This window comes from Lacerta agilis, chromosome 3 (genome assembly GCF_009819535.1).
Source record: "Lacerta agilis isolate rLacAgi1 chromosome 3, rLacAgi1.pri, whole genome shotgun sequence".
Lineage (NCBI taxonomy): Eukaryota > Metazoa > Chordata > Lepidosauria > Squamata > Lacertidae > Lacerta > Lacerta agilis.
The window spans coordinates 117,207,119-117,416,718 of NC_046314.1; the positions used below are offsets into that span (position 1 = coordinate 117,207,119).

At 53.5% G+C, this 209,600-nt stretch overlaps 3 protein-coding genes across 8 annotated transcripts; all 3 read left to right on the forward strand.

Moving 5' to 3' along the window:
* The first annotated feature begins 42,607 nt into the window (after window positions 1-42,607).
* DNMT3A (DNA methyltransferase 3 alpha) lies at window positions 42,608-107,583 on the forward strand. Of its 2 annotated transcripts, none has more exons than XM_033145250.1 (23): window positions 42,608-42,719; window positions 52,302-52,409; window positions 63,160-63,424; window positions 72,416-72,462; window positions 73,507-73,656; window positions 76,912-76,944; window positions 93,012-93,224; window positions 94,939-95,097; window positions 95,643-95,750; window positions 96,738-96,894; window positions 97,093-97,242; window positions 98,831-98,875; window positions 99,327-99,406; window positions 99,757-99,869; window positions 101,015-101,198; window positions 102,506-102,590; window positions 102,680-102,825; window positions 102,948-103,038; window positions 104,077-104,225; window positions 105,961-106,100; window positions 106,389-106,458; window positions 107,071-107,189; window positions 107,370-107,583. In XM_033145250.1, exons 1-23 carry the CDS (start codon window positions 42,651-42,653, stop codon window positions 107,509-107,511), a joined length of 2,823 nt encoding a protein of 940 aa, XP_033001141.1. In that variant the 5' UTR covers window positions 42,608-42,650; the 3' UTR covers window positions 107,512-107,583. The 2 variants fall into 2 exon arrangements, with proteins under 2 accessions (XP_033001141.1, XP_033001142.1); XM_033145251.1 differs by having other exon boundaries at window positions 105,961-106,046.
* A 12,159-nt stretch (window positions 107,584-119,742) lies between these two features.
* DPYSL5 (dihydropyrimidinase like 5) lies at window positions 119,743-160,923 on the forward strand. 3 transcript variants are annotated; one of them, XM_033145254.1, is made up of 13 exons: window positions 119,743-119,808; window positions 138,072-138,336; window positions 141,742-141,900; window positions 148,812-148,991; window positions 149,191-149,259; window positions 149,839-149,883; window positions 150,045-150,120; window positions 150,859-151,015; window positions 151,191-151,332; window positions 152,316-152,458; window positions 155,159-155,366; window positions 156,765-156,933; window positions 160,370-160,455. In XM_033145254.1, exons 2-13 carry the CDS (start codon window positions 138,076-138,078, stop codon window positions 160,453-160,455), a joined length of 1,695 nt encoding a protein of 564 aa, XP_033001145.1. In that variant the 5' UTR covers window positions 119,743-119,808; window positions 138,072-138,075. The 3 variants fall into 3 exon arrangements, with proteins under 3 accessions (XP_033001145.1, XP_033001146.1, XP_033001144.1); XM_033145255.1 differs by lacking the exon at window positions 156,765-156,933 and having other exon boundaries at window positions 119,745-119,808; window positions 160,370-160,923; XM_033145253.1 differs by lacking the exon at window positions 119,743-119,808 and having other exon boundaries at window positions 138,076-138,336; window positions 160,370-160,923.
* Window positions 151,068-197,405, forward strand: MAPRE3 (microtubule associated protein RP/EB family member 3). 3 transcript variants are annotated; one of them, XM_033145257.1, is made up of 8 exons: window positions 151,068-151,082; window positions 172,191-172,242; window positions 192,358-192,485; window positions 192,644-192,789; window positions 193,090-193,291; window positions 195,470-195,621; window positions 196,933-197,085; window positions 197,181-197,405. In XM_033145257.1, the coding sequence occupies exons 3-8, from the start codon at window positions 192,365-192,367 to the stop codon at window positions 197,247-197,249; spliced, it is 843 nt and encodes a 280-aa protein (XP_033001148.1). In that variant the 5' UTR covers window positions 151,068-151,082; window positions 172,191-172,242; window positions 192,358-192,364; the 3' UTR covers window positions 197,250-197,405. The 3 variants fall into 3 exon arrangements, with proteins under 3 accessions (XP_033001148.1, XP_033001147.1, XP_033001149.1); XM_033145256.1 differs by lacking the exons at window positions 151,068-151,082; window positions 172,191-172,242 and adding an exon at window positions 168,354-168,418; XM_033145258.1 differs by lacking the exons at window positions 151,068-151,082; window positions 172,191-172,242 and adding an exon at window positions 168,355-168,418 and having other exon boundaries at window positions 193,090-193,246.
* The last annotated feature ends 12,195 nt before the right edge of the window (window positions 197,406-209,600 follow it).

Sequence of the window (209,600 nt, forward strand, 5' to 3'; positions counted from 1 at the left end):
AAAAAGGCCTGATAGAAGAGGAATGTTTTTGCCTGGTGCCTAAAGGTGTATAATGGAGGTACCAGCTGAGTCTCCCTGGGGAGAGGATTCCACAAATGGGCAGCCACTGCAGAAAAGGCCCTGTTCTCGTGTCGCCACCCTCCGGACCTCTCGAGGAGGAAGCACACAAAGAAAGGCCTCATAGGATGATTGCAGAGTCTGGGATGGTTCATTTGGAGCGAGGCAGTCCTTGTGGTGTTGTAGTCCTGATCCATTCAAGGCTTTATGGGATCGGGCCCAGAAACTAATTAGCATTCAGTGCAGCCGCTCCAGGATCGGTGTCACGTGCTCTGGGATTTTTCAAAATAGAACCTCAACCCTTGGCAGGTGGGGGGGGGGGTGTCCAGGGTTTGGCCACTTCTGCGGCCTTTCTGACGTCCACAGGATGTAGCATCCACTTCACCACCCAACAGGCAGACAGGACCAGGGGTCTGGCCCTGAGGAAGACGGGTGATGAGATGCCAAGAGGAGCCCACCAACCGTGGTCCATCTCCCCAGCCCCACCTCTCCCACTCCAGCCTTCCTCAGCGTGGCTCCGTTTGGGACTCCAGCCTCAGTCAGCCTGGTGGCCCCGGGGTTGGGGAGGCAGCTTGAGACTTTGCCCGGCAGCCTCTGGCCAAGGGCCCAGCAGGGTCCCTTTTAAAGCAGGAAATGCTCTTGCTGGTCTTTGAAGTTGTTGGATGGCAGTGGTGGGAAGCCACATGAGAAGGGAGGGCGGCTGCTGCTCTCTGGCCCTGCCTGGGGGCTTCCATGTTTTGGGGCACGAAAGAACACAAGGAGAGCCTGCTGGGTCAAGCCAAGGACCCATTTAGACCAGAATCCTGTTCTCACAGTGGCAGCCAGATGCCCAAATGGAAGCCCACAGACAGGGTCCGAGTGCAAGAGTCTTCTCCCGTCCTGCATTTTCCAGCAACTGGGATTCAGAAGCATTGCTGCCTCCGACCGAGAAGCCAGAGCGGAGCCACCCTGGCTAGCAGACATCCATAGCGCTCTCGTCCTCCATGAATTTTTTCTCGTCTTCTTTTCAAGCCATCCCGGTGGGTGGCCATCCCCGCCTCCTGTGGCAGGGAGTTCCACAGTTTAACTTTGCACTGAATAAAGAAGGACTTCCAAAGGCAACGGGAAGCTGTGAGAGGGGCTCCAGCAGGCAGTTATGCTCCGCTGGGCCTGCCGCTGGGCCACACGACATCCCTGCTGCCTCTGAAAGAACGATGCCACCAAGAGCCAGGCTGGGTCCGTGTGGAGGCTGTTGATCCCAGTCACATCTGAAGCAGCCATCCCTGCTGGACCCCTTTTGGGAGAGGAGCCCCACTGGTGGCCCTGCTGTTTACAAATGCCCAGGAAGAGCTGCATTGAGGCTTCCTCTGTCCCAGATGCTTTAGTTGGGATTCCTGCATTGCAGGGGGTTGGACTAGATGACCGCTGGGGTCCCTTCCAGCTCTATCCTTCCCAGATTTCGCCTTTTGGAGATGGCTGCAACTGCAACCACAGGGAGCCCAGGGGCTTCATGCTGCAGGCCCAGATGGCCTGGTGATGCGGCTCCCAGCTCCGAAATCTCCCTGGCAGGTGCCCGGCTGTCTGGGTAGGATCTCTGGGGCAGCAGAGTCCAGCACAGTGGAGCTATTAGCTGTCATTAGCAGCCCCGAGAAGCAGGCAATGGCCTGGCGGTCCCCCTGGCCTGTTGGGGCCAGGAACAGCAGGCCAGCAAATGGGGAGGTCAAAGGGCAACCTGGCGCTAATCTGAGCGGATTTGGCAGCGGCGGCTCCTGGGTCAAAGGTCAGGGAGGGGAGCTCCGCGTGGTGCCAGCCCTGCCTGGGCTGGGGCACGAGGGGCTTTGCCCCACAACTGAGCCAGGATGCCCATGGATTTCCGGTGCCAAATTCGGCTCTGCAGTTCCCCCTTCCTGGCACTTTGCGTCCGCTGGCGGCTGATGCCCTGGGAGTCTCAGCATAGGCAGACCATGCAGAAGCGGAGAACTCCCATTAGATCGTTGACTTAAAGGTGTGTTTGTTTATGAAGTAGCTTTCCCTGCCTTTCTCCCATTGTACGTTTCCGAGCACAATTCAAAGTGTTGGTGCTGACCTTGAAAGCCCTAAACGGCCTCGGCCCAGTAGACCTGAAGGAGCGTCTCCACCCCGGACACCGGGGTCCAGCTCCCAGGGCCTTCTGTCAGTTCCTCCCCTGCGAGAAGCCAAGTTACAGGAAAACAGGCAGAGGGCCTTCTCGGTGGTGGCACCCGCCCTGTGGAACGCCCTCCCAACAGATGTCAAAGAAATAAACAACTATCTGACGTTCAGAAGATATCTGAAGGCAGCCCTGTTTAGGGTAGCTTTTAATGTTTGATTATTTTTGTGTTTTTAATATTCTGTTGGGAGCTGCCCAAATGTGCGGGGCATTATTATTATTATTATTATTATTATTATTATTATTATCATCATCATCATCATCATCATCATCATCATCATCATCATTGAACTGTAGAGCTGAAAGGCACCCCAAGGGTCATCTAGCCAACCCCCCTGCAGTGCAGGAATTGCAATTAAATAATCCCTGGCAGGAGGACCTCAAGGCAGCAGCAGATGCTGTGTCAGGGGAAACGGGCAGCTGAGCAACTGCCTTCCAGCGTCTCTTGCACCTGAGCCACCTTCCCCTGCCAGGATACTTCCAGGTGTGCAGAATAAGAACAAGGGCACAGGTGAGGATTAGGAATCTGCCTTCTCCTGAGTCAGACCCTTGGTCCATCTGGCTCAGTTTTGCCTGCACTGGCTGGCAGCAGTGGCTCTTTGGGGTTCCAGACAGGAGTCTCTCCCAGTCCTACCTGGAGAGGCCAGTAGGATTTGAACCCAGGACCCCCTGCATGCCAGGCAGATGCTCTTCCGGTGAGCTGCAGCCTTTTCCCCAAATGGCCTCCTAAGACAACCTTCTGCCCTCCTGCAGGTGTTGAATTCTCCACTTTCACCATCCTAATTTATTCTATCTTATTTTTTTATTAAATTCTTTACCTGCCTCTCGCCATGAGGTTCCGGCGCTTGTTATATATAACAATATAAAAACACAACATTGCAATTGGTTAAAACAATCTGCAGTCAGAAAACTTGTGTGAATCAGGAAAAGGGGTGCCGGATCTGGCTGAGGAAAGTGGGGTGAGTGAGGTCAGGTGGCAATGCAGGAGCCCCCCTGAAGTCTCCCTGAATGTTGCAGCTTGGAGAGGACCCCCCAGCTGAGCCTGACTGGGCCAAGGTGGAGAAACTGGGCGGCAGGGCTGGGCCAGGGGGCCAGAGCGGGGCCTCGAGGTGGGTGCCCCCTGTGCCAGCCCCTGCTCTTCCCGAAAAGAGGAACTTGTGGGCATCCCATGAAGCTGAACGATGGATGGGAGATTCGGGGCAGAGAAAAGAAAGTCCTTCTTCATGCAGCACATCGCCTGTGGAACTCCCTGCCACAGGAGGCAGCGGGGGGCCACCAACGTGGATGCGCTTAAAGAGAATGAGGCCAATTCATGGAAAGAGGGCTCTCAATGGCTACTAGCTTTGATGCCTCTGCTCTGCCTGCACTGTTGGAGGCAGCAACAGCGCACTTTCCAATTGGTGGAAAGTGCAGGAGGGTAGAGGGCTCTTGTGTTCGAATCCTGCTTGCTGCCTTCTCACAGGAGGCCACTGGCCTGACCCTGCAGGCTCTTCTTCGGTTCCTCCTCCTCCCGGGAGTGCCTGCTCCTTCCCTCCCTCCCCTTACCCCTCCTTCCGGGGCTTCCTCACCCCCCTCTGTTTATTCTGTGTGTGCAAATGTTTTCACACCTCATTAGTTTGGTGCTTAAACCCAATTACCCCCAACCCAAAGGAGCAGGGATGAGCCCCCATTGAAGAGCCCAGCAGATGGCCTCTTCCCCAAAGGGAGCTTAATGACCCCACAAGGGCCCCTGGGGGCTCACTGTCTTGCAGGAAGCGAGGGGGGCATCCTTCCCCTCGCTGGGTCATTTAACCCTTCGGAGGGAGGGCACCGCAATCAGTGGCAAAGGGGAGTGGGGGGGCATGTCAGAGGAGGCAGGCAGGGCATGAGGGCAGAGGCCTGTCACCCCCGGATCCTGGCCCTGTTATTTGGCAGAACCAGTTGTATGCACATCGGTTAGCAGGCGTACTGACACGCTGCTGGTCTGGCAGGAGCCCAGTTAGAAGGGGGGGTGCAGTGTGGATGCACCCCAGCATTCTGCGCTTTCAATGGGGCACTGACTGGACCCATCCCCACTCAGGGCATCCCTTTGTTTGCAATGCCAACAGAAAACCCACCTAGGCCAGGCTGTTCAGATGCATAGCAAGTGCTGATCCCACTGGTGTGGGCCTCTCCCTTCTCCCCATTTCTCCTAGGACCATAGAATTGTAGAGCTGGAAGAGACCCCCAAGGCCCATCTAGTCTGACCCCTTGCAATGCTGGAGCCACAGCTCAAGGAGCCCTGACAGGTGGCCCTCCAACCCCCCCTTAAAAACCACCAAGGGAGACCCCCTTCGTAGGGTAACAGAATGAGAGTCCCCCACCTTCCAAGGGAATGAAACCAGAGATGAATTGCTGGAAGAGACTCCCCCCTCCCAGGGTACTCTAGTCCAACCCCCTGCAATGTGGGAATTGGTAATCGAAAGTAGGTGAAGGCCCCCCTCCCCACAGAGGGGGGGAACAATTGCCTAATGCCTTTTGACACCAGAGGTCAGGGGTCACAGTCAAGAGCTGCCCCCAACACAGAGGTGGTGACCTTTCCTAGGGGCTGGGGCTGAACCCTGGCTCCCTGTGTCTTGAAGCTGGGGCTCTGCAGGAGCCCCCCCCCCAGCACTGAGGATGAAGAGTGTCCCTAGTCCTTGGTGGGAGATGGTGGGCTCTGCCACCTGCCGGGTGGCATCTACTGCCTCCTCAACCTGCCCACCCCTCCTCTTCCTCTCTAAATGCCCTCCCCACCCCTGTGCATTGTGAACCCCTGACCTCCCAGCCTCCCTTAGAGATTCCCCACCCCTGCCCCTTTTAATCGCACCCCCCTCATGGTGGTGCCAACAGGAGTTTTCTCTCTCTCTGGTCCCTGTGTTGGGTACCTAAAGAGAGGAAGGCTCTGTGGCCTCCTCTGAGACCTCTTTCCCAGAAGATGCCCACCAGGCTCCCTCCTTGCTTTCCTTCACCTTCTCTGTCAGACTGTTTACTGAGCTTGTTTTTACGCCACAGATTAGATTCATACGTCTCCTACTTACCAAAGGCACCTGTTGACCTTCCTTCCATGAGAGCAGCAGCCTGCCTTCAGGTGCAGAGAGGAAGTGAGCTCATCCATCTCTTCCCTTTCTTTTAAAAAAAGATATTGTATTGGTTTTACATAAAAGTTATACACAACAAACATAACAATTCCCAAAATAAAAAGCTGTTGTTAAGGATGTTATGGTCAATGGGGTCAGAAGCTGCTGAGAGATCCAGCAGATCTAGGAAACAGCTCTCACCTCAGTCCCATGAGACCTCCTCCCTTCCCTCTATGGCTTCTATTTCTATATTTTGTTCCTGTATCTTTTAATGTAATCTTTCTATTATATAATAATGGTTTCCAAAGTTCATGTTACTTTACAAGTGTCCTTGTATTCCTGCCAATGATTTTGACTGTTTACAGTGTTTCTCTCAAATACGTTAAAAAATTATTCCAGCCTTTTAGAAATACTTGATCTTCCTGAAACAAAACAAAACAAAACAAAACAAAACAAAATTATTCTTCAGATACCAGTGCAAAAAGAATGTTGAAGTTCATCACCTGCTCAGCGCAGTGGCAAGCATCTCAGGTTATTGGAAGAAATATGCACACAAAAGCTCATACCAAGAACAAACTTAGTTGGTCTCTAAGGTGCTACTGGAAGGGATTTTTTATTTTTTATTTTGTTTCGACTACGACAGACCAACACGGCTACCTACCTGTAACTTGATCTTCCCGGTTTCTGATCTTTCCCGTCAGTCAGTCTTGCCTTTTTGGCATATTCCATCAGCTTGGTCTGACTCTCTCTTCTCTGGTCGGTATTTTTCCTTCTTTCCATCTCTGGACTAGGATCCATCTATTTTCTCAGTGGCAAGAAAGACCCTGAGCCACTTCTTTGTGACTCTAGGCTCCCTCCCACTACAGTGGTACCTCGGGTTACAAACTCTGCTAACCCAGAAGTAGTTACCTCAGGTTGAGAACTTTGCCCCAGGATGAGAACAGAAATCATGTGCCAGTGGACCATTAGCTAAAGTGGTACCGCAGGTTAAGAACGGACCTCCGGAACGAATTAAGTTTGTAACCCGAGGTACCACTGTATGTTCTCTCCCCTCCCCAAACCCTGGGCATCCAGGACTTGCAGGTGGCAACAGCAGAACACCCCCCCCCATCCCAGCTAGTGGGCCCAAGTCACCATGACCACTTGCAGAATCTCACGTCCAGGGTGAGACCTGCGCTCTAATAAGGGAGAGGGGGAAAGGGGTGTCTGGGCCCCCCAATATAATACAGAGGGCACCACGGGCTGCTGCCCACCCTCCTGGCTTAGAGGGAGTCCCATGATGGCTTCCCCTCCATCCATGCCCAGTAATTGGTTGGACACCCAGAGCACCGCCTGACTGCCCCTTCGCCCCTGCCATGCCATGCGGAGCATGACAGCCCCCCAGTGCCCTCTGGGACCCAGGTCAGCGCTAATGAGCCTCCTCCTTGTCCGCCCCATTCAGGGCCAGGCGTTGTGGCGTCTGCTCCCTGGGCTCCCATCCATCACCATAAAATGAATTCTCCCTTCAGTTTCAGGCTGTGCGGGTGACCTGCCCGCCTCCCTTTCCCACCGAGGGACCCTCCCTCCTGGCGCAGCCCATTAATGATTGATGGCGGAGGAATGCAGCCTCCAGGTGATGGGGCTAAACTGTCGGGCAAACACAGGGCCTCTGGGAAGTCATCATCACAGCAAAGCGGGGCTGGGCTTGGAGGGGGGCACCAGGCCTCCTGAAAGGCATCAGAGCTGAGATAATTCGCACGCAGAGCTTGCAGAAGGGCCACTCAGTTTGCAGGCCCCTGTCTCTTCCCAAGTCCAAGACGGTTTTGGCAGGTGTGAGGTTTAAAAAAAGCCCTGCTCCCATTTGGCTCAAAGAAATGCAAGACTGCTGCTCTGAAAAGCTTCCACTACCATCCTGCGGTTTCCAGCAACCGGTTTTCAGAAGCATTGCTGCCTCTGACCGTGGAGACACAGCAGAGACATTGATACCCTTCTCCTCCATGAATCTGTCTTTTAAAGCTACCCAGGTTGGTGGCCATCCCTGCCTCCAGTGGGAGGGAGTTCCACAGCTGAACTGCATTTGTGACGAAGGACTTTCATTCATCTCTCTCAAATCTTCATTGAATGTCCGCAGTTCCCAGCGTTTTGAGTGAGCGAGGGAGGCTGCACCTGGTGCTCTCAGGTCCGGTCAGTTTCTCCTGCTCCAAAAACAGCGGCTGCCTTGCTCTGAGCCCAGTGGCAGCAAAGGCTGCATTCAGGAGACTCCGGCTCAGTCTTCACGCCTCCCGGAAAAAGGGGCCGATGTCACAGCTGCCCACAAATGTCATCCTTTGATCCGGACCCCTTCCTCCTCCTCCTGTGTGGGCACTTAAAGGCAGTTTCTTAAAGGCTAACCATGCGTTATGTGCCAGGATGTGTCACCGAGACTCCCACGCCTTTATTTTTGGGTAAGAAAAGCTGCTTGGAGAGGCACCCTGCCCCCCACCAGCCACAGCTTCTCTCTGCCACCTGAATCCCACCCAAAGTGACTTTTCTTAAAAATAAAACGAGTGTAGGCTCTCTGTTAAGAAGCAGCAACAATAACCTGATGGACAGAGAGCAGAGAGGAATGCACTCTGTGTCTGCCCTGGAGCTATTTGGTCTCTCCAGGTGGGTGTGCAGCCTGTCTTAGCTGAGGATCCACTCACTCCCGAAAGATTGGGTTCAGATCTCTCAGGGGGGATCCTTGATCCAGAGATCTGGCTAGATGAACAGGTGGCGTCTTTTTCTGACTTCACCTGGTTCGCGATGACCCTTCTGGGTATGTTTAGCCTGGAGAAGAGAAGGTTAAGGGGTGATATGATAGCCATGTTCAGATATATCAAAGGATGTCATCTAGAGGAGGGAGAAAGGTTGTTTTCTGCTCCTCCAGAGAAGCGGACATGGGGCAATGGATTCAAACTACAAGAAAGAAGATTCCACCTAAACATTAGGAAGAACTTCCTGACAGTGAGAGCTGTTCGACGGTGGAATTTGCTGCCAAGGAGTGTGGTGGAGTCTCCTTCTTTGGAGGTCTTTAAGCAGAGGCTTCCAGCACTCTTGAGAGTCCCATGGACTGCAAGAAGATCAAACCTATCCATTCTCAAAGAAATCAGCCCTGAGTGCTCACTAGAAGGACAGATCCTGAAGTTGAGGCTCCAGTACTTTGACCTCATGAGAAGAGAAGACTCCCTAGAAAAGACCCTGATGTTGGGAAAGATGGAGGGCACAAGGAGAAGGGGACGACAGAGGATGAGATGGTTGGACAGTGTTCTCGAAGCTACTAACATGAGTTTGGGCAAACTGCAAGAGGCAGTGAGGGATAGGCGTGCCTGACGTGCTCTGGTCCATGGGGTCACGAAGAGTCGGACACGACTGAACGACTGAACAACAACAACAAGCAGAGGCTTGACAGCCCTCTGTCAGGAATGCTTTGATGGTGTTTCCTGCTTGGCAGGGGGTTGGACTGGATGGCCCTTGTGGTCTCTTCCAACTCTAGGAAATGCAAAATAATGCAAAATAAACAGCAAAAACAGACAGAACTCAGCGTAACACTCAAATTGGAAGCGTGACACTCAAAACGGAGCATGTTCGGCTTCTGAAAAAAGTTTGTAAACTGAAACACTTACTTCTTGGGTTCCAAGTTATTTGAGTACCAAGGTGTTGGAGAACCAGAGTACCACTGTACTATGACTTCCCTTGACCTTGATAAGGAAAATTCCAGCCGCCACCTTCCCCACCGCGCAGCCTCCTCGCGGGACTCCCGCGCTGCCAAATGCGGGACCTGGAAGCCTCTTTCTTCTCTTTGCCCCCCCCGACGATGAGCGGGTACCCCACACACACATATAAGTCGCACAAGCACCACATAAAACCCTCGCGATGAAGGGTTCCCCAAAACCCCAAATCTGTGTTCCGAAAAGCCCCTGGAAAAGCGCTCCTGTCAAACAGCGCTCCGTACGCGCTCCATTTTCTCAATGAACGGCAAACCCACCAATCAGGAGCGTGCATTCAGCTCAGCCTGCAAAATGGAACGTTCAGCTCAGCTACTATGATTCAATCATCACCTTCACGCTTGACTGAACGCTAAGTGGGTATTGACAGGCTCCCTGCTGGGAGAACAATGGAATCGAAACCAAAATGTAACCAGTTGGGGAAACTATTAATTATAACTTGCAACAATGTATCAAATGGACAATTTAGACGCTGGGTGGCCCGTTTTTTGACAGCTCGAAATGTTTATTATTGTAAAAATCCACAACTCCTGAACGCAGTGTCCGATTTGCCTGGTTCAAGTGTCTATCTGCTCCTTATAAAATAACCTTTCTAACCCCTCGGTTCCCGCCATCCTCCGATCACCGGAAGTATATTATTTCGATATTGCACTATTTTTGGACTCTCAACTCAGTAGCTTTCATAATCCCTTAGGCGGCGAGTCACGTCCTCATCCAGCTGCAGGAGGAAATGCACCCCTCCCGATAATCCAGTCAAGCACCCGTCCATCAGTTACCATGGCAGCAGACATCCTCCTAGGAGCGTTCTATTGTCCTGACGCAGAGGAAACCTTCAATGTGTATTACACCCACCCTAGATCCATTCACCGGTTCCTGCCATCCTTCCTGATATGCAAAACTTGTTTTTCCCCTATGTAAATTTTACTGTAACCTCCTCTCTCCCCTCCCCATCTCTGACGTTTCTGTGATGTATTTCGCTATGTATTCTGGGCTATCGCGGGAACTTTTAAAAGTCCAGGACACCCTTTGTTCGGGGTTCGGATCCTCCTGAACCTTGTTGCGCAATAAACTCCTTTGCTTTTGCTCCAATCTCCGGCTGGTCTCCATTACCTCCGCAGCGAACCACGGGCTTCCTCCGTAGGACCGGGAGCTGAGCCTCCTCGACCCGGTAATTTCCGTAACAGTCTTGGTGCCGAAACCCGGGACCTGCGTTCTCCCGTGGTGGCCGGGGACCCCATCGAGTCTTCAGCCGGCATCGGGACCCTCTTCTCCCGTGGAGACCCATCGGATCCCTGGCCATCCTCCGGGCGGTAATTGCAGGTCTCAAGGGGAGCCAACCGGGGAGCAAAGGCAAAGTTCAGCCGGCTTCGTCTCCAACGATCCAGCGGATCGCGGTGGAAGACGCGTAAGTATAAATCCAGTGCACTGGTGATTGGGGGGAGGGGGGAGGTAAGCCTGGCAACCGCAATCTACTGCTCTCTTGCCTATCATTTCTTGCCTGTCTCTCAGTCTGTCCCGTGGACTGCTGCTCAACTCGAAAGGGGAGTCCTGAGCTCTATCTCTTTTTCTCCAATACCCAGTCAGCCGCCCCGTTAGCTGGTCTAACGAACGCAAGGGACTGGGCTCTTTTTCTACTTTGCCAGCTGCCAAGGGGCAAAGGACTTCTCTGCACTATCCTAAACCTCAGCCGCCCCGGTCGGGCCATGTAAAACACGCTGGTCGTGCGTGAGCCCGCTTCCGAACGCAAGGGAGGTTTTTCCGGACCGTTTAACTCTATTTAAAGGGCTGCCCGATCTGGCACTGCAGTGGCAGGCGTCCAGTAGGGTTCCCTTCCTTAGCTGTTAACGATAGGCAGGAGGTTGCCAGGTGGGGGTACCCTGTAATGGGTGGAAATGGGGGTTTTGAAATAGGAATAGATGAGAAGAAATGGAAGAGAAAGGAAGAGGAAAAGGGAGCTCCAGGAAAAAGGAAAGGAAGAGGTAGTTTAGAGTAGATCCCCCTGGTCAGCCGCCCCGCTAGCCGAACTAGTGAACGCAAGGGACCAGGCTAGATTATTGGAACGTTGTGTACTGTACTTTGCTTATGTTAAGAAACCCCCCCCCCGTCCCACTCCCTTAGTGAGAAACCCCGACTTACAAAGATACCTTTCCCGTCCCTCCTTTCCCAAAAACCCCAGGTTCCTCTTAAACCCCAAGGAACGATGGGTGCCAAGGCTTCGAAGCATGGTCGTACTTCCACTGGGAAGAAGGCTTCTCGAAAGCCTTCTTTTACCCAGCCGGAACCCGACTCTCCCCTCGCGATTGTCATGAAGCATTGGAAGATAATTCCGGACCATGAGATTTTGTCTAGACAGAAGCTGCAAGATCTTTGTAGGAATTCCTGGCCGTCTTTTACTGAAAGAGTGCCATCAGAACTCCGCTGGCCACCGGAGGGATCCTTCCATCAGGATCAACTAAAAACCTTAAAGAAGCTCTTATTGGAGGAAAAGCCTCGTCAACTTGATTATCTGGAGACTTTCGAGGCTGTATCCCAAGTCCTTATGACTCTAAACCCGTCCCCAACGCTCCAGATGCCCGTGATTAAACCTCCTAGAAAGGATCCTAAGAGACCAAAGGAAGGTCCTGCGCCACCCCCCTATGAGGATCGGGCCATGACACAGGGACCTGAACATGATGCTAGTCCCAATAGCCAAGTAGTGGCTCAGGGTGGCCAATTACTGGTTCATCCCGCCGGCCAGAGAGGGATTTTAGCGGTGCCCGATGTGCTTGTGGGTCCTGACTCTACTCCAACTCCTGTCAGCGACCATGGCACCTTTCCCCCATCCGCTCTCCGGCAGTCTGTCAAGGAAAGTACCAAAGGAAAAAAGGGAAATAATCACCAAGCAGCCTCCTTCCAGATGCCACTGAGGGCTTTCCCCATACCACCGACAGACCCGGATGGGGCCCCACGTATGATCTATGCCCATCAACCCTTCCGTACGGCCGATCTGATTAACTGGGCTAACACGATGCCCTCTCTAAGAGACGATCCTGACAAATGCCATAGGCAAATATCTACTATCTTCTCCTCACATCATCCCTCTTGGACTGATGTCCACGTACTCTTAAATGCCCTATTCAATGAGGCTGAAAAGGCTGACATCCTCAGCAAGGCGGAAGAAGCCCTAAATCAGGAAAACTACCAGGAAGGAAGACCTCAAGGGGTGGGGGCCCTGACACCTAGAGATCTCCGTATTGAACCCAACCCTGCCTGGGACTACAATACCCCTAATGGCATCTGGTGCCTGAACTTGTTTAAAAAGGCCATCCTAGATGGCATCAAGGCTTCAGGGCAGCGCTCAATAAACTGGACTAAGGTTCAGACTGTAATACAGGGACCGAATGAACACCCTTCGGACTATTATTCTCGGTTGGTGGCGGCCATAAAAACGTGGGGTGGAATAGACCCTGAAAATCCTCACCACGAGATAATAGTAAAGGGTTTCTTTAAGGACCAAGCAACGCCAGACATAAGGAAAACTTTGAATCTCCTAGTGGGTTACGACGGGAAAACCTTTAGTGAGATATTATCAATTGCAAAATCCGTCTTTAACAATCGAGACGAAAAGAAAAGGACGGACACCAGGGCAGAGGAAGAGGCAGTGCTTGCCCTCAGTATGGAAACCCCTTGCTTCCCAGCTCCAGGGTTCCCGGCCAGGGGAGGAGGCAGGGGGCGAGGAAGAGGGGGAGAAGTGAATGCAAGCCCATCCATGCCACGACCCTGGGGCCCATCCACTGGCCTTTGTCACCTGTGTTTTCAACCAGGGCACCTAAGACGAAACTGCCCATATTTATACCCGGGGAGCCCATGGGTTGAAGCCAACTCTTACCCATTCCCCGGAGGAAACTCACCATACTCCACCTTTCCTTCGCACCCTCCTTGGGCCCAGGGTTATGAGAACCAGCAAATGGTGCCACCTTACCCCCAAGGGAATTGGCCACCCCAAGGCACCCAGGTCTCGGTGGCCCAACCAACCGCAGAGTCACACCCTCCAAATCCTTTCCGTGCCCCTCTGCCAGCTCAAACTGACCCGCAATTCGTTCAAGCCCCTCCTTCCGACTTGAGAACATAAGGAGAGCCCCAACAGGACCTTGAAGCCCTTCCCCTTTGGACTGCGCTCAATTCCCACCCCTCGTATACCCGGGGGTACAGCCCACCGTACCCCAGCATCGCACCCCAGTTCCTGTTCCTCGTACCCCAGCACCGCACCCCAGCATCGCACCCCAGTTCCTGTTCCTCGTACCCCAGCACCGCACCCCAGCATCGTACCCCAGTTCCTGTACCCCAGCATCGCACCCCAGCATCGTACCCCAGTTCCTGTTCCTCGTACCCCAGCATCGCACCCCAGCATCATACCCCAGTTCCTGATCACCGCACCCCAGCATCGCACCCCAGTTCCTGTTCGTCGCACCCCAGCATCGCACCCCAGCATCGCACCCCAGTTCCTGTCCATCGCACCCCAGTTCCTGCTTCACCATTCCCGAGTCCCCGTACATCGTTCCCACCGACCATTTTCGGACTTGCCGCTATTGACAGCTCTTGACAGCTGTTTGACAGCTCTCCACATTTTCGGACCTACCGCTTTGACAGCTTGCCTTGGTCTACCTGCTTGCCGTTTGACAGCTGTTTGACAGCTATTTGACAGCACACCCTGTCTCCTCGTTGGCCACCTTTGACAGCTCGCCAGTGTGACTACCTGCCACTTTGACAGCCGTGTGACAGCTCATCATACTCTCCGATCAGCTGGCTTTTGACAGCCCACCGTGCCTGCACCCGATGTTGGCATCCAACCATGACCGGCCCGCTCTCCCTGAATACGACCAGCCGAGGCGCGTGGGGAAGGTGAGTACCAAGTCTCGAAGGTGTAGGTGTGGAGAAAAGGATTTGTGGTTCTGCGAACCAGATACAAATCTTATCTCCAAATGCGGGACTGATAAGGAAAATTCCAGCCGCCACCTTCCCCACCGCGCAGCCTCCTCGCGGGACTCCCGCGCTGCCAAATGCGGGACCTGGAAGCCTCTTTCTTCTCTTTGCCCCCCCCGACGATGAGCGGGTACCCCACACACACATATAAGTCGCACAAGCACCACATAAAACCCTCGCGATGAAGGGTTCCCCAAAACCCCAAATCTGTGTTCCGAAAAGCCCCTGGAAAAGCGCTCCTGTCAAACAGCGCTCCGTACGCGCTCCATTTTCTCAATGAACGGCAAACCCACCAATCAGGAGCGTGCATTCAGCTCAGCCTGCAAAATGGAACGTTCAGCTCAGCTACTATGATTCAATCATCACCTTCACGCTTGACTGAACGCTAAGTGGGTATTGACAGGCTCCCTGCTGGGAGAACAATGGAATCGAAACCAAAATGTAACCAGTTGGGGAAACTATTAATTATAACTTGCAACAATGTATCAAATGGACAATTTAGACGCTGGGTGGCCCGTTTTTTGACAGCTCGAAATGTTTATTATTGTAAAAATCCACAACTCCTGAACGCAGTGTCCGATTTGCCTGGTTCAAGTGTCTATCTGCTCCTTATAAAATAACCTTTCTAACCCCTCGGTTCCCGCCATCCTCCGATCACCGGAAGTATATTATTTCGATATTGCACTATTTTTGGACTCTCAACTCAGTAGCTTTCATAATCCCTTAGGCGGCGAGTCACGTCCTCATCCAGCTGCAGGAGGAAATGCACCCCTCCCGATAATCCAGTCAAGCACCCGTCCATCAGTTACCATGGCAGCAGACATCCTCCTAGGAGCGTTCTATTGTCCTGACGCAGAGGAAACCTTCAATGTGTATTACACCCACCCTAGATCCATTCACCGGTTCCTGCCATCCTTCCTGATATGCAAAACTTGTTTTTCCCCTATGTAAATTTTACTGTAACCTCCTCTCTCCCCTCCCCATCTCTGACGTTTCTGTGATGTATTTCGCTATGTATTCTGGGCTATCGCGGGAACTTTTAAAAGTCCAGGACACCCTTTGTTCGGGGTTCGGATCCTCCTGAACCTTGTTGCGCAATAAACTCCTTTGCTTTTGCTCCAATCTCCGGCTGGTCTCCATTACCTCCGCAGCGAACCACGGGCTTCCTCCGTAGGACCGGGAGCTGAGCCTCCTCGACCCGGTAATTTCCGTAACAACCTGGACACTAGACTTCTGTTGATGCAGCTGAGAACTGTATTTGCATTTTTGCTGCTGCATCACGCGGTTGACTCATGTTAAACACCCAAGGCCTCAATGTCTCAGGCCCTCCTGGGAACCAGTAAGAGCACCTTCCTGGAGGTGACCCTTCCTGTGGGCTTCAACAACCGGCCTTTATATTTGATGGACCCTTGGAACTCCATCCAGCGTGCTGGCAAGTGACATGGCCCTGGGCTTTTTCTGGGTGTGCAGGGCCCCCATCCCTTTATGTTTCAGGTAACTAGGAAGGAAGGAAGGAAGGAAGGAAGGAAGGAAGGAAGGAAGGAAGGAACCTAAGGTTTTTGACAAAATATTTCCCTAACTTATGACTCTTCTTGATTTAGTTTGACAGCTGTAGATTATTTTCCTCCAGCTCTTTTTATGTTAACTTTCTGTCTGGGTTACAGGTGGGTAGCCGTGTTGGTCTGCCATAGTCAAAACAAAATCGAAAATTCTTTCTAGTAGCACCTTAGAGACCAACTGAGTTTGTTCCTGGTATGAGCTTTCGTGTGTATCTGAAGAAGTGTGCATGCACACGAAAGCTCATACCAGGAACAAACTCAGTTGGTCTCTAAGGTGCTACTAGAAAGAATTTTCGATTTTGTTTTTTCTGTCTGGGGTTAGGAATGGGAAGTGCAATAATGTATTCAAATATTGCGTGCAGTTTCACTTTCTGTCTGCCTTCAGTTTCTTCTGAGAATTGGCTAGATTGAAATAACCGCATAATGGTCTTTCTTCCTTTGTTCCAGAGCTGAGCCCCCACCCCAGGCTTGCAATCTGCTCTGCCAAGTTTCTGGGGAGCCCTCTGCATCAAAGCTGCTGTATTCAACTCATGTAGAATCATAGAGTTGGAAGAGACCACAAGGGGCTCTATGTGGCACCTCTCTCTCTCTCTCTCTCTCTCAATATCACAGAACAAATACGAGGCTCAAAGTAGCAAGCACTCCCTTCTGCCCACCTAGTGCTGACTCCAGGGGGCCAAATACTCTGGTCGTCATCGTCGTCCCCGTCCCCCCATCGTTGAGGCTGGGCATGGAGGGACATCAGAACGTCACGCAAGATTGCATGTGCGACAGCAGGACAACAGGGCTCCCCAAAGTACAGAAGAAGATGGTGCCTCTGGAAGGTGCTTAGCTCTGCATGTTGTTGTTGTTCAGTCGTTTAGTCGTGTCTGACTCTTTGTGACTCCATGGACCAGAGCACACCAGGCCCTCCTGTCTTCCACTGCCTCCCGCAGTTTGGCCAAACTCATGCCAGTCGCTTCGAGAACACTGTCCAACCATCTCATCCTCTGTCGTCCCCTTCTCCTTGTGCCCTCCATCTTTCCCAACATCAGGGTCTTTTCCAGGGAGCCTTCTCGTCTCATGAGGTGGCCAAAGTCTTGGAGCCTCAGCTTCAGGATCTGTCCTTCCAGTGATCACTCAGGGCTGATTTCCTTCAGAATGGATAGGTTTGATCTTCTTGCAGTCCATGGGACTCTCAATAGTCTCCTCCAGCACCATAATTCAAAAGCACCAATTCTTCTCTGCATAGGTGGGGCCTTTAAGGAAACTGCTCTGAGCATGCTCAGAATAGAGGCATGATTCTGACAGGTCTACCAGGCTGTTGACCGACCACAGGAGGAGCCCAACTATAGTTCTATACTTTGTGGCAACAGGAGGGAGGCAAACCTGCAAAACTGGGGCTAAGGAGAAACTGCAACTCTAGTAAAAGACCAATTTATCATGTGGCTTTTCAGGTGGGAGGGGCCTCCAGGACACAGCAAGACATTTGGATAGGGATTGGCTGAGGGGGGCAGAGAGCTGACTGGCCAGAGAACAGGAGAAATGTCTCCAGAATGGGGTATCTCTGAGTTCAAACAGGGTAGACGTGCATGAGGCAGGAGAGAGGGTGGCTATGAGATTTGTGGGGGGGGGGGACGACGACTCTAAAACAATGCTCCAATCGTCACGTGGGGGGGGGGCTGTGTGCCCCAGTGGAGTTTCTTCTCTGCACTGGGAGGTTGCCCCATGTCAATCCTGTGACAATCTGCCTGGCTCCGTGCAATGAGACAGAACAGACTGGAGGAAGGATCAGGGCCAGTGTTCTGAACCCTTTTCATTGCCTGATGTGCCCTTGCCCCCCCTCCAGCATCTGCATAAGGTGGGGGGACAAAGGAGAAATGGGGAAATTTCTGCAACGGGGCAACACACCAACCCCAAAGTCACAGGAGGAGGAGGAGCTCAGCTGGGCTGGGAGAAGCCACTTCATTCTCCCTCTGCCCAGTCAAATCTAAACCCGAGAATCAGAGAATTGTAGAGTTGGAAGGGACCCTGAAGGTCATCTAGTCCAACCCCCCCTGCAATGCAGGAATCTCAGCTAAACCATCCATAGCAGATGGTCCAGATAGGCCACTAGCCTGATCCAGCAGACTCCTCTTATGTTCCTATGCCATCTTGCTCTCAGCTGTGGCCAGAATCGTTCTTATTATCATTATTCTGCATTAGATTTTGGTACTGCCCTCCATCACAAGATTTCAGGGCAGTTCACAGGACAAAAGGCAAGGTAAACAGACAAGCAAATGGTTAAAACGGAAACAGCAGAACAATATGCCGCCCCCCTTCTGTGAATGGCCTTCTGAGCCCCTCCATGGCACCCACAGTCCTGCCACCTCCCCTCCAGCTGTGTTTCCTGCGAAGCCCCCTGGAGGCAGGACGTGGGTGGTGGGTGGCTGAGCCTCTGGGCGCTGGCTTGCTTGCTTGCAGATGTTATCAGCCTCTCCCATGACTAAGCTGGGGTCTGTGTCAGCAAATAATCTGTGGGCTATTTAGTTAGCAAATGATTAATGATGACACAATGGGGCTCATCTCATCATTAGTCACCCAAATGGAGGGAGCCAGCGAGGCAGAGCGGAGAGACAGGCCGGCAGCCCCCAGGCAGGCCTGCGGAAAGTCAGGTGGAAGCTCACCTGGTGCAGCAAGTCTGCTCCTGTCCACAGGATGTCCAAATGGGCTCCACCAAGGAGCAGTGAGGAACGGCCTCGTGGCAACGGTCAGGCAAACGGCTCCGGCTGCCCCAGACAGCCCTTTCTTGCCTGCTTCTCAGGGTCGCTCCTACCATTAGGCAACACTCTCAGGCAGCAAAGTCTGTGCTGCTTAATTTATTGTTGTGGGGTTTTTTTTTTTTACTGCCAGGGAGAAGCAGGGGCAGGAGAGGCACATGTGGGATTTCCTGCCAATAGTTTTGGGTGCGTCTACACGCCATCACCTTGGCTTGGGAGGAGAATTGGCTGTGCTGCAGGGGGTTGGACTAGATGACCCCTGGGGTCCCTTCTAGGATTCTATGAAAAGGAGGAGTGCACTCTGTGATGGCCCAGCTGCCTCCTGATGCACCACCAGCCCAGGGGGCCGGTGGAAGAGCCTTCATACCAAGTCAGTCCATCCCTCCACCAGTGTATTGTCTACACTGACTGGCAGCAGTGGCTCTCCAGGATTCCTCCAGAGGGACTCTCTCCCAGGCCAGCCCTCTCTGCAGATGCTGGGCTTGAACCCGGGACCTTCTGCCTGCAAAGGAAGTGCTCTCCCACTGCGCGACGGCACGGAGAAAAACTTGAGGGCACGACTATGATGGCATTCTCACTCTGCCCTCCACCGTCCGCAGAAGACCAGAGAATGAGAGGGAGAGGGAGAGGGAGAGAGAGCGCCACAGATCAGCTGGCAGAGCCCGAGACTCTGATAACTCAGGGCTGTGGGTTGGAGCCCCATGGGAGGGCACAAGATTCCTGCATCGCAGGGGGTTGGACTAGATGCCCCTCAGGGTCCCTCCCAACTCTGCAAGTCTGTGAGTCCGTAACAGACTTACTCTCCATCAACCAAGCTCGGACTTTCCCAAGGCTTCTGGATGGGAATCTGGAGATGCAGTGGGCAGAACCTCTTCTTGGGACTAGCTGTGGCGGCAGCGGCATACCCTCCAAGTGCCCTGATTTTCCAGGGATGGTTCTGGAATTACGAAAGCCATCCCAGCTTCTGGTTGGGTCCTGGAAGGTCCCCATTTCCTCCTCCAGAGCTGGCCCTGAGGCGGTGCAACAAGGGAGCATCCCTCCCATGGCCTCTTCTGCTGGCCTTCTCCCTTGGGCAGCTCCTAAATAATAAATAAATAAATAAATAAATAAATAAATAAATAAATAAATTTTTATTTATACCCCGCCCTTCCCAGGCAAAAACTGGGCTCAGGGCGGCTAACACTAATTAAAATCACAGCAAAAACATAAAAACAATCAATTTAAAATACAGATTAAAATACAAATTCAAAATTCAAAATTAAAACTGCAGTCTCATTTTCAAATAGCCCACCAATAAAAGAATCAAGCATAAGTATCAAACAGAAACCAACCCAAAGGCCAGGTGGAACAGCTCTGTCTTGCAGGCCCTGCGGAAAGATGCCAAATCCCGCAGGGCCCTGGTCTCTTGTGACAAACCGTTCCACCAAGTCGGGGCCACTACTGAGAAGGCCCTGGCTCTAGTTGAGGCCAACCTAGCATCCTTGTTGCTCGGGGCCTCCAAAAGATTATTATTTGAGGACCTTAAGGTCCTACACGGGACATACCAGGAGAGGCGGTCCCTTAGGTACGAGCAGCTGCTGGAGAAGAGAGGAGGAGGAGGGCCACTGGCAAGGCCCCTCCCCACATGACACCAGCTCTGAGGGGCAGGCAGAGGACAGGGCTGCCCTGGGCAGGAAGAAAGGGGGAGCCAAGAGGAGCACAAGGAGTCTTGGGTTGGTTTGTTTGTTTGTTTGTTTGAAAAAGAATGTATTCTGTTTCTAATCTTGTCCCTTTCTAAATGCATTTATCGGTGTGTGTTTTTCTTTTTGTAAACCTACGAAAGAAGGAAATCAAATCGAATCTGAACTACAGGGTTTTCTCAGGACGGCGGATGTGCTGTGTCCCGTTGGTGAAGCTGTGGTGGCGCTCGCCCTTCTTCCAATAGGAAATGCTCTGTGGAGAGTGGGGGACCACTAAGGTTGCCAACCCACAATAGTCAAGGAAGAGGAAGAATAATTTGGGGGGGGGGGGAGAGAGAGAAATGGCGCTGAAAAGATGGAAGCCCACCCACATGCCCACTCGGGGGGGGGGGTCCCCTGCTGGGGACATCTCTGGCAAAGCCATGTTCTGAGCATGAATTTTAAAGAAAATCTGAGATGCAGCAGTTAATTTGGGGTTGTTGTTTTTAATGTTGTGACCTGTCATGGAACAACCCCCAGGCCTTATTTCTGGCTGCAAAGGGTCCCCATGGCAGCTCCGGTCTCAAGGCCCCCAAAATGTAAGTCCACCACCGGGTGGGGCTCTGGGCGGGTCAGAGAAGGTGGAACTGCTCCACAGTCCTAGAGAGAGAAGCTGCCAGGAGCTTCCGAACCAGGCCATGGAGCAATGGCATCCATGGACCTAGAGGTGGAGGTCTACTTGTGAGTAGGGCAAACCACAAAATGGCACCAGCTGAGGATCTGTCCTGAGGATTCCCTGCGTTCCACCTCGGTCTGTTTGGGCTGCTGCCAGACTCGTAGAAGCCCCGACTGTGTTGGTAAGTGCTTTGCAAGCTTTTCAAAGGTCTGGGGATCAAGCCTGGTGACTGAGGGAGCTGGCAGACCCTCCAAGTGTCCCTATTTTCCAGGGACAGTCCTGGACTTAAAAGGAGCGGTCCCAGTTTCTGATGTGATCCCATTATGTCTCGGATTTTCCTTAGGACGTCTCTATTTTCATCCGAGAAATGGAATAGGAGGTCCCCCCCAGGGCTTTTCCCCCAGCCAGAACTCACTGGAGCTCAGTTCCAGCACCTCTCAAATAGCACAGGGCGTCCCTAGTTTCATCAGAGGAATGTTGGAAGGTATGAGTTGGGTATGTTTAGCCTGGAAAAGAAGAAACTTGAGGGGAGACAGGAGAGCCGTCTTCCAATATCTCAAGGCCTGTCATGCGGAATATGGAATAAGCTTCTTTTCTCCTGCTCTGGAGGGGAGAACGCAAACCAACAAAGTCCCATGACAAGGAAGGAGATCCCATCTAAGCGTTAGGAAGAATTTTCTGGCAGTAAGAGCTGTTTGGAATGGGTCACCTCAGAAGGTGGGGGTCTCTCCTTCATTGGAGATTTTTCAACAGAGGGGATCTGTTGGGGATCCTTCAGTTGCAATTCCTGCATTGCAGAGGTTGGACCAGATGAGCCTTCGCAGTCTCTGATTCTGTGATTTTTGTAAATCCACTGCAGCTGCTGGAGCCTGGCCTTGCGCTGCACTTTCTTGGCGATGTTGTGAGGGAGGAGACGCAGGACAAGATCAGAACTGGTTCCTTTGTCTGAGTGGCCTTCTGCCCTGCCACCGCTTGCCAGCTGCCACTCATTCCCATGAAGCATCCTCACACCTGGATATTCAGGGGGCCACATTGGAAAGCAGTCTGCCAGGTAGAGGGCCTTCCCTCATCTCATCAGGGGCAGTGTGGTGTAGTGGTTAGAGCTGTGGACCAGGACCTGGGATGCTGGGGTTTGGATATGAAGGGTGCTGGGTGACCTTGGGCCTAACCTGAGGATTAACTGGGGAAGGGGAGAACCATGGTTACCACGTTAAGCTTCTTGGCGGACAGAAGGAGAGAAACGTGATTGATGCAGTCCTCTTCCCCTGAGACGAGGATTCGTTGCCTTCCAGCCACTTCAGAAGTGGCTGACTCAGGGACCGGCCGCGTGTCACCTCCTTCTAATTCGGCATCCGCCTTCTTGGTGAGATAAAAAATTCAGATTGTCCCGATGGAGGTCCCAGGAAGGCGTTGCAAGCCCTGCAAATTGGCACTTGTCACAGCAGCCTTGCACGAAAGGCGTGTTGAGGATGAGTCTCTTTCTGGAGATGCAGCTGGGGAAACGGGGAGAGAGACTGCCTGGCACATGGTGGGACTCCGGTCTCCTGCACAGGGGTGGAGAGAGAGGGATCAATTCCTGAACCTAATTTGTGAGTTTGCTTCCTGTGGAGCCTGTCCCAGCTTTGCAAGTTCTCAGCTGTTTCCAAGAGAGCCCATCCCCTGCTACCATAAAACCTCTTTGGAATCAGATCCGCTGTAAGCTCTCTTTCTCCAGGTGATCCTGGCAGGACTGGAGGAAGCAACGCTTGTGAATCCCGGTTGCTGGAAACTGCAGGAGGAGAGAGGGAGCTCTTGCGCTCAGAGCCTGCTTGCAGGTATCCCATGGGGACATCTGGTGGATAGGGCCCCTTTGCACTGACCCAGCAGGTTCTTCTGATGTTGAGGCCTCTCCAAAGGTCTGGAGGTCTTTCAGAGAACCTTCTTTTGGATACAAAAGTTGGTTGGAGCTTTGGGGATGCCAGCGCAGTGGTGCTTCACCTCTCCGTCGTGGACCCCTGGTTGCCACACTTGGTGCTTTTGCACATGTTCTTGGCACCTTTGTTGCTGCACAACTTCCATGGACTAGAGCCCGCGATGCCAAATGCGCCCAGGCTTATTAGTTTAAATTGGAATCCATTGCATTACTGCGTGAGCTGAATGTCGGAAGATTTGGGACAGATAAAAGAAAGTCCTCCTTCGAGAAGTGCAGAGATGAACTCTGGAACTCCCTGCCACAGGAGGAAGGGATGGCCAGGTAGCTTAAAAGAGCATTAGGCAGATTCATGGAGGAGGAGATGGCTGGCTCCTGGCCAGGATGGCTGGCTCCTCTGCCTCCGTGGTCAGACAACAATGCTTCTGGGTACCAGTTGCTGGAAACTGAGGGAGGGGAGGTTTATCTAAAACGGGCATCTGGTTGGCCCCTGAGAGAACAGGATGCTGGACCTCATGGGCTCACCCTGGCCTCATGCAGCAGGCTCTTCTACAGTGTTTATAAAGGCATATCCCCCCCCCCCGCAATCCAGCAAGTGTTTTTTGTGCCTGGGGATACACAGCTGAGCCAATGCAGAAGGGCAGGGGTCAGCAAACTTTTTCAGCAGGGGGCCGGTCCACTGTCCCTCAGACCTTGTGGGGGGCCGGACTATATGGGGGGGCCCTGAATCCACCCCTCCCCCGTCTTAGTTTGCCTACCCATGCAGAAGGGCCTGGTTTGGGCAGGGCAAGAGGTGGGGAGAGGTCTGAAACCCACACCTTAAGGACACAGGAGCAGGAAGCAGCTGAGATCCGCTGGCTTTGCTATGCTAATTTATCTCTTCCAGCGGGAAAATTCCACTTCAGCAGTTTCTCACTGCAGCCTCTCTTTGAAGTTCAGCAAAGGATGACAATATTTGGGTCCTGGGAGACAGAAATGGCTCTCCCGCCTGCTGCTTTCTGAGTTCTGCCATCTCTAATGTTCGGTTTGCGTGTTTTCTCTCTTGCACAGAGAATAACGGAGGGGCTTTGCTCTGGCTAGAAAGCGGAAGGGGGCGGCTGGCAGAGGGTGCCATCTTTCATGCGCCCCGAATGGCATGGCTGATATTACGAGGTGACACCCCTCCTCGCTGGCTGCCCCTGCGGCTCCACCCCGGCAGTGCCGAAAATAGCCTAAAAAGAAAAATAAAATAAAAAATTTAAAAAATAAAAAAGCCCAGGGGGCGGGGCGCCCCCCGATGTGTCACCCCCAACAGGTGCGCTGCCCAGGGCTCCCCGCCCCCTCCGCCCCCCCTTGCTACGCCCCTGGACCCAGATACTCTCAGTTTGGCTTTGAAGTTTTAAATCCTGGATCTCTTCACAGGTATACACATCCCTGACATATAACGCCCCTCCTCCTCCTTTCCTGTTTGGTCTATTTCTCTGAAATAGATTGTATCCCTCTATTACTACATTCCAATCATGAGACTCATCCCACCAGGAACTTGTAAGAACTTGGATCTTTTAGTGTGGCAGCAGCTACACTTTGGAACTCCCTGCCTATTGAGATCACACCTTCTGGTGCCTGCTAAAAAATATTCTTGTTCCAACAAGCCTCCTTGGATGTTTAGAAAGTTGGTGTGCATTTTAGTCTTTTTTTAAGTCTGTTGTTTTAACTTTTTGAAAGTCTTAAATCGTTGTTGCCAATTTTCCTTAGTGATTATTTTAATTTGTTTTTGTAGAGTGCTCTGATGTTCTTCTTCTTTTACAATCAGTGGAGTATAAATTTTATAAAATGAATGAATCAATGTTGCTTTGTGGTTTCAGAAAGGAAGGCCCCCTTCACTTTCAAGATTATTGCCCTTTGCCTCTTTGGTGGTGGAGATTTCCTTTTGCATCCTGGACTGCAATGAATTTTGCCATAGGTGGGCTTGTGCACCCAGAAGAGAAACCAGGAAAAATGGAGGGGGGGGGGGTCTGTCGATCTCCTCCCTGACATGCAGGTATACAGATTTGTTCTGTTTGGTGCCAAAACCCTGAGAGTTTGGTTTTGTTAACTATTTGCATTCATGTCCCATTGAGAGGCCCACTTTGCTCTGGGAGGGGGAACAAATGCAGCTGGGGGGGGCAAAAGGAGGACAGGTGTGGACTTGGCCGATGCACACACACACACCCCAGTGACCCAGTTGTGGAGCTGCTTTTGCAACTTGTTCAAAAGAAGCCCAACTTAGAATCACAGAATCATACAATTGTAGAATTGGGTAGGGACACCAAGGGTCATCTAGCCCAACCCCCTGCAATGACAGAATCTCAGCTAAAGCATCCAGGACAGATGACCATCCAACCTCTGCTTTAAATTTTTAAAACCTGTAAGGAAGGAGAGTCCACAGCCTCTTGAGGGAGACTGTTCCACAGTTTTTTCCCTGCATCTCCCTTCTTGTATCTTGAAGCCATGGGTTCGAGTCCTGCCCTCCAGAGCAGGAGAAAACAAGCTTGCTCCCTCTTCCATGCGACAGCCCTTGAGATATTTGAAGATGGCTCTCCTATCTCATCTCAGTCTCCTCTTTTCCAGGCTAAACATACCCAGCTCCTTCAAACATAGAATCATAGAGTTGGAAGAGACCACAAGGGCCATCCAGTCCAACCCACTGCCAAGCATTCCTCATAAGGTTTGGTTTCCAGACCCTTGAACCAGGCAGAGGGCCTTCTTGGTGGTGGTGCCCGCCCTGTGGAACACCCTCCCATCAGACGTAAGGAAATAAGCAACTATCTGACTTTTAGAAGACATCTGAAGAAAGCCCTGTCTAGGGAAGTTTTTAATGTTTGATGTTTTATTGTGCTTTTAATTCTGTTGGGAGCTGCCCAGAGTGGCAAAGGAGGCCTGGCCAGATGGGCGGGGTATAAATATTATTATTATTATTATTAGCAGAAGAGTTTGGATTTGATATCCTACTTTATCACTACCCGAAGGAGTCTCAAAGCGGCTTCCTTCCTCCCCCACAACAAACACTCTGTGAGGTGAGTGGGGCTGAGAGACTTCAGGGAAGTGTGACTAGCCCAAGGTCACCCAGTAGCTGCATGTGGAGGAGAGGGGAAGCGAACCCGGTTCACCAGATTACGAGTCTACCACTCTTAACCACTACACCACACTGGCTCTTCTTCTTCTTCTTCTTCTTCTTCTTCTTCTTCTTCTTCTTCTTCTTCCTCTTCCTCTTCCTCTTCTTCTTCCTCCATCCTCTTGTTGCCCTTCTCGGCACACCTTCCAGCTTGTCAACATCCTTCTTAGACAGTGATGCCCAGAGTTGGACACAGTATTCCAAGTGAGGTCTGACTACAGCAGAATCGAGTGGGACTACGACTTCCCTTGATCTGGACACCATACTTCTGCAGATGCAGCTGAGAACAGCATAATTGGTGCCACTGCAAAACATCTGGAGGTGTCTCCACCCATTCTGAGCTCTCCTCTGAACCAAAGCTTCACGTTTGGGCCACTGAGACTCCACAACATCCCAGCAGAAAAGCCTCTTCTGCGTAGGAATGAATAAGCGTAAACAGTCACTCTTGGATCTGCATGTGGGCAGCTCATTAATTCCTCTGCACAGGGATTTATTTTGTCAGGTGTGAAGGACCCCTGAGTGACTTGCCAAGAGGATTCAGCTTAGCACTGAAGCAGAGCGGAGGAGAAGGGGGATGGAGGCCTTTGGGGATTGGTGGAGGCCATCCATCCCCACAGCTCCCCCCAAAACCACCCACGGCCAGCATTGACACATGCACCCCTCCACACACAAACACATGAAACTGCGGCTGTTTAAATCTCATAGAACCATAGAATGGTAGGGTTGGAAGGGAACTCCAAGGGACATCTAGTCCAGCCCCCTGCAATGGATTAGATATCTAGAATCTGGTGCAGGAGAGAACAAGGTTGCTCCTTCCATGGTGCAGCCCTTCAGATATCTCTGTCTCCTGAATGGCTCCTCTTCATCCTGGAGAGATGTGACTAGTGGGGTGCCACAGGGTTCTGTCTTGGGCCCAGTCTTATTCAACATCTTCATCAATGACTTGGATGATGGGCTTGAGGGTATCCTGATCAAGTTTGCAGATGACACCAAATTGGGAGGGGTGGCTAATACCCCAGAGGACAGGATCACACTTCAAAATGACCTTGATTAGAGAACTGGGCCAGAGCAAACAAGATGAATTTTAACAGGGAGAAATGCAGAGTACTACACTTGGGCAAAAAAAATGAAAGGCACAAATACAGGATGGGTGACACCTGGCTTGAGAGCAGTACATGTGAAAAGGATCTAGGAGTCTTGGTAGACCACAAACTTGACATGAGTCAACAGTGTGATGCAGCAGCTAAAAAAGCCGATGCAATTCTGGGCTGCATCAATAGGAGTATAGCGTCTAGATCAAGAGATGTAATAGTACCACTGTATTCCGCTCTGGTCAGACCTCACCTGGAATACTGTGTCCAGTTCTGGGCACCACAGTTCAAGAAGGATACTGACAAGCTGGAACGTGTCCAGAGGAGGGCAACCAAAATGGTCCAAGGCCTGGAAACGATGCCTGATGAGGAACGGCTTAGGGAGCTGGGTATGTTTAGCCTGGAGAAGAGAAGGTTAAGGGGTGATATGATAGCCATGTTCAAATATATAAAAGGATGTCATCTAGAGGAGGGAGAAAGGTTGTTTTCTGCTGCTCCAGAGAAGCGGACACGGGGCAATGGATTCAAACTACAAGAAAGAAGATTCCACCTGAACATTAGGAAGAACTTCCTGACAGTAAGAGCTGTTCGACAGTGGAATTTGCTGCCAAGGAGTGTGGTGGAGTCTCCTTCTTTGGAGGTCTTTAAGCGGAGGCTTGACAGCCATCTGTCAGGAATGCTTTGATGATGTTTCCTGCTTGGCAGGAGGTTGGACTGGATGGCCCTTGGGGTCTCTTCCAACTCTAGGATTCTATGATTCCTCCTCTCCAGGCTAAACACAACAACCTTTTTTTAAAAAGTGCCTTTTGATATTTGCCTTCTGGTTTATTACAAGACAGAGGTGCAGCTGGGCTACAGGGCTGAGTTGGTCTTTCCCCCGGGGAAAAAGAATGGCATTTGTGTGGACAAGTCACCACAATCATCATCACTTTTAGTTTGTATACCGTCTTTCTATCTTACGATGCCCAAGGCGGTTTACAAGCTGAAGAAACAAAGAATGTACGCCATATTAACAATCTAATCCAATACAAAAATGTGATAATAAATCGTAACTTTAAAATAAGCAACCTACAGGTGAAACTCGAAAAATTAGAATATCGTGGAAAAGTCCATTTATGTAAGCAATTGTTTTCATTAGCTACTGGAGTTTAATATATGCGACAGACTCATGACATGCAAAGCAAGATATGTCAAGCCTTTGCTTGTTATAATTGTGATGATTATGGCGTACAGCTGATGAAAACCCCAAAGTTGAAATTGTTAATTTGGGGTTCTCACCAGCTGTACGCCATAATCATCACAATTATAACAAGCAAAGGCTTGACATATCTCGCTTTGCATGTCATGAGTCTATCTCATATATTAGTTTCACCTTTTAAGTTGAATTACTGAAAGAAATGAATCTTTCCATGATATTCTAATTTTTCGAGTTTCACCTGTACATCAGATAAAGTAACATTCGACAAGCCATTAGAATAGTGTAGAATGATATTAAATATCAGCATACAAAAATTAAACAGAAATCCACAGAGATGAGGTTTGAAAATCATTAGACGTGGTTGGTGGAAGTCTCAGGCTAAAATAGGCAAAATGTTGTATAAGATGAGATGAGATGATACGTTCTGTTTGGAAAATATATGTAAAAAATAATAAAAATGTATATTCAAAAAGGGGGGTTATGATAAGACTGCCCATAACCTGTACTGCAGGGGGCTGAGCTAGATGACCCCTGGGGTCCCTTCCAACTCCGCAGTTCTAAGATGTTCCGTAACAACTCAAAACACTCTTGACATGGCATCTCACCTCAATTAAACTTTAAGAAAGGCTGCCCAGAGCTTAGAGTGCGCCTGTGGCCTGGCCTTCAAATTTCTGGTGTGTGGCAGCTTCTTGTGGGCACTTGGTGTGGGGAGGCACTCTGTCCATGCTCAAAAGCACACAGTATAGCATGCATTATTGAGGACTGCTCCCTACTTTTTTTCCTCTCTCTCTCTCTCTCTTTCCATGGCTTTGCTGCAGTGAGGATTTGCTCAAATGGGATTGTTCCTGACTCAACTTCAGCTCTGAAAAGCAAGGTGAATAACCAGCTCAGGAGTGGGATCCCTCTGCCCCGCCACAAGTTGCTGAACCTGCAACTCCCACCCACCCCAGCACCATCTGGAAGGTAAGGTTCCCCAGATCTGAATTGACCTATGGAACTCAATGCTACAGGATGCTGCAAAGACAGGTGATCTTTGGAAAGAATAAAAAATAGATTTTGTCACAAAGCTTTAAGTAATAGATAGAAATAGAATTTGTAAGCTGATCATGATACCAAGGGGGCATTTCTCAGAGACAGTGCTGGTCTCAGCAGTGCTTAATTTGTAAAAAGAGGGGTGGGATTCCAGATGTGAGACAGAACTGAAAGCACTTCTCAAATTGGCCCATTTCTGTGCAATTATGGGTGAATCTGACATGGGCTTCCTGGTACGAAAGTGCCCCCCTCAAAGAATCGTAGAATTGCAGCGTTGTAAGGGACCCCCGAGGGTCATCTAGTCCAACCCCCTGCCATGCAGCAATCCGTGACAGATGGCCAGCCAAACTCTGCTTGGAAACCCCCAAGGAAGCAGAGTCCGCCACCTGCCGAGGGAGACCGTTCCCCTGTCGGGCAGCCCTTAACTGTCAGAAAGTTCTTCCTCAACAAGAGTTCCTCTGAACACGTGCAGAGAGACCGCAAGTCCCAACACCGCGCGGCCCGGCGGACGCAGCGCTTTTCGCGGCGCCTTCCTTCCGGGCTGCCTTGGCCAGCTGAGAGACCCGGCGGCCAATCCCCCTCCCCGGCCCGCGCCCGCCCCGGTTGAAGCGGGGCCAGGCGGCACCCGACGGCATTCGTGCGGCCGGGAGAACAGGCGGGGCGCTAGGACCCGTCGGGCGCGGGCGGCGCGGCGCTGTCTGTCTGTCTGTCTGTCTCTCTCTCTCTGGCTCCCCCTGTGGGCGAGTGGCGGCCACTGCGGGCCGATCGCGCCCGAGCCGAGCCGAGCGGCTTCGTTGCTGCAGTGGCGGCGGCGGCGGCGGCGGCGGGCGAGGCCTCCTCCCCGGGCAGGGCAAGGCGAGCGGCAGCGCGGAAGGAGGCGGACGAGGATCCCCCCTCCCGGGAAGGAAGCAGCAGCTGCAACACCAGCGCCGGGGATCAAGGTAAAAAAAGAGGGGGGAGGAGGGGATCCCCCTCCTAAGGTGGGGTGCAGCAGCTGACAGTTTGCATGGGGTGGGCAGGGGGGGGGGAGTCCTCGATGCCTCTCTTTCCGGGAGGGGGGCGCTGCTTTGACATGCGAGGCTGCTGCAGGGAAGCGGGCAGAGCCGACGTCGCCCACCCCCACCCCACCCCCACCCCCCACCCCCGCCGCCTTTCTTGGCTTGCATTTTGCAAGGTGCCAAAATTGCAGCAGCAGCAGCAGCAGCAGAAACTCTCCCCCCCCCCCGGCGGGCGCTTGTTGCATTGGGTTGCATTGCAAGGAAATTGGAGGCTCCCCCCCCCACTTGCTGGGATGGGTTGGAGGGAGGGGAGGGGGTTGGCAGCGCCTCCACCTCTTCTCTCTCCCCCCCCCCACTTCAAGTTCAAGGGGGTTCCTCCTGGCACGGGGACTGGCAAGGCAGCGAGGTGTGTGCGTGCCCCCCTTTTTTCCACCCATCACCCCCCTCCCCCGATTCTGCCCATTTGGTTGAACTTGAACTTCACGTATCTAGAAGGGAGGAGGAGGAGGGACAGGAAGGTATCTTGGCGCGGGGGGGGGGAGGCAGAGTGCGGCGAGGCGCCCCCCCTCCTCGCCTGTGTTCGTGTGCGCGCGTGCGCCGTGCGGTGTGCCCGGGCGAGCGAGGGAGGGGGGGCCCCGCTGTGATTATTTATTAATTTCCCCCCATTTCTGCAGACGTGTCTGACCCGCTCGGATCTGCCCTGCTCTATTGCGGGGGGGGGGGAGGTGGAGGTTTGCAAAGATGGGCGCCCCCCCCCACCCCACCCCGGGAGACGCGGGGGATCCCCAAGATCGCCTCCGCTTCCCGGGTTTGACATTCTCCTGCCAAGCGGGCGGCAAACATGGCAGCCTGGCATGACCCTCGGGGGGGGGGCGCCCCTCTTTCCTTCCAGGGCAGGGGGGGCAGGAGAGGCGAGGAGGGGGATCTGGGGGCGCCCCGGGGGGGGTTCTGCCTAGGAGGGGCGGCGGCGGGGAGCCTAAATCTCGCCCTCCCCCCGCACACCTGTAGCTTGGCCCGGCGGGGGGGGGGAGAGAAGGGAGGCTGGTGCATTTCCCCCTCCCTCCTCTCCCGCCTCGTTTTGGCAGGGGGGCGGGCGGCGGAAATGATGCATGGCGAGCGGGCGCCTGTTTCCCGGGCACATCGCTGCCCCCCCCCCGTTTCGGTCGCGGAGGGGGGGAGCCTGGCCGGAGGCTTCCCTGCCGGGGGGGGGGGGAAGGCGCTGCCTGTCACCCTTCTCTGCCCGGAGCGCGGGGGGGGGGGGCGGGCGCAGCTGTGTCCTTGAAGGCTTTGCACTGCGGCTGGTGAAGGGCGAACGTGGGGGGGGGGGCTGCTGCTGAGCTCCCTACCCCTCCCTAGCAAGGCATATCCGCTACAGGAAGCTCCCCCCCCCCGTCTGGATTCTCCCCCACCCCACGCTCCGTGCAACAGCCCCCCCCTCTGGTCCCCCCTGGCTGTGCCCCCTCCGTTGCGTGCGGGGATGGCTTCGCCCGCCTGGCACAGTGCCAGCCTCCCAGCTCCACCTCCCTCCCACCTTCCCTCCCTCCTGCTCTTTTGGAAGGGGGGGGGGCTTTGCGTGCCGCTGTTGCCCCGCACCAGCAGCCTCCCCCATTGAACTGTGGTTGGCGTGGGGAGATGGGCACAGCCCTGCAGTTGCGGGGGGGGGGGGACTCCAATGCTCCCTGCAAGCTTGGCCATGCCCAGGAAGTGCAAGAGAGACCCCCGGCTGGGTGCCCTGTGGCAAGAGGCAGATCAAGGGCAGCCCCTGCCAGGGTCACCCTGATGCCCCCACCTCCCCAAACTCCAGAACCCCCCTGGGGGTGGTTCCTGATGCCAGGATCAGGAATGCCCCCCCCCCCCCGCCTCAAAAGGAGGACACTCTCCCTGTCCACCCTTCGGCGCCTTTATTTAAATGCTTACCAAACTTTTTGGTGACCCCCAAGCAGCACCCTGTGATGGGCCAGTGTCTCTTTTTGGGCGAGGGGGGAGAGATCTGGGTGCCCCTCCCTGTGTGGGGCTTGGGGAATGGGCAGCTAGGAGTCGGGAGCCGAGGAGGGTGAGCATTGAATGGGGCCAGGTGGGCAGGGCATGGGCACACCCTGAATGCCCCCCTTGTGCCAGCCTACCTGCCTGCCCACCTTCCTTGGCACATCCCTCCTCTGTCGCTGGAGGGGGGGGGGAGCCAGCTCTCTCTTTTCCTCTCTCTCCTTCCCAACCCCAAAGCCAGTTCTTCAACGCAGCGGCTTTGAAAAGGTCTTGACAATAAGGGGAGAGGGGCGACCTTTTGTGAGCTGGAGATTTGGGGGGGGGGCACCGCTCTCCCTACCCCCTCGCCTGCTGAGTCAGCTGGAAACATATTGGCAGGGGCTCTTTCTCCTTCCAATTAGCTGTGTAGAAACATTTGAGGGGCTAATGGACGCAAGGCGGCTTGCCTGGGGTAACCTGCAGGGGAGGGGGGCAGCTTTCCAGGCCTCCCCCCCCACCGCCCCCACCCCGCCCCCTCCGCCCTTGGGATAGCAGGATTAGATTCAGGGTGAGGCTCCCTCCAGGGTTGGATAATCTCTTATAAATTTCTCCTTGGAGGGAGCCAAACTTTGATTGTCATGTGAAATGGGGAGGGGGGGACGAGAGGCGCACAAAGGAATGTTTGCCTTTAGAAAGTTGGCAGGATCCCATCTTTTTTTCCGCTCCTGCCTCGCAAACTTCCTTTGCAGGGTGGGAACCACCTCTCCCCCCCCCCCCCAATCCACCCTCATAGCATTTACAGCCAGTTATTATTTTGATAGCAAATCTCCTCTTTTGCTCCAGGGGAGGGCAGGCATTTCCTGGGAGCGTGCAGAGTTCTCCGGGGCTGCCCTGCCTGCACCGCATACATGGGGCCTCCAGCTCTTGTCAGCCACTGTCCAAGGATGCTGTGCCTGTGGGGGGGGGCAGTGCCTTTGGCAGCCTCTGTGGCCGGGAGGGCAGACAGGTTGTGACCCCCGGCAGGGGCCTCCTGACCCCTCCACCTGCAAAGGAGGCGGCTGCCTTGTCATTCTTCTCCTAATCCCGAGCAGCAGGCAGCCCTGTCGTCTTGGGCAGAGCTTCCCAAAGGGAATCCCCGGCTGAGATAGCATTGGGGGGGGGGCTGCTGAGGGCAGACAGGGAGGTCACCTGAGGGCACTGCAGGCATCTCCTCTTCCACCCTGAGCTGCTTCGGGTGCTCTTAGCTCTCCATCTGGACCTGGGGGTGCCGGAGGTTGCTATTGGGTGTGAAAAGAGGGCGCACAACTCCCCCCTCCCACTTCCCATTACCAAAACAGATTTGGGGGGCGCAAACATCTTTTATGGGGGTCCTCCTTGCGTGTTGAGATCAGTGTGTGCCTCTCACCTGTACAGGAGATGCTGTCAAGGCCGCAGACTCTAGCAGGGAGGTGGCATTTTCCTGGCCAGTCTTTGTTTAGGAGTGTATTTGACCCCCCCCCCTTTATAGCAACTAATTCAAACCATCTATATGAAGGGAGGAATTCAATGAGGCGCTGCGTTCAGTTGTTCCGTCAGGGCCTGTTTTTCAGCCAGACGGAAAGATCCCCCCCCCAGCCTTCCCTCCCGCTGCATGCTGTTCTGGGGGTTCCCCCAATCAGTTTAATTATTATTATTGGGGGGGGGGAATCCCCATGGGGCTAGTGGAAGTCCTTGCGTGTCCCTTCTGGTGGCAGGACTAGTTGACTGAGTGTGGCCCGGAGCACATTGGGGAACACATGGGGTTTTCCTTAACGGCGCTGCAGTCCAGCTAAATGCATTTGTTTCTCTGTGTGTGGACTTGCATGCCGCCTTCCTGCCAGGGCACCCACGGGTGGCTCATCGTCTTAAGATGCTGCAGCTAGTCCACCCCCCGTCCTCTCAGGCTGACCAGGAGCTGGTGGTCTGTGTGCTCCCTGGCCTGGACTCCTTTGCTTCTGCACCGGAAGGCTGCATCTAGCTCAGTATTGTCTGCACTGACCGGCAGAAGCTCTCTCCAGGTTTCAGGCTTGAACCCTGCTTGCAAGGCAGCTAGTAGATCTGACAGTAATCTGTTTATCGGTCCTCCTGTGGCAGAGTCTTTTGTTGCAGCAAATGTGGCCTGAGAAATGGTTTTCCACTTATGGGGCTGGAATAGACCCCATACCCTCCAACACTTCTCCAATGGGAATGGGATGTCCCATTCAGTAATGATGATTTTACTATTCATACCCCACACATCTGACTAGGTTGCTCCAGCCACTCTGAGCAGCTTCCAACATATATAAAAACACAATAAAACATTACGCATTAAAAAAACTCCTTCGGACGGCTCAGGGGTCGGATAATTCCATACCCTCCAACATTTCTCCAGTGAAAATAGGGACGTCCTAAGGAAAAGCAGGACATTCCAGGATCACTCTGAAACCGGGACGGCTTCTCTAAATCAGGGACGTCCCTGGAAAATAGGGACACTTGGAGGGTCTGAGACTCCCTATCTGAAACCCCAGAGAATCACTGCTGCCAGTCAGTGTAGGGGGCCCAGAGTGCTGGGTTTTGAACACAAGGCAGCTTGCTACATTCCTCAGGGCTGCTGCTAGGGCCAGACACAGCCTTGCTAGGAAGAGCAAAATCTAAAACCCGGCATGGCCCTTATTTATTTACTTGCATTTACAGTTCTCCTTCCCCCTCCTCATTTAACAACTGTGCATTGCAATCCCACAATTTCTGCATTGCACCGGGTTGGACTAGATGACCCTCGGGGTCCCTTCCAACTTGAACTGTTCTATGAACGCTGGGAAGGGCCGTGAGAGGCAGTGGCCGGCCTTCAAGGTCACCCAGCGAGAGCATCATGGCCAAGCGGGGATTCGAACCCTGGCCTCTCAGGCCCTGGTCCGTTGCTCTAACCACTGGACCACACCATACTGGAGCCCCATCTCAGGCAGGGCAGGGCAGTGATGCCGGCGTTTCCCTTGCTCTTGCTTTCTCAGCCTGTTACTTCCTTGAATTTGCAATCATAAACCGTGAAGGCTGCCCCAGAGTCCCTAACCGCAGAGTAGACCTTCTCATGATTGCTACTATTCATTGCACCTGCTTCACCTTTTCCTCCAAGGAGCCCCAGGAGCCGTGCATGGTCACCCCCCTCCTCATTTAATCCCCACAACAACCCTGTAAGGTAGGAGAGGCGGAGCGGTGGTGTCACCCGGCGAGCTTCAGGCCTGAGCGGGGATTCGAACCCTGGCCTCTTCCACAGTGACGCACACGAGTGGGTCACAAGCTCCTTGCCGCCTGCCTTGGAGACCGCTTGCGAGAGGACAGAGCTGGCTGGAAGCGGATTCGAAACCCGCACTTCCAATCCGAGTTTGATGAAGGATGTGTCTGGGCCGGGCCCCTTGATCCGTTTCAGCTTCCGGGGGGGGGCATGTGTGTGTGTGTCACTCCCCCAGCCATGGGGCAGAGTGGCTTCTGCAGTGGCAGCTGGGTGTGTGCCACCCCCCAACCCCCAGTCCCGGAGTCACAGCTGACGCTGTGAGAAAGCAGCCCCTCTAGAGTCCATGCGTAGCCTGCTACGTGCTGAAAGTCAGAATCATGCGCTGGGGGGGGGGCCCAATGGGAGGCCTTGCGCCCTAGAAAACACCTTCCCCCCTGTGGAGATCTGGAGGGCTTTCCGGGGAGTCCGCCTGGGGTTCCCTCGTGGGGCTTCCTGGGCGCAGGTCTTCCGAAGACTGCTGGCACCTTGTGTCTGTGTCTGGATGCTCCTGGCAGGCAGGATTGTGCTGGGGGCCCCCGTTATTTGTTGTCTCTCTACCCCACCTTTCTTCCTCTAGGGAGCTCAAGGTGACTTCGGGGGTTCTTTCCCCCTGCCTTTTACCCTCCCAAAAACCCTGTGAATTAGGTTAGGCCAGGCATAGGCAACCTTCGGCTCTCCAGATGTTTTGGCCTACAACTCCCATGATCCCTAGCTAACAGGACCAGTGGTCAGGGATGATGGGAATTGTAGTCCGAAACATCTGGAGAGCCGAAGGTTGCTGACCCCTGGGTTAGGCTGAGGGGCGGCGACCGGCCCCAGGACACCCAGCGAGTTTCATGGCTGAGGATTGTCCGACACTCTAACTGCTAGGCCACGCTGTCGCTCTTGGTGCATTTGCCCCCTGGTGCCCAGGAGAGCAGGATGCCAAGGCGACCCCCCCCCCTGTTTGGCTGCTGGGACGGGTGTTTCTCCAAGACCTTGGAGCTGGCAGACTTCTTTGCCACCTTCCTGGAGGGAGGGAGCCCAGGGTCTCATTGCTCCTGGCTATGGATTGACAGCTGTCTGTCGGGAGTGATGGCAGGGCAGTTCTGCATGCCTGTCCCCTGTGGGCGGCGCTGATTCCTTCCCTCTCCCTCACTGGCCTTGGGCAAGTCACTCCTTCTTGGCTCAGGGGGGCGGCAGAGGCGGATTTAGGGTTTGCCCACACTGGGCGCCGAGCCAAGAAGGGGTGGGGTGGGGGTGGGAGAGGATTGGCACAGGGTGCAGTGTTAGGAACTCAGGTGTGTAAACTAGGTGCCAAGTGGCACCTTAAATCTAGGTTACGGTAACCACAGCAGAACGTCTGTTCGCCTGGGGGCTGGACTAGATGACTCTGGGGACCCTTTCCAAAGCTACGATTCTACGCTCTCAGCGACATCGCTGGGCTGCTCTTACAGCAATTCACTTTTCCCAGGCTGCAAGAAGGAGAAACGCACATAGTGGAAAGGGAAGGCAGAGGTTTTTACAACCTGGTGCCCAGAGAAATGCCACATAGTCATCATTCGACCCGCGCCTGGCTAATTTCTAACACTGAGTTCCGCCGAACTTTTTAAGCCCGAGGTCCGCCACTGCGGGGAAGCGCCATCCGCAGGCAGGGAGGGCTAGTGGCCAGAGGGTTAGGGCTGGCAGCTGCGCTGGCTGAGCTCCCTTGGGGTGATGCTCTGGCCAGAGGGTGCCCGCGAGAGGGGCGGTGGAATGATTCTGGGAGCAAACGCTTCCTCTTGGGACCCCCTGCGCAGCCTTGCCCAACTGGGTGCCCTGCAACCCCCTCCAGCCCCAGCTGAAACCTCCCCTCTCGCAGTTTCCAGCAGCTGGTACCCGGAAGCGTTGTTGTCTCTGCCCACGCAGGCAGAGCAGTGCCATCCATGCCCATCTCCTCTGTGAATTGGCCTAGTCCTAGGACGGTTGGCAGCTGTTGTTGCCTCCTGTGGGAAGGAGTTCCAGAGCTTAACTCTGCGTGAAGGAGCGCTTCTTCTTATCGGCCTCCTGGCATGCGCTTGGCGCCGTCCCGTTTGTGAGATGCACCAGCCCCAAGGGGGCCCATAGAGTCCTGTTTCCAGATGCCCCCAAGGGGGGCAATCCTGCTTGCAGGGCGTCAGCGCAACAGGCTCTCGATTCCCCGCTGGGGATTCCCAGGCACTGGCAGGCGAAAGTGGGTGCAGTTGGCCCATGTGCCCTTTGCTTGGCGCAGGGAGAGGGGAGGCACCTCTGGGGTGGGTGGGTCTGCTTTGCCTCCCCAGTGGGAGGCGGCACTGCTTCTGAATTCCAGTTGCTGGAAACCCCGGGACGCTCGGATCCTGCTTCTGGTTTCCCAGAATAGGCATCTGGCCGGCCCCTGCGAGAACAGGACCCTGAGCCAGATGGGCCTTTGGCTGGACCCAGCAGGCATTTCTTATGTTCTTATGGAACCTCCAAGTCCAGAGGCAGTCTACCTTGATTCCTCGGTTCTTAGGGGTATTTGTGAGAAGAGTATGCTGGGGCTGGGCTCCCTTTGGTCTTCTCCAGCCGCCGCCTCGTGTGTTCTTATTTGGATGAATGGCTGTTGCAGGGGTGCTCCTCTTGGTCTTTGGACTCCACTGTTTACTGTGCACATGATGTCATATTACGTTGTGTGTGTGTGTGATTATCTCTCTGTGAAACCACTCTGGCCCAGGGGAGCTTTTCCCAGGACAGAGAATCCTGCCCTCCTTTGCCCCAACCTCTTTGCCGTTCTTCTCTGCAACGGAGAAGGAAGACTCTGCTCTTCTTCTTCTTCCCCTGCACTTTCCCTTCACCTGACATCTTCCCTGTTCTTGCTCTGGGTTCGAGAGCTTCCCTGGGCTGCCGCTCTGCACATGTTTGCAGGAGGCTGGAAACGGCGAGAACACATTTTACTTTTGATGCGTTTTCCTGTATTCTCTTGCACGCAATTTGGATAGGATCTCCTAGAATTGCAGAGTGGGAAGGAATCCCAGAGGCCGCCCTCTCCAAACCTTTGCAGTGCAGGAATCGCAGCTCATGGTCTGAACAGGGAAGCGGGAGATCTGCCCCGAGTGCAGCGGGCACAGTGCCAACTTCCCTCTCTTGCCCCTGTACCAAGGCTCTGCCTCCAAGCTGCCCTCTGGGTGCCCCTGCCCTGCAAGGTGGGGCGAGGGTCTTTTCGGCAGGAGCCTTTCACCGGCGGAATCCAGGCTGTTTTTCTGGCAGCAGGCGAAGAAAGACAATTTTACTCTGCTGGGCTATTTAAGGCACAAATGACTTTGGCGGCTGCTATGGTTTTTTTTTTAATTATAATTCTGGTTTGCGTTTTTGTTTTTTATAAATGTAAACAGCCCTGGAAGCAAAACACAAGGAGGTTCACGAAATACTAAAACAAATAAGTTCAGCCATTGGCAGGGCAGGGGGGGGGGAGGGAATCTTGAAAGTCACCGGGGTGCCTAAAGTGTTGACACCTGCGTTGTGGGGTGTCGTGGGGTAGTGGTTAGAGTGCTGGACTAGGAATTGGGAGAGACTAGAGTTCCCATGAAGCTCCCTGGGTGATCTCTGGGTCACTCACTGCCTTTCAGACTAACCTACTTCGCAGGGTTGTTGTAAGGTCAAAATGGGGAGGAGGAGGAGGAGAAGTATGTGCGCCATGAAAAGTGGAATATAAATGCAACAAACAAACAAACATAAATAAATCACAAAGTTCTTCCTGCCTCGGAATCTCCTTTCTTGTCCCCTGAATCCATTGGTCTGGGTCCTGCTCTGGAGGGTAGGACTCGAACCCATGGCTTCAAGTGACGAGAAAGGTTGACTCCGACTCAACCTCAGGAAGAACCTTGTGACGGTGGGAGCTGTTGGGCAGTGGAACCATCTCCCTCGGGAGACGGTGCAGGTTTTTAAAGAGAGGTCGGATGGCTGCCTGCCAGGGATGGTTTAGCTGAGATTCCTGCCTTGCAGGGGGTTGGACTAGATGACCCTCGGGGTCCCTTCGCACTCTGATTCTCAGGTTTGAGAGAATGATCCTGCTTTAAGCCTTGGGAAGCAGATCTGTGTTCTGGACTTGTGCGTTGGAGGGCCTGAAATCAGGGCTGGTTTTGTTGTCCCCCGAGACTCCACAACTGGTGGACCACTGACTCCACGTGTTGAAACGGCAACAGACTCAAGATGCACACCTGAGGGTGCCATCAATGCCCGGGTTAACTCAGGCGTGGAAATGTCGAGGTAAAAGGGACGCCAAAGGCCATGTAGGCCCCCCGGCAGTCTCCCTGGCATTTGAGCCTTGCTCTGGGTGTGGCATTCCTGTGCCCAGTTGAGGGCGAGGATGAGTCCTCTCACCACATGAGCTTAGGAGGGCTGTGCCAAGGGGTGTGGGGTGGGCGGAGGGCGGCCAGCCTTGATAGGGGACCCCCCCTCTCTGTTAGTGGGGCTGCCTCTGTGCTCTCCTGTCTCCATCCTCGCCTGCCCCCCTCCCCTTGCAGACCTGGCTGATTGGCAGCTCTGCCTTCTGCGTGGGAGGGAGTCGTGCAAAAAGGCTCCTTTTCCTCGTGTATGTGCCCCCCCCCCTTGAGGCTGAGCTGCTTGACGGAGCTGCGGTGCCAAGGAAAGGGGGTCCATGCCCTGGAGGCTGTGTGGAGACGAAGGTCCTTGCAGAGGCAGGAGGGAGGTGAGATGCTCAGGGCTCGCGATGGGACCCCAACCTGTTTGCGAGGGGGCCGTTGAGATTCCAGCACCCAGGAACCTGATTTATCCAGAGTCAGACCATTAGTCTGTCTGCATTTGACAGCAGCGATGGCTCTCAGGCAGGCAGTCTTTCCAAGCCCTCCTTGGAGATGCCTGCGGCGTAACTTGAACCCTGGTCCTGTGCTAGGACCCTTTGCCACAAGGAGGGGTGGGCTTGGCATAGGCAGACCTCGGGGCAGTTCTGATGGCTTCTTCTTTGGTAGGGGGGCTTCCTCTTAGCTCCGGTCTCTGTGGTGCTCAGGGGCAATCCCAACCTGACTATTTTGAGAGCTGAAGGAAACCAAACCCCAGGTCTGTTGCTCTTTCCCTGAGAAGCTGCATTTCCTGGGTGTGTGTGTGGGTGTGTGTGCAGTGTCCTCTTTGCATCTGATTTGGGAAGATGTCCCCTTGTGGCAGGAGGGGGTCCCAGTGGGGGCCTCCTCTTCCCTTTTCTTGGGTACTTCCGGGTGGCGCTGTGGGTTAAACCACAGAGCCTCTTGGGCTTGCCGATCAGAAGGTCTGCGGTTCGAATCCCCGCGATGGGGTGAGCTCCCATTGCTCGGTCCCAGCTCCTGCCAACCTAGCAGTTCGAAAGCACGTCAAAGTGCAAGTAGATAAATAGGTACCACTCCGGTGGGAAGGTAAACGGCGTTTCCGTGCGCTGCTCTGGTTCGCCAGAAGCGGCTTAGTCCTGCTGGCCACATGACCCAGAAGCTGTACGCCGGCTCCCTCGGCCAGTAAAACGAGATGAGCGCCGCAACCCCAGAGTCGTCCGCAACTGGACCTAACGGTCAGGGGTCCCTTTACCTTTACCTTTCCGTTAGACCAGGGGTTTCCAAAGTGGGTACTGGGATTACGTGGGGGGGGGGGTTCTAAGAAGTGAGGGGATGGCAGGGGATCACTGAAGGAGTAAGTGTGTATTGGACTTTGAAAAGACCATCACTTTGGGGGAGTATATTAGTAAATTTTGAAGAGACGTGCCATAAATTGGGTTTTTGTCGTCCTTGGTGGATCTGCTGTTCTGAATAATGCTTCTTATGGGGTTAGGGGGCACAGGGGGAGCAGTTTATGGGACCAAGGGGGTGGGGCCCTAAACAGTCTGGGAACAGATGTTTCCTGGAGTGTGGAATAAGCAGAGGTGGCAAAACTGACAAGAGACGCACATTTAGAATCCTTCAAGGAGGGCGGGAAACGTTTCTAGTCTGCCTACGAAGTTACTTTCCAAATGCGAAGTACACAGCAGGGTTTGAAGTTGAAGGGGAGAAAAATAGCAGAACGCATTAATAAACCTGTTAAAGAGGATGAACATGGATTTGGTGGAATTACAAAATGCAGTTGTCTGAAATGTTGATTACAAACATCGTTGGTGGGTGAGCGGGAATTCGTTAGTATTGTGGAATTTGAGTGGCAAAATGTAACTTTTAAGGTTGAAATAAAATAAAATATTATATCCCCCCCCCCAAGAAAAAGATGGTGCAGTGGAACTCATCCGGAGCCACTGCTCCCCATAGCCAGATCAGCCCCACACCCAGAGCAGAGCGGCAGGGCGGGCTGGGTGCCCTGAGTCTTCGTGGGCACCCTGGGGGGCTGGCAGAGGCTGGCGTGTGAGTTTGGGCGTGGGAAAGAGGGAGGCTGCTCAGATTCTTCATCAGCAATCCCTGCCCACTTGCAGGGGGCACTGAGTGCCACTGTGGGTCAGATGTGGGTCAGATCTTTTTCTTCGCTTGGCAGGGGGCTGGGGGGGTGTGTCTTCCACCTGGGAGGGGCCGATTCCCTCTCTGTCTTCCCCTTGTGGCTGGGGTCCCTTGCAGTGCGTTAAGACCCTTTAGCTGCAGTTCCTTTATGGCAGGGGGTTGCATCCTGTGGCCCTTTGGCATTCCCAGGCAGAGGGCAGACCGCAACCGTTGTATGTGTGTGTGTGGGGGGGACCCATTTCCGGAGTCCTTCCCCTGGTTGCGTTGGAGGTGCCCAGGCTGGAGGCCTCTTTTGCATTCGGCTTCTGATTCACAAGAGTTGGAAGGGACCCCCAAGGGTCATCCAGACCAACCCCCTGCAATGCAGGAATCTCAGCTAAAGCATCCGAGACAGATGGCCCTCCAAGGAAGGGGACTCCAGCATCTCCCGAGGGAGACCGTTCCACTGTCAAACAGCTCTTACCTGTCAGAAAGATCTTCCTGATGTTTGAATCTCCTTTTCCTTGCAGTTTGAATCTATTGGTTTGGGTCCCAGACTCGGGACTAATCTCCTTGAAGCAGCAGATGCAATCGCCCCACCCCCACCCCCTTGCCCTAGAAGTCTCCCCCCCACCCCCCAGCCTGTTTCTCCTCCCACCCCGTAGCTCTTGCCCTACCAACGGTTGCAGAGGGTGGGGGTCTCTGGGCTGGGTGGGGACCTTTCCTTCTGCGAGTGGCACTGCCCCCCCAGCTTAGCCAGAGTCAAGGCTGTGGCTTGTTAATGATTGCCCCCATAGGCCTGCGAGGGGCTCTCCCTGCCCCCAATGCGTGAGCACCTGTTGCCGTGGGTCCGGGCCGCACCCTCTGACCGCCTCCTCTCTTTTCGCCCTTGCAGGTGGCAGGGAAACTAGGGTGGGTCCGTCAGCAAAGGGGGGCCCTCGGCGTGCCAGCTCTTCCGTTCCCGTCAAAGCCTTTTGTACCTTGAGCCCCTGAAGGGGACGCTCCTCCTACTGCCGCCCCCCGCCTCCCGCCTGCTGCTTCGCTCGCCATGCCGTCCAATGGGGCTGTCGACACCAGAAGCCCCTCCGCCGACCGGGAGTCAGCTGACGCTCACAAGGTAAGCGGGGGCTGGGGGTGTGCGGGGGGGGGGTTGCCGCTCCATCAGGGGGACCTTTGTTGTTCCGTCATTCAGTCGTGTCCGACTCTTCGTGACCCCATGGACCAGAGCACGCCAGGCACCCCTATCCTCCACTGCCTCCTGCAGTTTGGCCAAACTCATGCCAGTCGCTTCAAGAACACTGTCCAGCCATCTCATCCTCTGTCGTCCCCTTCTCCTTGTGCCCTCCATCTTTCCCAACATCAGGGTCTTTTCCAGGGAGTCTTCTCTTCTCATGAGGTGGCCAAAGTACTGGAGCCTCAGCTTCAGGATCTGTCCTTCTAGTGAGCACTCAGGGCTGATTTCTTTAAGGATGGATAGGTTTGATCTTCTTGCAGTCCATGGGACTCTCAAGAGTCTCCTCCAGCACCAGAATTCAAAAGCATCCATTCTTCGGCAAGAGACCAGCTAAGTTTGTTCTTGGTATGAGCTTTCCTGTGCATGCACACTTCTTCAGATGATGATGATGATGATGATGATGATGATGATGATTATTATTATTATTTGTACCCCGCCTATCCGGCTGGATTTCCCCAGCCACTCTGGCCGGCTTCCAAAAAAAATAAAATAATCAAATATATTAAAATATCACACATTAAAAGCTTCCTTAAACAGATGTCCTCTAAAAATGTCTGGTAGTTGTCTATCTCTTTGACATCTGAAGGGAGGGAGTTCCATAGGGCGGGTGCCACTACTGAGAAGGCCCTCTGCCTGGTTCCCTGTAGCTTTGCTTCTCGCAGTGAGGGAACTGCCAGAAGGCCCTCGGTGCTGGACCTGAGTGTCTGGGCTGAACGATGGGGGTGGAGACGCTCCTTCAGGTATACAGTTTCAGTGTATCTGAAGAAGTGCGCATGCACACGAAAGCTCATACCAAGAACAAACTTAGTTGGTCTCTAAGGTGCTACTGGAAGGGATTTTTTTATTTTTTATTTTGTTTTGACTATGGCAGACCAACACGGCTACCTACCGCATGCTATGATTGGGAATAGTGGCAGCAGGGCCGGTGACAGCCTGCGGGAGAGCTCAGTCCATGGATCTCAGGGTCACAGGTTTGAGCCCCACATTGGGCAAAAATATTCCTGCTTTGGGGGGTTGGACTGGATGACCCTTGGGTGTCCCTTTTAACACCGATTGCACCTGTGCAAAGTTTGTGCTGCATGGGCTGGGGCGGAGAGGTCTTCTCTGTCTTCTCCAGCATCGGGTTTAACCCAGCTCCGATTTTTGGGGTGGGAGCATCTGCATTTCGGGGGGTGGGGTTGGACTAGATGACCCTCGGGTGCCTCCTAGCTCCTTTGATTCTATGATAATGAGACGGGCAGCAATGCAGTCTGTGCGGTAGAGGAGCAGCCTGGGCTTGGAGGGTGGCAGGGGCAGAGGAAGAGAGAGCATTACGGCATGGGCTTTGCCTTGGTTCTCAAACTTAATCTGTTCCAGAAGTCCCTTCCAAAACCAAGGCGTGCTTTCCCATAGAAAGGAACGCAAAACAGATTAATCCATTCCAGACTTTTAAAAACAAGCCTTAAAATAGTAATTTAACATGAATTTTACTATCTAACAAGACCATTGTTCAAGAAAATGAAAGAAATAATCAATGTACTGTACTATAAAATAAATAAAACAGTATTGTAGATGATAAAAATTAAAATTAATTTTTTTTCTTACCTGCACTGATGATGATAGTCATTGTTTGAATGGGGGGCCTTTACCCATTTCCGCAGTCACACAATCAATCAATCAGTCAGTAGCTGAACTGGGATCCACACAGTCACAAAAACAAATTAACCGAAGAAGCCTCAAAACAAAAAACACTAATTAAATAGCAAAAACCAAAGCACCAAATATAAGCTGCAAATATCACCTCAAAACACTGCAATCGGAAACGGAAGGCTTGAATTACAATATGGGGGGGGCGCAAATTAGCAGTGCAACAGGAAACACGGGGGGACTCAAAACGGAGCAAAAAGTTCGAAAACCAGAACACCTACTTCCGGTTTTGCAGCATTTGGGTTCCAAGTTGTTCATGAACTAAGCTGTTCAAAAACCGAGGTACCACTGTAATGCCGAGCCAAGAGTGTGTTGGAAGGGACCCCCAGGCCTCATCTAGTCCAACCCTCTGCAGCGCCAGAGTCTGAGGGAGACCCTGGGGCAGGTTGCAGAGCAAGAGAGAGGGTCCTCTGCACATGCTCTGTTCTCTCACGAGAGGCGGGCAAATGCCTGGGTCAGGGGGCTGGTAGCCTGCGGATGTTCGAAGAAGCCTCGGCTGAGCCCTCAGAAGGGCCTGGGGAGGGGGAGACTGATGGATGGATGCATTGTATTTATATGACACTCTCTAATCACACGAATCCCAAAGCGTCTTGCAAACGTCGTTAAGTACAGCTTAAACCGTATGCTATAATTAACAACACATCAAAAAAGCAGTTACAATACTATGTTTTGTTTCATACAATTTATATACTACTGATTGGTTAAAAAAGAAAAAAAAGACCCCAAAACCTCAAAGTGGTTTACAGAAAGCATTAACATTATCGAGAAATCTTTCCCAGAGTCAAATTAAATTAACAATGGACTGGAAACAGACGAAAACGCTCATCCTCTTCCTGAACGTCTGGACGGGCTTGTCTGTAAACACGAATGCTTTCAGCAGGTGCCAAACAGAGGGTGGCAAAGGCTCCTGCCTGATATCCAGAGGCGGGGAGTTCCAAAGTGGAGATGCTGCCGCACAGGAAGATCTGTGTTATTTGCAAATGCAGAAGGGGGTATTATGTGGCACCTGCAGGTGCCAGTTTGGAATAGGAAAGGATTTGGAGGGGAGAACCAAGAGAGGCAAAGCTGTCGTGCACGTGTGGGGGGGGGGGATGCAGGTGAGGCGTCCCAGGATCAAGGAAACCGGAGCGAGACCAAGAGACCTGTTTTTGCACCGGAGGGCACAGCCTGGCTCATGCCGGGACTGACTCAGCGTTGCTCTGCTCCCCAGGTGAGGGAGGATCTCTCAGTCACTGCTGTGTCCCGAGGGTGCCGAGTTCCAGAGCCGCTCTCCATCGAGGCGTGCGCTATGTGTCCGTGGGGTTTTCCCTATGGCTTAGTTCACGGCTTCAGGCTCTCTTGCAGGCCCCACACCTGGAAAGCCATAAAGGAGCAGCGTTCAGGCATTGCTGCTGCTGCTGAGGACCACCCAGGGACTGGCACCCATCCTGCAGGTCTGCTGCTTGGCTGTTCTCCGTCACCCTGGCGCAGGAGCCCGCTAAGGCCGGGCATCAAGCTGCGAGGGAGGCTCCAGGGCTCGTGCAGAGGGCTCCCTGCGGGCTTTGGCCTGGCCCTGCCTTCCCCGTTCTCCGCCACAGTCTCTCAGGCTGATACCTGAAACGGGGTTTTGTGTTTCCACTGCATGCGTGCGCCAGTGTGCGCACCCCCCCCCCCTGCACAGCAGAACTTGCGCGCATCCAGTTGGAAGATTCAGGACAGAGGAAAGAGAGAACTTTCCCCCGCAGCGAATAGTTGAACTGTGGAACTCCCTCCCACAGGACCTCGAGGGCTCGAGAAGAGGATGAGACCAAGTCATGGAGAAGGAGAGGGATATCGATGGTCCCTAGACAGGATGGCAAGACTTCTGGAAACCACAGCAGAGAGAGAGTGATTCTCTTTTGCCCGGGTCTTGCTTGAAGGTTCCCCGTGATTTTTATGCCGTGAATTGCCTTGAGATCTACAGATGAAGGGCAGTATGCGAATTTAATGAAAATAAAATAAGGGGCATTTGGCTGGCCACTGTGAGAACAGGATGCTGGACTAGATGGGCCACTGGCCTGATCCAGCAGGCTTTTCTCGTGTTATGGAGCCTCCAAGCCCAGAGGCAGTCTATCTAGATTTCTTGGTTCTTACAGGTCTTTGGCCTGTGTGAGAGCAGGAGGCAGCACTAGATGGGCCTTGGCCTCATCCAGCAGGCACTTCTGATGTTTTAATGCCTTCCTCGGCTGGCACCGGAATCCAAAACATTGGGAGGGCATCATTTTGTGGAAGACTGGCATGGAGCTCAGCGCCAGAGCTTGGAAATAGGTGGGAGTTGCGTCAAAACTGAAAGGAACCTGTCCGTTTGTCATTGACCTGCGGCACTTTGAACCAGTGGAGATTTCTGCGTGGCCTTCAAAGACGGTTCCCCCTCCGCCCCACAGTCTCATATGGGGAAGATAGGAAATGAATCCACTTCCGATTTAAAAGTTCAAATTGTACAAGGACCAGAGGCAACTGGAAATTTTTGATTCTTTGCCCTGCTTTCTCAGCAGAAACCTGCTCAGCGTGACTTGCAAGGATGAACTATTAGAAGCAAAAAGTTCCAGAAATAAGTTTGCAGTAAATAAAGCTACGCGCGACTCCTAGCCAGTTTGGAAGCAAGCGGGACTTGGACACAAGAGCCCCTTCGCCCCCCCCCCCCGAGGTTTCCAACAACACAGTCAAAACACAGCCAACCCAGGGAACTCCCTGCTGCAGGAGGCAGAGGTGGCCCACAGCGTGGAAGGATGGCTTTGAAAGAGGATCAGGCAGATTCAGGGAGGAGGAAGAGAGGGCTGTTGATGGCTACGATCCAGGGTGGCAGCAGTGCGTCTGAATCCCAGTTGCTGGAAACCGCTCTTGTGTTCAAGTCCTGCTTGCAGATTTCCAGTTGAAGCATCTGCGAGAATAGGACACCAGACTAGATGGGCCCCAGGCCTGATCCGGCAGGGCTGCTCTTAATATTATTAACATGCCAAGTCCCACAGGAGGGGCAACCTACCCCCCCCAACAAGCCAGAGAGGCTATGAAGGGCCAAGCCAGGGAAATCTCCAAGCCACAGCACCGGGAGCAAGACGTTGCCAAGCTCAGCTTTGGCTGGTGGGGGTCCCTGTGACAGGGCCTCTGGGAAAAGGTGAAGGGGGGGGCGTCCCTCCAGTATCCTGGCCATCCCTAAGGTCTTCAGTGTTGGCCTGCCCCCTGCCCAGGCTGCCCCAGAGGCTGTTCCCCTGCCCCCTCTGAACAAGGGAGTTTCCCCCGGAGTTGTTTGGCAGGAGCGGCAGGAGGGAGGCGGGGACGTGGGGCGGGTTGGGGGCCCCCAGGGGCTTTGCAGGCAGCCAGGTGTCTCGCTGCACCTGAAGCACAGGTGGAGCAACTTGATTTATAGTGGGGGGCGGGGGGACCTGATCCGAGCCGGCCGGAGGGAGGAGCCTCACTGCTCAGGCAGGGGAAGAGGTGTTTCCTGACTTTGCCCTGGGATCACATAACAACCCGCCTGCTTGGCTTGTCTGGGTGTCGGGTTCAAAGGCTGCCTGGCCTCCAGGCTGCGTCTTCTCCTCCAAGAAAGCTTCTTCTCTACCTGTCCATCTTCTAGGCTACCTGTCTATCTCGAGAGAAAATGGAGGGCACCTTTGGGGGTGAAGTCAAACAGCTGCATTAGCAGGCGCCACAAGACTGGGCTGCGCAGGCCACAAGACCCTCCCTCTCGGCCTCACGGGGGGGGGGGGGGGGTCCAAAGGAAAAGCAGAGCAAGATGTTTGGCAGGATCCTCTCTCCTCCTGTGGGGTTCCAAAGCCTTTCCCTCCTCCATGAATTTGCCCCATCCTCTTTTAACGCCTTCCAGGTTGGTGGCCGTAATAATAATAATAATAATAATAATAATAATAATAATAATAATAATTTATTATTTGTACCCCGCCCATCTGGCTGCGTTTCCCCAGCCACTCTGGGCAGCTTCCATCTAAACATTAAAATACAATAATTCATCAGCTATTAAAAGCTTCCTGATACAGAGCTGCTTTCAGGCGTCTATGGAGGTCCTAGAATGGTTTTTCTCTTTGACATCTGACGGGAGGGTGTTCCACAGGGTGGGTGCCACCACTGAGAAGGCCCTCTGCCTGGTTCCGTGAAACTTTGCTTGTCGCAGGGAGGGAACCGCCAGAAGGCCCTTGGAGCTGGACCCCGGTGTCCGGGGTGGAGGCGCTCCTTCAGGTATACAGGACCGAGGCTGTTTAGGGCTTTCAAGGTCAGCACCAACACTTTGAATTGTGCTCAGAAACGTCCTGGGAGCCAATGTAGATCTCTCAGGACCGGTGTTATGTGGTCCCAGCGGCCACTCCCAGTCCCCAGTCTAGCTGCCGCATTCTGGATTAGTTGCAGTTTCCGAGTCACCTTCAAAGGTAGCCCCACGTAGAGCGCATTGCAGTAGTCCAAGCGGGAGATAACCAGAGCATGTACCAGTCTGGCAAGAAAGTCTGCGGGCAGGTAGGGTCTCATCCTGCATACCAGATGGACCTGGTAGACAGTTTCCCTGGACACAGAATGGACCTGCGCCTCCATGGACAGCTGTGAGTCCAAAATGACTCCCAGGCTGCGCACCTGGTCCTTAAGGGGCACAGTTCCTCTCTGCGCTGCTCGAATGAGGACTTTCTTCCACCTGTCCTGAATCTCCCAACATCTGTAGGTCGAGGCTTACGAGAGAGGGAGGAAAACGTTTCTCTGTCTGCTTTCTCCAAGGCGTGCCGGTTTTAGAGATTTCTGAAATTAGGCCTGGCTTGATTCCTTTCCAGCCTTTCAATTACTTGTTGCTGTGCATCTCGGGGGGGGGGGGGGAGCCCTGCTGCTGCTGCTGCTGTGGCCCTTGGGCCCTTCCCACAAGCCGGGGGGTGAGCTGTAGGAGAGGAGGACTGGGACTGGGTGAGCCCCCCCTTTGGTCTGATCCAGTGGCCGGGCTCTCCGGACGTCCTGATTTTCCTTCCCATTTTATGGAGGGACAAAAGGAGAGGTGGAGGTGGTGATGGAGAAGGACTCGCCTGAGGTCGTGCAGAGAGTCTCTGGCCAGAGGAGACATCAGGCCCAGTGCAGAGTTCCCCTTCCTACGCTCCCCTCTACCTTGACTGTGCGGCTGTTGGGGGGGGGGTTTAAGTTGTGAGGCTTCCTTCTCTGACCTGCGCAGCTCCAAGCTCCTCTCCGTGGCCCCAGACGATGCCTTAGGCCCCAAGACCTAAAGCTTTCAGCTGGTGAACTTTCTGTGTCAGAGTTGGAAAGGGACCCCAGCGGTCATCTAGTCCAACCCCCTTGCCAAGAGAAGAGGGGCTTTGGCGTCCCAGCTGCCCTTGCGGGCATTTTGGGCCCTTTGAATTGATACGGAAATTATGGGGGGGGGGTCACCTAAGCAAAGTCTCCGCCTGAGTAAACTCATTTGGGGTATGGAGTGATGCCCTTAAGGGGACCCATCTCTCTGCCATGATCCAGTAGGCGAGAGACCACGGACACAGGGAAATGCCTCAGCAGGTAATCTCTGGGTGTTTCAGGCTAATATCCCTCAACCAGAATCCCATTGTTCTCTCCCAGATAAGTGCTCAAGGTATCCTTGCCAATACTTAACACCAATTCACATTGGCCCAGGGCTATCTCCCTGATATTGCTCTGTTTCCCCCATATGCTAATCTTGTCTTTCCTGTTTTTCCTATATGCAAATCATGTATAACCCTTCCCCTTTTGTGAGGTAGTGATGATGTAGTGATGATGTTTCCAAATTGTATTCTGGGATATGATAGGAGTTTTAAAAGTTCTTGTAACACTGTTCTGGGTGTGCAGTTTGACTGTAACCTATTGCGCAATAAACCCTGTCTTGTCCTTGCTCCAGTGGCTGGACTTCTTTTATTTAACTCCGCAGAAACCAGTGGGCCTATCCCTAAGGGCCAGGTGGCTGGGCAGTTCCACACTTGGGATTTTTTCCATAACAGAATGTGCAGCAGAGCCAGCGTGCAGGGAACTGGGGGGGGGGGTTGAAGTTCCTCTTTGAAAGCCCCAACACTCTCTGCGCAAGCCTTCAGGCTACACCAAACTCTTCATCGGGATAGTAGGCCTTTGGAGCAAAAACCCCAAAGAGAAGCGGGGTTGGGGGGCAGTTTAGGGTGCTGGCTGTGCTTTGGCCTCTTCAGGGCGAAGTGGCAGAAGGTTGTTTTTTTCGGTTGGGGGTGTTCAGCATCTTCGTTGGGCCAAGGAAGGCTGCCTTGCAAAGTCCACAGGTGTCTTGGGCACAATTTCTCCTTCCCCTGGCAAGGATGGAAGGCAGGTGTGGGTCGGTTAGTGTCTTGGTTTCTGTTGGGGGTTGTCGCCATGCTGCAAAGTGGCTCAGCCCCTGTTCCCTTCCTGGGTGCAGCCGGGTGGGGCTCTGATGTTTGTTCAGCAGGTTTGTTCAGGGGCCACATTCATTTATACTAATCTGCACAATATATGCTCTTTAAAAAAGCACCATGTGCTGTTTTTTTTGGGGGGGGGGATGATAAATGCAATAAACCCCACCGGCTTCAGAACTATCTTTTCTCACGCGCAGTAAATAAAAACAAGCATTTCAAAATGTTCTTTCAAAAAGCAATTGAGACAGTCATTGCAGTGGTACCTCTAGCTGCGGACACGATCCGTTCCGGGGTGCCGATTGCACCCCGAAAAGTCCGCAACTAGAGCGGCACTTCTGCGCAAGCGTGGAGCGCAATAGAGCGCTTCTGCACATGTGCAAAGTGCGCAGAACGGTTCTGTGCATGCTGCGAAACCTGGAAGTATACACTTCCGGGTTTGCCGCGTTCGCAAGCCGAAAAGACGCAACATGAACCTGACGCAACACGGGGTGTGACTGTATAGCAGTGCACCAGAAAGGGCTGAGAAAAACATGATTTGATTCAAATTCCTTCATGACTAGATGATCCTTGGTGGTCCCTTCGAACTCTACAATTCTGTGATTCCATGAAAAACGTGCTGTTTGTTGGTCTCTCTAGTTGTTGCCCGTTGAATGTCTTCTTCCTCCTTTGAACTTGTGAATAGTGCAGTTTCACCATTTAGAATGTTACCTCTTAACTCTCTCTCCCCTCTCCAAAAAACAACAACACCTGGTGTGGCAGGATAAGTGCGTTCCTGTGTGCCCTTGTGCCCCTGAGCGTCACCTTGCTGATGCACAAGCTCACCTCTTTTTTCTTCTTCTTCAAAAAAAACATTTTTATTCAATTTTCTTCAAAAGTAACAAAAATAAAAACAAACAATAACAGATACAACAACAGCAAACAAAGAAAAATATACACACACAAAATATCAAATCCATAAAATGGGATTCTCTGAATCCCGTGATCCTCCCCCCCCCCCCCCGGTTTCTTAAATTTTCTTTTCAACTGCATCTCATTTCCATTGCAAATTGTTTTTTTACCTCGAATTTCCTATACTATCTCTAAAATTACAAGTGTTCTTAAAATCCTGCCAATGTATTAACCTTTTTTACAATTCTTTTGCAGATACATCATTTGAACATTTCCCGTTCTTTTTATTAAAATTTCTTGTCATCTTGTTTTCTGAACCTTCCGGTTAGTTTCGCCATTTCAGCATAGTCCTTAACTTGTTTTGCCACTCTTCTCTGGTCGGGACGGCTTCCTCTTTGCATCTTTGGGCTAACAGTATCCAGGCGGCCCGTCTAGCATACCTGAACAATTCATTGGAATCTCCGCTCCTGCCTGTGGTGACCTCTCTCTCTCTCTCTCTCTCTCTCTCTCTCTCTCTCTCTCTCTCCAGCAGGGTGAAGAGGACCCTGATGAGAACCGCGGCAAGGCGGAGAGGCCAGACGCAGGGATCCCCGCCAGGAAAGCAGGTCGTCCCGGAAGGAAGCGCAGGCAGCCAGTGGTGAGTGGGGGGGGGGCGCCAGGGGCGTAGCAAGGAAAATTGGTACCCGAGGGCAAAAAATTTTTTGTCACCCCCCCTCCCCCAGGCATGGGAAGGTCAGGTGGTACCCAGTGCGGAAAATTTCTTGCCAAGCCCCCATTGATCCCCCCTATCACAAAAATGGTTTTACGTTATTTCATATTTTCTTACAAAGGAATAATAACAAGTAATAATAATAATAATAAACTGTTATTTATATCCCGCCCTCCCCGGACAAAGTCGGGCTCAGGGTGACTAACATCAGATACATAACATTGGTATAAAATCCTAAAAACATCTCAAAATCAAATTAAAGTCTAATTAGATGGCTTTCCACAGGGTTAGGGTTGGGAACAGCAAGTGCTCCACTGAACTGAAATTTCAGCCTTCACGACATAGGAAAACAGCCAAGTGAACAGCTATTTTGGTGGAGGAGGGTCAAGATATTAACCGACATGCATGAAATTTCATATATAGCTATGTAATCGCTAGTATAGTAAGATAACACCTTCGGAGCAGGCATTTTCAAAAACAAATTTCAAAAAAAATTGTTCCTGGATAATTTGTCACCCCCTCCATTATGGAACCCGGGGTGGGGCCCCCGCCCCCCTGCTATGCCCCTGGGGGGCCCAGCAGTGGTTTGGGGGCTAAGGTGACCGGGTGACTGGGCATAGACAGACCTCTTGCGCTTGTGGGTTCCAGGCATGGTTCCCGGGGCTGGCAGAAGGCGGAAGCCTCTGTGGAGCAGGTTTTGTGTGGCTCCTTTTGGGGAAGGATCCTGCCAGTGTTTGCTGGGCACGGGACCAGGAGGTGGCATTGGCCGAGTTACACAGCAGGGGAGCTGGGCGCCTGGCACTTTGTCTCCTGGTTCTGAGGGCAGCGGAGGATCAGGGCTCCTCAGAGTAGACCCGTGGTCTCGGCTGGTGCGGAAACCAGGCCACGGAAGGAAGGAAGGAAGCACCACGTTGAGAAAGTCCCGCATTCCTGCGCGTCTCCGAGAGCTGCAGATCCACGTGTGCGCCCACAAAGCGCACCCTCTCCTGCCCTGCCCTCTCCTGCTGCAAAGCACACCCCTCCCGGCGACAGCCCTCTCTGGAAGCGTGGGTCGTGCGCAGACATGCCCGTCACCTCTGGCAAAGCGCACAAATGCTCCAGTGAATCCGCTCCTCCAGGGGATGTGGAAGGAGCGGTTTTGGGCGCCTCGCCTGCTTCTAGCGAAGGAGCTTCACGTTCTTGGCCTCGTAAACTGGAGTTCAGGAGAGGCGCCGTCTGCGAGACGCTTTCCCGTAGACACCGCCAGGCGCATGGGATTCCGCTGTTGCCCCATGGTTTCCTCGTCGGGCAAGGTTAGAAACGCCCCTTTTGACCCCCACAGTCTCCCCAGGGGAATTCCCTTTGTAAGAGGAATGGCTGGAAGACCCCCTTCTGCCCCACGAAGAAGTCCCAAGTGCTGAGATCTCTTTCGGAAGTTAGGCTGGCATCTCCGCAGGACGGAGCCTTCTCAGTGCTGGCTCCCCTGGCTGTGGAAATGGCCCTGGGGATTTCTTCTGTGCAGGAATTTCTTTGGCCAGATGGGACAGGGATTCTTCAGTTGTGGTTCCTGCCTTGCAGAGGGCTGGACTAGGCGACTCTTGGGGGCCCCTTCGAACGCTGTGCTTCTCGGTGTCTCATCTGTTTGCAGCAGAGTGTTCCCTGGGGCCAAATCTATCCAGCTCGGCGTCCTGCATTAAATCGGCGTTTGCTTTGCATGTGCTTTTAACTGAAATGCGCTTGACGTTGACTGCTCCTTCTCGGTTTCATTGCGGTTCTTGATAGCTTGTGTTGTCGCCTGCCTGCCGTTCATTGTTTGATTTCCCATATTGATTTTGTGTGTGTGTGTGTGTGTGTGTGTGAAACCACGCCTGTGTTTTAGTCTCTGTATGTTGCTTTCCAAATTGCAAGGAGTTGGTTGACTTGGGCCAGGGGCCATTGAAGGAGAGGGGAGAAGCGTGGCACTGGGTCAGTCACATTTGTCCCCACTACAGAGCATTGGCCTTCAGTTTGAATGGGTTAATAGCGTCGTGGGGGGGGGGACAGTAGACGCTGTGAGTTCTTGTCCCTCCCCAGGTCGGCTGGTTTCTTCATCATTTGCTTTTGCTCACTTGTTGGAACTGTTTTGGAAATGTGTGACCTGGTTTTTTAAAAAAAAACCTACCTGGCTAAATGGGGAAAGGATGGATATGCTAAGGATGGGATTTTTTTCCTGTTTAAACAAACATTTTATTTCTTTCTTTTTTAAAAAACATCTTTATTGAAAATTCAACAAGTACATAATTATATGTGCACTAAACATGGTGAGAATAAATAAAAGAGAGAAGAAGAAAGAGAAGCAGAACCCGTGTAGAAAGAAGGGGAAATAAAGCCGGGAGGGAGAAAAACTCAAAACTGTATAATTTACAGAGTTGTTATTGTACTTCACCGGATCTTAAGCTATTACAGTATTTGTAAGAATGGATTCCAAATATCATTGAATTTGTCCATGGCAAACCTGCGTTTATTTGCAAGTTGTTCATATGTGGCGAGTTTGTAGAAGTCTTCCACCCAGTCGGAGAAGGGGGTCGCCCACCGCCTTTTTATTTTCCCAGTTCATCAGCATCAGTCTTTTTGCTGTGGTAAAGGCACAGAGAGACCACTCACATTGTCCTTTTGTAAGGTGTCATGTGTTGCCTATATACAGTAATTCAAGAGGATGTTTTGCTCTGTAAATGTAAGGTTGTTCCGTATGGTTCTCTGTGCGTAGTTTCAGTTACCTTCTGCCAAAAACCTTTCAATATGGGACAATGAAAAAACATACGTTTTAGAGAAGGATTATCTCTATTGCATCTCCAACAGTTAGATACCATAAAAGCCTTCTTAAAAAACAAACGTAATGGGGTCCAGTATATTCTAAATATTATTTTTTGTTGCATAATTTAAGGTCCGGAGACGCCCTTGTGATAGCAGTTAAAACAGTTCCCCACCGTGTGGTCGAAACTGAGATCTCTAGTTCTTTATTCCAATCCTCCCTCAATACCTGTACAGTATATGGGTGGATTCTTCCCTTAGTGGACGGAAAGAGGCTGTCAAACAGGATGAGCCTTTGGACAGAGGAAGGGTCTCCCTCCGGGGGGGGGGGGGACTCTCCTTCCTTGGAGGTTTCTAAGCAGAGGTTGGGTGGCCATCTGTCCTGGGTGCTCCAGCTGAGATTCCTGCATCTCAGGGGGTTGGACTGGATGACCCTGGGGTGTCCCTCTCAGCTCTGCAGTTCTCTGGTTCCCTTTCTCTTGTGCTGCCTATGGGAGATCCTTCGCTGTTTCTCCCTTGTGGGGTCTCTGCTTTGGGTCCTGCGAAACACCCTAGACCAGGCATCTCCAAACTCGGCCCTCCAGAAATTTTGGGACTACAATTCCCATCATCCCTGACCACTGGTCCTGTTAGCTAGAGATGATGGGAGTTGTAGTCCCAAAACATCTGGAGGGCCGAGTTTGGGGGTGCCTGTTCTAGACCTTTCTTGGGGGGTGGGGGAGGCCTAGGCCCTGGTTAAGCACCCAGAACAGGTGGGGTGCCCAGCCGCTCGTCCTGCCCCTCGGGGCGGGATCTCCTTGTTCTGGGAGCCCCTGATCCACCTGAGCACTGTGGGGGTGGCATGGGAACACCTCTTCCTCCTCCTGGCTGTGGGGCTCCTTCCTTGCCCCCCCCTTCAGCTCTGCCCCCTTGCCTTGTGGAGCTGCAACCTGATTCTTGGCTGCGTCTGATGCCAGGGCAAGCGAGGAGCAGGGTTGGCCCCTGGCCACACGCCTGGGAAGGGCCGTTCCCCCAGCGCTGCTGCCTGCTTCCTGAAATTGGATCGGGCCAGGCAGGGCGAGGGGTCTGCCCGGGGCAGGAGGCAGGCAGGCAGGCCGGCCAGGTTGCTTGGAGGGCTGTTGGGTGGTGGCCAGGCTGTTGTCTCCCTGCTGCCAAAGTCGGGGCCCAGCAACAGAATGGTTGCAGCTGCTCGGCTGCCTCCCCAAAATCCTTGTGGAGTTAAAGGGCCAGCGCTCCCTGCTGCGGGTGATGGGGGGGGGAGGCCAGGAGTGGGGTGTGCATGCTCAGCCCCCTCTGTGGAGTTGGCCTGCCTTGCCCCACATTCTTGTATAAAACAGCCAGACGCAGCCCGAGGTTGGGGCGTGTGCTTGTGGCTTTGTGCGTGTGGAATTTTATTTTACAGCCTTTATAAATGCCAAGGAGCTCAAGGTGGTTCCCCCTTCCTCATTTACTCTCCGTGCAACAACCTGCCTGTGAGGTAGGCCTTCAAGCAGCGGCTGGCCCAAGGTCACAGCCCGTGAGCTGCACAGAGGGCACTTCGACCCTGGTCTCTCCCAGGGACTAAACCCCCACAAGAACCCAGAAACCCCTCTTTGAATTATCAAATTTCGGGTGGTCTCCGACAAAAAATTACACATCACCTGGGAAGACAGGCAAACTAATGCCAGTGTACCGGAAGAAGCAAAGATCACGAGTGTCGAAGCAAGGATTCTTCAACATCAACTTCGTTGGGCTGGTCATGTTGTGAGGATTATCGTCTTCTGAAGCAGCTATTTGAAAATGGAAAGCATAACGCTGGTGGTCAACAAAAGAGCTTTAAAGACTTTCTCAAGGGAATTTTTTTTTTTTTTTATAAGAATTTATTGACATTTTTCTTATTACAACAAAAACCCACACCCACACCAACATTAAAAAAGAAAATACAAATCACTTACTCACTAAAACAAACACAAACATTGCCAAGTTTTCTCCTTCTTCCTTAAGCTTCTTCTCAGAAAAAAAAAAAATTTCTATTTCCATATCTTGACACGACTTCCCCTGCCTTTTCACCATTGGTTTTACATCCAATCTATTTTTCTTAACCCCTTCTTTTAAAAATTAAACATACTTTTATATATAAAATGCAAAAATCATCTTACTTAACATGATCTACTATTCATCTTAAACTAGTCTTCTTGGTATTACCCCCATATGATCATACCTCATCCTAAATCCTCATCCATTATTCTTATCTTATTCTTAAACATTCTCAAGGGAAATTTTAAAAAATGTAGTATAAACACCGACAACTGGGAAACACTGGCCTGCGAGCGCTCCAGTTGGAGAACAGCCTTGACCAAAGGCGTCCTTCCATACTGTATCCCAGTGTGTTGCGCTGGTTTGACAGCCACGGACAGGAAGTCCCTACGGAGGGTGGTGGACACAGCACATGATATCATGGGCTGTCCCCTGAGGTCACTAGATGACATCGCAGGGGAGCGAGGGAAATTCTCAGGGACGAGACACACCCCGGCCAGCACCTCTTCAATCTCCTACCTTTGGGCAGGAGATACAGAATTATAGTCAGTCGCACCAACAGGTTAAAGAACAGTTTTTATCTGTGGGCTGTTGGGCTGCTGAATGGAAATAAAATAGTGGTCCAATTGACTTCCGACAAGCACACAGAGTGCGGACAAGACTGAGTGTATTGGGGGGGGGGCTCCTTTAATTTCACTGCACACAGGTGGTGTAGGGACAATAAAGGTTTATTATTGTTTATTATTATCCTGGGCTTTGAAGAAACTCGAACTCAGGGCGCAAGGGAGAAACGTGCTAAGAGGAAGGCACGCTTGGCAAACCCTCACTGGGATCAACTCCCGCCCGGATACCAATGTCCCCACTGTGGAAGGGTGTGTGGATCCAGAATTGGCCTCCGCAGTCACTTACGGACTCCCTCTTAAGACCGTGTTTATGGAGGACAGTCTTCCTCAGCTAGTGAGTGGTCGCCAAAGAATAAGAAGGAGGATGTGATGTATGTTAAACTGCCCCTTAGATTGGGCTGTGTTTGCTTCCAGTGGCTGCTGGGGGTGGGGGGCCCAGATGGGATCCTGCTCTGCTGTGGTCTCCCTGCGTGACACCCCTGTCTCCCTTCACTTCCCCACCTGTGAAATGGGAACAGGGAGGAGCTTCCTCAACTGTGTTGGGGGCGGTAGTCTCCGGCAGGCTTTTTGCAGCACAAACCAGACCAGCAAACTCTGCCCCCTGCCTCACCCAAGTGTGGGTCCCCCCTCCATTTCTGCTTCTGCTTCTCGTGAGAGGAGGGGGAAACCCCCCTGGTGCTCCCCCATGCGGAGAGCACTTTCCGAAATGGCGCCTGCCTCCTCCGTGCTTCCTTGCCACAGCAATACGAAGTTGCGCAGCCGCTGCTGCCGCCTGCTCTGCTTTGCGTGCGCTGAATTTGCAGAAGGTCCTGCGCATGGGTCACATCCCTCCTGGTGCTCAGCCTGCGCAAAGCAAGGAGGCAGCTCTGTGGGGTCAGTTCCTGGGCAGAGCCGAAAGGGGAAGGAAGGACGAGTTGTGGGCCACAAGGACGTGATTTACAGCTGCGGAGGGTTGTGACTGTTCACCATCACGATATGGGAGAGTTGTGGGTCCCTTGTGTCGGCTTGGATTTCTCCCTGCTCTGTCCCTTGCGGAAGAGCCGGCCCCACTTTGCATGCCGCTCTGTGTGGGTGGGTCGAGGGTGCTATTTTGGGAGAGCCGGTTCTTTGCGAGGAGGAGGAGGAGGAGGAAGACGTAGGCCAGGGTGCCTGAGGCCTCCAGGAAGCAGGAGGAAGCCCTTGTTCCCGGCTGCCGCCTCGTGTCGCTGCCCCCTGGCCCAGTCCCTCCCTCTGCGGCTCCGTGGGGCGGGCAGACTGCTTCTGTGGGGCTGGGTCACCACAGAGGCCCACCTGCTCCAACCAGATGCTTCTCACCCCTTCCTCACTGCATTATTCCTGGCGGTTGCCATTTTTAAAACTTGCCATTTCTGAATGGCTCTCTCTCTGACCCTTACGACGACTTTGCAAGGTAGGCCAGTGTTCTCTGTATTGCGCAGGGCTGGTTGTGGGGTTTGGGGTTCCCAGCTCAGCTGCTTGTGCCCCGTTGATTCTGTGGTTGGCATTTGGGTGAAGGGCCTGCCTTAGTTCTTGGATAGTTGGGACAGCCAACTCATTGAAAGCCTGCTTTCGGTTTGCTGGGTCTTAAGATGGGCTGCTCCTAGAATTGTAGAGTTGGAAGGGACCCCGAGGGTCATCTAGTCCAACCCCCTGCCATGCACCCCTGACAGATGACCGTGTTAAAAAAATTCCAATGAAGGAAAGTTCACCACCCTCAATAGTAGCTTGTTGGCTGGTGCCTCACAGAGGTGGCAAAATTCACGTTGCGGGGGCTAGTAACTGGGTCTGTTGTTGTAGCAACTGTCAGTGCCCCCTAGTTCTGCTGGGAAGCCTGTTCTGTTGTGGCTGGATCCGGCTCGTCCAGTGAGCAAGATTGAGGACAAGGCTCGGAGGTGGCGCCGCTGTTGATGCTGCCCCCCAATAAAAAAAGTCTGCTATGATACTCACCTTCTGCTTGCCTCGTGTCGCCCTAGGAGAGTGGGAAGAAAGAGAGAGAGAGAGACTGCTGTTTTGTACCTCTGGATTAACCTGACCCCGTGTGTGTGTGTGTGTGTGTGTGTGTGTGTGTGTGTGTGTAATGCTCTGTGTATGCAATGATGCAATGACAATCTTGAGTTGCTGTTGCCAGGCAATTCCACTTTTGGGGTGCCCTGTTCCCTCAAACGACTACTTTCAGCCAAATGCAGAGGGCAGGATTCCTTCCCCCCCCCCCCCGCCCCCTGCTTTTTGCCCTGGAAAGCTGCCTTTTGGCTGGGGAGGCAGGATGCTCACAGGGGAGGAGGGAATGCCTCCCTCTGTTGCCAAGGCAACCAGGCTGATGAGGATGGGGGGGTGATGCTCATGGTCCTTGCCTTTCCTTCCTGGTGGCCAATGGAGCCTCCAGTGCAGCAACAGGAAGCTGGGAGCTGCCAACCTTGTTGCCTTGGCAACAGGCATCCCTTCGTCTCCCTCTTTTGTTTGCCCGCAGTGGTGTTGCCTTGTGGCCCACTCCTTCATGGTGTGGCCCCTGAATGGCTTGAATGGGGGGGGGGGAGAGAGAGAGAAACTAGTACCTGGAATAAAAAAAACCTGGTACCCAGAGTTGTGTGTCTGCCTGAGGAGCCCTTCCCAAAAAGCCACAATGGCGTTGCCCTGCATGCGTGATCAAAATCCCAGTAGTTTCTGGAAGCCACAGACAGGGCCGTCTCGTCCATAGGGGCTGGTGGTGCGGTGCGCCAGGGCGCCGTGCCCCCCAGGGGCACCCCCGCGAGCCCGCCGGCATACCGGCCGCCCCCTCCCCAACCCGCCCCTGCCCCCACGAGCGGCCAAGCGGGTTCCAAGCCGGCTGCCCTCACCTCCCGGAGCCCCAGCTGGAGCGCTGGAAGGGCGCGCAAAACCCTGTGCCGCTCTAGCGCCACGACCCTCACCCCCCGCTCACCCACCCACCCCCCTCCCAAGGGGCAGCCAGCGCAGGAGGGAGGTGGGCGGAGAGGCGGCACGCCGGGGGCGCCGTGGGATCGCCGTGCCACGGCGGCCGATCCCTCTAAGACGGCCCTGGCCACAGGAGAGCAGAGTTTTGCTCTTGTGCTCGAATCCTGCTTGCAGGTTTCCCCAAATGGGCACCTGGTTGGCCCCTGCGAGAACAGGATGCTGGGCCAGGTGGGCCGCCCCTGGCCTGAAAACAGCAGACTCCCCTTGGGATGTCCGGCTGTGCCACTCAGACCAGCCTTGCCCGTCTTTGGGTCCCTCCCGGAAGGCCCTTTGAAGCACCCTCTGCCCCAGTGCAGAAGCCCATTTGGCGCTGGGGGTTGGGGCAGAGGCTTTGGCCGGACCAAATGGCTTATTGCCTCGTAAGGTCAGCCCACTTGGAATCAAAGGGAAGTGAATTTAAGAGCAGGAGGCAAATGGCCATGGATGAAAAGGTGTCAAAGGGCCCCCCCCCAAGAACATTGCCTGTTAACATGTTCCTTTCCTGTCTCACTTGGGTGCTAGTGGGGGGGGGCGCTGTGGGCCAGCCAAAGGGGCGCCCCATCCTTTTCTCTGCTCCCCGTCAGCATCTCTGCACTTGCAATGGAACCAGTGAGGCAAGGCCTGTAAATCCCGATCCGTTTCTTCAAGGGGGTGCAAACTGGGGGAGAGGGAGAAAAGGAGGCAGGAAAGAGGAGGGGGGAGATTCTTCTTACCTGAAAACATATAGGTTTGGGACAAGCGGCAAGTGTGCTCTTCGGAGGAGAGGACTCCTTGAGAGCTGCTTGCTGTGGGCTTCTGTCCCGAACCCAAAGAGATCTCCTCTCCCTCTCCATCCTCTTCTCACAACAGACCTGTGAGGGAGTTGGGCGGATGAGAAACGGGGACTGGCCCCAGATCGTCCGGTGAGCTTCCTGGCGGAGTCGGGATTTGAACCCTGCTCTCCCAGGCCCTGGCCCACCCTTGTGATGGCCACACCACACTGGGGGGTGGGGTGGGTTAAGGACATCTTCTCGAGCGTCCTCTTCCCTGCAGGTGCTTGTGGGAAACTGGCCTCGGTCCAGTATACCTGAAGGAGCGTCTCCACCCCCCATCGTTCTGCCCGGACACTGAGGTCCAGTGCTGAGGGCCTTCTGGCAGTTCCCTCACTGCGAGAAGCCAAGTTACAGGGAACCAGGCAGAGGGCCTTCTCGGTGGTGGCGCCCGCCCTGTGGAAAGCCCTCATACCAGGTGTCAAAGAGAAAAACATCTACCAGACTTTCAGAAGACATCTGAAGGCAGCCCTGTTTAGGGAAGCTTTTAATGTTTAATAGATTATTGCATTTTAATATTCTGCTGGAAGCTGCCCAGAGTGGCTGGGGAAACCCAGCCAGATGGGCGGGGTATAAATTATTATTATTATTATTATTATTATTATTATTATTATTATTATTATTATTTTGTGTCTGTGTGTACAAATGCTCCCCAAACATCTTTGACCAGCGGCCTCAGCCACTTCGGAAGGTGCCGGACTCACCTTCATTTGAGTTTTTTAACCAGATGGGGATTCTTTAGTTGCGGTTCCTGCCTTGCAGGGGGTTGGACTCAATGGCCCGGGGGGGGGGGGTCTACCCTGTAATTCTCTGATTCTGCAGCTGATCCCTGCAAATGCCCCCATTCCCCCATGCGCAGTGATGGCTCAGCCGAATAGCCCTTGTCTCTCCCGGAAATCTCTGGGCTGCATTTGTTTTAGGGTTAGGCAGAAAACATCATAAATGTTTAAAGAAGATTGGAAAACGTTTACGGAATATATGGGGGGGGGGAATTGTGCACACCTGAAAACGTGGGCAGCATTAAGATAAATTCAACAGTGTAAATAAGTTTTGATGGGTGCAATAATGAAATACTGAATGGTTTAGTTTTTGTAAAAGATGCAGGGAGTAATGATATGCAAAATGAACCATGGAAAGAGAAGAAGGGAAGTCATATTTTAAGAATGTTTAAATGAGTATTTTAAATTGTAAAACAGAAAAATTAACAAAAAATTGTGTGTGTGTGTATTTGTGTGTATGAAAACATCATACACCTGAAGTGCATTTTTTTTTTTTAAAAAATGAAATGTGTCTTCTTTGAGAATTCTCACCTACACCGACTTGCAACTTCTCTGGTCCCAGTTTGCCTGAAGTTGGCTCCCCCTCCTTCCCTCCCTCCCTCCCTCCCAGCTGTCAGTCAAGGGTCATTGCTTTGCTTGTGGCTTCCTGGATGATGCCCCTCCCTGCCCCAAGACCCCTCCCGCGATCCGGAGGGTGCGAAGAGTCTCACGCCCTCTCCCCGCTTTTGTCTTCCAGGTGGAGAGCGCAGAAGCCCCCAAAGACACAGCCTCAGCACCCAAGTGCCCCCCGCCTGCCCACAACACCAGCCCCGTGGAGCAAGTGCCCAATGGAGATGTCGGGATGGGGAGCCCCGAGAACAGCAGCACCGCCACAGACCTGAAGGGCCGGCAGCCCAGCGAGGACGAGGCCAGCAGCCTCCCGGATGGGGAGGTGGGGGGGCGGGCCTTGGAGAACGGCCGCTGCACCCCAAAGGACAGCCCCGACCCGCCTGCCAGCGAAGGTGAGCTGGGGACATAGGAAGGGTCTTGGGTTGGGGGGGCACTCGCCACTCTGCAAGCGAGGGGCAGAGGGGGACCAGTCAGTGTGGTGGGGAGGCGGAAATGAGGCTCAGCCAAGGGGTCCCTTAGCTTTAAGGAACCTCCCAGTTCTTAGGGCCAGCCGGGAAGCCCCCTTTCCACATTCAGTCCAAACATTACATTTCTTCTCGAAGGAAACAGTGCTGCAACCTTGCAAACGAATCCGTCTGTGGGCAGGGCTGATTGGCTAGCACCGGTGACATCTCCAATATCCCTCAGCTCCTGGAGCAGTTTTGCAATTACCCATATTTTTTGCTCCATAAGATGCACTTTTTTCCTCCTAAAAAGTAAGGGGAAATATCTGTGCGTCTTATGGGGGGAATGGTGGTCCCTGGAGCTAAATTGCCCAGGGGCCAAAAGCAGATTGTGCTTTTTATTTTACAAAGAGAAAAGAGGGTGTTGAAAGGAAGAGATCAGCAAGGGATCGGGAGAGAGATAAGAGTCCCGGCTCCCTTTCAGCCCCGCCCTCCTTTGTTGAATGTGCTGCAGAGGGAGGTTGTTTGTTTCCCCAGGACATGTGACTGGCTGATTAGATTATCTGTCTGGAAACAGTAGAAACTGCTCCCTTTCCTTAAGATTTTTCTGAAATGTGAGTTGAATCCCATAAAAAAGCTGCAAAACATTTAGCTGATCCTCAAAAAAACAAGGCTTTTCCGTTTGCAAAAAAGCTGCAAAACTTTTAGCAGATCCTAAAAAAAACCAGGGCTTTTCCCTTTGCAAAAAAGCTGCAAAACTTTTAGCTGATCCTCAAAAAAACAGGGCTTTTAGAGGAGGAAAACCAGAAAAATATTTTCTCCTTGTTTCCTCCTCTAAAAATGAGGTGCGCCCTATGGTCCAGTGCGTCCTATGGAGCGAAAAATACGGTGCTGTATAGCCCCCCTCCCCCAGCATCCTTTACTGTAAGGCACAGAATGAACATGCATGTGCTTTAAGAAATCACCTTTATAACGATGAGGCACCCGAGAGGGCCAGGCCTGATGCTGCAGGTGGCATTCGATTAACTGGAGTGTGCATCTGTTTCTCGTATGCAGAAGCTGGGTTTGCTCTGCTGCCCCTTTTGGGAGTCCCTTGAAGGCTGTGCCCGCTTTGCTTCTCAGCTGCTCAGAGCAAGGAGGGAGACCTAGAATCATGGAATTGGAAGGGGACCCCAAGGGTCATCTAGCCCAACCCCCTGCAATGCAGGAATTCTGACTTGGGAGTTCATGTAGCTCTGCCTTCACCAACCTGGTGCCCTGTTGGCCCCTGCCAGCTTGGCCGTGTAGCGAGACTACAGACCAAAAGATCTGGAGGGCACAAGGTTGGCAAAGGTTATTTTAGAGATCACAGCTGCGGTCTCTGTGGGGCCTTACAGATCTGGCCAGCTTGGTTTGCCTCCCTTGCAGTGGGCACAGAGTGGCTGGGTGAGGCCCACACTGCAATTTCTCTTGCTGCCGTACCTGCGGCAACATCACCAAGGGGAGAGCATTCCTGGCCCAGGCAGGTGTCAAGGGATGCCCTGGGGACCAGGTGTGCGCCAGAGAGCACCTCTGGCCACACTTTGATGTGCTCCAGTTGGATTTCTGCCTGCACAACCACAGGTGTGGGAGGTGTTTGAGGGGAAACCAAGTGCCTGCCTCACCCTGCCTCCTTTATTCCTGCCTTGCGGGGGGTTGGACTAGATGTCCCTCAGGGCCCCTTCCAACTCTGCAATTCTACGATTGTACGATGTGTGCCTGGTTATGCCAGCTATGTGGGTGGTGGACTAAGGGTCCCCTGGGAGGCTGCTGAGCTGATGCTCTTCCTTCTGGACTCCTGCAGTGGGAAGGGCTATTGTGCAGAGACAGTGTGGTGTAATGGTTAGCGTGTCTGACTAGGACCTGGGAGACACCAGGGTTCGAATCCCCACTCGGCCTTCATGAGCTCACTGGGTGTGGCTCTGAGCCAGTCCCTGCCTCTCAGCCGGACCTACCTCACAGGGTTGTTGTGAGGATTCAGTGAGAAGAGGAAGAACTAAGGCTCTTGAGCTCCCGGGGGGGGGGGGAATGTGGAACCTGCATGCCAATAAATAAAGAGAATGGACTCTCATAACACACACTTCCTAAGCTCTTGGGTTGCTCCCCACAAGTGTCTCTAGCATTTCCCAGCACCCCCCCCCAAAAAAAAGCTCTCTGTGCAGTCCACTAAACTGCCCACATCCATAGGCGGCCAGCCCCCCAACTTGGGAGGCTCCATGATCCGGCCTGCAGGTGCCAGGGCCAGCCAGGTTGCTGGGTGGCTGTGCCCTTTGGCTTGGGCGAAGGGGAGCAGCTGCCAGGGCAGAGACCGGCTCAGAAGCCCTCAAAGCCGGAGGCCAAGTGGGGCTGTGGTTTGGGTTGCCGGCCAGAAGAGATCCCTTCAGAGGTGTTGTGACAATTTGTGTGTGTGAGAGGGGGGGGGGAGAGAGAGAGAGAGAGGGAGGGAGGGAGGGAGGGAGGGAGGGAGGACAAGGTGTTGGAGGCAGTGAAATGAGAGAGGGAAAGAAACAAGGCGGCCATCCATCGAGGGCTACTGCCCAGGATGAGCTGTTGTTCTGGATCCACAGTCGGAGGCAGCCATGCTTCTGAATCCCACTTGGATGGGGGGGGGGGAGTGATGCTCTTATGCCCGGATCGGAGGGGGGGGGGTCATTGGCCTGATCCAGGAGCCAGTCTCTTCTGATGTTTCCATGCGCACCGCCTTGCCCTCCCGATTGAGGAGGCCCTGCGATGGGCTCGTGCCGTGCGCCCATGCACCACAGCATGCTGGCGTCACTTGGGGACATGTTGCACGGACGCCCTGCGGCTTGTGTGCATGATGTGCACCCGCCCGCCCCACGGCTTGCATGCACAGCTGCCATGGAACTTTGAGGGGCCCAGCCTCTTCATTGGAAATTTTCTGGGGGCCCAGCGGGGTGCTCTCTTGCGCAAGCACAGGCTGGAGAGTGGGGAAGTTTTCCATGTGCAATATTTTACTGTGGTTTTATAATTCGTTGGAAGCTGCCCAGAGTGGCTGGGGCAACCTGCCAGATGAATGGCATATAAATAATATTATTATTATTATTATTATTATTATTATTATTATTATTATTATTATTATTATTTTCCACCTGCCCCCTCCCTCCCAGGAAGGTCCCTGAAATACATGGGAGCCCCCTGCCCCCCTCAGTGTGGGGCTTGTGCCCTATGGGTGAAATCTGCCCATCTCCCTCCTTGCCTGGCAGCCTTTCGGGGTGCCCAACGTTGTGTCCTGAGGAAGGGGCAAAAGCACAGTGACGTGAGCAGCAGGATCCTTCCCAGGAGGGTCTACGCTCCCTCCTGCCTGCCCCCCCCTGCCCCAGCGGCTCCTGCCTGAGGATTTCCTCCTGCCCCAGAAATCCAGGGGGCTTTTTCCAGGGCAGCCGCAGAGGAGGAGAATGGCAGAGTCGTTCCACATTCCCAGGGAGCTTAGGTTTCCTGCTGGCGGGGAGCCTGCGAGGGGAGGGGTCTTCTCCTTCCTCTGCCACTGTGCCAGGATTGTTCCTTTAGGAGGGGGCCTCCTCCCGGACAAGGCTTGGCCAGATGGAAATTCTGGAAGCCAGGGACCCTCGGAGGAAAGAGGCGGCCGCCAGCAACCCCGGAGTTGTTGCTGAGCTAGCCGGGGATTTATTTGGGGTGGGCAGGAGTGGAAAGGCTCCCCCCCCTCCAGACTTTGGGACCCCAGAGCGTCCTGCCTGGGCATCCCAGGTCCAGAAGATACTGGCTGGGGACGGGGAGGCGGCTTCCATCGAGGAGGAGGGGGCTGTTTGCGGAGTGGCAAAATGCCAACATTTTCCAGATCTTCGGAGGGACCCAAAAGGGGGAAAGGAATCGTGTGTGTTGCACAACAGATAAGACACGTAGATATCATAAGACCCAAATTTTAATGAGCCGCAACGAGGGTGAACAGCTTAGATGCAGGGAAGCCAGGAATGAAGGACCCTGAAATCCTATGAAATAAGTTTTGCCCATTTATTCGGCTGCCCCCATTGGCTGCCTTGGGGCCTCCCCACCCCATAGCTCTGGGCTCTGATTGTTGCCTTCCTGGTGCAAAAAAGGGGGGTTGCTCTCATTTATACCCCACCTTTCCCCCCATGGAAGTCAAGGTCGGCACACATAGTTTTTCGTTTCATCCTCACAACAGCCCTGTGCGGTAGGTCAGGCTAAGAGTTGGTTCCCTAGGTAGTCACCCCTTGAGGGTTGGGGGGGCTGTGAGTGCTGAGCCCAGGAGAGGCTCTTTTCCCAGCAAGTGGAGCAGCGGAAGAGAGCCCAGCTGGATCCGGCCCTCCCATGGGGCCCAATCCACCAGGATGTCCTCTAGCTTGAGCCTTTCGCAGGAGAACATCTGTGCAGAGTGCCAAGGAGTCGGGCGGCGGCAGCTGCTCTGAATTTTCTCCTGTGCGTTGTGGGCAGAATCCCACACGCTTGCACATTTGCTCAATGCGCCGTGTGCGTGGGGCAAGGTGACACACGGAGCGCATTGGCTCATGTCCTCAGACAATCCCCGACGCCACAATGTGTGGTCAGCCGACAAAGCTGAATACAGTACTGGGAAATTTGGGATGGATAAAAGAAAGTCCTTATTCACCCAGTGCATAGGTAGACGGTGGAACTCCCTCCCACAAGAGGCTGTGAGGGGCCACCAACTTGTATGGATTTCAAAGAGGTTTGGAAAAACTCATGGAGGAAGAGGAGAGGGCTGTCGAGGCAGCAACACTTGTGGATCCTAGTTCCTGGAAACCGCAGGAGGGGATAATTTTGTTCGTGATTCAGCAGCTTCTAATGGAGCCTCCAGACCCAGAGGCAGTCTATCTGGATTCCTAAGTCCCTGGGGGGCATGTTGCCTCTGTGAGAACAGGATGCCGGACTAGCTGGGCTGTTGCCCTGATTCACCGGGGCGGTTTTTATGAACTTAGGTTCTCATCGCTGCCGTCTCTCCACCCCCACCTGTTCCCACACGGCACATTCAGGCAGCCTGTGCGTTTGTCCTTCCTGGCACGCCCCCCCACCCCCCCGCCTCCCTCTCAGAAGCCTTGCAGAGGTGCTCTCTTCCGCTGCCCCCACCCCACACCCAAATTTCAGGCCGGGTGCTATTTTTAAGCTGAGCTGTGGCCTCTGTTACCTGCGAGAAAGTGACACAGGAAGCTGGCGGCTCTCGTGGGGGGGGGGAGTGCAAAGGCTGAGCCAACTCTTGACGGGACAGCGGTTCCCTCCCTCTGCCCCCCCTTCAGTTCCTGTTTGGCATATCCTGTCCCATGCAGATGTCAGGCACGCCACCCGCCACCCCATGGCTTCCCGGGGGGCTTCTCCTCATTATCTCCCCCCCCCCGCTTCTCTGGGGCTTCTCCTCACCTGCACCCTTGGCAGGTAGAGGGAGGTGAGGTTCCTGCCAACGGCTTGCTGGGTGACCTGGAGGGCAGTCACCCAGACCAGCTTAGGAGGGACAGGGAGGTGGACGCACCTGGCTGCAATTGCCCTTGTTGTTCTTCTCCTTTTTGGTAAATCGTTTTTACTGAATTGGTCTTACAAACACAAAATACAAATAAACACAAATTAGTAAAAACGCATCTGTATAAAGAGATTCTCTGAATCTCGAGACACCCCCCCCCCCAATTCCCTCCGTGGGGTCTTTTTTTTAAGAATCTGCAACTGCATATTCATACTCCGATTATTATTATATCAAACCATATTTGCCACCTGCAAGACAGAGCTGTTCCACCTGGCCTTTGGGTTGGTTTCTGTTTAATATTTAGGCTTCATTCTTTTATTGGTGGGTTATTTGAATATGAGACTGCAGTTTTAATATTGAATTTTTAAATTTGTATTTTAGTCTGTTATTTTAAATTGTGTTTGTTTTTTGCTGTGATTTTAATTGGTGTTAGCCGCCCTGAGCCCGGTTTTTTGGCTGGGAAGGGCGGGGTATAAATAAAATTTATTTATTTATTTATTTATTTATTTATTTATTTATTTATAATATTCCTTAACAATCCAAGTGAATCAAAATCCTGCTCCTGTTTCCATCTGCTTACCGTGGTCTCCTGGGTAACTTATAAGTCCCCCCCCCCCATTCTTTTATAAAGTTTTTATCCTCTTGGTTTCTGAGTTTTCCAGTCCATCAGCTCCGTTTGCCATTCTTCTCTGGTCAGGACTTTGTCTTCCTTCCCACTCGGGGTTAGTAACGTCCAGGCAGCTGTTTTTCCATACATAAATGGTCTTTTCTGCTCCTTTGGTCTGTTGGGACCTGTAATTCCTAATAGAAAAGCTCCTGGTTTCCTAAATAAAATGTTATTTTAAACATTTTTTTCATTTCATTGTATATCATCTCCCAGTCGCCCATGTTCTGGCTACCATAAGGACTTAGAAGAGCCTGCCGGATTGGGGCCCATCCTGCCCAACTGGCTGCCTATGGGAAAACTGCAAGCAGGACCTGAGCATTCCCCCCCCCCCCCGGAATATTGGTTTCAGAAACATTTACTGCCTCCGAAAGCAGAGGCATCCTGGCTAGGAGCCCCCTGGGTCGCCCTCTGCTCCTCCTCCTCCTCCACAAATTAGTCCCATCCTCGCTTAAAGCCATTGAGGTTATTGGCAGTCCTGTGGCAGGGAGTTCCACAGTTGATCAGATGGCTGTCGTGCCTGATCCGTGGGGCCACTGCCCCCCAGCAAATTAGGATGTTGCGCTAGAAGTGACTTCAGCAGCTACCGATCCAAGGTCCACCCTGGCTTGGGTGCGGATGAAGCGGGGGCGAGGGAGGAAGCCTGGAAGGGCTGCTTCACTGCCACCCGTGCCAGGCCTTGCCCAGGTGGGCGGCAGCTGAAGAGACGAGAGAGAGAGAGAGAGAGAGAGAGAGAGAGAGACAGGTCCCTTTCGGTTGTGGCCCCTCTCTGTCCAGGGAAACTCGCCTTGCTAAGGACCTTTCTCCCCACTCACCTTGTTTTTCAAAAATGTCGAATGCATTTCATTTTAATTCCTGGTTTCCCTCGTCTGCAGCTCCACATTTTCCTGTGTATTTAAATAATGATGATGATGATGATGTTTTGAGAGGTTTAATTTTTGTTAGCCGCCCTGAAAGCAATTGCTGGTGGGGTGTGCATGCATTTCATAGAAGATAGAAATAAAACGCCCGCTCCGCCCAGGGGAGAATGGACCAATGGGTGGAAGGAGAGGGAACTTCTCCAGGGGAAAAAGAGAGGGGAATATCCGGCTGTGTGCACAGAGAGGCTGCGGCAACCCAGTCAGATGGGCAGGGTGCAAATAGTTTTTTTTTATTTTTTAAAAAATTGTATTCCTGCATTGCAGGGGGGTGGACTAGATGACTCTCAGGGTCCCTTCTACAATTCTGTGGTATTATTATTATTATTATTATTATTATTATTATTACCTGTGCTGAGAGAGGGCTTGAATCACCTCTCTGAATTGTTCCACTGTCAGTTTCTGTTCCTGCAAGGCTTTCATTTTCATTTTTCATACCTGATGCTCGCTTATTAGCCCTCCCACACCCCCAAGGAACAGAAACTGACACGGGAGCAATTCAGAGAGGCCATTCAGAGGGCAATTGACGTATTTATTTCATAAGATTCATACACCCCTTGATCGACAACAACAACCCTCAAGGCACTTTACAAAGAGAATACAAAAGTTATCAGTAAAAGAAACTCTTTAAACATCCAGAAGATAAAATCGGTAATAAACCAAAAGCAGATTGGAAAGTTGATGCCAGTTTTAAACACCTGGGTAGGCTCGTCTAAGCAAGAACTTCTTTAGCAGGTGCCAGAAAGAGTGTGGCAAAGACGCCAGCTTGATCTCAACAGGCAGGGAGTTCCAAAGGGTAACTGCTGCCACACTAAAATATCACTTTCTTACAAATGTGGAATGAGTATTATGCAGTGCCAGTTCTGCGGATTGAAGCGGTCGGTAGGCATATAAGATGTAAAGCAATATTGTTCAGAGGGGACACACACCCAGGAGACAAGAAACCAGGCAGAACCTTAAAGGAGTTGCCTTTGCCAAGCGGAATGAGCCTGGCACTTACCCCTCTTCCCAGGAGTGCCAGCTTGGTCCTGTGACCGTAGGTGCCCGGAGCCGTGGGTGCCAAGCAGTGTGCATGACCCTGTGGGTGCCTGGGCCCTTCGTGGGCAGTTTTGTGGGTGGTCGGGCACCCAGGGCCCCAGGAAGTTGGCACCACTCACTGCCTCTTCCCCCCCCCCAACCTGGTGTTTTGGACTACAACTCCCATCAGTTAGGCTGGGGGGAAGGCTGGGTGGGCATGAGAGAGGGACCCAAAATGTTTCCGTAGGCGACTAAAACAGCCTGTGATCTGTATGCACAGAAATGGAAAGGAGGCGAGGGGTGGGTTTTGAGGTGAATGGCGAGATCGGCGGCAGAAATAAGGGACCAGAGTGAAGGAAAGTAGATGGAAGAATGGAAATTCCTATCGGACTATTTTTTTAAAAAGTGCTCCAGCCAAATGAAATCTTGAGCAGGTCTTGAAGTATAAGCAATGAAAGGATAGGAAGAAGAAAGTAAATAAAGAAATGTATCTTAGAATAATTATTGAATGCAAGGCAGCAGGAAATTGTTGGGGGGGGGGACGGGACACATCGCGAATGTTAGGGTGGGAAGTCGAATTGTTAAGAGAAGTGTAGAAACTGGATTTTGTGTTAAGTTTTTAAACCCAGGAACAATTTAAATATGAAAAACGAGAGAGGAGGGCCCTGGCCACGAGGGGTGGCGCTACCAGACCCAGCGCAGGCACAACGCCCTCCTTTGCGTGTGGGCACTTGCCAGAGCGGGGGGGGGGGCTCTTTGACTCCCCCCACTGAAGGACCCGCATGGCCCAGACTTCTCCCCCCCCCCCCGGCCCTTCTGGGATCCTGGCACTCAGTCTGTTCTCTCTCTGTTTCCAGGCAAAGAAGAAAAGGAGGAGAACCACTACAACTCCCTGAAAATGGAGGCAAGTATTTTCCGCACAGCTGGGCTCTTTTTTGGGGTGGGGGGTGGGGAAGCAGCTTCCAGGGCCCACACGCTGGAGCATTGCTTGCTTAGAGTGGGGGGGGGGGTCCTGCTGTGCTCTCCCAGGACTCTTGGATTAAAGCTCCCATCAGCAGAGCCAGTGGGTGGGGACTATGGGGGCTGCCCAACTCTCCCCCCCCCCCCTCCTGATGGAGAGCATATAGTCTTTAGCCGAAAACGGCTCATAGAAAGACCAGGAATAAAACAGTTCCAGTCTGAAAGATGTGACACACAAGGAAAAACGGGGTGAGGAGGGCAGAGGAAAACAGCAGGCTCCGGCTCCCGTTCTTAAAGCTGCAGCTCTGATCTTGACTGGCGGGGGGAACGGTTCATGAAGGACATATTTCTATTTCCCCTCTTCCGATAGAGCCCTATAAATTCAAAATTTTACCAGTCTAAGCAATGCACTTTACTATACGTAATTTTATCACCATTAATAATTGTTATTACTTTTTTGTATATACTTTTCAACACAACTTTTGCAATGTATTCAGAAATGTTTGTCTGAGTCTTGTTGTTTTACTTTTAGATTTAATGTAATTGTTGCAAGTATCGGGGTCCAGTGTAAACCGAGATATATCTCGGTGCTGAACCATGTGAAACCCACCCTGTGGATGTGAAAGAGAAAACCTCTTAGAAGGCCTTTGAAGGCAGCCCTGTTTAGGGAGGCTTTTAATGTTTGACTATTGTATTTTAATATTTTGTTGGAAGCCGACCAGAGTGGGCGGGGTATAAATAATGAATTATTATTATTATTATTATTATTATTATTATTATTATTATTATTATTATTAAAGAGGAGACAGAATGAAAATGGCCTCGTCCCCCCCAAATTAAAAGCAATGCTTTTCTGAATGCCCCTTTTTGGAAATGGCAGGAGGGCAGTGCGGGTCTCGCACTCGGGTCCTGCTTTGGGGCATCGGCTGACATGGGAATGTGGCCCGATCCAGCGATCCCTTCTGACTCTCCTCCTCTCCCCGCGCAGGGATCTCGCGGCCGCCTGCGAGGAGGAGGCCTGGGCTGCGAGTCGAGCCTTCGCCCCCGGCCGATGCCGCGCCTGACCTTCCAGGCGGGAGACCCCTACTACATCAGCAAGAGGAAGCGGGACGAGTGGCTGGCGCGCTGGAAGCGGGAGGTGAGGCTGGGCGCACCCGGGTCCCAGGGTGGAGGCTTCCTGGGAGGGGCCCCCCTCCCCACGGGTCCTCAGCTCTCCCTGGGGCTCCCTCTTGGCTCCTCCAGGAGGGTCAGCATGAATTCTGCTGCTTCCACCTCCCAGTGTGGAGGCACAATTGCAATATGGGTCACAAAGAAGGTGGACCAGGTCTCCCCCCCACTCCCAACATTTCTCAGGGGTCTCGATATGGGGCTCCTGGGCTGCTTTGGGCTGTTTCTGGGGTTTTCCAAGAAAGGCACCAGTCTCCGCGCTGCAGAGATGCTATGGGGTGTGTGTGTGTGTGTATGTCTGGGTGTGTGATGCTTTCTCTGTCAGCCCCCCTTCGCAGAGAATATGGGGGGTTCTGTCTGCAAGGGGGGCGGCATCGGAAGCTGCCTCATTCAGGTCATTGGCTCTCCAGGAGTTCTCTCCCAGCCCTGCCTGGAGATGCTGCCAGTGGGGATTTTCCTTGCTGTTTTCTGCCACTGAACCACAGCTCTTCCCTATAGCGCTTTCTGCCCCAGAGATGGGAGAGGAAGACTCTGCCAGAGCAAACCACTCCTCTTGCCTGCACAGCGGAATTCTAGGGGTCCACGGGGGAGCCATTTTTGTTCCACCCCCAAATTGCAGTTCTCGTAACTGTAGGGGTGGAAGGGGCTCCGAGGGTCATCTAGTCCAACCCGATCCATTTCAGGGCTTGGACTAGATGACCCTCGGGGCCCTTTCCGACTCTACGATTCTCTGATCCAATTGTGTTTGTGGGAGGGGGAGAGAAGCCACGATGCGCCTGCCCGAGAGAAGGTTGGGGCCTCGGCGGGGCTCTGCCTCTTGGTCCTGCCCCGGGCCAAGGCGGTGGTGCATTGGAGGCCATGCAAGGCAGGAGTAGTGGTCGGAGCGGCTGCTTTGGGGTGGCAGCGGGGAAGGGTGGCTGTCGTGGGGTGGCAGTGCTGCTGGGTGCTTGGTGGGTGTCACTGAGAGGGGGGTTCCGTGTGTGCAGTGGACGGGGGGGGGGTCAAGAATGCCAGCCTAGGCTGCCCCAGGGGCGTTGCTGGGTATCCCCTTCCTCTCCTAGCCCAGAATGTCTTCCATCTCTGTCCCATTGCACAGGATTCTAGAGTTGGAAGGCACCCCAAAGGTCCTCTAGTCTAACCCCCTGCAATGTCGCTTTGCTGTGGGGAGGGACCCCCCCCCCGCCCCCTTTCCCTTGTGTTCTCATTCCAATGAGAAATGACCAACGCAGTACAGTATCTCTTGGCTCCCCAAATCCCTTTTCTGCCTTCTTCTCACCATTGAGGGTCTTTTGCGGCCCCAGGGAGTGACTGGAGGGCCGGTTGGGAGAATTTGAGGGTCTGGGCTCTGCCTCCGCCTTCTCTGCGCCAGGCAAGGCTGTGTGTCTACGGCAAGAGGGTGGCTGGTCGCGTCCCTGGGGGGAGGAACTTGGCATCCTGGCTAGCTCAGCTTCCGCTGTTTAAAGAGGCAAGTTTCTAGTCCTCAAGAGAGTCAAGAGCGGCTTGAAAGTGTAGAGAAGTCTCAGGCCTTCTTGGGGACGGAGCAGCTTCTCGGTTGACCAGGTGGGGGGGGGGTCAGAGCCCTCCCTATAATTAGCAGGGTATAATTATGCAAAGTAAGCAATCATATGTAAGTTTTCATACTTTTACATAGCTTGCAGGATTCGGTTTTGCTTGGCACACATATCTTTTTTTTTAATGTGTGGTTCTCTACTTATTTATATCGTTTCCTTACTTAATATTTCACACACACCCCCCTTCACCCGTCTGGTTTCTGAGGCAGCCGCTTAGCAGATCCCTGCGCTCAGCCAGGCATCGCAGTGTCTCACAACCCCCAGCCCCACCCCAAACTACGCTCAATCTTCTATGGGGATCTTGGGCCTGAGAGATCCGGGCGATTTGGGTTGAGCCGTCATGGCCTCCAGTGGCAGCAAGTTCCACCGTCTAGCCACATGCTTGGGGAAATGCACCCGGACCACCCTTCCTTCCTGGTCCCCCTCGTTGGCATCACCCCTCCGTCTTCTGCCTCTCCACAGCCTTCCACATGTTCGGGTCCGGCTGCCTGTGTGTCTGCCATGAACAGAGCCCCCTTGGGGTTTCCTTCCCTCGCCCCATGACTTTGCATGCTCCTGGGTGCGCGCACATGCAGCCCATCAGATGGTCTGGCGTTCAGGAAGGGCACACGTCCATCGTGGGCACGGGTTCATAAGATATGAGGCTGCATGCTTGCAGATATGCATTGCTGTTGGGCAGAGGCACCGTATTTTTCGCTCCATAAGACGCACTTTGTTCCTCCTAAAAAGTAAGGGGAAATATCTGTGCGTCTTATGGGGCGAATGGTGGTCTCTGGAGCTGAATTGCCCAGGGGCCAAAAGAGGATCGTGCTTTTTATTTTACAAAGAGGAAAAGGGGGTGTTGAAAGGACCCCGCTCAGCAGCTGCTCAGCAAGAGATCGGGAGAGAGATAAGAGTCCCCAGCTCCCTTTCAGCCCCGTCCTTCATTGTTGAATGTGCTGCAGAGGGAGGTTGTTTGTTTCCCCAGTGACATGGGACTGGCTGATTAGATTATCTGTCTGGAAACTGTAGAAAAGGCCCCATTTCCTTTAGAAGCTGCAGAAATGTGAGTTGAACCCCATAAAAATGGGGCTTTTCCTCTTTGCTTTTCCCCCTTTGCATTATGGGATGGAGGCGTCTGGAGAAGAAGGTGCTGCAATGCTGAATATTTGTATACCAATCCCCTCCCCCCCGGCATTTATTATGGTTCATAGCAATAAAAATATACAGGCGCGGAAAGCTGGAAACAGATGTCAAGTAGCCATTGGGCAAGGGTGGCGCTCTGAGTTCCCTGCGTAAGTCAGGGGGAACCGAAAAGTGTGTAAAAGCGGGCGCAGAAGGCGCTTGCTGCGTCTCCAGTGGCAGGGAGTTCCACAGGACTACAGGCTTGGCTTCTCGCTGTTGTGGAAGGAGCCTCGCCAACTCGGGGAAAAACCCACGGCGCTCCTGCAGATGATTTCAGGCTGGCCTGGGGCAAAAGGGCGAGGTGCTCTGGACCTCAGGCTTTCCTCCTGCCTTAGGTGAACCGGCTCCTGCCGAGCTGCGCCCCCCCTCCTCCCCTGAGCCCCCCCCCCAGTGTGCCCCCCTGTGCCCGGGCAGGCGGCAGTCAGCGTGCTCTTGCTGTGGCTCTGTGTGTGTGTGCTAACGCCCTCCTCTCCTTTACCTTTCTCCCACAGACTGATAACCCTGCGGCAGCTCAGCTCGACAAGGTTCGTGGCGCACCTTTGGGGTTTTGCGGGGAGGGGGGCGGCAGCTTGTCTCATGCGGACCCCGTGCCGGGGCTTGTGGGTTGCCGGGGGGGGCTGTGGATGTGCCCACGCCCTCCCCCTGCGTCTGCCCGCTGCCAGGGAGTGCCCCTCCCTCCTCACGCACAGGCACCCACTTTGCTCCTCCTGCAGGGCATGGTTTTGGAAAGAGGGGTGCAGGGTGGGGGCACCCTTTTGCTGCTGGCCCCTAAACACCCCCTCACAATCTCCCCTCTCTCCTCCTCGCACGCCCAGAACCTCTTTTGCCCCAGAGCTATGTCACCATTGCCCACCTTTGGCCTGATTGCAGGCACCCCACCCACCCCACCCGCCACGCAAGCCACCCTCAGGTGCTTTGTAAAATTTATTATTTGTTTAATCTGTGAGTCGCTTTATCGGGCCCAGGGCAAGACCCAGCAGTCGCCTTTCTATTGCGGGGGAACTCTGGAAGAAGGAAACAGGGGTCTGGAAGGAATGCAAATCCTGCCAGGAGCTGAGAGGGCACTGAGGGGAGGCCTAGTGGGCAGAGCATCTGCCTGGCACCCAGATTCGGGCCCCAGTGGCAGCATCTGCAGGTGGAGTGTTTTCTTGCCTGGAACCCTCTGCCCAGTCAGTGGGGACAGTGCCGAATCCTAAAATCCTGGTATTGTAGGGTTGGGTGGGACCCCCGAGGGTCATCTAGTCCAACCCCCTGCAACGCAGGAATCTCAGCTCGGTGGACCCGTCCTCCAAGTGTAAGGCTGTAGCTGGAAATCTTATCCAGCGATTGGATCTACTGTTCCGTGAACTTACCAGGCCCTGCCCACTCGATTCCACGAATGCCACCTGGCGAACTTCCAGGGCTAGAAGCTGCCTCATTTCCCTCCTGTTAGCTGCCTGCCAGAGCTGCAGGCTGGAACAGGTGACTTGGGGGCAGAGCCCTCCTGCAATGCGGGAATCACAGCTCAAATCAGCTGAATCAATGGCAGCTCCTTTTGCCCCTTCCCACCCCAAGGAATCACTGGGCCTGGCAATTGTGGGGCTCAGGATCCTTGAAAGGGCGCTGAGGCCTGCTGCTGCCAGTTTGAATGGAAGAAGGTGACCTCTCTCTCGCCCCCCCCCCCCGGACACTGCAGGCAAAGGCCAGGCCAGGCTGGACAGAGGCAGCCCTTGCGCTTCAAGCCAGCGGCCGGCAGGGCAGCTGTGCCAGAACAACCAAGTCAAGGCAGGCAGGGCACCTTCTCTTTCCACTGAGCTCAGCCTTGCCGGCACTGGCCGGCAGCTGCTCTCCAGGGAAATCAGGCTGGATGCCTCCCAGCCCTGCCTGCGCTCAGCACCTGGGACTTCTGCATGCAAGCCCCTCCTCTGCGGCCCTTCCTGCCCCCCCCTTCCTGAAGTACAGTGCAAAAGGGGGGGGAGCCTCAGCTGCAAGCACCCCCTCCTGTGTTCTGCTTTCTTCGCCTCTGCAAAGGATCCGAGGGGTCAGCTTGCGAGGGGAGCCTGCGCCCGCACGCTGCTGCAGCAAAATGGCGGAGCTGGAGACCCCCTCCCCATGGCAGCCCTTCAGCAGAGCCCCCACGGTGCCCTCGCTGCCACCACCACCCCCGTGCCCACGGGCATGCACTCGCACCCAGCAGCCGCTGCCCTGCCCTCCTCCTCCCTCCCAATCTCCGTGTCCCTGCTCTTTGCGCTGCCTCACCGCTGGGTCTCCCTAGCAACAGGTCCCCTCCTGCTCGGCCCCGGTCTATTTATAGCCTGGCAGCCCTCGCTGCTGGCATGGCGGCAGGAAGCAGGAGCCAGAGAGGCAGCCACCTCCCGCATCCAGAGGAGAACACGGGGGCCTGCGGGGCTCAGGCGCATCCTCTCATGAGGCAGGGGTGCCCAAGGGGCGGAGAAGGGTCCCCGGGCTTCCTTAGTCTCACCCAGCATCAGAGGCAGGGCTCTAGGGGCAAGGGAGGGCAGGGAGCAGGCAGTGGGGGGGAGAAAGGAGGAGCATGCAGGGGGGCGACAGGCACTCCCCTGCACGGTTGCTCCTCTGCCGGTGAAAAAGACAGGCAAGCAGGACAGAATGGCAGAGTTGGAAGGGACACCCAGGGTCATCTAGTCTGACCCCCTGTCACACAGGAATTGCAGCTAAAGAGGGTTTGCTCCTTGGCCAGGCCTGGTTCTTTATCCACCTTGCCCAGGTGTCTCTTCTGTCTGGCAGGGGGTCCCTTTCCACTGGAGAGTCTTCTGGGGTCTTCTGCAGGTGCTCTAACCACTGGGATGTATGGCCCTTCTGATCTCCCCCACCCCCACCATTGTGTGTGGGCACACAGCCCTCAGCATTCAAAGGAGGCTCTGTTCAACCGAGAGCAGCACAGATTGGACAGTGGCAGGGATAGCAAGGAGTTAATCTGCAGAGGTCAGGAAGGTCTGTATTGGTGACTGGGGGGGGGTGTCACTCTGCTTTGGTCTGCAGGCCACAGGTGCTTTGCTACTTACCCACACGGAACTTCCTGGCACGTAGAGAGCTGGCATGTGTGACTAAAGCGGCCTTTGCCTGACTTGCTAGATTTCAGTGTGCAGGGAGATATGAGATGGAGGAGCATTTGAACCCACAGCAGCTCCTTCTGAAGTGGCAGAGGACAAAGGGAAGTCACGGCATGTGCTGTTTCTCCTGCACATGAAGCGGCTCTTGCATGTTGCTGGATGTTTTTGTAAAATAACCGAGGGCATGGATGGAGCAGGAAGTGGGAGGCAGGTTAGCATTCTGTGTTGGTCTCTCTGGGCTTGAGGAGCGGCCAGTGACGTCTCTGGAGGGTCAGGGGATTTGGGGGTCTTGCCCTGCAACAAGTCTCCTGCCACATGATATTGGGGGGGGGCACAGAATGCACTGGAATGGGAATGGCAGAAGTATCCCTTCCTTCGAAAGAGACACAAAACTTTGGATTCCCGAGTATGCTAAAACTATCCACTATTCAAAGTGCTGAGGAAGGCAGCTGCAGTTTTAAATCACAGTTCTTTTTTGGGGGGGGGGGCGATGCAGGAAGGGACAGCACAGCCCAGGACTTGTTGCAGTGTTTCTCAGGTGGACGGGAGGCCTCTGTAGAGGCAGCAGTGGCTGATCAGGATTTTGGGAAGGGGGCAGTCCCAGCCCTACCTGGAGACCCCCTTGGGGATGGGACCTGGGTCAAGTGTTTAGCCCCTCCCCAGCGCACTGTCCCTGCTCCCCCCCCCAACAGGATCCCTCTTGGCTCTCCCCCTCTCCCCATGGAATGAGGTGGGCAAGCTGCAACAGAATCTGCCCTGAAGGGAGAAGCAGAGAGAGAGAGAGAGAGCGCTTTGCAGACTCCCTTTGTGGGGTGTTGCGGGGGGGGGGAGCACCCTGGGGACAGAGACGTATGGTGGGGGGGCGGTTCTGGGGCTGCATCTTGCTTGCCTCCACTTGCCGCCTTCAGACAAGAGCTGGCTCTCCGTGCAGCCACTGGGTGACAGAGGTTTTCCAGAGGCAGAGGCGACTGGGCTGGCCTTGGGTGCAAGGGGGCAGATTCCTGCAGGAGGGGGCTACAGAACTGTAGGTTGGGAGGGTCATCCAGTCCAGCCCCCTGCAAGGCAGGAATGCTTCCCGCAGCTGTCCCTGGGTGGGCTTGAGACCAGCCAGACACACGGACCCCTGGAAAAGGCAGGAGGGGAGAGGGATCTGGGGCTCAGGTCCTGCTTGCCAGTTTTCCACTGTCTGGCCACTGGGCGCTGGACCAGACAGGCTCCTTTGGGCCTGATCCAGGCGCCTCTTACGTTCCTGGTCAGCTGCATTGGGAATCAATGTGCAGAGTGTGCAGGCCAGGGGGACCCCCAGACTCTGGGGCCAAGGGGCCCCCTGCTCGCTCCCGGCTCCTTTGGCCAGTCTTGCTCAGTAGCCTTGGCCATTGGCTGCTCCCCCCTGCCTCTGTTTCAGTGGGGTCACTTCCGTGGCCAAACCCTGCCCCACTCTTGGGGTCCTGCCATCCAGCAGCGCCTCTCCTAAACTGATGCCCTCCAGATTCTGCGACAACTTAGACACCACAGCTGTGTTGTGGTCCGAAACATCTGGTGGGGGGGCACCAGGTTGGGTTGCCAAGGGAATCTCAGGCTAAGATACGGTGATGGTTAGGAGCCACTTCCTGGTCCCCGGTTCCTGGACGAAGGTCAGGGTGGCGTTTCATAGCCAACAGAACTGCTGGATTTGCCTAGAATGTGTCTGTGTTGGGGGGGGAGACTTTGTAAACTGGCCCCCACCCCAGATTCACTTTCCTTATTGCTGACATGGTTTTTGGAGTGTGCCAGTTGCATTTTAGGGTCAGGTGAGCAAACCTCTCTGTCCTGGGTTGCTCCCCTTTCCTTAATGCCCTTCCTTGATACTCATGGACCGAGTCCAGCTCCGTCCTGCTCAGTCGACCCATTGAAGTCGATGGGCATGGCAAACTTGGGTCTGCTGGGTGTGAGTCATTTGGATAATTTGTCAAGTTTTGCAGATAGTCTTAACCTTGGGTTGTTTTTAATAATGTATCCTGTAGCTGCCAGTTCTGCACGTTCTGTTTTCGATTGCATCCTTTGTATATGTTGTTGTTGTTATTGTTGTTGTTGTTTTTAATAATAGTAGTAGTAGTAGTAGTCTATTTTTGGCTGTACACCACTTGAGTTTTTTGAGACACTGTAAAAAAATTAGGGAGGGAGCAACAGGAGATGGGTAACAAAATAGAAAATTCTTTCCAGTAGCACCTTAGAGACCAACTGAGTTTGTTCTTGGTATGAGCTTTCGTGTGCATGCACACTTCTTCAGATGGGTAGTGAGAGGCCATCAAATGCTGCCCTGTGAATGTGGGTGCAGACGGGGGGGGGGGCTATACACGCAGGTGGGTGTGCAGGGGTCCAGGGTGGTGAGAACAGCATGTTGGCTTTTTTGGGATGGGAGAAAGCGTGCTTTAGGGAGCCAGATACGCCTGCCACCAGTGGGCAGGGCCTTCCCATTCCATGGGCCTGATCTAGAGAGCCCCTATGGTCACAGGATTGTAGGGTTGGCAGGGGTTCCAAGGGTCATCTAGTCCAACCCCGGGCACTTTGTCAGTGGAATCAACTGGGTCTGATTCCGAGTGCCATCAAGCGCGAGGGAAGAGAGGCCTCTGTGCGCGTTCATGATGGTTGCAGAGTTGTGGCTCCGTCGTTGTGTCGGTTTGGACTCCGGCGGGTCCTTCCCAGCCGGGCTGTCGTGGGAGCCCCTCCCTCTATGCCGGCCGGATCTGCAGCTTCTGGGTAGAGGAAATGGCCCCCTCGGAGCAACTCCCCTGAAAACTGCGATTCGGCCCCTCCCAGGCACTGAACTCGCTCGCAGGGAAGGGAGTGGGCTGGGGGTCTCCAGGCTTGGGCTCCTGCCCGCGAGTTGACACATGTTCCGACCGGCATCCCTTGGAGAGCGTCTTTTCCAACACGTGTTACAGGGCAGCTTCTCAGGAATAAAGTTAAGGTTTGTGGTTTCCCCCGAGTACCCGGAAGGGTCGGATCGAGAGCCAAGCAGCGCAGAAGCGCAAGGGCGCAGACGGGGTTTCGTGACGCCCCTTTCCGAGGAACTGGGGGTTCTAGTGCCCCGGCTGAAAAAAAATAAGAGAAACCCCCATTTATTTCTAATTTAAACCCCGCGCAAATGGTGCGTGCCCCTCCCTGTCTTCTGGAGGCGCGCAATAAGCCAGGATCGCTGCCCCTGCGCCCCGCTCTCTGCGCGCCAATAGGTTCGGGGGCGGCTCCAATCTCCGGGTGACGTTGGAGACACTGCGTTGGTCCTGTACGTGCGCGCTTTTTCTTTTGCGGGGGGGATAGCGCCTCGTTGCATTTTCAGTAGGAGCAGACGAACACCCCCCCCCCTCCCCGAGGTTTTAGGAAGCCCCGCGCGATCCGAAGTCGGGCGTGTGAACGTGCCCGGGCCGGAATCCGAAGCGGGAAAGCGGTGCTCGGCGGCTCCGCTCGTCTGGCAAGACCTCCCCCCCCCCGCGCAAAAATAAAAATTAAAAAAAATCTCGGAGGTCTCTTTGCAACTTTGGGGACCCCCCCCCCGCATCTGTTCTCTGCAGTCGTGCGGAGGGGGGCAATTGCAGAGGCGCCTCCCCCGCCAGACCAGCCTCGCAAAGCCGCTCTCCTCTCCCCGACAACCCCCCCCCCGCACCTTTCTCTCGCTTTCTCCCCCCCCCCGTTTCCATCGCTCGCGGCCAACCAGGAGCGGCGCCTTGCGTCACGTGTCCCGGAGTTTCCCAGACAAAGAACATTGGCGGCGCGGCCCCCTCCCCTCCCCTGTGCCCCCTCCCCTCCCCCGCGCGCCCCTCCCCCGCCTGCCCTCCCTCCCCCGCCCCCTCGGCGGCACCGCGGATGCTGCAGCGGCGGGACATGCGGGCAGGTACGGAGGGGAGCCCGGGGGGGGGGGGAGTCGCCCGCTTTGCACCCCCAGATCCCCCCAAGCAAATTTGCGCGGAGTGCACGCGCGCGCGGGGTTGTCTGTTTCCCCCCCTCCACTATGTGCGGGGGCTTTGCGGGGGTGTCTGTGTGTGCAGGCGGCGGCGAGGGAGCCCCCCGGGATCGATTTGCAAAGAGAAGGGACAGGGCGGGGGGAGACTAGGGGAAAGGGAGAAGAAGAGTAACTTGTCGTTTTGCGAAGGTGGGTCCCCCTCCCCAATTCGCCAGAGAGGCTGCTTGGCGGGACGGCGGGGTTGGGGGGGGGGGGCGAGAGGCTCTCGCGTTAAAAGTTTTGCTCTTGTTTGGGGGCGAGGGGGGATCATCTCTCGCCCCCTCCCGTTTGCTGTGCTCTCAGTAGAAGTTTTGGGGAGCTGGGGAGGGGGCCGTGCGGCGGGCTGCCCCCCAAGCTCCCTCGGGCCCCCATTAAGGGTGGGGGGGCGCAGGATGGACCCTTCCCCGCTGCAGCTGTCAGCCCTCCCTTTTACCCCTGTCCACCCCGGCACTTCTCCAGACTTCACCCACCCCCCAAAAAAATCCCGTGCCTGGCCTGGTCCCTGCTGGGGGTGGGGAGGAGGAGGAGAGAGCAAGTGGACCCCCCCACACACACACACACACTCCATCTCCCAAGCAAGCAACCTCTGAGCATCCTACTGCCTCCAAGATTTTTGTCCCGAAGCAGAAGTTTTTTTTGGGGGGGGGGTAGAAGAGGAAGGAAGCTGGGAGGGGCTGCAGGCGGAGGTGGAAGGCGCAGGCGGGCGGATTGAGTAGGCCTGAACGGAGAGAGACCTCGAAGATTGTAGGGGGGAGAGAGAGAACAAAGCACCCCTCTCTCAACAGCCCCCCAAAGGAAGACGGGGCTGGGGGCAGCATGCAGCTGGCTCAGAGACAGGCCCCTTGTTGGGGGGGGGGAGAAGAAGCTGGACTCTGTTCAGCTGGTGCCTAGGAGAGAAAAGTGAGCAGAACTTGGCAAAGTCTGGATCAGAATTCGAATCCAGAGCCGCTTTCCCCATTCTGCCCCTTTAAATCTTTAGCGCCAGGAGGAATTTGTCCAGGAAGGTTGCCCTCTCCTCCTCCTCTGGTTCAGACTCCGATTCTGTTTAACTGAGAAAGCCATTTTGTTCCTCCTGGCTGGGTTTTGCTTTCCAAGAGTTTGCCAGACATCACGGCCTCCTTCCTCCTCCTGCTCCGTCCGGCTGGGGGGCTTCCTCTTCTCCCTCCTTAAGCCCCCTTTCCATTGCCCACCACCTGTGCTGCAACTGCGCCCCCCCCCCAGAGGCTCCTGAACACTTTTTAAAGTTTAGTTTATCCAATCCCACTTTTCCTCAGAGCCCAAAGCAGCTCGCAGCAGAGAGACACGGATGTTTGTTAAACGGCATGTTTTGTTGCTAAACGTATAAATAAATCCAGACAAGAGCAGGATAAATCCCACATTGCAATGAATAAACGGCACCCGATCTGGGCTCCTTTGGCTTCCAGATCCTCCTCCCCCCCCCCCGCCCCATACTCTGTGACCCACCAGCTTTCCCTACGAGGCTCAAGTTGTGGTGGCCCCCAACTTGGATAACTTCAAAAGAGGATTGGAGAAATTCATGGAGGAGGAGGAGGAGGAGGAGAGGGCTCTGGGTGCAGGTTTGCCAGAATGGCTTTGCTCTGCCTTGGAGGCAGAGATGCTTCTGAATGCCGGTTGCTGGAGAGTGGCAGGTGTCCCATTGCGGTATCCTATATATATATATATATATATATATATATATATATATATATATAATATACACAATTTTATTGGCTTTTAAACAAATACAACAATCGCTAAACATTATTGAGCAGTACTATTTGAGCAGAATGCTGATTGGATGGGCCACTGGCCTGATCCTGCAGAGATCTTCTCATGAGATCTTCACTGGGCAGTTTCCCTGGAAAGCAGAGCTGTGTGTTTCCTTCCCGCCCCGCCCCCCATCCTGGACCCCTTCGCCCTTGCTAGTTGGGTGGGCCATAGTGGGTCTCTGGGTCTTAGTTTGGTCTCTGCTTTTAGGAAGAGATGCAGAGCCTTTGGAAGGAAGCAGTAAGTTCAGCCTGCAGGTGAATCCCAGAACTCAGAGCCACCCCACCCCACCCCAGATTCTGAGCCCCCCCCCCATGCCACACAGAGCCCACATCACCTTCCTGTGGATTAGCCAGGGCAAGGTGGATGAGGGACATCGTAAGCAAAGAGCTAGGGAGATGCCTGGTGATGCTTAAAACGTCCGAGGGGCCACTGACATGGGGGGGGAGCCACCCACGGGCAAATCCCCACAGTCCCTAGCTCCTCCTGGCGCCCAGAAAAATCATTGGCTGTGCTCTGAGCATCACACTCCCCCCCCCCATTGAATCCTCCTGGCCAAGGGCATTCTTGGGTCCTTGGCATGCAGAGACCATTTCTGGGATGAGGACAGGAGTCTCTCTCTCTCTCTCTCTCTCTCTCTCTCTCTCTCACACACACACACACACACACACTGGGCAATTGCTTTCCCTTGTGCAAATGGCCAGCAGATGGGAGCATTGTGGGGGGGGGAGCATGCAGCTCCTGCCCCCTTTATGGGCTACGCAGGTGACCAAGTCTTCCCCTTTAGTCAGGGGATGGTTGATTTTATGGGGTGCTACTTGCTTTTGGGGTGGGGGTCTGCTCAGTGTTAGAAACTGGGGTAGGAATGCGAGGAGGAGCCATGTGGCTCCTGGGACCTCGGTTGTGGGCACCTAAACAAAACGTCTAGGCAGAACAGGCAGCAAATAAAAATATAAAAATTGCTGCCCAGTAAATCGGGTGTCTGCAGGGTAGCCTGGCAGCAAGAGACATGTCTTTTGCTACCACTCTATCCTGCCAAACACCTGATTCACCCAGCAGCGTGGCAGCAGAAGATTTCTTTTTTAAAAAACAAAACAAAACACTTTTTTAAAAAAAATATGCCGCGTGGTGATTCAGGGGGTCTGGAGGTGTTTCAGGTGCACCTTTAGCTACTGCGCTACCGGGTGAATCAGCTGTTTGGCGGGGCAGGGCAGAAGCAAAGACACAACTTTTGCTTTGGCACTACCCTGCAGACCAGGGCTGGGCGATCTATGGATATATCGTCCAAAACTGCTTTGAAGTTCACACCGTTGTAATTGTTTTGTAATATTTGAGCCGGCAATATATTGCTAATCACAATGTGTGTAAGGGCCGGGCGATAACTGCTTTTCAATATTGCAATATATCACCAGCTAAGCGTTGCATTGGTATCAACAGCTAAATCTTGCAATCTGGCACAATGTCTGAAATAAGGATGGAGCTATACAGAGGCGAACAGGACAGTGTCCTGGAAACTGCTACCACTTAAGGGGTCTAAAACGGATAAATGACAATGTTATCAATCGCCACACAGTCCGTTTCACCGGCAGGCAAGACAAAATGCACCCCAACAGGACTTTAAGTTTTGGGCTTGGCTACCCAATGGTGGCATTCAGGACAATCCAAAGCATGGCGATGAGTCGTAGGGAATACAAATAATCTGGGACTGCCATGGCCGCGATATGTGTCGGCGGCGGCAGCGACAACCTGCAAGGCCTGGCGCTGGCGGAAGAAGCAGTGGCGACTTGCGAAGCCTCACGGCAGCGACAGGCAGTGGCAGCAGTAACGGAACCCCACAAGGCTTCGTGGCGGTGGTGGCAGGTGGCAGCAGTCGTGGTGGTGGCCTGTGAGGCTTCCTGGCGCTAGTGGCAGAAGGTGTGGCAGCCAGGCTTTGCAGGCCAGATCTGCTTCTGCTGACGTCTCCTGCGCCACCGCGAGGCCTCGCAGGCCGCTGCCAGCGCCATGGCAAGGCCTTGCAGGCGGTTGGCGCTTTAGCCACTGCCACATGGCCTTGCAGGCCACCATGACTGCCACCATCTGCCGTGGTGATGCTTCGCAGGTGCTGCAACCGTCTCTTGACCCCCCAAAGGCACCCCTGAGACACACGGATGCCAGTGCATGTTCAGGAGCATATCTATGGAAAGGAGCTGTGGGATGAGTTCTCTAGCTTGGATTCTGGCATTGCAGGGGGCCGGATTAGATGACCCCCGGGGGTCCCGTCCAATACTGCAGCTCTCCGATTGTTTGATAGGGAGGCTTCCCGGGTGTCTGCTTGAAAGCCAGCAAGGCAACTTCAGAATTCCCCAGTGGGTTGGACACCCCATTTGACTAGGAGGGGAAATATGCGAGTGCCCCCCCCAATAACCCTTCCCTGTCTACTGAATTGTGTTTGGTCATGGAGTGTCCCCTGGTGGGGGGGGACCCGTCTTGATCTGGAGATGTGGGGCAGTCAAGAATCCCCTCCTCTAAAATTTGGGGTCCTGGTTTGTCATGGGAACGTTTCTAGAAGCCTTCTCCCCCCTTGAGCAGGTCTCTCCCCTCCCGTCCCCGGCCATTGATTTAGTTGCAGGCTTTCTGCCCCAATTTTCAGCTCAAAAGGCTCCCTGAGGGCCTGACAGGCAGTCAAATGAAGACAGCCTCTTCCCGCAGACTTGCCATCTCAAAAACCCACAACCTGCAAGGGGACAGGAAGAGGAAATGAAGGCTTTTGGGCCACAGGACCAAGGCGGCGCCCACCCCACCCCCCCACGTTGCCCCATGCTGTTCAGGGTGCTGCTCCTGCGCCACCAAGAGAGAGTTCAGCAGGGGGTGGACTCTGAGAATTCGAGAACAAAGTGTGTGTGGGGGGAGAATTCTTGGAATTTTGTGGAATATTTGGGGAAAAAATGTCACTGTGATATAAGAACGGTTGTCAGGTAGAGCAACGGAGGAGAATTTGTAGTTTAGCCATTTAGAATCGGCGTGTTTAATGGATAAAATGTCAGCTTTATAAGGGAATAAAAGAGCACCATAGCAGGATGGGGGGGGGAGTCTGCGGACAGGAGAGTTTGGTTCTCATTGTATTTTAAAAGCCTTTGTAAAATTTGAAAATCTAATTAGAAAATACTATTTTTTTAAAAAAGAGTTTAGTGGGGGAAAGTTTGTGGGGGGCGCTGTTTAGTTTGGAGGCAGACAGGGGCGAGAGGAAGGTTGGGGTCGGAGCAGCAGGGAGCCCCCTCTGAGAAAAGGGCCTTTTTTCCTGCAGGGGACCCCATCCCTTATTCCTGAAATAATCATAATTGTAATTTGTGTAGCGCCCTATGCCCACAGGTCTCAAAAGCACAAGAGACGCAATAAAAACAGAAACATCCTAATAACACCCCCCCCCAAAGAAAAACAACGGGGGGGGGGTTGCACACTTCCATTATGCCGATAGCTCTCGAGGCTGCTTGACAGATAGCAACACCGACAATTAATTCTACGAGGCTTTATTAAGTTTTGTGGGGCCCCCAGAGTGAAGAGCAACGTATTAAAATGCAAGAGGTCAGCCATCGATCGATGCAAGGATAAAACTGCAGCATCAGCGGCAGGAGGAGGGTCAGGCCGGCTGCAGCGCAAAGAGCAGCATCAAAACATTTGGCTGGCAGAGTCCGAACACAGTGACCAGGGGAGGGATGGAGCCACCGGAAGAAAAGACGCCCAGGGAAGGGACACCTGGTGTCGAGGGGGCACGCGGTGGATCTCCCTGGCCGCCTCTCCATTGCAGGGGGTTGGGCTGGATGACCCCGGGGGTGCCCTCCAACCCTACCATTCTGCAATTCCCTGGGAAGGGAGCTTGTTCATTGAACAATGCCCCCCATCCCCATTCTCTCCTTCCCTGGGAGAGGAGGCAAGGAGCCCTCTGTGGGAATGTTGTGGGGAGCAGGAGAGGATATATTGATTAAATATTATCCCCCCTAACTCGCACAACTTGGGTTATTCATACAGCAGAGCTAACGGGTCAGCAAACTTTTTCAGCAGGGGGCCGGTCCACTTTCCCTCAAGACCTTGTGGGGGGCCGGACTATATTTTTTTGGGGGGGATGAATGAATTCGTATGCCCCATAATAAACCCAGAGTGCATTTTAAATAAAAGCACACATTCTACACATGTAAAAACACGCTGATTACGGGACCGTCCGCGGGCTGGATTGAGAAGGCGATTGGGCCGGGTCCGGCCCCCGGGCCTTAGTTTGCCTACCCACGGCTGAGTAAATTCCCCTCTTTACATAGCAGGAAGCTAGTTGCAGATTCATTGGAATCTCTTAAGTTCTGTTACTCCTGGTCAGACCCCTTTGATCCCCCCTATAAGAATAAAGGCCCAAGAAGTTTCTTTTAAAAGTAATAAGAAGTTTAGCAATGTGGTTACAGAAGAAGGTTTGAGTTCATCCCATATAGGAACTGATCCCCCATGCTGCCGGCTGAGAGCCAGCAGTGCAGTCCAGGAGAAGAAAAGGAAGGTGGCTGGGGGACTGGACCTTTTGTGGGGTCTGCCAGGGTCACATGTCGGCCCACCTGGTCCACGTGCAAAGGAAGGATGCTCCAGACCAGGTGTGATAGGAAGTTCAACTGGCTGGACCAACACCCCCCCCTCCCGGTCGGTGTCCACTCTAGGCAAACAGGAAATGCTGCATTTGACTGCTTAGGTTACATCCCACACCCTGGGGGGCCTCTTCCGTGAATCCGGCCTTTCCTAAAGCCATCCAAGTCGGCCGCCATGCCTGCCTCATGTGGGAGCTGGTTCTGCAGCTTGAGCTCTGCGCCTTCCTTTTCTCTCTCCCAACTTCCACCCTTCGACTGCAGGTGCTCCTCCACCCTGGGTCCTCCTCGTGAGGCTTCCTGCTGGCGCAAGGGAGCGGATCTGGCCGCCCTCTGGGCAGCAACAGGAGGCTTGGAGGGGCAGCGGAAGAGGCTGCCCGGGTCTTTCCTGGAGCCTCGGGGGGGGGGGGGGAGGCTGCCACAGTCCTTGCTGGGGAGCGTTTCCAGGAGGTGGGGGCCTGAGGAATCTGGGGCAGCCGCACAGAGAGAGCCCCCTCCTTGCACCTGCCTTTGGGGACATGCAAAGAGTGGGGCTGTGCTGGCGACGGGATGCAGGCTCTCACCCAAGCCCTGGGCACAACGGGCGCTTCCATCTCTGCCAGATCTCACTTGAGGGCTGCTCTCCAGATTTCTGCACTTTCCTCGCTGCCCTTTTCTTAGCGTGGCTCTTGGGCCAGATCCTTCCTCCGGGAACTACAGGTTTGGGATGGGCGCCGCTCCTTCGGTCTGGTTGCTTTTAGCGTGTGCAGAAACGAAATGCGTCGGAAATGCCCCCGAGCCGTTGGAAAGGGGTGGAGAGGTGTCTTGCTTGTTGTTCTTCAAGAGAGGGAGAGTCTCAGATGTTGGCCAATTGTCTGGGGTGGGCAAGGGGTGTGTGTGAGCCAGAGTGCTCCCCCCCCCATCCAAAAAACGCCTTTAGTTTCCAGGGAATTCTTGAGCAGGTGGATTTGTGCAAAGCGAGATCCAGACAAGGAGGTCAGGGGAAGATCCCACTTGGAGGACCTCGTGGGGAGATGTTTATTTATAACTTATGTATAAATACCACAGCATCATAAAAAAACACATCCCGGTGGTTTGCAGCAGTATAAAGACATAACGCCAAGCAAGAAGTTACAAACAGAAAGAAATAAGAGGTGGGGGGCCTGTGGTTCCACTTCTGGGCTCCTTCCGTCGTGATCCAGACTTAGGTGGGAGTCGGGGCCACGCCAATGGCGCTGAGTCCCTGTGCTGGGGCTAGGGCTCCAATCCAGGCCAGCCTTTGCCAACTTGCTGCCATGCAGATGTTTAGGAGCACAGCTCCGGTCAGCCTGTGTTGCCTGGGGCCACGATCCACCCGCAGGTTCTCCTGCGCCACCTCCTTGGGGACACTGTTTATCTTCATTCTGCCCAAGGAGAGGGTGCTTGGGGGTGGGAGGCCGAATGCGGCATCAGTTGGGCAACTTGCCTGTCCCAACTTGGGGGGGGGGTCTTTCCTCTCTCATGGTGACTTCGTGGAGATGCTGGCCTGTGATGCTAGTCAGCTTTGGGGTGTGAGAAGCAGTCTCTCCCTCCCCCCCCCCCCGTGCCTTTGGCGATTTCATCTTCTGTCTCCTTCCTGGAGCGTTTTGTACTCCTACGGGAAAAGGCGAAATCTGGGAATCTCTGCTTACGTCCATCTCAATTCTGTAGCCAGAAGCAGACTGGTGGGACTGGAAGGAGCGGTTCTCGTTGCCTTAAGGTGGGGGCATCCTGGGGGGCTTGCTCTGTGCTGTCCTTGAGGTGCTTAGCAGCTGCTGCCAACACACATCTGAGCCCCCAAATCTCAGACACGCATCCTCAGCCTGTGTCTCGAACTCGGGGCCCTCCCTCCCCTTTGGCTGCCGAGTGGCTGGCCTCCTGCAAAGCCCCTGGTCCTTCCAGAGAGGCAGTGGTGGGTCCTGCAAAGAGAGACCCCCCCTCCCACTTCCTTTACCCCCATAGGCCTGTTGCTTCATGGTTGGGAGAGAGCCGTTACTTGAGGCCTAAACCTGCAACGTGGGGACACTTGCTAAAAATATTTTGTCCGAAATACTCAAACGCTCCTTTTCGCTCCTAAAAATTGGTCTTTGGGACCAGAATGTGGGGGTATACTTGTTCCTGCCTGGGAGTCAGTGGTTTGGATCCTGCCTCCCACACGGTGGATTCCCTGCGAGATCTTGGGCAAGTCAGCTCTCTGTTCCGTCCTCACCTGTCCAGTGGATTCCTGCATGGCCCGCCCTGCAGGGTGGTTGTGATGGGAAACACAGAGAGAGATGAGAAACGACTTAGCGGGTCAGAAACCTCCAGAGCGGATTTCCATCCTGCCCTAACCAAAAGCTTCTGGCGGTTTCCGTTCCGCTGAGACTGTTTGGCAGTGAGCTCTCTGGCCGCCTGCAGACCGGAATTGGTGAGCTCAGCATGGCTGGCAGAGCCTGTGGGGCAGGAGGAGACCCCCAAGAAGTCCCCCTTGGGCATGGGGTGGGAGGCCGCTTCTGGTGGTCTCAACCAGGTCCCTTCCTTGCCCCAAGACAGGCAGGGAACAACCCCACCCCCTTGACGCTGCTGCGTTCACAGAGCAAGGCCCCCCGGCTGAAAGGGCCCTCCTCACCCCACGAGGTCATACTGAATTTTGTAACTCTCAAATTCTCAAAACAAGGGGTGCTAAAAAGTTGAAGCGTGGGAATTCAAAAAATATTTGGCTCCAATTAATATAATATAATATAGTATTGCTTGGTAAGTAAAATGTGTATAAAGTGGTGTATAAATCATTAAAAAATTATTGCCAAGGGCTTGCAGTTAAATGATTTGCTTTTCCGAAAGCAGTTCATGTGCTTCTTCGTCAAACGTAGACTTGCCAAGCTAAATGTGGTCCAGTTGCAAAAATAATAGTAAATTTGAATTCCTTGCACCCAAAAACATATATTTTTCTCACTGAAGAAATGTGCAAAAACTAAGTTTTGCCCCCTGAAAGGGCATTGCCCTGCTTGCCAGCTGCTTCCGGTGGAGCTTCCTTCCTGGCGAAATGTCTCTCTGCGTCTGTTGTCCTCGCAAGGAGCCCCCCCCCCCCAAGCTGGCAGGGCTTTGCCCGGTAGTGACTGTGTCAGGGTGGGCACCACGGAAGGGGGGGGAGAGAAGCCCCTTCCCTTGTCTGCCACCCCAACCTTGTCTGCCGTCTCCCGCAGGCTGAGAAGAAGGCCAAGGTCATTGCCGGGATGAATGCGGTGGAGGAGATGCCCCCCAGCGAGCCCCAGAAGGAGGAGGAGGCCAGCCCCCCGGCCTCGCAGCAGCCCACGGACCCCGCCTCGCCCACGGTGGCCACCACCCCGGAGCCCGTGGGGCCCGAGGCCGTGGACAAAGGCATGTCCAAGTCGGCCGACGACGAGCCGGAATACGAGGTGAGCAGTGCCCTTCCGTGAGTCCGCAGGGGACGGGGGTCTTTCCCCCTGGAGCTCCCGGCCCCCTAGCGGGCTGCCACATCCGTGGGTGGCTTCTTCCCACACTGAACACTGCCCCCCGGCGGGGCTGGCTTGAGCCGTGCAGGGCAGAGGCTGCAGGCAAGGGCACCTCCGGGAGAAGCTGGTGTGGCCGGCAACCGCTGCTGCCCCCCATGCAGCCGTGTACTGAAGACTGCACTTATGGGGTGCCCCCCACCTTGCATTGGGTAGATGAGTTGGCAGGGCAGAACGAACGGGCTGAGAGAGAGGGAGCGCCCAGGAGAGTGTTTGCTCTTAGCCGGAGGAGAGAAGAGAAGAGGGGAAGGAGGCTTAAATCCCCAGGGAAGGGGAGGCAAAGATCCTGGGAGCAGCGTAGGACTGGAATTGTGGAGTCGGGAGGGTCCCACAGGGACATCTAGTCCAGCCCCCTGCAATGCAAGATGGGAGGCACGGAGTGGGGGAAGAGAGCATGGGAAGGGGCTGGTTGGAGGGAGCCAGAAGGGAGACTGGACTGGAGAGGGTGGAATGAGGACTAGAAGCTTGAGAAGGCCTTCTGGGGTCTCCTCTCCGCAGCACTTCCAGGCTCCTTCCCCACCTCACTGCCTGAGTTCCTCCGTGTCACAGGCAGCCCCACTCCGAGACCCCCGGGCAGCCTCTGCTGGGGGATTGAGGGATCGGCTGAATTTCAGCTCCACTTTCCCCTCCAACGAATCCCAGAGCGGCTTGCGGAAGATAAGTGACAACAGAACAAATACCGCAGAAGTCACAGAAAAGGATTAGCAAGCCATCCAGACACCATCCATATAGCACTATTTGCAAACCAGCCACTTAAAAATAAGCTAAACGTGGCAAGTTCAGCACAAGTCACGTTAGGGCAGGCACCCCCAAACTTGGCCCTCCAGATGTTTTGGGACTACAACTCCCACCATCCCTAGCTAACAGGACCAGTGGTCAGGGATGATGGGAATTGTAGTCCCAAAACATCTGGAGGGCCGAGTTTGGGGGTGCCTGTGTTAGGGGATGAACAAATCACCAACGAGGCATTTAGAACTTCTAAAATAATATATTAGGTCCATGCACACACTCTCCCCCCCCAAATGACTCTCAATCTTTGCTTTTTTTGCTCTTTAAAAATAGTTATTACTTGATTTTACAGATTTATTGACATTCAAAATCACAAATAGTAAAAATGACACAAGATTCTCCCTCATCCCTAGACTCCCCTCCATTGGTTCTTTAGTTAACCTTTTCACCTGCATATTATCTTATTATAAGTCACTCTTTAATTTTCCAGTTCTCCATTGTATCCAAAGCCAACGTACCGTTACAAGAGTCATTTAAGACCTGCTAAAGAGTCCAGATGTTTACAGTGGTCTTTCAAGTATAGTCTAAATTCCCCCCCTTCTTTGTTGGAGTTTTGATCCTCCTGTTTTCTGATTTTCGCGATCCTTTTTGCCATCTCTGCATAGCCCAGCAACCTGGTCTGCCATTCCGCTCTGGTCGGGGGGGGACGGGGGACCTTCTCGTCTTTCCAGCTCTGGGCAAGCAGCATCCTGGCAGCTGTTAATCTTTTGCTTTTTTCTTCCGTCCATTGAAACACACACACACCTGCAACAGAGCCGGGCGTCCTTAGCCTGACGGCCTCTTGGTCTCTTCTTTTTCCTCCCCACGGCAGGACGGCCGGGGTTTCGGCATCGGGGAGCTGGTCTGGGGGAAGCTGCGGGGCTTCTCCTGGTGGCCGGGACGCATCGTCTCCTGGTGGATGACGGGCAGGAGCCGAGCCGCAGAGGGAACGCGCTGGGTGATGTGGTTTGGCGACGGGAAGTTCTCTGTGGTGAGTGGCCGGGGGGGACGCAGGCGGGCTGGGGGGGGGGAGCCAAGCTTGCTTGCTCTGGCCTGAGCCCCTGGAGGCCGGCAGGGTCCTCTGCGTGAAAGAAGAGGCTGCAGGATCAGGCCAGGGGACCATTTGCTCCAGCATCTCTTGCCACAGGGGACAAGCAGGTGCCCCAAAGGGAAACCCGCAAGAGGGCCCCAAACACAAGAGCCCCAGTCTCCCCTCCTGCAATCTCCAGCATCTAGAATTCAGAAGCACGGCTGCCTCCATCCTGCCTAACAGCCACCCAGAGTCCTCTCCTCCTCCGTGATCTTGTCCCGTCCTCTTTGGAAGCCCTCCAAGTTGGGGGCCACCTCTGCCTGCTGTGGCAGGGAGTTCCGCAGTTCCACTCTGCTTTCCAACCCTAACAAACTCCACCCCGCCCTCATTCCAACATTTGTTTTCCAAAAGGGGGTGAAAGCGGCCTCCCCAGCTGCCTGGGCCGCCCGTGGGATTTGTGGGGAGGGCTCCGCATCTTCACCCATGCCCCCCCCTCTTTACGGCAGGTGTGCGTGGAGAAGCTGCTCCCGCTCAGCTCCTTCTCCAACGCCTTCCACCAGGCCACGTACAGCAAGCAGCCCATGTACCGCAAAGCCATCTACGAGGTGCTGCAGGTAAGGCCTGACTCTGGACACACACACCCACACACCCCGTTCTCATCTCCCACCTGGCCAGCGTTCCTGATCCCTATTTGCAGGCAGGTAGGAAGCCTCTAAAAGGACAAGCGCCCCCCCCCCCCCAGGCAGGGCCGTCTTACCCATAGGTGCTAGGGGTGCGGGACTCCCAGGGGTGCCAGGCTGAGGGTTCGGGGCCCGAGAGCTGAGTCTGGGGAAGAGCCCGCTCGTCGGTTGGAGCGCCGCGACGGGCTCTTCTGCGGGTGGCTCTGCGCCACAAATTGGGGGCGGCCAGGTCAGCGAGATGCTGAGGTGGCCGGCTGGCTCCGCCCTCCTGCGCACCTGGGACTAGGCAGCCGGAAGGGGGGGGCGCGCCGGGCGGATCTTTGCACCCCAGCACCACATATGCTGAAGACAGCCCTGCGTTCACGCCACCCCACAGACCAGCTCGGGCTGGGAAGGGACCTGGCCCCCCACTCCACAGCCTACCTCACCTGCCCCACACCCATCTGTGCCAGAAGCACAGAGGAAGAAAACGCGTTTCCTTGGAAAAGCAACATATTGAGATTGGAAGGGTCTCCTACCTAGTCCAACCTGCTTGTGCAGGAAAGCCAAACAGGCTAAACCAATGTGTGGGGAACCTCCCCCCCCCCCTCCCGCAGGACCCACAGCCAGCCTGGCCGGGGGGCAGATGCATATGCACCCACAAGTAGGTGGGAGGAAGCCCAGGCTCCCCTGCAGAGGGTCCAGCGGGGGCATCTTTGCCAGCCAAACCCCCACCCTGAATCAGCTGCCACAGGAGCATAGGAAGCAGCCTGCGCTGACCCTTGAGCCCACCGAGCTCAGTATTGTCCGCTCGGACTGGCAGCAGCCGCTCTCCAGGATTTAAGACAGGGAGATGCTGCCGTTGGGGTTTGCACCGTGGACCCTTCTGCATGCACACAGGTGCTCTACCCACTGAGCGAACTGTCCCTTCTGCCCCCGCAGGTGGCCAGTAGCCGGTCAGGCAAGATCTTCCCCTCCTGCCCGGAGAATGACGAAACCGACACGTCCAAAGTGGTGGAGATCCAGAACAAGCAGATGATTGAGTGGGCCCTGGGGGGCTTCCAGCCCTCTGGCCCCAAGGGCCTGGAGCCGCCAGAAGGTAAGGAAGTGGGGCAGGGGCTGGGGGGTGTCTCGGGGGGGGGGGCAGGCAGACCCTGGGGGTTCCTGTCCCCGAAGCCTGGTGAGAGCAAGGAGAGGAGCATCCTCGCACAAGGGACCGCGGAGCTAGATTCGCACTCGGGGCTTGCCCCCCTCGCCAGCACATAACGCCCTGCCGATCCCCGTTCTTTCCTTGCAGAGGAGCGCAACCCCTACAAAGAAGTTTACACAGAGATGTGGGTGGAGCCGGAAACTGCTGCCTACGCCCCCCCTCCCCCCGCCAAAAGACCAAGGAAAAGCACAGCGGAGAAGCCCAAGGTCAAGGAGATCATTGACGAGCGCACCAGAGGTCAGCTGGGGACCGGGGGGGGGGGCCTGCTTTGTCTGAGAGGTTCCCCGCTTTCTCTGATGTAGCGCCACCAGAAGGATCTGCTGGATCAGGCCCAAGGGGGTCACCTGGTCCTCTCCTCCCCCTCCGCAATGCAGGAAGAGGCAGCTCTCCCATTTGGGGATCGAACCTGCAACCATGCTCTCACCAACGCAGCTCTCCAGGAGCCTGTGGGGAACCTGCAGGCAGGATCTGAGCACAAGAGCGGCGCTCTCCTCCTCCGTTCATTTGCCTTTCAAAGCCGCCTTGCTTGGCTGCCCTGGCTGCCTCCTGTGGCAGGGAGTTCCAAAGTTGAACTCTGTGCCGCATGAAGGACTTTTCTGGCCCAGCTGTTTCTGGGGGCAGGGGCAGGGGGGAGGCATTGTAGGGCAGCAGCTGGCCTGCTGTGCGTGCGCCCCCCCCCCCCGACCAGTGTTCCTGGTCCTCTGTACCCCACTCCATCTGGGGGTGTCCCCTCCTCCTCTGCTTGCTGGAGTAGCTGCCCCAGTTTCCTCCTGTGCAGAGAAAGACCCGCATAGAACTAGGGTGTTGAGGTGTTCTGAGAGGCTGTGTGGAGCAGTGGTTAGAGCAGAGGTTTCCCCATAAGTGTGTCCTCTCTCCCTGTGCAGCCAAGCGCTGGGCTTGGCTCCATCCCTGCCTCCCCCCTTCTGGGATGCAGGGCGTGGGGGGGCCCTTCTTGCCTCTGTGCTTTGTCACTTGCAGCCCCTGGGCAACCTTCCTGCCCCCCCTGCCCCTTGGCCTCCTCTTCCGCCCCTCCTGGCAACTCTGGCACAGAGTCCTTGTCCCAAAGAGGCCGGTGCTGTGCTGGGGGAGTGGGGTTGAGAGACCCTGCCAGCTGTTCCTTTGGGCAGCCCGGTACCCTGAAATAGGCTGTTAGGGGGCGGGGAGGCTGTGCCCCCCCCCCCGAGGTGTCATGGAGGACTCTGCAGGAAAGGGGCAAAGCCTTTGCCCAGAGCTCAGAGGGAGAACGTTCCGCTGTCCAACAGCTCTTCCTGCCAGAAAGTTTTTCCGTATGTCTAGTCGAAATCTCCTTTGTTGCAACTTGAAGCCATGGGTTCGAGTCCTACCCTCTAAATCAGGAGACAAGAAGATTGTTCCCTTTTCTATGTGACAGCCCTTGAGATATCTGAAGATGGCTCTCCTGCCTCCCCTCAGTCTCCTCTTTTCCAGGCTAAACATACCCAGATCCTTCAACCATTCCTCATAAGGCTCAGTTTCCCAGTCCCTGATCATCTTGGTCTCCCTCCTCTGCACACCTTCCAGCCTGTCAATATCCCATCTTCATAAAAACTTTTTAAATTTTTAAGTCTTTTCCTGTATGTTTGATATTGATGTAAATCGCTGTGATAGATTTCTATGGTACAGTGGTGTAATAAATATTTTGAAAAAAAAAAAAGATAAATATTACTTTTATGTATTGTTTTGCACTTTCCTGTTGTTGCAAACCGCTGTGATAGATTTCTGGGAAGCAGCGGTATATAAATATTTTTATAAATAACGGAAACGGAGCCCTCTGCTCACTGATTCCCCCCCCCCTTTGCCTCCGCAGAGCGTCTTGTTTTCGACGTCCGGCAGAAGTGCAGGAACATTGAAGGTGAGCCTCAGCCCTTGCTGCCTCGGCTACACAGAAGCGGGGGGGGGGGGTTTCCCCATGCATTTTGGGGGGGGTCAATTTTCCATGTCCGCTTTCAGCGCTTCCCTTCAAGAGATGCTGCCCTCCTCCTGGCCCCGGAAGCCGCAGGGTCCTGGGGGGGCGAGGAGAGTCCGTGCATCCTCCCCCCGCCTCATAAGTGGCAGTCACTCAGTCCGGAGGGTCTTTTGTGCCCCCCCCTTGCAGCTGCCAGCTCCATCCGGTCCATCAGGAAGGGCCGTAATGTTACGGGTCCGGTCCAGAGGTTGCTGGGTGTGCCTTTGGAAGAGGGGGAACAGATATGTACAAAGGGGGTGGGTGGTAGTAATTGCAAGTGGGGGGCGCAGGGGGCAGCTCCCATCTCCCTCCCCTCGCCCGCCCTAACCCTTCTTCCCTTGCGCCCCCCCCCCTCCAGATATCTGCATCTCCTGCGGGAGCCTCAATGTCACCCTGGAGCACCCTCTCTTCAACGGAGGCATGTGCCAAAACTGCAAGGTAGGCGTTGAGGTGCCAGAATGCAAATACAAGCCGTGGAAATAATGGGAATCTTGTCATCGCCTGCAGGGAGGAGGCAGCGAGTGGGTTGCTGGGGGGTGGCAGGAGCCCGCAGGGGAGAGGGAGACTTCTGTTCTCTGCCTGTGCCCCACCTGTAAGGGGGCAGCCAGCGCCTTTCCCGTTAGTGTGTTGCAAAGGGCTTTGGAATGGAGCCGTAGCATTGTGGAGTTTGGTGGGACCCCGAGGGCCATCTAGCCCAACCCGCTGCGAGGCAACAATCGCAGCTGACCGTCGGCGCCAAGAAGGCCCCCTCATTCCTCTCTCCTCTTGCCCCCCCTCCCCACAACCAGAATTGCTTTTTGGAATGCGCCTACCAGTATGACGATGATGGCTACCAGTCCTACTGCACCATCTGTTGTGGCGGCCGGGAAGTCCTCATGTGTGGCAACAACAACTGCTGCAGGTGAGCCAAAGGGTGGGGGGGGCTAAGAGGGAGGGTTCCACACCTGCCTGCCCCCCCCCCCAGCTGGTGGCCCTCCGTAAGGCCAGGGGACCCACTAGGAGACACCTCCCCTTGCCCTAGCCATTGCTACTATTGCACCCTGAGGTCCAGCTCCGAGGGCCTTCTGGCGGTTCCCTCCCTGCGAGAAGCCAGGTTACAGGGAACCGGGCAGAGGGCCTTCTCGGTGGTGGCGCCCGCCCTGTGGAACGCCCTCCCATCAAGGAATGTCAAGGAAATAAACAACTATCTGACTTTTAGAAGACATCTGAAGGCAGCCCAGTTTAGGGAAGTTTTTAAGGTTTGATGTTTTATTCTGTTTTTAATGCTCTGTTGGAAGCTGCCCAGAGTGGCTGGGGAAACCCAGCCAGATGGGCAAGGGTATTATTATTATTATTATTATTATTATTATTATTATTAAAGAGAGAGAAGCATTTGTGTCCCTCTTCCTGCTTGTGGAGGAAGGAGCCTGCCGGGAGGAGGGAGCTGGGTCGGCTTTCCCTCTGACTCCTGCATGGGAGACGCCTGCCAAGGGGAAGCCGTGCATCGCGCAGAAGCAGGCTGGGAACCAGACCACAAGAAAAGCTTGCTGGACCAGCCCCATGGCCCAGGCAGACTCCCCAAAGGGAAACCCACAAGCAGGATGTGAGCAGAAGAGCAACTCTCCCTCCTGCGGTTTCCAGCAACTGGGATTCAGAAACATCATTCATTCTGACTATGGAGGCAGGGCAGAGCCATCCTGGCTAGGAGCCATCGATAGCCCTCTCCTCCTCCTCCTCCTCCTCCGTGAATTTGCCCCATCCTCTTTGAAATCCATCCAAGCCGGAGTCCATCGCTGCCTCATGTGGGAGGGAGTTCCACAGTTTAACTAGGGCTTTCTCTTATCTGCCCCAAATCTTCCAACATTCAGGCTAGGGATAAGGAAAGATTTGCCCAGCAGTTGGGTCTGGGTTGGGCTAGGCCTGGGAGGAACCCCTGCCAGTCAGTGCCAGGGTGATCCCACAGGCAGTGGAGTGAACCGGAGCTTCTTCAGACTTCCAGAGTCAGGAATCCCTCCCTCGCCCCGTGCCTGCTGGGCCGGAGCACTGACGGCTGGACTCTGCCCGCAGGTGCTTTTGCGTTGAGTGCGTGGACTTGCTGGTGGGCCCTGGCGCTGCCCAGGCGGCGATCAAGGAAGACCCCTGGAACTGCTACATGTGTGGGCACAAGGGCATCTACGGCCTGCTCCGGCGGCGGGAAGACTGGCCCTCGCGCCTCCAGATGTTTTTCGCCAACAACCACGACCAAGAGTTTGTAAGTTCAGGGCAGCGCGTGCGCAGGGGGGGGGGGTCTTGGGGTGGCCTTTTGCCAGGATGGTTCAGGAGGCGGCAGGAGACACCCCGGCCCTTGCGCCCTGCCGAGGCCTCTGGGAAGCTGCTTGTCCTGCCCGGCCAGTGGCCCTGCTCCTGAGCGCAAGAGTGGATTTATTCCGTTGCGATGCTCAAGGCAACGTAGCACAGCAGCGGCCAGGAGGGAAGCCACACAAGGGGGGCTCCAGGCCTATAAATTGCACGGGCTATTTTGATTGATTGGTTGATTTGATATACCGCCCTATACCCGGAGGTCTCAAGGCAGTTAAATGCTTGTAGAATGGCGTTCCATCGCCTTGGCTTTATACATGCGTAGAAATCCAGTCGCATTCTCTGGGAACGGACAGGAGAGAGAGGAGAACAAGGGGCCTGCCCTCCACCAGACTCACGCAAAGATGACTTTCGCCTGCACAGATATTCCTGAATTTGGGCTGGCCGAGATTTGGTTTTCAGCATTGCAATGTATCACCAGCTAAACATGGCAGTACAGTGGCACCTTGGTTCTCAAACTTAATCCGTTCTGGAAGTCTGTTCCAAACCAAAGCGTTCCAAAACCAAGGTCCGCTTTCCCATAGGAATTAATGCAAAATGGATTAATCCGTTCCAGACTGTTAAAAACAACCCCTAAAACAGCAATTTAACTTGAATTTTACTATCTAACGAGACCATTGATCCATAAAATGAAAGCAATAATGTACTGCAGTCACACCATCAATCAGTAGCTGAACTGGGTTCCACACAGTCACAAAAACAAAACAGAAAAGCCACAAAAACGCAAAATAAATAGCAAAAACAGACAGACCTCAGCGTAACACTCAAAACGGAAGCATAACACTCAAAAGGGAGCACGTTCGACATCCGGAAAAACACTGACTTCTGGGTTTGCGGTGTTTGGGTTCCAAGTTGTTTGAGTACCAAGGCGTTTGAGAACCAAGGCATCACTGTATATTGATATACCCTGATGGCCAAAAGAAGCATGGAGCTATGTAGAGACATTGGTTGGCTTGCAAGATCTCCGTTGGCCCCATGAGATCTCCCAGAAGCCTCGCACGACCTTCCCTCCCCTGGGGGAATTCCAGGGGTCTTGACTTTGAACAAATTTCCCTGCACATGCAAATCCCCGGGACACACACCCCCGCCTGAGTTTCAGGCCTGCTGTCCTGTAATTTCTACTACACCCCCCCCCAAGTCCCCTGCCTTCCTCTCTTGCCCACCCCAACCCCAACATCCCCTCTCTTTGCATCTTGGCAGGACCCACCAAAGGTTTACCCCCCGGTCCCCGCCGAGAAGAGGAAGCCCATCCGGGTGCTCTCGCTCTTTGACGGCATTGCCACAGGTGAGCCCCACCCCTCTCCCGGATGCGAGGGCCATGCTGGGGTGCGGGCCCCCCCCTTGCGCAGCTGTGACTCTCCCCCCCCCTTCCAGGTCTCCTGGTGCTGAAGGACCTGGGCATCCAGGTGGACCGCTACATCGCCTCGGAGGTGTGTGAGGACTCCATCACGGTTGGGATGGTGCGGCACCAGGGCAAGATCATGTATGTTGGGGACGTCCGCAATGTCACCCAGAAACACGTACGTGGAGCTCTGGGGGGGGGGGCTTCCCCTCCCTCGGTGTCGCTGAGGCTGGCCCAGGACCCCAGCCCCAGGGGGTGCCCTTCCCGCCTCTGACGCTCCTGCCTCCTTCCGCACTGCAGATACAGGAGTGGGGGCCCTTCGACCTGGTGATTGGAGGAAGCCCCTGCAATGACCTCTCCATCGTCAACCCCGCCAGGAAAGGCCTTTACGGTAGGTGCCCCCCTCCCGGTCCCTGCCGGGGCTCTCGCAGCCGAAGAATCGTCGGGTTGGGTCATCTGGTCCAGGCTTTCCGAAACGTGGGTCTCCAGCTGTTCCCGTCCTCCCTGATCCTTGGTCCCGCTCGCTAGGGATGATGGGAGTTGTGGTCCAAAAACAGCTGGAGACCCAAGTTTGGGAAGGCCTGATACAGTCCAACCCCCTGCAATGCAGGAATCTCAGCTCCAAGGAAGGAGAGGCCACAACCTCCCGAGGGAGTCGGTTCAGCAATCGAACGGCTCTCACTGTCAGAAAGTTCTTCCTGATGTTTAGTTGTAATCTCCTTTATTGTTTCTTGAAGCCATTGGGTCAAATCCTACCCTCCAGGATTCACTCTTCCATTTGACAGCCCTTGACATATTTGAAGATGGCTCTCCTATCTCCTCTCAGCCCTCTCTTCTCCAGGCTAAACATTCCGAACTACCTCCAAGCCGTTTAAATCATCTGTGTCACTGATAGCTGTGAGCCCAGGGTTAGGGTCTTGCCTTGCCTAGGAACGTGGGTGGCGCTGTGGTCTAAACCACTGAGCCTCTTGAGTTCGAATCCCCATGACTGAGCTCCCGCTGCTCTGTCCCAGCTCCTGCCAACCTAGCAGTTCAAAAGCACACCAGTGCAAGTAGATAAATAGGCACCGCTGCGGCGGGAAGGTAAACGGCGTTTCCATGCGCTCTGGCTTCCATCGCAATGTCCCGTTGTTCTGCTGGCCGCATGACCCGGAAAGCTGTCTGCGGTCAAACACCGGCCCCCTTGGCCTAAAAAGCAAGACGAGCGCTGCACCCCAAAGTCGCCTTTGACTGGACTTAACCGACCAGGGGTCCTTTCCCTTCCCTTCCCTTGCCTAGGGGGCTGGAGAAGGGGATTCCTTCGCACCCCCTGGAGTGTGAGCACAGAAGGGGGGTTGGAGGGGCTTTGCAAAGGGAGCTTTTGCGTCTCGTGGTCTGGTATTGGGTTTGAGCCCCCGTTCACTGCGGTCTTCCTCCCCTCCCACCCCAGAGGGCACGGGCCGACTCTTCTTTGAGTTCTACCGGCTGCTGCACGAGGCCCGGCCCAAGGAGGGAGACGAGCGGCCCTTTTTCTGGCTCTTTGAGAATGTGGTGGCAATGGGCGTCAGCGACAAAAGAGACATCTCTCGCTTCCTGGAGGTGAGAGGGTGGGCAGCGGGTGGCTTGGCAGCTCTCTTTCTTTCTTTCTTTCTTTCTTTCTTTCTTTCTTCCTTCCTTCCTTCCTTCCTTCCTTCCTTCCTTGCCTGCCCTCCGAATGTCCCTGGGTGGGAGAGTGAGGAGCAACCTCCTGGGGCAACGTGCCGGATCTGAGCCAAAGCAGCCAGAACAGGAACGGCAGCATCTCCAAAGGCACAACCTGCCCGCCTCTCTGCTGTATCTCAGGCGCAGGGAGTCCCTCCTGCCACCAGAGGGCACCTGAGTGTTTCCAGGGCTCACCTTGCACATGCCGGTGCTTGAAAAGCAGCCTTGCCTAGCGGTTAGAGTGGCAGAGCACCAGGTTCAAATCCCCCACTCTTCCAGGAAACGCTCAGCAGGTGGCTCTCTGCCTACCCTACCTCGCAGGGTTGTTGGGGATTAAATGAGGAGGGGCAGAACCATGCAGGCCTCCTTGAAGGGAAATTGGGGTATCAATGTGACAATCACTTCTGTGTCTCTCTGGATCCTTTTCTATTGTTCCTGCTGGCTGTCTGGGTTTTGGGAAGGTGGCAGCATCTGAGGGAGGGGGCAACATCTGGCAGCCTCTCTCTGTTCTAAGTGAATCCAGACTGTTAGCACCCCAGGGGAGAACAAGACAGCCAGGTCAGAAATGAGGTGGTTTAAGAGTTTCCGTCTGAGAAGCTGAATGCTCTGTTCCAGGAGTCAATCAGGGTGAGGTGAGGGTTGTCAAACAGGGCCAGGGGTCAGCAAACGTTTTCAGCAGGGGCCAGTCCACTGTGCCTCAGACCTTGGGGGGGGGCGGACTATATTTTCCACAAAAAAGAGAACAAATTTGTATGTCCCACTAATAATCCAGAGATGCATTTTAAATAAACACACATTCTACTCATGTAAAAAAACACTGATTCCCAGGCTGTCCAGGGGCCAGATTTAGAAGGCGATTGGGCCGAATCCGGCCTCTGGGCCTTAGTTTGCCTACCCATGGTCAGGGTATTGAATGAATGAAATCTTTATTGCTAAAAGCTATAAGCCGTCACAATGCATAGAATACAAATAATTGATTTAAAACTGGACGACAACAACAGCAGCAGCAGCAGCAAAGCAAACATACAAAAATGCGAAAATCACACCTGCGTAAGTTCAGCACTCCACTTCTCACACACCCCCTTAGTATACTTGCCTTGGTGCCTAGCTCTCAACTTTCTTGCAGCCAAGGCAAATTTTGCAACCTGTGCAGTAATAAATACATTATTGCCAGCCAGCAAGATAGAGATTTGCTCAAGGGGAGGTCGATTGGAAAGAGAGCAAAGGATGGAATCTAGGAGGGAATCTAGGGGAATCTAGGGAGAGGGAAGGGGCCCCAAGGGTCGTCTAGTACAACCCCCTGTGAGGCAGGAATCTCATTCAGTTCTAGGTTGAACTGCAGGGCACCTTCCGCTCAATGAGGCACTCCGGTGGGCAGGGCAGGGCTGGCACAGGGGCATAGGAAGCTGCCTTCTACTGCACTGACGGGCACCAGTGGCTTTCCAGAGCTTGAGGCAGGGCTCAGCCTGCCCTGGAGGTGCCTGTTCTGCAGACAAGGCGGGCGCTGGGCCACTGAGCTCTGCCCCTTCCCCAAAAGGCACTGGGACGGCCTGAGGGCAGCCCGTCCCCCACAACGCCCTGCCCGCCACGTGACGCCCTGCCTCCTCCCCCCCCCTTTCTCTCTCGGCTGCAGTCCAACCCGGTGATGATCGATGCCAAAGAGGTCTCAGCAGCACACAGAGCCCGCTACTTCTGGGGGAACCTGCCCGGCATGAACAGGTTGGTCAGAGGTCTGGCGCCGACACCCAGAAACCCGCCACTGACAAGGAAGCGGTGAGGTCCTGCCAGAACCCTCACTTTGCCTGCGTTGGGACAGAGAGGAAATGAAATAATAATAATAATAATGATTAATAATAATAATAATAATAATAATAATAATAATAATGGATTAAAACTTGAGCCCGCTTGCCAGCTCCTCTGGCACACATCTGTGAGGAGGGGGCTTGGGGAGGGGGCGAAGGTGTGAGGCTGTGGCCCAGGAGATGGGAGTCTTGCAGGGAGGGGCGTTGAGGCTCCTGGGGTCCCTGTTCTGGACTGATCAGTTGTCTGTTTCCCCTGCAGGCCGTTGGCTTCAACTGTGAATGATAAGTTGGAATTGCAGGAGTGTCTGGAGCATGGCAGGATAGCCAAGGTGAGTGCGGGGAACTGGGGCCGGGGGGGGGGGGGTCGTGGGCAGGAGGGGAAAGGGCCTCTAGGGAAGGAAGGAAGGAAGGAAGGAGGAGTCACCAAGTGGCCGGACCTCCCAGGCAGGCAAGGCCACCCACCTGGATGGCTTCCAGAGAGAAGCAGACCAGTTCATGGAGGAGGAGGAGGGCTATGAGAGACTCAATGTCTCCACAGCGCAAGGCAGCCATGCGCCTGCATCCCAGTTGGAAGGGAGATTTGTTCAGTTCCCGTTTGTGGGTTTCCCTCTGGAGCACCTGCTTGGCCCCTGAATATGAAGGGCCATGGGCCTGATCCAGCAGCTTCTCCTTATATCCTGATGAGAATAAGCCAAGGGCATCCGCTTCTGCTGGAAGCTTCCAGTGCCCCCTGCATTTGCCAGCCAGAGTTGGGGGCAGCGGGAGTCCCCTTGGGAGCCAGGGCAGAGGGGTCAGGCAAAGAAGGGGGAGCTGGGAGAGGCGAGGCCCTGGCTTCATCATGGGCCGGGACTGCGGAGGAGAAGGGGGACAGGGTGGACGTCCCGCAGTCGCCACCCCCACCCCCGGCTGACCCTGCCTCCACCCTCTGTGCTCCTGCCCAGTTCAGCAAAGTGCGAACCATCACCACTCGCTCCAACTCCATCAAGCAAGGCAAAGACCAGCATTTCCCCGTCTTCATGAACGAGAAGGAAGACATTCTGTGGTGCACCGAGATGGAGAGGTGGGTGCTCTTGCCTTCCTTGCGAAGGGGGTGGGCTGGATGGTCCTGGGGGCTCCCTTCCCACTCTACTATTCTGTGCTGGGGGCCTGGCTCCCTGCACACGGGCCCCCCCCCCCCCCCGGAGCCTGCTGCCACGCTGCTGGGGGCTGACTGCCCCCCTCCCCTCTTCTGTCCCCGCAGGGTCTTTGGCTTTCCGGTCCACTACACCGACGTCTCCAACATGAGCCGCCTGGCGAGGCAGAGACTCCTGGGTCGCTCCTGGAGCGTGCCAGTGATCCGCCACCTCTTTGCCCCCCTGAAGGAGTACTTTGCCTGCGTCTAAAGAGACACCCGCCCTCGGAACTGGCAAAGCAGAGGAGGAGGAGGAGGCGTCTCAAACACAACACCCCCCACCCCGAACAAAAGAGAAGGGGCACCAGAGAGGAGGAAGAGGAGGAGGTGGTGGCTGGTGGGCAAGAGGGAGGGAGAGGACGGGCCCTCCCCCCACGGGAGGGTCTCCACCCGCCCATCCTCTCCCCGGTTCAAACCACCCCAGTCCAACCGACCGGCCCCCCTTTTCTGTTGGTGACCCTTAAATTTCCTGCTCTTTCTGGGCGGCTTCGTCTCGTCCATTGGGTTTCCGCCTCTCCTCGGCTGAGCCACGGGCGCGGAGCCCGGCCGTCCGGGCGCCCACAGGCGTGTGCCCCCCTGCCAGCCTCCGCCACCGCGGCGGCCACAACGGAGGAGAGCCCAGAGCTGAGCTGGCCTTGGGGCGACAGCTTCGCCCCTGCTCAGTCGAGGAGCACAAAGGGAGGTGCTGGGGGGGGCCTCCTTGCGTCTACCAGCGCCATTCCTGCGGTGGAGGGTGGGAGCACAGGCCCGGAAGCTGCCCGCCCCTCCCTCCCTGCCCCCTCCCGCCCTGCCCCCCCTTCCCCCACAGTATTTGGGTGCCTACCAGGCCGGAGACCTTGACCAGTCCAGCTCCTACAGCCGCTCTTACCTCTTGTTTACAGTTTATATATATGTGAGAGTTACGTGAGAGAAATGTCTATATATATAAAAAAGGTACTGTTACTGCTGTACAACTGACTTTCAAAATGGTGCTTCTACATCAACGGAAAGGGGGCACCCGTGGCAGCTTAAGGGGGGGCTCCGTGTGCTGGCCCTTGGGGGGGGGCTTCTCAGAAAGGGAGGGCAGGCGGGCTAGCAGGAGCGGGGGCCGCTCTCTGCCCTGGGTGTCATGCAATAATGCTCCCCCCCTGCAAAAGGCGACCCTCCCTCAGGCCAGGGGCCCGACCGACCCACCCTCCGCAGTGTCCCAAATAGACACCCCCATGTAAACTGGTGCTTTCCCACAAGGGGGGGCCCCTCTGGGTGTGCTTGGCAGGGCTGCCTCAGCCGAGGTCTGTCTTTCCTCCATTTCTGCCCCTGGAACTGCAGGCTCAGCTGCGGGGGGTCTGTGAGGGAAAGGAGGTAGATAAAAAGGGGGTGCCTTTTGGCATCCGCCCCTCCCCATTCCTCCGCAAGCGCAAGGGGCGTTTGGGGGAGTCCGTGCCGCTGCTGCCTCCTTCCACCCGCGGCTGATGTAAGCGGCAGGGCTCCTGTTTTGCTTGAACAGGCTCCGGCTGTGCTACCCGTCCCCGCCCCCAAAAAAACCACCCTTTGCAAGGCCCCCCACCCCACAAATACAGGGTTGAGGGGCAGCTCCTCCCAGGGTCCTTGCGCAGAGGGCGGTGGGGTTCCTGGGCTCTGCCTCCCTCGGCAATTGTGTGCACTTTAGTCCTTTGGGGCAATGGGGTGCAGAGAGCGGCGACCTTCGACCCCCCCCCCGGACACCCCTCCTCGGGGCATGGCCTGGGAGGCTGCTTCTCCCTTCCGCTTGTGGGGATGGCTCCCAGCAGGGCCCGGAGCCCTTGGTGCTAACGGGGAGCCGGGTTGTCTCTGCCTCCCCAGGGGACAGCCTCCCCCCTCTCCTGCCGTCTTCCCTGCGTTCATGGTGCTCTCGGAGGCAGTGGCTTGGTGCTGAGGCAAAGCTCAGGAGTAGGGGGGGGCCAGGTCTGCGGGAGACTGCCGGCCCCCCTCCCTCCCTCCTTTCCCCCCCACTTCTTCCCCCAGCGGGTGAAGCAGTTGCAGCTGGCAGGGGTGCTATCTGGTCTCGGTGCTAACCGGGGAGCAGGCGGGCGGGGGCCTCCTCTCCCTTCCCCTCAAACTGTGAAAGGTGCTGGGGTCTCGCTCAGGATCTGGTGGGGAAGCCAGGGGGGGGACACTGGAGGGGGCTGTCTGGCAGGACGTGTCCCAGGCAGGAGGGCATCTCCCTCTCTCCAGCCTCCCCGGGTGGGTGACACTTCAGGGGGGCCCCTGACAGCCCCCACCCATTGGCCACAAGGGGGGTGGGAAGGAAGGAGGGGGCCGCCTTTGGGCTTCTTTGAAGTCTAACTTCTTTGGTGCTATGTGGGACGCCTGGGGCCCCCTCCCGGCAATGGCCTGTCCCTTTGGGGGGGCTTCCCACCCGGGCCAAAGGGAGCCTGCTGAGCGCTCCCAGCCCCTGACCAGGGAAGCTATCTTGGCGGAGAATCGAAGGTGGGGTGGGGGCAGCAGCCCCTCCCCACAGAGCCTTCCTTTCAGCGACTGTTGGCTCAGGGTGGGGGGGTGGGGTGGGCTGGCCACGCCATTCCCAAATTCAGCAGCTAATAGCTGGATTCCCCAATTGCTGCCCCCTCCCTTAGGTCTGCCTGGCAGACCCTCTTTCTGAACAGCCCAGCTTCATGGAACTCCCCCCACCCAATCCGCTCCAGGCCCCTCCCCAAACTGGAAGTGGCCCCTCGGGAAAACCTCCTGTCTGTTTTGTCTTTTCAGCCCCCCAATTCCCCCCCCCCCTGTATTTGTCTTGGATCTGTTTTGCTGTCTGCTACAGAATCCACCTGCTTCCCCTGGGGGGGTCGAGAGGAAGACCGGGGGAGGATGGGGGGTGGTCTCCTCTTGCGATAAAGAGCCCCCCCCCCTGGCCAGGTTGCACAGCCCTAGACTGAAAAGCAGAGCAACCGGACTGCCCCCCCCCCACTTGCCTGAATTCCTTTGTCAACCGCAGAAGGATATGGGGGCAACCAAGGTGCTAAAAAATATCCCTCTTTTATCACAAATCTATTGTTAACTTAAGTCTGCTGTCTGGACAATGACTGTTTTTTTTGTTTTCTTGTAGTGGAGTTTTAAAAGAGCTCTATTATTTTACTCTTATATATTATTATTAAAAAAAGAAAAAAAGGCATTTTAACTTTGTACTTGAAACCTTTAAGGAAAGATTTCATGTGTTTTAGCCTAGGCATTGAAGTAGCTGAGACGCTTTTACTGTTTGTGGGAAATCATGTATTCATGCTGAAGAAATAAATCTTGTCAAGATCCTGGGAAGAGCTCGGCCACGTTCCCTGCTCTCCAGCCGTCGCTCCCGCCTTCCCGCCGACATTCCATGCCGCTGACCGCCTCTCTCCCCCCCCCTGCACCCAGCAACACCCTCCCCTCCCCTCACTTTTCTTTTCTTTGCTGGGATGATTTTGGGATGCGCCATCCTTTCTGCCGCTTCTCCCCCCCCTCTTTTTTTTAGGGTTGCTTCTATATTTATTGACAAATAAATAATGTACATTTCAGAGTATGGTTCTGCTATGCCAGGGGTGGAAAGTGTGTGGGGGGGTGGGAGGCCCAGCTCTCCACCCCCGCCAGGCAGGCTGTTGTATCTCTGTGTAAGTATTGCTCGTGACATAGCTGTTTTATAAAAATAATTAAAAGGTCCATGGTGCTGCAGATGTTAGAAAGTCTGTCCGTTCCGCCTCCATCCCATCCTTTGCGGGGGGTTTTCTTTTTCCTTTTTCATCTGTGCCCAGGACACTCGGAGAAGGAAAGGCTCCTTTGCTGATGTACTTGTGCTGGAGAACACTTGAATAAATGTTCTGTTTTGTGCAAAAAGGAAAAGCGACAAAGCCCCGGAGCCTGTCTGCCGTCATGTGCTTTTTGTGGCCCTCGTGCTCCGAGCGTCTGTGGGAGCGGCAGGGTGGCGCTTGCTGGGAGACCGGGGCACCGGCAGGCCTCCCCGGGGTCTCTCCTAGCAGAGAAGTCCACTCTCGCAAAAGGGGGCGGAGGGGTCAACGGGGCCACATGCTTCGCATGGCTGTGGAGCCTGGGAATCCACGCCCTTCGCTTGCTGCCTTCTGCACACCCAGAAGAAGGCAACTCGCCCTTTTTATGGGAACTGGCCACTACTGAGTTCTGTGTCATTTAGTTACATATACGTAGTTGAGATTCCTGCAGGATCCTTGGGCAGCGTTCGAAATTCACCAGGCACATGATGCACCTGGCTGTCAGCCAGTTGCGACCAAGTGAAGGTGCCCAGGTGCCAGAGTGGCACCTGATGTCTCCATCTGGAGGTGCATGCCTGGGGATCCTTGGATCTTGCCTGTTTTCCACACACTAGCAACACATCTAACCGCGATATTTTATCTGCACAATCGGAACGAATTTCAGGAACCAAAAAGTCGTACTGAGAAATACAAGTGTAGGGCCAACTCCCCTCCAAAAGGCAACTAGGCATCCCGTTTTGGCGACTGTTAGCCCGGCTTGAGCCATTTGGCGCCTCAGTCATATATCTCTTGAGTTTTTAATGCTGCCCTTGAGCTTCCTTCCAGCTCTCTGATTCCATGCTTAATGTTTACTATTTAAGCAGAAGACAAAGTGCCAGGCAACCACTATAATTCAAATACAGGTTGTGTTTGGGAATGTGTCTTTTAACGAGAGATTTGTGCCTGCTTTTCAGGCGTAATCTTGCCAGGCCTGGATGTAGTGCCAACTCCAATGGCTAAATCTGGGTGTAGCCGCAAGACAGTACCCGCATCTATTTATTACAGCTGCAATTTATTTCACTGATTGCTCTTAGTTACTAATTTTTCTTTAAGACAGCCCCCCCCCCGAGCCTAGCACTCTTGAGACAAGGTCAGAGGTCCTGTGAAGGACCACTAGGTTTGCGTGTGGCACTGGGCAAAAAGCACGGGTTCAAATTGCACCACAGATGGGGGTGGGGAGGGAGAAGGAAGGGTGAGAAAGATGTTTCAAATGCTGCTTTGGCTCCCTAGAAAGGCACCTGGAAGCCATTTGATTTGATTGTCACTTAGAAATCAAAATCCCATATAAACCACACAACTGTCTCTCCCCACCCCCCTGCCAAAAAAAGAAACCCAGAGAGGATTCAATCTCAACTGGGAAATTAGTCGATATGATGTGAGAAGCACTTTAAGGGTTTAATGGTTTTGGGAGAACAAGGAAGGTCTTATTCCCCTGGTGCCTCGCTGCTGCCCCCCCCCCCGCTCCATTGTAGGCACCCCAGGGCCCTGCCTCTGTTTCCCCTAGCACAGATTGAGGAAGGTGGTATCCAGCCCTTCCATATCTTCCCAGGGTGGCTTACACAACATCGACCAAGATTACAGTGACGGTAGCCAGAGTCATGCCTTGGAGCCCCAAAACACGGTTTGGTGGCAGCGAGATGCTGCCTCATGCCAGCTTTACACACACTTTGATCTGCTGCCCAGGATTTGTGCCCCATAGAGCTTCAAGCAGAGGACTGTCCTCTGCAAACTAGGACACCCCGCCAGCTTTCACAGCCTGGGAGGAGCAGCTGGGTGGTTTTCAGTAAAAGGTAAAGGGACCCCTGACCATTAGATCCAGTTGCGGACGACTCTCGGGTTGCGGCGCTCATTTCGCTTTATTGGCCGAGGGAGCCGGCGTACAGCTTCTGGGTCATGTGGCCAACATGACTAAGCCGCTTCTGGCAAATCGGAGCATTGCACGGAAATGCCGTTTACCTTCTCGCCGGAGTGGTACCTATTTATCTACTTGCACTTTGACGTGCTTTCGAACTGCTAGGTGGGCTTTCAGTCCCCAGCAAAAAGTTGTCTAGAAAAGGTGGAAGGTGCATGGAAACAAGATGTTTGAGAGAGATGAGGACTTTCTTGGCTTGTATCTTTCACACACCTTGGGCACCCAACGTCAGGCTCCGACCCCCAAATGCTCGTCCTCTTGCCCTTCCCCAGGGGACCAGACTTCTCAGCCCAGGACTTCTGAGGCACCAACAAGGCGCAAGGTAGGATTGGAATAAGATGAGGCCGAGTCATTTGCACAGCCTCTGAATGGGCTTGCCCTCACTTCCTTAGGCAAGTGAAGGCAAGTGTTTCCTGCTCATTTGGGGCAGTTTCTGCCCTTTCCGCAGTTTAAATCAATTTATTGTTTCCTGGTGCTGTGCATATATGTGGTTGTGTGCAAGTCAAATGCACGTAAGAGGGGAGACACCTGAACTTTCTGCTAAAAAGGGGGAGGGGGGCAGAGTGACTAAGAAAAAGCAAAAATATATAAGCAGCAACCACCATGCTACGACTCAATGTGCCACTGAGGAATACGAGGTCTCTCTTCAACAGCCATTGGGTTGGGCCTGGCAGATACACTGCGGGTGGGCAGGGGGAGGCTGGCACAGCCTCAGGAGCGGAGCTGTTGGGAAAAGGAAGAGGGGAGGCCCCTCCCTGCTTTCACTGGGCTGGGTTCTAGGTACTGTGATGGGGAGAGGCTTAAAGGGAGTGGGACACCCAAGAACAACTGCAGAAGAGGGCTTGCCAGCCAGCATCTAAAACACAGTTCTAGGATTCTGGGTGCCCTGCCAGACGAGACCAAAGAGGGCCCCGTCAAGCCCAGCATCCTCACCCCATCATGAGGCTCACAAGCAGAGCTCCAAGGCAACAGGTAGCTGGATGGAGGGCAGGTTTTCAAGACTAGAAAGCTCCATAGCTGGGGGACAACCACCTAAAACACCTATGGTCTCTACGGGGCACGCAAACACCTTTGTACTGGAGGCAGACCTTGAGGTCTGCTGGGCATCAATTATTTACAACTTCACAAGGCACAGTCTGCACCAGATGAAGCAGACTCGAACCCATGGCTTCAAAAAGAAGATTCCAAGTAGAACTTTATGACAGTAAGAGCTGCTCAACAGTGGAACAGAGGCCCTCAGAGATGGTGGACTCTCCCTCCTTGGAGGTCTTTAAGCAGAGGTTGGATAGCCATCTGTCTTGGATGCTTCAGTTGAGATTCCTGCAGTGCAGGAGGTTGGACTAGATGACCCTTGGGGTCCTTTCCAACTCTACAATTCCATGATTCTAAGCTGGGTCGTCGCACACTGAGAGTCCTGGGGTCAGACTGAATGCTGTTGCTGTTGGCCTGGGTAGTCCCCAGAAAGAGGGAGGAGAGCATTCAGGGCCCGAAGGGGCAAATCTCCATTGCAATCCAGGCCCCTCTTCCAGCTGGGAGGCTGACCCTTGAGGCAGGTTGCCCAGGGATGGGTCAGCTTCCTTTTAATCCTCTGCTGGTGCAGCTGGAAGAGGAGCACCCCTGAGTAATCCAACTTGGGGCTCACCAGGCAGGCCTTTCCACAGGCTGCCCAGGCCTGAAAAGCAGCCAAGCCATTCGCTGTCCAAGGTACCAGCCAGGAGAAAAAAATATTCTGTGCAAAGCGAGCAAGTAATCCAGTGCGGAGCTTCAGGCTCTCCCATGGCACTCCCTCCGTCGCTCTCGCTGTATTCACCACTTGGTTCTAAAATACTTGAAACCGATTAAAATTAGCTGAACTTGCTAGGCATCTGGGTAGGCTGGGTGTCGGCCTGCGCTGGTTTGCATACATGCTAATTTCTACTGAGGGAGTGTTGGGACTGGGATACGGACTACAAAAGTCAAGGCTTCTTCAAAAGACATCACGACAAACAGGATTGGTATTAGCAACTGAATCCCTGAGATTATTCTTGCTGACTCTCTAGCCCATCGCTGACTGGTTGACAAAGATTTGCAGAGCCCACATTCAAAACTCTTGTGTGTATGAGCTGCCAGCTTCTCCTGGGTGGCGAGGAATGTGAAGTGTTCCCTGACTCTCAGACGACAGCAAGGCAAGGCGAACATGCCATGAGCTCAGCCGCTGGGCCCACACTGGCATTGCCCAGTCCAGAAAGCTCTAATGTGGATAAACCACACCAGCCCCTGAACTCCATCTGCACCTTCCTCTAAGTCATCAAACGTTGGGCAGTCTGGCCACCTCACTGCCCAGAAGGAATGGTATCTGACTGCACGGCCCGAAACATCTTGGTCTTCCAACAACAGTGAGGGACTTGGGTGCCATGTGGGTGGCAAGAAAGGAAAAAAAGGACTGGCTGGGAGACTAGAACATCCCCTCTAGCCATAGTTTCTCTGTTAATCCCGGGGGCATTAATTTAAAATGGAACTGCAATGTGGTCTATGACCCAGGAGGTGGTGCCCTGGCATCAGAATTGATGCCTAACATTTCAGTGCTGCCATGCTATCTTTGAGACATCTTCCTAAGCCTCACCCTTTTCTTCTCTGGAGGCTGCATTCCCCAACCCTGTTCCCTGCCCCATACGCTCATCTCTGGCACCAGCTGCCCAGCCCAATCAATATGATACCCAAATGCCCCAAGCGGTTATTTCCTTTTTATTCCTTAAGCTTAAATTCTGATTATCATTCCTCTCACTGGCCCCTGCACCTTCCTCGTCTCGGGCATTCCTATGGCACACCTCCAGCTCCTCAACGGCATCATGGGGCTACGGTTATCCTCCTAGCACACTCATGATACCGCACACGGAACCTGCGACAACCACCTCCGCTCTGTGGCCTGCTGCATAAATTATTATTTATTTCAACAGATTGTTAGCCTGCCTGCCTGCCTTAAAAATAGTTCAAGACCGCTGTCAACATTGCTATGGAAGCTATCATCAAAATTAAATTATGATTCTGTGAGGGGGGGGAACCAGTGAGCAGAGAGCAGATAGAGCCACCTCTTGGCACCACTGCAACCACGTCCATTAGACAAGCTATACTAGGCTCCCAGCATCATAATAAGGCAAAGAAACCCCATTTTCTGAAACAAAGAAATTCACCCAAAAAAAGCCAAATAAATGGTTTTATTTCGTTCCAAAAGGTAATAAAATTGTGATCCAGGGATGGAGGGGAGGGGACCTGACTCAAGGCATGAATGGAACAGGGAAGCCATAACCCTCAAAATGAGCCCTCACATACTTTGGATACTCATCCCAATTGCCAAACCGGAAGTTACCAGTCCTGGCAAAGGGACCAGACTAAGGGGTTACCAGAATCACAATACCCAAATGGAAAGCCCATCCCCAGAGGGGAATGAGACCAAATTAATGAGAACAAATAAATGGTGTTAACCAAGTTGTAACGACAAAAGGGCACGTAGTTACTTGCTTCTGCCAATGTGAGACAGATGTTGCCACAATGTATGACTGACGAGGGCAGAGGCGCCAAGTTACACCCAACATTGAGGGGGGGCCTATCACGTGTTGCATGATGTCACGTGCATGACATCACATGCCTGTGACACCTTACGGAGCACCGGCACTCATCAGCCAGGTCGTGCCAGACTGCCTGAGTTTCAGCCCTCCAGTACAACCCTGCAGATGAGCAGTGTGCCTTCCCTTCGGACAGAAAGACACTCTGGACTTATCAGCAGCGTTGTGCCGTGCCAGAGATGCAGCCCTTCGGTGCAGCCCTGCTGACGAGCGCAGAACACCTTTCTGTCCAGAGGAGAAGGCACATTGTGCTCATCAACAGCGTTGTGCTGGAGGGCTGGATCTGTGGCATGATTGTGCCAATAAGCCCAGAGCGCCGGTGCTCTGTATGGTGTCGCACACGTGTGACAACATTGATGAGCTGGATGCCATTGCTCCAAAAAGAGAGGAGACACCCAGAGAAGTAGAACAGCGCATTGTGTTGCTGACACTTACAGATCTTCTTCTTCTCTGGCGATCCCTCGTAGCCAAGTAAGATTGTCTTCCATAAACACGGTTTTAACAATAAGTCCGTAAGTGACTGTGGAGACCAATTCTGGATCCACATGTCCTTTCACAATGGGGACATTGGTTTCCGGGCAGAACATTTTGTGGATTTGCCAAGCGTGCCTTCCTCTTAGCACGTTTCTCCCTTGCGTCCTAAGTTCGAGCGTCTTCAAAGCCCATGACACCTCTGGTAAAGGCTGTTCTCCAACTGGAGCGCTCGCAGGCCAGTGTTTCCAAGTTATCGGTGTTTATACTACATTTTAAAAAAAATTGCCTTGAGACTTTCTTTAAACCTCTTTTGCTGACCACCAGCATTACGCTTTCCATTTTTAAGTTCAGAATCTACCAGCCTGAAGCAACAAGCGCATGGAATTGTAATGGCTGCAAGCGACAGATCCAACAGCATTGACCCAGTACTCCAGCAATGTGGTCACTTTGACAGGGAGGTGAACAATGACATTCCTGATGCTACTGAAGATATGATGATGTTGATCTTGGACAGGTAGCTAATGAGACTCACGGCCATGTTGGTATAGACTTTTCTGCTTTGTGCTCAGTGGCAGCTCTGCAGGCTATCTGGAAGAAGAAGTGTGGTGTAGTGGTTAAGAGCGGTGGACTCGTAATCTGGTGAACCGGGTTCGCTTCCCCTCTCTTCCGCATGCAGCTGCTGGGTGACCTTGGGCTAGTCACACTTCTCTGAAGTCTCTCAGCCCCACTCACCTCACAGAGTGTTTGTTGTGGGGGAGGAAGAAGGGAAAGGAGAATGTGAGCCGCTTTGAGACTCCTTCGGGTAGTGATAAAGCGGGATATCAAATCCAAACTCTTCCTCTCTTCTTCTTCTTGACCTTGAGGTTGAGACCACTGAAGTGGAAGTGACAAACTTGTTGGCTGTGGCCATGGATGACTTCTGGTGGGCCTGTGCGAAACTCCCTCAGAAACTGCTCCCTTTATTTTCCCGCCCAAAGTGCTGGCTCCGCCCCTCTCTGACTGGCTGGGGAGCCAATCAGATAGAGGCTCCAGCCCCCTGGTGGCATTCCAGAGGAACTGCATCCCCGACTCTGGTCTGGCTCTGCTGTCAATCACAGCATCTCTTGGGCAAGGGCTGCTGCAACTGATATATGTGCAAACCAGCTAGAGCTCCAGGATGGAGGGAGGCATGTTTTCTCAAAAGTTCTTTCGCAAATCACAGTGGCAGAAGAGGACTCCAGAGGCAGAAGGCAGCTTTCAGCCTAGCAGAATCCAACCTCAGCTGCCCACGCTCAAGGCAAGAGGTGCTGCTCACTTGCAAATTTCTGCTCGCAAAGCTCCAAATACAGAGAGCCGAAGCTGTGCTTATAATGATTATGCATTACAAGTGCTTTAAACCCGTTAAATTAACGGGCGCTAGAACATGTGGTGAAACATTTAAAAAAACAGACTGCTCGCCCGCCGCCACTTGTAACGGCCGCTGCCGCTTATAAGTACGTCCACACAAGTGCGCACCCGCCATGTGCCCACGCACACCCGCCGCTTCAACAGTTTCGCCCGGCCGCCCGAAGTCTCTGCGCTCCAAGTCCCAACGGCTGTCTGTGGGGCACATGCGCAGTAGCGCAATCCCATGGACACAGGGACTGGACGCAGAGACACTTGCACTTTATTAGTATAGATTGTATCTAATTTCAGTTATAAATAAGCAGCTATTAGTGGTCAAGAGAAAAGTGTGGGGAGACCCAGGGGGCGGGGAAGTTCCGCAAGGAACAGAGAAATCCCCTAATTTGGGGTATGGGCGCGTTGCTGCCACAGGTTCTGTGAGGAAGCCAGAGAGTAGGACAGCAGGGTAGTCCTGGGGGAACCTGGAGCCCAGTGTGTGGCAGTCATGGAAAAGCAAATCCCAGGCTAGGGATCGTTCAGAAAGGAATTGAAAAGTAAACTGCCAACATCATGCCATTATAGACATCTATGGTGCTACTGCATTTGGAATATTGTGTGCAGTTCTGGTCGCCTCACCTCAAAGAGGATATTTTAGAGCTGGACAAAATCCAGAAAAGGGCCACCGAAATGATCAAGGGAATGGAGACAGTGTTGACAAGTGCAAGTGGCCTTGTCCTTGAATCCTCCTGTGGACTTTCCCTTGGGGGCATCTGGTTGGGCCTGATCCAGCAGCTGGGCTGCCTTGATGGAACCTCCAGGTCCAGAGGCAGTCTATCTGCAGGCGCAGGTTGCGCAGGGCATTTGGTGACGGTGAGGACGGGATGCTGCGGGAGATGGATGACAGGCGGGCCCGCCCCGGTGGGCAGAGCCACCCTGGCTGTTATCCCAACGGCCTGGCCTCGAGGCCCACCCCGAAACAAAGCGGCCTGCGAGGCGTTCCCGTTGTCGGGACCCGGCTTTGGCTCGGGAGGGCGAAGCCCACGAAGCCGCTTCGTTTCTCCCGGTCGCCGGGGCCCTCGGGGCTTTCCCGGAGCGAGCAGGCCTCGTCGCCATGGCAACGCGAGGATGGAGCAGGCCGCGCCCTGGTCCTGCGGCCACGCCCTCGGGGCGGCGCTGCGCCTCTCGGGAATCGTAGTCCCGCCCCGCGCGGGGGAACCGCCCCCTCGTGGCGCCGGCGGCGCGGCGATTGGCCCGGGCGGCGGCGGCGGCGGCGGGCGAGCGCGAGCTGGCCCCGCCCCTGCCTGGCGCGCGCGCTCCGAGGGAAGCAGGTGAGGAGGCAACGCGGAGGGCGGCCGCCGGGCGACGACGACGACGGACGGGGAGGGGGACGACGGGGACAGCCGGTGAGCGGGGGCCGGGAGAGGACCGGGGCGGGGGGAGGAAGGAGGCCAGCCCCGGGAGCCGGCTGCACCTGCCGGGGGTCTCCGTCCCCGCCTGCCCCCCCCCCCGGCCGGCTCCCGTCGGGGCGCCTCCCGCCCGCTTTGTCTGCAGCCCCACCCCGTCGGGGGAGCGGCCTCGCCCACCTGGGGCCCCTCGCGGCGCCGGCCTTTGTGCTCCTCCGGGGGGCGGCGGGGCCTTTGTCTGGGGTGGGCGCTGCCCTTTCCCGGGGGACGGGAGGGGAGGGAGGGAGGGGCGGGCTCCGGCCCTTCGGTGGGGCGGGAGGGGGATGCCTGCGACGCAGCTGACAATGGCCGGGGCTTGGCGCAGGGCTGCGCTTTGTGCTTCTGCGGCCGGGCTTAGCGCCGGGGAAACTGAGGCACGGCAAGGGCGGAGGGAGGGGGCGCCCTGGTGGTGGCGGCGGCGGCATTGGCATTGCTCTCTCCCTGCAGGCGGCGGCCCTCCTGGGCGGGGAGGCGCAGGACCTGGGCAGGGCCCTTAGAGCCCCCCCCCCCTCGAAAGCATGGGGCTGGGGGGTGTCAGATTCTGGGGGCCACCTGGGGCCGACAAGCATCTTTGACTCGGAGATGGAGGAGCAGCAAGCGGAGGGCAGCAGAGGCACCCCCTGCCCCCCTCGGAGGCTTCCCCCAACTGCCCTACCGCCTTGCCCCACGGTGGCCCAAAAGGCTGACCCATTTGCCTCGCCCACCCTGGTAGGCCCCTGATGGACCCCCCCCCCCCCAGCATCCCCACCAGAGCCTAGTCAGGAGTAATCTCCTAGGAGCAAGGATTATTGACTCGATGGAGGAGTCACGCCAGTTCACCCCATCCGCCTGGTCCCCACCCAGACACTAAATCTGCCCGCCCAAACCCACCCTACCCCACAGAAGGGGGATCAATCGCACGCACAGCTGCCGCCGCCGCCGCCACTACTACTGCTTCATACCTGCCTCCTTTTAACGGGGAGGAACAATCAGATTCTGGCTGCCGCTCCATTGGGGGGGGGGAGAGGCCTGCGTGTTGGGGGTGGTTTGATATTGATTACTCTGAAGATGTTGGTGTCTCAACAGAAGGGACCACCCTCTTCCTTTGCTTTGCTTTTTCTGGACCACAGGCTTCTCTCCTGCCTCGGGCAATTAAAGAGCTGGAGGGCACTTCCGCACTTTGTGGTTGGCACAGCTTTGTTTTGTGTTGGATTGGTTCGCGTCCAGAAGGCACCCAAGGCTTGCAAAGGTTGAGCCTGCCCCTGTGGCAGAGGGGCGTGTGCATGCGTGCATCTTGCTCCCCCATCTCCTTGACGGCTATGAGCTGTTGCCTATATTCCTGCAAACTGCAAGTAGCTTCTGTCCGGCCTGAGAAGGAGGATATTGGCAGCTGCAGAAGTAGGAACAACGAAATTCAGTGGGATTTATTTCCTTGCAATTCCACTGGATGCTGTGAGGTCTGATGCTGGCATCCATGTGTGCCATGGGGGTGGGGGGAGATGCCCCAGTGTATCCTTCCTAGTGCCCTCCTCAGTTTCCCTCTGTGCAAGGGAGCCTATAGGGAGCATGCATGCAGTGGGCTGCAAAGCAGGAGAGAGATGGCTCATAGTTCTGACACCTTGTCTTAACCTCTGGCTGCTTCATTGAAGAAAAAGCTGTAGGCAGATCCTGCCGTTTTTTGTTCTGGTTTATTATTATTATTATTCTTATTTCTTAGTAGTTAGAGATTTGATTGAAGTAAAGCAAGCAAATGAATGCAATGGAAATAATAGAAGTACAAAAAGCTTCACGGTAAATACAGGAGAGACTTAAAATTAGGTTGGTAAAGTACTTGAAGACCATTAGGAAAGCCAAATTTCAGGTAGTGCTGTGGAGGGGGAGTCCTGGCTGTCTACATTTGTTGAGCTATAAGATAAAATCCCATCCAACAGCACCAAATGTGGGTCCTCTGAGCCTTTGGCAGCACATAATTTATGAGTTAATTTTTCAGCTAATGCTAAATGCCACGTGGCTTTTGTCAGAAAAAAATCAGTGTGTCTATTTCCCCCCCATGCTTTGAAGCTTGCAAATGATGCTCAGGAATTGGAAACATTTTTCCCTGCCAAGCTATAGGTGAAAGTGCCATCCTCTGCCCAGCTTTCCCTCCTGTAGGGCTGGCCAAAGGACCACCCAATCCTAAGGGTCTGAAGAAGGTCAGAAGGTCGGCTGGGGAGCGGTGTCCCTGTTGGCATTCCAGCCCAGGGCTCTGCCGGGGGTCCTGGCCCTCCCTCCGTGTTGCTTGGCGATGGGACTGGGACACTAGCTGCCTGTCAGAAGCAAACAAAACCTTGAGTCAGGTTGGCCTGTGCTGGGGGAGGGGTGCGGAGCAGCAAACAATGGCTGTTTGGCCGCCAGCTTCCACACTCTGGGGAAAGTACAATGCTTCTCTGTGTGGAAGGTCCCCTGCAAAATAAACGCAGGACAGGGAGCCCCCCCCCCCCAGTAGCAGTGCGAAAGGCTGAAGACAGGAGGGGTGTGGAGAAGCCTTTTTCTGGTGGGAAGCAGTGCTCGATATTTGCCAGCCGCGTTTTGCTACTGACGTGGGTCCAGTTGCGACTAAGTGGAGATTTCTGGGCATCAGGTTGGCGACCACAGTTTAAAAACCTCTGCCTTAGTCCATAGTTATTTCCATTTCCACTGTGTGTGTGTTTCTCCTTCTTGCAAACTGAGACAAGTGCATTGTTGTAAGAACAAGCTGGAGTCAAGCAATGTAGTTGAGGTCATAGAATCGTAGAATTGTAGCGCAGGAATGGACCCCACGGGTCATCTAGTCCAACCCCATAGCAAATAGACACTCTGTTGTGGCAACCGTAATGTAGATTTACGGTGCCATTTGGCGCTTAGCTTATATAGCTGTGTTTCCAACCCTGGTTGGAAGATGACGATGGGCCACTCCCATCGAGAGGGATGGAGAAGGAGGAAGAGGATGGGCTGGGATGGTGGGGAGCAAGACTGGGGCTCTGAGCCTGCCCTCCCTGATGGATGGGGATGTAATGAACATTCACTTCCTGCTGCGACTCGAGAGCCCAGCCTCTCTCCCAGGGATCTTGAATCCACCCAAGTATTGCTTATTGTTTCTAACAAGCAATTCTGGGCATTCTGTGGCCTCTAAGGCAAAGGCTGTCCATGACAGTCAGCGGCCTGGTTGTATGGTAGAGGGGAGGCTGCCGTGAGCCAGTGTCCTAGACTTCTGTGCCCTGCCTCTTCGCAACCAGACTGGTGTCAACTTCTGCTTGCTTTTGCCTGCACTTCTGCCTTCTGATTTCTCTTCAGTGTTCCTGGGAATACTAGGCAGATGCCGGCTAAGGGGGGCTGAGAATGCCTTTCCCATTGACTTAGTTTAGCTCTGCCGTTGCTAACCTGTGCCTTCCAGATGATTTGTGCTGCTGCTCCCTGGGGCTGATGGGAGTTGGAGTCCAAGCATCTGGTTCCTCCTCATCCTGGGAAAAAGTGACAATTGGGGTGCCGCAGGGTTCTGTCCTGGGCCCGTTGTTGTTCAACGTCTTGGATGAAGGAATTGAGGGGATACTCATCCAATTTGCAGATGACACCAAATTGGGAGGGGTAGCTAATGCTGCAGAAAGCAGAATCAGAATTCAAAAATGACCTTATCAGATAGGAGAACTGGGCCCAAACTAAGAAAATGAATTTAAACAGGGACAAATGTCAGGTTCTCTGCACTTGGGCAGGAAGAACCAGCTGCACTGGTGGGGGACACTTGGCTTATTAGTAGTACAGTACACCTGAAAAGGATCCTGGGGTCTTAGTAGATCCCAAGCTTAACACAAGCCGAGAGTGTGATGATGATGATGATTATTATTTATTGAATTTATATACCGCCTTATATTTCTTATACCCTGCCCACCTGACTGTGTTGCCCCAGCCACTCTGGGCAGCTTCCAACAAAAATACTGTGGGGGGGGGGGAGACCAAACATTAAAAGCTTCCCAAAACAGAACTGCCTTCAGACTTTGCAAAAAATGATATAGCTGTTCAATTCGTTGACATTTGCCAGGAGGGTGTTCTGCAGGGTGGGTGTTCTTGCAATGAGGGAACCACAAGAAGGTCCTGGGTGCTGGACTTCAGTGTCCAGGCTGAACAATGGGGGTGGAAATACTCCTTCAGCAAAAAAAGAGGAAAAGCCAATGCAATTCTGGGCTGCATCAATAGGAGTATAGCATCTAGATCAAGGGAAGTAATAGTACCACTGTATTCCGCTCTGGTCAGGCCACACCTGGAATACTGTGTCCAGTTCTGGGTGCTGTAATTTAAAATAGTTGTTGACAAGCTGGAATGTATGCAGAGGAGGGTGACCAAGAAGATCAAGCCTTATGAGGAACGATTGAAGGAGCCTGAAAAAAAGACTGAGAGAAGATATGAAAGCCATCTTCAAATATCTCAAAAGGCTGTCACATGGAAGAGGGAACAATCTTGTTTTCTCCTGCTCTGGAGGGTAGAACCTGAACCAATGGATTCAAGTAACAAGAAAGGAGATTCTGACTAAACACCAGGAAGAACTGTTCGACAGTGGAATGGATTCCTTTGGGAGGTGGTGGACTCTCCTTCCTTGGAGGTTTTTAAGCAGAGGTCGGCTGGCCATCTGTCATGGATGCTTTAGTGGAGAGTCCTGCACTGCAGGGGTTGGACTAAATGACCCTGAGAGTCCCTTCCAACTCCACTATTCTGTGATTTTATTGAGAGGTTGCCAGGTTGGCAAAGACCTTCATCAGCATATCGGATGGTCTTTATTTATCTTGTTTTTGCTGCTTTTCTCAGTATAAAAATAGAGAGCTGCCAGGGGTTGGTTTTCAGACTGTTTATCTGCTCGGGAGTGTAACATGCTCCTTTGATCATTCTATTCCTCTACAGTTCTTCAATTTTCAAAGCATCATGAAATACAGAGGGTTGAAAAAACCTGGATCAGCCATCTCCCTGGATCAGCGTGGGAGGCAAATGAAAAGTGTGGCATCTTTGAGAATTTCTGTTTTGTTGTAATCTGGTGCATTGCTTGTGAGCACTTGGGGTTGAGAAGGGTGTGTGATTTCTTCCAGTTACAGGTAGGTAGCCGTGTTGGTCTGCCATAGTAGAAAAAAAAATTCCTTCCAGTAGCACCTTAGAGACCCAACTAAGTTTGTTATTGGTATGAGCTTTCGTGGTATCTGAAGAAGTGTGCATGCACACGAAGGCTCATACCAATACCAAACTTAGTTGGTCTCTTAAGGTGCTACTGGAAGGATTTTTTTTAATTTCGTTTCTGACTTCTTCCACTTTCTTGAGCCTCTGCAGGGTGTGTGCATGTGCTACACTGCATAGCTGTCAACTTTCCCTTTTTTGCGGGAAATTCCCTTATTCCAGCACTATTTCCCATTGCAAAAAAAAGGGAAAGTTGACAGCTGTGCACACTGGAAGGTCTGAACTCTTGGCTGGGAGCGTAGCATTTAGGCTTAGAGGTTGGAATTGGCCAGAGAGGCTGGGAAAGGTGGGCTGATCCCTCTTCTCCCTTGAGCCTGATGCCCTTGGAGCTTTCCTTAAGCATGAGAGCTGCTACCTTGGTGCAAGGATGGGGCTGGGTCCTCTTTGGGGCACTTGGAGCCTGTTGAAGCTCCTGAGGCTTTGATACTACTGACCTCCAGATGCACTGATGGTTCATGGGTCCAGCTGCCTCCTGTGCAGTGTCAGGGTCTTCTGGGGCTCCCTGTTGGAGCCACGGAGGGAGAGGCTCATTGTCGTGGTTCTTTGGCCCAGATTCCCCTTGGACTGCGGCCTCCTTCCATACTAGGGAATGAGGTGCCAAGTGACACCATAGCTTGTTTCCTGCTCCGCAGCATGTAACCCAAAGCAATGGATCCAAATGAAAAGAAAGGAGATTCTGAGTAAACATTAGGAAGAACTTTCTGACAATGGAGCGGATAACATCAGAAGGTGGTGGACTCTCCTTCCTTGAAGGTTTTGAAACAAAGGCAGGGTGGCCATCTCTCAGGGGTTCTGTGATTCCTGCATTTCAGGGGGTTAGACTAGATGACCCTTTGGGGGCCCCTTCAACTCTACAATTCTATGATTCCGTGAAGAAGCTCTTTGGGCAGCATGTTGGCAGTCAGGGGCTCTTGCCCCAGCCCAGGAGCTTGAACTTCAGCCTCTGATGTCTGTAGTTTCCTAAGTGCCAGGTGACTCTTGGGTGAAGCTTGGGCCTGGAGGACCTGCCCAGTGGACTGTTGGTCCTCCATATTTGGCTCAAGTGGAGGTCAGGGTGACTGGTGGGGGCTGGAGGCTCTTTGGCCTCCACAGCCCCTCTTTTTGAGGCCATGCCCCCCTCCCTTTAGCCCCAAGCGAGGTGGTGCAACTAGAATACCAAGTGTGGGTGGTCTGGATTCTGGTCCCAAAAGCCACCTTCCCTCCAGTCCAAACAAACCATTCCTGCACACGGATCTGCTGGTGCTCAAACCGCCCAGTTCTCCTTGAGAAACTGCACCCCCATCCTGCTTCCCAGCTCTCTGGAGTCTGGGGCAGGGAAGCAACTGGGGATTGTGCCCAGGACATTCTGTGTCAAGTGCTCAGCCGCTGCGGCCCCTCTCTTAATGCCCTGGCCTTCTCTGGCAAGGCCTTTGCCTCATTGACAAAACAAATCCAGGGACCTGCAAGTCTTGCTTCAGCTCAGGGTTGGGATTCTGGACTCTGAGTAGTAGCTCCAAGTTATAATCTGAAGTGGCAAACCATACTGTGTGGGAAATACCAGTCAATCATTGGAAATACAAATTCCCACTTTTTATTAAAGCCACAAATAACACTGCGGGAGCTTAAAGACCAACAGATTAATTATGGCATCAGCTTTTGTGGACTGATGCCACCGTAAATTTTCTAGTTTTCAAGGTGCCACAGCACTGCGGGGAAGGTGGGTGGGAGGCAGGCAGGCAGGGCATAGACTCTGTCTATCCAGCCTCTCAGTCAAAGGCTGCCTTTAATTTATTGAAACAATAAGATCATATGAACTCCAGGCCATCATTCTGTTCAGCTTTATTGCTTTCTTCTGAGAAGCATCTCATGAAATCAGAAGAATTGCCCGCTGCAGGGGGTTTCCTCCTGCTCCTGCCTTTCTTCCTCTCCAGAGGTACCAGGGCAAGGCGATCTTCTGCCTGCCCTTCAGATGGACGAGTGGGGCTCCTGTCTCCCTCAATAGCTTTCCATGTTCAGGCTGACCTTTGCCCACCACGTGCCCTCTGGGCACTTTGGACAAGAACTCCCATAATGGCCGTGCTTGCTGGGGCTGGCGGGAATTGGGAGGAAACCTGGTTGACTTCAACACAATTCCAGGTGACTGAAGCTGGTTTCTGAAGGGGAAAGGGACAGTTTCCCTTGCTCACTGGGAACACAGTGCAAGCAAGAGGCCTCCAGTCAGTGCCAACTCTTGTCAAGTGGGTCACAGTTGGGGTGAGAGTGGTGGTGTTGAGGGGCTGATTCCACTCCCTTTTCCAACCAAGACACTTCGGTCTGTAGCCCAGTCTGGTGGGTGGGGGACGTCCCAGGTCCCTATGCCCGGAGCAGCAGCCCCTTGGAGGTTGGTCTTGGGATTCCCAGCAGGAGGGATCTGTGCTGTCAGCCTGTCACTTTTCCCATTGAGGGTGCCACACCCTGGGCAGGGCACCTAAGCTGGCACAGACACTGATGAGATGTAGGCAGCACTGACCGGCAGAGGCTGTTCAGGATTTCAGGCAGGGAATCTCTCCAAGTGCTCCTGTGATGCAGAGCAGACACTCGGCTGCGCTGGCCTGGCTCCCTGAACAGTCTTCCTTTGTTGCACGAGAGGGGCTGCTGCTGCTGCTGCTGCTGCAAAGGCCTTTAGCCAGAAGGGCAGCAGGGAGATGCGGCTAAAGCAAATCTTTTCCTGGAGGGGAGGGATTCTTTGGGTATCTTTGGGGAGGGTATTATTACCCCTTGCAAGGGGCTGGTGTCTTCTCCTCCAAGGCAGGACCATCTTTGCCTCTGGTGATTCAGCCGGCTTGGGTCGCCTCCTACCTTTTTGACGCTGAAGAAGTTGTGATGTTTGGTGGGATATTATCATGCCTCCCCTTAAGCTTTTCTCCTCCAAGGAAAACACAGGACTAGGGCTCCAGGCCGCTTGTCGTCTTCATTGTATTTTTCTGGACACGTTTTTCCAGTTTGTCCAGGTCTTCCTTAAAATGTGGCACCCAGAATTGTCACAGGCCTGTCCAGGAGAGAGTGGGACTGTTGCTGCCTGTGATCTGGACATTGCGCTCCTGTTAAGGACACTTGAGAAGCTGCATTAGCTTTTCTTTGCAACTGAATCACACTGGTGGCCCCAATCCAGCTTAAGATCTGCTCAACCCCCCCCCCCCGCCCCGCACACAAGGTGCTGCCAAGTCAGGTCTCTCCCTTGGATTTGATTTGGCTTTGAACCTAAATGCAGGGCTTCACATTTGTCTCTGGTGCATTTGGCCTTGTTGGTTTTGGGCCAGGAGTCCGTGGTCCAGAGGGAACTCTAAACTGGAAAGAAAGATGCGCTGCTCTGGAGTCTCAGCTGATGAAATTTTGCCGCCAACTAGGCAAGCAAAATTAGAGACTTGCTAGTAGACAAGAGTGGGAGAGGCCCGGAGCACCCAGGCGCAGCTCCGAGTCGCCGGCTGTGAGCTGATCCAGGCTGCTGGGGCTTCCTCAGCATCTTCATCACAGCCTCTCCTCCCTGCCTGGGGGACTTGACTAGCCACCCCCTTTCTCGTCAGCGGCCTCCTCCTGCTGCGCCACTGTGTCAGCCAAGGTGTGGCTGAAGAAGCTGGACCGGCTGTGGCGCAGTGAGAGCGTTCTGGGCATGGAGACGCTGATGGACTTCCTCATCAGCCTCTGGCCCGAGTGACTCACAGCTGCAGAAGGAGACGCTCGTCTCAGGCTTCCTCAAGTGGGCATGAACCTCCTGCTTATTGAGACCCAGAATCAGCACCCACCATTCCACTGATCCTCCATGCCTGATTATTCCTTGCGCTTCCCTCTTGCCCTTGCTTCCAGTGTGGGGACTGCTGCCCTTCAACCTTCACGATTAAACCGGCTTTGCCTAAATGGGGGCCGTTGCCCATCTATGAGTTGCCTCGAGTTTTTATAACTGGCTGGTCAGTGGCTGGGAAGCCTCTCCCCAAAGTAGAAACGTGAAAGAAAAAAGCAGAAAAGTTGGGGTCATGGTTGCATTATCCCAGTGTTTTCCCGGGGGCTTCGTATCTCTACCCCAAAGCCTCGGGCAGCAACAGAAAGGAGGGGAAGCGTTTTTGGAAAGAAAACTCCCATGTTCCATGGTCTGAGTCATGTGACTCAGCAGCCTAGGCAAATTTTTGAGGGGAGGAGTTGAGCAGAGGCAGCTCTTGGGGCTACTCTCTGTTCCAGGGTCAGCTGGGTCCCTGGGGGGGGGGTCATGCTTCTGACTGCCAGCTGCTGGAAACCACAGGAGGGGGGAGTGTTGCTCTTGCACTTGAGTCCTGCTTGGGGGTGTCTGGTTGGCCACTGTGAGGAGGGGGGCCTTTGGCCTGATCCAGCAGGCAGACAGGCTCCTCTCAGGTTCTCCGTGTTCCACAATTACTGCTAGAAATTGCCAATCTCTAAAGCAGCCGCTGCTCCTTCTGCTGTTGCTGTGTTGTGCCATGCAAGGCGCTTGCTTGCCTGCCTCTGGATCCTCAGATGTCTCCCTGAAATGACTCTCATCTTCAGCAAGCTGTCAGCGCTCCCTGCAAGGACTTCAAAACAAAGAACGGAGGGGGGGGGTGTCTCAGGCACTCCTCCGATGTGTCATTGCATGGCATCTGCACCAGCCCCGTTTGCTCATTAAGCTTTCCCCCGGCGTTCCTTGTTAAAAGGGACCTGCTTTCATCTGTGCTGCAGCAGTGTATCAGGCAGCCTTGGGAAAGAGTTGGGGGGTCTTGGCAAGTGGAAGGGGTCCCAGGCTCTCCACAGGAGGGTCTGCATGTGGCCCCAGGGTGCTCTGGGTCTGATCTTGCTTTCCCTCCTCTCTCTGGGCTGCTGTAGGCAGCTGCACAGTCCTGGATCCTTTGTGGCCTTTTGAGGCAATACACAGGGGGGAGCCTCTGTTCCCCCCACTGTGTCCTAAGGAGGAGTTGGGGAGCCTTGTTGAGAAGAGACTCCTGCCCTTGCCAGTTATGGTGGGGGCAGCGGCTGCAGCTGACTTTGGGACGGATGCAAAGAGCTGCCCTCTTCTGCTGCTTTGAGCCTCAGCACTGCACAGTCTGAGGGAGTGGGTCTGGGTCTGCTTTGCCCGCCCTCTGAACATTGTGCTCAGCACCCTCCGTGACTTTGCAAAGTCTCCTCCCCATTCCGTCCTTCCTCCTGGAGCCCCTAAAGGTGCTGCTTGAGAGTGTGTCCCTTGCAGGGTGGATGCAGCGGGTCATGGGGAGGGGGCTTGAACAATGGGGATGGGACAAAGCCAGTGACTGTTATACCCTCCCAAGACACAAAGGCTTCTCTCTCCCCCCCCCTCTCTCTCCCAGTTGTTTCTCTTTCCTGGGGTGGACAATGGCCAGCATTTACCGATCCCAGCAAATGGTGGGTGGTGTTCTGTGTCACCTGGGTGCTGAAGGGACGCTGAGCCCTGGGCTTGTGTGTTTAAAAGGACTCCCCTGCAAACTCCTGACAGTGAGGGGAAGGAGTGTGCAGGTGGAGGGTGCTGCGGAGTTGTGCAGTGGGGCTGGGGGACGGAAGGACAGGAAAGGCATGAAGAGGAGGAGGAAGCAGCCAAGCCGTTTTCGGATCTGTGGGTCCCCACAGCACCTTGCATTTGGTTCCCAGGAATGTGGGGCCTTGAGAATCTTCTGATTTCAATGTCTTTTTTTTTAAAGGAACCTAGAAGCTGGCTTATGTGGCATGCCAGATTATTTTTTTTAAACATTCAGTTGTTGTTCTCAGTGTGGTGTAATTGTTGTCACCTGCCCTGGGACCTTGGGGTGAAGGTTGGTTGTTGTTGCTGCTGCTATTATCATTTATTAGGCTGGCTGCCAGGGCCCCAGGAAGAGAAGGGGTCATCCTTCAAAGGGAAGGCTGGCCATAAGGGTGTGGCGAATGTACATTTGGTGGCCTCTTGGGTCTGAGAGGCTGCAGGGCCTGGCCAGGGAAGCTGTGCTGCTCAACAAGGTGGCATCCTGCTCTGCTGCCTCAGGCCTTAGCTGGGGGGTGTTTCTTACAAGTTGGAGCTCAATGGACTCTGTGCAGAGGGTGCTCTGCCCTCTCCCTGCTGACTGGCACTGCGGCATGCTCAGCTGCTGCAAGGGGGGAGAGGGGGCTGGCCTCAGGTCGGGGGGGGGGCGCAGTCAGGTCCACAGCTGCTGGCTGCAGTTGTTCTGGGCCACAATTACTTGTTTTCTCCATCTCTCCTCCTATGGTCGGGTGGCCATTTTTCAAATAGTGAAAATCCAGACACAAAAGTTGCTAACAATTTTGCGCTTATTTTTTTAAGGAAAATTGGCAAAAACAACACTATCGACATTGGCTGCCATACGTCCAGATTTTCCTGGATATTTTGCCAATTTCTGCCGGGACGCAGCTTCCGACTGCAGTGTTCCGGGTATATCCGGGAAATTCCAGATGTGTGGCAGCACCAAATTGCCCTGGCCCACGTAAGCCCCTTCCTGGGTGGGCAGGGCAGGGTTCTTTGGCTTTTAGGCGCTTAGAGGATTTACATCCATCAAGCGATCTATACAGTTTGTTAAGTAAATGAGTAAAACCAGCAAGCCCCTTCTGTGAGCTGCTGGGCCTCATCTTAGCGAGTGGCGTGGGAAAGTCGAGCTGCAGAATCCACTATGAGACAGGTGGTCTCACTTGGAGACTGTGGCTTTGATGCTCTGCAGGCCCCTTTCCTGCTTGTGTCCGCACTGGTCTGGATGATTGGCAGAGGGTGTCGCTGGTGGAAGGCAGTCCTACCCCTCTAGCTGAGGAAGGGAGGCATGGGCCTGTTAGCTTCTGAGTTGTCTCCAATTCTGCTTTGACAACTGCGTGAATAATCTGTGGGTGCCTTTGAGCTTCCTAAATCTTTGAAAACCAGATGCTGGCTGAATTCTACAACACACCTCATCCTGCATAAAGATTGTGGTGGGCAGGACTGCTGGCCTTGTGTGGTGCCTGCCCCATTCTGAGTGTTCCTGTAGAGTATTCTGGGTCTGCCTGGTGCTCTCCCCACACTGCGCAAGAGTTGGGAGGGACCCCCAAGGATCATCTAGTCCAACACCCTGCCAATGCCCTGCCCTGATGTTCAAGGCTTCCGTTTCCCCTCCCACCTGCTAAGAGAGAGGAGGCCACATTGCATAGCTACATGAGTGAGATGGGGTATCTATGGGCCACAGCAACTCTGTGGGAATGTTTAGGAGTGTGGATGAGTATATATTATTTTATATATATCATCCCAGCTTGTGTGAGCAAGCTCCAAACTTAGCAGAGTTCCATTCCCTTTTAAAACACAGCAGAAAACAGTTGCATAGGCTTGCTAAAGCCTCTATAAGAAATAGATATTCCTGGTATATTCCCCTTCTTCCCTCTTAAAAGTAAAGACACAATACAGTACTGATTATAAGATATAAAAGTTTACTTACAGTCATCGTCTATGAGATACAGTGCAGGCTCAAAGAGGCACATAAGCTTAGATAAATCTATTTACATGTGGTGAAGCTGCTTCCATAGGGGAAAAGGCTTCACCTCTCCTGCATCCTGCTTGTTCAAAAGACGAGGCAAAATGGAGAGTGATCTTTGGGATCTTGTTCCCAGGTAAGACCACACCTACTTCTGGTTCCTGTAACTCAGTCCAGGTAAACAGGAAGTTAAGCCTGGAGGACTGAGTTACCTTCATGTCCACTCTAGCAGTGTTGGGTTTGGCTGCTCTGTGTTTACATCCCACAAACTCTCCCTCCCCAAGCTTCAGGTCTGCTCTGATACTGCACCTGAGTACCCAGTACCGAGGCCTCAGTCCTACAGACCCTACAGACCCGGCTGGTTTCCTCATTCCCTATCAAGGCTTGGATAAAGGTGTGAGCAGCTGCAGACCTGAGGGCTGGCTGGTGGGGCAGGTAGTGTCAGCCCACGGACTGGTCCCCAGTTGACTGTGCCTTGGGCCCTATACCTAGCCTGCCAGTTCCAAGCTGTGGGGGATCCTGGTGCAACAAGCTTCCCTCTCCTGCAAGCACCAGGCAAGGCTTGCTCTCCCAAGGACCTCGGCCTCTGCTCGCCTGCAATTGCAGCTTCAGAGTAGACCCTATTTGCAACCATGCAGCCATCAAAAGGGAACTTGCCTCCCTCTCCTCCAGGTTTTGGGTCCAGCTCCAGCTTGTGGGAATGCAGGTTTTGTTTGATTCCCGGAGACCCCTCCCTCCCCCTTTTCTTTCGATCCGCCTCTCTCACACAATAGGAGCTGGTGGTCTGTCTGGGAGCCTCTGAGCTGGCAGCTGGCAGGTCTGACTGCGCAGATTTCATGGCAAATGGAAGCTTCTGATGCTGGATGGAGGGGCTGCGTTTGCCGCCAAGGGAGGCCGTGTGCAGGGGGCCTCTTTTATGCAACGGGATGCCAGGGAGGCGGAGGAGGTTGCTGAATTGCTGCAAAAGGAAGGGCTTTCCAGGGGAGTGGAGCAGAGACCCCCTTTGCTGTGCCAGTCTTGCTGCTGTTGTTTTTTTTAAATATATATTTCTTCCAGCTGCCAAAGAGGAATGGAGGATGTTTGCAGATATGTGGGGGTGGGGAGAGGATCAGGCAGCTGCAGGATCTTAAGGGCATATTGTCGGTAGGATGGCAGAGCTGCCAGGAGCAGCCGAGAAGGAGGCAGAGGCTCTGGCAGTCAAGAAGGGCTCTGCAGAGCAAAGGCCTTGCCAAGTGCAGCCTCCTCTTCTGACAGCAAACAACCAGATTCTCCCTGAACCTCCATGGCAGCTCAGATGGTATCTGGGCCAAGAGAAGAGCCCAGCAGCAGCAGCAGCAGGATCAGGCCAAAGGGGGACCATCTAGTCCAGCTCCTCTTCCCACAGGGACTGACACAATGCCCATAAGCAGGACCTGAGTGCAGCAGCAGTCCCGCCCCCCCCCCCCATCATTGCCATCAACTGGTGTTCAGAGGCAATGGCTGCCTCAGACAGTGGAGGGAGAGCACAGCTGTTGGGGCAAGTAGCCCTTGAGAGACTTGTCCTCCACCTAGGAACCATCCTTCCCAGTGTTAGAAGCTCAAATATATAAGCAAGGCTCCAAATGGCTCCTTAAACCAAATGGCTCACCAAAACAGAATGCCTGGTTGCCACTTGGGGGCCAGCAGGCTTGAAAGTTTTTTCAATACGACTTTTTGGTTCCTGAAATTCAAATATAATGGATGGAATTCTACAGGATGTGTTTCTCGTGTGTGAAAACAGGCATGGGCCAAGGATCCCCAAACAGGCACCTCCAGATGGGGGAGACATCAGGCGCCACCCTGGCATGCGGGCATCTTCACTTGGTTGCAAGTGGTCGATAGCCGGGGGCAAAAAGCCCCTGGAACCTGGTGAATCTCGAACGCTGATCCACCTGCAAGCCGTGCACCAGATTTGCAGGGCCAGCCCAAGACGTTTCGCTGCCTGAGGCAGAGTAGCACCTGCTGCCCCCATCCCTCTCCTGGTCAAGGCACTCATAGTCTGCAGCCAAATTATTTTGGTGCCCACGTATGCCTCCCTCCCTCCCTCCCTGGCGATAATCGGAAGTAACAATAGGCTGCCTTTTGGGGGCACTTAAAAGCAGCTGCCAGAGGCTATTGCCTCACTTTCCCTCCTGGTAGGACTGGCTGCAGGGTAGGTGGGCCACAAGAAAGGCCTCGGAGGCTGAGCCACATTCTCAGAGAAGGTGCGGAGATACCCTCGTCCCGGACGATGGGTGGAATTCCATGAAGTGCGAAGGCAGTTGTTCCGTCAGCAAAAGCACTTCTGCTTTCCACCAGACAGAACGACCTCTCTTACCTCCAGCTCTGGGGGTTCTCCTGCCCCCCCCCCAAGCAGATTTCGGGAGAGGAGGTCACACTGTACTAGCAGGACTCCTTGCACTTGCGTCAACCAGTGCAACAAACTGGGTGGATCTGGCTCCATGTCCTCCAGCTGGGGTGTTCTCTGAGCCTGAGGAGCTGGTCTGGAGCAGCCTGTGCTGTGTCTTACCTGGCCACCTTTTCTGAATTGCAGTGTCTCTGACCCTCAGGTGTCTCCTTGGATGCGATCTCTGGGCAGTGTGGCTTCTGGGCATAAGTTAAACTGTGGAACTCCCTCCCACAGGAAGCAATGATGGCCACCAACCTAGATGGCCTCAAAAGAGGATTAGGCAGATTCATGGATGAGGAGAGGGCTATGTATGGCTGTTGTTGTTGTTGTTCAGTCGTTCAGTCGTGTCCGACTCTTCGTGACCCCATGGACCAGAGTACGCCAGGCACGCCTATCCTTCACTGCCTCTCGCAGTTTGGCCAAACTCATGTTAGTAGCTTCAAGAACACTGTCCAACCATCTCGTCCTTTGTCGTCCCCTTCTCCTTGTGCCCTCCATCTTTCCCAACATCAGGGTCTTTTCTAGGGATTCTTCTCTTCTCATGAGGTGGCCAAAGTACTGGAGCCTCAACTTCAGGATCTGTCCTTCTAGTGAGTACTCAGGGCTGATTTCTTTGAGAATGGATAGGTTTGATCTTCTTGCAGTCCACGGGACTCTCAAGAGTCTCCTCCAGCACCATAATTCAAAAGCATCAATTCTACGGCGATCAGCCTTCTTTATGGTCCAGCTCTCACTTCCGTACATTACTACTGGGAAAACCATAGCTTTAACTATACGGACCTTTGTCGGCAAGGTGATGTCTTTGCTTTTTAAGATGCTGTCTAGGTTTGTCATTGCTTTTCTCCCAAGAAGCAGGCGTCTTCTGATTTCGTGACTGCTGTCACCATCTGCAGTGATCATGGAACCCAAGAAAGTGAAATCTCTCACTGCCTCCATTTCTTCCCCTTCTATTTGCCAGGAGGTGATGGGACCAGTGGCCATGATCTTAGTTTTTTTGATGTTGAGCTTCAGACCATATTTTGCGCTCTCTTCTTTCACCCTCATTAAAAGGTTCTTCAATTCTTCCTCACTTTCTGCCATCAAGGTAGTATCATCAGCATATCTGAGGTTGTTGATATTTTTTCCGGCAATCTTAATTCCGGTTGGGGATTCATCCAGTCCAGCCTTTCGCATGATGTATTCTGCATATAAGTTAAATAAGCAGGGAGACAATATACAGCCTTGTCGTACTCCTTTCCCAATTTTGAACCAATCAGTTGTTCCATATCCAGTTCTAACTGTAGCTTCTTGTCCCACATAGAGATTTCTCAGGAGGCAAATGAGGTGATCCGGCACTCCCATTTCTTTAAGAACTTGCCATAGTTTGCTGTGGTCGACACAGTCAAATGCTTTTGCATAATCAATGAAGCAGAAGTAGATGTTTTTCTGGAACTCTCTGGCTTTCTCCATAATCCAGCGCATGTTTGCAATTTGGTCTCTGGTTCCTCTGCCCCTTCGAAATCCAGCTTGCACTTCTGGGAGTTCTCGGTCCACATACTGCTTAAGCCTGCCTTGTAGAATTTTAAGCATAACCTTGCTAGCGTGTGAAATGAGTGCAATTGTGCGGTAGTTGGAGCATTCTTTGGCACTGCCCTTCTTTGGGATTGGGATGTAGACTGATCTTCTCCAATCCTCTGGCCACTGCTGAGTTTTCCAAACTTGCTGGCATATTGAGTGCAGCACCTTAACAGCATCCTCTTTTAAAATTTTAAATAGTTCAGCTGGAATATCATCACTTCCACTGGCCTTGTTGTTAGCAAGGCTTTCTAAGGCCCATTTGACTTCACTCTCCAGGATGTCTGGCTCAAGGTCAGCAACCACATTTCCTGGGGTGTATGAGACCTCCATATCTTTCTGGTATAATTCCTCTGTGTATTCTTGCCACCTCTTCTTGATGTCTTCTGCTTCTGTTAGGTCCTTTCCACTTTTGTCCTTAATTGTGGTAATCTTTGTACGAAATGTTCCTTTCATATCTCCAATTTTATTGAATAAATCTCTGGTTTTTCCCATTCTGTTATTTTCCTCTATTTCTTTGCATTGCTCGTTTAGAAAGGCCCTCTTGTCTCTCCTTGCTATTCTTTGGAAATCTGCATTCAATTTCCTGTATCTTTCACGATCTCCTTCGCATTTTGCTTGTCTTCTCTCCCCCGCTATTTGTAAGGCCTCATTGGTCAGCCACTTTGCTTTCTTGCATTTCTTTTTCATTGGGATGGTTTTCGTTGCTGTCTCCTGTATAATGTTATGAGCCTCCATCCACAGTTCTTCAGGTACTCTATCCACCAAATCTAAATCCTTGAACCTGTTTTTCACTTCAACTGTGTATTCATAAGGAATTTGATTTAGATTGAATCTTACTGGCCCAGTGGTTTTTCCTACTTTCTTCAGTTTAAGCTGGAATTTTGCTATAAGAAGCTGATGATCTGAGCCACAGTCAGCTCCAGGTCTTGTTTTTGCTGAGTGTATAGAGCTTCTCCATCTTTGGCTGCAGAGAATATAATCAATCTGATTTCGATGTTGCCCATCTGGTGATGTCCATGTGTAGAGTCGTCTCTTGTGTTGTTGGAAAAGAGTGTTTGTGATGACCAGCTTGTTCTCTTGACAGAACTCTATTAGCCTTTGCCCTGCTTCATTTTGAACTCCAAGGCCAAACTTGCCAGTTGTTCCTTTTATCTCTTGACTCCCTACTTTAGCATTCCAATCCCCTATAATGAGAAGAACATCCTTCTTTGGTGTCATTTCTATAAGGTGTTGTAAGTCTTCATAGAATTGATCAATTTCGGTTTCTTCAGCACTGGTAGTTGGTGCATAAACTTGGATTACTGTGATGTTAAAAGGACTGCCTTGGATTCGTATCGAGATCATTCTATCATTTTTGAAGTTGCATCCCAGTACAGCTTTCGCCACTCTTTTGTTGACTATGAGGGCCACTCCATTTCTTTTACGGGATTCCTGCCCACAGTAGTAGATATGATAGTCATCCGAACTGAATTCGCCCATTCCTGTCCATTTTAGTTCACTGATGCCTGTGTATGGCATGAGCCTGTTAAATGGCTGGCCTGGGATCTGTGGAGGGAGCAGCCATGGCCCAGGCGTCCGCGGCTCCTGACTTCCTTTGCCCTGTCCTCCTTTGCCAGAGCCATGCTCGCCAACGCTGCCACGATGCGGATCCTCATCAAGGGGGGGAAGGTGGTGAACGACGACTGCACCCTGGAGGCTGACGTCTACATTGAGAACGGCATCATCCAGCAGGTGGGCCGTGAGCTCATGATCCCCGGCGGAGCCAAGGTCATCGATGCCACCGGCAAGCTGGTGATCCCGGGGGGCATCGATACCAGCACCCACTTCCACCAGACCTTCATGAACGCCACCTGCGTGGATGACTTCTACCATGGCACCAAGGTAGTCCTCCTCCTCCTCTCTTGGTTGTGTGGTGGGGGGGGGGTGCCCAGTGGGAGGTCTGGTCTTGGACATTGATGGGGTGTCCCACAGTTGACCTGTGTGTGTGTGTTCTCTTAGAGTAAGACAATTTCTGGGGAAACTTGAGATCTGCGGAATGGATGAGACATGAGGCAGGTCTACATCATCAGGGGCGTCGCTAGGTGGGGCGGTGGGGCCGTATGGCCCGGGTACCAGGGGAGGGGGGGTGACAAGCGGCGGCCACTCCCCAAGGGGAGCCCCGCTGACCGGCACCCTGTCTGTGCAGCGCTGCTGTTCCCGGGGTGACGGAGCAAGCGGGGGCTGCGGAAGTAGCAGCGGCCCGCCGATGCAGTGCACCAGCGCAGCCTTTCGCACAGGCGCACTCCGTCGTGACGTCACAATGTGATGTCACGACACCCCGCCCCCAGGGGTGCCTCGTTTTGCCGCCTCGGGTAATGTGGAGCCTTCCTCCGCCTCTGCACATCATCCATTTAAAGCAAACCCAACACACGTTTAAAGCACATGACACGCACACACCCAATATCCTGGGAACTGTAGTTCCTCCCCCCCCACAGACGTACAGTTCCCTGCATCCTTGACAAACTACAGTTCCTGGGATTCTGCTTTAAATGAGCAGTGAGCTCTGCCCCAGGAGTTGGGAAGCCAGCTGTGAACATTTCTGGCAGCCAGCATCCCCCTGCATTTATTTCCACAGGCACCTCCGTTATTGCCGATCCAAATGTCACCAGGGGTGCTGCAATGCCGCTTCATGCCACCTGGCTCTGCGCAGGGCAGGAGTGAATAGATACAAGCCTCTCAGGCCTCCAAGGGCAGCCTTTGCCAACCTGGCGCCCTCCAGATATTTTGCGTGTCAGCATCCATCAGTGCAAGACATGCACTTCTGTGGAGTCCAGATCTCCCTCTGACCCAGGACTAACTCTGGCCTTGCCATGTGCTTAGTGAGATCTGGCTTCTGTCCCCTTTCTTCGCCCCTTCCCCCCCCCCCAAGACAATGCTGGCCTGTCCCTTTGGCAAGGGGGCAGGCCTGCTTTGGGTGAGGCCTAAATGTTGTAAGCAGAGTCAGAGCATTCCTAGTCAGCAACAACCATGTGATTCCAGAGTCCCGTCTGCGCTGGGCAGAGGAGTGTGTAGACGGCTGCCCTCCCTCGATGATTCCTTTTCCAGGGGTGGGGGGCAGTGAGGCCTTTCCCTTCCCGAGTGTGCAGCAGAACTAGGGGAAAGGATATACTGTAAATGTTGACCAGTGGGGAGCATGTGAAGTGACAGGAGCCTCCCTGGCAGCTGTTGGGGCCTCTTAGTGGGGTAGCTTGGCTGAGCAGGTGGCAGCTGCTGGTGTACCATTTGCAGGGCAGGTGTGGGAAGGAGTCAGGTCACCCCATGGCAGGGGCTGGTCTCCCTTGCATCATGGCCCCATTCTGCTCCTCATGGCATCCCGGGCCAGGCAGCAGCGTCATCTTCTTCCGCCTTGCTCAAGAGGAGCCCTGTCAAAAGTCCCAGTTGCTGGGGAGGGGGGGGAATCCGGCTGCCCAGCCACCCACCTGCTCGGACTGGGCTGTATCCCTGCCCATCCGCCTGCCTGCCTGCCGGTCATCTTGGGGACTGGTGGGAGCTGTCCAGGCCTTTGGTGCTGAAAGTGCTTAGCTCCTTTGCTCGACACAAGGCAAAAGCATCAGAGTCCACAGAAGAGCAGGGTTTTTTTCCCCCATTTTGAAAAAATACCAAGCCAAAAGGTGGTGGAATTGGACTCAGATTACTCATATTTTTAAAGAAATTATTTTTAGAATTTCTACTCCCCCCTTTGTTTCTTTGTTTTTTTTCTTTACTAAGCAAACCCAAAGTGGCTTTCCAAAAGATGCAACCTGCTAATGCTCTTTTTTTTAAAGCATGTTCCAACAGAGCTATGGTAGAGGGAACAGGATTGAAATAACAGGAAGATATGCAATATTTGTTTATTTAATTTCTTCCTGCGGGCCACCCTGGAGTGATTGACGATCTAATAAAAACGTGGGCTGGTGTTCAACTAAGTTTTTCTGCTTGTGCGAGGGTAGTTCTTGTGCAAGGGGGTTCCTCCCCTCTCCAGCCGTGCACCACCCCCAAATCTCATTTGGGTTGGTGGAACTTCGAGAACAGATTTAGGCAGTTTGGAGATGGGAAGAATATTCCATCATGCAAGGAGAAATCCTCTGACTAATGGAATGCCCCATGTTGAAAACAACCTGTTTATGTCACAGCTGCATACAAAAAACAGCCAGTCATGACGCCACTGTCTCCTCTGCCATGAACAGTGTTCTGAATACTTACAAGAAGGTGCTGGCTTCTCAAATAATGCTCTGGAGAAATGCTTCATCATCCTGTGAGGCACTTGCTCCTTCCTTCCTTCCTTCCTTCCTTCCTTCCTTCCTTCCTGTGTGTCTAGGGTTGCAGCTGTGCTCTCCACCTGTGCCCCCCCCCAAGAAGAGAATGTGGGGCAGGGGAGACATCTGTGTTGCTTAGCTGCAACTCCCACCATCCCTGGCCATTGGCTGTCCTGGCTGCAGTTGGTGGGTGTGGGGAGTCCAGCAGCCCTTGCGGGGGGGGGGAGCTTCAGATCTTCCCCACCTGCAGAGTTGGAGGGTCTTGGTCAAGCCTCCTGTGGCCGCTGTGCTGCAGACCAGGGTGCCTGTGAGGGCAAGGGTTGATGGCTTGCTGTTGTAGGAATGCACTCTGCACAGGCTCCCATCATGCTTGCCGTGGTTCAAGCCCTGGCGCTCAAAACAGTTTCTGAGCACTGAGCCCATTCTCCTAAATTTAGGCTGTGAGCAAAAGTCTCTTTTCTGCCCCCCCCCCACAGCCTGTTGTTTCTCTCTCCCCCTCTTCATTTTCCTGACATCCCAGGAGAACTGTTGGGGCAGCTTGGGCACCCCAGGGAGGAAGCGTGTTTAGTCCTGAGTGCCCTGTGGCAAACACAACCAGGGCAAAAGAAAGGGGTCTTTTGCTTCTGCTCACCAACCACCTCCCCGCCCCCCATGAGGTCTCGGCCTTGGATTCCTCTTGAAATTGTGAAGGCCTTGGAACCCAGAACCATCATGCAGGGTCCTTGAGGGAATGTAGGCAAGGCAGCCAGCTTCTCCCTCTCCTCCCGCCCCCCTCAAAAAAAGCAGCTTTGGGGCTTAGCTGGTGTCCCACAGGTGTCAACTGAGGACACCGCCTTCCCTTTGCATTAGCAAGAAATGCTCCCTGCTGGCTCCTGTCCCAGGGCCTCCACGCCAGAAAGGCTGCAGGGGTTGCAAACTCTGGGTTGGGTGTTGGTGGTTCACAGCTCTGGAAGCTCTTTTGGGGTTTCCACCGGGGCAACTCTCACCAGCCTCCCTTTGCCTCTGTGCCCAGGCTGCCCTGGTGGGGGGAACCACGATGGTGATTGGGCACGTGCTTCCGGACAAGGACATCTCCCTCCTGGACGCCTACGAAAAGTGCCGCAGCCTGGCTGACCCCAAGGTGTGCTGCGACTACGCCCTGCACATGGGCATCACCTGGTGGGCACCAAAGGTAAGAGGGGAAGGGGCGCACGGGGGGAGGGGCTTGTTGGTCACCCTGACTCAGGATGAGGAGGTCTTTTGCCTTGACTGGCAGCAGCGGGTCTTTAGGGTTCCGAAAGTGGAAGGAGTGCCTGCTGGATCAGGCCAAAAGCCCATCACATTCTGCATCCTCTTCTCACAGTGACCAACCAGATGCCCAGGATGGGAAACCCGCAAGCAGGACCTGAGCCCAAGAGCCCCTCCCTCTCCCGTGGTTTCCAGCAACTGGCATTCAGATCCGTTGCTGCCTCCAGCTGTGGAGGCAGAGCCATCCTGGCCGGGAGCCATCGATAGCCCTCTCCTCCTCCATGAATTTGTCTCATCCTCTTTCAAAGCTATCCAAGTGGGTGGCCATCCTGGCCTCCTGTGAGAGGGAGTTCCATAGATTAACTTTGCACTGCATTAAGAAGTCCTTCCTTTTGTCCACCCCAAATCTTCCCACTTTCGGCCTCATTTGATGCCACAAATTCTGGTGCCAGGAGAAGAGAAAAACCCTTCCCTTTTCTCTGTGCCATGCGTTTTTTAAAAATAAATAAATTTTATTTATGATTTCCAGGTTTATACATTTCACTAACTTTGCAGTCATTTTAACATTTCAAAACTTGACTTCTTTCCCCCTCTTTCTGCGGTTCCTTAAATTTATTTTTAATATCTTCTGCATATCCAAATTAACTTAATTTGTTCATTTATTCATCTAAATATATACTCTTATGAAACCACAGGTTATTACAATAATCCTGCCAATGTTCTTTTTCTGTTTACAATTAAATTTTCAATAAACCATTTCTATTCCTTTATAAAAAGTTTGTTTTCTTGATTTCTTATTTTTCCGGTATGTTTTGCCATTTCTGCATATTCCGTATTTTTATAAACTGCCATAATTTTGCCTCTTAACTCCCCTTTAACCTAAAAAGGCCCCAACACTGCAAACTTTCTTCCTGGGGGGGGGTCCATCTGCCTGACCTTTCTGGTGCCCTCACTGCAGCCCCGGCGGGAGAGGCCATCCTTGGGGAGGATGCCTGGGGCTTTGCCACTGAGCAGCGCCCCTTCCCCAGAGGTGCCACCTCCATGGCCCCTCGGCTGTGCCTCCTCCTGCCTGTGCTTCTGCAGCCATCCAGCTACCACCCTCCCCACCTGCTCCAGCCTGCGGAGATTTTCCTCAGGCCAACTGCCGGGCCGTAGCAGGATCTCAAGGCCAAGGCCAGGGGTCTCAAGCGTGCCTGCCGTCCATCACATGGCCTCAAGCTGCTTCGAGGGCCGTGGAGCATCTGCCGGCTGGTCATTCTGGATTAGACCCAGCTGGGTGGCTTGACCTCCTTAGCCTCTTGTTTGGGTGTTTGTGGCTCAGCTCCTTCCTCCTCCCGGCCCCCTGACAGCTGTAACGGCCTTTCCTTTCCCTCCGCGGTTGGCCACTTCCTCCCCCTCCAGATTCCCCTCTTTGGTGGGCTTTGGGGCTGCCTTGCCTGGCTTCTGGCACTGGGAGAAGACCCACCCCCCTCACCTGGGTCTTACCTGCACAGGACCATTTCATCACAGCTCGGGGCACCCAGATGCAGCCTCTCTCTTCTGTAGTGGCACCTGCCCTGTGGAACACCATCCCATCAGATGTCAAGGAATTAAAGAACTATTTGACTTTTAGCCCTGTATAGGGAAGTTGTTAATGTTTGATGTTTTATTGTGTTTTTAATATTTTGTTGGGAGCTGCCCAGAGTGGCTGGGGCAAGCCAGTCAGATGGGTGGCATATAATAAAAAAGTATTATTAAGATTACCAAACATAGGCCAACAACCTGCACAGAATACAGAAACAAAACATGCCTCTTGAACAAGGCATGCCTGAATGAAGAGCAGAGTTCTGGAAGAGGACCCCCCTTCCCTTCTCTGCTCCAGAGGACCCTCCCCAGAGCCTATCCCCTCCCATTGGTGGAGGTTCAGTTTGGAGCAAGATGCTCCAAACCTATGCTCCCTCCCTGCACGGCTGGCAGGGCCAAAGGCAGGACCGGCTCCTCACAGATCCAGGCACAGAGCAGCATGTTCCAGGTGACTCGAGTGAGTGAACCAGTCTGCAGAGGAAAGCTGGAAGCAACCAAAGTCAGGAGACATTATGATGTGGGGAGAACTCCAGGGAGATGATTGGGAGCCTCTTGAGGTGGGGGGGGGCAGCTAGACAAGAGGGAGCATGGCCTCCTTGAAGCAGCAGAGCAGTAATTACATCAATGTCCATTGCTGCCTGCTTCCAAACAAAGTCGTGGACTTTGTTTTTTGTTTTTTTTTTTTTGTTTTTTTTTCTTCTTCTCTCTTTTCTCTCTCTGCGCCCTCTTTTTTCTTTGTCCCTTTCTTTTAACATTTCCCTCCCTCTCTCTCCCTCCTTTTCTTCCTCTTTAGAGCTTTCCTCATTAAGTACATAAACGGTGAATAAAGATAGAATTACAGTTACGATGTTGAAATGTGTCTCATGGAATGTAAACGGTTTAAACAGCAAGCTAAAGAGGAATAGGGTAGAATGTATATTGAAAAAAAGAAAATGGGATATCATATGCCTACAAGAAACGCATATTTCTCAAATTCATACAAGGGTCTTAAAGAACGCAAGACTGGGAAAGGAATTTATAACGGCGGGGGAAGAGAAAAAAAGAGGTGTAGTAATGTACATCAATCCAGGGTTACAGCCTCAGTTATTATTTAAAGATGAAGAAGGGAGAATATTAATTGTAGAGATACATTCAGAAGTTGGAAAAATTGTTTTGGTTGGTTTTTATGCTCCCAATAACAGGAAAGAGGAGTTCTACAGGAACTTAGAGGAAAAACTTTGGGATTTTGTAGGGGAAGATATGATATTTATGGGAGATCAGAATGGTGTTATCTCAATCGACCTGGATAGAACGGATAGGGAAAAAATATCCAACTCCGGTAAACTCCCCTTATCTTTCTTCAATTTGGTCACCAATCTAAATTTATACGATGCCTGGAGAACTAAGAATCCAAATGTTAAAGACATCACCCACTATTCTGAAGTACACAAATCTGGAGGGAGGATTGACGCTATTTGGGTTTCAAAAAAATTAATGTTGAATGTGGAAAAAACGGAAATCTTAAATAAATCCATCTCCGATCATAATCCAGTGTCGATAGAGATGAAATTCAGGAAATGCACAAGTGGGAGATGGAGGATGAATGAAGAACTTTGGAGGGATGAGGCAAGAGTAAATAAAGCAAAAGAGACACTAAAGGAATTTTTTGTACTAAATGAAAATCAAACAACGGATAATATGGTAATCTGGGACACCAGTAAAGCGTATATGAGGGGATTTGGGATTCAACAGATGAAGGAAATTAGGAAGGAGAAGAACAATAATTTTATAGGAATGAATAAGCAAATAAGAGATAAGGAATTGGAGTTGGTTAAAAACCCGAAGAGTGAAGAATTAAGAACGAGTATCAGGAATCTACAATCTCATCTTTCGGACATGATAAATAAAGAGGTAGAAAGGAGGATTCTCTGGACAAAACAAAGATATTTTGAACAGGCAAATAAACCAGGGAGAATGTTATCATGGCTAGCCAAAGAAAGACAAGCTAACAGGGTGATAAATAAAATAATGGATGGAGAGGCGGAGTTAACAGACCCGGAACAAATTAAGGCAAAATTCTGGAGATACTATAAAAATTTATATCAAGATAAGGGGGAGGAAGAAAGGGAAATGCAAGATTACCTAAATGGGAAAGAATTGCCAGAAATTAAAGATGAGGAATATAGTATGTTAAATGCCGAAATTAGAACAGAAGAGATTGAGGATGTAATAAATAAAATGGAAACAGGAAAATCCCCTGGCCCGGATGGAATTCCAGTAATATACTACAAAAGATTCAAAGAGATAGTAACACCAAAGCTAAAGGTTATATTAGATGAGATTCTGCAAAAAAAGAGAATCCCTAATTCTTGGCAAGATGCCTTGATAACTTTGATCCCTAAACAAGGTGCGGATCTGAAATTAACAAAAAATTTCAGACCGATATCGCTATTAAATATAGACTATAAAATCTTTACCGGGGTGCTGGCAAATAGATTAAAGAGATTATTAAAAAGAGTGATAGGTAAAGACCAAGCGGGTTTCCTCCCCGAGAGACAAATTAAAGACAACACCAGAACAATAATCAATTTATGGGAATATGCAGAACTAAACCCTAGCAAAAAAATTGCAATGTTGCTGGTGGACGCCGAAAAAGCCTTCGACAGCATTTCCTGGAAATTTATGGTGAAAAATTTGGAGAAGTGGAAAGTTGGAGAGAAATTCTTGAATGGAATTAAGAGTATTTATAACAAACAACATGCAAGATTAATCATAAACAATGAGCTGTCGGAAGGTTTTGAAATCGAGAGAGGCGTTAGGCAAGGCTGCCCCCTCTCCCCACTGTTATTTATTATAACACTAGAAATTCTCCTAAATACATTAAGAGAAGACAAGAAAATTGAAGGAATAAAAGTGGGAAATTATAATTATAAAGTGAAAGCATACGCAGATGACGTAATTATTACAGTGGAATCCCCGACAGAAAGTTTGCAAGAAGCATTAGAGAAAATTAACGAATTTGGGAAGAATTCAGGCTTCAAGCTAAACAAAGAAAAATCCAAATTATTAACAAAAAATATGGGGGAAATGGAGAAAAAAAGATTAGAAGAAGTAACGGGATTAAAAATCGAAACTAAAGCCAAATATTTAGGTTTGTGGATATCCAACAATAATACAAATTTATTTAAGAATAATTACGTCAGACTTTGGAAAGATGTCAAAGAATCACTTAAAAAATGGCAGAAATTAAAGTTATCTTTATTAGGACGGGTATCAATGATAAAAATGATGATACTCCCAAAAATCCTATTCCTCTTTCAGATAGCACCGGTGATCATTGGGACGAAGTATCTAAAGAATTGCCAAAAAGATCTGGCAGACTTTATTTGGCAGGGAAAAAAAGCGAGAATAAAACAAGAAATTATGTTAAGTGAACAGGAAGTAGGCGGCTTCGGGGTTCCGGATCTATTAACTTACTATGATGCTGCAGGGTGGATCTGGATTAAGGACTGGATTATATTAGAAAACAAAGAAACATTAGAATTGGAAGGCTGGGACAAGCTCTACGGCTGGCACGGGTACCTTTTTTACGAGAAACTAAAAATGCATAGAAGGTTCAATAACCATCTGGTAAGAAAAGCCCTGATTGAAGTCTGGGAAAGAATTAAAATCAAAATAATGCAAAAAACACCCTGGTGTATCTCACCGGTGGAGGCCACCTCAACTTTCAAGAATACGACTAAAAGGAGATGGCCTATATACAAGGAATTGGTGGAAGAACAGAAAGAAAACCCGAAATTAAAAAATTATACAGATTTAAGATTCTTAAACATAAGTTGGCTAGAATATCTTCAATTGAGAGCAACATTCCAAAAAGATGTAAAAAATAGAGGTTTCGGGGAAAAAGAAACAAGAATAGATGAAATAATTGTTTGTAAACAAAAAATATTATCCAAAATATATAGATTACTAAAAGGCGAACAGAGGACTTCAGATATAAAAAATAGTAATATGATAAAATGGGAAAAAGATATCGGGCATGAAATAGAGAGTGACAAATGGAACCAATTTTGGACAAAAAATATCAAATTCACCGCCTCTTATCAAATAAAAGAAAACCTTATGAAGGTACACCATAGATGGTATTTAACACCAGAAAGAACAGCCAAGATAAGTAAATCCAATAACAACAAGTGTTGGAGATGTAGAAACCAGACTGGGACGTTGTTCCATATCTGGTGGACCTGTCCCAAAATTAAAGAATTTTGGAATTTGATCCACGAAGAGGTGCAAAAGCTGATCAAAACATCGTATTGCAAAAAACCAGAGCTATATCTATTGGGAATAATCACTAACGAAGTACCAAGAGACAGAATAAATATTTTTTTATATGTAACAACCGCCGCAAGAACGCTGGTGGCTAAATATTGGAAAGGAGATCAGTTACCATCAAAAGACGAATGGCTCAGTAAAATAGTAGAGTATCTGGAGCTTGCGAAGCTGACGAATTACATCAGAGGTACCTCAAAAGAAACAATTAAAAACCAATGGAAATATATAAATGAATATTTGGGGAAGCAAGATACGAACAGAAGATACTGGTTGTGCTTAGAATAAGGAAAGGAATTAAAGTTAATAAAGCGATGATTGGAAGATCTGTAAAAATTGTGGAATATGTATAAATGACAGCTATAACAAGGTAATTTACTTAAAATGAAGCGTTGTTAATGCAGTGGAAGTACATCTTTTGAAGTTTAATCATGTAATGTCAACTGGAGACTCCTTACTATGCCTTTGGTCTCCTTTCTCTCTTTTTCTTCTTTCTCATTTTTTTTTCTTTTCTTTTCTTCCCTTTCCCTCTTTTCTTTTTCCTTTTCTTTCCCTTTTTTCCTTTTCTTTTCTCTTCTCTTTTTTAGATATTGAATGTAGATGCATGTAAGTTTTGATTGTGTTTGTTTTTCCTTCTTTGTATATACTCATTCACACATGTGAGATATGTAAGAATATTTTTAAAGAGCAATAAAGATTTATAAAAAAAAAAAAAAAAAAAAAAAAAAAAAAAAAACATACCACTGTAAACAGGAAGGTCTGGAAATTTTCAGGATTTGCACCAACTTCCATATGAGACTCCTAGCTCATCTTCCTATGTTCATCAGGGCCTTAGATTTGGGCACATTAGATGATCTCAGTATCTCAAGGCCTGTGGCTTTGGCCCTCTGCGTTCGTTTGGCTCGCAGCATTTCCACGGCTGCCGGGGTGTCGGTGGGCAGGTGAGACCTTTGGGCAAATGCCGTCCTGCCCCTTCTGTCTCAGGTGAAGGCGGAGATGGAGACCCTGGTGCGGGAGAAGGGCATCAACTCTTTCCAGATGTTCATGACCTACAAGGACTTGTACATGCTGCGGGACAGCGAGCTCTACCAGGTCTTCCACGCCTGCAAGGACATTGGCGCCATCGCCCGCGTCCATGCCGAGAATGGAGAGCTGGTGGCCGAGGTGAGCTGCTTGGGGGGCAGGGGGGACGCGGCAGGGCTGCAGCCAGGGGGTGGCAGTGGAAGGGGCTGATCCCATCGGCCGATACATATGCTGTCCTCCCCTGGGAGAGGAGAGAAAGAGGCAGGGACCAGCAAGGGGGCAGGAAGAAGGTGACCCCTGTCCCCCCCCGACTGACCCCCTCTTCTGCCTTTCCCTGCAGGGGGCCAGGGAAGCCCTGGAGCTGGGCATCACTGGCCCGGAAGGGATCGAGATCAGCCGGCCGGAGGAGGTAAGGGTGTCCATCAAGGAAGGAAGGAGACACACTCACGAATGAACACACCTGCCCTGCTAGGAATCTCACTCCCCCCCCCCCCAAGGCCCAAGAGAGCACGGGGCAGTTTGGGAACTTGCAGAGTCTCTCCTTGCCGAGGCTGCAAAGTTGACTGGCGACTGTTTCCAGAGGGCAGTTCTTCCACCCAGCCAGGAAGGACGACCGGGAGGAAGGGACTTTGCTGCACATGTGAGGTTGGGGGCAGCTGGCTGAGCTTGTGGGTGCTGCTCATGAGTGGGGGGATTATCATGGCCGTTGGTGGCGGGTGGAGGGGAGGGACACCTGTGCCCAGCTGAGCTCCAGGACCCACCACCTGCAGGCGAAAAGAAGTGAGGTCACCCATCCATGCCCACTGGCTTCACTGGGGCAGACTCTTGCCCAGTTTGTGCCCCACCACATGAGCTAGAGCAGTTGGTAACTGCTGGGATGAGGACGAAGTGTTGGGGTCTGGTTGGCCGGGCCGCTGCCTGCCTCACCCCTCTCTCTCCCTCTCTCTCTCTCTCTCTCTCTCTCTCTCTCTCTCTCTCTGCATCGCAGTTGGAAGCTGAAGCTACGCATCGGGTCATCACCATCGCTAACCGGGTGAGCAGCCTTAACCGCCCCCTCTCTCTGCTGCAGAGGACTGAGGCTGTGTCTTCTTGCCCAACTGGGTGGGGGTCCCTTGGGCTCAGTCCCCAGGTCTCTCTCATTGCCACAAGCCCCCTGACGCCTTTCGTCTTCTTTTTGTCCTCCTCCCTCGGCAGACTCACTGCCCCGTCTACCTGGTCAACGTTTCCAGCATGTCAGCCGGGGACGTCATTGCCACCGCCAAGATGCAAGGTGAGTGGTGTTCTCTGGACCTGAAGCAGGAGGTGTCTCCTCAGGGCAGAATGTGCCCACACGGCAACTGCAAGGAGAGGTGGCAACCTGCCCTTGGCATGTCCCGGCCCCTGGAACCATCATGCCCCTCCTTGCTAGCCGTTGCAAGGAGTGGGTCTTTTCTCCCCAATCGGCTGGGGTGCCTGTTTAGGGGTGACCTTTGGGCCCCTCCTAACTCTGCAGTTAACCCTCCCAGACCCTGAGACCACCCTCTGGGGCCCTTCTTTGTGTGCCTCCTCTATGATTTCTCCAGAGGGTGGCAACACGAGAACGGGCCTTCTCTGTGGTGGCTCCCCATTTGTGGAATGCTCTCCCAGGGAGGCTCACCTGGTGCCTTCCTTACAGATCTTTAGGTGCCAGGTGAAAACGTTCCTTTTTAACCAGGCCTTTGGCTGATTAATATTCTGCAACCTTTTAACTGTGTCTGGGGGAAGGTTGGGGTTATTGTTTTGGTGTTTTGTTTTGTCTCTCATGTTTTTATCCTGTGTTTTATTATTCTGTGAACCGCCCTGAGACCTTAGGATGAAAGGCGGTATATAAATCCAATAAATAAAAGTAATAAATAAACACAAAGTGTCTCTGACACCCCCCTCGAGAGAGAGAGCGCACAGCTCAACGATGTGCCCCGCGAGTGGGGCTCTCGAGGAAACCACCTGCCCCCCAGCCAGGCCTGAGGTCCCTCCCCTTGCTTCCCCGCAGGGAAGGTGGTGTACGCAGAGACCACCACGGCCCACACTGCGCTGACGGGCTTGCACTACTACCACCAGGACTGGTCCCACGCAGCGGCTTATGTCACCGTCCCGCCCTTGCGGCTGGACACCAACACCTCCACCTACCTCATGAGCCTGCTTGCCAAGTAAGGGGGCCTGAGCTGGGGGGTGATCTAGCCCTAGAGGATGAGGAGAGAGGAGGAGGAGGAGGAGGAGGAGGAAGGGGGTCCCAGAACGAAGGCAGACAGGGAGGGAGGGAGGGAGGGAGGGAAGGGGTGGCTTTGCGTGGTGAGGGGTTGCTAAGACCAGCTCTCCCCGCAGTGACACCCTGAACGTGGTGGCCTCGGACCACCGACCCTTCACCACCAAGCAGAAAGCCATGGGCAAGGAGGACTTCACCAAGATCCCCCACGGAGTCAGTGGAGTGCAGGACCGCATGGCCGTCATCTGGGAACGGGGAGTGGTAGGTGGAGGCACCCCAAGGGAAACGGGAGATTCCCCCCTGTTGCCCCCATCCCGCAAGGTGTCAGGCAAGGAATTAACTCTTCGTTGTCGAAGGTACGCTTGCAAGTTGGGGAAAGGCATGTCCTGCAGCCCCACGTCTCTCAGCTCCTCCCAGGTGTGCACCTGGCGAGGCTGTGGCCACAACAGAGACCTCCGCTTATGTCTCTTCTCCAACTGAGCTGCCCATAAGCAGGAGGAGACTGTGCCTGCGTGTGACCTGCCCCTGCTTCTCTCTCTTGCATCCTCTCCTGGTCCTGCCAGGCAGGAGAGGTGGGGGCAGGAGACGGCCGTGTGGAAGCCCTTGACTCTCCACCTGTCTGAGCCGTCTCCCTCCTCTGCTGCTGTTCTTCACTCTCCACTTCTGCTTCTGACCCCCGATCACCGAACCCTTTCCCCAAGTCAGTCTCCAACGCCCCTTCTCCCCGGAATGCAGCCATCGTTCCCTGTGGCTCCACCCAGTCCCTTTGCTCGGTGCAGAGGGACAACGGCTAGCAGGAGAGACTTGGAGGAAGCCCTCCTGGGCCCCTCTGGCTGGCTGCCCGCATGTGAAAGAAAGGGGCTCAGGGCAGGGTGCCCCCCACCCAGCCTTGCAGCAACACTCTGCGCTGAGCCTGCGGCAGAGCTCCCCCTGCCTCCTTCCCGGCCACCAGCACCGCTTGTCCTCCAGCAGCCAGGGGGCACACAAACTAACATGGGGGGGGGAGAAATGCTCTGGGATCCATCCCAGCACACACACACCCAGGTTCCCTTTCAACACAGTCTGGAGGCACCCTGCAAATGGAGATCTGCAAGGGGGGGGGAGTCCCATGGCAGCCCTGTGGAGGGGGCTTGGCAAGGCCATTTCAAAGGCAGCAATCCAGACCAGAGAGTGGTCCCCTGGTGGTGGTTGGGGCTCTCCCAGAGTGTTTCCCATCAGCTCCCCCCCCCTCTCTCTCCCCTCAGGTGGGGGGCAAGATGGACGAGAACCGCTTTGTCGCCATCACCAGCTCCAACGCTGCCAAGATCTACAACATGTACCCCCGCAAGGGCCGCATCATCCCCGGGGCCGACGCAGACGTGGTCGTGTGGGACCCAGAGGCCACCAAGTAGGTGGGGGGGGGACAAAGGGGCCACGAGGAACGGGGAGGGGGCTGTGTGTCAGTGGGGCCATGTTGGGAGTGGCGGCCTGGGGCTTATGGGCTGTGAGAAGAGGGGAGTTGCGGGGGGGGGGCGCCTCGCTTTGGCTTGATGCAGCTTCAGAAGCCAGGCTCCCCTCCCCTCCTGCTGGCTGCCTCCCCAGGGAAGGGGGGGGGAGAAGGATGCTCACAGAGATAAGAGGTTCTTCCCAGCATCATGGCTGTGTGTCCAACGCTTGCTGCATTAGTTTATTTGATGGATTGATACATTATTTCGTACAATTTATATGCTTCCTGATGGTTTGCAAAAAAACACACAAATAAACCTCCAAGTGGCTTACAAAAAAGATAGAAAGATAACACGATCAATAGCAGCAATAATTTAAGACTTTCAGGAAGACAGAATAACAGCAGACTAAAAACAGAACGAAACCTCCACCAGCTTTCTCAACTTCTGGATAGGCTTGTCCAGACAAGAATGTTTCCAGCACGCTTTGGATTTTCAGTGGTTCTTGTTGCTGGGGGTTTCTTTAAATTGTCGATCGCTTCAAGGCGTTTCTGTGGGAAGCCATTCATAAGTCAGTTAAATAGGTAATGAGGGAAGGCTTCCACCTCACCCCTGCCCCCTCCCCAACCAGGCTTGCCTTTCTGCCGCAGAGGCACCACAACATAGGAGTTGCCTTGTTCCAGGCCAGACCCTCAGTCCATCTAGCACTATGTCGTCTGCACTGACCGGCAGCAGCAACAGCAGCTCTCCAGGGTTTCAGGCAGGAGCCTTTTCCCCAGCGCTTCTCGGAGGTGCCTCCATTGGGGACTGAGCCTGTGGCCTTCTGCATGCCAGGCACGTGCTCTGCCCTTCCTCTGAAGCTGCAACCCGTATTGGCTGGAGCTCAAGGGAGGGGCAGTCGAAAACAGCTGGAGGGCATCAGGTTGGAGAAGGCTGCCATCAGTTCAGAAATGAGCTGAAACTCCCAGTAAACAAGTCAGTTTCAGTGCCAGAAGAAGGGCTCCAATTTCGCCAGACCCCTGGGCTCTCCCTTAAGTCACTTTAGTGCATTGGCAGAGAAGGAGCCACTTGCTTCTGGGGCCCGCGCAAAGGTCTCTCTTCTTCCTTCTCAGCTGCACAGGGGCAAACTACTGTCCTCCTTGCCCAACGGATGATTGCAATACACTTCCCTGTGCTCTGATCCTGCTTCTTTCACAGCACGCAGCAGATGGCGCAAACACACCACTGTGTCCCGCTTCCGTCAGGGGAAGGAGACACCCTGAGCTGCAGCTAAACATTGCAGCGTGGAGTCCTCCTGGTCAGGGAGCCAGGGAGCCAGCCATGCTGTCTCTCGGGATACCCCGTTCCAGGGTGGATTTGATTTAAATCAAACTGATTTAAATCACGATTTAAATCACTAGTCAGTAAGGCTTGATTTAAATCTCAGTTTTCTACATAAAGACTAATTCTTTAATATGCAAGTAGATGAAGATTTTTAGAATAACAACTTTTCATATTAGTTTTTTTAATCCCCAGTTTAATAGGTTAATCATTCATATTTTTCTGTTGTACTTAGGAAGGAAAAAAATAATCATTACCTTAATAATAACAATTTAAATAGATTTCTTAGATCCATTCCACTCCAAACAATCAGAAAAATATTGTTTCCATTCTGTTCACTGAACTTCTTGAAACTTAACACTGAAGGGGTTGATTCTGTATTCATAGGTTTGTAGAACAATAGGATTAAGGTCTTTTTCTCAACTCTGTTCATGTTATAACATTTTTGCTGTGAAGAAGAGGCATGTGATCTCTGCTGAGTCAAATTCAGTTTTGAGAACTGCAAAAGTAAACCAAGCATCTGTGATAATATCTTGTAGGCAGAGAAACTGCCCAATAATCTTACGAAAACCTCTGGAAGAGCATAAATGACATTGTGAATGGATTAATGGAATTTATTTACCAAAAAAATTAAACATATACAGCCTTATTCTACATAATTAAAAAACTAATCTTTATTTCATGATTGAATAACCTTTGGATGGTAATATATTTTCACCAAAAAGCATTTTATTTGAAAAAATCCGATTTAAATCGGATTCCCCCTCTGCCACCTCCAGCAAGAAGCAGAACGGCTTTTTTGCCCTACTTTTGCAGCCTTGTGAGAAGCCTCTCCCCAAGCCTTCTGAGCCGTCCCTCTTGCTGGGGCTCCTCCATCGCCCTTTCTAGTTTTTTCCTCTTTGAAGTAACTGCCCACCCCCAGGTGGTGTGGACATGATGCATTTCTGAGATGAAAAGCCAGGAGGGGAACCTGCAAAGTGAATTGGGCAAAGGGCACATTTCAAAGACACGCCTGGGGTGAGGTCCCTGCTCTTGGCTTGGAGGCCTCATCCTGCCTCACTTTGACATTGCATGCTCTTATTTCCATATTTATCTATATCCCCCCCTTTCCCACATTACAACAGAGAAGGTTAAATAAGAAAAATCTATAAATGCACACAGTACAATGTTGACATCCTCCCAGAAGTCTCTTTCTGGTGGGGCTTCCAAAGGAGCAGGGAGGGGGCTGGGAGACAGCCAGCCCGTCCCCGGCCCAAGAGGGAGTTGGAGCAGCTGCCGGCCCAAGCCCTGCAAGCAGCCCGCCGGCCCCCTCCCTCACCTCCCCGCTCCCTCCTCCTCCCCAGGACTATCTCGGCCAGCACACAGGTCCAGGGCGGGGACGTGAACCTCTTTGAGAACATGCGCTGCCACGGGGTGCCCCTGGTCACCATCAGCCGCGGGCGCGTGGTCTACGAGAACGGCGTCTTCATGTGCGCCGAGGGCACCGGCAAGTTCTGCCCCCTCCGCTCCTTCCCAGACTCCGTCTACAAGAAGCTGGTGCAACGGGAAAAGGTATGGGGCAGAGGGGAGTGGGAGGGAGGGAGGGAGGGAGGGCAGGGCACTGCAGGCAGAGACACCCATCGCAAGGCAGCCTTGCCGCTGCATTTAGCAGCAGAGTCAAGAACACCATGGATTGGGGGGGGGGGCTCTGCAAAGAGGAAGAAGAGGAGGAGGGGCTCGCCCAGAGGCCTTTGCTTGTGGCAAATGCCAGGGGGGGCAGGGGGAAAGGCCGGAGGCCCCCCCCCCCAGTTCCTCCTTTTAGGGCAGGAGTGTGGCTGCGGGAAGCCCAAGCGGCGGGAGTTGGGGGTGTGCGGGAGGACGATAGCAGGGCAGAGGGAGGCACAGAAGGCGGAGAGCAGGACTGGGCACCCCAGGGGTGCTTGTGATCTGGGCGTCCAAGTGCAGAAATCGGCATTCAGGTGTTTGGGTTTTTTAAAAAGAGGAAGGAAATGTCTCATCTTTTCCCTGCATTGAGAAGAGTTGGGGCTTGACCAGGCCTGGCATGCTTAGCGAGACTTGGCTGGGGTGGGGGGGGTGGGGACTGAAATGGCTACCACTTGAGCAGAGGGGGAACGTAGGGATGAAGAGGAAGAGGCTTGACTGGGAGGGGAGGATGTTGGTCCCAGGAGAGGCTGGCAGGAGAGCAGAGGAGCGACCGAGAGAGCCAAAGGAGAGGGCTTAGGGAGGTCATGGCACCCCAGCCCTCCCCCCCCCCAAATCCTGGAATGGTAGAGTTGGCACAAGGACGCTGACGGCCGTTTAGTCCTTCCTGGGATGGGGGGCAGCCAAGCTCTGCACCCAGAGACGAGGGAAGGTAGGGGGAGCCGAGGGAATCTTCCCAAGGGGTGGGGGCTGAAGAGGGGGGGAGCCAAGCAACCGGCACCCGCCTCTTCGCCCCACTTCCCCTCGCAGTCCTTGCTGCAAAAAGAGGGGAGGCATTCTCCGTGAGCCTTGGAGTGGGCTGGGGAGCCCCCCCCCCATGGGTCCTCCAGATCTTGCATGAACTCCCATCATGCATCGGTGTTTCACCAGTGGTAGTCTGGGGCGAGGAGAGTGGAGTGGGGGGAGGAGGGTAGCAGAGAGTGGCATCTGTAGGGGGTCCCTGGCAGCGGACTGGAGGCTGGCAGACATGGCACCAAGGGCCCAGTACTTGCTGGTCGAGGGGGGCACAGGGGGAAATGAGAGGAGCCCCCGTTCCCAGCCCCCAGAGACAGCTGCTCCCTCCCAGCCCAAGCCCCCGCCCCAGCCTGCATTTCACCTGCCCACCCATCCCGAGCCCCCCAAGAGGCAGGCTCCCCCTCCCCCCCCTTGCTTGGGGTCGCAGCTCCTGGCGGGCGTTGGGGTCTCCAGAGGCCGCCGTTTCCGTTGACCTGTCTTTGCGTGTGCCTCTTGTTGTTTTGCTCTGCTCAGAGTTTAAAGCTTAAGGGCGTGGACCGCACCCCCTACCTGGGGGACGTGGCCGTGGTTGCGCACCCTGGGAAAAAAGAGACGGGGACGCCCCTGGCAGACACGCCCACCCGGCCGGCCACGAGACACGGGGGCATGCGGGATCTCCACGAGTCCGGCTTCAGCCTTTCCGGTAAGAGCGGGGCTGGAGCGCGGGGCCTTCTGTGGGGGAGGCGGGAGAGCTCCTTGCACCCCCAGGCTGCATCTTCCCTGCCCCGGCTGCCCCCCTCCCGCCTCCCGCCTTGCCCCCCGTTCTGCACCCCCTGCCCAGCATAGTCAGCTGCCCTGTGAGGGCTAGGGTCTGGCTTCCCACCTCCCCTGCCCCACCACCCAGCAGTGCCCCCCGCCCCCAATTCCTGCAGTGCCTGCTCCCAGTCTCCCTGTGATCTTGGTTATTGACCTGGGAATGAAGAGAAGGGAGACCGAGGGGAGGAAGCCGCCAGAGTGGGATGCAGGCAGGAGTCAGACCAAGTGGGCATAGCATCCTGGAAGGGGCTCCCAAGGGTCCTCCAGTCCAGCCCCCTGCAGTGCAGGAATCACAGCGGAAGAATCCCTGACAGGTTTGAACACCTCCAAGGAAGGAGAGGCCACCACTTTCGGAGGGAGTTGGTTCCACACCATTGGGTATTTTGGCTGGATCAGCATAACACCCCGTTCAGCCCCTTCTCCCCCACCCTCCTTGAGGCTACACAGAAGGGGTGTCGCTCATTGCAGAGGAGTCTCCTGCCAGCACTGCCAGCCGTGGCCAAGAGGGAGCAGTAGGGCCAGGCAAGGAGGCATGTGGGGCTTAGGGGTCGGAGTGCAGGGCTCTGACTCTTGCCTCCAATGGCAGTTGGAGAAGGGGCAGGGGGTCCCTTTCCTTCCTTCTCTGCCACAGTCCTTTATTCACATTGATTTATTTATACTTTTCAAATTCATACATTTCACTGATTTTATACATTTCACTAATTTTACAATCATTTTGACATATCAAAACTTCCTTCTCCTTCTTTCTGCAGTTCCTTAAATTAGTTTTTAATACCTTTTGCATATCCAAATTAACTTAATTTGCTCATTTATTCATCTACTTTAAATATATACTCTTATAAAACTGCAGATTGTTACAATAATCCTGCCGATGATTTTATCTGTTTATAATTTATCTGTAAATATTCAATAAACCATTTCCATTTTTTAAAATAAAAATTTGTTATCTTGATTTCTTATTCTTCCAGTAAGTTTTGCCATTTCTACATATTCCATAAGTTTTTGTATCAATTCTTCCTTTGCTGGGACTTACGCTTTTTTCCATTTTGGGGCAAATAACATTATTGCCGCTGTAGTCGCATACATGAATAAGTTTCTATACATTTTAGGTAGTTCTGTCCTTATAATTACCGGTAAAAAAAAAAGAAAGCTTTTGGTTTTTTTTACAAAGGTTATTTTAAACATTCTTTTCAATTCATTATATATCATTTCCCAGTAAACTTTAACCTTACTACAAGACCCCACCACATATGATAAAAATAACCTCCTTTCTCTTTACATTTCCAACACTTATTTGATTTAGATTTATACATTTTTGCCAACTTGCTCAGTGTTAGATACCATCGACATATCATTTTCATATCATTTTCTCTTAGACCATAACATGCTGTAAATTTTATATCCATATTCCACAATTGTTCCTGTGCTTCCATGTGAATATTATGACCAATATCTATTGCCCAGTGTATCATTGAGGATTTTACTTGCTCATCCTTTGTCTCCCATTCCAATAATATTTTAGACAGCACTTTTACATTACATTCCAACACGTCTCTCTCCAGTTGTGATATTTGTTCCCCAAACCCTCATATCCTATCTTTCTTAAATACTTCATTCAAATGATGATATTATATCCATGTTGTTAATTTTCCTGATAATTCCTTAAATTCTTTTAATTTGTACTCTTCTCCATCTTGTTTTAATAAATTTCTCTTAAGTTGTCCATCTTTCTATCATATGACTGGTATTTTCCTTTACTGCTATGGCTTCCAACGGTGAGAGCCAAAGTGGTGTTTTTACCTCTAATAATTCTTAGATTTATGCCATACTCTATACTTTCCCCCCTAATTATATGATTTGTAAATCCTTTATGAACTTTCACCTTTTCATACCATAAATAAGCGTGCTAACCAAAAATATTATCATGACCTTCTAGATCTAGAATTTGTGAATTCTCTAATGTCATCCATTCCTTCAGCCAATAGAGACAAGATGCCTCATAGTATGATCTCATATCTGGCAGGGAAAAACCTCGTCTTTCTTTGGCATTCTCTGCCATAGTCCAGAGAAGAAATACCCACTCCAAAGTTGCTATTTGCATTTCGAGGGAGTTGAAACGCAAATAGCAGCTTCCAAAAAGGAGGTCTTTCTTGGTACCAGAGCAGGGCATGAGAGAGAAACTTCTCTCCCCCGCTCCAATCCCATTATTTGCATCTGGTTTGGACCTGAGAGTGCCTGGGGTCTGCAGACCATGTGAGGTGCTGTTTCTTCTCCAGAGGGGGTTCAGGTGGCATCTCTTCTGCTGGAGGTTGCATGGTCAGTCATTTAAGAGCAGGCTTTCATGTGGTGATGAGTAGGTGAGAGGGCAGGCTGCACCAGCGATGTGTTTTTTTGTGTGAATCTCTTTGTATTGACCTCTGCGAAGAGGGTTCTGCTATGTGCAGCAGCCGTGGTTGGCAATGGGGAATCTGTTTCCTGGAGCAAAGTGGGGGGGGAGGCTGCCAGCCTGTCTCTTTCGGCCTCTTTGTCCCTTCAAATTGCAGGGGGGGGGCATGCCTCTAACTTGAGGCTGGCAGAGCAAGACGCACAAAGTCTGGCACTCAAACTTAAGGCCAGGTGTCAAAAGTGAGAGGCTTCATCCTGGCCTCCCAAGTCCTGCTTGGGAATTTTTGGAGGTGCTTTTGGTGCAGAATTGGACCTGGCAGGTCCCTCTCGGCCAGCATCTCAGTTGCCTGCCCCCCCCCCCGCCCCGGAAATGGACAGGAGCAACTCCTCCTCCTGAAGCTCAACCCCTGGCAGGCTCTGGAAATGGGGATTGTAGCCACTATGGGGGTCTCTTCCTCTTCCTTGAACTGCTCAGCAGTGGGGGGGGGCAGGGAAGGGGGATTGCAAGCCCTGATGTATGAGGTGGGTCCCCCCTCTCTCCTGCTTCTGTCTCTCCTCCAGGGGCGCTGACTTGCCCCCCACATGGAGGGGACCTGGCATCACATGGCCCAGTGTGCAGGTGCTTGCAGCAGGGGGTAATGACCCCTCAATATTGGGGGTGCTCAGCCCCTCCCCACAAATATTGAGGGGCCTTCCGCTCTCTTCAGTTGGGGCCCCTGCTCCCCCTTTGCTTGCCCCAAATTGCAAACGCACAAAAGAGTTTTTTCTAGGGTGGGGAGCTGGTGGAGCTGTATATGGGGGTCCTCGCCGCAGCTTTTCTCCTCCCCGGCTGGTCCTTATGGGCTCCCCGCTTTTGGCCTGGTTGGGACAGGATGTGCGCCCCCCCCCCCCCCGGTTGCCCGTGTGCTTCTGACCGCCCCGCTCTTCTCTGCCTCCAGGTTCTCAGATCGATGACCATGTTCCAAAGCGAGCTTCGGCCCGGATTCTCGCTCCCCCCGGAGGCAGGTCTAGCGGCATTTGGTAGCTGCTCCCCCGACTTGTCCCCCGACTAAGGACGCCGTCGCCGCCCCCCCTCCACTCGCCCGGCTGCCCCCCCCACGCCCTGCGGGCTCGAGGCAGACACACCTTTCACCGGACCAGCACCTCACACCTGATGCCGTGGTGACCCCCCCACCAAGACCCGTCCCCGGAATGAGGCTGCCGAGGGCCAGAGGCACCCCCCCTCACTCCACGGCTGCATGGAAACACAGGCTGAGGCACCGGGGGGGGGGGAGAGATGCTGGGCTGCTTCTGTCTCTTTCTTCCTAGTGGAGGGTGGCAGCTCCCCCAAGTGCCACGGGCGGTGGGGGTGGGGGCCGAATTAGGGAGGGGGCAGGGCCAAGGGGGAACCACCTGGGCCCCAGTTCCTTTCTGTTTTGCACGTTGGGTTTTTTGGATAAGTGACATTTTGACTTGTTTGTGCATCACGTGGAAAAAAAAGAATAATCCTGAAATAAAAGGTGCTTTGTGTGACTAGCAGTAGGATAGAAAGGGGGAGGCAGGTGGGGGGGCTAGGCAGGTCTCTAGGGTGGAGCCCCCCCCCCTTTTCCAAGCAGCACTTGCTGTGCAGGGAGGTTCATCCCAACATTGCTTAGCAGTAGTGGGGACCCCCCCTTTTGCTCTCTTCCCCGGGGAGGGGTGATGATGCCATGAGGTGGATGGGGGGGGTCCTCTGCTGCCTGCCCCCCCCCTTTCCCTGGCCTTCTCTGTATGCCCCACTGAGCTCCTCAGTGCCTTCTCTTGCGAGGGGGGAGAACTCCCACCCACCCCGCCCTTCCGTGAGCCCACCAGGCAGGAATTGCCAGGGAGGGCCCCGAGCCAAGGGTGCAAGAGGAGGGCCAGGACCCCTGGGCTCCCCCTGGAGAGTGCAGTGCAGTGGTTAGAGCAAGGGGGAAGGGGCACCATAAACCCCCCTCTCTCCGCACATTCCAGCATGGGATATGGAGCTTTCGTATCTGCACCTTTTGAAGACCGATGGTAGGCAGGAATCCCTTTCTGATCCTTGGGTAGGGAGTGCCCCCCCCTCCGTGGAGAATGGGTAGTGGGGTGAGGGGACCAGAGAGGCTGGCTGCTCCTCAAAGCCTTGGGGCCTCTCCTTGCCGCTCTGCAGAGGTGCATTGTCCTCTGTGACCCACTGTGAAGAGCTTGTGGGGGAAAAGCCAGTTGGGGTCTCAGCCAATGGTGGAGAGCACCTGTTTAACCTGAGAGATGCCAGGGGTGGGAAGGGATGTCTTGAGAAGCGCCAGCATACTCAACCCCCCCATTCCCCCACCCCTCTTTTAACACGATGGTGCTAACCCCCCTCCCCCCTGCCCTGGCTGACTGTTGGGGCCACAGAGCCCCCCTCCACCACCCCTCTGCCCACCCACCCACCCACCTGGTCTCCCACTGGAGTAGTGTGAAGTGTGAACCGTTACTTGTGCACCTTCTCCCCCCCCCACTAGTTGGTCCCCGTAGGTGTGCGAGGCTGGTGGGGGGCACGACAGAGGACTCCTTTGCCCCAGGACCACGGCGGAGGAGGAGTCCCGGCCTCCTGAGTGCGACCAGCCCCCCCGCCCGCCCCTCCGTTGGGATAGTCTTGTAATGGCTGTGATAGCACCTGCTGCCCTGTGCGTTTCTGTTTCCTCATTAAAGAGTGTTCTCATGGTACGAGGCTCCTGCGTCTGTGCTTCCGGCGTGGGGGGGGGAGCATTGAGATGGGCCGGGGGCCTCGACAAGCGCTCTCTCAAGGATGGCTCAAACCAACCGTCCATCAGGCACCAACGGTCCACACGTGGCGATTGTATCTGCTTTGATCGGATAATTAAATCTGCCGTGCTAAGCGGGATGTGGGCGTAAACAATGTGCAGAGCTACGTGCATCAGGTGGCAGCAAAGGGCAGCCTCGTGGGGGGGGCACAGAAGTGCATTTCCTCCTGCCCCCCCCCGGGGGCTGAGGCTTGGGATTCCTGCCTGCTTTGCCCTGTAAAACACACACACACACACCCCGCCAGGGTCCCTTGGAAGGTTCCAAGTTGATCCACTAGTGGCAATTCATGGGGGGCTTCTTTCTCTTTCCTTTGAAGAGATCTCTTGCTTCTTCGAACATTGCTAAATTACCTAGTTGTCGGTGTCTCTACTGATAATAATTTTTATTAGTTTTCCATTACAATAACCCAATAATAGCCTCATTATAACAATGCCAAATTATAATACAATTATTAATACCAATCATTCAGGTGCCAAATAATGTAATTTAGGTGCCCCACCCCCCTGCATGCTAAAATGGATGATTTGATTATTTCTGCGTTCCAAAATCCTATTAATTTCAATCACACTCCAGTCAAAATAGCAATCCCTTATACAAGTGATATATTCACAACTTTCATTCATGTTGACACATTAAATGATTTCTAGAAGTACAAGTGAGGCACTCAAACTATATCCTTGTTCTTCCTGTGGCAATGATTCTATCTGTGATGTTTCTTCCTGTCCTTGTAAAATATTCTGTCTATCTTTTCCTGGTTGTTGCTGTTCTCCATCATTCCTTGGATGGAGCTAATACCCCGTTGTTGTTCTCCAATGCTCCGTCCTGCGCTTCATTGTTTTGCAACTTCAGCAGCAGCTGCAGAAATCCCAAGCTGTCCCAATAAAAAAACAGTTTTTGCCATTTTTCCCTCTCAACCTGGGTAGAAGAGTGATCTGCAAATCACTCAGTAATGAACCTTATCCTTATCAACTCCTTGGCAAGCTGGCAGATTCCGTTCATCCTTCCATTCAGCTGAAGATAAGCAGTTATACTTCCAGTTTAATTAAATTCCAAGTCCTTTTAGCATTATTCAGTTCAATCCGTAGATAATAAAGGATAGGGAAGAGTCAGCTCTAAATTCCCATCGTAAACCTTTTGCAAAATAGAGCTTCCCTACCCTTTTCATTTATTTATTTTACACACAGTTCCATTTGATGTTATATTCCATATCTGTAATCCAGTTTCATCCCACTTCCCTGTACATATACAATTTGAACAAAGCACTTCAAGGGAGGGTTGCCGAATCATAAATGTACAAAAGAAAACTATATCAAGAAGCCATAGGCTCCCCCCATCTTTTACACCAAGTGAAGTCTTCTTTCAAGTTAAACCTTAACGACCTTGCAGCTGCTTCAATTCCGCAGTTAATGAGCACATCTCTTCTAGCACGCACCTGTAGATTAGTCAAAATTCAACTCTTAATAGGAGAACCTCTGCTTCTTGATGGCGACGAAGGAGGGTTTTCGGCAGGCAAAGGGCTTTTGCACTCAGCGCCTCCCTGCTCCCTACAATCCATGCCGGAGTGAGAGCTGGGTACTGAGGTGATCTACGAGTGAAGCCCGTTCCCCCTGTCCCTGGGGGGAACTTGCAAGGATAATTATCCTCAATTATCCTTGTTTTTTCTTCACCAACAATCTCCCGCTGTCATGGGAGCTGCCTCCATTAAGGCAGACTGGAATCGGAAGCCCCTAGTTGTCTGTGTCTCTGATCTTCAAGGATCCCCTTCAAGGTGGTCAGCCTACTCGAGTTAAAAGATCCTTCAGGTAACCATCGTACTGCAAACAAAGTACAGGTCACCCACAGTTCCTTACACTGGTTCTCAATTTTACTCTTGGACCCCTCAGTTTGATCCCATTTGCTAGAACGAACTGGAGCGGGTCCAAGACCTCATCGGCTGGCAAAGGCAGAGAAAACGTCAGAGCCTTCTTACCTGCGAGAGACTTCCTGGTCTGCTTTGAAGTGTTTGCACCCATTTTCTGATCAGATCCTGCCCCCCCCCCGTTCTCTAACTTGGCTCTGTGGTGCCCATCTTTTGGGGACCTCCTAAGTTGACTGGTGGCCTTTCGCTCAGGTCCCTTATCTAGTCCCTTTATGTGCAAGTTTCCCTGGCAACCCCCCCTTCACAACTGCTACGGAAATGACCCCCTTGCTTTCGGATGTCCGTTTCATTAATGGTACCAGTGCAGTTGGGTCCATAGATAGGACAGAGAATATGAAAAGGGGAAATGTGAGCCTCCTTGCTTTCAGATACTTGTTGATTCCCTTGCTTTCGGATGCCCGGTTTTTGAATGGTGCTGGTGCGGCTGAGTCGAAACATGAAAACAACAGCGGGCAGGACCCTTTTTCTATCTCATGGGCATTTCATGAATGGGACGGGTGCGGCTGGGACAAGGTAAAGGCAATAGGAAGGAGAGATTTTTGGTTGCCAGGCCTCAAAGACTCACTGCCCACACGACAACAGTGCACCTTCCCTCTGTATTCCCCCTTGTCAGAAGATGATCCTGGGATCTTTACTCCAGCCAGACTGAGTGTTTCTTTCCCTGGTTTGGCTCCACTAGGGACACTCTGCTTACTTCCATCAAGGGGAAGATAAAAGAGGCTGAAAATGCCCCAACAAAAGAGCCTGGTGTGTGCCAGATTGTCGGGGTCTCCAGCTCCCCCCAAACAGGTGAACCAAACGTCCCTTTGTGGTTGCCAAGAGCTGTTAAAAGAATCTGGGTTTGCCTTTGTGGCTCAGCCTTACTTGGGCGACTTGTTCTTTGATCAGAGTAAAGGGGGAGGGTGAAGACTACACCCGGGTTACACAAAAGCAAGGCAGCAAGTCTTTAGTCTGTAGCAACAGGGTGCCTACATCCAAAAACGGGAAGAAGAGAGGAACCCTGAACATCATGTGCAACGTCTTTTAAAAGTTCAGTCACTTGTCTCACCCCTTAGCAGAGAAACTCGCCCAAAAGCATAAGAGACACGTCACAGAAAGAGGCATTGCCTATCAGAAATTTGAATACATGATTTACAAACTGACCGTCAATATTACCTAAATAGCAAGGCCTTGGCTGCCTCACAAACAACAACAACAACAACTTATTATTTATACCCCGCCCATCCGGCTGGGTTTCTCCAGCCACTCTGGGCGGCTTCCAACAGATTGAAAACAGAATAAAGCATCAAATATTAAAAAGCTTCCCTAAACAGGGCTGCCTTCAGATGTCTTCTAAAAATCAGATAGTTGTTTATTTCCTTGACTTCTGATGGGAGGGTGTTCCACAGGGCGGGTGCCACCACCGAGAAGGCCCTTTGCCTGGTAAGTACTTACCTTACATTTCCTTTTGACAGTCTTAGCCCAGTTTTATTCATTGGACTATTGCTCAGACACCCCTCCCCCTTCATGTAAAGATTGACACCTTTTCTCCTCTGTTCAACCCTGGGCTAGCCGGTATTGCCCTTTTGATAGCTCCTGCCTATGTGCTTCTTCCAGTATACTGATATTAGTTTGCCTGTCTTCCCAAGTGATGTGTGAAATTTTTCAGAGACACCATTGATGGAATCTTTCTAGGAGTTGGAGATGGAGTTTATTGGCATTTACAGTATAAGCGGTCTGCGTTTCACAAACATACAGTGCTGAGCACCACCTTCCTGCCAACAAAAACTCTCTTCCCCGTATTCCACTTTCCCTTATTTTCCCCTTCTCCTGTCCATCATGACCCCAGGCACCAATTCAGCACCCCCATTGATGAAAAATAGAAATGGGAACCTGGAGAAATGGGAACCCTTTGCTCCCAATCTCTGAATGACTTCACTCAGCAGTTTCATTAAGATTTTAAAGTGCTTGTGAGACAGGCAGAACCCTCCATGACCCCACACTTTCTGTTCTGGGGTGAAGAAGGGAGGTTTTAATTACTTGCATTCTTCATTATTTTTTCCGTATAGCAAAGTATCACTACTGTATTTTGTTGCAAAGATGAGAAGAAGCCATTAATGAAAGGCATCTCGCTGGATGAGAAATAGACCTTAGAGGAATTAAGAGAGGGCATGCAAAGGGCAAAAATATGGTCTGAAGCTCAACATCAAAAAAACTAAGATCATGGCCACTGGTCCCCTCACCTCCTGGCAAATAGAAGGGGAAGAAATGGAGGCAGTGAGAGATTTTACTTTCTTGGGCTCCATGATCACTGCAGACGGTGACAGCAGTCACGATATTAAAAGACGTCTGCTTCTTGGGAGGAAAGCAATGACAAACCTAGACAGCATCTTACAAAGCAGAGACATCACCTTGCCAACAAAGGTCCGTATAGTTAAAGCTATGGTTTTCCCAGTAGTAATGTATGGAAGTGAGAGCTGGACCATAAAGAAGGCTGATCGCCGAAGAATTGATGCTTTTGAATTCTGGTGCTGGAGGAAACTCTTGAGAGTCCCATGGACTGCAAGAAGATCAAACTTATCCATCCTTAAAGAAATCAGCCCTGAGTGCTCACTGGAAGGACAGATCCTGAAGTTGAGGCTCCAGTACTTTGGCCACCTCATGAGAAGAGAAGACTCCCTAGAAAAGACCCTGATGTTGGGAAAGATGGAGGGCACAAGGAGAAGGGGACGACAGAGGATGAGATGGTTGGACAGTGTTCTCAAAGCGACTGGCATGAGTTTGGCCAAACTGCGAGAGGGAATGGAAGACAGGAGTGCCTGGTGTGCTCTGGTCCATGGGGTCACAAAGAGTCGGACATGACTAAACAACAGCAGCAGTGCAAGGGGCAATTCATACTAACCCCTTGACCCTGATCAAGAGGCGGCATTTTAAATTAACAGTGAAAAACAATCACTTCTGGTGAGTGTGACTTAATTGAGTGTAGACATTACAGAAGGGCCTTGGCCACGGGGGGAGGACATGGCCGGGTTCTATTCTGCTATGCACAGTGCTGTGCACAAACTTTGGTTCTCATTCTGCTTCCAACTCATTATGGAAAAACAAATGCCGCAACAGCATGAAAAGCTCCAATATAGAGGCAGCTGTTGTTTCAGGACAAACAAAGCAGACCTGTTCTCCGTGGCACTATTTTTCTATAAGCCTTTTTATTTTCAGCTTATTTGCTTTGGTGAAAATGGCATGAATATGTCTAGGGCAGACCTCCAACCAGCCTCTTAATGCTTCCTGTGAGAGTTGTCTGCACAGATTTCAATGCCATTTTGGTTGAAAAGCAAGCATGATTGAGTCACGTGTAGCCAGAAATCAAGGGAGTTTAGAGCAGGGTTACTTTTGTTGTTTACTTCCCAAGAGGAGGTAGACAATAAGATTATACTGTTTGCAAATATTCCATAATAGGCACCAGTGCATAATGCCAATTATTAACTGATATATGGGGCATGCTATGAGCTGCTGCACACTAATTCCCTATTGCTGGCTGAAGCCTCAACCGTCCAGGCCTAGCAATGGCCTCAGCACCACGCTTGTCATGCTCAAGCTTGAGCTGCCGGGGCAAGCGCCACTCTCTGGCCCATAGAATCACAGAATAGAAGAACGGGAAGGGACCCCAGGGTCATCTAGTCCAGCCCCCTGCAGTGCAGGAATCTACACTAAGGCATCCATGACAGAAGGCCACCCAACCTCTGCTAAAAAAACCAACCCACCAAGGAAGGAGAGTCCGCCATGTTGTGAGGGAGTCTGTCCCATTGTTGAACAGCTCTTGCCTTCAGAAAGTTCTTCGTAAAGAATGTCCTTTCTTTTTATATATATACTTTTTATTTTATTGGTTTTCCAAATTATTACAAATCAGCCCAAATTATTTAAATTAAATACAATTTCTTACAAAACAAAACAAAAGGTTTCTCACTCTTGTTGCAAACATATGTCCATTACTTCCTGACGTAGCAACTTCATCCTTCTTTAACCTCCCCTTCATCCATCTTGATGTTAGTCCATTCTTTCTAGTTTGGACAATATGGAGCGAGATGGTCCAGGGGCCTGACTCTGCAAGGAAGCGGCTCCCTGTGTGCAGCTGGGATTGGAAAGCATCCCCATGTTGCCTAGCAACCACCACACTCCAGGCTGGGCAATGGGGTTCCCTGGTTGCTTGGCAACCCCGTGGTCCTCCCTCCTCTTCAGAAAGTAGCCAAGCTGCCAGCTGGGGTTGCCACATTGCGATGGCTGTGGAAGGAGACTTGCCCTCAAGGTAAGTTGTGGGGAGCCAGCTGGCGAGCGGGGTGGGATGAGCTCACCTCCTGGGGAAGAGGCAGGAGGGCTTCTTCTCGAGAGGAAGCAGCCTCTCTCTCACCCTCTGTGGGAGGCCCTGGAGGGATGGTGCCCAGCCTTGGGCCTCCTGGCAGCCCCCACAAGGCCAAACCTCCAGGGAAGGCCTCTTGGGAAGGGGATGATCTAAAGCAGGGGACTGGGGGGCGGATCATAGAATGGTAGAGCTGGAAGGAGCCCTGAGGGTCATCTAGCCCAACCCCCCGCCCAACGTGGGGCTCGAACCCACGTTGCTCTACCAACTGAGCTGTCCCAAAGGCTTGAGGAGGGGCTTCAGTAGCCCCCTCCACTCCCACCACCACCACTTCTCCTCTCCAAATGTCCCCCCTCTCCTCCGGAGGAAGTGCAGGATGTAAACTAAATACAGTAGTTAATGCTGGTGAGTCATTTTTTGGGGGAAAGAGTGGCTGCAGCAACCCAACCAAATGGGTAGGGAAAATAATAATAAATAATAATAATAATAATAATAATAATAATAATAATAATAATAACTAGCATTCCATTGCATGTTGTTCTGCTTTGCAGATTTTATTTTATGGTGGCTGGGAGGGGGTGTTTGTCAGGGGTTTCCAGTGCCCACTTTGCACACTTTTGAGAGCTGGAGGAGAAGGCAGCACACCCCCGCCTCTGCCTTTGACCCCTCCTGGCCACCTCTTGCCCCTGCCCAGCAGTGCCTGGGGGAGGAGGGGGGACGGGGACAGCGGCAGGTCAAAGAGGCAGGACTGGGGGGCTGGGTGACTTCTCTGATGGGATATCTGCTGGACTACCAAGGGGTTAGGCATGGCTACCTCAGGCTCGCTGCTCTGAGCCCCAGTTCTGCCCAGAGGGAGGCAGCACTGACTTGAATCCAGCACAAGGGGACCCAAGTGACGCTGAATTCAAGACAAGGAAAGGGCTTCTCCCGCTCTCTTCATCATTTCACCTCTTCTTCATGCAGCACATAAAATACAGGATGGGTGGCTGTGATGGGCACCAACTAGGATGCATTGAATCATGCAGACAAATTAATGTGGACCCAAAGGCCCTGGAGGGCTGCTGGCCATGATGCCTGTGCTCTCTCTTGCAGCGTGAAGGGGGCTGCTGGGAATCCAGGGGGGGGGGGAGCAGCTGCCTGTGCCCTCAGGCCCTCCCTAGGGGCTTCCCATCGGGTCAGCTGCTGTGAGAACAAGATGCTGGATGCAATGGGACCCCTTTGGCCTAAATCCAGCTGCTGCAGGGCTCTGGTTGTGTTCCTGGACCCCTTGCAATGGGGCAGAGGCTACGAGGAGCCCTGTGCGCTACAGCTGGAGTGTGACTCCCCGAGAGTCAGCTTGGGGTGGCCAAATGCCCAAGGCCGGCTCTGCTGCTCAGCCTGGGACATACAGAAGAAGATAAAAGTAGCCCTGCTGGATCCGGCCAAAGGGCGCCCATCTAGCCCAGCCTCCTGTTCTCACAGCGGCGAACCAGATGCCTGTGGGAAACCTGCAAGCAGGATTCAAACACAATAATTGTCTCCCCTCTTGGGTTTTCTAGTATTCAGAAGCCTTGCTCCCTCTGTGGAGGCTGAGCAGAGCCATCCTGGCCAGGAGCCATCGACAGCCCTCTCCTCCTCCATGAATTTGTCTCACCCTATTCGAAAGCCATCGAAGGTTGGTGGCTGCCTCCCGTGGGTTTAGCAAATTCTGCGGTTTAGCAAATTCAGAAGTCTGCCAATGCTACTTTCTTTCTTTTTAAAATTTATTTGACTTATATACCCCCCCCCTTCATCAAAAGATATGTGTGGTTCACAAGATAAAAACACATGCCCTCCACGCTGCTACCCTTAGTCACAAGAAGAGAAGGTTAAGGGGGGATATGATAGCCATGTTCAAATATATCAAAGGATGTCATATAGAGGAGGGAGAAAGGTTGTTTTCTGCTGCTCCAGAGAAGCGGACACGGGACAATGGATTCAAACTACAAAAAAGAAGATTCCACCTAAACATTAGGAAGAACTTCCTGACAGTAAGAGCTGTTGGACAGTGGGATTTGCTGCCAAGGAGTGTGGTGGAGTCTCCTTCTTTGGAGGTCTTTAAGCGGAGGCTTGACAGCCATCTGTCAGGAATGCTTTGATGGTGTTTCCTGCTTGGCGGGGGGTTGGACTGGATGGCCCTTGGGGTCTCTTCCAACTCTAGGATTCTATGATTCTATGATTCTAAGTTAACCTGGCTTCATCTCTTCCATCCCGTCTTGCACAGCTAATTGGGTGTGCTAATCATGTTTTCAATCCCTCACCAGCTGACGGATCCAGACAGCCTTGCTCTTTGTTTATTGCCGCCTTTTGTGCCCTGGAGCTTGCGCTCTCACCTGCCTGGCCTGCTCTGGCCTGCACAAGGTCTTTGCAATCCACACCTGGACCTTGAAGGATGAGATGGATTTATACGGCTTCTGACTTGCTCCTTTTAGTTTACGTGCTTTGAGGAAAAGGCTTTTTAAGAGCTCAGGCCTCCTCCAGCTGAGAAGCCACATGCAGACCTTCTGCCCCGCAACCAGCCGCCCTGGGCATGCCAGCTGCCTCTTGCACATGCCAGCACCCTCCCCTCTTGGGTCATGCGCTGCTGCTTTGCTGGCACCCCTAAAGGCCCTTTGGGGTCAGGTTTTGGAGGCTGGGGTGGAAGAGGCAAGGTTGGCGCTTAACTCGTCTGCCTTTCCTTGCAGGATGAATGTAGCACAAATCCCAAAGATCAAGCCAGAAACAGGCAGCCTGCACCTGCTTAGAATCCTAGAATTGTAGAGTGGTGGTGGTGGTGGGGAACCTGAGGGTCATCTGGTCCATCCCCCTGCAAGGCAGTCCTGCTGGAACTTGGCTTGGGCTGTTATGGAATGTGCTCTCCTTGTGGGTCTTGGTGACTGCTGTCCTGCTCCCTGAATTGCACTAGGGATCCCAGTGCATCCCTAGGCTGCCAATGTGGGCCAAGGCCAGAGGTCAGCCTAGCTGGGCCTCCTAGTGGGGACCCCCCTCCGGCTTCACGCCCAGCCCCCTCCCTCCTAAGGGCTTGTGGGGGAATGCAAGGCTACTTTGCCTGTCGATGTGTAACCAGCCTCTGGTGCTAGGCAGCCGAGGGAAGAATTGCCTTTTGGAAACCAGCGCCCAACATCCTGGGGCCGTGAGTTCCACAGTTTAACCATGTGCTGCGTGAAGAAGTCAGAGGGTGGCTCCTGTTTCCCCTTCAGGGCACCTGGCCGGCCACTGTCGGAGGAGGCGCTGCCGAGCCAGGCGGGTCCCCTCGGGCTTGATCCTGCCACCTGGGCCTGATCCTGTCACCTCTTCTTGCTTTCCTCATCTTTGCCGTAGATTGGTTTCCCCGCAGAGGCGAGGGCTGTGGGCCTCTGCACATGCTCGGGGAGACTCTTCCTCCGAGGGAGGGACCAAGGCTGCTCCCCAGAGAGACGGGAGGCGCTCAGCTGCTTTCGCCCGCGGATACCCAGGGATGCTCTCGCGCGTGCGCAGAGGGGCGTGTGGGCGGGGCTTGCGAGGCCGCGCCTTCCCGGAGAAGAGGCGGGAGAAGCTCCTCTCTCTCTCTCTCTCTCTCACCCCGCCCTCCCTCTGCGGTTGCCATGGCAACGCGGAGGGCGGAGCCACGGTCGCGAGCGCCGTCGGCCGGCCCCTGCTCGGGGGCGGCGCATGCGCGGGACACTCCTCCCGGCCCCCCAGCAGAGCCGGCCCGGTCCGTGAGGAGGCGGCGGAGGACGGAGCCAGCCAGCCGCCGTTGCCGCGCCGGCACCGCCGTGAGTCGGGGGCGAGGGGGGGGGGCGGGAAGGGTGAAGGCAGCGGGCGCCGGGACCCCCCCTCCTCTCACAAGATGCGGAGCCACGAGAAAGGGGTCCCCCCACCTCGTCGGCCCCGGGGGGAGAGCGGGGGGGGCGGCGTGGCTCCGGAGGGGGGTCCGGGGAGGGGCCTGGCCCGCCAGGTGCCTCTGTCTGCGCGCCGCGGGCCACCGTGACTCGGCAGTCCGACGGGGCTCCTCTGGAGGCGACCCCCCCCCGCCGCCGCGTAGGGATCCCGCCCTGTCCCTGCCTCGTGGAGGGCGGGGGGGGGTCGTGTCTGCCCTCGGCGCCCCCTTCCCGGGAGGAGGAGGGTGTCCCGTCGGGGGGCTGGGATGGGGACCCCCGTATCCTCGCCCCCTCCCTCCCTGCCCCTCGTGGGCCTCCTGACAGGGGACGGGGCTTGCCGGGGGGGGGGTTGTCGCGCCGGTGCGTCTCTCCGCGCGTCGGTGTCGTCGTCGGTGTCCCTCCTTCCCTCCGGGTCTCTCGCCTGGGGACACGTGTGAGCGCGCGTGCCGCCGCTGCCGCAAAATGGCTCCTGCCTCGACGGAGGGGGAGGAGGGCGAAGGAGCCCCCTTTTCCCTCCTCCGCCGGAGTCTCCCCGCAGGGATGGAGGACGGGCCCCTGCTGCGCACCTGCCGCCCCCCCCCCCCCCCCATGGGGCTGCTGGGCTCGAGGCAGCAAGCACCCCACCGCCCGGGAACCCCTTTCCCCTCCACGCGTGAAGGCTTTCCTGCGGGGAGAAGATCCAGAGGCCGCACAAGGAGGGCCTGGCTGGACCCGGCCCAGGACGCCTCCAGCCCAGCATCGAGGTCTGGCGGTGGCCCAAGAGTTGCTGGCCGGGAAACCAGCAAGCAGGATTCGATCCGAAAAGCAGGTTCCGCTCTCTCCCGTCCGGATTCCCTCTCCAGCTCTCGGCCTCCACGGATTCCGCTCTAACACAAGCCAGCTCCACACGCATCCCTTGTCCCCATCCTGCTCTCTCTTAGGGCAAAAAGTGATGGTGGGCACTTGCCAAAAAGCTCTTAAGAGTTAGCAAAGTGCAAAAGAAGGAGCTGCATGCTTTCATCCTAGGACTGGGGCATACCAGAATCTTCCCGGTGATCCTGTCAGCCTGTGCTGAAGTAAGTGGGCAGATCCTGACCCCATGGCCAGGGCGGTTCACGGTTGGTTTGCTCTTTGCAAAACATCCTTGCCCATCGCTGCTGATTTGTTGACCGATGGGATGCCAGCAGAGAGGCCTCCGCACACTCTGTGGCATAGCTGGAGAGGGTGTGGCTGGAGGACCATTTTAGCTCTGAGCCGCTTGTGGGCATTGGCTCCTGCTTGTCCCTTTGCGGTAGCCGGCAAGGCACTGGGCAGCCTGGCAGTGTTGCTGCGTTCTTTTTTCAGCTGGTGAGACTCCTTAGACCAGACTGCTGCTGCTTATGAATGAGCCCTGCCTTGGGGCCCAGCATGCCTCCTTTGAATGCTCTGCCCCTGCGGCAGAGGGCAAGGCAAGGCGTGGCTGCGCTCGGCTATCGAAACCCTTTGGGGTGGCCCCTGGGGCCTCCTGGGTCGGCCAGCAAATGCTGCACCCCCTCCTGACCCCATTGCTCTTCCCTCCCATCCGGCTGCCTTGGCCGTCAGCAGTTGTGCTGTTGGTGTTCTCTTCTCAAGTGTCGACGGCTCATCCTTGCCCTTTCTGCCATCTGCTCCTATTGTGCCATGATCCAGGTGCTTCCTTCCACAAGGAGCCGATGGAGTCTGCGCACACCCCACCCAGCCCTGGGGCCCTTCAGATACTTTGCCCAGCAACCCCCCCCCCCCCGTCTAAGAGATGAAGGGAGCTGGAGTCAGCAAAGTGTGGAAGGCACCAAACGGGGCGGGAGGGAGACCCTGTGGGTCTCTGAGCCACCTTGCAGATGCCATTTGAACGGCATTCTTTTAGGGGTGGAGTGTCAAGATGCCATACACAGCTTCGTGTCTGAGAAGTGTGGACAGGCAATTGCTGAAAAGCTGAGAGCTCTTTTTGTGGAGGCTCCTTGCTTAGCTTTCCTGATTTCCGGCTGTCCCTTGACTTGGTGGTTTGCTGCTGTGAGAAGAGGCTTCTGGCCTGGATGGGCCCCGTTGGCCTCTTCCAGCCGCCTCTTCTTGTGTTCCCATGAGAGAAAGGCAGCCTCAAGTCCTTGCTGGAAAGATGCTCTGAGTGTTCTGCACAGCCAGCCTCAAACTTCACCTTGATCGCTCATATTTATGAACCTGTCAGACAGAATATCTGCTGTTTGTGCCTGAGACGGCTTTTCTCTCAAGGAGTCTGCAGGCTTCACTCGGCAGGCGCGTCATTCAGGGTGGCTGGGAATGTGCAGGGATGACCAGCTACTCTTCTGATGGATCTAGTGCTGTGCCCCTTCCTCTTGACTTAGCCCAGTGTAGTCTCATAGCAGGTAACAAGGAAATTGAGATGAAGTGTGCAGGACGGGGGGTTGTTGCTACAGATGCAACAAAAAGCATGTTCTGCATTCACACTGACCTTGCCAACATCTTGAGAGAAAGGAGAGAATCAGCAGAGCAGGGGCTTCTGGAGAGGATTGGCCAAGAGAGAAGATTCCTAGGGAATGCAGGAGGAGCTGGAGGGAGGAGGAGACAGGAACCCAAGGGGCAGCCTGGGAAACCGTGGCTGCTGCTCTTGACTCCAGCCTCTTTCACTGGGGGGGAGTGTAAGATTTGTGGTCTTCCCTCCTTGCACAGATTTCTGAAGCAAAACTTCAGATTTCTGGGCAGCCTGGGATTTTTGCAGATCTGACAAACAGCTGCCGATGGATGCCTTGGAAATTTCCAAGGGAAGAAATTCCATGAGCTTCCCAGACAGCTGCTTCTGCGGATCCTTGCCTCTGGTCCTCATATCCCTCTCTTCATTTGAAAATGCTTTTAAATACTTGAAATAACTGGCATATCTGAAGAGGATGGGCAGAGACCCCCCCAGGGCCTACTGCTTTATTATGGGCTGGGAGTTAGAAGGCTCTGGTTAAGTGAGTGAGCTGAGAGGGGAGCTGGTGGTGGATGAGCTGCCGTCTTGACATGCTGTGTCACTGCTGCTCACTGTGCCCAGGCCTGGGGCAGAGGTGGTGCTTGGATAAGTGGGTCAGGCCCTCTGTTAATTTTGCTGGAGCTGTGTCAGCACAGTCTGCTCTGTCAAGCCTCAGCTGCAAGGGCCCCGCAACAACCTCTTGCCCAGCCACCCTTGAAATTTGAAGCTGGCCCCAGCTAGTTCTTTATCACCATTCTTGTCCCCCTCCCCCCCCCCCACAAAAGTGCTGCTAAATGGCTATATCTGGGGATTGCAGGGAAGACCTCCTGGTTTCTCTTGCCTGGGAGCCACATCAGCCACGCTGATCTAAGGATTTTCCCAGTTCTGGCTGCGGCAGGAGCCTTGGCAGGTGGGGTTGTGGTGGGTCCGCGTATATGGAACTTAATTTGGGACAGGCAGCTGCAAAGGGTCTGGAGAAAGAGGTGCAGGCTCAGGAAAGCCAAAAGGAGAGGGAGCCTGAGCTGCAGGGGGAGTGGTGGGCCTGCCCTGGTGCTGATGGAAAGCTGACCCCCACCTCCACTCATGTAAAGGGAATCTTCCTGCTCAGGGCCCTCCTATACACAACTGCCACAGCTGACTTCTGCTCCTGGAAGTCTGCTGGCCTTGCCTGCGCATATTTTCCACGAGTTATCGCCCAGGTAGGGTCCCTTGCTAATTGCCGGGATGATAGAAAGTGAAAAGGTGGTGAGTGTGGCTTCTAACGGCGCTTTGGCAAGAGCAGGGACTGTTTTGCCTCGTAGTGGAGACGCCCGCCTGCTTGCCTGCTGCAGCGGCCTTGTTTAATTCTGCTTTATTTGAAAAGGGCTTGCCACTTTCTTGCAAACGGGGCCCACCCACCACTCCTCCTGTTTGCTTTTCCTCTGTTTGTGGCAGGCTCTTTCCTCCTCTCGGTCACCCTGTGCCACACAGTCCACGTCTCTGGTGCTGATCTTCAGCGGTGCTTCCACATGGGGCTTTGGGTGGCAGAGAAATGCAGATGCCAAAGTCTGGGAGTGTTGGGAGGATGGGTGGCACTTGTTCTCCTTGAAGGGAGGATGTATGCAAGCAAGCTGAGAAATGCCCACAGTTGTTGCTTACCTTGGAGTTCTGCGGTCTTGCTCAGAGGCCCCAAAGACAGCTGCGTGGCTTGGGTGGAATTCCTGCTCTCCATGGTTACTCCAGAGATAGTTATTTATATAGTCTCCTATTTGGCCTTTGTGTGCCCCTTCCCCACAGCCCTGTCTGATGGATCAGGGTGGGCATTTGGTCAGAGTATGGGAAGGGAACCTGGGCTTGACTGCCCTCTCCCCCCCTCTGCTGCAAGCTTTCTGACTAGTGGGTGCAAGTGGTGTTTTTACTTTCATGAATTCCCAGCATTTGGGGGGGGGTGCTTTCAGCAGCTCCAAAACATTAACGATCAACAGGCAACAAGAGTTCTCTGGAGTCTTGAAGCAGATATAGTTGTCTGCCTTCCTGATCGCTCTACTGTTACCGGTAGTGAAGTCTTTGGTTAGGGCAACCCACCCCTTGAGTGGAGTCCAACACACGTCCCGGCGGCGCTTTGTTGTTGGGGCTTTCTCAGCTCCTCCTTCTCTCCCTTGGTGTTGTCTGGGTGTGCCAGGCATGAAGGAGAGTGGTGTTGTCTGGGTGTGCCAGGCTGGTGGAGAGAGGCATTCATGTTAATGCTCCAGGTGGGATGCCGTTGGCAAGGAGGGGAATGGCGCAGGATGGTGTTTCTCCAGAGTTTGGGGACTTCTCTCACCAAGAGCCAGAGGTCTGGCTCATAACAGAAGGGAGGCCAGGCTCTGGAGTCAGCAGCACTCCAGAGTTCACAGTCAGTGTTAGAAACTGAGCTATGGAAGCTAGGAGCTAAAGGACACCTTAGGCCTAGGTTATGGGCACAACAGCGGACTGTCTAGGCATGCTTTTTTATAACAAGAATACAAAGCTGGAAATGAATGAGCTGCAGCTAAAAAGTCTTATGTTCATTTTTCACATGGTCTAGTCCGGGGGTCAGCAACCCGCGGCTCCGGAGCCGCATGCGGCTCTTTGACAGGTTTGCTGCGGCTCCGGGCAGGGCCGGCGCTTAGCGCCGAAATGTAGGAGGCGCCGCGCCGCGCTGCTGGCCCGCCTGCGCCCACCCACTTGCCGCGCTGCTGCCCCGCCTGCGCTGCTGCCCCGCCTGCACTGCTGCCCCGCCTGTGCCCACCCCCCTGAACGCGGCGGGGGATGGGGGGAGGCGGGCAGGAAGCGACGGGGATGTTGCTGGATCATGTCAGCACCTCTGTTCGCCGAAAGAAGCTTCTTTCGGCAAACGGAGGTGCTGACACGATCCAGCAACATCCCCGTCGCTTCCTGCTGCTTCTCCCCATCCCCCACCGCGTTCGGCGGGAGGTGCGGGGAGGCAGCTGCGATGCCTGCTTTTGGGATCGGTGGGCGGCAGGGAGGTTGGTGGAGGATTTCCTCCACCACCCCACGCGCTGCCCTCCGATCCCAAAGGTGCGGGGTGGTGGAGAAAACAGCGGGGATGCTGCTGCTTTCTCCACCACCCCGCGCCAATGCCAAAAGCAGGCTCATCCCCGCATGCTTTAAAGGGACATGGGTAGGAGGGGAGAAACGGAGTGTTCTCCCCTCGTCCCCATGTCCCTTTAAAGCAAGCGGGGATGAGCCGCTGTGAAGGGCTCCCCCTCCAGCGCACCCCTCCCTGCCTTTTAGAGGAGGAAAACCAGTTTTGATCCTGGGTACGCCCCTGAGTCAATGCAAAAAAGTAAGAACTTATTCTTGTTGTTTTTACTAATTATACTTTGCATTGGCTCCTATACGTTATTTATTATTATTGCATTAAGGTAAGAAACAATATATGCAGCGTTATATTTGTTTTAAATGTCGCAATGGCTTTGCGGCTCCCAGTTTTTTTTTTCCTTTGGAAACGGGTCCAAGTGGCTCTTTTCGTCTTAAAGGTTGCAGACCCCTGGCTCTAGTCCTTCCCCTCCCCACTCCCCCAATATTCTTAGGAGGGTCTTCTCTCCAATCTTCAGAGAGTAGCTGGAAGTGGGGAGGCAGAAAAAGGTCCTCCTTTCCTTCCACTCTGCAGTTCTAATCTGAAATCTTAGGCGCAGTACTGCTCCCAGAGCTCAGAAACTGCTCGCGCTTATGAAATTCCCTGTTGCAAAATGCGCCTAGAACAATGGGAGTTTCAAACACCGTTCCCAGTTGCCGCTAGAATGAGGTGGAACCTTTGTTTATACAAGGGACAGTTGCTGCCTATTGCAGGGGGTGGGACTAGATGATCCTCGGGATCCCTTCCAACTCTATGATTCTATGAAATCTGTAGTGTGAACACTCTTGAAATACTGTCCCTGGTTGTGGCCGCAACACTTCGAAAAAGACATTGTAGAGCTGGTAAAAGGTGCAGGAAAGGGCTATATCGAACTGTTCAGGGGGCTGGATGAGGAGAGGTGGCAATGCTTGGGAATTTTTAGTTGGGGGGGGGAGGTGGGTGCAGTGGGCGGGGATGGGACGGGACATAATAGAGGTCTGTCAGATTATGCATGGCATGGAGAAAGTGGTGAATAGAGAGTATTTTCTCCATGATTCTGGAGCCTGAGTTGACATCAGACAGGACTTTTGTTCCAGACTGTTCCAGCTTTTCATCCATGCAGGGACCCCACACCTGAGCACAAGCTCTTCCCTGCCTGGTTTGCTGTTCTGGGTCAGGTTCAGCCTGCGATCTGGTTTCTGTTCCTTAGTTTGCCTTTGCAGTATCCGAGTGAAGCTCTGGGGGGAATCCCCGGGGCTTAGAAATGCGATGCTCTGCCAAGGGATGTGAAATACCTTTCTCGGTTGGCTTGGAGTCTAGTGCCTCTTTGCCTGTGTCTACGGCTAGAGCTGAGCCATTGGTTCAGAGAGGCCCACTTTCTCTGGCTGCATCTTCTGCACATCACAGCTTCTGGGAAGGCCAGCATCTGCACGGCCTTCCTCAAGTTTTGGGAGAATGGTTTCCAAGAGCTGGCACTGGCTGGCAAATCGGGATCCCAGCATCCTCCAAAGACCACCTCACCCTTTCTGTCCTATTGCACTCCTGCTGTAAGCACCATTTGGCAGAAAGGTAGAAGGCAGATTTAAAGAATAATCCAAATAAATAAATTTCCTGTTATCACCCGTGGGAGACCGCACATCCTAGCAGTGCAGGGAGTAATGGCTGGCGCTGCAGCTGGCGCATCCCTGGCTCCTGTAGACTCACCTTCTGGGAGCTGGCTAAATTCTGTTTACCTGGCCCTACTTTCACCAGCTGAGATGGGGGGTGGGGTGGGAGAGCTACTTAAAGCAGCCTAACTGCGTTTCTGTTAGTGTATTTGCATTTCTTCCACAGTGAATCTTCAGGACAGGGAGGCTAGGAATTCTCTGGCTTGATGCACAAGATTTGTTCCATTTGTAGACAAGCAAAGGAGCTTGTGACCTCCCCAACAAAGGCCAGCTTGTTCGGCAGTGGGAGAGCATCTGCTTTGCATGCAGAAATGTCCAGTTTAATCCTTGGTATCTCCAGGCAGGATTGGGAATCTTCCTGGGAGAGACGCTGCCGGTCAGCATGGGCACTCCTGTTCTAGATGGACCAATGGTTTGATCTGGTCAAAGGGCAGCTTGCGGTTTTCTTGGAGCCCCTCACATGAGCAGGTTGTGGGTCTCTGGAAGGAGGCTCAGGGGTTTGAGACTCCAGTTGGTGGGAGATCTGTGTCCAAGCAAAGCCCAACACCTCCAGGGACCTTTGAGGAGGTCAGGACAATGTGCATTGCCTTGTATGACTGCAGCAATGTGCAGGGTGGATAAAAAAATCAATGATTGTTTAAAAAAATAGAACCAGATTTTTTAAAATTGAAATTGGATTTTTAAAATAAAATGCTTTTGGAGGAAAAATCTTTCTAAAGATAGTTTTCTATTTAAGTTACATTATAGTCCAAATACTATTCATCAGGAAATAAGGATTTATTTTAAGTTTTCCATGTGTGCTAAAACTCAGCCTAAGTTTTTTTTTAAATTGTTTTACCACATCAGTTAACAAACATAGATACATATGCTATAATGTTATTATTTTAGTAAATAAATTGTTATTAAGGAAATGATTATTTTTCTCCTTCCAATACAGTAGAAAAGTTGTCCAAATATAAAGTTAACTTATTAAACCTCACAATAATTTCATAATTATCAGTCTATGTATTTCTAATAGTATAACCAAATCAGTAATTTTTGGTTTAACTTTAAAAACTACTCTGAAAATTTATTATTCCAAAAACGAAACCTTCCTCTAGTTGTAAATATTAAGATGATAGCAGCAAGAACGAGTCTTTTTGTAAAAAAAAAAGATTTAAATCAAGCCTTACTGACTAGTGATTTAAATCAAATCCACCCTGACAATGTGCCTGTTTCCCCCCCCCCCCCCCTGGTTTGCATATGTCTGTGTTTGCTAGCCTTGAGGAGAAGCAAGGAGTGGAGTGTGAGCTGTTAGCTTCAAGTGCAGGTCCAGGACTCTATCCATCCATGCCTGGACACGAGTGGAAGCAGATTTCCTTTCATCTCCTCCCCCCCCCCTGCAACCCTGCCTGCCCACCCCAATCTGCTCTGGAGAGTTGGAGAACTTCTTGAGTTAATTTGGGGGTGGGGTATTGGGGGGGCACCTGCCTGGGAAGAAGAGAAGGGCAAGTCCCGTTGCTGGGTTCCACCCTTAAACTCATAGCAGTTTCAAATATGGCACGGAATGTGCGGTGGTTGGGGCTCTGCCTGCCTCCTTATGCACAGAGGTAGTATTATCATAGCACTAAGCAAGCGGTCAGTTGGCTGCTTCAGAGCAGAGCTTCTTATTTGATCCTGGCTGTTCTGCTCAGGGTTCTGGGGATCCGCAGAGGTCACCTCCCTGGGTGCAATGCCAGTCCATTGAAGGCAGCCGGGAAGAGGCTGGAACTGGCAGTCAGTCTCTGGACCACCCAAGCCAGGAGGCCGCTGAGAAGAACTTGTGGCGGTGGCAGTGAGGCCCCTCTCTGTGACCCAGAGCTGCTGCTGTGCCCCGTTTCCCCTTACTTCTGCTCCTGCCCAGTGTTGGAGCTGGGTCCGTCCCGGGCGCTTGGCACGCTGCCTACTTCTGCTTGGTTTCCCCTGTTAGAACACATTTGCTCTTTGCATGCAGATGGCTCCCGAAAGCCCCCCTCTGAATGCCTCTGCCTTGGGACTCAAATAAGCAGGACTAGGCACACAATGGGATGACTGGGGGGGGGGTGAGCCTGGAACTTTCTAGCTGGGAGGCCTCTGCTGAGTTGGCGGTAGGCGGGTGCAATGGTGCTGCGCAGGTTGGGATGGGATTAAACAGGGAGATTAGGCCGTCTCCCAGAGCCAGCGCTCCCAAAGCTGGCATCATGGCTAAGCAAAATCTTCCGGCAGGAAAGCAGCCGTGCTCGGCTCTTGAAGCGAAAGCAACACAAGGAGTCTAGGACAGTGTTTTTCAACCACTGTTCCGCGGCACACTAGTGTGCCGCGAGATGTTGCCTGGTGCGCCGTGGGAAAAATTGAAAAATTCAAGAGAATTACTTTATATATAGTCAATATAGGCACAGAGTTAAATTTTTTAACATTTTCTAATGGTGGTGTGCCTCGTGATTTTTTTCATGAAACAAGTGTGCCTTTGCCCAAAAAAGGTTGAAAAACACTGGTCTAGGAGCATCTTGGGCCTCAGTGTGCTTGACAAGCCAAGCTGCCTGTCTTTCATCATCCATCTTGCTAAGATGGCAAAAAGTTCCCAGCAGTTGCCCATGGAGTCAGTCCTTTGTCTATCCCTGCTCCGCCCCAGTTGCCTCTATGTTGCCTGGCACAGCTTGCCTTCTGTGCCCTCCTAGGCCGCCTGTGGAGCCAGAGTTCAGCTTGCATGTTGAGGGAGGGGGCTGGCGAGGGCTGTGGGCGAGGGCTGTGTCCCTGCAGGACTGCCACTCGCGTGACCTGCGTTCCCCTCGCCAGGGCCTTTTGGGGCTCTAATCCCATCTTAAAATGAGATTTGGTGACTGTCTAAACTTTGCTGGGATTTAGGTGCCTTATTTAGAGCTGCTTCTGGAGGTGCCATTGTGAGTTCAGGAGAAGCGAGAGGGAGGAGGAGGAGGAACCTGGGGCTGCTGGGCTTCTTTTGAGCCACATCAGCAAGGAAGGTGCGTGGAATGTCTCTCTCCCTGGCATGCCAGGCAGGGGCATCAGTCGCCTCCTGGGACTTGCAGGGGTGGCCCATTTGGCTTCCACCAGGCGAGGACTTCCGTGTGAATGGGGCACAGCCACTGGAGCGAAGGCAGGCAGGGACCGAAGGCTGCTCCTCTAGGGGCATCTTGGGCTACTGATAAAGTCCCAAGCTGTGGTTTTGGGACAGCACAGCCCTTCCGCTCTGTCCTGGGCAGAAGCAGCACAAGTGACCTTGGTAACATTCACTTGACAGTCATCCAGGAGTGTCTGCTGTTCCCCTACTTCTGCGCCATTTCACTTGGAAACCTTCTTTTCTGATCTCACTGAGTAAAAATTAGAGCCTGTTAAGTGGGTATAGCAACTGGGTGGACATTTGCCTCTCGTGGGCTAGTGGCAGAGGGAGAGAGAGACCGGGCATAAGTTACACCAGCCACCAGCTGCGAATATTGCAGGCAGAGCTCCAACCCTAGCAAATGCAAGGATGGGATCCCAGCTGCAGCCGCCCAGTACAAACAAGCACCAGCCCCTGCCTGCAGCTCATTCCTGTACATGCCCCCCCCCGGGTGAAGCATCCCTCAGCAGCACTGCTGGGCAGGTTGGGGGGGGGGGCTCATTTATGCATTTTAAATTACCAGGTGTAAAAAGAACAACACTAAATCATGGATTTAAATTTTAAAAAAAATCCCTTTGTAGTTGAGGTAATTTCTAAATGAAAGTGCATTCCTGTTGTTGCAACCGTAGAAACACATTGATTTGAAACAGAATATAACTCTTACACCAGCCTTTGCCGACCTGGTTCCTTCCAGATGTTTTTGACTCCAGCCAGCCCCAGGCCGGCATGGCCTTGCCAGCTGCAGCTGTGGCAAAGGCTGCTTTATGCAACCTGAGAAGGTGCCATCCTGTCTCCAGTAGTGAGCATCCCACTGTCGGGGGCTTCCAGCATGAGACGCCATGAAGGCCGCCCTGTTTAGGGAAGTTTTTAATGACTGATGTTTTGTATGTGATGGATGGCATGTATGTGTATGTGTGGCTGTGAATGTATAAGTGTGTATATGTGGCTGTAAATGTGGAATGGCATTCAATTTCGTTGTACTATGTACAATGACAATAAAGTATCTATCTACCGGTATCTATCTGTCTATCTATCTATATATATGTATTTTTAATCTTTCGTTGGAAGCCGCCCAGGGTGGCAGGAGAAACCCAGCCAGATGGGCGGGGTATAAATAATCCGTTGTTGTTGTTGTTGTTGTTGTATTGGGCCCATGCGAAACCGAGCACACCTTTGTGCCTCTGTGCCCTCACTAGTTGCCAGGAGTGAGCCAGTTCAGGGGGACTAAAAAAAAACTTGCAACCTCTTAGAACTGCTGGTAGGTTCAAGAAAGCATTGTTGTTTGATGGATTTAGAATGCCCTTCCGTTTACTGTATTTCTAGGGTGATGAGGCACAGTTAGGTGGTGGATTTTGGGTGCTGCCAAGGGGTTGCAGAGCGAGAGGCGCAGAACAGATTGACCGAGCAAATTCTCTGAGAAGTTCTCCTTTGCAAGCCCAGCAGGAAGAGTGCAGTTGGCTTAGCCATTGGTGGTGATGTGCGTAATAAACCATTGCCACAGCTGACCCAAGCAGCAACTGTTGACCAGGCTGTGGGACTAAAATAGTGAACTGCTTGCTGCATACTTTGAGTTCTCTGGAAATAAGCAGGTTGCAGGCTGGGACCTGGCCCTTGGGGAGCAGTTTGCGCTGCTGCAGCCATGCCTGCCTGGTTGAGCAGTGGCCCCCCTCTGCTGCTTTCTTCCCCTGCCCTGGAATTTCCTCCACTGCCGTCCCCCCCCCACTCTCTTGACTGGTGCCCTACTTAAATCACTCATTCCTGTGTTGTACACCTGGTGCCTCCTTGATCTGAGCATCTTCTGAAGTGGTGGCGTTCCACAAGGAGATAACTAACAAGCCCTTTTCCCTGTGTGCAACTCTGATGCTCTCTCCAGTCAGACGCAGGAGACAGTGACTATGAGCAGTCAGTTAATGATCCATTAGACCAGCAATTCATGGTGCAATCCATGGGCAAAACACGAGACTTCTGGATTGCAGTGACACTAGAAGCTTGTGCAAGGCCCAGTTTTATTCCAGTCTCCCTGCCCCACAAGCGTGGCTGGAACTTGCAGTCACGTTCCCTCGTGGGTGGGGGTGCCTGCATCTAGGGGGGAAAACCACTTCAAACCCACCAGCAGCTGTCTGGGGTGGTTGTTGTTGCAGATGCCTCAGGTCCAACCATGCATGTGGCAATGCCCTTCCGCTTCCTCCCTCCCCCTGTGGCTCCTCCTCCTTGGACTTTCCCCCCTCAACCTGCCATCTGTGCTGGGCTTTGCCTGCGTGGGGAGGACTGCCTGCCTTGGGCCTTCTGGCTCGCCTTGCCTTTGAGTATGGGGTCTCCTGTCCTGAAGTGTTGGCCAGTTAGGGGGTCAGCAGTCTGGGTCCTCCTTCCCTGCCTTTGGGGCTCCCATAGACTCTGGTTTCCTTTTTCCCATCTCCCAGGAAAGGTCCCACTGGTGCCTTAGTGCCTGGAAGGAGGCGGCTGCAGAGGCTGCTTGGGCCAGAGGCACCAGGAAGGAGCTTGGTGGGGAGGGCCCCCTCTTGGGCTGGGAGCTTCAGGCTTGGCTGGTGGTGGTCGGGGGGCTGCGACTGGGGCTGTGCTCTGTCTCTGTGTCTCCCCCTGTGTTGCAGAGTCATGCAGGTGTTCTTGGCTCATTCTGTTCCATTCCATAATAATAATAATAATAATAATAATTATTATTATTTAATTTTGACAAAGTAATAATCATAAATAAATAAGAATAAAAATTACATTCCACTTTTTGATGCAGTACACCTTTCCCGAATGCTGACTTCAAATGGGGCATAGCCACCCCCAGCGTGCACCTGAGCTGCCTGGGACTTGGTTTGAAAATGGCTAGATTCTGCCTTTTGGCTCCATTACCCTTGCCACTACTGTTGGGGACAAAGCGCTGGACTCTGGACCTGGAGCTGCTGTTGGAGAGCCACCCTAGACCCTTTTGTGTGCAGAGCGAGTGCTGAGCCCTTGAACCCAGAGAGCGCCTTCCTCGGACCCCCCTCTGGTCAGCCGCCTGCGGGATTTCTCTCCCGCTTCCCCATCTGGCACCCAGGGGCAAACGACTGGAGCTCCAGAGAGGCACCCACATTCCTTGTCCCCTTCCCAGGTCGGTGGCCCAGGGAGAGCAACCTTGGGCATTGGGTGTTTGACCTCCTTCCCCTGTGCCACATCCCACCCACGATGGCCTGTGCTGTGGCTGCCCCCTCCCCTCTCCCCCTGCCCCCAATAGCCAAGGCTAGGCAGCTCCATGGAAGATCACCTGTGCTAAGAGCCATGTTAGGAGCTGGAGGCGCCCCCTGGAGGAATTCCACCCTCTCATCAGCTGCCACCTTGGCTGCATCTGGGCTTTCCAGGCTCAGCTCTTAAAGCATGACCCCAGTCCTCCCTGGTGGCCCTCAAGCCAACCTGGGTTGGGGCCTTCTCCCTGCAGGAAAAAACCCTCCCACTTCTTCTCTTTAAACCGCCCTTCCCCACAAGAGGCATTCTTGAATGATGCAGAAGTTGAGCACCCAAGAGTTGAAGGGATACAAGGCGTGCCATTTTCCTTGTCCCAAAAGGACACGGTGCATTGTGGGGTGGTTTGTGTGCTCTGCATGTTGAAAGGCCCAGTTGCTAGCAAAGGCCTCTTCTCTGCCAAAGGCTGTGGAGAGCTGCTGGCAGGCAGAGGACGCGCTTCTGGGCTGGAGAGACAAAGCTGTCACCTGGCGTTTCAGGGAACCTGGAAGGGCAATTAGGTGAGAGGAGCAGAGTGTCCTGCCTTGTGAAGAAAGCAGAGCTGGACTGGGAAATCTGTATCTCCCCCAGTTGCTGTGGGACTCCCATCAGCTCCAGTCAGCTTGGCCAGAGGGGGTGGGAGCTGTCCATCCCTGTAACATCAGGATGCCTGCTGTTTACCTACCTGGGTAACTGGGGGGCAAGCAGCCTTTGCTTCTTCAAAGGCCATGCACCATTTTGTGCACTTAAGTCATCCTGTTGCCCGTTGCTCGCCTTTTCTGTAAGTGCAACCAGGAGATGGCTCAAGTCCACCCTGGAGAGTCAGTGGAAAGGCCAGGTCTCTTGACTTACACAGCAGATAAAACAAGGGGACCCCCCAACAGCAACCAAATGATACAGGGCCTCCTTGGAGCTGCCCAGAGTGGCTGGGGAAACTCAGCAGGTGGGTGGGGTATAAATTTATTATTATTATTATTATTATTATTATTATTATTATTATTGGAATACCTCTGGCCCCTGGGGCACTGAGCTGAGTGTTGGAGGAAGCCATGTCACAAGGTGTGCTGTGAGAATTTTACATGCTGCAGAATAAGTAACGCAGGAGTTTTTTCAGTATCTCAAAGTAGCTGAACTGAAACTAGGGGGGAAACTGTAAGAAAGTGCAAGTCAGGGCAGTTTAAGGGCTACATACATGGGAAGGATGGTGGCAAGGTGTTTGGGTGGGGGGCATACTTTTAAAAGTTAAGTCTATAGCAATGATGAATAGTTCCATAGCATTGGCAGCAATACAGTCAGTCTTGCCCAGGGGAGCTTTGACGTCCGCAGGTGACTTAGAATCACAGCGTGGTAGAGATGGAAGGGACCCTGAGAGTCATCTAGCCCAACCCCCTGCAATGTAGGAAGATGCAGAATGTCCCATATGCGGATCGAACCTGCAACCTTGGCGCTATCAGCACCATGTTCTAACCAGCTCTGTCCCCTTTTGTCCTGTGGTTTTTCGCTGGTGGGTGTGAGAGAGGGAGATGCTCTTTATCACAGGGATCCAGACAAGGGTCTTCACAGCTCTGGATCAGTCTTTGGCCAGCCCTGGTGTCATCTGATTGGGGTTTTATGTGTCCAGTTTCCCCCGGACACAGACCTGCTCTTGCAAATGCTCCAGATCTCTTGTGGGGGGACCAGGGACCAAAGAGTGTCATGAGGTGCCTTGGGATATTTCCTTTGGTGGGCTTCCCCACTGGAGGATTGGCTACTGCATCCTAATTCCCGCCCTCAGGCGAGGGAATTCCCACCACCAGGCCGAACAGTTTAGTGATCCAGGCTAATGTGTTAAATGCTTTCCTGGGAGCCTGTGGCTTGGCTCACTTATTTGAGTGATAGGCCGGTGGGTGGAATGGCTTCCCTGTTTTGGGAGGGGCCTGGTGTGGGCATGTGCGCTGCAGAGCGTGAGTGCTTGGGTCCCCACACCACTTGGTCATGAGGCGTGAGGCGGATCCTGCCTCTTGCTGGCCCTGCTAGAAGCTTCTTGGGCAAGCGAGGGTCATTCTCCTGGCCCCACTCAGAAGTGGTCCTGGGGAGACAGAGCTTCTCCCTGCCTTGCCCTGCATCGCAATCTGCTTTTCTAATCCCCCCTCCAGGCGACGGGTGGGTGAGGAGGCCTCCCATCTGGCAAATGGCACCCAAAGTCCCACCATATGTATGCCGGCATCCCTTGCAGATGCCCAAGGGAGCTGATTGGCTGATGGCCTAGTTTGTCCATCCGCCCTGTGGCCAGGAGGCAGTGTGTCCCAGGATCCGAAGAAGAGTCTGCACCGTGGGGCTCTGTGGGAAGAGGGGGAGGCCAGGATGGCTCCACCCCAAAACACTGGGGAGACTGTGCTCAGTGAGGCGGCTGCAGGAGGTTCCTGACAGATGCCCCCCCCCCCCCGGGCTCTCCTAATCCTCACTTTCATTGTTGGCCGTGCATTAAGCACTCAATCTCTTGCCGGCAAAAGTGAAAGCACATTTAGCCCCTTAATCTGATCTGTTCAGCCAAGCTGCCCCCCAGTTCCTGACTTTGGTGGGTGCAGAGGGGCGGACTTTCAAGAGCCAGCGGCATGATGGGCCTGGGGCTTCTGTTACAAAGTCATAGAATCACAGAACTGTTGAGTTGGAAGGGACCATGAGGGTCATCTAGTCCAACCCCCTGCAATGCTGGAATCTTTTGCCCAATGTGGGGCTCAAACCCGCAACCATGAGATTAAGCGTCCCAGCTGAGCTACATGTTGCTGTGCTGAGGCCTCTGGAATCAGCCTAGACCTGGTACTCCTGGGTGGGCAAAGGGTTTATGGTGGGTAGGTCACAACCTGCAGGGGGTTTTCAGAGGTCCTTTCCCTCATTGGGAGTTGATGGGAAGATCCCATCGCCGTGGCCATTGCAGGTGATGCAGCCCCTTCAGCCTGCCTTGCGTGTGTTGCTCTGCCTGCTTTTGGTTGGGCAGGGGGGGTTGCTTTCCATTTTTGCCTAGGACTTAGAGAATGAGGGTTTTGAACAGGGAGGAGGCTGGGGAGTCTGCTCTGCATAACACTTTTACCCAGTGTTAGAAACTGAGATCGGAAAGCTAGGAGCTAAAGGGCACCTTAAACCGAGGTTATGGGCGCCACAAAAGTGTGCTTTTTTATAACAAGAACACAAAGCTGAAAATGAAGGAACTGCAGCTAAAATCTTATGTTCATTTTTCACATGGTGTAGTCCTCATCTGAAGACTGCAAAAAACAAAGCCATATTTCCCCTGCCCACCCCCCTTAATATTCTGATGAGGGTCCCTTCTCCAGTGGGGAGGCAGAAAAATGTCCTCCTTTACTTCCAGCAGTGGCAGTTTGAATCTGAAATCTTAGGCGCAGTACTATGCCCAGAGCTCAGAAACAGCTCACATTAATGAAATTCCCTGTTGCAAAACGCGCCCAGAACGGTGGGAGTTTCGAACACGCTTTTACCCCCTTCCCCAATTAGGACTAGCACTGTGTAATAGAATAAAATGTAAAAGAAACGTTCAGGCAAGGGGGGGGGGGAGAGGGAGGGATCTTCTCAGCCGAGGTGGTTCCTTCTAGGGCCCTTATTTCTTCAAATACCTGGACTCAAAAGGAAGGTGTTTTTCTCCGCATTCGGCCGCTCCCAGAGGCAGCGTGGTGCCATTTGGTCCGAGGCTCCCCACGCCCAAAGGCCTGATGCCCAGATTTAGCAGGCCTGCAGGGAGGTCAAGGGATAAGCCAATTTACCTGGGCAGCTTTTAAGACATAAAAAGCTTGGAGAAGGCGTTGGGCGACGCAAGGGAGCCCAAGCAGTGCTGCTTCCCTGGGAAACCAGGCTCTGTCTCAGAACGTGACCCGACTTTGTGACGTGCGCAGCGTCTCAACCGGTCAAGCCCATGTTCTTGCTTACCAAGCCGGTGGGCACCCACCTGTCCTGTAGCTCTGTTGACAGCCTCTGACTCTGGGGTGGAATTTGTGGATCGGGACCCAGAATGCAAGGAGCCTCTGGAATTGGCAAAGGGGATGCAGCCCCAGGAATCAAGGCAGCCTTTCCTCCGCCATGCCAAGCCTGCTTTCTTGGGCGGGATTAGGAGGGGAGGAGCCAGCAGCCCTTAAGCGGCTTATCAGCTGTTAAATGAAAGTGGGGGGGGGAGGTTATGAGGGAGCCCCTTCCTGCTGTGCTTTGCAAGGCTGAGGTCTGCAGAATTCCTCTGGCCAAGCACCAGTTCAGGTGGACCATGCCCTTTCCCTCCCCTTATTGACCAAATCGATGAAGAGGGTGCTTGCTAAAGGCCAGTTTGGTGCCAGTCCTGGGTGAGGAGGCAACAGCCTTGGGGGCCCCATCCAGGGGTGCTCCTTCCATGAGCCAAAGCAATGGAGTTGGGCTGTCAGAAGAGAACCTGGGCTGAGCTGACCCACGGAGCCCTCTGCCCAGAAGAAGACACCTCTCTCCAGCCCAGTGGGACTTCTCTGGGGGTGGTGCCCTGGGGGGGTGGGGGTGGGGGTCAGTGAGCTGTGCTTCCGCGCTTCCACTTGCTTTCCTTGCAGCTTCAGGCAGCAGAGGGGGTCCTCCTTCCATGGAAGTTTGGCATCAGACCCACCAGATTTTGGCACTGGAGCCTTTTGGGGACATGTCTCTCTGGGGCTTCCCTGGACAGGCAATGGGGGCCTTTGTCCTTGTGCCTTCGGGGAAATGGGAGGCTGGACTAGGTGAGCCTTTGGGGTGATCCCGCAGCCACCCAGCTCTTCTGAGGTTCTCCCCAGTCCATTCATCTGCCCCACAGGCATTATTGTCTCTGCCAGCTCCCCTCAAGGAAACAGCCCTGAGGCCAAGCAGCGCTCTGAGGCAGAAGGTCCACGGGAGAGCTGTCTCCTGAAACGCACTTCCCTTTCCTGGCAGAGGCAGGTGGTCCTGAGCAGATCAAGGAAGTCTTCCTTCCTCCTTGGAGGGATCCTGGGGGCTTGGGGACCCTGTCCAGGCGCCCTCCTGGCTTGGAGGGGGAACGAGGGGGGCTCCAGCTCTCTTTCCTGCCTGGCCCCGGAGGCTGGCTGCTCTGTCTGTGCTCTCTCTGCTTTGGGCAGTGGGGATGAGGGGAGGCCCACTTTCTCCCTGTGATTCCCCTGTGTGCCTAGAGGTGGTGTCAGCCCTGCCTCCTGATTGGCTGAGGAGGCGGGAGGTGGGGCTTTATGACATGCCTGGGAGTTTGCCAGCCCCCTTTCTGGGTGGGCAGCCCTCCTTGAACCTTGTGGCCAGTGGGGCTGGTGCTGGCGCTGGCCCAGACATCTCTCCAGGTGAAAGGGGGGGGGCTTTGTCCAGTGACCCCTCACTTGCGCCCATTCCTCTTCTCCTTGCTTGTCCCCCCCCATGTGCAATGGCCAGTGTGATGCCCCCTGGTGGTGCGGTGGATGCCTGCAGGCAGAAGAGCGGAGCGGGGCCTCCCATTTGCAGCTCTGCAGAAGCAGCTTCCTTTGCAAAAGCCAGAGAGGACTCTCTCCCTCTGGAAGGGCCCGAGTCTGACATGCACAGCTTGCTCTGGGGCCCCTGGACTTAGTGGCAACACCGGCTGCCTTTGCACGCTTCCATCATGCTTTTGTGCCGTTGTGCTCAATTGCTGCGAATTTTTTGGCATCTTCTCCCTGCCCCTTTGAAAAGATGCCGCTGGGGGAAACTGAAATCTGACTCCTCAGCCCTGGTCAAGGGAAGCCTTTGGACTTTGCCTGGGTGAAGTGCAGGTTCAGCCACCGTGGAGGGGAGGGGAGGGGCTGCGTGCAGGTGGGGGCCAGGGAGTTTATTGCTGGGGTGGGGGAGGAGCTTTGGTAATGCCCCACCCCACCACCCCACCTGTCTGGGAGCTGTGGGGTGCAGCAGCTATGCTGATGCTCCTCAATTAGTTTCTTTTTCTGCTCCTCCACCCCATTTTCTGTGGGGCAAGAATGAGGCTGTTTGAGTGGAATGGAAATGAACCCTGCCCGTTTCGCCTTGGGGTGGGCTTTAGTCAGGCTTGTCCGAAAACCTCTATGTGATTTGTTCTGCAAAGGTGTGTGTGGGGGGAACCTCCTGCCTCTGGGCCAGATTTGGCCCACCAAGCCTTCCCCTTCAGTGGCACTTTCCCCAAACCACACCTGACATTGCTTGTGGCATCAGGTGTGGGGCAGGGAGAGACCTGGCTGGCTGGAGTTCATTCCCGCTTGGTCCCTCCGCCCGCCCGTCTCTGCAATCACCTGACATCATTATGACATCAGGTGACGGATGTAGGCGGGCCTGGCCACCTTTCAAATATGGTTTCTGCAGGGGGTGGAGATGAAGATTTGGCCTGGCAGGCCAACGAGGCTTGCCCCCCCTTGCTGTAGCGCAACAGGGGCTGTTTGGTGCGCTGAGGTCTTGGGCTCAGTCCTGGGCACCCGAGGCCTCGCCTTTGAGGCAGGGCTTGGAACCACTTTTCTCCCGTAAGCTCCCTGGCGAATAACGCCTCCCTCCCTTCTTCCTGCAGTTGGGGCATGGCCGTCAATGTATATTCCACTTCTGTGACGAGCGAGAACCTGAGTCGCCATGACATGCTCGCGTGGGTCAATGACTCCCTGCAGCTCAACTACACCAAGATCGAGCAGCTGTGCTCAGGTACTGGGCGATGGGGTGGGGCAGCCCTGGCAGTGCGGGTAGCCTTGAGCCGCCACTTGGCTGGGGCGTAGCAGGAAGAAGGGACCTTGCCTGCTGTGCTGGGGTCCAGAGGTGTGAGGCTGCGTGGAAGCCCATTTCTGGTCCCTTTCCCTTGGCAGGGGCTGCCTATTGCCAGTTCATGGACATGCTGTTCCCGGGCTGCATCCACCTAAGGAAGGTGAAGTTTCAGGCCAAGCTGGAGCACGAGTATATCCACAACTTCAAGGTGCTGCAGGCTGCCTTCAAGAAAATGGGCGTGGACAAGGTGGGTCTCTGGAGGCAGGGGGCGTGGGAGGGGGCTTGCCTTGGGCTCCCACTGGTGTGGCCCTGGAGCTGGGCGTCAGGGCTGGAGTCAGATGCAAAGAGGCAGGGGTCTACGGGAAGCCTTGGGCTCCAGTCGGCAGCCCTGGCTCCGTTTCCCAGAGGCTGGGCACCCTCGGCTTGCATGTGGGATTTTTGTCCGTATGAATAAAGACCATGGGTTTGACCAACAATCTTTGTTGTCATTAAGAGTGACCAGGTATCTCTTAATGACCTCCTTCCCTCTCTTCTGGACTTGTTGCAGATCATCTCAGTGGAGAGGTTGGTGAAGGGGAAGTTCCAGGACAACTTTGAGTTCATTCAGTGGTTTAAGAAATTCTTTGACGCTAACTATGATGGGAAGGAGTACAACCCGCTATTGGCGAGGCAAGGCCAGGAGGTGGCGCCTTCTCCAAACCCAGGTGATCACATCTTCAACAAACTCAAGAAACCCATTGGCACTGCAGGTAATGTCGCTAGAGCCAGCAGTCACCCCAGGATCCGGCCTCCAGCATGACCTTGGCACCCTGGCATCCAGCTTGGCAACTCCTGGGGCACCGGGGGGAGGGCAGAAGGAGAACCCACCTCCCTTGGCGTGGGAGGCGGGATCCTGCTGTGCAGCCGAGGGATCCAGGAAGCTGCCTTATCCCGAGTCAGACCCACCGGCTCCAGGCAGGGAGCCCGTCCCCAGCCCTGCCCAGGATTGAAGCAGAGGCGGGTATGAAAGGAGGGGGAGCAAGGGAGAGCAGCAGGCAGGGTCCGACAGCAGAGACAAGATCCAGCCAACTCAGATTCCAGGTGGCCCCTCCCTCACCTTAGAACAGAGCGTGATCGAGAAACTTGTCACCACTTCAGGCCTGTGAAATGTAGCCACCAGGGACTGTTCTGGCAAAGGGGTCTTCTGCTCGTAAAAGTCCACAACATGAACATAACTAGTGTGCACTGACTTATTAAAGGGAGTGAGTTGCAACCATTTCTCATAAGACGGGGTCTCTCAGCAGTCCTGGCTGCGCTGCAGTTTGCCAACTGGACGCAGCATCACAGAAGCGTGGCCTCGCCTCTTCCTGTAGCCAGGGCTCTCCTCTTCTGTTAGCACAGCCTAACACTGCATTGGCCTCTGGGAGCCACGTTGCCCTGTTGGCCGGTCATGCCAGCAGGGCTCAGCCTGCCTCCTCCCGAGGAAACGACCCCCCTCACTTTGCCGCTATGCTTAAGCAAATGGGGCCTGGCTGCATTGTCTCACACAGGCTCAAGGCTGTCTGTGGAATCTGGCTGCTCTTCTCGGAAGAAGCTCAGAGCCGCCTTTGCCTTTGGGGGCGAGGGTTGTGGCGCCTGCTCAGAGCTGCTCTTTCCCCTCCTCGGAAGCTTGCAGAGCACAGCCCTTCCTGTTCTCCCTTTGGAGTGAGCCACGCACGCCCATTTTACAGAGGAGGCAGGGTTGAGGGTGGTGTCGGCTGCAAAGCCGCACCATGCCCTGGGCTCTGGCACTCGATGCCCTGCCCTCGTGGGCTCTGAGCTGGCTGGGTCCGGGGGCTCCTCAGTCCTCGCCCGTCCCTTGTTTCCCTTCCCTGCTTCCAGGGAGGCGGGAAGAGGGTTGTGTGCCCAAGGCTGCTCAGGGAACCCCACAGCTTTCTAGGGGGGATTGGAACCTGGGTGGCAGCACCCGGAGCCTGCTTCCTCTCCACCTTTCAAGGCCTGTTAGTGGAGATGCCCCCCTATCCAGGGCCTGGTCTCCCCCTGGCCTTTTCCGGAAGAAGGGACCCTGGTGAGGGGTGATAAAAGAGGTCTCCCTGCTCCCCAGCCACCCTCCCTGAGCCAGGGAAGGGATACCTGAGTCACAATATGGAACGCACACACAGAAACTCTGGGTGAGCAGGCCGTGGAGCCCAGAGGGTGGCAGAGGGTTGGCCTGACCTTGGCTGCAGCAACCAGCTTCCTTCCTGCTGGAGCTTCCGCTTGAAGGGGGCAGAAGCTCCCCCCCCCCAGGTACAGCTTGTTCCCCAGAGGGTGAATCGCAGGCCCCAGGTGAACAGGGTGAGGTCCAGCATTGACCTGATGAGCCCAGAAAGAGGGGGGGGGGTCCCCAGGGACGCCCTGCATGGCTCTCCTTAGCGGGGCTCGCTTGCTTTGCTCTGCGGTGGCAGCAACACCCTCTGGGACGGCTGGGGGGCTGGCTGGGGGCACGGCTCCCTTCCTTGCATGTGTGTAGCTTGATGCTGCTGCCCTGGGATGGGGGGCATGGCGGGAGAAAAAGCCTCTCTGCTCTGGGGGTGGGGGGAATTATTTGTCCTTGACTCCCAGGGAGGCAGGAGGAAGGGGGACCCGGAGCCAGGCCCTCCGCCAAGCTGTCTCTTTCTGCAGTGGTGCAGAGCACCCATGGGATCTGGATTTCACCCAGTCCCTCCACCCACACTCTGCCCCCAAAGTGGCCATCGCTCCTTCCTTCCTTCCTTCCTTCCTTCCTTCCTTCCTTCCTTCCTTCTCCCCCCCCCCTGTCCATTCCACCTCTGGGGCTCCAGCTGCACACACTCCTCTTGCAGGCCTCACTCTGGCACACGCCCTGGCAGAAGCGGACAGGGCAGATTGCTGGGAGACTCCTGAGTAACTTCCATTTCTCTTTCTCTCTCTCTGGCTTCTTTGCACAGTCCCACAGCGAACCTCCCCCACAGGCCCCAAGAACTTGCAGAATCCGGCCCGGCTCAACGTCGCTCCCAGCAATATTGTACGGAAAAACCCTCCCTTGGCCCGGAATGGGGGCAGCGAAGCAGATGCCCAGATCCTGGAGCTTAACCAGCAGGTATGGGGCAGGGATGGGGCAGAAGGACGTTGAGCTTTGCAGAGGCTCCTTTTCCTGACTTGGATATTGGGGGGTGGGGGAGGGGGAGGCACTGTTGCTGTCAATCCAAACCAGGTCAGTGACTGCCCACCAGTCACCCCACTTCAAAGAGCAAGTCAAGGGAACGTCCAGCCCCATGGGCCAGGCCTGTGATGCCCTGAAGCAGCCGTAAAGTAAGTCCTGAGCTGGACTCGGGAGCGCCTGCTTCTTCCTTCCAGCCGCTGGCAAAGGGGCCAGGCAGCCGTCCTCTCCGTTTGGCCCCGTGGCTCTTGGGGGGGGCCCGGGGGCAAGCCCAAGCAAGCCGCCTCCACAGTGCTGCTTTAAGGCAGGGAGAGAGTCTCCAGGCAGGAGGAGTGGAGAATTGGGGACTCTGGCGGGAGGGAGGCGCATCCTCCCAGCTGTGAGCCAGCGATAGATGCAAGTGAGCCAGGATCCCTCAGGGCCCAAAGAGAGGTGGCTGAAAGAACCAGGCAGAGGGTCTTCTTGGCAGTGGCGCCCTCCCATCAGATATCGAGATAAATAACTATACAACTTTTAGAAGACATCTGAAGGCAGCCCTGTTTCAGGAAGTTTTTCAGTGGTTGATATTTTATTGTGTTTTTATGTGTTGGAAGTCGCCCAGAGTGGCTGGGGCAAGCCAGCCAGGTGGGCAGGGTATAAATAATAAAACATCATTGTCATCATTATTTTTATTTTATTTTTATTTACCTACCTACCGGGGGGGGGGGGAGAAGAACCTAAGCAGAGGCTGCTGGATCAGGCCAATGGCCCATCTAGTTCAGCATCCTCTTTTCCCCTTGGCCAACCAGGTGCCTCTTCTGGGAAGCCCACAACCAGGGTTGACACCCCCTTAGCTGAGGCCCAGCCTGTGGGACAGAAGGCAGAGGGTCTTCTCGGCAGTGGCGCCCCCCCTGTGGAACGCCCTCCCTTCAGATGTCAAGGAGATAAAGAATGACACAACTTTCAGATTTCATCTGAAGGCAGCCCTGTATCGGGAGGTTTTTAACACTTGATGTTTTCAGTTTTCGGTTTCAGAGTGGCTGGGGAATATTTATTATTATTAAGTGGGAACTTTTTGAAGCCCACCTGTGTGAGTCTGGGGAAGAAGAGCAGCCCTTTCTCTTCCCTTGCTGCACCCCCAGAGCAAAGGGCGTCTTCCCAGCTCCCTGCCCTCGGCCTTGTGCTCGGCTGCGGCAGGAGGGGCTGCTGGGGTTGGCGCCACCTTGCCCGCCCTGGCTCACCTTGCCCGTTCTCTCCCCGGGGTGGGGACAGTTGGTGGACCTGAAGCTGACGGTGGACGGGCTGGAGAAGGAGCGCGACTTCTACTTCAGCAAACTGCGGGACATTGAGCTGATCTGCCAGGAGCACGAGAGCGAGAACAGCCCCATCATCTCTGGCATCATCGGCATCCTGTATGCCACGGAGGTCAGTGCCAGCTGCCCTTGCCCCAGCCCTGGCACGGGAGCAGCCCACCGGGCCATGCATGCGTGTGTCTCACTCTTTCTCCCCGGTCCTTGCAGGAAGGCTTTGCCCCCCCGGAGGACGAGGAGCTGGACGAGCAGCACCCGGAGGACCAGGATGAATACTAGCTGGGCTGCACCCGCCCTTGTGCGCTTGCTCGCTGCCCCACCATGACCGACCGACCGACCGACCGCCCCACACTCCTCACAGGCCATGGACATTTACGGTTTTGCATTGTACAGCCTCGTCCTGCACAGTCACACATTATAACAGGTTTCTACCGACCCGAGAGGCCCGCGGTGCTTTCTGTGCGTTCCGCAGATCCCGTGGGAAGCCCACGACTACCTGGTAAAGAAACGTCACTAGAGAGAGGAGACCAGCGCTGTAAATAGGCCTGCGGTGGGGCAGAATGCTGGGTCCGGTGCCCCGGGCTCTGGCCCCGCCCTCCCCGCCCCCACCCCACCCCACCTTCCTTATTTATTGAATAATTTTATTCTTTCTCCAGTTGTCTTGGGTGTGAGCGCTCCCGATCCCTTGTATTATATTGAGAGACAAATTCTTTGTATATTTTTCCGTACTGGATTTCACTTGCACTTTGCCTGTTGTGTTTGTGCTGAGCCAAGCTCTGGCCTCCCCTCCTGGCTCAGGGGAGTTTGGGGGGGGGGTGTGAGCCTGGGGGGTGGCCAAGCCCAGCACTGGAGGCTTGCTAATTTTTCGGGGGGGAGGGGAGGGCTTGGACTTGGAGTATTTATTTATTGGGGTTCCTTTAATGAGGCTGCTGAGAATGTGGCTTTCCCAGCTGCTCTGTCTGACATATCAAGTGGGTTGAGGGCAGGAGAACTTCAGAGATGGTGGCCTTCCTCTGCCGGGAGCTTCATGGGGGGGGGGGGTGACCCGGGAACATGGCAGCCTTGCAGTTGGGAAGAGAAGGGTGGACGGGAGCTCTCCCCCCACCCACCCACCCCCAGAACCATCTGTTTCTCATAAACATCGCTTTGGTTTGAGTTCCACCTCTTGCCCTTGGGACGCCCACCATTGGGAGGGGGCCGGACCTTTGCCCGCTCCCCCCAGTCGTGGCCCACCAAGGTTTTAGTTCATGCTGTTTTGACAAGATTGCCACACAAACTCTGCCTTGGCCTGTTCCTCGTTTTGCATTGCCTGTTTGATCACAGACACCGGTGTGCAAAGCCTGCATCTGTGTTGCGTTTTATTTAAAATAAAAGTTGTGTGGTTCGAGAACTTGTCTGCTGCCTCTGTGCCACGGAGTCTGCAGGCCTCACGCCAATCCCTTTTGCGGTTACTCTTGCGGCTGGGGCAGACAGGCTTTGCTTTCTTATAGATCCCAAGTTTTCTTAAGGCTTTTCACAATACAATGAGACAAACAAAACAATTTCTAAACAGAAAATAGCGAAAAAGAGAAAGAAGAAAAGGAGTTAGAAGAATATAAGGTCCCCTCTCACTTTTATCCCATACAGGGAAGGGTGTGTCCTCCCAGCTCTCACCTGGGAGCAGCCCTTTCTTCCCCCAGCCTCCCCCCCCCCGTCCCTGCCTCTCATACGAGGTCTCTCACCAGCTTTCCATCATCTCCACCTGTATGCAATTCTTACCAAAATACATTGAGAGTATTAAAAGGAAGTAATGAAATAACAGGAAGAAATAGAAAAATGAAAGTGATAGATAAGAGCAAAGGAATAAGAACAGTAACAGAATAAAGCGAGAGAGAGAGAGAGGTGAATAAATGTGACTTCCAGCTCTCCTCCCGATAATCCCGAGGGGCGTCCAGTTCTTCCTCTCACTGCCAGCTGGGTTCCCCCAGTGTTCAATCCAGGCACCTCATGACCATTCCTTAGCCTTTCCACCCAAGAGTGCTTCTCCCAACTTCAGTGGGCAGGGGCAGCCCTTGGGGAGGCCAATCTGTGCCAGGTGCCACCTGTGGTCTTGATTCTGGCCACGTCTCCACAGCTCCGCAAAGGCTGACCCTGCTTCAGAGCCCAGAGCAGGGGCTTCTGCGCACAGGAACCACGAAGGCCACCTCCCCACCCCCACCCCCACCCATTTTCTCTGTGGCTAGGAGGTAAAAAGGCCGTCCCAACTTGGGAGGCCGAGTGGTTTGCCAAGACGCAAGAAGTTCTTGTAGGCAAAAAGTACACCAGCTGAATGAGGTGAGGCCTGTCAAACTGGATTACAGGAATTCAAAGGGACTCTTCTTTGGGTCTCAAGCTGAATTACAACCATAGTATTTTACAAGCACCCAGTTAGAGAAGTGGGATGACGGTCTCTGTGTTAGTGGAACAGAAGCCGGGGGCGGGGGGGCTGCTTTCAAGGGGAAGACCAGCTGTGCTGCCCTGGTACTTTAAGAGTCAACACACACTTGCCGTTTGTGTCAATGCACACCCCTCTGGGTATTCTTGGGTTGAGTTCCATGCAGGTTTTCTTCAAGCAGATCACAGAGAGGGTCTCTCTTCCTGCTGGTCTTTCCCCACCTGACTTGTTTCTTAGAGGAGGGGCTCCCAAAGCAGTGGTCCAGGAGCTTCGTCTGCGTGGTCTGTGATCTGTCTGCAAAAATACAATAAAAACCATACAGCACCTAGCACAACACATTGCAAGAAAAATTAACTCTGGCTCACCAAGGCAATTTTCAAGTGGTCTCTTGGGGGGGGGGGGGGTTGGGAACCAAATGGCTGAGAAACTTAGTAGGCCCAGCCTCAGCTCTGGGGGGTGTCCAGCCTGCCACTGCTGTGTGAGTTGGGACGGTGATCAAATGGATCAGGCATGGTCCAGATGTAGAAATGGGATCTGGGGTGGAGGGGGGGTCCTTGCACAGAACGAATATGTATTTTGCAAAAGAAAAAAAAACCTATACCGCCAATTGTTAGGGGAAATACCAGAATGATTATTGGTACCCCGGTTCAGTTGCCTGGGACGGCCATTCCACCCGGATGCCAGTCAGATCAATTAAATGGTGTTTATTAGCACTGCAATGCCAGCAACACAACATAGCTAATGGCCTCCGGTGCTTATGAAGCATTTCTCTGCTTCTGCTGTCTTGGCCGACCTGCTCAGTGCACGGCTGGCTTGCCCACAATCCTCGACATACTTTGGCCATTTGGTTTTCCCCCATGACGGAACACTAAGAAAGTACAGCGCAGAATAAAATCAATAAAATTAATCAAACCTCTACAAAATACATCACAAATCACTAGTTCAGCACAAGATGAAGAGAGCTAGATCACCCTTCAGGGAAAGGCTGGCTGGAATGGAGGGGACACGGAGAGCTGACTTGGGCCCCCCACCTACACTTCATCAGTATTGCCTTCACTGGCTGGCAGGGGCCTCTCCCTGGCCGCCTACAGGTGCTCTCACACTGAGCTGTGACCCTTCCAGCTGTAACCAGAGGGAAATGGTTATCTCTTGAGACAAGGAAGGACAGGGAAGGGGCAGTCTGGAGTCCAACACGCTATAAATCCCCAAGGGGGTGGAATCGGGGTGCTATCGTCCCCTTTACGTAGGGGACACAGGACTATCCATGGTTGCTGACTCTGAGGACTCTTCCACCTCTACTGTCCAAGGCAGCAATGATTCTGAATACCAGTTGCTGGAAGCCACAACTTTGTAGCAGGAGACCACCTAGGGTGGCGTTTGGTGTTCAAGGAGATTGCGAAGGAGTGGAATGAATTAACAGAATCAAAGAATTGAAGAGTTGGAAGGGATCCCAAGGGTCATCTAGCCCAACCTCTGCTTTAAAACCTCCAAGGAAGGAGAGCACACCACCTCCCGAGGGAGTCCATTGCAATGTTGCACAGCCTCTTACTGCCAGAAAATTATTCCTGATGTTTAGCTGGGATCTCCTTCCTTGTCACTGGAATCTATTGGTTTGAGTCCTGCTGCCCTCCAGAGCAGGAGAAAAGAAGCTTGCTCCCTCTTCCATGTGTGACAACCTTTTGAGATATTTGAAGACGGCTCTCCCATCTCCTCTCAGTCTCCTCTTTTTCCAGACTAAACATCCCCAGCTCCTTCAACCGTTCCTCATAAGGCTCGGTTTCCAGACCCTGGATCATCTCGGTCTCCCTCTGCACACCTTCCAGCTTGTCAACCTCCTCCTTAAATTGTGGTGCCCAGAATTGGACACAGGATCCTAGGTGGGGGTCTGACCAAGGCAGAATAGAGAGGGACTATTCCTTCCCTTGATCTGGACACTAGATTTCTGTGGATGCAGCCTAGAATAGCATTAGGGGTTTTGCTGCTGCATCACCCTGTGGACTCATATTCAGCTTGTGGTCCACCAAGACCCCTAGATCCTTCTCACATGTACTACTAGTAAGCCTGGTGTGCCCCTGCCCCCCCCCCTTCCAACCTATATTTGTGCATCTGGTTCTTCCTGCCTAAGTGCAGAACCTGACATTTGTCCCTGTTTAAATTCATTTTTTACATTGAGCCCAGTTCTCCATTCTGTTACGGTCATTTTGAATTCTGATTCTGTCTTCTGTGGCCTGATAGGGAAACCGGCAGGGGGAGCGCTCTTCCCGGAGGCCTGCTGACAAGGCGGCCAGCCGGGACTCACCGGATCGCCTTTAGGACACTTCCCCTGGGCCCCGAAAACCCCTCCACATGTTTCCCCACACGGTCTCACAAGCAGCACACTGATTTTCCCCAAAACCCCCTTCAAAAGGCTGTACATAAAGCCTAAAAACCCGTACCGCTTCGCCTGTCAGAAGCGCTTCGCTACACACCATTTTCTCAATGAGCGGCAGGCCCGCCAATCAGGAGCATGCATCCAGCTCAGCCTGCAAAATGGAACGTTCAGCTCAGATACTATGATTCAATCATCACCTTCACGCTTGACTGAACGCTAAGTGGGTATTGACAGGCTCCCTGCTGGGAGAACAATAGAATCGAAACCAAAATGTATCCAGTTGGGGAAACTATTAATTATAACTTGCAACAATGTATCAAATGGACAATTTAAAGACTGGGTGGCCTGTTTTTGACAGCTCGAAATGTTTATTATTGTAAAATCCGTAACTCCTGAACGCAGTGTCCAATCTGCTCAGTTCAAGTGTCTATCTTCTCCTCAGGAGATGGACTCTCCATCCCCTCGGTTCCCGCCATCCTCCGACCATCAGAAGTACACTTTCTTGAACATATATAATTTTTGGACTTTGTGTCGGTGACCTTCATAATCCTTTCAGCAGGCAGTCACGTCCTCATCCAGGAAATACACCCCTCCCAATAATCCACTCAATCCCCATCCATCAGTTACCATAGTAGCAGACATCCTCCCAAAGATCCCCTATTGTTCTTCCCCAGTGGAAACTCTCTATGTGTATTGTACCCACCCTTAAACCATTTACCTGTTCCTGCCACCTTGATCGTTATGCTAAACTTGTTTTCCCCATATGCAGATCCTGAAAACCCCCCCTTCCTCCTGTCAATCATCTGACGTTTTCCCCATGTGATGATGACGTTCCTGAAATGTATTCTGGGATGTTTTGTAAAGTTTTAAAAGTCCATGTCACCCCTTTCCCCGTTGAACAGTCTTGGCTGCTCCTGTTGCGCAATAAAGCTTCTTTGCTTTACTTTGCTCCTGGCTGGCTTCCTCCTTGATCTCCGCAGAACCCGTGGGCTTCTCTCATAGGGCCAGGTGGACAAGCACACTTGGGATTTTTTTCTGTAACAGTTGGTGCCGAAAGCCGGGAGTCTTGCGGTGCTCCCGTGTGGCTGGCCGCGGGACCCCAAAACCTTCAGCCGGCACCGGGCCCTTTTGCCTGGGAAGTTTTTCCGGACCTCCGGCCATCCTCCGGGCGGTAATTGCAAGTCTCCGAGGGACCAACCAGGGAGCAAAGGGAAAGCTCGCCGGCTACCTTCTTGATCCCGGGATCACAGGACCAGAGACGTGAGTATAGGTTGAATCCCCGTGCATCGGTGGGAGAGGGGTGGTGACTCCTGGCAACCAATTCTCTGCCCTCTTACCTATCGTTATTTCTTGCCTTTCTCTTGGTCCAACGCGTGGACCCATGCTCAACTCGACAGGGGAGTCCTGAGCTCTATTTCTTTCTCTTAAACCTCTGGTCAGCCGCACCGAGACGGGACTCGAACGTAAGACGGGGAGGACGGCCTAAACAACCACCTCTCCGCTGTGGGTACCCTATCGAACGCAAGGGGCCAGAGTTCTTCTTCGTACCTCTGTCTTCCTCATTGGTGTGGAACCCGAGAAATAAGACGGGGAGGACGGCCTAAACAACCACCTCCCCGCAAACGGGTGACCTACCAGCCGAGGGGCAGGGGGACTTCCTTTCTATCGTTACCCTAGCCGCACTGGTCGGGACACGTGTACGCGCTTGTCGCGTGTGAACCCGCTTCCAAACGCAAGGGGGGTATTCCGGAACGAAAACTCTATCCAGAGGCTACCTGATCTGGCACCACGCTAAGTGGGCGTCCAGTAGGGCCCTCTCTCTCAAGTTGTAACGTCAGGTAGGAGGTTGCCAGGAGGGAGAGCTTGGCCTGAGGGGCAAGACAAGGCAGAGTGGTGAGGAAACCCCTGGTTGTTTGGAAAGGAAGAGGTCTGGGGAAGGAACCCCGACGGAGTAAGAAAAGGGCGCCAGAGTTGAAGTTGAAGTGTTAGGAATAGGAAAGGGAGGACTAAGGATATCCAATTAAGAAACCCGAACCCCTACCCCTTTTTTCCCGTTCTTAGGAACCCGAACCCCGAAGTCGCGAGATGGGAACTAAAGCTTCGAAGCATGAGCGGGCTCCCTCTGAGAGGAAAGCTTCACGGAAGCCTTCCGTTTCTCAGCTGGACCCCGACTCCCCTCTTGAGTTCGTCTTAGCCCACTGGAAGCAAATACCAGGGCACGAACTGCTATCCAAGCAGAAGTTAGGAGACCTCTGCAGGAATCTATGGCCAAATGCTACTGCCACCTTAAAACCCGAGCTCCGCTGGCCAACGGACGGGTCTTTCAATAAAGACCGACTCAATTCTCTGAAGAAGTACTTATTAGAAGAAAAACCCCGCCAGCTAGAATACCTGGCTGCCTTTGAGGCAGTCCAGCAGGTTCTGTGCTCCCTGCAGACTGCCCCATCGCTGCAACTTCCCATCATCAAGCCTAATCGGCAGCCCAGCGAGAAGAGGCGCCAAAAACCAGCCCAGTCGCTCCCTCCCCCTTACGAGGAACGTTCAAATGAAGAGCTCATAGATCGGACCTTAATCCCCTTCTACTACCAGGGCGCAACAGCACCCGTTTCAGACCTCGGGACAAGTTCAGAGGATGAGGAGTCGGAGGGGGAGGAGGGGATGGCCCTTCGTAGCGGGAATAAAACAAAAGGGAAGCAAGCGCCACCATCATCAGGCGCGGGCCCCAGCACATCTGGGAAACAGCCGCCACCATCATCAGGCGCGGGCCCCAGCACATCTAAGCCTAGTGGGGAGCCAGAGATACAGATGCCCTTGAGAGCACTGCCCATACCACCGGCGGAACCAGATGGCCCACCCCGTATGATTTACACCCACCAACCGTTTCATACAGCGGACCTGGTGGCCTGGGCAAGCCAGATGCCGTCTCTAAGAGATAGCCCTGATAAATGTTATCGCCAAATAAGCGCTATCTTCTCCACACACCATCCGACTTGGGCTGACACGCATGTTCTCCTTAATGCCCTCTTTAATGAGGCGGAGAAGGCAGATATCTTGGCCAAGGCGGGAGAAGCACTAGAGCTTGAAAACTACCAGCAAAACAAACCCGACGGTATTGAACCGCTGACAGCCCAAAATCTTAGGATTGAGCCGGAGCCTGCTTGGGACTACAACACCCCTGGCGGCGTGTGGCGCCTAAAAATCTTCAAGAAAGCCATCCTAGATGGGATTAAAGCGGCTGGCCAGCGCACCGTGAATTGGACTAAAGTCCAGTCGGTTCTACAAGGACCTAATGAGCACCCCTCAGATTATTATACTAGGCTGGTATCGGCGATAAAGACCTGGGGCGGGATAGACCCCGACAATCCTCAGCACTCAGTGATAGTGAAAGGATTCTTTAAGGATCAATCCAGCCCGGACATAAGAAAGGCTTTAAGCCTCCAGATAGGATACGATGGAAAGAGTTTCAGTGAAATCCTCTCCATCGCAAAAACCATCTTCAACACTAGGGATGAGAAGAAAAGGAGAGAACCAAGGCCAGAGGACGACCATGTGCTCGCCCTCAGCATGGAACCGGCTCAGTATCAAAGCAGGGGAAGAGGACGAGGAAGAGGAAGGGGGCCACAAGTCACAAACCGACCCTGGGGCTATACAGGAGGGGGCTGCTTCCATTGCCAGGAGGAAGGGCACATACGCAAATTTTGTCCATATCTTAATCCAGTAACTAATTGGACACAAGAGAACAGGCCTCCCCACCACAGAGGAACGAGCTATGCGCCCTACCTACCTAACCAACAGGCTGCCCCAGGGTTTGGGAACCAAACCCCAGCGACTCAAGGACAGTGGCCCCAACCACCTTCCAGACCATCGCAGGCATCCCAGTCCAATATGCGCCCCCCGATTCACCAGAGTGGGGTCCAGAATCCTGCAGCACCACCGGCCACTCTACCTCCCCAGCCGCATGGAGCAAATCAGTATTGACAATCAGCCGGGGATCCCAACCAGACCCACTCCATTTGCCCAGTCCTAGCGCTCTCTCCGGAAGATCCCATCTGCACCATTGAGATCGATGGGCACCCTTATGAGTGCCTTCTCGACACCGGAGCGACCTATTCCACCTTGGCCAACAGCCATCTAGAACCTGGGCAGGAAACCAAGAAGGTCATGGGACTGGATGGGATACCCCGCACCTGCCCGCTCTCACAGCCAGCCAAGGTCACCCTGGGACCCCTATTAGCGGAACATACCTTCTTGCTAACCAGCAGCCCAGTGAATCTCTTGGGGAGGGACCTACTTTGCAAGCTGAGAGCGACTATTAAATGCTCACAGGACGGCATATATCTGCACATGCCTGAGGAATCTGTACCTGCATTCCAGGGACTTGTACAAGAAGCAGTCCAGGAGCGTCAGTTCCCAGATCTCCCCTTGGACCTTGAATTGGAACTACCCCCTTGGCTATGGGGGACAGAATCCACCTCTGTAGGGCTTTTAAAATCCGCTGTGCCTGTCAAGATCACCTATAGAGCAGATCTCCCATACCCTTGTACTAAGCAGTACCCACTGCCACAGGCTGCAATACAGGGACTTACACCCATGATAGAGGATTTCCTACAACAGGGAATTTTAGTACCTTGCGCCTCCCCGTGCAACACGCCAGTCCTCCCCATTAAGAAGGCCGCTACAGAGGGCGCCCCAACCCGTTACCGTTTTGTACAGGACTTGAGATTAGTTAACCAATTCGTGGTGCCGCGCCACCCGGTGGTGGGGAACCCAAACTCCCTACTAAATGCAATACCACCGGGCACCTCCTGGTACAGCGCTGCAGATTTATGTTCTGCATTTTTCAGCATACCCCTGGCCCCTGAAAGTCAATTTCTCTTTGCCTTCACCTGGGGACCCGGCCAGCTCACTTGGACCAGGCTACCCCAGGGGTATGTGGAGTCGCCGGCCATCTTCTCTGCCATCTTACACCAAGATCTACAGGATGTAGTACTGCCTGCTGGATCCAAGTATCTGCTTTACGTTGATGATATATTGATTTGTTCTAATAGCGAGGAGGCATGCAAATTGGACACCAAACACCTCCTTGTCGCCCTAGCCTACAAAGGACACAAAGTTTCCCCCAAAAAGCTACAATTCTGCAAGCAGGAGGTCAGATATCTTGGACACGTCCTAGGGGTGGGCACCCGGAGCCTGGCAACCGACAGAATAGATGCAGTCACGAAAATACCCCTACCTCAGACTAAACGACAATTGCGTGGGCTGCTCGGGATGGCTGGGTTCTGTAGAGAATGGGTCGCCGCCTACAGCGAAATAACGAAGCCCCTGTCGGCCATGACCCGCCAGGACCACCCCGATAAGTTAATATGGAGCGAGGAGGCTTTTGCCTGCTTTGAGCGCCTGAAGAGGGAATTACGTTCCACCCCCGCTTTAGGCCTCCCAGATTACCGCATCCCATTCAATCTATACGTCCACGAACAGATGGGGGTGGCCTCGGGAGTCCTAACTCAATCCTTTCGGGACCGGCAGAGGCCAGTGGCTTACTACAGTCTGCAGCTCGATAACACCGCCAAAGGAGCCGTAAGCTGCCTTAGGGCCATAGCCGCTGCAGCAATCCTCCTCCAGAAAGCGCAGGAGACAGTACTGGGGCATGAAATTACCATCCATGTGCCCCATGCAGTCTCCACCCTCCTATCTATGAAAGGCACCCACCATTTTTCCAATCCGCGTTTAAACCGCTACGAAGCCCTCCTACTGGCTCCCTCAAACGTAGTCATCAAGAGAGTAAACTCCTTGAACCCGGCGACCCTACTTCCACTGCCGGAAGATGGCACCCCCCATCACGATTGCGCTCAAATTGTCAGACAAACTGAAAAACCTAGAGAGGACTTGGATCACCTCCCCCTGGAGAACCCAGATCTTATATTATACACAGATGGCAGCTCTAAGATAGTGAATGGAGAGAGAAAGACTGGATATGCGGTAGCATCTGATTTCGAAGTGTTAGAAGCGGGTCCCATACATGCCCAGTACAGTGCTCAGGCGGCCGAACTAGTAGCCCTCATCAGAGCCTGTGAACTTAGCGAAGGAAAGCGCACCACCATATACACCGACAGCAAATATTGCTTCGGTCTGGTCCACACTACGGGGCAGATATGGCTCCAAAGGGGCTTCCTAACGGCTGCAGGATCGCAAATCTCCCACGCCGCCCTAGTGGAAAGACTGCTGTCTGCAATTCACCTACCGGCCTCCATCGCTGTCGTCCACTGTAAGGCCCACACCAAAGGGAGGGACCCGGTCTCAAAAGGCAATAGGAGGGCGGATCGCGCCGCCCAAATGGCAGCCTTGCAAACCCCACGGGAGGGGGCAGACTTCCAATGCATTCAAATACCTGCAGACTTCGACTTTGATCTAATGTATAGGACTGCCCCTGGAGAGGAGCAATCCACGTGGACTACCATTGGTGCGACAAAGGTCAATGGCGTATGGACTCTTCCAGATGGGAGAGTCGTCATGCCCAGGGCTTGGACCCCTAAGTTTGTCAGAGTCCTCCACCAACAAACCCACTGGGGCAAAGGGAAGCTGATAGACTTTGTTCAAAGATCCTGGTATGCCCCTGGGACAGCCACGGCAGCAGCCGCTGCTACTAAGAACTGTGTCACTTGCCAAAATTATAACCCTAAACGTGAGCCCAGGCGGCCACCAGGGGCTAGACCATGGGCTTTTGTCCCCTTTGAAAACTTACAATTGGACTTTATTGATCTTCCCCCGTGTCAGGGCTTCCATCATGTTCTGGTTATAATTGACAAATTCTCCTCATGGACTGAGGGCTTTCCTGCTAAAAGGGCTACTGCCTCGGTTGTGGCCAGAGCCCTACTCCATGAGATCATTCCACGATTTGGAATCCCACGCAAGTTAGACTCTGACAGGGGGAGCCACTTCACAGCGGCTGTGGTCCAGCATGTGGCATCTGCTCTTGGCATTAAGTGGGAACTGCACACCCCCTACCACCCTGCCTCCTCAGGGCAAGTCGAACGCATGAATCAGGAAATAAAGGTCCAATTGGGGAAAATCTGTAGCTCCACTGGTTTGAAGTGGGTCAATGCACTGCCAATAGTCCTTCACAACATCAGGAGCGCCCCCACTGGACCCCTAAAACTCTCCCCCTTTGAACTTCTCTTCGGACGACCCCCTCCTATCTATAACACCCAGTTCCCCTTATCAGAATTGGACATTGGGGAAACTGAACTTACCAGCTATGTGATACAACTGCAGAAACAGCTGCGCAGCCTCCATAAATATGCGGCCATAGAAGGCCAGAACCTGCCAGCAGATGCCCCCGTTCACTCATTCCAACCAGGAGACTGGGTGTTAGTGAAGGTCTATCAGAAACTCCCACTGCAGCCAGCCTGGGAGGGTCCATATCAGGTCCTCCTCGTCTCACTCACAGCTCTAAAAGTGGGGGAGAAAAATGCCTGGCTTCACCATACCAGGTGCAAGGCCACACAACCGCCACAGGAGACACAGGAAAGCGGGGGGGAGGATTATACTTTTGATAACCCACCTCCCACTGCAGCCTCCTATATAGACGACGAGGACGGAGAACATATCGCCCCACCACAGGATCAGGATCGGGACCAGGATCGGGTCCAACAGCCTTCGCCACCGGACCAGGATCGGGACCAGGATCGGGTCCAACAGACCGGACCGGGCGCCATCTGGACCTCCGAGATCGTTCCCGGCAACACCGGTATCAAACTACGCCTGAAACGCGACTGACAGCTCGTCCTTCGCCTCGCCTCGCCTTCTGACAGCTCGCTGACAGCTCGTCCTTCGCTTCGCCTCGCCT

Excerpts from the sequence above, each read along its gene's own strand:
- DNMT3A (XM_033145250.1), top strand. The coding sequence starts at position 42,651 with ATGCCGTCCAATGGGGCTGTCGACACCAGAAGCCCCTCCGCCGACCGG. Across the intron at positions 42,720-52,301 it reads AGTCAGCTGACGCTCACAAG|CAGGGTGAAGAGGACCCTGA; the intron begins GTAAGCGGGGGC and ends CTCTCTCTCCAG. Across the intron at positions 95,751-96,737 it reads CCATCTACGAGGTGCTGCAG|GTGGCCAGTAGCCGGTCAGG; the intron begins GTAAGGCCTGAC and ends CTGCCCCCGCAG.
- DPYSL5 (XM_033145254.1), top strand. The coding sequence starts at position 138,076 with ATGCTCGCCAACGCTGCCACGATGCGGATCCTCATCAAGGGGGGGAAG. Across the intron at positions 151,016-151,190 it reads CTCATGAGCCTGCTTGCCAA|TGACACCCTGAACGTGGTGG; the intron begins GTAAGGGGGCCT and ends CTCTCCCCGCAG. Across the intron at positions 155,367-156,764 it reads AGCTGGTGCAACGGGAAAAG|AGTTTAAAGCTTAAGGGCGT; the intron begins GTATGGGGCAGA and ends TGCTCTGCTCAG.
- MAPRE3 (XM_033145256.1), top strand. The coding sequence starts at position 168,390 with ATGGCTGTGGAAGGAGACTTGCCCTCAAG. Across the intron at positions 168,419-192,357 it reads GAAGGAGACTTGCCCTCAAG|TTGGGGCATGGCCGTCAATG; the intron begins GTAAGTTGTGGG and ends TTCTTCCTGCAG. Across the intron at positions 197,086-197,180 it reads GCATCCTGTATGCCACGGAG|GAAGGCTTTGCCCCCCCGGA; the intron begins GTCAGTGCCAGC and ends CGGTCCTTGCAG.